The 210,284-nt window shown below is 40.3% G+C and overlaps 3 protein-coding genes and 1 long non-coding RNA gene across 9 annotated transcripts in view; 2 read left to right on the forward strand and 2 right to left on the reverse strand.

Annotated features, from left to right (window-relative positions):
• Positions 1-23,896: 23,896 nt before the first annotated feature.
• arhgap32b (Rho GTPase activating protein 32b) lies at positions 23,897-192,232 on the forward strand. 6 transcript variants are annotated; one of them, XM_013134594.4, is made up of 27 exons: positions 23,897-24,361; positions 24,543-24,598; positions 41,591-41,640; positions 86,017-86,133; positions 108,138-108,246; positions 111,174-111,265; positions 112,053-112,137; positions 136,121-136,207; positions 140,901-141,038; positions 149,358-149,450; positions 149,640-149,762; positions 150,144-150,221; positions 152,620-152,701; positions 156,810-156,860; positions 157,406-157,480; positions 175,070-175,219; positions 181,221-181,323; positions 182,095-182,239; positions 182,661-182,743; positions 183,201-183,308; positions 184,125-184,270; positions 184,942-185,143; positions 185,863-186,008; positions 186,345-186,419; positions 186,955-187,809; positions 188,237-188,895; positions 188,975-192,232. In XM_013134594.4, exons 4-27 carry the CDS (start codon positions 86,042-86,044, stop codon positions 191,090-191,092), a joined length of 5,895 nt encoding a protein of 1,964 aa, XP_012990048.2. In that variant the 5' UTR covers positions 23,897-24,361; positions 24,543-24,598; positions 41,591-41,640; positions 86,017-86,041; the 3' UTR covers positions 191,093-192,232. The 6 variants fall into 6 exon arrangements, with proteins under 6 accessions (XP_012990048.2, XP_019903941.2, XP_019903940.2 ...); XM_020048382.3 differs by lacking the exon at positions 156,810-156,860; XM_020048381.3 differs by lacking the exon at positions 24,543-24,598.
• On the reverse strand, positions 74,495-75,819 carry LOC109615971. Its single transcript, XR_002196986.2, has 2 exons — positions 75,597-75,819; positions 74,495-75,260 (listed from the first exon to the last, which is right to left on the reverse strand). It is a non-coding gene; the product is annotated as an uncharacterized LOC109615971 (long non-coding RNA).
• A 3,385-nt stretch (positions 192,233-195,617) lies between the features above and the next one.
• Positions 195,618-198,045, reverse strand: anapc13 (anaphase promoting complex subunit 13). The gene is made up of 2 exons (XM_010893985.3): positions 197,618-198,045; positions 195,618-195,979 (listed from the first exon to the last, which is right to left on the reverse strand). Exons 1-2 carry the CDS (start codon positions 197,714-197,716, stop codon positions 195,854-195,856), a joined length of 225 nt encoding a protein of 74 aa, XP_010892287.1. The 5' UTR covers positions 197,717-198,045; the 3' UTR covers positions 195,618-195,853.
• An 8,467-nt stretch (positions 198,046-206,512) lies between these two features.
• The window catches only part of sc5d (sterol-C5-desaturase), a 7,571-nt gene continuing 3,799 nt past the window's right edge, over positions 206,513-210,284 (forward strand). The window contains exons 1-4 of the mRNA XM_010893984.3: positions 206,513-206,626; positions 208,723-208,940; positions 209,166-209,298; positions 210,198-210,284. The exon at positions 210,198-210,284 is cut by the window's right edge and continues 14 nt beyond it. Of these exons, the coding sequence (XP_010892286.1) occupies positions 208,731-208,940; positions 209,166-209,298; positions 210,198-210,284 (430 nt within the window). The 5' untranslated portion in view covers positions 206,513-206,626; positions 208,723-208,730. The remainder of the gene's footprint in view (positions 206,627-208,722; positions 208,941-209,165; positions 209,299-210,197) is intronic.

Raw genomic sequence — 210,284 nt, forward strand, 5'->3', positions numbered from 1 at the left:
TCAATTTATTGCCATGTCAAAAAGTTGATAGGGATTTGTCTTGGTACAACTCTCAGACATAAAAACAAATACTTAAAAGACAAACATAATAAGTACAAATGGGACATTAGACCAAAACCCTGCAGACAGGGTCACACATTGTGCCATGGGAACACAGGAGTGATGGTTGCAGATAATGAGCCTCTGTACACCTATGTAGATATTCCTTTGGAAATCAGCCGTTTCCAGCAATAATAGACATTTGCAACATTAACAGTGGCTACACTGCATTTCTGATCAATTTAATGTTATTTTAACTGACAAAAATATTACTTTTCTTTCAAAAACAAGGACATTTCTATGTGACCCCAAACTTTTGAATCGGAGTGTATAAGATGCATACAACCAAAATCAAAGTAATTTTTATTGCAGTAATATTTAAATACATGTTATGGATTCTCTCCTTTTTGAAAAACCCTCCCTGCTAATAATTTAATCAATATGAAGATCCAAAATCAAGGAGCATAAAAATATATTTAAATAATGTGTACATACAATTACAGCATATATTGCACAACATATTATGTCAAATTAAAGATTTTAAATAAATTGGAAAGTATGCATGCAATACAGTATATGCAAATGGTTATATTCAGAATATGTACTTTTTCCACAAGGGTGACAACTTGCATAAAATCAGTTGGCAGTTGTTGGGGTAGGGAGTAGTTCTGCCTTACTGGATTTATATAAACTTTTTTCCTATTCTGGATGTTTTTTAAGGGAATTACCAATCTATTCTAAGTTCATTCTAAGATTTATTTGTTAATTATAAATAACGTCCAGCAGAAAACATTTGCTTCATCCCAAACCCTTACACAAAGTCAGGTCCTAAGTTATTTGCAACCTTGATAAAAATTAATAACAAATTAAAATATACTATAATTTATTGGGAGGTCTCAGATGGGGAAGTTGTCTGAAGCTCTGTACCACAGATTATGTTTATGAGCCTTGAGTGTTCCATGAGGTGATGCATATTGGCCAGCATCACCCAGGGTGGGGAGGATCCTGTCAGCCTGCAAGGAAGAGTTGGGTGCCTGTAAGCGAACAGGGGTTAAGTTGAGTGAGCATGACCTCACATGCATGACCTGGCTGCAGTAACTTTCTGGTTGATCAAGCAATGTGAAAAGAAGCAGAATGACTTAGTTGCTATATTCAACTCTCCAGAGCCCTTGGGAAGTTGTTGCCTTGAGATTTGGATTCTGCCAAAATCTGAAGAAAATTAGGAATTTAAACAGAGTACACAAAAAGGTAAAAATATCTGTTGTGTTACTTGAATAAGGCTAATTGGCTTATTCAAGTAACACAACAGATGTTTTTACCTTTTTGGCCTTATGATTTGTATTAGTAATACACAATATTGTAATAAAACAATTATATTATTTTATAGTGATACGAAATGATTGCCACCCCTAAAACGTAATACACTAAATCAAAGAAAATGTATTTTGCTCTACCATTCTTATGTTACTGCTTATCCAGAACAACGTACAGTGTATGCATACATTTTAATATAGCTAGGTTGGAAACCACACAGTTGTTTTAAAATGTTCATAAGAAGTATTGTTTATTCTTTGAATTGGTTTAAAAAAATAATGCAGTAAATAAACAATAAAATATTTTTATGTTAGCTCTTATTGAATTGGATTTTGAAAAGCATTTGTTAAAGCTAATTAGAAAATGATCAAGGGTGTGAATTTTTATTTTTTTATGTCTGAGAGATTTAAAATAATTACTTCTTGTCCTGTATTTGATAATTTTGTTATTTCATGCATAAACCTCTTTATTCAAAAACAATTGGACATGCCTACCTTCAAACAACTCCTCTGAAGGTTGTGTATGTCACAGAGGAACAATTATTTAATTATTAATTCATTAAAATTGCACACCGTTGGGATTTTAAAAACAATTTAGTTTAATTGTCGTACTAGAACCTATTACTTTGATAAACATTGTAATTTGCGGCATCCCTTCAATGCAATTTAATGTCTGCATATTTTTTGTAGTTTCTTTACAAAAAACTAGAAGATTCTAACGTCAACAAAATACAGTTAATGGACTCAAGACAATTTAAAATAATGCGTTTGTGGCTTTACAGTGCTTCCTGATTCACTATAGTATAAAAATGAGGGAGCATGTTTGTAGGATCCTTTGTCATCTATGACTGGGAAAAAGGAAAGACTGCACAAACAAGAAAAGTGTACAAAAATGCAAAATCACTAAGACATGTCAAACCTCTGTAACTGTGGTACAATTGCCTGGAAACTTGAGGGTCTCTAGTCTCTAAGCATTGGGGGCAAGGATTTTGGGGACAAAGAAATCTAAGTTGCTGAAATGTCACATTTTAGGTCATGAAAAATTTACTTATGATACATACCACATTTGAGAAAAACAATCTATAATATATTTCTCTGAGCAATTGTGGTATATAATAATGTATCAAGGGTGCCAGTAATTTTAGACCTGACTATGTTGAATTACAGTAGTGTTAATGATTTCAGGAAGGACACACTAATAATCTCCAATAATCAAAACATTTTTATATTGACTAAATATATCCAGATAAGCCAACTTTTAGTGTAATTTTTAACTAGCATTGGCCTTCCCAAGGCAGGACCAGAACCACTGGGGGTACAGTATCTGTGCCCCCCAGTTTGATTTCCCTTAAACACAGCAAATAGTATATGAATTAGATACAGTGGGGAGAACAAGTATTTAATACACTGCCAATTTTTCAGGTTTTCCTACTTACAAAGCATGTAGAGGTCTGTAATTTTTATCATAGGTACACTTCAACTGTGAGAGACGGAAAATCAGAAAATTACATTTTATGATTTTTTTATAATTAATTTGCATTTTATTGCATGACATAAGTATTTGATCACCTACCAACCAGTAAGAATTCCGGCTCTCAAAGACCTGTTAGTTTTTCTTTGAGAAGCCCTCCTGTTCTCCACTCATTACCTGTATTAACTGCACCTGTTTGAACTCGTTACCTGTATAAAAGACACCTGTCCACACACTCAATCAAACAGACTCCAACCTCTCCACAGTGGCCAAGACCAGAGAGCTGTGTAAGGACATCAGGGATGAAATTGTAGACATGCACAAGGCTGGGATGGGCTACCGGACAAAAGGCAAGCAGCTTGGTGAGAAGGCAACAACTGTTGGCGCAATTATTAGAAAATGGAAGAAGTTCAAGATGACGGTCAATCACCCTCGGTCTGGGGCTCCATGCAAGATCTCACCTCGTGGGGCATCAATGATCATGAAAAAGGTGAGGGATCAGCCCAGAACTACACAGCAGGACCTGAAGAGAGCTGGGATCACAGTCTCAAAGAAAACCATTAGTAACACACTACGCCGTCATAGATTAAAATCCTGCGGCACACGCAAGGTCCCCTGCTCAAGCCAGCACATTTCCAGGCCCGTCTGAAGTTTTCCAATGACCATCTGGATGATCCAGAGGAGGAATGGGAGAAGGTCATGTGGTCTGATGAGACACAAATTGAGCTTTTTGGTCTAAACTCCACTCGCCGTGTTTGGAGGAAGAAGAAGGATGAGTACAACCCCAAGAACACCATCCCAACCCTGAAGCATGGAGGTGGAAACGTCATTCTTTGGGGATGCTTTTCTGCAAAGGGGACAGGACGACTGCACCGTAATGAGGGGAGGATGGATGGGGCCATGTATCGCGAGATCTTGGCCAACAACCTCCTTCCCTCAGTAAGAGCATTGAAGATGGGTCGTGGCTGGGTCTTCCAGCATGACAATGACCCGAAACACACAGCCAGGGCAACTAAGGAGTGACTCCGTAAGAAGCATCTCAAGGTCCTGGAGTGGCATAGTCAGTCTCCTGAACTGAACCCAATAGAAAATCTTTGGAGGGAGCTGAAAGTCCATATTGCCCAGCGACAGCCCCGAAACCTGAAGGATCTGAAGAAGGTCTGTATGGAGGAGTGGGCCAAAATCCCTGCTGCAGTGTGTGCAAACCTGGTCAAGAACTACAGGAAACGTATGATATCTGTAATTGCAAACAAAGGTTTCTGTACCAAATATTAAGTTCTGCTTTTCTGATGTATCAAATACTTATATCATGCAATAAAATGCAAATAAATTACTTAAAAATCATACAATGTGATTTTCTTGATTTTTGTTTTAGATTCCGTCTCTCACAGTTGAAGAGTACCTAGGATAAAAATTATAGAATTCTACCTGCTTTGTAAGTGGGAAAACCTGCAAAATCGGCAGTGTATCAAATACTTGTTCTCCCCACTGTATGCATTTCATCCTGGAGCCTGTCCTGTCCCAAGGTATATCAGTGATAAAATTTAATAGAAACTTTTGAGATGTTTTGAACATGAAAGCAATGTTGTAAAACATGAGTGAAGGGACCAGTCCCTGCTAAAAGCATATATACATTTATGTATGTATATACTAATAAGAATAAACATGTACATACAATAGGGTGTAGCTGAGAGATCATTGTATGGTTAAAGTGTTTGTTGCTATGAAAAGGGAGGGCATGAATATACAAGTCTTAGTAAGGGAAAGAGAGGATGTGGGGAAATCTACAGTCTAGAGGTAATTAAAATCATAATTTTGGTGAATATTACTCATGTACTGCCACTATAATGAATAAGTGATATAAGATCATTTTTGATATTGAATATAAAGAGAAGTCACATTACCGCTATCTAGAGCACAAAATCACATACCTAAACTAAAAGAATACCATTTTCCCAGCAGTAAGATGATATCAACACAGATTGATCCACCTCTTCAACAGTTGGTCTTTAAATCATACTGTATTTCAACGGGCAATTTTTGATATTTCAATGACATCGCTTTGGTTGTTCCCATTCAAAGGACTATTAACCAATGGTTGATCATAGGTGATGATTTGATGCAAATATTTTTGCTGTAATTATAAGTTCAGCTAATAAGACAAAATTAGGTGCTGCCTAATCAGCAGTCCAATTTAAAATGTTATAGGCTGTAATGCATTCTTTAAATCCAAGTGAAGTGGTTTAATGGTAATACATGTGTATTTTTTCTGTGATGACTGATGAAACTCAGTCATGATTGGACTTTATCATAATAATAAGAAGAAGAAGAAGATACTATATGCCATTTAGCAGATGCTTTAATTAGGTGTATATTATTTTTGTATATGTATATATATATATATATATATATATATATGGCTGATCAGGAAATTGATCTCACTATCCTAGGATTTCAAGCTCCAATACTCCAAGATTTCCTAACTGAGCCAGAGGACCCCAAACTAAATATGAATTGTATTATTTAATCTACACAATCACATTTGATTGGGATTGCCCTTTAAGTTCATACAGATATTTAATGGCATTTGCATAAACTATTTTAACTCCACAGGATAAATATATTTGCAGTTATATTGATATAGTTGCACACATCCAAACATTACAGATGTACATTTAATTGTTAGCAATGACATGGTGTTTTTCAAGCGTAACAATAGCTTTTTATTGTGGTGTATCTGGATCGTTTTCAAAGGTCATCTGATATTGGTAATATTGTTTGCAACCGAGGGGTTGCTAAAGTAACTCCTTTAGAAAGGTACCATCATTATAGTGGTTTGCTCTATGGAAAACAAGATATTTTGTCCTTATGTTTAACATTATTGAACTGATTCGTTTTAACTTAAATATAAGCACATTTGTGGTTTGCTGTCCCCAAGAACAGAAGCAGAGAGCATTAGAGACTGTTGTAAAGCTACTTCTTTTAGTTTTGGATACGTGTTGACTAATCATTGAATTACTCTGAAGAGTAAGAACTTCTGGTGCTAAAAAACACATTTTTAAGAATGTTTTGAGTCATTCTTTTCATAATTTTAATTCCTTTAGTACAGCACACGTTGTATTTTTTTTCTCATAAAACCCAAAAACTCTCTGTGTTTCATAACATTTGATCAAAATACCAAACCTTTATGCCATCACAAAACAATAATAATATGAGGAATTTGAAAACACGGTACAGAACTCTACAGTCAAGTGGAGGCATGGCCAGATGTACGATACATTATCAACCTAGTGGGTCACGACAAAACCAAAATTTGCTAAGACTACAGCAGACACAAATCAAAGGATACACGTTTGTCGCAGTGTAAATAATGTATAAAAACATACCACGTCATATACAGTATATTTTTTGTATATGAGAATATGATACAGAGTATATTGCTGAGTGAGTGGGATCTTAGTAGTGTGCTGTCTGTTTCAGTGGTACATTGTAACATGTAGCAGACCACTACATCTCTTTGTGAGTGACTGAAATCTTCAAATTCTACAAATTCATATTATAAATCTAACATATATAAAATTTAATTTTTAAACCAAAGTGGATGGTTGTATCTACATTATGGGATTAATTGTTTTCATATAGTATCATTTTATTGTTATAAAATGTTATCTTATTTTTATATTAACCATATATTTTCAAAGAATGGTTGCAAAACACAATCATACCAAGTAGAGAACATCAATATTCCACTGCTCCATTAAATGACCATTGCCATTCTGTACAAAACAAAATAAATAAAGAATGGTGCAAGCGTCATTGGTTTATTACAGAATAAGACAAAGATACATGGGTTTACAACTTGAGAAAGTGATGCTCCAGAGCTTTTGTAGAATTTCAGCAAGCTGAATTGGGTCATCCATTTCTTATGATATGTTGTCTGAAATTGTTAATAAGTTATGAATTAAATTCAAACAATTGTTAAAAATGTTTGTCCTCAAAATAAACCACTGTATCTTTAAGTTAAAAATAAATGTTTAAACATGTTTTATTCAGTTAACTTTACCTGTAATTAATCAACCCTTACATGATGATCTTAACATATGTTAACATTGCTAACTTGGCCAATGGGAATCATGTACCACTATATTTTACTCTGTAATGTAACATCTCTATCACTGTGCAAGTCAGTTCCCATCATGGCTCCAAACGTTGCTTCTGGCCCACTCAAGAACCCTGTATCTTGTCTTAGAGTCAATAACAGCACAAGATATGTGTAATCTATATTCCTTTAGTCAACAGACTATGCCAGTACAAATATTTTATAATGTACAGTACCAGTCCAAAGTTTGGACACACTTTTGACAGGTACTGTATATGTATGTAACAAATATTATGCTGCTTTGAAAGCTATTTTAGGGGTTCTGAACATTTTTATGACAGCAAGAAAGTGTTTCCATTTTCGTAACACTGCGTATGTTTACATGCACACTAGTAGTTCTATATCCATCTGATTATGACAGTAGACTGATTATGCATTATTCATGTAAACACATATACATCAATTTAAACACATTTTCAAGTGTTATGTATTATTATTTACCTGTAAAATTGGCATTATAGCAGTGTATTTGTTGTAATGCTAACCATTGAATTATAGCAGTGTATTTGCTATAATGCCAACCCAAGCAAGACTCCCTTTTTAGCAACAGTGAAGTGAGTCAAAAACAACTATTTCGAAATCTCAACTGGTACAGTAAATTGCCTGATTTCAGATGTGTCCGTTTATACAGGATTATTAGGAAAAAATGTGTTCTTGCAAAGCATGTCAATTTTGTATTCATTTATTAATTTCATTCTAACACAATAATCACAATTTTTTTGTGCATGTAACCATATTCATTGTTTATGGTATGATGCCTCTAGCTCACAGTTGTTGCAACAATTTGATTATTGAAGTACATGACAGTAACATTTTATATAGGTCTATAAATAGAACATATTGACTTTATAATTCCATTGCAACACATTCACATCTGACAATAACTGGTGCTATTATCTTTTCTTATTCTTTTTGTGGTGCTTTAGGTGGTGAATTAATTCTTTGCTTCACACACATTGTGAGCACCTCGCAATGTTGTAGTCTACTTTAGGATCGTCCTGAAATGCTACATTGTGTTTAGACTATTGGGCAAGAATGAAACCCCTTGTGTTGTTGCACTTTGGAGATATTTTTCATATAGTATTTGACAAACAAAGATTAAATAATTTGAAAGTTTATTACAAAATCAAATTAGGTAATATTTTAGACTTAGGACAGGTTTACCTGTCGTGCAGATGTACACCTTGGTCAAAAGAAACATAAATATTTTGGCAAAGATTCATTGTTTTTGTGTGCACGTGTACTGTATGTAATGGATATTGGTGTCTTAGAGGAATTTGTGTTGGTGCTTCAGGGAATATTTAGATGAGATAAACGTACATCCTCTGTGTTTTTATTTTATGAGAAGATAAATAATTGGAAAAACATATTGTACAAAGTACAAAAAAAAACATTGATCTTCTATGTAAGCGTTTTGGAGGTCATGAAATATTTCACTTGGTTTTGTTTGTACAACACTACTTCACAATTCAGTTCACAAATACTCAAACTGCAATACTGTTAACCCTGTTGGCATAGCCTCTGTTAATGATTTAATTCCATGCCATCCATCCCTCTTTTTAGCAACATTTTGCCTCACTTAATAGGCTCAACTGAGCACTGTATGCTCAATACAAGCATACAAAGAACTGGTCAGATGTACTAAATAATATTTTATTGTCATTTGGTGTTCCCTATAGCTCTTGATTTTTGGGTAATGATCAACTCCATTTACAACACAGTAGGGGTTGTTTTATGGAAACTACCAACAAGTTGGAAACAACTTAGTACCTCAGAATGCCTCATTGTGGATTTTTACACATAAAGATGTTACTATAAAATGTCTACCTTGTTCTGGCCATTTGAAAGCAATCACAATCAACCCTCACAATCATCATGATGTACACCTTTAACGTCAGCCAGCAAAGACACATGAACTAGAATGTATTGCCATCTATGTTGATCTCACTTCTGGTCATCTAAGACATTGTAAAGCTTTTCATGAACTGAAAGAAATGTCTGATTTGCAATGTACTAGTACGTTTTGTGTGGCAGTAGGTTTACTGATGTATATTACATCACTTTATTTAATGTTTGCATTTGTGTTTTGTAAAAATATTTCTGAGTGAATTCCAAGCATATTCATTAATGTAATTTATGCACCTGTCTATCAAAAATGTATATACAATTTTGTTTACTTTCAAAGTGACTTTGAAATCAACCCATTTCAATTACATTTATTTTCCTTTTTCTATTTAAAACCTTTCAAGATAAATAATTCAGAAATTACAAGAGGCAACCAGAGGGTTCATTGTTTACCATTTCCTGGTACTACATTTATATGAATTTCCATAATACATCGTATTTTTCTGTGAATAAGAAAACCATGTCTAGAGATGTACCAAAGCCTTATGTCTCATACTGTTTTCTAGTTTTACCACATTTTCACGTGTGCCCTCTGGGCAGACTCCTGACTCCCCTATGCAGGAATGTATAGGAAGCGTCAGAATGGGTACACAACTAACACATGTTGTCACAAACCAATACTTGTCATTCTACTTCACTGAATTGATATATTAATAGTGGTGCCTCAATCAGATGGTTGAATTGCTGTTAATTCTGAGTGAAAGAAGTCATACTTAGATGCTCCGGAAATGTTGTTAGGGCTTTGCTGTGAAAATCTAGTTTAGTCACAAAGGAAAGAAAACATAAAAATGAACAATTTGTGAAAGCTCATATTATAGCATTACAGGTTGCTTGTTATGTGTTGTAAAAGGAATGTAACCATGTCTGACAACAGAGCAAAATGGGAAGGAGCCCCTTACCCCCACCAGGCACTTGTATAGATATCAAACGAGTGGATAGGTGTAAGCAAAGCAGACGCAAAGCTTGGGTTTCGCAATGGGGGTACAAAAAACATTGCAAGGGCCCGTCACTTAAATATTTTTAGAATTAATACATAATCTATCGAGGTGTGTGTGTGTGTATGTATATATATACACACACAGTATATATATATTTTTGTAAATATGTGACTATATCTTTTCATGTGACAACACTGAAGAAATGACACTTTGCTACAATGTAAAGTACTGAGTGTACAGCTTGTATAACAGTGTAAAGTGTCATGTGACTCGTTTGTGTTACAGGGTCTCAGGTGTGAATGGAGAGCGGGTGTGTTAAATTTGGTGTCATCGCACTCACACTCCCTTGTACTGGTCACTGGAAGTTCAACATGGCACCTCATGGCAAAGAACTCTCTGAGGATCTGAAAAAAAGAATTGTTGCTCTACATAAAGATGGCATAGGCTATAAGAAGATTGCCAAGACCCTAAAACTGAGCTGCAGCATGGTGGCCAAGACCATACAGCGATTTACCAGGACAGTTTCCACTCAGAACATGCCTTGCCATAGTCGACCAAAGAATTTGAGTGCACATGCTCAGCGTCATATCCAGTTGTCTTTGGGAAATATATGTATGAGTGCTGCTAGCATTGAAGGGGTGGGGGGTCAGCCTGTGATTGCTTAGACCATATGCCGCACACTACATCAAATTGGTCTGCATGGCTGTCGTCCCAGAAGGAAGCCTCTTCTAAAGATGATGCACAAGAAAGCCCACAAACAGTTTGCTGAAAACAAGCAGACTAAGGACATGGATTACTGGAACCATGTCCTGTTGTCTGATTAGACCAAGATAAACTTATTTGGTTCAGATGGTGTCAAGTGTGGGTGGCAGCAACCAGGAGAGGAGTACAAAGATAAGTGTGTCTTGCCTACAGTCAAGCATGGTAGTGGGAGTGTCATGGTCTGGGGCTGCATGAGTGCTGCCGGCACTGGGGATCTACAGTTCATTGAGGGAACCATGAATGCCAACATGTACTGTGACCTACTGAAGCAGAGATTTGGCCGCAGGGCAGTATTTCAACATGATAACGACCCCAAACACAACTCCAAGACAACCACTGCCTTGCTAAAGAAGCTGAGGGTAAAGGTGATGGACTGGCCAAGCATGTATCCAGACCTAAACCCTATTGAGCATCTGTGGGACATCCTCAAACGGAAGGTGGAGGAACGCAAGGTCTCTAACATCCGCCAGCTCCATGATGTTGTAATGGAGGAGTGGAAGAGGACTGCAGTGGCAACCTGGGAAGCTCTGGTGAACTCCATGCCCAAGAGGGTTAAGGCAGTGCTGGCAAATAATGGTGGCCACACAAAATATTGACATTTTGGGCCCAATTTGGACATTTTCACTTAAGGGTGTTCTCACTTTTGTTTCCAGCGGTTTAGACATTAATGGCTGTTTGTTGTGTTATTTTGAGGGGACAGCAAATGTACACTGTTATACAAGCTGTACACTCACTTCTTTACATTGAAGCAAAGTGTCATTTCTACAGTGTTGTAGAAAAGATATATTCAAGTATTTACAAAAATGTGAGGGGTGTACTCACTTTTGTGAGATACTGTGTGTGTGTGTGTGTGTGTGTGTGTGTGTGTGTGTGTGTGTGTGTGTGTGTGTGTGTGTGTGTGTATATATATATAAACGTTACCATTGAAAAGAGTGGGATCACTTATTCTCAAAAAGAAAAGCATCTTGTTATATCAAATTGTTCAGACTAATAACCACTTCAGAGAAGATGTGGTGTATTTCTGATCAATTTGATGTTATTTTAATGTCCATGTTTTCTAAATGACCCCAAACTTTTGAATGGTAGTGTGTGTGTATATACAGTGGGGAGAACAAGTATTTGATATACTGCAGATTTTTAAGGTTTTCCTACTTACAAAGCATGTAGAGGTCTGTAATTTTTATCATAGGTACACTTCAACTGTGAAAGACAGATCTAAAACAAAAATCCAGAAAATCACATTGTATGATTTTTTTATATTAATTTGCATTTTATTGCATGACATAAGTATTTGATCATCTACCAACCAGTAAGAATTCCGGCTCTCACAGACCTCTTAGTTTTTCTTTAAGAAGCCCTCCTGTTCTCCACTCACCACAGTCTCAAAGAAAACCATTAGTAACACACTACACTACGCCATGGATTAAAATCCTGCAGTGCACACAAGGTCCCCCTGCTCAAGCCAGCACATGTCCAGGCCCATCTGAAATTTGCCAATGACCATGGGAGAAGGTCATGAGATCTGATGAGACAAAAATAGAGCTTTTTGGTCTAAACTCCACTCGCCGTGTTTGGAGGAAGAAGAAGGATGAGTACAACCCCAAGAACACCATCCCAACCATGAAGCATGGAGGTGGAAACATCATTCTTTGGGGATGCAAAAGGGACAGGACGACTGCACCGTATTGAGGGGAGGATGGATGGGCCCATGTATCGCGAGATCTTGGCCAACAACCTCCTTCCCTCAGTAAGAGCATTGAAGATGGGTCGTGGCTGGGTCTTCCAGCATGACAATGACCCGAAACACACAGCCAGGTCAACTAAGGAGTGGCTCCGTAAGAAGCATCTCAAGGTCCTGGAGTGGCCTAGCCAGTCTCCAGACCTGAACCCAATAGAAAATCTTTGGAGGGAGCTGAAAGTCCATACTGCCCAGCGACAGCCCAGAAACCTGAAGGATCTGGAGGTCTGTATGGAGGAGTGGGCCGAAATCCCTGCTGCAGTGTGTGCAAACCTGGTCAAGAACTACAGGAAACATATGATCTCTGTAATTGCAAACAAAGGTTTCTGTACCAAATTTTAAGTTCTGCTTTTCTGATATGTCAAATACTTATGTCATGCAATAAAATGCTAATGAATTACTTAAAAATCATGCAATGTGATGTTCTGGATTTTTGTTTTAGATTCCGTCACTCACAGTAGAAGAGTACTTATGATAAAAATTACAGACTTCTACATGCTTTGTAAGTGGGCTAAATCGGCAGTGTATCAAATACTTGTTCTCCTCACTGTATATACTGTATTTGTATAGTAATACAATGAATTACTTCCAAAGTGGTATCGTAAATGCATTAACGCTTAAACGGTCATTAATCATAATTAAGTAAGCTATATTAAGTAGCCGATAAAATCAGAACCCTGAAGATATAATTTTGCCTAGGCGGCAACTTGTTCAGAATATTCACAGTAACAAAATCACATTTAGAAGTTTCCAAATATTAGACACAACTTAACCCCAAAGTTTATTAATCAAAAAGTACAGTTTCGATTTGGAGTAGAATTTGGACAAATAACAGTTAGCCTAGTGCCTATCATATGAAGGTCGCTGGTTCAGATCCCCAGTCCAACAACGTGAAAATCTGATGCAGTGCCCTGAGGCAAGCTGCTTAACACTAATTGTCCAGTTAACTTACTTTGGGTAGGGGCATTAGCTAAAATAAAAAAATCACTGTACAATATATACAATTATAAATATTATTTTTTTGTCATTTTTAAGGAATTGTTTGGTCTGTCAAAAAGTGAAACAAATATGATCACGATAGCTTGTCTTTTGTTAATCACTGTACATTTTTGATTCAGATTTTTTTTGGGGGGGGGGTTAAATATGCATCCTTGGATTTTTGGATTTGTAAAAATGACATTTTGTTAAAATCAGCACAAAATACTGTCTTCATCAAATAGTTGGATATTAGTCCTCCTAATTTTTGAAGCTGGCTAATTTTCAGTATCAGTATCCCTGATTGTGATGACACTTGTGCACACACATACCCATACACCACTCTTGTGTGTGCAGTCCATCTCATCTCTTTGAGTAGCATATTTATTTTGAGTTCTTTCTAAACTATTCAAATTCATTGACATATTGTGTTGATTTTTTTAAATGGGAATTAATCTGCTACAGAAAGAAAAAACATCCCTCATGAAAAAATATTACTCATCAGTACTACACATGCTGAACACACAACTTACTCGTCTTACTTGTTCTGATGTGGGTAGGAAACCAGTATGTAGTAATTTACTATAAGTTGTAAGAACTGATAAATTGGGTTGTCTCACTACTTGTGAACACTATATACTCCCTAATAATGTAATTATTGAGCTGTAAGCAATCTACTACTTAAAACCTAAACATACCTATTGAATTACTATTGCCATTTGTGTACAGTAGTACACAAGTAGTGATTTATGTAATAGTTTAAGTAGAAATAAGAGAAAGTGGATCCTTTCACTACTTATAAACGCAAATTCTGAATCAATCTAAATAGGATTAAGACTGACATATGGGTATGTATTTTTGTCTACTGATCACTGCTGAATAGTTTTTAATGTTCTTACTGAAAACTATAAAAATATGTATTTTCCCCTTTGAGGACTGTCTCAATTCAGCTTTGACAGACCAATTTTCAGATCCTCCTTTTTGTTTAAACCACAATTTACACACCAGTTAAAAGACTAGCACAAAGTAAAACAATCAAGTAGGATATTCTAAATATCAGATAATGACTTTTTGTATGATGTTGCCTGGAGGCACAGTTTTATTCAAGTTCTGTGTTGTGTTCAACCTTGAAAAGGTCATTGCAGAAAAGGGTGCACTTAATAGATTTCCAGTGAAGAACTAAAATGTAAGGCATTCAAAATGTAATGTACATTTATCCGTGTGTTAATTTTGACAGCCCATGTTACTGTATTTTACAAAAATCTACATTTCTCTCTTTAGTCACCCTCTTCTGAACCCTTACCAATATGATCTGGCCTGTCACTGCCTCATATTTCTGAACAGCTGAAATAAATACCATGCAGAGACATAAACACATTTTTGAAAATATTTATTGTTAAAGCTACTATCTTCTTTGTTAGAACAGATATTGGCGTAGTACAAGCAAGACACAGTCTACACAAAAATAATCTGCATTTTGTGTAATGATGTCATTTTTATAGTTATGATGCCATATAGCAATTGTTGCTGAAAAACAAACACTACCACTTTGACTGCCTGTTTGCCTCCTGTTTAGCCAATGTTTGCAATTATGATTAAAAAACATTAAATAGCTCTTGACTGCCTGTCTGTGTCTTGCTTGTTTGATATGCTGCATAGCCTACATATACAATATATTTTCTAAATAGCAAAATTGCCCTCCTAAAAATAGACCATGACATTGCTAGACTGCTGGTTTGCATTGTGCTTATTCTTGCAGTTACACTTACTATAACTTAGAACTACATTTTTTTGAATATTTTGTCTTGTGTAGTTTGCAAGCAGCAGCACAAAATCAGAGAGAGGTTGTAGCGGAAATTAGCAGAAATATCTTTAGTTATGGCAAATCCCTTTTGAGCAAAGCTGAAACAATAGCCATTTCTCATTTCCTTTGTTTCTTAAAAGTCAACTTAATCCAAATCAAAACCTACATTTGTCAAAAAATTGATTCCAGAGTAAAACATTTTTTGAAAGTATGGTAGGATAATTTTGGTCACAACTGACTATATTTTAAAACCTTTTTTGGGTTAGATTTGAAACTGAGGTAATCATGACTTTCATAAGAGTTGTCTTTGGATTACAATCATGCTTATTTTCCCACTAATCAGATAGTAAAGAATGTTTACTGCTTTCTATTCAATCATTGCAGAAAACCTCTAGACAGTGAGAGGTGCCATACCTTAATGCAAGTGGCTTTGGCCATTTGTATTCCTGTTCATATGGGACAAGTGGCCAATATCATGTTGAAAGAAAATTTAGGATAAACCTTTTAATGGGAGAGGCCACTGGTTGATGTGTTTAATAATAATTTAGTCTGCCACTCCTTTGAATGAAATGAGAAGTGAGACAATACACACTTGCATCTCAACTGCCACTTGTCAATATATTAACCACTGCTGGAGAGACAGACACTGACAAAGCGGAATTAAGTAACTTGGCCTGCCAGTTATTACCAGCTACTACCAGGTAGAAATGACCAGCTAGCTTTATTGACAAACAAAAAAGATAAAACTTAACTAGCCAGCAAATAATTTGCAGCACAAATAACCACGTGCCAGCTTTTGCTTCATTGACCACGAAATTTCGGTCGACCACGTAATTTCGGTCACACCTTATTATCATCAATTTCTAACAGTCAAAATAGAAATTCATTGTAAAACAAGTTTGTTTTTCTATAAAATACACCCACTTAAAGGATTATTAGGAACACCATACTAATACTGTGTTTGACCCTCTTTCACCTTCAGAACTGCCTTAATTCTATGTGGCATTGATTCAACAAGGTGCTGAAAGCATTCTTTAGAAGTGTTGGCCCATATTGATAGGATAGCATCTTGCAGTTGATGGAGATTTGTGGGATGCACATCCAGGGCACGAAGCTCCCATTCCACCACATCCCAAAGATGCTCTATTGGGTTGAGATCTGGTGACTGTGGGGGCCATTTCAGTACAGTGAACTCATTGGCATGTTCAAGAAACCAATTTGAAATGATTCAAGCTTTGTGACATGGTGCATTATCCTGCTGGAAGTAGCCATCAGAGGATGGGTACATGGTGGTCATAAAGGGATGGACATGGTCAGAAACAATGCTCAGGTAAGCCGTGGCATTTAAACAATGCCCAATTGGCACTAAGGGGCCTAAAGTGTGCCAAGAAAACATCCCCCACACCATTACACCACCACCACCAGCCTGCACAGTGGTAACAAGGCATGATGGATCCATGTTCGCATTCTGTTTACACCAAATTCTGACTCTACCGTCTGAATGTCTCAACAGATATCGAGACTCATCAGACCAGGCAACATTCTTCCAGTCTTCAACTGTCCAATTTTGGTGAGCTCGTGCAAATTGTAGCCTCTTTTTCCTATTTGTAGTGGAGATGAGTGGTACCCATTGGGGTCTTCTGCTGTTGTAGCCCATCCGCCTCAAGGTTGTGCGTGTTGTGGCTTCACAAATGCTTTGCTGCATACCTCGGTTGTAACAAGTGGTTATTTCAGTCAAAGTTGCTCTTCTATCAGCTTGAATCAGTGGGCCCATTCTCCTCTGACCTCTAGCATCAACAAGGCATTTTCGCCCACAGATCTGCCACATACTGGATGTTTTTCCCTTTTCACACCATTCTTTGTAAATCCTAGAAATGGTTGTGCGTGAAAATCCCAGTGACTGAGCAGATTGTGAAATACTCAGACCGGCCCGTCTGGCACCAACAACCATGCCACACTCAAAATTGCTTAAATCACCTTTCTTTCCCATTCTGACATTCAGTTTGGAGTACAGGAGATTGTCTTGACCAGGACCACACCCCTAAATGCATTGAAGCAACTGCCATGTGATTGGTTGATTAGTTACTTGCATTCATGAGAAATTGAACAGGTGTTCTTAATAAACCTTTAGGTGAGTGTATACCTGTTAAGCTAGCCCACCAGTGTTTATAGAAATGTATGCATTAAAAATGTATGCAGTTATTTTTTATTTAAAACAAATAATGTATTGAAATTGTGAATTAAATTGTGAAAAATTCAAACTAGTAACCACTTCAGAGAAGATGTGGTGTCATTATTAACAAAAATAAGAAAATGTAACTTATCAATATAGTAATGCATTCAATTACTGGGAAGGTTGACCGATAATAGCCGGACAATAAGGTCAGTAACATGAAATGTTATTCGATAACATGCTAGCTAATATTTTTATGTCACCAATAATCACAAAACTTTGATGAAGTGATCAAATGACTACAGTGTAAAAAAAGATATATTTTAAAACTGCCTCTGATAATAGGGAGTTCTACGATATGCTAGTTAGACAGCTTTCTGTGGATAATGTTCGACACTGAGTGCAACCAGCAGCTGCTGACTCTCCTGTCTTTACACCTACTAGCTTTCTCCCATTACCATATTTAATCATGTACATACATGATGAAGCAATACACACCATCAAGACTAAAATCTTGTTTGTCTTGATAACTTGAAGAAAAACACATGCATTGTCTGACTTGTTATATATTGATTTATTAGACTGTTTAAAATGAATTCCTGGCAGTGAGTGAATAAAAAGCAAACTATTAAACTTAACTTACTAAATACATAGCAACCAGCAGCCATAACCACAGTAGTTACGGGTGCTGGGGACACTGAAGGGATTGTGAAAGTCACATTTAGAAGCACTGCATCTCCCCCTGTGGTAGCCTCATCACCCCCATCCACCAGAACAGATGAATGTATTGCGGGTTGCCACAACCGATGGGCACACATTGTCCATCCATCCACCAGTGAGACACGACGCGACTGTCTGTCATGTGTGGATTACTGTGGCTTATGGGTATGTGTTATCAAAAGATCTTCCCAATGCTATGCCAGCAGCGCGGCCGCCTGACCTTGGCCATAGTGATTGTCACACCTGTACATAGCTTTTAAAATAAGCAATTGCAAATGCTGGCATAGCCCCCCCTTACAGACAAGTCAATGTGACCCCCCTGGAAAAGAGTGAAAATCCTGAGATCCATTCACCCAGTCCCCCCAAAAAATAATACAAACATACTCCATTGCCCAAATGTAATTCAGTCATTTTAAATATCCTCAATCCATGTTTTATAGTGTTTAATAATTTATTTTCTTCAGAGAAAATAATGTTTAAATCAAAACTCAGCTTCCCTGTGCTAGCTATAATATGGTAAAATGTCTAGTGCATCAGAGGACAAGGTAAAGCTCTTACTATAATCCTCTGTCCGATCTAAACAGGTGCCCAGTAGGTACGGTTAAGGGCTCGATTTGGGATTGGCATTGGTTGCCAGTTTTTTGAGTGACCAAGAGAAGCTAAAAGGAAGTATCAATGCATGTAATATTGAGATGTCTGCCCTTCTGCCCAAGGTTGTGTTAAATTAGGTGAAAGTAACAACTAAGCCTTTTACATTCACATACCAATCCTGTCTCTGCGGAACTTATTGACTTTTCTGATGCTGAATTCTCATGTAATCTTAACTCTGCTTAAGATATTTTTTGTATTTTGATACAATAAAAAGTAACCAAAAATGGCATTTTGTTTCTTGTCATGTCTACGCTGTAAATCATGCACCAAAAGGTATTCCCACTTCTGGTACCAACCTTTCGAGAAGAAATTTGGAGTATAGTTTTATGCCTGACTACGATCCCTGCCATTCTGGACTTCCATCACAATTTGGCCCATGACTAAGTTGCTCAGATCCTTATGCTTATGCCATTTTTCCTGCTTCTAACACATCAACTTTGAGGACAGAATGTTCACTTGCTGCTTAATACAGTGGATATAAAAAGTCTACACACCCCTGTTATTCTTGTGATATAAAAAGAATGAGACAAAGATAAATCATGCCAGAACTTTTTCCACTTTTAATGTGACCTATAACGTGAACAATTTAATTGAAAAACAAACTGAAAACTTTGAGGGGGTAAAAAAACTCAATAACCTGGTTGCATAAATGTGCACACCCTTAAACTAATACTTTGTTGAAGCACCTTTTGATTTTATTACAGCACTCAGTCTTTTTGAATAGGAGTCTATTAGCATGGCACATCTTGACGTGGCAATATTTGCCCACTCTTCTTTTGCTCCAAATCTGTCAGATTGCAAGGACATCTCCTGTGCACAGCCTTTTCAGATCACTCCACAGATGTTCAATTGGATTCAGGTCTGGGCTCTGGCTGGGCCATTCCAAAATGTTAATCTTCTTGGATTTGTATGTGTGCTTTGTGTCATTGTCGTGCTGAAAGGGGAACTTCCTCTTCATCTTCAGCTTTCTAACGAAAGCCTGAAGGTTTTTGTGCCAAAATTGCCTGGTATTTGGAAATGTTCATAATTCCCTCCACCCTGACTAAGGCCCCGGTTCCAGCTGATGAAAAACAGCCCCAAAGCATGATGCTGCCACCATGCTTCACTGTGGGTATGGTGTTCTTTGGATGATGTGCAGTGTTGTTTTTGCACCAAACATACCTTTTGGAATTATGCCCAAAAAGTTCAACCATGGTTTCATTAGACCATGCTTTTGGGGGATGAGATGTTTGTTTTTGCAAACTTGTTTTTATTTGTGTGAAAAGGATTCCGTCTTGCCACCCTACCCCATAGCCCATTCATATGAAGAATATGGGAGATTGTTGTCACATGTAGCACACAGCCAGTACTTGCCAGAAATTCCAGCAGTTCCTTTCATGTTGCTGTAGGCCTCATGGAAGCCTTCCTGACCAGTTTTCTTCTTGTCTTTTCATAAAATTTGGAGGGACATCCAGCTCTTGGTAATGTCTCTGTTGTGCCATATTTTCTCCACTTGATGATGACTGTCTTCACTGTGTTCCATAGAACAGCTGAACTTTATTTGTGATTAATCAGAGTCACTTTAAATGATGGCAGGTGTGTAATGACTTCTATTTAACTTGAGTTTGAATGTGATTGGTTAATTCTGAACACAGCCACATCTCCAGTTATAAGAGAGTGTGCACACTTATGCAACCAGGTTATTGTAAGGTTTTTATTTTTCATTTTTCCCCTTTGAAGATTTCAGTTTGTTTTTTAATTGAATTGTTCACATCATAGGTCACATTAAGAGTGGAAAAGTTCTGACATGATTTATCTTTGTCTCATTCTTTTACATCGCAAAAACCTGGCATTTTAATAGGGGTGTGTAGAATTTTTATATCCACTGTATATCTTACCCACTGACAGGCACCTTGATGACGAGACTACCAGTGTCATTCACTTCACCTGTCAGTGGTCATAATGTTATGGCTGATCGGTGTACTTCATACTGTTACACAGAGTAGGCTACCGCTAACAAATTGTTATTTGATTATGTATAAAGGCCTAACTGTGATGTGTCAGAAATAAAATGATGATCTGCATGTCCTTGTAGAATTAAGTAATTGCAAAATAACACAAAAAACATCCTTTAGTTTTGAGATTATTTCACCTATATTCTGTGTCTCACACAGCCAAATAACTTCCTCTGATGCACACATTTTCTGTCACACACATAATCTTTTTCCCACACATACAACAGTCTCTCCCTTTTTCTCTCACAAACACAAACACACTACCGTTCACATTTTGAGGTCCCTCAAAGAAATGTCTTTGTTTATGAAAAAAAGCAAATATTTTGTCCATTAAAATAACATGAAATTGATCAAAAATACAGTTTAGACTTTGTTGATGTTGTAAATGGCTATTGTAACTGGAAACAGCTGTTGTGTTGATTAAAGAGGCAATAAAACGGGCTTTCTTTAGCCTAATTAAGTATTTGGAGCATCAACGTTCGTGGATTTGATTAATATGCTAAAAATTGCCTGACACAAATAACTCAGGCTATTCTTGTTCTGAGAAATAAAGTCTATTCCATGTGAGAAATTGCTAACAAACTCAAGATCTCGCACAACGATGTGTACTACTCCCTTCACAGGACAGCGCTAACTGACTCTAACCAGTATAGAAAGAGGAGTGGGAGGCCCTGTTGCAAAACTGAGCAAGAGGACAAATACATTAGTGTCTAGTTTGAGAAACAGACCCATCACAGGTCCTCAACTGGAAGCTTCATTAAATAGTACCTGAAAAACACCAGTCTCAACATCAACAGTGAAGAGGTGACTCTGGAACGCTGGCCTTTTAGGCAGAGTCCTTCCTCTGTCCAGTGTCTGTTATTTTGCCTTTTTATTGGCCAGTCTGAGAAATAGCTTTTTCTTGGCAACTCTGCCTAGAAGGCCAGTATCCCAGGTGCCTCATTGACAAATGAAGTAGGCCTACTCCAAAAAATCCTTGATGGACACCAAGGAATAGTAAAATGACGTTAATGTGCTAGACAATCAGAGTGATGGCCCGGGCTAAGTATCCAGTAACAAGAGTATTGAACTGCAGGTCATATATCAGGAAAATATTTATTGCACAAGAGCAACTCATGCCAACAAACCTACCAGAAAGATCTTGGCAGAGACAAGGTGAAGAAAAATGTGTGTAGGGTAGCTCTACTTATTTGTTATTGCTGGACTATTTTCCAAGATACAGCTCTGGAAAAAATTTAGAGACCACTGCACATTTTTCTTTCCTTTCCAAAAAACTTAAAAGGAAGGTTTTGAATGAGGTTCAATTTGCCGTGGTCTCTTAATTTTAACCCTTCTGTTCCTCACTCAAAACCTTCGCTTTCAAAATTTTTGGAAAGGAAAGAAAAAGGTACAGTGGTCTCTTAATTTTTTCCAGAGCTGTATGTTAATGAAACTGATAACAACCTTCCTGTTGCAAACAGTTTAGCTCCTTCACTGACAGTTTGTCTTGGCTGGACGCTGAGCACAAACTTGCAGTCCTCTACCTTACAACACACGTGAGCGCCATCCTTGACAATGTTTCAATCCATTTCAGCTATACAAAAGGTACTATTGTGAAGCCCCATTGGTGACATTTTAAGCTAACTGTGGCGTGACCTTAGGGTACGTTCTTAACATTGTTTTATAGAGAACAGCTCAGCCTATCAAGGTCCATGTATGTCATTACACAGTTGCAAATCAGACACATTTGTCAAAATTCTTCAGTTTATTTTATCTACAATAAAAAAAGAAACACATGGTTTCATATGGCTTACTCTAATTGGGACAAAAGCCCACACACACTGATCCCTAATTCGCTCTTTCTAAGAGTGTATTAAAAATAATTAATAATAATGAAATATTTAAAATGTAAATCAAAATGTTTTGGTGGTTGCACCCTGACGTCTGACAGTCCTGAGTGATTACAGAAATATCTGGTTGTGTGTATTTGAATTATAAATCGACTTAACACATTAATGTTTCTAAGAAACTAGCTACCAGCTACTGTCTACATATATGACCAATGTAATGGCAGTATAACTACAGTGTTTGTGCATCACATAGACATTTCTGTATATACTGTACATTACAACGTGTGGTTCTAACTCACATGTGGTGGGGTGGTACTAGACATCCCCATATTAATGGTGTGGTTGGTAAGATGATTTCCACCTTTCAATGGAGTGAATAAAGTCTAATCGGGTGATAATAATGCTTGCTTTTCTTCTTACCAACCATTCCTACAAGTGACATCGGGTGAGGTAACTTTCTCAATCACTGATTCACAGGGCACAGTAACATCCTCCCATTACAATCCCTGTTCATACATGGTCAGCAGGCTAGAAGGCACACATGACAAAACCGTCATCATACTGTGAAGACACCCAACAGTTGTGACACCCAAAGGAGCTTCCCTCCTTCCCAGGCAAACTCAGGTGTCTACCTTTGTTGACTATCCGGTCACACCAACCGGTGTGAGAACAAGACAGAGAAGGTTTCAAACCATATAAATTTGATATTTGAGGGACTGTAAGCAATGTGTTCATCTTTAAAGGGCATAGGGCTGCATGTCAGTGAAACGTTCACTAAATGTTCATTTAATTTACTGAACTTTAGTGAAAAGCTAGAACATTTTTTGTTATACAAGGGTGGAATAATCACTCATGACATGTAGAGACAACGGTAGTATATCCGTTGTTCTCTGAAAATTGATATTTGGTATTAGCTATAGATTTAGCAAGACATAGGACATGATGACGTCATGAAGATCAGAGTTCAGAGCTAGGAAAGAACTAATAGGGAGTTGAGCGTTTGTTGTCAATAAGTACACCATCCAGATGTAGCTTGTCTTTAATAAAACAGATCACATGACAGTGCCCTATATATTTTGTTGTAGTTCAGTTCGGTTATTTCCCTTTTCTTCTGTTTACTCGATTGATTTGGTTTTGAAATGAAACAATTGCAATGAGACAAAATGCTTTGTGTCAGATGAAAAACAGATATTCCTATTTTCTGACATTAAAAACGATCATTTATGTAAACATGCTTTCTAAAATAGATGTTAGGAACCCGATACATAAAATATAGCTAAAAGGGTCAGAGGTACTAAAATAGTAAGCTACTAGTAGTAGAAAGACCGAAACCACCTTTATTAGTCAAAACCCCTAATTCCACGTGAGCGCGCGCACGGCCACGAACGAACGGCATGGTACGCTTCTTACGATTCGATCTGAATCTCTCATTCTCCTGAAAGTGGCTGTGCCAAAGGTTTAGCTCAAGTAGCTCACGATGAGCCTTCCGTTTGATAGCAAGTGTATCAAAAAAGCAGTCCGTTAACTGCCGGCAAAGGGAATAATTTCAGACAATGTTTTCGAATTGAACGGACTGTGATGTAGCCTACCATCACATTTAAGGAAGTTCAGATTTACTTGGAATGACGATAACAGCTGGTTGGACAGTACACTCAAGACCCTGCCGGGCTTGTTTGAACACGGACAGCGAGGTTGATTTTATTTTTTAATGGGAAGTGACAGTGAAGTTGGACATATCTATAAAAAAAAATATCCAGCGTATTTTTGTTTTATAATGCAGTGTATTTTTCCTCTGAGGAATCAGGCTGTGTTTCGGCAGCTCGCGTGGATAATACCTAGGGAAGAGCAACAGTGAAAACGCGAAAAAATCTCGAGGCACCAGGCACACCGGTAAAAAAAAGAAATCTCTCTTAACATAATCGGTCTATGGTTCGTAATCTGATTGGTATATGTGTACATTCAAATACAAAAAAACTAGCTGACAACATATACATGCACGTTCCAAGACCTTTGGGAAACGTCGCTGGACTAGCCTATAGCTAACCGTCATTATTGTTACAATCATGTCCAGGTTTCTAGAGGTCTATAACACTTAGAAGTACAACGCTGGACGTCACTTACACAGTAGTAAGTATACTTAATTAAATAACGTTGGATCTTAATTAATGTATTCTGTAGGATATGCATGCGATTGCTATGTTGGACATGCTGTCATAATTGGTAGACGGTTCGGGTGGAAAGGTGTTCTTTAGTGGCCAAGCAGTTTCCAGGCACAATTGCAGTTAGGCAGCATGCGGCTGCAGACTGGAAGTAGAGCGGAATGTGTACGCGCAAATATTGACGTCCATGTTTGGTGTTGGTATCAAACAATTGGATTTCAAGAGATTATTTCACTTTTTTAACTGAGTCATACGTGGTTCCTGACTGTCAAAAGTCCATAAACCAAAAGCAATAAGGCATGAGAGGTGTGGTATATGGTCATTCTAAGAGCTGGTTTTAGGCACGGCGGAGTGCCTGGATGAATTAGTTGTTGTTTATTGGCTGAAACACCAACTCCCAGATGCCTTTTCTTTTATGAACATGTTATCAATTCAATTAGAACGTTAAAACGTTATGTGGCATCACTTATGTTGGAAGGAATACTGTAATTACGTGCAAGTAACATATTCCTCCAATTAATATAGTTATTTTATGATTTATTGTAATCTTTACAAACAAAATATTTACCTATTTTACCCTGAGGATTCTCCCTTTTCCTAATTTCCTGAGTTCCTGTTGCTGACGGAGGCTTTGTCATCACAAATCCAAAATAGGTGCAGGATGGTTAAAGATGGAGGTGTTTCCAAGGACATCTAGCAAGCAATGCTGATACTTATCTCTCAGGAAATGAGTGAAGTCATAGCCAAAAACTATGCTTGAACTTGCAGTTGCCTGACTTTCTACAAGGAGTCGCTTCAGTGTTAGAGCTATCTGCAGGGTTTGCACAGTTCCAGCATTGTTAGAAATGGCTTTTGCCAGATGTAATATTTTAATAGCTGCTGCAAGTATTGATGAGAAGGTCATTTCAGGACGATATCAAAACATACATCGTTTTATTTGTCCAATATAATTATAAATCGCAATCAGATTGCTCTCTACAATATTATGAAGCTTAATTTTTTTAAAATATTTTTTGCTCCACCCTGTATGCAGAGGTGGCCAAGAAGAGCGAATGTGTCTTACTGACTGAGTGCCTGGCTGACTGACTGACTACCCATTGTTAAATAGCGTAGTAGTTAGAGATGCGGCCTGTCATGTAGTCCACTTGGGTTCAATACTCACCACAGTCAAAACAAATTAGCCATTGGGATTTGTAGCTTCAGTAGCTACATTATAGAAAGTCTAAATTTCAACGGTTTATGCTTATATTTTGATGGACGAACTGCACCAACAGCAAACATAGTGCTTTTGATTTACATATCGTTGTTCACATACCGTAGTTGCATTTGAAAACTATACAGAGTTTTGAACATTTTGACCCGGTTCAATTCCCCTCTCTGACGTTCCAGTTTTTGTCTCTCAGAAATATGAATCCACTTGGTAGGCCTACTTTTCAGCCGTCGTACAACAGTATCCACTTTGCAATACCATGAATCTCATGTATTTAAAAGAATAACTATTTTATACTGTTATTGTTTTCTAAAGAAATTAACCAGCCATGGAGTGATTGGAGTCATTGTTTTCATTATAGGTACCGTATAGCTACTGGCTAGCCATCTACAGTAATCTTTGTATAAGAGTACACTTTAGTTCAGTTAATAAAATGTCTCTTGTCCATGTTATTTCAGCAAAAATTTAATGGCTGAGGTAAAAGTTGCTTTTGGAGACTATCCAGGTTGATCTCAGGATCGTTCCCAACATTGTTGCATATTAATGTTTTGACCCCAGTTCAATTCCCCTCTCAGACTTTCCAAATTTTGTCACTCTGTTCATTTACAGCTGTTGCACAATATGCTTAGTAAAAAGAAAATGTAGTTGATTGCCTATCTACAGTTCTGGAAAAAATGAAGAGACCACTGCAACTTTTTCTTTCTTTTCCAAAAAAGTTGAAAAGGAAAGTTTTGAGTGAGGAACAGAAGTGTTCAATTTGCAGTGGTCTCTTCATTTTAACCCTTCTGTTCCTAACTCAAAACCTTCCTTTTTGACTTTTTTGGAAAGGAAAAGGTGCAGTGGTCTCTTCATTTTTTCCAGAGCTGTATGTTGTAGCCTAATTTTCCCTCGAGAACCATGGCCCATTCTTAAAAGCTAGATGTAACATTTGTAAAAATCACCACTGCAACATTTGCTTTACACTTTATTCAAACTACTGTGTGTGTCAGAAATGCTTCAATGACAATTATTGATGCATAAGTCTAGGCCTAACATCGTAACTCCAGTGTGGTAAAAGGTAGCTTCACTTTGATGTGCAGCAATTCTAGTGTTCCGGAGGGCAGCGAATCAAAAACAAAGAACCATAACTGATGTTAAGGGATTCTCTCGGGCTTTTGAAAGTTACTTTAAAAGAACACAAAACAACAAAGAGAAAATGGACTCAAGATATTTCTCCGCACGATAAAGCAGATCTTTCATGTTCCAAAAATGACAAACAAATGTTTGCCTTTGCCCGGCCGTATACACTTCCAACACTACCTGTTGTTTAAATAGCGTAATGGTTAAAGACACAGTCATCCCTTCTAATCGTGGTTCAACCACATGTTTTTACAGGTTTTTAGAGTCAAATCTTTGTGAGACTCCTTCGGCTGTAGCGTTCAATTGAATTGCTGGCAGCAGATTTTTAGAGCATGGTCACTGGTAGGATTCATACACCATCTGAGATCTCTGTAAATTGGAAAGAATGTGCATGGTCTAGGAGGTGAGCAAGATCCCATAGGCCACTTTGTAAAAGCTTCATTATTATGGAGTTTTGTATGTAGATTTATGGTAAAAAATAAATGCAATCAATTCAAAATCAACTGCAGTGTGAAGAGGCAGCTTGTCACAGTTTTCTGGCTGGTCTCCTTGTAGCCAGAGTGTCTTGTTAGTATCATTGTGGTCCTCTGCACAACCATGTGTTGCCTTGATTCTTGCAGAATTCCAAGGAACATTCTAATCAGCATTGCCAGTACATGTTCCATAGAGAAAACAACATTGGATCTGAAGTTAGCTAGCTTGTAAGCTAATTTATTGGGAAAGGTAAGGCACATACCTGCCGTTTACTCTTGCAGTCTAAAAGGCTTATTCTCAGAAAACAGCCATTTAATGTACTGAAAGCCATTTGTAATGATTTAGAATCAATTTAGCTGAACTTCTCTATCCTCATAGAGAAATAATTTGGAAATCTATTTGTAGTAGTCATTTATTTGGGCTGCTTCTCACACCTTGAATTCATAATACATTTTAATGGTCACAAAAAAAAAAAATCTGCCTATCCCAATAATACTCTGGTATTACCCAGGTAATACCCCTGATTAATCCAGTAAGAAATAAAATACAGACATGGCCAAATACACACCTTTCTTAAATGGTAGGTGTTTGTTTTTTATCTACCTTTCACAGCGGGTGTTGAATAAAAAAAGTTAGAGACCATGCGTTATGCCCCTGACATGAAATAGATTCTCTAAATAAAATATCATTTTCTGACAGACTTGTATACAATGTTATGAAAGTAAAAATAAATATAGGAACATTCACAACTTACCAGTCCTAGACTGAAGATATTGGAATTTACCACTATTAACTGTTTTTGTTAAGTCATTGACCTGCTGAAAAAGTGGACCTCAATCTACACTCATGTCTTCCCATAAGGGAACCTCCCATAAGGGAACTCCTGTTGCATTATGTCTGCAGGGTGGCTGGCAGAGCTCACTATGGTGGATATAAAAGGCTTTGAATCTATCTGCATCTGCTCTTCATTTATTTATAAGTTTGCTGAAATGGCAGGTTATTTCAAAGGTTGTTGCTGGGTTATGTAGTTTCCCCCCACCTACCAGCCACTTTTCTGAGACCTAAGGATTCTGTGCATACTATATGATATTTAATGCATTTACATTTGCTTGGTGTGATCATGTAGCCCAGTTCATGTAACCTAGTTTGCTAAAAATGAAATTGCATATGGGGGAAAATATTTGTGCCAATTTAGAGTTGGTTGGAAGTGGCCAGATTTCATGATTCCCATTAATAAAGAATAGCTTATTTAGCCAAGTGAGTTATTCTTGTGTTTTCTCTTCAAGATACATTTTCCTATTGAGAAACATTACATTTCTCCTCTGAATGCAGATGTCATATTTTGCAATCTCTAAATGAATGTGGTCTCTGATGAAAGATGGTCTCTCATCCTATGCCCTACAGACCGTGCACTTGTCTAGCCTGTAAGCGAAATGAGATGTTGTAGTGTGAACAAGGCTTAAAAGGGACATAAAAATAAATTGGTACCAGTGTGTCTGACATCGAGGATGAAGGAAGCACTAATTAACCAGAGTGTAAAGGTCACAGTGATGAGCATTAAAGGGGGCACAGGTTGCAAAGCGGTTTCCAGAGTGATCAATGACATCTAATTTAAGGAAGTGGTTTTATCTGCAAGGGTGTTTGCAGGATGGTAATTTTTACAGGTGTATACTAGGCAGCTTCATAAAGGATGCCTTATTGCAGAATAAGAAAACAATATGTACAGTTAAACCCAAAAAAGTGTTCCAAAAGGTTTCTTCTAGCTGGAAATGACAAGTAACAAAACACAGTAAGACATTGTGCTGGCGATAAAAATGAATAACGTAACTATTTCTGTTTTTAGCCATGACTTGCAGTTGACTAGAAACTGACTAGAGAACTACTGCTGTTCAGCTGTTCTCAATTTATAGGTGATTAGAATGCTCTCTCATGGTGGAAATTACAAGACCATTTTAAATGGTATAAGAACTTAAATTTTCTCAAAAATGTGCAAACATTTCAGAGTAATGTTGGACATGGCATTTTTTGTAAAGAAATTGAAATGTGTTGGGACACATTTCTCCCGTAACTATCCTTAATATTTTCTGTGACGTGTGCCATGGTAGACCTGTCGGTTTGGTCCAGACAGGATAGCACTCATGCATCAATGAGCCTTGGGCCCCATTACCCTGACAGCGGTTTGTGGTTTGTCCCTCCTCAGAGCACTTGGCAGGTACTCACCACTGCTGACCGGGAGCACCCCACAAGCCTTTCCGTTTCAGAGATGCTCAGACCCTGGCGTCTGGCCATAACAATTTGGACCTTGTTAAAGTCACTCAGGTCTTTACTCCTGCCCATTTCACCTGCATCAAACACTGACTACGAGAACTGAGTTCACTTACCATCTAATCTACCCAGACCTTGACATGTGCCCTTGTTAGGAGATGATCAATGTTATTCACTTCGCCTGTGAGTGGTCGTAATGTTTTGGTTCATGAGTGTGTACTGTATATACACATGCATACAATCATGCTATATGTACCGCTGCCGTATGTACTTGCAGTATGTACTAAAATTATGAAACTGAAACTGGGCCTTAACTGTGTTTATGGTATATTTGAAAATTGGTATGAACATGGTATTAGTAAACCATAAGGCACAAGGGGGTGTGGTATATGGCCAGTACACCATGGTTAAGAGCTATTGAACTCAGGAACAACTCTTTGAGGACACAAACTGGAAAGACGGGGGCGAATTGAACCACGGTAAAAATGTTAAGTTTGCGTGTCAATTTCGGGAGTGTTACCACTAGACCACAGATCTTTTGGAGTTAGTGCACATTTCGTAAAAACCTTGAAATGCAACTTTTACATTTGGCATTACATTTTTGCCACTATACAGCGTGGACTACTGTACTTGTAATTACTTTGATTAATATTACTAAAGCATATTCCTGTGAATCCCTAACAAGTCTCTCAGCCCTGTTGGAGTATGCTCTATAGTCATCTGTTGTTAACAAAGCTCTAAAGGGGACAGCTACAGTATGTGTTGATTTGGGATGGAGCATTCATTTGGATATGGTGGAGGGTGATTGGGATTCACAATACAGAACACATTCCAGCATGATACCGACAGAAACCCTGGTGACTGGTGATCGCCGGGTGTTCACAATTGGTGATTTGCATAATCATGATGTTTTTTAAACAAGAAACCAGGCAAGCTAAGTTCAGCCAGCCCGCAAAAAATGTGTTAGTCGTGGATGCCCTCTCGAGAATTGAACCCAGGTTGCCCACATGGAAGGCATTGTCATTAATCACTACACCATCGAACTGCTCACATGCGTCATCAACATCACACCAACTTTGAATATTTTGTTAAACACCATTAACTAGCGTTAAACTGAGTAACTTTTCTTATTAAGTTTACCTCAACCACAAATAGTATCTATGAACTGTGTGACTTTTGCCACTGGTCGTTTTAAATGCTTATTAGCAAGTAATATGTCGCTAGACACTATTATATTGTATTGAACTGAGTAACGTTTCTTATTAAGTTTACCTCCACCACAAATAGCATCTATGAACTTTATGGCTTTTGCCACTGGCTGTTTTAACAGCTTATTAGCCATTAGTGAATGACATTGATACAATAACTACTGTATCAATATAGGTGACTTTTTCGTCAAGTGAAAAGATGAGAGAATCGTGTAGCCAGCGAAGTGTTTGTCTATCCTGAACAAATCCTGAGGAATAATTTGAAAATCCACCAGAAATAGTCGCAATATAGTAAACAGTTTCATTTTAGGCTTCCCATAATGTATCTACTCAAGGTTGTAGCCAGCGAGGTTTTTGTCTATCCTGAACAAATCCTCTTTTGCGACTGGCCTTTTTAACAGCTAATTAGCAATTTATGAATGGATAGATACAGTATCTATCCATATAGGTGACGATAACTAGTGATGGGCATTCAAGGCTTCATTAGCGTTATTTTAGCAGCAGAATATTATGCTGGCAGCATTCAGATTTTCTTTATCACAATAAAAGACAATTGAAATGTATAAGGCAATATACACTCACCTAAAGGATTATTAGGAACACCATACTAATACTGTGTTTGACCCCCTTTCGCCTTCAGAACTGCCTTAATTCTACGTGGCATTGATTCAACAAGGTGCTGAAAGCATTCTTTAGAAATGTTGGCCCATATTGATAGGATAGCATCTTGCAGTTGATTGAGATTTGTGGGATGCACATCCAGGGCATGAAGCTCCCGTTCCACCACATCCCAAAGATGCTCTATTGGGTTGAGATCTGGTGACTGTGGGGGCCATTTCAGTACAGTGAACTCATTGGCATGTTCAAGAAACCAATTTGAAATGATTCAAGCTTTGCGACATGGTACATTATCCTGCTGGAAGTAGCCATCAGAGGATGGGTACATGGTGGTCATAAAGGGATGGACATGGTCAGAAATAATGCTCAGGTAAGCCGTGGCATTTAAACGATGCCCAATTGGCACTAAGGGGCCTAAAGTGTGCCAAGATAACATCCCCCACACCATTACACCACCACCACCAGCCTGCACAGTGGTAATTCTGACTCTACCATCTGAATGTCTCAACAGAAATTGAGACTCCTCAGACCAGGCAACATTCTTCCAGTCTTCAACTGTCCAATTTTGGTGAGCTCGTGTAAATTGTAGCCTCTTTTTGCCTATTTGTTGTGGAGATGAGTGGTACCCGGTGGGATCTTCTGCTGTTGTAGCCCACCCGCCTCAAGGTTGTGCGTGTTGTGGCTTCACAAATGCTTTGCTGCATACCTCGGTTGTAGCGAGTGGTTATTTCAGTCAAAGTTGCTCTTCTATCAGCTTGAATCAGTGGGCCCATTCTCCTCTGACCCCTAGCATCAACAAGGCATTTTCGCCCACAGGACTGCCGCATACTGGATGTTTTTCCCTTTTCACACCATTCTTTGTAAACCCTGGAAATGGTTGTGCGTGAAAATCCCAGTGACTGAGCAGATTGTGAAATACTCAGACCGGCCCGTCTGGCACCAACAACCATGCCACACTCAAAATTGCTTAAATCACCTTTCTTTCCCATTCTGACATTCAGTTTGGAGTTCAGGAAATTGTCTTGACCAGGACCACACCCCTAAATGCATTGAAGCAACTGCCATGTGATTGGTTGATTAGATAATTGCATTAATGAGAAATTGAACAGGTGTTCCTAATAATCCTTTAGGTGAGTGTATATCACAGTTGTAGTCAAGCTGTTAACCTGTCAAGGTAGCTTGGCACCTGCCAAGGAAAATGAAGAAATAACCATGTGAAACAATCTCCAAATATCAAAGGGAACAACTAATGTTCTTTGCTACTGGCCTAAACTGAATTTCTTCTGCCCTGGGCAATATCATTTATATTGATGACCCCGATGTATTGGTCATATATAGGATGTTATGCTATTGTATATGCATTTTTATAGGGTACATTTGTTATTATGTTTATTTATAAGCTGAGTAATATTATTTAGCGATGTAGGTAATTTGTCTCCAAACATTTGAGTCTAGACCACTTTCTGGGTTAAAATGCAGGCATATATCTTAGGGTTGAATTGTATATTTTTTTCCCTGTTTCCAAAAAAGTTGGAATGCTGCATAAAATGCAAATAAAAACAGAATGCGATGTGTAAATCTTTTATCCCTACATTTAATTGAAAATTGTACAAAGGTAGCAGGTGTTGGAACTGAGAAATTATATAGTTTTTGGAATAATACACCATTTTTAATTTAATGCCAGCAACATGTTTAAAAAAAGTATGAACATGGGCATATTTACCACTGTGTTGCATTACCTCTTTTAACAATAAGTGTTGGAGAATTGAAGAGACCAATTGCTCTAGTTTTGAATGTGAAATGCATCCCATTCTTGCTTGATATAGAATTTCAGCTTCTCAAAATTTCAGGGTCTCCTGAATTTCCTGTTTCACAATGTGCCAAATGTTTTCAATGGGTGACTGGTGTGGACTGCAGACCGGCCAGTTTAGCACCCGGACTGTTATTACAGAGCCATGCTGTTGTAATACATGCAGAATGCGGTTTGGCATTGTCTTGCTGAAATAAAGCAGCATTTGTATGGTGGCATTTGTTGCTCCAAAACCTGTATATATTGTTCAGCATTAATGGTGCCTTCACAGATGTGCAAGTCACCCACGGTATGTGCACTAATGCACCCCTGTACCATCATGGATGTGGCATTTGAACTGTGCGCTGATAAGAAACCGGATGGTCCCTCTCCTCTTTAGCCTGGAGGACACAGAGTCCATGATTCCCAAATATAGTTTCAAATTTAGATTTGTCAGACCAAAGGACAGTTTTCCACTGCCTCAGTCCATCTTAAATGAGCTTGGGCCTAGAGAATGCGGTGGTGTTTCTGGATCTTGTTTATTTATGGTTTCTTCTTTGCATGGTAAAGTTTTTACTTGCATTTGTGGATGCAGCGATGTCCTGTGTTCACAGACAATGGTTTTTGGAAATGTTCCTATGCCCATGCAGTGATTTCCACTGCAGAATTGTCTGTTTTTAGTGCAGTGCCACCTGAGGGCTCAAATATCATGGCCATGTAATATTGGTTTTCGGGAGGATATGTTTGATATTCCACTTCCATGGCATTGTGTGTGTGTGTGACAACATTTGTTTGTCATTACAGTCTTTTCAGTATATGCTGTTGTTTAGATTTCTGGCAACAAAGATGATGCTCAGCATTTGGGGGATGAGCAATCTGCAGTGTGTAGACTCGGGAGGAAAGCGAAACAGTGGATCATCTCTTTTGGTGCTGTGCAGTAGCCGTTAACTTCTGGAACCAAGTTTACGAGTAGCTGATGGGTCATGGTATCAACTTAAACCTATACTTTCTGTATATTAATGTCTCTTTTATTTATTTATTTCAGTGTTTTGTAATATTTGTCTATGAGGCCCTGAATTCTTAAATGGTAAAGTTGCCCATTCATCTTGCAAAATGCCAAGTCTTTGGTCGTCTTAAATGAACCGCACATTTGAGATCTCCCCAGAGTGACTCAATGATATGAAGGGCAGGAGACTGTAATGGCCACTCCAGAACCTTCACCTTTTTCTGCTGTAACCACTGGAGGGTCAACTTGGCCTTGTGCTTAGGGTCATTGTTGTGCTGGAAAGTCCAAGATCTTCTCATGCGCCAAACATATTGGCTCCACAATGCTTCCACAAAGCATATCATTCCCTCTTCATTATGTTTGAGCCACCCAAAAACATTTTGCCATTGAGCATCAGAACTGTTTATTAGAAAATCTAGGAATCGTACAAAAAATATGAAATCAGTCATCAAGCTTTATAATTAATCACATTCACCATAATTGTTGTCTATTTTCGTTGTTATATTATTATCTTGTTAATTAGATTTGGGTTAAAAACGCATCAGAGCTGTAGGCCTATATATTACAGCCATGTTGCCTTGTTTTTTCTCCATCCTTACCACATAATTTATCCCCCACTCTCAACTTCCTTTAGCTGTAGGCTACTTGGCAATGCTGCTTGCGCTCATTCAGCATCTTCACATTCATATATTTATATTGTTAGTGACATTAATGTAAATTGTATATTTTCACACTGTATATTGCATATAAAAAACATTTGGGCACAGCAGCCTACATGCCCTAATCCAGTTGTTACTCACTATTTTTTGTAGGTTAGCCATTTTGGGTTGAGACAATCATTTAGAGGGCTGCACGGATCTTTAATTTGTTGTTTAATGTTTCTTCTAATATTATCAATTATCAGCTTAGAGCAAATTCAGCGCAATAGAGCACATGCAGTTTGATGTACAACGCATCACAAATATATACATACACACATCAAATAGGCTTCATCACATGTATAAGACCCATATTAACATTTACAATAGTAGTTGGATGTGTGAAAATGTCCCTTCTGCTCCTTGCCTGAAATCTTTCTAAATGTATAGTCTGTTGTTGCTATCCTTGTGAGGCATGTGTGTTGGTGTGCATTGGTCAGTCTGTTTCTCTGCTTTTGTTTCACCTATGTTCATTGTTGGAACTGTTGCTTCACATAAGTGCTGACAAAAAAAAATATTTTGCATGCACTGCTTCAGAAGTGGATACTGTATCTGACACAAGGCTCCAAACATGGGTTACAGCTGATCTCAGTTCACCTTGCAATGTTTAATTTGCCTGCAGCTCTGCTATCTCACTCTTTATTCCAGTGTGGTCAGGACTGAGACCTCTGATGACTGGGGTTAGAGACGACACTGGCACATGAGAGGGGTTCTCAGTGAAGTTGAAAAACTCCATGATATCCTTGAATCTTGATTCAAACGCCATCCTCAACTCTTCCAAAACATACATATACACACACACACACACACACACACACACACACACACATGCATCATAGCTAAAATGTTGCAGTATGTCTGGGTTGGATGTGGTGACTGCTCTTGAGTTTTGAGAAATGAACGGTCTGTCAGGTATGAACAGTGTGGTGATTTTATTTTGAAATGCTGCGACCACACAAAGCATTTTGCCTGGAATTTGGAGCTGGAGATTCAGCTTGTTCAGGTGGCAGGTGACGTCAGTTCAAAAAGCCAGCTGTAATATCCACTGTGGATCATCCAGCTCCGGCTCCTCTCTCCCCTTGTTTGCAGCTCTGCCACGAGACAGCCATCTCACCTCATTGTGAAATATCAAGTTGCTGTATTTCTCCAGCAGCTTGCAGAACTGATGGTGATTCAGTGCCCTCACAATAATAATGTTCACCACATGCATGACTTGCTGCATCACCTTCTGTAAGTAACAGTCTTTGAGTTTAGCCACAAGTGCTTCCTGATGAATGATAAGAGTAAACGTAACATATTCGGGAAGATCCTCTCTCTTTCTCATCAGGCCTATGAGTCCCTTCTCCTTCCCATGTTTGGACTGCTGTCAGTGCACCCAGGTGCCAGATTTGACCAGTCAATATTATTATCAGCAAAAAATGTAACCAGGGCTTTTACAATATCCTCTCCTCGTGTTTGTCCCTGAAGAGGCAGTAAACATAAGCTCCTCTCTGAATGACTCTTTTAGATTTGGGAAGTGGACCCAAACATATTTGGGCAGTGTCATTTCCATCTGTGCTTTACTAAAACACAGCGCCACAGATAAGTCTGGAATCGGTGGCTTGTCGATGTCTTCTATGCGTCTTGTTATGGCCGAGTCTGAGAGTTGCAATCCCTTAATTTGCGTTAAAATAGCCTCCTTGTTTGTGAAATTGGCATATAATATTCCCGCTGAGGCCAATAAATACTGTTTGACAATTTCTGCTTTTGTTTCTCGCGAGTATCCAAGCAATATCATATGTTGCTTCTGTCATTTTCTCTGCAACTGTGCTAGATCTAGCCATCATATGTTGTTGTCCTTTGAGCTGTGCTTTGAGTTGCGCTATTTAGTTTTTTCTGAGGTTGCTTAGTGGCGGATATGTGGGCAGCATGGTGTGACTGGAAATTGCGCTCTAATTTTCTTGTTTAAAACAACTGATTGCCTTCTGGCAAATTAGACAAGCATCTACCTGCTTTTCCGACGTAACTCAACTCTGCGACATCAAGATTGGCAAGGTCCTGTATGCAAGGTTGCCAGATCATTGACAGTAAACCATGAAATCCGTACAAACGCTCTTTTATACAACCCTATCTGTAAATCAACCCGCCCAAGCCCATTAAAAATCTGGCAACACTGCCAATATGAAAAATGTCTCCTCCTACAGTCACATTTGCTAGAGTATATCGTTGGTAGGCTATTTAGCTTACGAGCGCAAAATTATGTTTCACCACGCCGACACAGGCGGTGTGAGATTTTGGGAAGGGGGCCACCTTTCAGTTTTATATGCAGGAAGATCCCTGGTTTATATGCGTTTATACCGTGTTTATATATGTCTCAGTGTGGGTGTGTGTGTATGTCATGGTGGCAGAGGGTGGTTGTGCGGGTATGGAGGACCATATGAGTGTGTGGTAATATAACATTCTGATTGTCACTAGCCATGACACTGTTGTCCAGTTGTTGCTAGGTCCCACACTCTGGGGGATGTCTGGGCATGGCAGTGTGGTGAGCCAACTGACTCAAGTGACCTGAGTGACACAATCACTTTAAAAATGGCTCATCCTCCCACCCTTCCCATTATGAGTCCTGAAGTGTGGCCAGTGAAGAGGGCTGGTTAGCCAAAGACCAGTAAGTGTGATGCCGCGACAACCCAAGACAGGCGCAATCACGCATCTGGCCACATCCTACATGCTTGACGGACATACTGGCCCACTTACTGACAGTGTTCTGTACCAGCAGAGCATTAAGACAACCTATGCTCGCCAGGCCTGGGAAGAGAAGTTGGAGATGAGAGCCAGAGCAAGGGAAACCGAGGTCCAATTGTGGGCCTTGTCATGGTTCTCTCTAGAGGCCGGTTGCCATCTACTCTCAACCTGTCTGGCCTTCTATAGATGTGGGCTCTGGCAGCATGTGCCAAATTGTTTTGTCAGCATAGTCTAGTGTACACTGCTCAATGAACTTAAGGGAACACTTCAATCGCACATCGGGTCTCGATGAACAAAATATATTAAAGATCCAAATCTAAAGATCCGCACTGAAAATCTAAATAAAACATTGAAATCACAGGTTGTTTCAACTGATAATGTGTCTCAGTAGTGTGTATGACCCCCGTGTGCCTGTATACACTCCCGACAACATTTGGGCATGCTCCTGATGTGATGGCGGATGGGATCCGGGGGATCTCCTGCCAGAGCTGGATCAGGGCATCTACTTGGTGGCGTCGGATGCACCGATACATAACATCCCAGAGCTTCTCAATTGGATTCAGGTCTGGGGAACGTGAGAGAGCAATTGTCTGTGGCCACCAACTGCAAAACCATTTCCTTATTTAGCGGTTGTCTTGCTGTGGCCTCTCCAGTCCACCTGTTGTCACTTTCATTTGCACCAAAACAGGTGACATTGATTCACAATCGCTTATGCTTCCTAATTGGACAGATTGATATTCCTGATGTTTAATCGATTTGGTGTTATACTGTAATGTTTGTGTTCCCTTAATTCTTTTGAGCAGTGTATTATGCCAATTTGCACATTTCTAGGAGTTGTTTGTTGAGTGTCTGTATACTTGTGCAGGCATTTAAAAAAAATAAGGGGGGGGGCTTGTGGGAATGATAATATTGCGCTATGATTTTTCAGATTTTTCAAATATTCAATATGTAGAGTATCTAAACAGCCCTGCAGTCATATTATGCAATTGACCATAGTCCTTTGTATTATTGTTATGCACATGAGTGCTCAAACTCTCAAAGGGCTCCTTGTTTGTTTTCGTCCTCTGATGCTGTGCATAAAGACAGACGTGACCTCTGACCTTGGCCCTGGATGCTGGAGGAGCATTGTGTGGGGCGCAGGGCTCATTGTGGCTCCCCCTCGGCATGGTTATTAATTACACAACAGGCATAGCTCAGTGTCCCAGGCCTGACCCCACATTAACAGACCCGCTCACTAAAGCATGAAAACCCTCTCCCCGGCTGCACATACACCGGCTTCTATGGATGCCATGGAATTCAGTACTGGGATTCCATTCCCCCGTTAACAATTTCTGCATTGAGATACAAAGCTGGAAAGCTGCCAGGGTGAAGGATGGGGGGGGTAATGCTGTAGCCTCCCCATGCCATTTGTACCAAAGAGAACAGGCCAGTCAACCAGCAGGAGAAGCCATGGTGGTGGCAAAACATTCAATGACTTCAAACCTTAGTTTTCCTAAACTATTGCAAAGTTTAACTCCTGCAGCTTTGACATGCTAGCTGACTTTTCTGGCCAAAACACTGGGTGAATCCTTTGCCAAAAGATAACAGCTGTGTGGTCACAACCTGTGGTTTAACAGCATTTGCCTGTACCTGGATCACGAGACCACCTTCTCCTACTGTGTTGTTGGGGAAAAAATTAATTTATATCTGCTGCGCTTGAAACCTACACTCTGCCTTCCTGTGTTGTATTCATTACAGCACCTGCACATTCAAGGGTATTTCTTTAGTTTTACTTTTTTCCACATTGTACAAAAATAGTGGAATCATATAGCAACCAAAAAAGTGTTCAATTGATCATTCATATTGTAGATTGTAGAAGTTGCACCGTTTGCCTTTGATGACAGCTTTCCACACTCATTGCATTCTCTCAACCAGCTTTATGAGGTAAACACCTGCAGTGTATTTGAATTAATAGGTGTGCCTTTGTGAAAGTTAATTTAGTAGAATGTTTTTCCTTATTAATGCATTAAGGTGGGTATACAGAGGATGACTAGGTAGGGCAGGTGAACAGAAGATCATCATCATGTCTAATGTAGTCCATATAACGGCAAGAATAGCTCAGATAAGCAATGAGAAATCACTGTCCATCAATATTTTAAGACAAAGGTCAGTCAAGTTCGGAACATTTCAAGAACTTCGAAAGTTTCTTTAACTGCAGTTGCAAAAACCATCAAGCGTTATGATTAAATTGACTCTCATGAGGAACGCCACAGGAAAGGAAGACCCAGAGTTTCCTCTGCTGCAGAGGATAACCTCATTAGTATTACCAACCTCAGAAATCGGCAATTAACTGCACCTCAGATTGAAGTTAAAATAAATGCTTACACAGATTAAATCAACTATTCAGAGGAGACTGCGTGAATCAGCCCTTCAAGGTTGAATTGTTGCAAAGTAAACACTACTAACAGGTTCCAATAAAAGACTTGATTGGGCTGAGAAACATGGGAAATGGACATTACACTGGCGTAAATCTGTCCTTTGGTCTGATAAGTCCAAATTTGATAGGTTTGGGTTCTACCACCGTGTCTTTGTGAGCTGCAGAGTGGTTGAACAGATGACCTCCGAATGTGTGGTTCCCACCGTGAAGCATGGAGGAGGAGTTGGAATGGTGTGGGGATGCTTTGCTGGTGATACTGTCTGACTTATTTAGAATTCAAAACAATCTCAACCAGCATGGCTACCAAACAGTATTCTGCAGTGATACGCCATCCCTTCTGGTTTGTGCTTAGTGGGACTTTTTATTATTGTTTCAACAAGACAATGACCCAAAGCACCTCTAGGCTGTGTATGGGCTATTTGACCAAGAAGGACAGTGATGTTGCATGAAATGACCTGAATCACCTGATCTCGACTCAATTGACATGGTTTGTGATGAATTGGACCATGGATTGAAGGCAAAGCAATCAACAGGTGCTCAACATACAGTGGGTATAAACAGTCACCACCCCCAATCAAAATGTTCAACTTTTGTTGCCTTACACCCTAAAATGAAAACACACACAATCTGACTGTAAATTCATTTCAAGCTGTAAGTTGACAAAAGGTAAACATTTTGATAGGGGGTGGTGACTTTCTGTTTCCACAGTATATGGGAAGTCCTTCAGTTGGAAAAGTATAGAGCTGATTGTGAGAATAGCAAGACTGTGCAAAGCTGTCATCAACACAAAAGGGGCTACTTTGAAATAAAAGATCTAATATCTAAATGTATCACTCATGATTCCATGTGAGTTATTTCATAGTTGTTATATCTTATCAAGATCATATCATTGCCTCTGTTGGGGATATACAAAACCAATTTGTGCATTTTAACGCTTGAGGATGCACGTGTGCGGCCTGTTTAATCATGGTGCTCTGATTATCCCCTTCATAACCATGGTGGAAGAAATGCTTTTTAGGAATTTGAAAAAGTCTATAGAAACATGATTTTGCTCATTCCTTGTTCATACACATTTTCGTTGGGCTTTCAGCTCTCCTCAAAGTCTTCAGAACTCTTGATGTTGATTCCCTGCTCCAATTCTGAAGCATTCCTTCATTGCATGTTCAACTGCCCTCTCCGGGGATCAGGTGTTTTACTGTATATCCAGCATTCTCCTGGACTTGTTCTACGTTGCTGGTTGCTTTTCTCAGGCATTCAACCTGTCTGCTACATATTCACAGATGTTTTCCATTATCCCAGCCTTTTCCTTACTGTTCTCCTAAGCCTTTCCAGAGCACTGCTTATGTCTGCGTTGGTGGACTTCCACTTATTGTAATCTGAAGCTCTAGGCCATTTCACCAGAGGGTTGCACATACTGATCTTCTTCTCTCTTGCAGGTTGCCTTTGCTGGATGGGCTCAATATATTTTCAACATAAAGAGGCTCAGGTAAATAAATGATACAAAAATATCTATCTTCCATGAAATAAGCCCACCCAGTGATTATTATTGTATTACAAATACAGTGAACATTTTATTACAAAGGCTGTGTGGTATAAAACTGTTGGAGACAGATGTGCAATAGTACATTCAAATGTATCCATTTATCAGTTTGAATTCCTTGCTCAAGGGCACAACAACATACTTTTGTTTACCTTGTTGTCTCTTGCATTAGAACCAGGGATGTTTTATTTACTGTGTAGTAGGGTTGTAACGGCACACATAAGTCACAGTTTGGTACATAGACTGTATATGTAATGGACGACGCCCTTTCGCTCTTTTCCATTGGTGAAAAATGAAGCCACCAGTGTCCTGATACGGCGCGGACATCTTGGACTTGCGTCTGCGCAGATAACGATCTTGGGACCAGTTCTGCGCAGTAGTTATGCGCAGTAGCGAGAAGGAAGTAAAGCCGTAAAGCCGCGAAATCAACGGCGCCACCCCTGTGCCCCGCCCTCACTCTCCCTCGCAGAATGCGCATACCGTAATCAATCGCAAGTCCAAGTACAGTACAACCTTTGCTTGTTAAACCTAGACGATATGTTATAGCCTAACTTACATCATGTTTAACCTTAATTTAGAATAGGCCTAATACAAAAATAATTGGTAACTTCTAGCTAACGATCACCTGCTAGCTATTAACATGGCTGTTAACGAGGCTTGTTGTCTTTTAGCTAACGTTAGCTAGCCCATTACATTTATTTACTAATTAAATAGCTTATAAATGTAACTTACCGAAAAAAATTCAAAGATCGATTGGAAATGCCAGATCGGTTAGCACAATGTACTGCAGAACAACCCATTATGTCCGTGTGAAATTATATCAATTATAGAAATTTAGAGATTAAATGTAAAGTTCCAATCTCCTCAGTCCTCCGAAGATTCAGTGGCTCCTCGGCTCAGATAGCTGTCAATCACAGCTGTGAATCACGACGTCACATCACCGTTTTTAGAGCATTAAATAACTAACTAAAAACAAACTTATTTTAAAAACAAACTCTTGAATTTACATTAGCGTGATACAAACTACAGTAAATGACAGAAACCAGCTTCGGAAAAAATATATTTGAAGGGTAATTTAATTGTTTAGTTGATCTCGCGTCCCATTGAATAACATGGGGAGGGCGGGGTTTATGACCTATACTGGGACCACTCACCAGGGGGCGATCGAGACGTTTTGGCTTCACTTTTCAGGGCTTGTGCGGCACGCTTGGTTTGGTATGTACCGAACATTTAAAGTCACGGTTCGGTACAGTTTCGGTGCAGCGGAAAAAGACATGCAAAACGTAACATTTCTTTTAATTTATGAAGTTAGAAACTTAGCCCCTTGCCACTGTAGTCAAAGCTGCACTAGGTACGATTTCTTCAGTAAAAAACAATTACTGTACAGCATTTTGCAATTTCTCTACGGGCAGAAAATGGTTCCGCACCAATGCCCGATCGTGAATGATGTTCTGAATAATAATATGAAAAATAGAATGACGTTCCAAAAAAAACACTAACACTGAGTTAAAATGTTATTGATAGCCTTGATAACATAAGCTTAGGGTTCCTGGCTGCTAGCTATTGAGAGCTAGTATAAGTCTTGTTTAGCTTCTTTGCAGTTTTTTTTCTGTGTGCTGTAGAAGACATGGAATGAATTGGCAGTTTGTCATCCTGGTCTCTAGCTGCCATTATTGTTTATTACAGTAAGCAAACTTCGCTCCCTATGGCGTACCTATATAAGCCTATACACTTATGTATTATATATATCATCCAGGTAAAAGGCACATTCACAAAATAAGCCAAGGAGGAAAGCCAGCCTCACAGAAGGTGATTCTTAATTGCCACTGAACTGTCTGTGTTTCTAAACAACTCTTAGGGCCTCATTAGCTAACACAACATGTTTATAGGGGACAAAACATGATTTTTTTTTTTACTGAACAAATCCTACCTGGTGCAGCTTTAACTGGAAAGCCTTCATTTTCCCAAATGGGAGACCTGAAGGATGCAGGGGTCCTCAAGCTCCGGTTTGTTGTTTGTGTTCGCCATATTTATTTATGAGGCTGTATTACATGTGCTAGGCTACTTCAGTTGCAAAGTTATGGCTGCAAGATCGGTCTCCATGGGAGAAACTCTGAGTTTAGTGCCGCACATGAAAGTAACATGTGTAGTAGGGATGTGCATAGGACCATATTTTACTATCCGAATAGTATGCGCTGTTATTCGAATAGTATTTAGTTAACCGAAATACATGTTTTTAAAAGCTACCGATACCACATGAGCGCTACTACATAACACACGAAGGACAGGGTGTTGTTCTCATATAACATCGACTCAATGACGTTCTTGTGACAAAAAAGCTAAATCGTGTATGGAGGAAACTGTGTGGTTGACACGCAAAACTACAGTACTAGAAGACAATATTAATCAACAAACAACATTGAGATTATCAGATGGAAGAGTCTAGAGAAGCTAGTTAGCTAAGCTAGCCAGCTATATGCTATTTGCTTATCTCACTGTTTTCTGCACTCTCAACCGCCTTTCGATTCCACAGCTGAACTTTATGTAGCGTTTTGTGGCCCATTATTTTTTTCGGAGGTAACATTAATTCAGTAAATATATTCCATCTTCCTTTGAATTAGTTGACTTTCATCCGCTTGCTAACAGATGGCTAAGAAGTATATATTGCGTCATTCTGACTGACTGGGCCCGACCACACTACTAGCAAACACGTGTGAAAGAGCGCATGTTATAAAATTGCCTTAAAACGTTATACTTTTTTTTAAATGTCATTGTTTATCGTCAGATGTAAAATATTTAGATTGGAATTTAAAAAGTATTTAGAAAAATAATATTCAAGTCTATTTATTTCAACCAAATGAATACATATATGTAAAAAAACGGGGGGTTAATTGAATACACACAAGTATTCAAATAGTAGATGCATTGCGGGCATTCAAATATTCGACTATCCGTGCCCATCCCTAGTGTACAGTAAAAACTATATTAATTCGGATCACAACGCATACCGAACCGATCGTCCCTGACCAAAAGGTACAGGGTGGATACGTGTATCGTTACACAGCTACTGTGTCGTGGTTACACTATATGAATATCTAGAATACAGATAAAATAGACAATCTTAGTTTAAATGAATACACTTAATAGCCCATTGATGAGTTTTGATTAGTCAACAAATTAAGACAATATTTCTTATTAAAATACCATGACAGATTTGAGTGGAGTAGCACATTAGGACATTTAACTGTGTTTTCCCATTACAGCCATGCTGTTATGTAATTTAGTTAGAGCAATCTAACCTTATTTAATGATACAGTCCATGATTTTTGATCCATGGTTGTAAAAGTGGCACTGTCAAGCCAAAAGAGGTGTGTGTCATCTGCTTATTTGTGCCATCAAAAACCCTTTGTTTCAAACTTCGAATTTCATGGCAAACTGAGGTATGATAGTGATTCTGTTAATAGATTATGAACATATAAAACATATTATACTGTAGTGCATACACAACCCCAACTGCTGTATCAGCGTTGCATAAACACCACCAAAGCCAGGAAAGTTCCGAAAAATTCCAGGGGCAGACAGCAGGGCCAACTCCATTGCACCGCTGTTCTATACCATCAGGACATTATCTGCGAAGGCATAAAGTGGTCCATTCCTTGTGTTCTCCCTCGTTAAAATACCTCCAGCCCAATATGGGAGTTTTTCTTATGTTCTTAATCACAGAAGTCCCAGACTGCATCTTTAAAGGGATATTTCGTCCCAGATTCATATTAGGATAAAAGTCCACTTACCTGAAGGCACATATTTCATTTTTTCAAAACAATACATTTTTCAGCTCTGTCCCAGTCTTTAATTAGCATTATTAGCATCGTCCAAATTCATAAATGGAAACGGTTCGTTCTGCTTTACAAAAGCAGCATTGCAAGTGGAAAACTGCTTCAAAACACTCCTAACTAAGACACATGGTGTTGTTTACCTCACAGAACCTGACAGTGTTGTATTCCTCAAAGTAAAATGTTAATTTTGGCAAAATACAACACATTTTCAAATCAACTGGTATGTCCTGTGTTTACCGGTCAGTTTTGATTGGTGGTGTAGTTGTGTATTGTGCAATCTAATGTCAAATGAAACGGAATGCTTTTGATGCAACAAGGAATTAATGAATTATTAACTCCTGGGTTGCTACAGACTTTTACATTTAAAAAATGAACAGGAAAAGACGTTCTAGGCCTGAGGTATCCAATGGCCAATTCTCAAATGAGTAAGCTACCTAACATTAGCAGACAAGTGTGTAAGGAAAGGCATGTTTCATACACAGGGGCAATTCAAAGTACTTTATATTACACTGCTCTAAAAAATTAAGGGAACACTTAAATCACACATCAGGACTCGGTGAACAAAATATATTACAGATGAAAATCTTTACTATACATTGTGGAATTTGTTGAGAACAAAATTATGTAACAGTGGTCAATGGAAACCAAAATCACCAACCGATTCAGAGCTGGATTCAAACTCACACCGAAAATCTAAGTAAACAATAGAAATCACAGGCTGTTCCAACTTGCATGAATTTCATCATGGCAACTCATAATGTGACTCAGTACTGTGTATGGCCCCCACATGCCTGTATGCAGTCCCCACAATGTCTGGGCATGCTCCTGATGAGACGGCAAATGGTGTCCTGGGAGATCTCCTCCCAGACCTGGATCAGGCATCAGTGAGCTCCTGGACTGTCTGTGGCTTTGGATGCACTGATACATAACATCTCAGAGGTTCTCATTTGGATTCAGGTCTGAGGATCGTGAGGGCCTGTCATTATCCAGGAACTGCCTACACCAGGGCTGCCCAAACCTGTTCCTGTAGATCTGCTGTCCGGTAGGTTTTCTCCCCAACTCTAATTTAGCACACCTGATTCTAATAAGTAGCTGGATATAAAACTTAATCAGGTTAGTCACAAATGGGGTTGAAGAGAAAACATACAGGACAGTTGATATCTAGGAACAGGGTTGAGCAGCCCTTGCCTACCTACTCTGGCCACATGAGGCCTGGCAATGTCCTGCACCAGGAGGAACCCAGGGCCAACTGCACCAGTGTGTGGTCATCCTGGTACCTAACAGCAGTCAAGTTACCATTGGCTAGCACGTGGATATCTTTGCGACCCTCCAAGGATACGTCTCCGCAGACCCTCACTGACCCACCGCCAAACCACTCATGCTGGATGATGTTGGTGCAGCATAACGTTGACCACGACGTCTCCCAACTCTCTCACGTCTGTCCAATGTGCTCAGTGTGAACCTGCTCTCATCTGTGAAGACAACAGGGCGCCAATGGTGGACCTGCCAATTCTGGTGTTCTCTGGTGAATGCCAGTTGAGCTACAAACTGCAGGGCTGTGAGCACAGGTCCCACTAGAGAACGTCGGGCCCACAAGCCACCCGCATGGTGTCTGTTTCTAACAGTTTTGTCTGAAACATGCACACCAGTAGCCCGCTGGAGGGCTCTGGCAGTGCTCCTCCTGTTCCTCCTCGCACAAAGGAGCGGATACTGGTCCTGCTGCTGGGTTGATGCCCTCATCATGTAGCGGCCCGTCTCCTGGTATCTCCTGCATGCTCTTGAGACTGTACTCTGAGATACACCAAACGTTCTTGAGACGGCACGTATGGATGTGCCATTCTGGAGGAGTTGGACTGCCTGTGCAACCTGAATGCACTTCAGGTACTGCCTCATGTCAGGAAAGATAAGGATAGAGCAATTATCTGTGGCCACCACCTGCAAAACCACACTTTTTTTTCTCCAGTGCACCTGTTGTCACTTTCATTTGCACCAAAACAGCTGACACTGATTCACAATCACTTATGCTTCTTAACTAGACAGATTGATATCCCTGAAGTGTAATTGACTTGGTGTTATACTGTAATGATTACATGTTTTGAGCAGTGTAGTATGCCAAAAGTCTAGTGTTTCAAGTGGATTTTCGAAGAATTCATCCGTGCAAAATAATTCATTTTTGCGGTAAGATTGACCACAAACCCTTGCACAGTAAATGAGGAGGGGTTTCCACAATTCTCTAGAAAAAGTATTTTATTAAAGTAGTTATTGCATCAATTTAATTCACATTTCAAAGAAAAACATTGTCATAAAATTAAATAGCTTTGGGAGTGTAAAGTTCTTCAGCATTCTTGCTAGCAATTGCTCAATTCTTATGACAAAAAAAGCCATATAGTTTATATATGCGATTTGTGGTGGAATTAAACTTCATAAGAAACGTTAGGTAGTTTAACACAACGCTTAATGGTGTCTAGCTAAATGTTCAAACATAGCGTGATGTTAATGTGTGACAAAATGTTCTAATGTTGTATGTTCCATTCGGTCTCAATACTGGCATACTAGCTTACTAAACAATAAACAATACTTTTAGTATGTAGTATGCGATTTGAGATTCAGCCTGTGTGTATTGGCTATAGGAAATCGTTTGCTTGTGCCCGTTTGAAGTCACCAAATTCCACTGTCTTTTTCGTCAGTTTACAGTTAAAAACAAATTGATGCTGCCGCGACAGATGCCGCGTTCCATTTACTTAAGAAGTCGGAACTGGGAATTACGTCACACCCGAGTTAACCCAAATTGATCGCATTTCAGTGTCCAAAGTCGGAAAAAAAGATGGATACCCCCATTAAAGCCTTTGTTGTGCATGCCCTTTCGGAATTTATACAATATTATTTATCGTATTTCGTAATTTAGAAAAAGAAAATTGACCACTTTTTAATTGGCCATTCCGTAACCTGTAACCTAACCTGTAACCTGGACAGGCGAGTGCTCTTCAGAATATTGAAATGTAGCTATAGACGTAATTTTCCTATATAATTTATAACACTTGTCTGCTAAATGGTGCTCCCATCTTGGATTACGAACTAGGGGCTAGCGGGGTTTTTCTGACTTTTCGAGTTGGAATTCCGACTTGAGGGGGTCTTCCAATTGAAACTTCTGACTTGGAACTCGGAAAATCCGACCTTCGAGTACAAATGGAACATCGCAAGATTACCGAATGTGTTTTGGACTAGTTTTCAGCTTGCAATGCAGCTTTTGTAAAGCGGGAAGCACCGTTTCCATTCATGAATTATGCTAATCATGCTTATTACAGACTGGGACAGAGCTGAATAATGGATTATATTTGAAAAAATTACTCTGTGGCCAAGTGGATTTTTACCCAAATATGAATCTGGGCCGAACTATCCCTTTAAGAGAAAGCTAAAAATGTACTTGGTATAGGTAGTCTATGACTATATACAGTGCCCTCATCTAACACACAAGGTACATATCTAAAACATGCTTGCCATTAGGTCTGTTGCTGGCTAAAATGTTTTTTAGTGGACTGGGAGGGCTTGTCTCAGTACTTGTCAACTAGTCAAAAGTACTTTAGGCCACTGTTTGATTAAATAATAACAATACCCTTCTTATTTATTTGTTTAATTATTTGAACAATACCCTTCTTATTTACTACTTATTTGTTTTTGATATTTTCATTTGGGTATTTGTTTTTATGCTATTGTATTTTTATATTTTTTCTATTTCTTTGTAAAGCACATTGAATTTCTTCTATGTATGAATTGTGCTATTTAAAAAAATTTGCTTGCTTGCTCTAACAAGACAACCGTCTTTTTCTCTTACCTTACACTCACATTCCCAGATTCAGCTGCTGTAACATCATTTACAGTTTTTTTTACTGATGTTGCAAACAGTCAAACCAAAAAGACCCAAACGTAACAATAGCAAATTTAAATGCAATTGTAATGTGTTCATACAAAACCATTGCCTATACAGACCTGACTGAAAATTTTTCAATATTTTATAAATGCTCAAGCAGCTGTTGAAAATCTGTATTACACAAAGTTTAGGATATTCAGTCTTCCACAAGACAGGACAAAATGCAATAGCATCAAAACCGCAACAAAGAGATAAAGCACCTTTCCTAAAGGCTTTAGAATACGTAAGAACTAAAACAATCATAACCTATTACATTCCTATTTGTATTGTCAATTGGCATTCAGATATGGTCCTGACAGTGCACTCAAATGCTTGGCAATAATGACAGGTGCGCTGTGCTCACAATACAAGCGTGGTGTGCTTTTGTGAAGTCTGCCTCGAGGACCTTCAAAGATCAGGATGTCCTTCCAAAATGTCTGACAGGGAAAGGAGTAGGCTCATCAGGGAGGCTACTAAGAGGCCAAACACAACTTTAAAAGTAGCTGCAAGACTTTCTGGCAGCAACTGGGTGTTCCTTCAATATAGTGCCATGTATTTTTGCCCCCTGCTTGAGGTTTTGCATTTTGCATATTTTTGGAAGTAACTGTCATCAGATCTTCAACAAAACCTAAGATCCCAAGGTCTTATGCTGCTATACTATTGTGCTGGGGGATTGGGTCAGTTGTCCTTCCCCACTAAGTTCTCCTTCTCCACTATAAATTGTTGTTGATATGAGAAATGCGTTTTCTGAATTTTCCCAGTCTCCTCCCGTTTTAAACTTTAGGAGGACATGAGGTCCTGGTCGAAACTTGGAGTACCTGGTTTAGGGGGCCCGTTGCTGTCCCTGTCCTTTTCCATCTGGTCATATTTCTGACCTAGTCTAAATTTAAATAGACTCTGGATTTAGCCCACATGCATTTATAAATTATTCCAATTGGACTCTTAATATCTCACCTGGCACAGCCAGAAGAGGACTGGTCACCCCTCTGAGCCTGGGTCCTCTCTAGGTTTCTTCCTAAATTTCGGCCTTCTTAGTGAGTTTTTCCTAGCCACTGAAATTCAACACTACTGTTGTTTGCTCCTTGGGGTTTAAGGCTGGGTGTTTCTGTAAAAGCACTTTGTGACAACTGCTGTTGTAAAAAGGGCTTTATAAATACATTTGATTGATAGTATTTGGATTTTATATTATCTTTATTTCCATTTCCAGCAAGCAACAACAGTTTTGAAACACTGTGGCTTGGAAAAAAACCCTAAGAGGGGCCGAAAATTTTTAAGAAACCTAGAGAGGAACCAGGCTGGGTGACCAGTCCTGTTCTATAGTACACCATGACTGAAAATGCAAAGGCATGGCATGTAAAGGGTGAATTCAAGAAAAATCATATAATACCTTTTTCCACCTTTAATAACATGTAACCAACAATATTTATGTGTGGCAGGATGGTTGAGGGTGTGTTTAGGAACTTGGAAGTCTTATTGTTGCTGCCGATTTTCAAATTTTACCTGCATGACGCTAATTCATTGTAGCTATCGAGTTGTGACAGTTAATTAGCTAGCTTCTTACCTTGGGTTGTCACTCAGATGATGGCTACCTTCTTTATGTCAATGTCACAGCCACTTACTGACAGTTCAACACAAACGTGCGCATGCAGAGACACAGCCAGTTACTTTTCTCTGGCCTCACCTTCTAGCTTGATACTGAGCTAAGCTTGGTAAAACATGGTAAAACATTTTTTTTTGTCACTCTCTGTTTTTCTGTTGCTATGCATGAAAACTTATCAGCGCCACTCTCCGCTGCTATGATTAAATAAAAGGGAAATGTTGGGTACAGACATTTACCCGCCAGTGTGATGGATAGCCTTCTGAGATATGTTTGGTTTATGCTTCTGCGGGTCTGCGTTCTTAATGTTATGTAGGGTAGCATGGGGCATCCCCCCGGTTAGTTGCCCCTGGGGACTTCTTATACCAATAGAAGATGATGCCTAAGGGTTTTTAAGAATGGCCCTGTTTTTTTACACCACTTACATTTTCCTTATATGCCATTTCATACAGTTACACTAAACGTATTATCATTTAAATAAGGCAACGTTTAAAAATCTCAGCAGTCCTTAAAATTAGATACTGAAGAAAACATTTGTAATAGTTGGCTGAGGAGGTGTGATGATAGAGAAAATTTGTAGTTGATTAAGACTAGTGGCAGCCAGAGGATGTGTTAAAAAAAGGTGACATTTTGTGTGTTTTGTTAGAGTTATATTGGGGGGGTTTGTTACCCCAGGGGATGTCTTGCCCCTTGTTACCCTACAAGCCAAACATAAAATCTACAGGTATTTGGTACTTGGTGGGTGTTAATTTCTGATCCTGCTTATATGAAGAAGCTTATATAAACCAGCTTGGCCCAGTTTGCTTACCCACTCTAATATAATGGACAGTAAAGTATATTTTAAACCAGCTTGGCCTAGTGTGCTTACCCACTCAAATATAATAGACAGTAAAGTATACTTTAAACCAGCTTGGCCCAGTGTGCTTTCCTACTCAAATATAATGGACAGTAAAGTATACTTTAAACCAGCTTGGCCCAGTGCCTACCCACTCAAATATAATAGACAGTAAAGTATACTTTAAACAACCTATAATGGGAATTTCTATGTAGTTGATTGATTAATGTGTTAAAAATGCATACACTGATAAATTGTAGGTGTATTCTCAGTCTCACTGGAGGGTTACCTTGTTCTCTTGAGTGACAGGGCCATTATCTGGTTTATCTGGTGCCATTATGAAGCTTTTATGATGAGAGTGAAACTGCCTGCAGTAGTAAAGAAATCATTGTTTCCATATGGTAGCACAGGTAGAAGTATGGTTCTCACAAAACCTCTGGAACTGTCTGAACGACTTTTCTCAGCTCTGTCCACACAGGAAATGCTTCTCAGATATAGGAGTAATTGAAGGGTGAATCAGCTCCTTTTCTGACTCCTCTACCAGTTCCTTCACTTAAACAGAAGGTCTTATGTGAGTGGATATTCTTTGTCGTAGTTTCCAGAGTGGGTTTTTAACAGCCGCGGTATGCAAAGCAAGCTCCTCCATGCCTGATCCTTCAACTGTGGGTTGAACAGGCAATTGCAGCAATGAGTCATCAGGGGAGACACGTCAACAGCCAGGGCTTATTATTCTTCTTGTTGCTAATTTGACAGAAATGCAAATGGTGCTGAGTCTGAGTGCATTTTTATATTGCTCCTAAGGTTATTATAGTCAACTAAAGCTAAAATTAAATTAATATATAATATACTGCTAAAAAAATAAATGGAAGATGTAATCATCACAGTATAACACCAAGTCAATTAAACTTCAGGTATATCAATCTGTCCAGTTTGGAAGCATAAGCGATTGTGAATCAATGTCACCTGTTTTGGTGCAAATGAAAGTGACAACATGTGCACTGGAGAGGCCACAGCAAGACAACCCCCAAAAAGGGAATGGTTTTGCAGATGGTGGTTACATACAATTATTCTCTCCTTATACTTCCTGACTGATTCTTCTCTAGTTTTGCATTTTGCTAGTGTCCTTGTCACTACTGGTAGCATGAGGGAGTACCTGCAGCCCATTCAGGTTCCACAGTTAGCTCAGCTCCTCCAGGATGGCACATCCATATGTCCACATCCATTGCTGTGTCTCCCAGTACAATCTCAAGAGCATGGAGGAGATACCGGGAGACGGGCCGTTACACAAGGAGAGCTGGACAGGGCCGTAAAGGGCATAAACCCAACAGCAGGACCAGTATCTGCTCCTTTGTGCAAGGAGGAACAGGAGGAGCACTGCCAGAGCCCTACAAAATGACCTCCAGCAGTCTACTGGTGTGCATATTTCTGATCAAACTGTCAGAAACAGACTCCATGAGTGTAGCATGAGGGCCGATGTCCTCTATTGGGATCTGTGCTCACGGCCCAGCACAGTGTGGCTCGATTGGCATTTGCCAGAGAACACCGGAATTGGCAGGTCCGCCACTGGCGCCGCGTTCTCTTCACAGATGAGAGCAGGTTCACACGGAGCATGTGACAGACGTGAAAGAGTCAGGAGAAGCTGTGGTAAACGTTATGCTGCCTGCAACATCATCCAGCACGGCAGTTGCGCAGACCTCCAGGTAGCCTCACTGCTGTTAGGTACCGGGATGAAATCCTCAGACCCATCAACAGACTGCAACACTGGTGCAGGAAAATCCCTGACCTCATGTGGCCAGAGTGTGTAGGCAGTTCCTGCATGACAAAAGCATTGATGCCATTGACTGGCCCTCATGTTCCCCAGACCTGAATGCAACTGAGAACCTCTGGGACGATATGTATCGGTGCATCCAAAGCCACAGACAGTCAGGGAGCTCACTGACATCCTGACCCAGGTCTGGGAGGAGATCTCCCAGGACACCATCTGCTGTCTCATCAGGAGCATGCCCAGACATTGTGGGGACTGCATACAGGCATGTGGGGGCCATACACAGTACTGAGTCACATTATCAGTTGCCGTGATGAAATTCAAGCAAGTTGGAACAGTCTGTGATTTCAGTTGTTTACTTTGATTTTCAGTGTGTATCCAACCTTCAATCAGTTGGTTATTTTGTTTCCATTGATTGTTTTTACATCATTTTGTTCTCAATGAATTACACACTATGCAGTAAAGATTTTGAGCTTTAATATATTTTTTTCATTGAGACCTAATGTGTGATTGAGGTATTTTCAAAAAACATTTTGCAGTATATTTAGTGAACTGACATCACATTGAATTACTAAGTCACACTAACTTCAGACGGGCCTGGACATGCGCTGGCTTGAACAGGGGGACCTTGCGTGCGCTGCAGGATTTTAATCCATGACGGTGTTATGGATTAGTGCGTTACTAATGGTTTTCTTTGAGACCAGCTCTCTTCAGGTCATTGACCAGGTCCTGCTGTGTAGTTCTGGGCTGATCCCTCACCTTCCTCATGATCATTGATGCCCCATGAGGTGAGATTTTGCATGGAGCCCCAGACCGAGGGAGATTGACCGTCATCTTCTTCCATTTTATAATAATTGCGCCAACAGTTGTTGCCTTCTCAACCAAGCTGCTTGCCTATTGTTCTGTAGCCCATCCCAGCCTTGTGCAAGTCTACAATTTTATCCCTGATGTCCTTACACAGCTCTCTGGTCTTGGCCATTGGGGAGAGGTTGGAGTCTGTTTGATTGAGTGTGTAGACAGGTGTCTTTTATACAGGTAACAAGTTCAAACAGGTGCAGTTAATACAAGTAATGAGTGGAGAACAGGAGGGCTTCTTAAAGAAAAACTAAGAGGTCTGTGAGAGCCGGAATTCTTACCGGTTGGTTGCTGATTAAATACTTACGTCATGCAATAAAATGCAAATTAATTACTTAAAAATCATACAATGTGATTTTCTGGATTTTTGTTTTAGATTCTGTCTCTCAAAGTTGAACAGTACCTATGATAAAAATTACAGACCTCTACATGCTTTGTAAGTAGGAAAACCTGAAAAATCGGCAGTGTATCAAATACTTGTTCTCCCCACTGTATGTACCACTGTGGGTGCTGTTTTTATTAGGTAGATATCTGCATGTAGCTGGATAAGAGTGAGCACGCTAATCCCCACCCTGTAATTGGATATGAATCTGCTGACCAGTGCAGTCCAAGTTAGGTGACTGCAGTAATGGATTTGTAACTGTCCTCTCTTTAGCAAGTTATTGTTTACCTTTTTTTTTACGTGGCATATTCTTGTACATTGGTAGCCTAGATGCTTCTGTACACATCTGAATTCATTCTGCTCCTGAATGATATTGGTTATATCATCAGAGGCCCATGAATGCCCGTGCCATGACTCAACCTACACAATGCTTTGCAGATGAGGTGGGATGCTTTGGATCATCTGCAGTTGTTTTTTTCTCTCCACATTTTAGCCTTCCCATCACTTTGATAAGACCAAGGTTATGATTTATCTGTCAATATTTTTTTCAAAAAATGTCCTGGCTCATCTGTGTAGGTTTTAAACAAATTCAAATCGTAATTATTTTTTCCCGGTTGTAATCACGTTGGTATCTTGCAACAGTACATTCTGATAGTTTCACCCCAGCATTCTTTAGGTTTTTGGTTAATCAGCGACACGTATTTTAGGGATGTTTTTCACAGCTGTGTCATTTTTCTGTCATTAAGTGCTATTGTTTTCCTTGGCTGACCTGGACAATGCCGATTGTTGAAGAAACCAGTGGTTTCTTTCTTTTTTTAGGACCAAACTGTTGACTTTATGATAAGGTTCCAGTTAAGTTAATCTCTAATTTTGCATCTAAATCTCCTGCTTTTCTTTCATAGACAGCTTTCTTAATTTTGGATTATGCCTTCTAACACCAGAGACTTCAAAAGCAAATGGAACTGAGACTACACATTCACAGCTCTTATGTGTGAACAATCAATTAATCCGAAACACCCGATCAATTAGAAACACCTGTGTTCCAGTACTGACATAAAATGAGTGGGCAGTGTTGTAATACATAGTTTATCAACTATGTATTACAACAACATACCTGACAACATAATCGAGCGGGAGGGACACACTGTCAGATCAGACCAAATAGCGGTGGATTCCGGTAAGACCAGAGGAGGTGGCCTGTGCATTTATATAAACAATGCATTATGTACAGACTAACGTAACCCGGAGTCACTCCTCAATCGATCTGAAGTACCTGATGATTTTACTTGCCTCAGGAGTTTACATCTATTGTTGTTATTGCAACCCACATACCACCGGATGCTAATGCTAAACTAGAGCTGCATGCTGCTATTTGCAACAGCAAACTACCCAGCTGGATGGTGCCTTTATTGTACCAGGTGATTTTAATCACTCAAATTTGAAAGCAGTTTTTCCCAAATTCCATCAAAATGCCTTCTGCCCCACCTAAAGAGACAATACACTGGGCCAGGTGTACACAAAAATTCCAGGGGCATAAAAAGCCATTCCCCTCCCCCACATGGGTAAGTCTGACCAACTCTCATTGTTCCTACACCAAATATTTACCCCTCATTAAACTGGTGAAACCATCAGTGAGGTCAGTCGAAGTGTGGCCAGAGGGAGCAGACTACTTCTACTACTACAACACCAGTTTCAACAAACAGACTGGAGATTGTTTGCCACTCAAGCCACCCTTTACTCCCATTCGTACATTGAAACATGTGCTTCCTCCATTCAGGATGACATCAACACCTGCACCAATGACATCACCACCCAAAACCATTAAAGACTTTCCCCGACCAGAAGCCTTAGATGAACAGCAAGGTCCGACAACTGCTAAAAGCATGTGACGTTGCATTCAGATCCGGCGACACTTTTCTTCAAGCAGTGGTACAGGAAGAAGTCCTCAGCATTCAAGAAGGCCATGATCTTTATGCAGGACAATGCTCCATCACATGCATCCAATTACTCCACTGTTAGCTAGCAAGCAAGGGCCTCAAAGACTCTGGAATAATGACCTGGACCCCTTCCTCACCTGACTTAAATCCTATTGAGAATTTGTGGGCCCTTCTCAAACGTGGGATTTACAGTCAGGGAAGACGATACACTTCTTTGAACAGCATTTGGGAGACTGTGGTTGCTGCTTCAGTGAAAGTTGATCATGAACAGATCAAGAAACTGACAGACTCCATGGATAGAAGGCTCATGGCAGTTATTGAATAGAAGGGTTACTATATTGGTCACTGAATATTTTTGAAATTACACATTGTAATTATCAATCATTTTGTGTTACTTATTTAGAAAAGTGAGTTGAGAGAAATTATTTTTGTAATTTAGTTGCCTCTTAATTCTGCACACGAATTGTTGCCTAATAATTGTGCACACATAACCCCCTGGGGTTAGGTTCCACCTCCATGCTTTGAGGGTGGAACTTAAGGTTCCAAGGTTTGAGGTTCAATAATATTTTGGCCTGACATAAAGCATTGGGATTGTTCAACAATAAAATAATTATTGAGAAATACAATGTGCCTAATAATTGTGCACGCGATTGTAAATCGCACATTTCTCAAGGTTATATTCAACAACTTGAAAATGTTCCCACACAGTGGATCTTAGTATTGTTTTTGTGCTCCCTCATTTTCTCCAAATCAACTGAACCATTCTGATAAGAATCTCTCTTAAAGTTGTGCTCATAAGTCTTCATACCCTGGCAGAAATTGTGAAATATTGGCATTTATTTGAAAATATGACTGATCATGCAAAAAAAACATGTTTTATTTAAGGATAGTGATCATATGAAGCCATTGATTATCACATAGTTATTTGGCTCATTTTTAAATCATAAGGATAACAGAAATCACCCAAATGGTCCTGATCAAAAGTTTACTTGAATGTTTGGTGACACACACAGGTGAAAATGGCAATTATGTATAAATTATGTAATTATATATAAATAGTAAATTAATTTGTTAGCTCTCACATGGATGCACTGAGCATGCTAGATACTGAGCCATGGGGAGCAGAAAATAACTGTTAAAAGACCTGCGTAACAGGGTGATGGAACTTTATTAAGATGGAAAAGGATATAAAAAGATATTCAAAGCCTTGCAAATGCCAGTCAGTGCTGTTCAATAATTTATTAAGAAGTGGAAAATCTGTGAATCTCTTGATACCAGGCCAAGGTCAGGTAGACCAAGAAAGAGTTCAGCCAAAAATGCCAGAAGAATTGTTTGGGATATAAAGAAAAAACCACAGGTAACCTCATACAGGGTGCTCTGAAAAAAGATGTCATATTGTTTGAAACAACCACACCGGTTGTTTCAAGGAGCACAATACGACGATACAAAAATTAGCTGCATGGACGAGTTGCCAGAAAGAAGCCTTTAGTGTGCCAATGCCACAGAAAAGCCTGGTATCAATATGCCCAACAACACCTTGACACGCCTCACAGCTTCTGGCACACTAAAACACCAAAATAGAGCTTTATGGTCACAACCATAAGTGGTATGTTTGGAGAGGGGTCAACAAGGCCTATAGTGAACAGAACACCATCCCCACTGTGAAGCGTGGTGGTGGCTCACTCATGTTTTGGATTCTTTGCATTCTTCTGCATGAAAGCTGCATATGGGACACTCTTGGACTTTCCATCATGACAATGACCCTAAGCCCAAGGCCAAGTTGACCCTCCAATGGTTACAGCAGAAAAAGGTGAAGGTTCTGGAGTGGCCATCACAGTCTCCTGACTTTAATATCATTGAGCCATGCTAGGGAGATCTCAAACGTGTGGTACATGCAAGACGACAAACGGGCAGCCACTTGCAAGAATTCGGAGCCTCATAGACAGCTATTACAAAAGACTGCACGCTGTCATTGATGCTAAAGGGGGCAATTCACAATATTAAGAACTAAGGGTATGCAGACTTTTGAACAGGGGTCAGTTTTTTTCTTTGTTGCCATGTTTAGTTTTATGATTGTGCCATTCTGTTCTGACCTACAGTTGAATGTGAATTCCCCAAGAAATAAAAGAAATGTGTTTTGCCTGCTCACTCATGTTTTAATTACAAATGGTTGGTCATATATTACCAATTCTCCAAGGGTATGCAAACTTTTCAGCACAACTGTACATCAAACAATTCTCGAAATCTGGCCATTTCATAGGCTTTTATTTCAGGGACTGGCATAGGTGATTGAAACAGTATGACGTAACTAACACTTAGTTTGCTTAGATCACATGACTTGGCCTCTTTGAAACAAGCTTCGACACTGTTTCGGCACCACAGTTTCGCAAAGGTTTCAGAGTGTTTTGATACCTGTTTTGACACCACCCAACACTGGTGTTTGTCCACTGAATCTATAATTTAGGCATGTTTGACTTTTAATTACTTTTCCTTGACTAGCATTAATGTTGAGCCTTTGTGCAGGGAGAATTTCAAAGGACGTACTAAATTCTGGGAGAAATTACGTTTGACAGAATCGGGCCATCCCTAGCAGAGATCGGAAAGGGCAGCAGATATGGATAGCAAGGCAGTGAAATCTCACAAACCTTGCCAGCGTGGACATCAAATTTTTTGAGTCATCTGTAATATTTTTAACATTAAATTCAATGTTTTTTTTCCCAATGATGCTGAAGGGCCTTGCTAACCTTTTGAGGGAGATTAATCTCTGTGTTTTCCAGACAGTGCCCCAAAATGTTAATCTTTTGCTGGAGCAAACTAATAGGCCAAGTCCAGATAGGAATCATAATACGTCAGAAGGAAGTGAAAAATGAATAATGTAAACACAGCTACAAACTATGCAGGAACTATTTAGGGAAGAAGCAGTCAGCTGGTGTTCTGTCTATAATGGAGTGTCAGCACAGTCACAGGATCACAACCCTACTGAGCTGTTGTGGTAGCAGCTTGACTGTCTGGTATATCAGAAATGCCCATCAAGCCAATCCAACTTGTGGGAGGTGCTTCAGCACGCATGGAGTGAAATCTCTTCAGATTACCTCAACAAATTAACAACTAGAATGCCAAAGGTCTGCAAGGCTGTAAATGCTGCAGATTCTTTGATGAAAGCAAAGTTTGAAGAACACTAATATTTAAATTAAAAAGAATTATGTGAGCCTTGCCAATGACTATATTTCCTATTCATTTTGCTATATTTCCTATTCAAACTAATTTCATGTATGTTTTCATGGAAAACAAGGACATTTCTAAGTGACCCCAAACTGTTGAACAGTAGTGTAAATGTACAATCTTGCTAAATGTAATTACAGATTTGAACAACAGCCTTGCGACCAGTCCTGAACTTATGACCACGGAATTCTAGAGTGCACAGAAGAGTGACGTATTTAATATTCCATAGGCACTGATAAAACAATTACAGTGGTAGGGTGATGTTATTTTTACCCCTGTAATTGTCCTTTATTGGTGGTATTTTTGTATTTTGTCACAGCCTATGCTGTGGCAGAATTCAAGCCTAAGTGGCTAGGTTTACAAGTGTACTTGTCTTTTGCTTTGAAATTAATCCAGTGTACTCACTTTATAGCACCTGATCAGTTTTGAAGTGGTTTTGATATGGCTGTTGTTCACTCTGGTTTAAGTGCAACTGTTTGATGATCATCTAAACTGATTGGAATCCAGGAGCAAGTGTCAGTTATACGCCTACAATGCTCTCCTCAATGATAGAGACCAGTGCTAATGTGAATTTGTGGCTAATAAATTATTCAATATGATAGAGTTGTTTAATTATTCATCATAGACTGAGCCAGGGAAACAGATCAGAACATTGGTTTACTCAGTCAATGTGTGCTGGTCTGGCAGAAAATCGTTTTTGGTGTTAATTTGTCCAATTCCACCATTTTGAAATAACTCCTGTCTGGGTTCCCATTCTGTTTGTCAAGATATTATATAAAGAACCAACATTTTCAACAAATTTAATAGGCTATCTTAATCTCAAAGACATTAACCAAGTTCGGTGGCTTAGTAAATTTACACACTACTGCAAGTCGCTTAATTTAATAGGTAATATAATAAATTAAATTTAAGGGGCTTCTCAGTGCTTGAAAGCCATTTACAGAAAAACTTTACTCCAGGTCTCATACCTAGAAACAGCGAGCCCTGATATTGAGTGTGCCACCTTCTTCTCTCCTTTTGTTTGTAAATGTTAGGCTCCCTGCATTTATAAAAAAAAATCAGAAGCTGTACCAGATTACACTGGCACGCTGTGCCTTAGCCTATGCCAACCGCCTGCCTAGGGCGGATGAGAACCATCTGAGTGCTCCTTATGCCCTCTGGTAAAATGCACAGCTCTATGTATTCGCTTTACCAAAGCCCATTGATGTGCTGCCCGGCTCAGTGCTGCTGTGCACTTCCAACACCATCTCGCTCTGATTCTGGCTCTTGGTCTCTTGCACTTTCTATCCCTCTTGCACTTTTCATCTTTATTTCTTTGCTTTTTGTATTTATCTCTTGCTTGCTTCTGTCTCCCCCTCCCCATTGCAATTCCTTCATACCTTGAATTCATATACAGGCAAGATGATGGAACATTTTGTTAATTGAACTGTATTACAACTAACATGTATAGAAGAATACTTGAATAAATACATGTATGTATTACTGACCGAGGGTTGCTCTTTCTGTTAACCTGTTGCGTAGGCCCAGTGATCTATGACTGCCTTAAGTGCACATGTACTGCTGCAGCATGGGTCTGAATTTGGCCATGTGCTCTCTAAGCAAAAGCTCTCTCTCGCTTTCCCTGCTTTAGTGGGTGGCTCAAGAGTGACATTTTCACTAGTTTTTACTACCAAATAGCAGTTAGCTAAAGCATTGGTTAAATTCAAGTAAATAATGCCCTGGTAATTACTTGACAAGTTGAATCAGCTGTGCTTGGTTGGGGCTAAAATAAAAGTGTGTAATGTTGAGGGTACTCAAGGATTTGGGAACCCCTGAGCTATCTGGGGTGCAGTACTCTTCAATACTGTCCTGGGAATATATCACAGCCCCTTAGTCACTCAATGCTAGTGTCTTGCTCTGTAATGGTGGTAACAAAATTGTCCAAAGGAATAAACAAATCAGTTCATTTGTTTTACCATTTTCTTCTCACGGATGTCGAAATATTCAAATTGTGGCTAATGGACCAAAAATTTTGTGAGGCTGTGTTCAGGATGCTCCAGATAAAAATAAATAAATAAACGATATAAAACCACATGCTAATCTAATTGTTGTAACTGGATTATTGTCCTTGCTTAAGTCAAAGTGAGAAAGGAGGTATGTGTCTAGTGTTGTGATTTTGCAGAGAACACTGGAAGCAGGAGCAAGCAGTTTCTGTTATATTTTGCAAATAAGTTCCTGCACCTTATTTTCCAACCTGCTAGGTGATAATCTAGCCATGTAGCAGACACATCCATGTCAGCCAGGAACACGGCCCAAGGCATTTGAATTACACAGACTACATTGCTCCCCCCACAACAGAACAAACTGTCCAAGGGCACATTGTTCACGAAAACCAAGTTTCTACCAAGTTGATAGTTGTAACCCTTACAATGCAGTGTACTGTTAGGCCTAGCTCTCAGTCTGACTGGAGACCTGCAGGTTGTGTATCCTGCTGACTTCACATCATGATAGGATGGCTTATGGGAGACACGTCAAGGCCAATGGTGTCAGCTCATTTTACTTTTCATACTTGACACAGCGAGATGTTTACAAAAGGTCTGCGTCACCCATGGCTTACCCGCGCCTGCTTGTCGAGCGCACTCTCTGTGTGGCTAATGAAGGTCAATTGAGTTAGCATGTGCTGCGTTCTGACACCCATTCACTGGGGGCCAGGGACTAGAGAAGAGTGACTGGGGAGAATGAAGATCAGATGACTGGGTGGAGATGGAGGGAGTGCGGTTGAATAAGAGATGTCTTATATACTGCTTTGTGTGTATTGATTTAGTCTTAAATGTCATGACAGCTGGTTGCAGATTCCCCACTCAGCATAGGTGGTTGTGGTGGGTCTGCAGTCTGTGCGCCTTCCATTGCTGGCCTCCTGCACCCAAGGCCCTTGAGGTTTTCATGCCTGCCAGGAAGCTTTGGCCTGCTGTCTAAGGGAAAAGGGTCAAACTCAGGTGACCGCAAGAATGCAATGCACTGCAGGCCATTTCATGCCAATCTCATGTACACCATTACAAAAGAGTTAATTATAGCATCCCATGTGTATTCATTCTTGATGGTATGTTCATATCCTGTAGTGAGTTTATTGCATAGGCTGGCTACTTACATTTGCATACATACAGTACCTGTCAAAAGCATTCCAGATGACTACTGTACCTCAATAAGCTGGTTGAGATAATGCAAAGTGTGTGCAATGCGGCCATCCTTGCAAATGGTGGCTACTTTGCAGAATCTTAAATATGAAATGTAATTTGATTTGTTCAACATTTTTGGTTACTTCCTGATTCCATGTGTTATTTCATAGTTTTGATGTCTTCACTATTATTCCACAAAGTAAAATAGTAAAAATAGAAATGCCCTTGAATGAGTGTGTCCAAAATGTTGACTGGTACTGTATGTTTATAGGATGATAAATGACTGCAATAATAATGGTGGATCAGAATAATTATGTCTGGTAATACTGCAAGTCCTGAGTGAGCATCAGCTGCATTTACCTGGTCTAAGCCATAGGAATTAATTATGTTGTGGGTGGGATCCATGCTCAGGTCTAGGCCTTTGAAACAAGTAAATAACTCTTAATAGCTTCTCTGCCAATCTTCCTTGGTCTCTTTACTTTAACCCTTTAAACCCTTCCAGCTACATCTGCCTCTTTCCTCTACAGTTCGACCCACATTGTCAGCGGTCTTCTCTGCTTCCACCACTATCCTATCCTCTCCCAGACAGTCCTTGGGGTGGTGGCCTATTTCACAGTTTTCCCCAAACTACCTCATGAATATGCGCTATCTATTGAATGAAGGTTAATTTATACGGTATCTGTCAAAGTTGGAAGAGTTACGTACTATCGCTTATACGTGAATTACATTTTGGAGCATGTTTGGACCCTGTTGAGGTGTTGGAGGCCATTGGTTGAAATTGTCTTGAGGAATCTGATTGCTTGCAGTGCAGAATTAAATTAAAATGGAAGCTATATCATAATTTTATTTATGGAGTCTAAGATTATGGAACACCAGGGGTGTACCATACAGGCCAGTGTTATGCAGGGTTTTCAAATATAAATATAAAATATCAAACAGAATTTGATTTCAATGTACCAATTGTAATTCAGGAAAATTGTTCAGGAGTATTGTTCAAAGGGCTGAATACTTTTTCATGACAGTGTATATCATATTATCAAGTACTGTATGTGGTTATGCAGGCAGAGAAACAGAGAGAGTAGCAGAATACTGTCCCAACATATTTTAGAGTGAGTTCAGCCTCTGCCCCCCTTTTTTGCAGACCACCATTCATCTGGAGAAAATTCCTAGTTTGTCCATGGGCTTTTTAAGTTGGTTTTTCAGGGTTTTGGACCAGAATCTGATGGGTTGGCTGTATATAATTTGACCTTTATGGTCAGTGTTTTTAAGTCTTGGGGAAATCCAACAGGTTTGGTTATGGACAGAGCAAGGAGGTAGAAAATCCCTGCATTATAAGGAGGAAAAGACAATCTTTTTTGATTTCCTCTCTATAAATGCACAAATATCCAGCCTATGCTGTTGACTTTCTCTCCCACGCTGCTTAAAATCCAGGCTCATAAGCCTCTCTGGGATTGATTTAGCCTACCTTTGGGCACTTTTTTTATTTCAGGCTTGCTTGTTTTTGCTTTGAATCGACTAAGCTGTCATGTTTTAATCTGTGAGATATCACTCTTTTGAGATAGAGGAAATTCAATTGAGCAGAGTGGTTGTTCCCTTGTCTGTCTCCTGTTTTTGTCTGACATCTCTAACTGATTGTCATTATAGATATGTTGGAATTAAGGATGTGAACGGGAGATCCCTATTGTTAAGACAAATCCAAAAACAGAATAAACATTTCATTTTTAAAATCATAGCACAGTTTTATTTTTTTTAATAAAAAGACCACAAAGGAGTCCCAAACATTATGAAAAAATAACAAATCCCTAATGCAACAATGCTGTAACGTTAGTAGGACTAAATAATAACAATGTTTTGGCAACTGTATTGACACTGCAATGCAGGAGAAGCAATGCAACAGTAGGGAGAGGGGTGCGTATGTTACATTGTGATTTAGAAGAGGAAAGAGACAGCTAGTCTGCTGGCCTGGTAAATTAACATATTGCTTGTTATTCATCATCTCTTTTGTTTGAAAGTAGCTGTCTTGACTCCAACTGAGAAAAAAAATACGATTGCAAGCTAATGCTCTAACATGATGATGTTGTCATTGGACCAGAACAACAAGCTAAATGCCAAATGCAATTGCATGAGTATTATCCTATTGTTTCAACAAAAAACGAGAAGAAACTAGCTTTTTATAGATTAAGGAAAGTTAACATCCAGAGTATGCATAATTTAACATAAAGCAGGTGAGCTCAAACTTTTAGGACTTTAGGATTGGAACACAACTCGGGTTAAAACCCAATATATTTAAATTGAATTGGTGTAGTTTTGTGGATACTATTATCCGTGTGAGGCTCATAGGCCAATGTTCAAAGGAAATGTTTGTAAAACCAATATGTATGCAACTATATTATTAATTATTGCCTACTTGCTGTGTCAACAATATATCTGTATCCCAAAAATAGGCTAATTGATTAATAAGTTTACATTATACAGTATTACACCGTCTATTTTGATTACACAGGTTCCTTGCCCAATATTAATCAGGTCAATCTGTTATTGCTGTGGTTGGTAATAAAATAATAAAGATTGGATATTTCAACCAAATGTTGTGGTGGTTTGTTATTCATAAGTATCTGGTTGGAGAAGGCTGAGTCAAGTAGAGCCCAAACAAAATAAACATTTATAGTAAATAATAAAGCTTTGTTACCAATTTTACCTTTTTAAAAAAAGGTAAAGCTTTTCTCACTGTTCCAAACGATGCAGTTGAAAATAACACTAGGAAACTGGAAAACTAAACGGCACAGCAGTTTTTCCTGGCATCCATTTAGTTTTTCTCATCAAACCAACAATAATACATGTTCTCCATTCTTCTGGTCTGAACCACCTCCTGTGGGCGTAGACTATTTGAGAAACCCTGGTTTATAAGTTTTTTTTTTATTGAAAAAGGGGCTTAGGTGGTGGGCTTGGTTATGGGTGTGTCAGGAGGCATGCCCAGGGAAGTAGTCATAGGCAACATTTGCTGGTCACCCTACAGAATCTACAACTTTTAGGGTCCCCACCCTATTTTAGAGATATATATATATATATATATATATATATATACACACAAATACACACACATATACACACACATATACACACACATACAGTGGGGAGAACAAGAATTTGATACACTGCCGATTTTGCAGGTTTTCCTACTTACAAAGCATGTAGAAGTCTGTAATTTTTATCATAGGTACTCTTCAACTGTGAGGGACGGAAATCTAAAACAAAAATCCAGAAAATCACATTGTATGGTTTTTAAGTAATTAATTAGCATTTCATTGGATGACATAAGTATTTGATAAATCAGGAAAGCAGAACTTAATATTTGGTACAGAGCCTTTGTTTGCAATTACAGAGATCATATGTTTCCTGTAGTTCTTGACCAGGTTTGCACACACTGCAGCAGGAGCCACTCCTTAGTTGCCCTGGCTGTGTGTTTTGGGTCATTGTCATGCTGGAAGACCCAGCCACGACCCATTTTCAATGCTCTTACTGAGGGAAGGAGGTTGTTGGCCAAGATTTCGCGATACATGGCCCCATCCATCCACCCCTCAATACGATGCAGTCGTCCTCTCCCCTTTACAGAAAAGCATCCCCAAAGAATGATGTTTCCACCTCCATGCTTCACGGTTGGGATGGTGTTCTTGGGGTTGTACTCATTCTTCCTCACGGCGAGTGGAGTTTAGACCAAAAAGCTCTATTTTTGTCTCATCAGACCACATGACCTTCTCCCATTCCTCCTCTGGATCATCCAGATGGTCATTGGCAAACTTCTGACGGGCCTGGACATGCGCTGGCTTGAGCAGGGGGAAGTTGCGTGCGCTGCAGGATTTTAATCCATGACGGCGTAGTGTGTTACTAATGGTTTTCTTTGAGACTGTGGTTCCAGCTCTCTTCAGGTCATTGACCAGGTCCTGCCGTGTAGTTCTGTGCTGAGCCCTCACCTTCCTCACGATCATTGATGCCCCATGAGGTGAGATCTTGCATGGAGCCCCAGACCGAGGGAGATTGACCGTCATCCTCTTCCATTTTATAATAATTGCGCCAACAGTTGTTGCCTTCTCAACCAAGCTGCTTGCCTATTGTTCTGTAGCCCATCCCAGCCTTGTGCAAGTCTACAATTTTATCCCTGATGTCCTTACACAGCTCTCTGGTCATGGCCATTGGGGAGAGGTTGGAGTCTGTTTGATTGAGTGTGTAGACAGGTGTCTTTTATACAGGTAACACGTTCAAACAGGTGCAGTTAATACAGGTAATGAGCGGAGAACAGGAGGGCTTCTTAAAGAAAAATTAACATGCCTGTGAGAGCCAGAATTCTTACTGGTTGGTAGATGATTAAATACTGATGTCATGCAATAAAATGCAAATTATTTAAAAATCATACAATGTGATTTTCTGGATTTTTGTTTTAGATTCTGTCTCTCATAGTTGAAGTGTACCTAAATTACAGACATCTACATGCTTTGTAAGTAGATAAACCTGCAAAATCGGCAGTGTATCAAATACTTGTTCTCCCCACTGTAGGCCAATTGATCATTAAGATATGCTAATCAAAATTCACTTTAATTTCAAGTCATTTAAAGTGTAAAATATGAAAATATTGAATAGATTAATTAGGTTATCATTAAAAAACATGCTTAGCTCAATGCCTATCCAGAGTAGTCTACCCATACAGTCAGTCCAAAATGTTACTCATTGAGATAAAATCTAGCCAGGCATGTCTAGCAAACTGACTATTATTCAAGCCATTACAGAGAGTTAAATTAGCAGCACCAGAGGTGATCATTTAGCACCTGATTTATTTGTAGTCATTTAAACAAGAAAAATAGACTTATGAAATTAACAAAGCAATTATTCGCTACCTGCCATCACGTCTAATCTTAAAAAAAAAACATGCTATGATGTTTGCCTAGAAAGCTAATTATTCAAGCCATTATTGAAAGAACAGAACAAAAACAAGGCTGAGAGTGAGTTAAAGAGAGGCGTTGACAGACCAAGGAACCATTGAGCAACGCTTATTAGGCAAGGGCGTAGGAGTGACTGATATGGGGGGGGACATTTAACTAAAGTGTGAATGTTAATGTACTCAATGTACCAAAATGTCCATTTAATTTGTCGTTTTTGTTATGAATGCCTCTCTCCTGCTTGAAGTAAACATATACCATACACTCCTAAATTCAAATGCTGTTCTTTTATCAGAGATCCTACTCAATGACTCTGATATACATGATGACGATCAACAGTCTTCTTGCTTTTACACTTATTAGTGTTTTACCTGTTGGTTTGTGGCCCCTTCTTACAATACTGAACACACTTTTAGGACCCATAGTTATATCTTGATGATTCAAAACATCTAAACTGAAGAAAGAAATTAATTTGACAGCTGTTGTCTGGAGGTCGTTACCAAGAACCTTACTTACTTACATTCTTTTGCACTTCTGTGATGTCCTGACATGACTGGTGGTGGCTCCTCCATTAGCTGGCTACTTGCAGACCCTATGGTAAAGACTATGACGGGGGGATTGTCCTCTGTTTAAATTTCCTTGCAACTGGAGGTAATTGCAACTGTGGTGATTTTCTTAAATTCCATTCATTCGTTGTCAGTAATGGATAAAAACAGTTTAGGAAAATAATTGTAAACATTTATGGAACGGATAAAACAAATTGAGGGAACAGATTAGGCAGAATATTTTTCTGTGCCATATTTTATCATGTCAGTATTGAGGGGGACAATTTAACCCGTTTCTAATATTGAGGGGAACATGTCACCCTGGCTCCTAATGTTAGGTGCACGCATTTTCCACCTCGTAGGCATTTTCACAACGTAGACTACTGCATATCAAAGCAGTAGTCTGTAATGCAAGATTGCTACTGATTCATATGAAGTTATGCTGGTATGCATGTAAATCATATGCCAGACCAATTCCCCTGATCGATGAGTTCTCATCTACTCATATCATCTATGTGATGTCATAGCTATAAATTTTACTTTCAGCTAGATAGGTGTAGCCTGTAGCTATAATGCACTAGGCAACTGGTTGCATTATTTACAACAAAAATGCTAAGTCCATTTCAATGCTCTCTTTGTAATCTTTACTACCACTTGCCACTTACTAGCGATTGATCGTTTGGAATGATACGGCTATTTAAGGCACATAGTAGTCACAAGGGATGGTCTAACGTAAATATACAGTATGCCCATCACCACTAGCTAGTACCATTAGATCATTCTGCTTACGCTCCAGGGGCCAGTTGTTCAAAAGTAATCTGAGTAATCGGATTGGATCTTACCATGAAAGTGGGTTGTTCAAAAGAAAAAAGGATTCTGAAATCAGATTAGACCACGTAATCCAGTCTTTGTTTTATCTGGATCCAAATTTCAGTATGTGTTCTTCAAAACCTTTTAGCAGGATTGGGATACCTTTGATCCAAAAAAACTGGATTATCCTGATCCTTAGTCAAATAATACTACATTTGTTTTATGTTATATATTTACATTCATTAATATTTGACACTCAATTTGTTTAACCATTACAGTGGTAAAAAAAAATGTGTCCCCATAAAATAATACCCCAAACAGCTGTCAATATCACATTTTCTTTTAATTTAACGATAATTTATTACTGTATATTAATTACTTTAAGTCACTTCTTAAACAAGATACCAAAAAAGCAGAAGTACGGATTCGTCTGGCAGAGGAACATGTCACTCTCACCCAACTACAGTAAACAAAAGCCAGACTTTATATCCACCTCCTAAAAGCAGGGCTTCAAAAAGATGAATGAAGAACTCTGAATGTCCCTTATTTTTGTTAGCCATTGGACATTTAGCCTTTTTATTATTTAAAACGTATGTTCAAAATGTCCACAATATCAGTATTTTATATACAGAAAATATATTTGTTTTATTTACTTGTTATAGGTCAGATGAGGGATCAGAATTTTTTTTTAAATAGAAGGGGGCGTTTGGATTGTATAATTGTGGTGTTTTCTGTCTCTTCAAATTAAAACACTTAAAGTGACCCCTATGCTAGAAAAAAAATCCTGATTTGAGAACTCTTATGCCTAGATTTCACCGGGCACTTCTGCGGCGCGCTCCAGCTCCGACGCGGCTGCCGGAGCTGATCTCAGCCACTCTAGTCAATGATTGTGATTCCACAAGACGAGCCGTGGCATGTTTCAAAAGCGTCTCTCCACTCCGTTTGCTAAAGATAGGCATCTTGTCTATTTCTGATGGATGCCACATCCAGGCTGCAGTTCAAATACAAAAAGCCAGTACCATAACCTAATTATCTTCCTTATAATAGGCCTACATGATTTTGAAAAGCAGCTTACTTATATAGACCCATTCAGTATTTATCTTGAAAACCCATTAGAATATTAAGGAACCTTGCATTACTGAAATATTATTTGCTATATCAAGAAATAATTGGAGGACGGAACCAAACCTCATCGGAGCCGGAACGTGCCACAGAAGCGCCCGGTGTAAATCCGATGTTTCTATTTTTCTATTTGGGTGTGAAGGGTTAATAGCTGAAATATTTAAAATTGTGTACCTAAATTCTTTTTTGCAAGGAATGCAAACATGTTATTTTTGTTCAACAGAAACACAGTGTAGGTAGAGCACGGGTTTTACATGTTTGCGTTGAAACAGCTTTCTGATTAGATTTACTGATCCATTAAGGGGAAAAGAAATATACAGTGCTGGCCTTATCAATAAACTAGAACAGCATTGCCTTTCTCAGATCTTCTGGTACAGGAACACATTTTGCATCCTCTCTGTGTGCCAGTCTGTTTCATATGGGCCTCTCTATTTTTACAAGGCCCTAATTAAGGAGCTGTTCAAGTAGAATGGAGAATCACAACTCCTGCAGTCTAACCCCAAGCCTCTGTGGGTTTTTCTTTTGAATTAAATCTAAAATAGGAGGGTGGCAAAAGTGCACAATTCCCTCTTTTTCTTCTTTAACACATCTCTAGCCTGCCTTGCTTATCCATGTTGGGAGGCTGTCTTCAGATGTTTTTATATCTGCTTTTATTTGGGGAGAAATTATGTTCTGGTATGCCATGCTTTATGGTGTAGCAGTTTGCGTAGCAAAACTATAATGTATAATATACATTCATCTACAGTTAATTTACAATTGAATTCTGGTGGTATTCATGGTTATGTTGTACCTAAACGTTCGAGCATGGGATATCTCCTATAATATCTCTATTTAATAGAGATGCAACGGTACACCTAACTCATAATGGGTAAGGATTGTGGCTGTCTTATGTTGATTTTGCAAAAGATGCAACACTAATCCAGGAAGAACATATCATGCCGGATGAGGAGAGTGCAGTCTAAAATAAAAAAGACTGCTTATCCTAAGGTCTGCTTGACAAGGCGAGGTTGTGTTTTTTTTTGCATTTCCGTGTTTTTCTGCATTTAGCCATTTTCAGCTTTTCCGTAGTTGTCACAAGTTGTCAATACAAATAAGTATATAACAAGTTAGATTCGATTATTTTTTTGGATGACTAGTGAACTACTATTGTTTTCTTGAATTTGCTACAATATCTGTACTTTATTGGTAACAACCTAAACATTTTTAAAATTCTGTTAGATTAAGTGCAATAACCTTAATATTAATACATAGCAAATTAGCAGTTCATTATGTTCCCCCAATTAAACCATTCTTGACCTGCCTACTTCCACTGACCAGCATGGTATTCTTGGAAAGGAAGATTTTATGTAGGAGGTGATCCTGTCACTTTGTTCTTCTGTAGTTTAAAGTATGTTAAATGTTCACTCTAAACAAGGGATCCGACTGATGTGATGGCTCCTGAGCCTTTATTCCATATGCTACTCTCCTGAATACAGTGAGGTATGGTAAGTTAAAACGACCAGGGTGCCAAGTTGCTTCAATCCTGTCTTACATACCCAATTACTCTTCATAAACAATGTAATTTGAATAAGTATTACAGAAACATTATTTTTGACGTTGTTTGCAGTTTAGCATCAAATTTAAACCGTCATGCTCTTTTGCCTTGCTAGCTACAGCCTGTATCAACAGAAGACAAGGAGGCTGACTGTGTCTTTCTTATATTAGGGTTGTGAGGATGCAAGCTCCTAGTACATTTGAACAGCACTGGATGCACTGGAGGATTTGTGTTTGTCCGTGTGGGAGCAGAACAGCAGATCCCTGGTGAACCATACAGTCCCTGTCAATCTCTTTCATCCTCCATTTCTTTTCCCTTTCTTTCAGAAACCACTGAGAAAATGAGAATGTTTGGAGCCGCAGCTCAAACTTGTTACGCCACGGACACAAATCCCCACTGGCATATCCCCTGGTTCCCAAATTCAAATTGTTCCTATACCAGATTGATGGAGTGTCATTGTAGTGTTTACAATAAATGAACCATGATGAGTTGCTTCGTTCGCTGGACATAAATTACACAACATTTAAAATGTGTAACATGTTAAAAGTATTTAGGTGACCTAGTGATTCAGTTTAGAAGTGCTGGAGCATATGGGTGAATTAAATGGTGTAGTGGTTTGCCTGTCTGAATGTAGCCCTAGTGATTCAGCTCCATGGCGCTCCTTTAGATAGCATGGGGGCGATGGAATGCTGTTCTGTTCCAGCTGTTGGCTCTGCAGTAGACTGGTGCCCGACATTTACCCCATGACTCTTGTTTTGAATGAATCACATCTTGACTGTGAGCTTGCTCAGTAGTCATTGATTTTTAGCTTGCCTCAAAACTTGGTTCACATTGTATAAACCAGGCATTTTTTGAATTAAAAGGCACCCTTTTCAAGTACATGGCTTTTTCTTCCCTAATGAATATGGATCCCTTTTCTTTACATGCACTTTGACTGTGGCTGTCCTACTTTCTCCCTTCCCTGTCGTTTGCAGTGTGCCGTGATTCATTAAAAAAAATAGCTGCATCATAGAGGAGGCGTGCCTACCTACGTCTCAGAGCCATCTCTGCCTGTAGATAGGAAGGCATGTCTGCAAACGGCTTGTTGAGCTAGTTTACCATTAATGCAAAGCAGACAGAAGCAGTATCAGTGAGCTATTTCGGCCTCATTGATCCAAGCAAGAAGCAAGGCAATGAGTACAAGACATTCAGTGCAGGATCCAATCAGTGGTATAAGGGTGGGTGGTGGCCTTTTTCAGAATTGGTTAGTGGTGCAGGATGTCACTGTGATAGGTAAGGATCAGAATGTAGCTTATATGGCAAACATCGTTGACAATGCTCAAAGTTAAGAACTCATATTTATGAAATGAATTTCTTTGACAGGAGCGACCTGACTAAAATCTTCTCACTTCTCAGTGGCAACAGGCCTCTGTACAACATTCCTTGAGGCAATCAGTTATCCTAGGCCAAGTTGCTGAGCCATTGCACAGAAACATTGAAGCCATAATGAAGAAAATGCACCTGCTGGCCAAAACTGAAAGAAATTATAAACGCTTTATTTTATGTTGTTTTTTCTGACCTCTGAGTGATTGTACAGTGGCTGCCATATGGAGATTGTAATTACAATAATAATTCCCAAATTATTCAATGAGGATTATTAATTCTGTTTAATTACAAACTGCTGAGTTATTTCTGTTTCCACTTGATGGGCTTTGTCAACACAATCACATTCTAATATTCTATTAATGTTCTGATGAAGGTCATTCGACCAAAAGCTTAACAATGAAATACATTTGCATTTGACTGGAAGTGTGCAGAACCTTTTTACTATATTTCCAGTATTCTATTATCTAAATAATTGTTTGCTAATGTATACCATTCATACTGGGCACAGAAAAGCCTGTTAAAAATGTAAACATTGTTAAAAATAAATACATTTTGTAATCCTTTTTTTGTTTAGTCATCATCACCTAACTCCCTTAAGTGTATCTGATTTGTGACACTGTTCGATCCCAAAGAAATGTTCTGGAGAAAATGGAAATGTGTGGACCAGTGTCTCCGATAACTGGTAGTTATTAATAATAATCTTTCATACAAGTGATAAATAACATTGTAGATGGCCAAAGTCATGCTTATCTGTCTTTCTCCCTTAGTTTTACTCATCATCACTTGTCGTCCCCCTTACCCGACTTACATGCATTTGCATTCTGTTGAGGAGTGTGACAGGTACTGTTGATTTTGAACATGCATATGGCCAAATTCTGATATGATGATTAACAACTTTATAAGTCCACGGGGCTAGTGAGAGAATAGTGTTATGACACTTTGGTGTCAGGAGTCTGCAATTTGCACACCACAAGGCCTTGTGAGTTGTGATGTTGGTATCAATCAGCATTTTAAGCAAGCATCAAGTCTGAGAGAATCAATGCATGAGAAGAACAATACTGCCCACAAGGGAAACACATGCCTGCTGCCATAAAGAAAAAAATTGTTAAGAATTGTTTGAACTGCAATGTTTTGAGTGTGCAAGCCTTTTTGTTAATCAACTTAACAGGCTTTGGTCCATTTCTGGAAGGAATGTCTGTCCCCTTCTTTCCCCTGTCATCTATTCATTCATGTATTATTTAAGTTATTTCTGAGGCAGCACGTTTCACATTTCAGCAATACCAGCAGCATCATCTATTCATCAGTGTAGGTTCTTCACTCTCCACATGAGTGTCCATAAAGACAATTGATAACCAATGTTTTAGTGCTCTAGTGACTGCAGCAATACATATCTAGGCTTATCAGAACATGTCTTGAGAGCTCAAAATGTATCAACAGAGTAGACAGATAATCAAGGTTATCAGTCATTGCAGACAGATTTGTTTTCTCAGTGATATAAAAATTAAAAAACAAGCTAATATGAACAGATTCCTAAGGCGTTATGTCATTAGCCTGCCCCAGAATAAACACAGAACCAGTCAGTGTCCAATGAGCAGCATTATGGAGCATCTCTGTGGTTTAGCTGGCTAATTAGCCATAATCAGCATTTTAATGTCAGTGCTTGTGGTAGGCTGAGTTTTTTTTCTTCTTCACTGCAGTCCTGTAGAAAATATGGGGTTTTCCAGCTCCATCAATCAACTCCCATATCCCAAAGTTATTGGTTGGACACCTTGGAACAGCAGTTTGAAATGTAATCAAAGTTAGGCTAAATGACACAACTATGACCTGCAAACGACCCGCCCTGCCCTAGATGGCCGCTTATGGGCGTATCCGCTATAGGTGTTTGTTTTTCGGTTGGGGAGGGCAGTGTTGACATCCCTTCGTGAACTTAATTTAACATGAAACCAACCAAAATTAGTTCTCACTCACGGGCGAAATAACACACGTTATAATGAGCAGTATGCTAGCAGGCAACATATTTCTGTGGTGCTGCCGCATAAAACAATCAGCTGGATGCTAAATAAACACAGCACATTTTACAACACAGCTAACTTATAATACTGACCAGAGTCACCAACAATTCCACCATCCTCCAATCCTTATTGTGTTTGTCCTCCGCTATAATTAGCTTTTCCTCCAGTTGGTAGCAGAACGTTTCACATGTGCGGTTGCAGTACAACGAAGGACCAAGAAGACATTCTCTTGTTTATGGAAGACTCTACTTCCATGGGATAAATGCCTCGCGTTAGCCGGACACATTTGCATAATATTGACCATGGACCAACTTCTTGACGCGCCGGAGCAGCTCAAACGGCCGAGATGCTTTGGGCAACCGTCAACAACACCTTGACGCAATTCATAGAAAATCAATTGTATCCGTCCGCGGACCAGTGGACATGCACCGTGCGTGACTGACTGACTGACTGACTACCCCTTGTTAAATATCGTAGTGGTTAGAGACGCGGCCTTCCATGCATGCGACCAGTGTTTTGAGCATCCCTGCAGACATAAATTACATTTAGGATTTCTTCATCATAGACAAAAACATCGCTGGCTACAACCTTCAGTAGCTACGTTATAGTAAGCCTGAAATAAAACTGTTTAAGGTCCTTGTGCAGTATAAGAGGAGAAGTTTCCACTATTCTCTCTTTTCACCTGACAAAATAGTCAGTTATATTCACCTATAATGATAGTTATATTATCAATGTCATTCACGAATGAAAGAAAAACGAACGTTGTGCCATAAAATGAAGTAGCTTTGGCAGTGTAAAGTTCGTCTTCTGTCTCACTAGCAATTGCTCAATTCCTATGACTATTCCAAGTATTAAGTAGATATAGTACTGGCTAATAAAAGCCATAATGTTCATAGATGCTATTTGTGGTGGAAGTAAATGTAATATGAAATGTTAGTCAGTTTAATACAATGATTAATGATATAGCTAAATATTCAAACATGTCGTGATGTTAATGTGTGACAAAATGATCTAATATCAAGACACAATTTTCTGACGAGGTAGTATGTCCCAATCAGCTCCAATATTGGCATACAAACATACAAACCTGATTCCAAAAAAGTTGGTACACTGTACAATTGTGAATAAAAACAGAATGCAATGATGTGGAAGTTTCACATTTCAACATTTTATTCAGAATACAACATAAATGACATATCAAATGTTTAAACTGAGAAAATGTATCACTTTAAGGGAAAAATAAGTTGATTTTAAATTTCATGGCATCAACTAAAAAAAGTTGGGACAAGGCCATGTTTACCACTGTGTGGCATCCCCTCTTCTTTTTATAACAGACTGCAAATGTCTGGGGACTGAGGAGACAAGTTACTCAAGTTTATGAATAGGAATGTTGTCCCATTCTTGTCTAATACAGGCTTCTAGTTGCTCAACTGTCTTAGGTCTTCTTTGTCGCACATTCCTCTTTATGATGCGCCAAATGTTTTCTATGGGTGGAAGATCTGGACTGCAGGCTGGCCATTTCAGTACCTGGATCCTTCTTCTATGCAGCCATGACATTGTAATTGATGCAGTATGTGGTCTGGCATTGTCATGTTGGAAAATGCAAGGTTTTCCCTGAAAGAGACGACGTCTGGATGGGAGCATACGTTGTTCTAGAACTTGGATATAACTGTCAGCATTGATGGTGCCTTTCCAGATGTGTAGGCTGCCCATGCCACACACACTCATGCAACCCCATACCATCAGAGATGCAGGCTTCTGAACTGAGCGCTGATAACAACTTGGGTTGTCCTTGTCCTCTTTAGTCCGGATGACATGGCGTCCCAGTTTTCCAAAATGAACTTCAAATTTTGATTTGTCTGACCACAGAACACTTTTCCACTTTGCCACAGTCCATTTTAAATGATCCTTGGCCCAGAGAAAACGCCTGCGCTTCTGGATCCTGTTTAGATACAGCTTCTTTTTTGACCTATAGATTTTTAGCCGGCAACGGCGAATGGCATGGTGGATTGTGTTCACCGACAATGTTTTCTGGAAGTATTCCTGAGCCCATGTTGTGATTTCCATTACAGTATCATTCCTGTATGTGTTGCAGTGCCGTCTGAAGGGCCGAAGATCACGGGCATCCAGTATGGTTTTCCGGCCTTGACCCTTACGCACAGAGATTGTTCCAGAATCTTTGGATGATATTATGCACTGTAGATGATGATAACTTCAAACCCCCAGCAATTTTTCTCTGAGAAACTCCTTTCTGATATTGCTCCACTATTTTTCACCGCAGCATTGGGGGAATTGGTGATCCTCTGCCCATCTTGACTTCTGAGAGACACTGCCACTCTGAGAGGCTCTTTTTATACCCAATCATGTTGCCAATTGACATAATAAGTTGCAAATTGGTCCTCCAGCTGTTCTTTATCTGTACATTTAACTTTTCCGGCCTCTTATTGCTACCTGTCCCAACTTTTTTGGAATGTGTAGCTCTCATGAAATCCAAAATGAGCCAATATTTGGCATGGCATTACAAAATGTCTCACTTTCAACATTCGATATGTTATCTATATTCTATTGTGAATTAAATATAAGTTCATGAGATTTGTAAATTATTCCATTACTCACAATTTGTACAGGCAAATATGTTGCAACTTTTCCGTTGAGTAATAACCTTGAAAGGGGATAATACAAAAAACATTGTTCAAGTAAATTAAGTTAGATTATGAAAATGGTGTTGCATAAATATGCATACATATAATATGCAAGTTTACAAAGTTAGCTATGCTGTGTGTCTTTAAAGCATGTAAGTTAAAAAAAGTTATCTGGCACGCGGTGCTCTTTGGCATTTTCAATGTGGCCCCCAGTGAAAAATATTGCCCCTTCCGATCTACAGTAATATTTGTACAAACGTACACTTATTTCCATTAATAAACGTTCTGTTTCCCACGTTATTTCAGCAAAAATGTAATGGCTGGGATAAAAGTGGCATTTGGAGACTATATGGAGGTGGAATGACTACCAGCAAGTCCTGTGCTCTTGTGGGATTATCCCCGACCTTCAATGTTTTGACCCCAGTTCGATTTTCCTGTCAGACGTTACAATTTCTGTGTCTCAGAAATATTAATCCACTCTGTAATACCAAGAATCTCATATATTTAAGAGAATAATTGTTACGAGACCCTGTTATACTGTTATTGTTTTCTAAAGAAACGAACCAGCCATGGAGTGATTGGAGTCATTGTTTTCATTATAGGAAAGCTCTATAGCTATTAGCTTGCCATCTACAGAAATCTTTGTACAAGAGTACACTTTAGTTCTGTTAATAAACATTCTGTTGCCCACGTTATTTAAGCAAATAATGTAATGTAATGGTTAAAGACACAGTCTGCCACATATACCGCAGATCAAAACCAGCCAGGCACAACAACATTCATCCTTTCTAATCACGCGCCGTCTGAACTAGGCTTGCTTGTTTCCTTTCTGGTTCTCATCAGTCCACAACAGTCCAGCCTCTAGTTTGTCCTGGAGTTGTAGTGCTGACAACTTCCACACCTACATCTTAGTGTTCCTGATCTATACACATTTCTTTTGGTGTTTTTTCTTCATTATGGTTATGATTCTTTGGTAATCCACTGTAGCCTTACTTGATCTAACGGGTCATTCACCATTGCTGAGCTTACCAGTCCTTGCTTTCTTCTTATTAATGCACAAAACAGATTTTGCATGCCTAATATTTGGCTATATCTCTCATTGATTCATTCTGAATAATTAGCATCATGATAGCCATCTTGACTTGCATTGACACTTGTCCTTGGTCCTTGTCACCAGCCGAATCCAAATGCCAGCTACTGACTCCAAATGCAACTGCATAGTTAAATCTAACGGTTCCCTGTGTATTCCTGCAACATCATTGGTTTCATATGCGGTCCTCCAGCTCAGTGCTGCTGTTTGTTTTGCGTTCCCCCCAGAAATAGATCATGCCAGCAACATTATAAAGATGTTTATAACTGATAATTGGATGCAGGGTACAATACATAAGGTGGTTAATCTTATATTGATTGCTATTGATACACATTTATATAAACATTCATTGAGGTTTTATTAAAACCTTGTGACCAACTGAATCAATTTAATTTTAGGGTTTATTTGAACAACTGTTTTGCTCATTTGAGTGGCTGGCAGCAGGGTTCTACAGTACAATATCACTGACTGTGTTCATACACAATAGGAATATAGAGAGGTACATATAGAGAGTTTTTGAGATATATAATGGCATACTGGGTTTGGCCTACAATCCCCTGGTACTTGATAGAGATTATGTTGCCATGTATCCAACAAGGTTCTTATATATGTATATATGAGAGATATACAGGAAGAGGGAGTTACACAAAAAGAAAGATGGAGAGATAGATATATAGAGAAATATTGAAAGACATAGAGAGATAGTGAGGGAAAGAGATAGGGATCATTTTCATGAAATATATATTCTGAACTTGATCACATTTGTTCTGTTTAATGAAGACACTTGTTCCAATATGTCCTGACAATACCTCAGTTGATGTCATTCTCTGTAGGGACTGGTCTGAGCCCTTATCTGATCTTATGTAGGCCACGCCCCAGCTTGTTCATATTTGTGGGGTTAGACACGTTTGGAAACATAGTCTACTTTATTGGCAGTTAGATCAGATTAGGACACTATCATCCCAAATGGTGCCTCTGTAATGGTGCAATACTGTGAAGCAAATCATTTCCAGATTTTCTAGTTTGTCATAGCTCAGAATGATTGGCCTAGATCTTGATGACCACACATACTCATTCAAGTCGAATCAAAGGCATGCTTTTCATATGCCTCAAATACATCACTATACACTCAAAAAGAACAAACAATGATGACAGATGTTAAAGGCAATTCAGTTTGGCCATTCAGTTAAAAAATGTTGTTGGATACACCTAGCTAATCCATATCACCACTATGTGGCGTCCTAAAAAGCGACCCTGTGCTTGTGTGTTGTACAGCCTTTTTAACGAAAGAGGACACAAGGAGACATTCATTTGACTCATCATGAAGACTCCTGATACAGTGAAATATCTGATTACATCTTGTCTTTGCAATGCCTAAAAAACATCCTGATACTGTACCTGTTTTTCTGTATTTTGTCTCTCCTTGTGTTAAAATATTTAAATGTTTGATTAGCACATTTCTTTCTTACTATATTACTAAGGATGTCAAGTTTAGTGGTGGTTGGTTCTCCAGGCCATGGTTATCATGTCAGAAAGCAGAAGTTTCTCTTTCTAAAACAAAATCACTGCCTTCTCAACCCAGATGGAGACAGTATTGCTTTCTTTCAACCGAACAGATCATCCATGTGAACTTAATCTCTTTTGAGTATTGATTTTCCTATAGAGTAACCTGTGCAAAGTTTCATGGCTTGCCTGGCCTCTGCATATTTAATGGACATTCATCTGTACCAGTGTGTTAATCCAGAGTGTACTGTGTGTCTGGCGTAGAATGGTCTGATGTTGGAGGAGATCCGCTGTCCTCCGGCAAGGTCAGACACTGTATAGGCATTCTGCTGCATCAGGTATTCATCTGAAGCCTGGTTCGCTTGGCCCCTCGCTTGCCTGCCTGCTTCACTGGCTCACAGACATGTACAAACATACACACCCACACACATTCTTTCTCTTACACACATCATCTGTTCGTTATACACACACAGACATACTTTGCATTGACTCATAGATATACATAAAGGTCCAGAAATATTTGGGCACTGATTTTTCATTATTTTGGCTCTGTGAACCAAAACAATGGATTTGAAATGAAAAAACCGAGATGCAATTGAAGTGTCGAATAAGCGGGGGTAAACATTTTTTAAAACCTATAGCGGCTGTCCATGGCCTTCCTTTAGAATGCTGTAGCATCTGCGGGTGGCTGTGCTTCTTTAACAATAATATTTGTTTAAATATCACAAATTCGACCTGATAAAAATGTGTTATTTGGTCATTAATAAGAAACCAGAAAAATGGTATGCTGTCATTTGACTTTTAGTTTTTATAATATCTTTATTCAATATGCTAACGACCTTTTACGTTATACGAGGCTGTTTTTGTGTTGTTTGGTGATAGGTAGATGGAAACGTATTTGATGTTTGAAAGCGACAGTGATGTCGTGGTGAGTAACAAATACACTGCGGATATATGTTTGCTATATTTGATGCTGTGAAATGTTCATGATGTCTTTTAGATGTCAATAGCAACCCTGACGTAATAACTTGATAGATGAGAGCAAGCCATCTGGGTACTTTGCCTTCACGTCATGCTTCCACCCCTTTTTTGGGGGAAACATACTATTTAATTTTCCTGGCGGCGAATACAAAATCTGAAGTCTTTGCCACTAAATCTTACCAAATAAAAAAATTATACTGCTTTTTAGCAATTAGGAGCACAAACAGTAGCATGGCCAGTCAGGCAAATTAGTAGCATGGCCAGTCAAGCAAACAATTATTTCATGTCACGTTATATAGAGAAAACACAAAAAATAGGGGTTGAGTGTCCATTCAGTGGTGGAACGACTCAACCCAGTGGCCGGAGCTGTCATATCCCGATATATAGAACTACCTTATTGAATCTCCAGGTAATGTATTTGACATCTGTCATTTTATTTTGCTGTTTTGGTAATTTGTCCGACGTGACGTTACTGTAAACTAATGAAATCGCTAACATGCTAGCTTGCACCCTGCTATTATAAAGTAGGCTACAACGTGAAGTTTACAATAATAATTCCATCCTCATCCCTGTCACATACAGTTCACATACACATGCATGAATTTACTAATTATCGATGCATTATCGATGCATCTCACCAAATAACTATACAATTAATCATATCTCAAAAATGTATGATGTGTATTGCTGTTTGCAATGAACGATTCCTCTGTTGCTTAATCACATTTTTTAAGATGAAATTCCCTATAATTTTCTGATCATGGCATTAATGCAGCATTTTGACACACTTTGAATTGGGATTATTATTACTATAATCATGACATAAAATCACTTCAGGTAAGTGAATATTCAGAATGTTCTATGTACTGCCTTTTCAATGCAGCATCAACATTCACTCCTTTGACTTTTAATATTATAATTGTTGTGTTTGCCTCAGGCATAAACGTGTTGATTGGACGGTTAACATAGTTGACCATTTTCACCCTCTCTGCGGATGGCCTGAAGCCACAGATCTCTTCTTTTGCTGTCCGTTGCTTTTTTGGGAAATAAATAAAAGTGTAAACTAGGTTTACCCCCTCTTATTCGACCCTGCAGCTTTTAGGCATGGTACTAGTAATAATATAATTTTGGGCCGTTGTCTTCTATACTTTTACAGCGCTAGCGGTCCCACAAAGGGGGCGTGGTCGTTCGGACGAGAGGAAAGTGACGTGTAGCTGCTCTCATCTATAGGCGAACGCTACAGCTGTGGAGCTCGAAAGGTTGCTTGCTCAGTCTTTAAACGTAGTATTTAGCTGTGTAGTCTGCTAACTAGTTGAATGTTTTATTGTGTTTAATTCAATTTCATTTATAGATGCAAACTGCAATAGCTAAATAGACAACTAATTGTTTAGTTCAGTTCGTATGTCAGACTATAGAAAAGTTGTTCTTGCCGCTCATGTGTTTCGCCTGTGAGGCGACGTGCTGTCACTTTCACTAGCTAGCCAAGATTGGAGCCAGTAATGTTGTGCTTTGCTGAAGACATCGTCACTTGATGTCCTGCATCTACCGTACCGATAACGTTAGTTGTGCCTACCTCAGAGGCGTTGCTAGGATAGCCCTGCTCTTCAGCTGCACTTCTTATATTGCTCTTAGAATAATTATTAATTTTTTTAATCGTATCTCCATAGCCGCCAGAATCAGAAGCCAAAAATGACAAGCCCAGTAAACGGTGCACTCTCGGCGGGCTCACACGAAATGTGCACCATCCCAAATAGTGCGAAGTTGATCTGCTGCTTGAATGACGTTTTTTTTTTTATCTACTATATATTTTTTGAGGGCTTTAATGCGTAATCTGAATTACAGATGATTTGATCAGGGGCATAAACATTTTTTTTACACAAATAATAATTATAAAAATTTGAGACCCGGGGCTATAGACCAAAAAGTGTCGGAGGGTTTCGTTATGCAAACTTTTTTGTTTTTGTTTCTACCTTCATCACTCATATAGAAACAACCACAACTGCTTGCTGAAGTTAGTTTTCTATCTGGTTAGTCTACCAGGCTATTTGAGAGATTGTGTACTGGCAAATGTCTGATGCGCTTGCCGAGGGAGAGGAGAAGGAAGAGTGAGGTGGATTTTTCAGTGTCTACAAAATGGGAGAAAACTAATTCTATATTTTCGAAGTTGCATGGATGTGGTTTCATATTAAAGATGTGCTTTTTAATACAAAGTTAACTTTCGTTCTTAGATTTTGTGCTATATCTGTTTGTTTGAAATGTGTGAAAAAATATTATTTATTTAGAGAATTCTCAGTAATTTACAGCAGCATTCTAGAATTCTATTGAGGTCTAAAGGGTTAAAATCAGCCCTAGCCTTAACAGCCAGTACTGGAGGCTAGTACTGGAGTTATGTGTCCAAGTTTTTTAGTTCTATTTAGGATTCTAGAAGAGAAGAAGCATTGCAGTAACCTAATCTAGAAGGAACAAAAGCATGGATTTGTTTTTCTGCATCAGTTTTTGGTAAATTTTTTTAGATTTTTGCAATGTTCCGAAGATGGAAAAAAGGCGAGGTCAGGGTCGAGGGTAATGCTGAGGTTTCTCACAGTTTTTTGGGATAAAACCATACAACTGTCGAGGTTCACTTAAGAGATCTGCCAACAAAACTCTTTGTATCTTGGGTCCTAAAACAAGCATTTCTGTTAAGTTTAAGCAGTTTTAAAGCCAGTTCTCCGTCATTCACTTCCTATTATCTGAATCACATGCTTCCAAAATAGTTAATTTTGGGGCTTCTCCATGTTTCATCAAAATATACAACTGTGTCATTAGCATAACAGTGAAAATTGTCATTGTGATTCCGGATGACATCACGCAGAGACAGAATATATAGTGAAAGCAATAATGGGCCCAATACCGAGCCTTGAGGTACACCAAAAACATTCTTGTGATTTGTCAGAGGACATGTCATCCACACATATGAACTGATATCTTTCAGATGAATAAGATTTAAACCAGGCTAGAACGTGTCCGTGTAGCCCAACAAGGGTTTCCAGTCTCTCTAAGAGACGGACGTGACCAATAGTGTCAAAGGCAGGTGTGAGTGAAATCAGAGATATCCCGTTCTCTACATTAGGGTCATTGTACTACACAAGGGTTGTTTGTAGACATTCTCTTTCCTTTCTTTTTTTCCCTCCTTACCATTTTTTTCTTGATGTTTTTCTGCAGCCACATCCCCAGATATACTACATGCCCAATGTCATCCCCATCTTATTTTGTTCCTCACCTGCCCTTGTCTCTCTGTACTTTAATACTTTCCACTACAACACATTGACAGAACATTAGTTCAATTAAATTTTCTGTGTTTTTATTATTTAGCAGACTTCTCCCATACATAGAGCCACATTGAGCCAACAGGGCCTGCATGTACGCGCCCACCCATACAAACACACACACACACACACACACTGTTCCAGTCCAAAGTTTCGACACAATAAGTGTGCCTAAACTTTTGACTGGTACCGTATATGCGCACACAAACATACTGAAAATTATTTTGTGAGTATTTACATGGATATATACTCACAAAGTATCATAAAAAAATTTCTGATCATAACATTTGATTATTATTGCTGATAATGTGTTATGTAGGGATATGATGTAAAGTTTGAGTTTAGCCTGAAGGTAGACAGGGGCTGTTCCACTTCCTCCTATAGAGGCAATCACTGGGGTCTTCTAGTGGATGAATTTCCAAGGTTATGATGGCAGAATTGGGGAGTCCAGCCAACAGCATACTGCAAAACAAATACTATCAGGATTTCTTATTTTGATGTAATTTAAACATAAAATGGACCGTGTGAAGAGGTTTTCAATTGTTAATGGAGTTTTGTAGATCAAATTGGGGCTTTCTTGGGCATTGTGGAGATGTTGCATTGGGCATGGCCAAAGGCTTGTTGCCAGCCTAAGATTTTCAAAGCCCTCCCCTCCTTTGTCCGTCCCTAAGCCAAAACAGTTTTTATATTATATTTAAATATAATACAGTTGTCATGGGAATGTCCTGCAATTCTAAACTTTTTGTGTGTTTGTTAAATGCATTTGAACTGCAGCTCAATGAAGGTGGTCCCCAGTTTACAAACACACAAATAACTCTCCTCTCCTTGGTCCTCCTCCTCACCTTCCTCTCCACACCATTTCTCTCTTATTCATGGTCATGCCCTCTGTCTTTCTCTCTCTCGCCCTTCTCTCTCTCTTCACCTACCTCTCCGTATCCTCCCTCCCTCCTCACCTACCTCTCATCGTTCTCCCTCCCTCCCTCTCTGGCAGGCTACTCCCGCAGTGACTCAGTATCATGGAGGCAGGTAGTGGGGCTGCTGCAGTAGTGGGGAGTGCAGCTTTAGGACTGCTGGGAGCCGCAGCAACCAGCCATGACATCTCTGACAGGTAAGACCCAGCAGAACATCACACATTCACTCACCTCCGCTACACTCTGGCCCACAGCTGCCCTGGCTGGAAGGAGCTTCTCTAAACCACACCCTGGTTTGAAAGCAGGTGGAGCTGTGTCTGTGTGTACAGTAGAAGTAACCGCCTGCCGAGCGTGTGTGTGTGTGTGTGTTTGTGTGTGTACATTTACGGAGTTACAGCGTGCGAAGCTGTGCAATCTGTTCATTAGCTGCTATGAGGTGTGGTTGGTGTGTGCATGTATTACAATGCTGGACACACGTCTAGGACTGTATGTATGCCATGATTTGTGAGCAGGTGTTCCTAAGCATTTGTGTGTGTGCCTGTGTGTGTATACGAGTGTTTTACTATACATGTGGGGACATAAATCACTGCACGTGATAAAACAAAGGACATTTAACATTATGACGACATCGCATCACAGTCCATTTAAATGACTATTTTTGGCTTGCTTGTAAACTAGACTGGACATGTCGCTTCCTCAAGTGACTCTAAATTAATTCTCACATACAGTTGATCAATCACGTTATTTCAACTGCTTGGGCGTGTCAACAAGGTGCTTTGCCAGGTGCGAAGTAGAACTTGGGTTTTCACAGGTATGTTAACCCATGAGGGTCAGTGAAATATGAACAAGGAGGGTTATTCAAAGATATTAACAAAGTAAATGTAAATATTCGTTCCCCTTTTATGTGTGGATTAATTGTTGGAGTGAACAAAGGTGGTATCCTTTATGAGTCAACCATTAACAAAGATCCAGTACAAAGAAAGACTATGCTTTTCATGTAAAAAAGCACCAACCCATTATTTATCTCCAGGTAAAATTTGCCTCAATGTCTGTATATTTAATGTCTCTTTCACCCTGACCCTAATTGAATATAGTTGGTTCACATTTGAATTTGGTATTATAATCGTCTGTCATGGTAGCATTTGGTGGGGAAAGCCCAACATTTGCACCTAAATGGCCAGTTTAGTTACAGGGTTATATTTGGTGTTGAGGTTATGAGCTGGGGTTGGAGAAATTATAGTAAAATGTGTGTGTATTTCTTTGTGTAGTTGGGCCTAACAGAAATGGCCCCAGTGAATTCATAATCATTAAATGTCTTATGCTGCCATCAGACTGATTGGCGTAACAGAGCTGTATGCGGTGCAGCCTTATCCAGGCCATATCTTCTGGAAACTATATTCCCTTAATGACAGAGCTGGCTGGCTGCAGCAGCTTTCTACTGGCTATATCAGCTTTCTGTTACGCCCATCGATCAGCTTCAGCTGGATCAACACACTTACGACTATTAGATAGCTTATGCTAGGCTACAAGACACAAACCCCTACACACACAAACTCATTAATTTCTCTTAAAAAAAGAAGCTTTTTTTCACCATCTGAGGAGAGCCATGCTGCTAGCTGGAGAAGAGAAGAGAAGCACCATTGAAATGAGTGTGTCTTTCCCACCACCCACTCCTCTGGCTGCCTTTGATAGAGACACACGTGATGCACAAAGTTCTCCCCCTGCCTGGCTGTACGGTTTAAAGAGGAACACTCCTCCTCTCTCTCCTCTTAGAGAATAGATAGTCAGTTGGCTCCCTCCCTCATGTTCAGACCTCCTTCCCCTCTTGATCTCTAAATGTGTGTAAATGTGTTTTTCTGCGTGCAGTTGTGTGCGCCTGGCTGTGTGTGAATCTGTGTTCATTATGGTAACATGGCTCTGTTTATTTGATAGAGTCCAGCAGCCCAACTTCACTTCACTCTCTCCCTCTCCCTGGGTGAGCGGAGTCTCTCCCTGGATGGATTGCGTCTCTCCCTGGGTTGAACAGAGTCTCTCCCTGGGTTGAACTGAGTCTCTCCCCGGGTTGAACCAAGTCATGGATGCCTGCTCTGGTGTTGCCATGGCAGCAGCAACTTAGCATACATTAGATATTAGCCTAACATTACAACAGAGGGGATGAGGCAAGTGGAGAGTTATGCTGAGCAGTTTTGTGTTACAACAATATGTTCCCTCTTTAGGATGGGTCTGCTAGAACATTGATGTTCTTCTTTAGGGAACAGTAAGGTTTTATGGCCCTCCCATGCTCTTCAATAAACTTTTGTCTACACTTCACCTTACCCTAACACCTAACATGTAACTTAACCCGTAATACCTAACCTTAACCGATAATGCCTAAAGTAAACCTGTAATCCTTAACCCTAACCTCAATTTGAATTGCCCTAAACCTAACCCTGAAGTAAAAAAATACCAGTTTTCAAAGTGAGGACCATACATTTTTTCCTATTAGTCACCCTACTCTGATTTATTCACAGCTAGGGCATGTTTTTGTTCCTGTTTTTGTATAGAAAAGCCTGAAACACACACATTATATCCTGCTTAGGACTTGCTCTTCTGCTTTCAGTGTTTGTCCAAACCAGATATGGTCCTCTGTATCCTAATTACACGGTATCTTTCATTAAAGGCCTGGTTTCTTATGCTGTCTTTATATATTGGTTTCTCCTATTGTTTTTCCCTGTCTCTATCTCTCCCTTCACTCTCTCTTTCCCCTTTGTGACTCTTCTACTCTAGAGTATGGCACTTTTTTGTGACTTGCATTACCCCTTCCCCTACTCTCTATCATTTTGCCATGTGCTGTGCTAACTGATAATGCTCTTTTCTTTCTGTTTCTTTTTTTTTCTTTTCTTTTCATCATGGTTCCTCCATCCCCCTTAAGGGCATTGAAATAAATTGAGTGCAGGAGAGGAATCCTGAATACGTATTGCTAGAATTGTTGCTTGCCTACTACATCTCAATCTCACTATATGGGCTAATGGCTACACATTTGCTAACTTTTTCCTAAGTGTTTTCCTTTTAAGAGTTTTGGGTGTTTTTCATTCTCAAGAGCATAGGGGTAGAAGAATATTGTGTAAAGCTTGACTCTGTTGTGGAAGCTCTACCCTAGTGCTTTTCTCTGAGTTTGTTTTGATATGGTTCTGTAGTTGGGTCATTGAAACAGTAATGGGGTTCTGGATTAGTTTAGTTTGTCATAACAGTCTTATGTGCAATCTTCCTATCCTAATAGTCCTGGACAGACTTGCGTCTGTATAGAAAGTCAAGGGTGAAAGGCAATAAAGTTTTCTTGTGACCATGACCTGTTCTGCACACATTCAGCACTCCTTCATTCTAGACTATATGCTGCAATCCATTTCAGATTAATGTTACTTCTGTGAAAGTAAATTTGACTCGACCTCTGTGATATTGATTCACATTCTGATTGCCATAAACTGACATAACAATGACAGATAATAAGCAAAATAATGTTTGCATCTCCAGTCTTTGTCATCACACTAGTTTGTTATTTTGCTATGCCTGCATCCTAATTGTGGTCTTAAGGGATGCATATGTAGCTCTACTTTGCCTTTGGTGAATAACTAGCCTGGGTTGTGATAAGGTCCACAGATTATTTATGGAATTGCCATGGAAACAGTGTAGAAAGGTTGATTATTTCTAGGTTTGCCAGCACAAGGTAACTGGGGAGAACGCAAACTACTGCCAGTTACAGCCTTGGTTTTAGGTCATTTGGTTCACTTGAGTTCATTTAATAGATGCATTTAATCATTAAACTTTCAGTGTTGCAACATTTTGACTCATTGTAATTACATTTCTTGGAGATTATAATCATCTGAGACCGAGACTCAACTTGTGTTTAGGATGGGCATATGTGCAGGTTTGTGCACATGCCTCTGTTCTCAGAAAGTCACTGGATGTTTCTCTCTCTCTCAGTGGCCCAACTCAGTCCCAAAGATTAGCATGATTTTAAGCATTGTCTAACCCCTTTCATTGGCCCATCTGATTAAACAATGTCTTTGGGGAGAGAAAGTAGTGTGCAAGTGTGTCATAAGACAATAGTGGCTGTAAAAAGATTAATAAAAAATGTAATTCAGGTAAGATTCAGAATCTCCTCCTTAGGCTGTCCTCTTTCAAAATTGGTCTACATCTAGGATTGATGGTTAGGGTTCCCAATGCCCATCACCCCCCAAATTTCCTACTCATTTTTTCATTAGATAGTGGAGCCCAAGTTTGACAGATTTTCCTACCAGACCTTTCTGCAGAAGTGTCTGGGAAAGAGATTAGCTGTCAACTTATATTAACAGGAGTTAGCATTTATCAAACCTTTCCTTAAAGGCCTAGCCAATAGTATGGTGCAAAATGTTTTTCTTTTGGTGTGCTACTGATGGTGTCCATGTTTTTATTCCAGCAGTCTGTATTCTATTGATCTCTGTACTGTATGTATAGAGACTTTGCTACTATTCCAGGCTTGCTCACCGTACCAGAATAAATAATTCTGCAAACAATCTAATCGAGGATTAGATTAGAGAACACTGCACAATACCTTAGATATGGTTGCACCTCTGAAAACAAAAGAAATACACAACAAGAAACTTGTTCCCTGATACACAGAGTGCACAAGCAAGCCTCCTGAAAGTTGGAGTGAAAGTGGTGCTCCACCAAGTTGTAAGTATTTTGACTAGCCTGGAAAGTTAGTATAGTGCAAAACTGAATAGCACACACATCTGCTCGATTAGCCCATTTCTCCAACATGATTGAGGTGGCAAAGTGGTCTCAGGGGAGGAGCCAGACTAAGAATGGTTCAAAACAACCCTATGTATATCTGAGGAAGAGGAGGAGTTACCCTTCCCCGGAGGAAGCTCAGGGCCCCCGTCTGGAGCCAGGCCCAGAGGGAGGGCTTGCCGGCGAGCGCCTGGTGGCCGTGTTTGCCACGGAGCCTGGTCGGGGTATAGCCCGAAAAAGCAACGTGGCACCCCCCTCTCCATCCTATGGGCCCACCACTCATGGGAGGAACCGCTGGGGTCGGGTGCGCTGCCATATGGGTGGCAGTGAAGGCCAGGGGCCTCGACGGACCAGACCCGGGCGGCAGGGGCTGGCTCTGGGGACGTGGAACGTCACCTCTCTGTGGGGGAAGGAGCCAGAACTTGTGAGGGAGGTGGAGCGCTATCAGTTAGATCTGGTGGGGCTTACATCCACTCACAGTCTCGGTTCTGGAACCGTACTCCTGGATAGGGGATGGACTTTATTCTTCTCTGGAGTTGCCCAGGGTGTGAGGCGCAGGACAGGGGTTGGGATACTCACAAGCCCCCAGCTGAGTGCCGCTATGTTGGAGTTTACCCCAGTGGATGAGAGGGTCGCCTCCCTACGCCTACGGGTTGTGGGGGGGGGGGGGATCTCTTGACTGTTGTTTGTGCATATGCCCCGAACAGCAGTTCGGAGTTTTTGGCCTTCTTGGAGACCCTGAATGGAGTCCTGTATGGGGCTCTAGTAGGGGACTCCATAATTCTGCTGGGGGACTTCAACGCACACGTGGGCAATGATGGAGACACCTGGAGAGGCGTGATAGGGAGGAACGACCTCCCTGATCTGAACTCGAGTGGTCGTTTGTTGTTATAGTTCTGTGCTAGTCATGGATTATCTATAACGAACACCATGTTCGAACATAATGATGCTCATAAGTGTACATGGTACAAGAGCACCCTAGGCCGAAGGTCGATGATTGATTTTGTGATCGTGTCATCAGATCTGAGACTGCATCTTTTGGACACTCGGGTAAGGATAGGGGCGGAGCTGTCAACCGATCACCATCTGGTGGTGAGTTGGGTCAGGGGGAGGGGGAAGACTCTGGACAGACCGGGAAAACCCAAACGGGTAGTGTGGGTGAACTGGGAACGTCTGGAGGAGGCCCCTGTCCAAAAGATCTTCAACTCACACCTCCAGCGGAGCTTTTCTGGCATCCCTGTGGAGGTTGGGGGCATTGAACCTTAGTGGTCGATGTTCAAAGCCAAGGGGCGGTAACCCTCGAACACCCTGGTGGACACCGGTGGTCAGGGAAGCCGTCCAACTGAAGAAAGTGGCAAAACAGCAGGTGTGGGCGGATTTTGGGGAAGCCATGGAGAAGGCTCTTTACTCTTGCAAGGATCCTGGAGGGGGCCTGGGAATATGCCCATCTTGTCTACATGTGTTTTGTGGATCTGGAGAAGGTGTATGACCGGGTCCCCCGGGAGATACTGTCGGAGGTGCTGCGGGAGTATGGGGTGAGGAGGTCCCTTCTGAGGGCTATCCAATCCCTGTACGTCCAAAGTGAGAGCTGTGTTCGGGTTCTCGGTAGTATGTCGGACTCGTTCCAGGTGGGAGTTGGCCTCCGCCAGGGCTGCGCTTTGTCACCAATCCTGTTTGTAACTTTTATGGACAGGATATCGAGGCGTAGTCGGGGTGGGGAGAGGTTGCAGTTCAGTGGGCTGGGGATCTCATTACTGCTTTTTGCGGATGATGTGGTCCTGATGGCATCAACGGTCTGTGATCTTCAGCACTCACTGGACTGGTGCGCACCCGAGTGCGAAGCGGTTAGGATGAGGATTAGCACCTCTAAATCTGAGGCCATGGTTCTCAGCAGGAAACCGATGGAGTGCCTCCTCCGGGTAGGGAATGAGGCGTTACCCCAAGGTAAGGAGTTCAAGAATCTCTGGGTCTTGTTCGCAAGTGAGGGGACAATGGAGCGGGAGATTGGCTGGAGAATCGGAGCAGCGGGGGCAGTATTGCATTCGCTTTACCGCACCGTTGTGAGGAAAAGAGAGCTGAGCCGGAAGGCAAAGCTCTCGATATACCGGTAAATTTTCCTTCCTACCCTCACCTATGGTCATGAAGGCTGGGTCATGACCGAAAGAACAAGATCGCGAGTACAAGTGGCTGAAATGGGTTTTCTCAGAAGGGTGGCTGGCTTCTCCCTTAGGGATAGGGTGAGAAGCTCAACCATCCGTGAGGAACTCGGAGTAGAGCCGCTGCTCCTTTGCGTCGAAAGGAGCCAGTTGAGGTGGTTCGGGCATCTGGTTAGGATGCCCCCAGGACGTCTCCCAAGGGAGGTGTTCCAGGCTAGTCCAGCTGGGAGGAGACCTCGGGGTAGGCCCAGGACTAGGTGGAGAGATTATATTTCGACACAGGCCTGGGAACGCCTCGGGATCCCCCAATCAGAGCTGGCAAATGTGGCTCGGGAAAGGGAAGTTTGGGGTCCCCTGCTGGAGCTGCTGCCCCCGCGACCCGATACTGGATAAGCAGATGAAGATGAGATGAGATGATTGTGGTGTACAAAAACAATGCAAATTTCTCTTTTATATAGTTGCAAAGTTGTTTTTATGCAGTAATGAATACATGAACATCTTTGACGAAGAGATCACCTCCATTAGATAACAAACAACTGACTCCTCCTTAAATAGGTATAGTCCTCAAAAACTCAGTTGTCCTGAGAATGCACAGAACTTCCCTGACTAGGTATCAATGGGGACACGTTTTGATACTGTATTGCTCGACACATTCAGTAAATTAGTAATGAGTTCTAAAGTCACCAATTGTCAACTACTGTAGATGTGATTACAACAAAACTACTTAAGGAGCTACTTCCTGTGCTTGATCAGTCAATGTTGAACATAACTAATTGCTCCCTATCCTCCACATGCATACCAAACTCATTAAAAATAGCAGAAATAATACCTCTGAAAATATTCTAGTCTGGATTTAATGGCTTCAGACAAAGGTTCAGCATCCGTCCTGTTACCTCTTGATCTTAGTGCTGCCTTTGACACCATTGATCACTCCCTTCTCTTGGACACGTTCTAGCCTGGTGTAAATCCTTTTTTATCTGAAAGATATCAGTTATGTTTGTGTGGATGGCATGTCCTCTGACAAATCAAAGGTATGTTTCTTCCTTTGATTAACATATAAAATAGACACTGCTCAAAAAACTTAAGGGAACACTTAAATCACACATTGGGTCTCAGTGAACAAAATATATTAGAATATTTAAATCTTTACTCAACATTGGAATTCGTTGAGAACAAAATGATGTAACAACTGTCAATGGAAACCAAAATCACCAACCGATTGAGGGCTGGATTCAAACTAACACAGAAAATCAAAGTAAGCAATTGAAATCACAAACTGTTCCAACTTGTCTGAATTTCATCACGACAACTCATGATATGACTCAGTAGTGTGTATGGCCCCCACATGCCTATATGCACTCCCGACAACGTCTGGGCACTCCTGGGGTCCGCCATCTCATCTGATTATAGACGTCGGTTGGTGTCCTGGGGGAACTCCTCCCAGACCTAGATCAGAGCATCAGTCAGCTCTTGGACTGTCTGTCGCACGAAGGAACAGATAGCAGTCCTGCTGCTGGGTTGCCAGTCCAGCTCTCCTTGTGTAACGAACCGTCTCCTGGAATCTCCTCCATACTCTTGGGAATGTATTGGGAGACACAGCAAACCTTTTTGCAATGGCACATATGGATGTGCCTTCCTGGAGGAGCTGGACTCCCTGTGCAACTTGAATGGGCCGCAGGTACCACCTCATACCACCAGTAGTGACAAGAACGCTAGCAAAACACAAAACTAGAGAAGAATCAGTCAGGAAGTATAAGGAGAGAGCAATTGTCTGTGGCCACCACCTGCTAAACCATTCCCTTTTTGGGGGTTGTACTGATGTTGCCTCTCCAGTGCACCTGTTGTCACACTCATTTGATCTGTAACATGTGACATTGATTCACAATCGCTTTGCTTCCTAACTGGTCAGATTGATATCCCTGAAGTTTAATTGACTTGGTGTTATAGTGTGACGATTACGTGTCCCCTTAATTGTTTTTGAGCAGTGTATTAAAGAGCTGCTTTTTTCCATCTTTGGAACATTCAGAACTTTTTATCAAAAACGTATGCAGAAAAACGAATCCATGCTTTTGTTACTTCAAGATTCGATTGCTGGAATGCGCTTCTCTACAGTTACCCTGATGAATCAATAAATAATCTTCAATTTGTGCTGAACACGGCTAGAAACATAACTAGACTGAAAATATTTGGACACATTACTCCAGTATTACCCTCTCTACACTGGCTGCTTTTTAAGGCTGGGCTGATTTTTAGGATTTTATTGTTGTGACGGTTCTCCGTTCAGGACCATGGTGGCAATCAGCTCCGATGGTTGCAGCCACTCCAACCCCCTCCAGGAACCATCGTTCGACATCCCCGGAATATTAGGCACACAAACCCAACGCAGCCTTCACTTATGTCTTGTTATCCCTCACACCTTTCACTAATTGGGGTTTAATCACGGGTGTATATAGGGCTTCCTTTTCTGTTTGCCTCTTGTTGATTGTACAACATGCTACCGTTTGAGTGTGTGAGTGTTACATGTATTGGTTGCCTCATTGAATTATGCCTGCAATACCCTGTTTACTTTATTTCGTTTGAGTTCCTTCCTCAACATTCTTTATTAATACCCTATTGCTCTGTTTCCATCTGTTTGTTTTTACATGTGCCAAGATTGCAACCCTTTGTTTTCTAGTCCGGGTTTTTCCCGTGTACCTAAATTCCCTTTTCTATGTCTGAATAAATTCATTTGATTTCAACTTGTGCGACTGGTTCCGTGCCCATGTCTTGTCACAAGGAGTGTTCCCGCAACCATTACAATTGGTAACCTATTAAGCAATATAGGCTCCTACTTACCTTGCTGAAATGATCCAGCCACACATACCTACACGTAACCTAAGATCGCAAAAATCCGGCCTTCTAAATGTACCTAGAATTTCTAAACTAACAGTTGGAGGCAGGACTTTCTTCCATAAAGGTCCAGTACTGTGGAATGATCTGGCGATTAAAGTTAGAGATGCAGAATCAGTGCATGGCATCCACTGGACACAGCCCACATGCATTTATTAACTACTACAATTTCTACTCTTAAAATGTTCACCCGGCACAGCTAGAAGAGGACTGGCCACCCCTCAGAGCCTGGTTCCTCTCTATGTTTCTACCTAAGTTTTGCCCCCTTTTAGGGAGCTTTTCCTAGCCACTGTGCATCAACATCGTAGTTGCTTGCTACTTGAGGTTTCTGGCTGAGTGTTTTGTTAAAGCACTTTGTGACAATAGCTGATGTAAAAAGTGCTTTATAAATACATTTGATTAATTCATTGATTGATATTATACTAAACTTATTCTATAAATGATGATCTTCTTGGTGTTTATTTACCTCATTTGCTATCCATTGTTGGAGATCAGCCTAAGTAATTTTTTTGTTCCATCCCAGCACCAAAACCTGATTCAACCAATCAAATCAAAATCAATGGACATTAAAAATACAGTCATGTGAACAAGAAACCAGGCAAGCCTAGTTCAGCCGGCCCGCAATAAAAATTGATGATCATTATTTCACTCCCTAGACTTAAACCCGGGTCTTCCACATAAGAGGCTGTGTCTTTAACAAGTACGCCACAGAGCTATTTATCTCCTGTATTAACATTATGCTGAGTTTGAATATGTCACTAGATACCATGAAGCATTATGTTAAACTGACTAATGTTTCTTATTAAGTTTACCTCCACCACAAATAGCATCTATGGACTGTATGGCTTTTGCCGCTGGTTGTTTTAACAGCTAATTAGCTATTTGTGAATGACATTGATATAGTATCTATCAATGTAGGTGGCGATAACTGACTTTTTCGTCAGGTGAAGAGACGACAGAATTGTGTAGCCAGAGAAGTGTTTGTCTATCCTGAAGAAATCCTAACATCCACCAAAAATGTTTTATTTTGGGCTTCCTGTAACGTAGCTACTGAAGCTGACAGCCATCGAAGTCTTTGTCCGTCCTGAACAAATCCTAGGCATAATGTGTTTTAACTGTTACGGGAGTCGTACACGGGACCTGTTGTTCCGTAGTCTGTGTCTCTAACCACTATGCTATTTAACAAGAGTTGCTATTTAATGCAATTTAACAAGAGTCAGTCAGTGTGACATTTGCTCTTCTAGGCCGGCTCCGCTTACGCGGCCCGGAAAAAAGTAACTTCTCCCCTGGAACGTTGTCTTCATCAAATCACAGAAATTAAAGTTTAAAACCATTTATTAAATTAAAATACATAGAATTACAATTTCCTTATACAGAAAAAGATAGTAGAGTCCTACCCTTGTCATGACATGAAATAGCAAAAATGTTAGGTTACAGGTGGAAATAATTAAAAAATCATTAGAGTACCTTGGGAGGGTCCAGCATTCCATAAAGATTACAAACTTGGTCTGGTTTGGTCTTACCCATATGGGTGTGTGGTAATACATCTTGCCAATATCAAAATAGCTATCCTATGCTGTCAGAATATTTTTTTTTGGTGCCTTTAGGCCTGGGAGGCCCAAAAAAAGAATATCAAGACATGACTGATTGTCCAACAACCCAAGACCAAAATTACTGGAACAATGTGGTCTGGACAGATTAACATAGGTGTAGTTGTTTGACAAATGTTAGAGAATGCAAAACATTGCCTTTGAAGAACCTCATGCCAACCGTAAAGCATGTTGGTGTTGGCGTTAAGGCTTGGGGGTGCTTTGTTATGTCAGGGTCTGGCCAAGTAGCCATCAATGAGTCAACCATGAAATAAATCCATATTGTTCCTTAAAATTCTTGGGGGGAATGTGAGGCCATCTGTCAAAATGCTGAAGCTGAACCAAGCAAGGAAGACACCCCTCAAGATGACACAGATGAAGCAGTACTATAAAGAAATACTTACATTGACTCAGATGCAAAAACTCTCCCCAGTCACTGTGACAGTTACAAGAAATGGCTACATTAAATTATTTCAGCCAAAGGAGGAAAAACACCATTGAAGCTAGAGGTGTACATACTTTTTTCTGTTTTCCAGGTGGTGTACTTGCTTTTTGAAATGACTGTATACTGTAGGTTGGGGTAAGGTAACTAGGCAACAGGATGGATTAAAACAGTAGCAGGTTTTGTGATGTGTGTGTGTGTGTGTGTGGGGGGGGGGGGTGGTGTATGCCTACTTATATGTGTGTATAGGTATGCATGTTATTTGTGAATGAGCGTGTGTGTATGTCTATAGCCAGTACTAAAGTGTTATTGCAAAAAGATGGCCATGTCAATAGTCCGGGTAGCCATTGAGTGATCGATTAGCAGTCATGTTTAACAGTCTTATAACTTGGGGGTAGAAGCTTACAGATTCCTATTGTTGGTAGACCTGATGCACTGGTATTGCTTGTCATGCCTGCCATGTAGTAGTACAAAGATGAACAGGCTTACTTTGTTGACAGGGGGTCTTTCACTACTGTTAGAGTCTTCCTCTGCACACCACCTGATATAAATGTCCTGGATTGCAGGAGGCTCTACCCGAATCAAAGGAATAGTGATTATAAAGTCTCTATCCATCTATATCCTACATCCATTAACTAGTGTTTTGCCCACCATGTTTTGGATTTAGTCTCATCTGTTTAGCAATTTACAGCTCAATAAAATGTACTGCTCGTATGTACAAAATCCTATAACACCGGGGTCAGCACCATCCTCTGATTTCAGATCTGTTTGGTTAGTACAAGTTCCAGTGAGGGATTTTTGGAGGTGTTGTGGTATCTGCGTCAGGGTCAGTGGTTTAGGGAGCTGGCTAAGTCAGTGTCATAATGCAGCAAGCTGCTGGCAGCTCCCAGGGCTTCTCTTACTCTAAAGATAAAGCAAACATTAGTTTGCCTAAACAATCAAGCATTCATGCTAATTTTACGCATAACGCATTTCGAAGCAATAACATCATTAAAAATAGTTTTGCCTAATGTTATGTTCTACATAGTTGCAATTTTGTGATAATGTGCAAATAGTAGAATGTCGAGGGGGGAGACATTCTCTCTACCCCTCTCTCTCTTTTCTTCCTCCCTCACTTACTCTCTACCGTCTCTCTGCTTTTCCACTCTCTGCCTGTTGATAAGAGATGCAAGCAACCCTAGCTCAAGACCTGCATTGAAGATGACAGTTTGAGGTCAACCCCTCGTATAGATACACCCGTGAGGTGGGTGGTTTGGTCTCTGTGAGTGTATGAGAAACATGCCTGGTGTGTGTGTGTGTGTATGTGTATGAGTACTTGTATGTTTGTAGTTAGAGGTGGGCAGTGTAACTGCAGTATGTTGCAGTTACTGCATCCATAGCATCCACTTTTACTGTAGTTTCAAAACTGCAATATGTTGGGATGTCATGGTATATGTGTGTGAGGTCAAGCAGGGTGTTTGATGTGGTGGACTTTAGCTTGTGTTTCTCTTTTCTAGAAGTATGACTGCCTTCAGTTTAAAGGAACAGGATCAGACATTTTTTGTTGGAGGAAGATCGACAGTATCGTGTTTTTTGCACTTGTTGTCAAGACAATGTGCTACAATGTTGGTTCTGGCCGACAATGTTGATCTGCTTTTTTACTACTTAACATTGTTTAAAAGAGAGCTAGAACTACTGAAAGTACCCCAGGTTGTGGGACGCATTTGTGAAATTGAATTAGTTCAAGGGGTAGGTAACACAGTAATTAGGCCAGGTTATTTGTTTTTGTATTAGGTGAGTAGAATATTTTGGGAACCACCTGTAAAGCACTATTGTCAAAGTCATTAAGCAGACCCAATGAGCAGAGCAACACTAGCTAGCTTGAGCTGGCTAATGTTAGGTATTAGCCATAAACTGCTGCTGTGTTTGCCTCATTCTGTGCCCAGAAAGCATTAGGATTAGTGGAATTTCTCTGTATAATATCATTGGACTTGACTTCTTTGGAGAAGCTTGCAACAGCCCGACTAGACTCAGGGAAGAGACGAGCAAGGAACTGTTCTCACAGAATGATGAAAGTAATTAGCAATTGTCCCGTCATTTCATCTGAATGTATGCTATTGCATGTATATGGGTATAATAGTGAGGGTTTATTCCAACATAGATCAACATGGTTTGCAGAACTGGGGAATTCCAATCTCATTATTTATCCTGTTCTACAGATTTAAAACTGTTAAACAAGTCCCAAAACCGGGACCTTTAACACCACTGTCAGCCAGGTTGTGTACGGCTGCTTTTTTGCAGCAGAGAATGGATTCCGTAACTAAAAGCATCGCCACATGAGAACCCACACAATGTTGTTTAGCCTGTGGTATAATCTTACTACCGGTACAACTATACTTTCTGGCTCAAAGTGAACAGTTGCTGGAACACCACAACGAATGGGTTCAAATGCATATGCCATGGGATTAATGGATAATTGTGCTGTGTTGGTCTCCTTCCTTTTTTAAATGTACCGCTGTTGATGTGCAGGGTTTCCTAGTATTTTTAGGATTTCACTCTCAAAATGTTTTATTACAATTAAGTACAAAGTCCATAACAATGCTTAAACCACTTCAGGAGACCACTTCTGAGGTCTAAAAAGAATAGTAAATAATAATATTTTGTTGTACGGAAGTAGTTACCCTTTTATGAAAGTGCGTACCTATCTGTGTTGTTTAGAAGTGATCTTGGAGCTCATGTTAACATTTTTGTGAAATAGTTAAGCATACAGTGCATCTGTGCTGTCTCGATACTGAACTGACTCATAACAAGCCAGATACAGCTTTATTAAAACATATTCATTGTGATAAAACTGCATTGATGTTAACTAAATGCTTCATGGGCACTTACGCTGAGATGGATGCTTGACTTGCATCAAGTTATCAGTGTTATTATAAAACCGCTATGTACTCTTAAAGGCGCACCCTGCAGAAGCCTACCTCTAAAAAAATAACACAACTTGTCTCCTCCTCGTCCTTCCTTACTGAACCAGACCGCTGAAGTACTAGCCAGTCAAGAGTGATTTAGGTTGGGAAGGATAGTACTACGAGCGTCTAAAATTAGTTTAATTAGATCAATGCAAACTGATGGACAGAATGGTGATGCTGGACTTATCAAGTCACATGCAAGGTTCAATTATGTTATTTGCTTAGTCTGGTTTGCCTACAGATGACTACTAGCATCACCACTGGCAACAGTGCACCCTGTTAATATCATCACTAGAGATTCCTACACTGCAAAAAGAATACTGTAAAAATACAGTAAAAAGTCTGACAGCAAGGTTTCCAGACTAGATATTTTGCAGGACAAAGGTAAAATAAAGGTTCTATATCAAATTTAAAACAAAAATTTACTGTCATTCTGAAATTCAGAAAACTACATTTTAAGTAAATTACCATTAAATAATATACATTTTTTACACTGTATCACCAAAAGTGCTCTTTCATGTTATATTGAGTGTTATGTGATTTTTGTTTTAGATTCCTTCTCTCACAGTTGAAGTGTACCTATGATAAAAATTACAGACCTCTAAATTCTTTGTAAGTAGGAAAACCTGCAAAATCGGCAGTGTATCAAATACTTGTCCTCCCCACTATATATCCCCTGGTCAAACATTTTTTACAATGTGGAATGATGAGACGAGCTGTATAGGCTGATATAAAATCACGATCTGTAAACATCGGTTTATAGTAGGCTAAATACAACATATACCACAGTTATGGGCTGTTAGGCGCTCATCAAAGTATAGGCGTACAAAGGTATATGGTCTGATAAACCACAGCTGTCATTTTTTCATACCAAATTTTGATAGCCTACTATGATACGTTTGCATATTGTGAATTGGGATTGCGGATGTTTACAGATCGTAAAGTATTTTTTTGTGATTTTTTTACGTGTTTGTTTGAAGATTCTGAAATTCATTAGGGGACCACGTTTCCTATTTACAGATCATGTATTTGTTTGTAGAATTTATGCAATTGTAGATTTTTAGTATTATATAACATCGCAAAACTTGAGTCAAAATGTTACAAACAAATATGAACCACTCCACAAATATGTGATCTTCAAACATTGAATTTACTCTTTAAAGGTGTGGTGGGTAATTGTAAATAATTTTTCATATATTCAAATCCTTGCTTTGAGGTACAAGCAGAAAGGAATTTTTATGGGTAGTGAAATATATTTGTGGATCATGTTTTGTATTTGCAGATCATGAGACATTAGTTTGTGGATGTTACAGTCATTTGTACATTTTATTTTCTGTTTACACATTGTAATATACAGTTGTAAATTGTGGTCTACACATTTGCAATAATTTAGAAGCAATTCTATCTCCATACTCATTTAGTATTCAGGTGTATTAAAACATGTCAAGTGCAATGCATTGGTTGTATGCTGGCTGTGTGTTTGTGTTTGTATGTGTGTGTGCACTTTTAACTATCTGCTGTCACCTAGTTACACTGCTGTCATGGTAACGTTGAGGCGCAAGAGAAATTTGATAGTTAAGGCCAGGGAATCATCGAAGGCAAATTTGGTAAATATGCATTTTTTTGTGTACGTATTTACTTATTGTACGTAATTACAGTGAGCGGTAATGGATAGTTATCTTGCAGGCTCGACAGCAGTTCATTCATTCAAACACTTAAAAGCCATTGCTTGCAGCGCTAACTGCAATGCTTAAGTTGCTCTGTAGTGTTGCCTATGAATTCAGGTCTATCAACTCCCGAGATTACGCTGACACATTTGGTGGTGTAAATATCATGATGGAATATACAAGCAGTTTACATAGATGCAAGGCATCTAAGTGAAATTGTTATTGGCATGGAGTCTACAGGCTAATGCAACCTTTTACTACAGGCTGCGTGCGTGCCAGTGTAAAAAGCACACCCCCAAGTGCTCTTTTAATCGTGTTGTTGGCCTATCCACTTTCCTTAAGAGTCTAAAGACAAACAGACAGGCAAACAACAAATTACCGTTAAACATATTATAATGCTGACCAAATAGTAAAACTAGATTAAATTAATGAGATGACATCCACACGCCTACATGTGCATTATATTTTTTTATTTGAACGTCATTGATAAACAATTACATTGAAAAAGTGCAACAGTTACCTTACATTGTCACAAACGCAGTTGTAAGTTAATTTAGTATCTGTCATTAATGATAACAGGAAGAGTGTCCTGTAGTATTAGTTCACTTTACACTTTGTTTAGCATATTAAACTAAATGTTGACCTATATTGACTCAAATTTTATAACGCAAACCAAATATTTCGGCAATTTGTCTCTTGTTTACTCTACGTTGAAATATATATATGCGGAGGGTGACACGTAAAGCCAAAATCACACGAAGGACTAACATCAACGGCGTCATTACTTCACGCGTAATTTTGATCTGGTCAATTCACATTAGACGCGCCACTACTGCAAACATAGTCTGAATCTCAAATTGCATACTAGTGTGCCACATTAGCGAGAAGATTAGCATGTCTCAAACCATATTACGCTGAAAATAGAATGCCAAAAGTTCCCGGATGTGCTACTATTTCTGGTGGATTTTCGAAGTATGCATGCATCCGTGCACCTGCGTGAAGTTGCCCCCCCCCCCAACGCAAAACGTCGTCAAACTATGCTCAATCGTTTGTGATCCGTTTGTGCTGTAAAAAGTTTCGTTTGTGCTTTCTCGGTTTTTTAGATATTAACAATTTTTTTAGGTCAATCTGAGGTCACTAAGCCCCCCCACATGCTCCAAATTCACCCAAAATAGTCTCGTTCGTTTGTGCTTCGTTTGTGCTGGTTTGTGCCGGTAAAAGTTTCGTTTGTGCTGCGTTGGGTTTTAAAATATTAGACATTGAATTATAGACGATGACGTCACTAGCCCCCCACATGCTCCAAATTCACCCAAAATAGTCTCGTTCGTTTGTGCTCCGTTTGTGAACAACTAACTGAATGGGAAAGACACTGAATGAGAGAGAATTAAAGACGGTGCACCAGCCCACTTTTTTTTAACAGTAGGCTAGTTGAAGTAACAATTAAGGTAAGACCTAAAGAATCGGCAAACCAAATCACAATATTCACTTATAGGTTACTGTTATCCTGTGCGTTTTCAACTTTTAACGAACTGATGCGGATCACAGGATGTGTGGATGCAACATGAACTTCAAGGTAAGTGTTTTTACTTACTGTATGCTGTGTTTTGTTAATAATATAAAAATGGTCACAAATACACGCACCATAATCGGTTTGCTGTGTTTATACACGTGTGTATTGTAAAGGCTATAGGCCTATATGTCTCTTAAGCTCACTATGGCTTTTTATTTTTTATTGAACATACTGATATTGTGAAATATTATTACAAGATATTTGCTATTTTGTAGCTATTTTCGGTTATATATTATATTATATGTATAATTACAATGTCATTTATTCCAGTGATGTAAAAGCAGAATTTTCTGTATCATTAGACCTACTCCAGTTTTCAATTTCACATGATTCATTAGAAATCATAGTAAAATGTTGATTGTATGCTCAATTATTATTGGTGCTCATTTAAGAAAGGTTCTTAATTTTGATCAATGTTGATTAATGTTGACCTGTTATTAATTTATTACGTCCTTGCTAAATAAAAGTTTATTTTTATTTTTTATATAGGCTACATTACTTAACCACCATCTTTGAATTGTTGTATATATTGGTTTTCAGAAGAAGAAAAGAACAACTCTTTTCAAAATTGATAATGTTTCTTGAGCATCAAATTGGTAAGATCAGTAGGCTAGCTATTGTTTTCTGAAGGATCATGTGACACTGAACTAATGATGTTAAAAATCAGTTTTGATTACAGGAATAACACTTTACTATATATTCACATATAAAACTGCAGTATTATTGGAATAATATTTCACAATATTACTGTATTTTTAATAAAATAAATATAGCCTTAGTGAGCATAAGAGAACAATAAACTTTGAGAAACATTTTTTTAAACTTTTCACTGGTAGGCTACTGTGTGTGTATTTATTTTTCTGTGTGTATATATAATTTAATTACTACTACTACTATTATTATTTATGTATGTGGAAACTCATGACTCAATTAAGTCAAAATGATTTATCTTTTCAAATGTAATTATGTACTATCGAACATACCATTAACCACAAAATAAATACCTATAAAAACTTAATACTGACAAGTTACAATCTGTCTTCAAAAGATACCACACAAAATAATAGACTTGAGTGCAAACTCCCATAAAATAGCACACTACTTCTCCTAACAGGAGTAGGAAAACAAGAGTGTATGACATACAAAATGTTCAACAAAAATAATTTTAAAAATAAAATACAATCAGGAGACACTGAAGTGAAGATCATTTTTTAGTCAACAAATTATGTGATGACAGAACGTCTTCGTCAATTCTACTTTGAAAGTGTACTCACCTCGAGGATAGTTTAGCTGTTTTCTTGCCCAAAATGCTGAAGTTACATTTAAACTACAAATTGATGGCATACGCGCAAATCAATTTTGCTCAAAGAGAGAGAGTGGGAGAACAAAAAAAGAGTGACATAGGCCTAATATCCGAACAACATGACATTATTAAACACTACAGGACTACAAAAAACACTGATAAGAAGTTGCATGATGTACTATTAAATCATCTTTATTAGCATCTAACATTTTAGCTCATAGGCTATAGGCTACTGACTAACTTCACACAAAAATACAGAGCTGTCTATAACTATTTTTGATCTTGTGACCATTGATTTATCTATTTTATTCAGTCAGCCTTATTTGTAGCCTATAGGTCTAATAAATATTAACATTGATTTGATTTAATTTCTGATATTTTAAAACCCAACACAGCACAAACGAAAATGTTTATGGCACAAACCAGCACAAACGAATGATACTATTTTGGGTGAATTTGGAGCATGTGGGGGGGCTGGTGACGTCATCGTCTATAATTCAATGTCTAATATTTTAAAACCCAACGCAGCACAAACAAAACTTTTACCGGCACAAACCAGCACAAACAAAGCACAAACGGGGGGTGGGGGCAACTTCAGGCAGGTCATCCGTGCTTGCTTTTTTGGGTAATACAGACTACAACCCTTAGCACAGTAAAAGAGGAGGGCTTTCTGCGATTCTGTCATCTTTTCACTTGACGAAACAGGCAGTTATCATCACCTATATGGATAGTTATTGCATCAATGTAATTTCCGTATGAATGAAAAACAAACGTTGTTGTGCCATGAAATCAAATAGCTTTGGCAGTGTAAAGTTCATTTTCAGTGTCCTAGAAATTGCTATTCCAAGTAGTATACTATTCCAAGTAGTATACTAGTAATTACTGGCTTTAAAGCTATTAAAACGGCCAGTTGCAAAAGCCATGCAGTCCATGGTATGTGTGTCGGAAGTAAACTTTTATACAATGCTTGTGTCTAGCTAAATAAACAAACTTGGCGTGATGTTAAAGAGCGACAAAATCTGATGTTGAGATGCAATTTAATGACGAGATAGTATGTCCCAAAAGGTCCCAATACTGGCACACTTGCTTATAACAGTAGTGTGGTATGCCACCATTCATTAGCTTATTGTACTCATATGTATCTATAATTTTCAATAACTCTACCAATTGCTGCTTGTTCAAACTGTTACAGTATGTACATTACTGCCATACTTGCCATATCTAAATGTTTAATAATACTATCCAGATTGCTGCTAGTTTACCATACTTAAAAAAACAAATGCAGCTAGTGTACATTGTTATGTATATTGTGGCTTTATTTTATTATTATTCTCTGTCTAGCTATATTTTTGCTTATATAATCTTCTTTTTAACTCTCACTACGTAGTTGGTGCCCTGTCACAAGAATTTCATTGTGCAGGATGACGCTGTGTTTTTTGGTGTATTTGACAAATAAACCTTGAAACTTGAGACTGGCCATTATACAAGGAGAGCTGGACAGGGTCGTAGAAGGGCATCAACCCAGCAATAGGACCGGTATCTGCTATTTTGTGCGAGGAGAAACAGGAGGAGCACTGCCAGAGCCCACACAAAATGACCTCCAGCAGGCTGATGGGGTGCATGTTTCTGATCAAAGTGTCAGAAACAGACTGAAATGAGAGTGGCAAGAGGGCCCAACGTCCTCTAGTGGGACCTGTGCTAACAGCCCAGCACCGTGCAGCCCGTTTGGCATTTGCCAGAGGCAGGTCCGCCATTGGCACCCTGTTCTCTTCACAGATGAGAGCAGGTTACCCTGAGCACATGTGAAAGAGTCTGGAGACAATGTGGTGAAAGTTGTCCTGCTTGCATCATCCAGCATGACTGGTTTGGCGGTGGGTCAGTGATGGTCCGGGGAGGCATATCCTTGGAGGGTCGCACAGACCTCCATGTGCTAGCCAACGGTACCCTGACTGCTGTTAGGTACCGGGATGAAATCCTCCGACCCATCGTCAGACCTTGCGCTTTTGCTGTGGGCCCTGGGTTCCTCCTGGTGCAGGACAATGCCCGGCCTCATGTGAGCAGAGCGGGTAATCAGCAGTCTGAATATTTTTGCAATGCATGCTGGTTCCAAACTCCTTCCATGTCACAATGATGGAGCCCGCTGTGCATCTGGGAATGTTCAATGCTTTAGCACTTTTTTGATAACCTTCTCCTGAACTATGCCTTGACTCAGTTCTGTCTTAAAGGTCTACAGAGAGTTCCTTGGACTTCATGACTTGTTTTTTGCTCTGGAATGCACTGTGAAATCTTAGTGATTCCAACTCAGGTCATATGATTTGCTTATTATTGCCTTTAATGTGACTTCAGTTAGAAGAAATTGCTAGTTTCAGCCATACAACTCTTAAGATAGTATATAGAATGCTCACTTAAAATAAAAGAATGCTAGGAATGTGGGGCATTGAACAGTCTGGACTGTGTAGTCTCTGTCACCAAGAAATATAATAATTGGATTACCTCTTCTGGTACTGTGCATCAGTGGCACATTTTTGGAGTTAATGGCTGTAAAATCATACTATCAGGGTATGATTGGACCTGCAGGCTGTGCTGTTAGGGTCCACAGTCAGTCAATAGGAAACAAAATAGAGGGAAAATATTTCATTTTTGTGTCAGTAGCAGCCGATATGATACAGATAGGAGTGCTCATAATGAAGGACATTCGGGTGAGAAAAGGAGAGTGGGAATGGAGGGAATTTTGATTTGGGTGCTGGGTTTTCATGAGGATTTAAGGGTAGTGAATGGATTAAAGGGGGGATGTGGTTATGCATGACATTTGATATCGCTATCACTCTGTGTACTTGTCTTCACTCTTTTTATGTTTTCATATTGCTGTCGTGCCTCACTACATTCCTTAGGGGCCTGAGACCAGGGCGTCACCCAGAGGAGGACGACATAGTACCTGAGCTGGCCCGTCTGGTCTACCCCCGAGAGAGACCCGACTGGGAGGAGACCATCAGTGCCATGGTGAGGTGGAGACCACTTGCAGAGACCTGTACATACACAAAGTCACATGTATGCTTATGGACATGTTAACACACACTGCTATTACTGTAAAATCAGTCAAGCCAATGATTCTTAACATTTGTTTCTTCGTTTGTTGTCCCTGTTAATTTATCAAGTCCTCCAAAGCAAGTTCAACAGATGTTTCCAGGTCAATAATTTGTTGGCCCTACAGTTAAAATGTAATTGCAGTCAGTTACTGTTACTGTTTCGCCAATCTTTCCAGTCTATCAACTGTAGTCATTCCAAGATTCCATTCTGCACACAACGGTAGTACTCTGTTGTTATTTGCCTGTTTGTGGCTCACCTTTTTCCCAGCATAATTTTTGTTTTGACTCCTCATCAATTGCTGTCGTTTAGCAGCCTGCTACTGACTGGATGTGTTTAGTTAGTTTCACCATTCTCGGTAGGCACAGTTGTGTGCCAAAGATGGCAGACTATTCTTAGATATTGGAACCAGCGTGCCTGGCCCCTACAATCATACCACTCTCAAAGTTGCTTAGGTCACTAGTTTTCTGCCCATTCTACTGTTCAATCAAACAGTAGCTGAATGCCTCAGTTTCTGTCTGGCTGTTTTATATAGCAAGCCACTGCCACAGGTCTCACTGCGTATGTATGAGCAATCCAATTTCATGTGTGGTGTACCTGATTAACTGGCCACTGAGTATATAACTGGGCTAAACAGTCGCTAACTAGTGAATTATATGAACAAACGTGTTGAGTGTGAAGGTCTGTGCTCAGGTCTGAAGAAAGGACCATATTGATTTGGTTGTTGATTAAATGTGCTCCGAGAAGATATACAGCTCTGGAAGAAATGTAGAGACCACTGCAACTTTTTCTTTCCTCTCCAAAAAAGTTAAAAGGAAAGTTTTGTGTGAGGAACAGAAGCATTCAATTTTCAGTGGTCTCTTTTTTGGAAAGGAAATAAAAAGGTGCAGTGGTCTCTTTTTTCTGGAGCTGTATATTTTTAGCTCAACAAGGGCTATGAACCAAAATCTAAAAGCAGGTGAATGCCTTTTCACCCTTCACATATAGGTGGAGCTACAGTACATAAGGAGACAGGGCTTTGCTGAAATGACACCAGCTGGTTATGTTCAGTGAAATAAATGTGTATACCAAATCAAAATACAAATACATTTCTTAATGTACTACTGACATTTACTGTACTGCCATATACAGTGGATATAAAGTCTACACACCCCTGTTAAAGTGCCAGGTTTTTGTGATGTAAAAGAATGAGACAAAGAGATCATGTCAGAACTTTTTTCACTTTTAATGTGACCTATAATGTGAATTTAATCAGAATTAACCAATCACATTTAAACTAATGTTAAATAGAAGTAATTACACACCTGCCATCATTTAAAGTGACTCTGAATAATCACAAATAAAGTTAAGCTGATAAGCAATTTTTCTTAGTCACATCTCAGAGCAAAATCCATGGTCCTCAGAGAGCTTCCAAAGCATCTGAGGGATCTCATTGTTGAAAGATATCAGTCAGGAGAAGTTTACAAAATAATTTCCAAAGCATTAGATATACCATGGAACACAGTGAAGACATTAATCATCTAGTGGAGAAAATATGGCACAGCAGAGACATTACCAAGAAATGGACGTCCCTCCAAAATTGATGAAAAGACGAGAAGAAAACTGGTCAGGGAGGCTTCCAAGAGGCCTACAGCAACATTAAAGGAACTGCAGGAATTTCTGGCAAGTACTGGTTGTATTCTTCTTATTAATGGGCTATGGGGTAGGGTGGCAAGACGGAAGCCTTTTCTTACAAAGAAAAAATTCCAAGCCTTTCTGAAGTTTGCAAAAACAAACATCAAGTCCCCAAAAAGCACATGGGAAAATGTGTTATGGTCTGATGAAACCAAGGTTGAACTTTTTGGCCATAATTCCAAAAGGTATATTTGGCGCAAAAACAACACTGCACATCACCCAAAGAACACCATACCCACAGTGAAGCATGGTGGTGGCAGCATCATGCTTTGGGGCTGTTTTTCTTCAGCTGGAACCGGGGCCTTAGTCAGGGTGGAGGGAATTATGAACAGTTCCAAATACCAGGCAATTTTGGCACAAAATCTTAATGTGTCCGTTAGAAAGCTGAAGATGAAGAGGAAGTTCACCTTTCAGCATGACAATGACCAAAAGCACACTTCCAAATCCACAAAAGCATGGCTTCACCAGAAGAAGATTAATGTTTTGGAATGGCCCAGCCAGAGCCCAGACCTGAATCCAATTGAACACCTGTGGGGTGATCTGAAGAGGGCTGTGCACAGGAAATGTCCTCGCAATCTGACAGATTTTGAGCGCTTTTGCAAAGAAGAGTGGGCAAATATTGCCACGTCAAGATGTGCCATGGTAATAGACTCGTACCCAAAAAGACTGAGTGCTGCAGTAAAATCAAAAGGTGTTTAAACAAAGTATTAATTTAAGGGTGTGCACACTTATGCAACCAGGTTATTGTGAGTTTTAAATTTAAAATGTTTCCCCCTCAAAGATTTCAGTTTGTTTTTCAATTGAATTGTTCACGCTATAGGTCACATTAAAGGTGGAAAAAGTTCCGACATGATTTATCTCCGTCACCCTAACATTGTTGGTTCCAACAAAGCTAGAAGATGTTTGGGGTGGGTAGCTGGTGGATTTTAATTTGTCCGACTGCCTTTCTAACTCTCTCCAACTAACCTTCCTTCCACTTTGTCCAATAAAATATAAATATAAAAAGAAGTTACTTTGACAAGTCACAAAATCCTGGATTTGTTTCTTTAAACATTTTTCTTTTGCCCTCCCAAGGTTTCTTTTTCATGCTTGAACTCAGGAGTGTGTCCGAGGTTATTTCCCAAGTCTTGCGTTGTTGACAAGCACGTGTTTCCCTTTGCGACATGCAGGCGCGGAGTGCTGAGGTCCCCGAGCTAAATGCCGAGCCCCTATTGCGCTCCTGCAGTAGCACGGCCAGCATGAAGGTCAAGAACATCAAGAAGTGAGTGAGCCGACAGCCTTACTGCCTGAACTCCTCACATCAGATGCACGTTTCTCTCTGGTTTCACCCCTCCCCCATTTCTCTCTGTCCTTTCACCCACCCATCTCTCTCGGACGTTGGCCCTGTTCCTGTCTACCCTGATCCCACTCTCTCCATTGCTTTCTCTTGTATCCATGAGCTGTTACTCAGTAAAAGTATTGAAATAGTTGCATTTATATTTTTGTTCTGTGTGTGTTATTTCCATGATTCTGTTTCACCGGTTATCTTGACCTAGATTGTTTTCCCAGATCATACAGCCCTACTTGGCTGAGTGTGGAAATGAAAAGTGGAAGACATTCATTCAAATTTCTATTCTTTGGATTGATCAGGATTAAACATATTCATGAGAAAATTCCCATATAAATATTTTCTAATGTATGTGTCGCCTTCCTAAGGCAGTGATATAAAACGCACACAGAGTTAGTATTGTATGGGAAAATAAAATATTTTTGGCCATCTATCTTGTTCTGTCTTTTACTTCCCATCTTCAGTTATCACTGTACAGTACATTTCTCCACTTCTGTAGCTACATCTCACGCTTGTTATGGTTCTTGCACCTGTCCCTTTCTGTCTGTCTTTTCCAACACTCCTTCACTTCTTCCATTTCTAGTGATTTGATGTAATTTTCCACCCTTTACATCCATCTCTCCTTTCTTGTACCATCTCATTTCTTGTCCACCCCCTAATTTGCTACATCAGCCTCTTAGGCTTAACAGTTTTTCCTAACCACAGTCTCTCTGTTTTTCAGACTGTCCTTCACCAAAGGCCACTTCCCCAAGCTGGCAGAGTGCGCCCACTTCCACTATGAGAATGTGGACTTTGGGACCATCCAGGTAAACAAGAAAATAACAGGGCACTATGACTGCAATGTTTTCCAGCTGTGATCTCTCTTGTGTGCTGTGGTGGTTAAGGTACCTACCTTGGTTGTGATATAGGATATTGATTTAGCATTAACCTCCTAATACCTGAGCTTTGATGATGTATGCATTTCTCTTAGTATGTGGGATTAGCAGGACCTGATAAGTATTATTTCTAAGTATTGTCTTTGAACAGGAAGTACTTACCCTAGCATGATGAAAGTGGGTTTATTTTACTGAAACATGATGTCCTCATATGCGGACACAGGGTCTCAGGAGGTTAAAATACTGTGGTTGTAGCCTAATCCAAGTCTTCCCTGATGATTTCTGCCTAGACGATGAAGATTGTCATTTGACACAATTTCTTTGTGAGTGTGGTGTTTGTTTGGTGAAGTAGGCTATATTTTCTGAAGATGCTGGTGATTGTAGGCTAATCATGTTTGGAACTCCTTTTTGAGAATTCCTCATTTTAGATTTTGCCAGTGGGAGATCACGGTTGTCGATGTGACTGTTAGACTGGTAGAACCTCTGCTGTGTGGTACTGAGTGTGTGTGAATGTGTTTGCAAACTCCTGCTTGCCACTGTGACAGAAGAGGCCACTTCCTCGCTAAGTCTTAGTGTAGTTAATATACTTCACCAACAAATAGCTCAAACTGAACTCACTGGAGCTCCAACTGTTTTTACCCTCCCCCTCCTAGCATGACATCACCAGGGAGTCCTGCTTGCCATGACTCCTACACTGGCTTCCGCTTTCCTCCCTGGTGTTCTCTTTCCTTGGCTCTTCTTCTACTAGTGTTTTCTGGGAGTTTTTATTTTCTTCCAATGCCTACTGGAGATATTATTTTTGTGCTGAAGATGATACAGTATTTGTAGCAGACCCTGGTGTGAAAGAACTGGACAGGTCGAAGCAAATTCCCTCAGTGCAGTTGAAAGAGATCTCCTAGTGGCTTGTTTCCTCTTTTGCAACACATTGAAGCCAGATCCAATGTTTATAGCTGCCAATTTGGAGCTGAAAATGTGCTTTTTGGTTTCTGTTTCCATTTCAAAATATCCAGAATGAATTCAAACTTATTATTAAGGTCTATGTTGCAATATAAACACCAATCTCAAAGGTTATATGAACACAACTTTGTGTTAGTATAACCGTTCATTTTTTTGTAAATTATTTAAATTTTAGTGATTTAGCAGCCACTTTTCTGGAACGACTTACAGTTTGTGATTTAGCATAATCTTAAAATATCTAGGTGGGAGTGGGACAACCACATGACCCAGTAGTAGTCATTGCTAGAACTTAGACAAAAACAAAACATTCATAGAATGCTACAGCTGTAGCGTAATTACTCTTTAAAAGCAGAAGGATTCATGTATTTACTGTTACCCAGTGGACATTCCATAATACATCTGTTGTACATAATGTTTAATTCCCACCTCTCCTACCTCTATGGCTCTGAATCCAGAGGAGTCCATAGCCGAGGATCTCCTTCTGATGGAAAGAGAGGTGTTTTCTGAGCTCGGCTCAATGGCTCCCTCCCTGTGCAGGCTGAGGTGGCACACACAGACAGTGTCACAATGCCAGAGCTCCACTGATGTCGTGCTCCAGAGGATTAGGGCTGTTGGATAATGGTACACACATACACACACCACAATAAAACCACACACAGGGATCACGTTGTCCGCGAACATAAACATGCCCACCCAATAGATCTACAAACACGCGAAGAAGACCTGACCAGTTTTAATGATTCTGATCTATATTGGCTTGTAATAAATGTTGGTGTAGAGTGGATAGTGGATGACCAGTTTTAATGATTATGATCTATATTGGCTTGTAATAAATGTTGATGTAGGGTGGATAGTGGATGAGCAGTCTTAAATATTCTGATCTATATTGGCTTGTAATAAATGCTGATGTTGAGTGGATAGTGGATACCTTATACAGTCTTTGTGTTTTGCGTCCTTTAAATAAATATGGACAGTATGGACAATATGGACAGAAATCACTTCAGCCAAATTGCCTGAATAGTTCAGATTGCTAGACGAACGGAATTAATAGTTTATAACTTAAATGTTCACCACAGTTTTTTTGTTGCTACTACTTGCAGTTTGATTGTTGTAGCCATTAATTGTCCCATTTACAATGACCAATATTATCTTTTATTTCAAACTTTCCATTTATCTAGTAAACCCTACTTATCATGATGAACAATATCTGCAAAATGCCTTCAGTAAATGGTTGGTCTGCATCATCATAATTTTCAGTTGATCACCCAGGCTCTAGCTCTTCTTTACGCTGGCTCTGTTCTGTTGTGGCTGTTTGCTGTGTTTCAGACTGCCATGTGGTGGTTTAAGATGCTTAGCAATTACTGTTCCTAGTATTACTTCCCAGGCTTGCATATTTTCTCAACTGATTTCTTCAGTCTTAGTTGGTGTGCACTGTTTAGTGCAATGGTCCCCCTCGCTGTAGACAGGCCCACTGTGGTGTGTATATGTGGCCTTCTGACATCTTTAATCTGAAGACTTTGGGGAAAGGCCTCTTTGCTTCCTTCGTATTTTCCTCATATAGCCTTAGGTGTTTTTAATGAAAAGGATTCCTTCTGAGAAATAGGGTGCATTTAATTCATATTCGGTTTTCACATGCAGCTGACACCAGCTTACTATTTTCTGTGAGGGGACAGCAAACTGTTGTTTTGAGGAGGATGAATAGAGAAGATAAGCATATTGATTGTAAACTCACATGTTTCTACAGTATAGAATTCTGGATCTGTAATTTGTTAATGTCTCTGACAAAGCTAGTATTCTCATCCAATTTCATCTAACAAAGATAGTGATTCAGCCATAGAATTTTTGGACCTTGTCATTGTCTGTCAAATTATTCTATGAAGTGTATGGACGTGTTTGCCCCCCATGTGATTAGCTGAATTTGATACACTGCTCTCTTCAAATTTGTCTTAAATCTAAATTTGAAGCTCTAAATGTAGGTTTAAGCTAAGCAATAAATATATATTATAACTTAAGAATGAGGCTTCATAAAAAGCCAGCCATTTCAATCTCTGTCAATTGATCGTAAGAAGGTTGCTATTGATTCTTTCCTGCCACAGATAGAGATGTCAGTCTGTCTCTGATATTAGGCTGCTTAAGGTGGTCTGTGTTTATTTACTGTGGGTTTCTTAGGTTTTATCTGTCAGTCTAACTTGGTTCCAGATTGTTTTGGTCTCAGCTTAAAGCTTAAAGCAGCTTAAATACATAAAATTATGCTTGATTACAGACCTTTGGTTAGTTGGTTGGCAACAGGCCTTCCTTGTTATTTTTACATTTACATTTGATTAATTTGTCAGACGCACTGGATAAGATTAGGAAAGCTATGGACCTACAGTTTGGAAAGTTATGTAGGATGACAACCCTCCAGTAGTGTTTGATGCCAGCCTCCACACCAGAGTAGAGGTATAACTACTGCTGTTCTACAGGATGTATTGTGTTATACACCACCATTCAAAAGTTTGAGGTCACTTAGAAATTTTCTTATTTTCGAAAGAAAAGCAAATTTTTTTCTCTATTAAAATAACATCAAATTGATCAGAAAAACAGTGTAGACATTGTTAATGTTGTAAATGACTATTGTAGCTGCTGGAAATGACCGATTTTTTTAAATGGAATATTTACAGTACATAGGCATACAGAGGCCCATTATCAGCAACCGTCAGTCCTGTGTTTCAATGGAATGTTGTGTTTGCTAATCCATGTTTCTCATTTTAAAAGGCTATTTGATCATTAGAAAATCCTTTTGCAATTGTTAGCACAGCTGAAAACATTTGTGCTGATTTTAGAAGCAATAAAACTGGCCTTCTTTAGACTTCTTTTGGGCGTCAGCAATTGTGGTTTTGTTTACAAGCTCAAAATGGACAGAAACAAAGAAATGAAAGGCTATTCTGAGAAATGAAGGCTATCCCATATGAGAAATTGCCAAGAAACTGCAGATTTTGTACAACGCTGTGTACTACTCGCTTCACAGAACAGGGCAAACTGATTGTAACCAGAATTGACAGAGGCCCTGGTGCACAACTGAGCAAGAGGACAAATACTTGTGGGAGGTGCTTCAGGAAGAATGGGGTGAAATCTCTTCAAATTACCTCAACAAATTGATAACTTGAATGCCAAAGGTCTGAAAGGCTGTTATTGCTGCAACTAGCGGATTATTTGAACAAAATTTGAAAGTCACAATTATTATTTCAATTACAAATCATTATTTACCTTGTTAATGACATTTTTCATATTCAGACTCATTTAATGTGTTTTCATGGAAATAAATCTTCTACGTGACCCCAAACTTTTGAACAGTAGTGTATTCTCACTCAAATTACAAAAGTTTGCTTTCCTACTCATTTTAAAGACAAATAAAAATGCAACATAAACCTGGCTCATGTTTTCATGGCCGCGGTCAGTAAAATAATATGCCATCTTATTTTCTAGGACTGTGAGGCCGTGTTCTAACCAGTTGATAGGCAGAACTCAGTGTTGTGGTATCTTACCCTGTATGTGTTTGTGTGGCTGGCTGTGTGTGTGGCTGGCTGTGTGTGTGGCTGGCTGTGTGTGTGGCTGGCTGCGTCTGTGGCTGTTGCAGCTGCATACAAAGGAGGAATTGTTGAGCTGGTGATCACTCGGTATGGAGTCTTACCGTTCAGCAGAGGGCCAGCGTTGTACCTGGCAATGGGCTGGGAAACCCCGATATACACACACACACACTCTCTGTTTCTCTTTCACAAACACTCACTCTCATACTCAAGAAGGACAGTGCTGCAGAGTTGGCATAATGTGGGTGCATGTCTGTGTCTATCTACACTGTCTAATTCACCATTCAAACCCCCGAAACAGTCACAAAAGGATTTTCTCTTATCTCCTAAAATTATGGAGAAATTATGGAGAGTATGCAGATACCTTATACCTTATTCTACTATTGGCTAGTTCCAGCCGTCCCTCCTCCCTCTCCGGCCCCACTTTTAGCCCACCATGTCAGTGGACACATGTTAGCTGAGCTCACAGCCTCCTCTGGCTGTCAGCCAAATGCCAAGGAAAACAATGTCCTTTACTGTGACAGCCACACTTCTCCGCCACCCTCCCTGTTAATCTCCATCTCCTTCTCTCAGCTCGTACTCCAGCTGGGGCAGAGCTGCTGGATCCCCAGCTCTGGACTCATTCATAGACAACACATTGAATGAATGCCACGGGAGTGTCACTGGGAGACTGAGTCTAGCATGAAAGGCCTGTGAATACTTTCTGTCAGAGCTGGGCACTAAAACGAGATATTGTTTTAATTCCAGTATTCATTTACGGATTTAAAGGATTTCTACTTTCTATAACTGTATTTTAATATTTGATTTGGTAAATTCAATAACTGATTAAAAATATTTTCAGCCATATTATATCTGTTGGAAGTTTTGTTGGACAGTACAAATCAGATTTAATGGAGATAGTTGATTTAATGTCATTTCTATTCTGAAACGTAAAATAAAGTCACATTGTCACAAATGAGAAACTGTTACATGATATGTTGGGCCTATCCCCCAGCCCTGCCTTCTATTGATTTGACATGGATTCAGACCTTCTTTACCCTACAACCTATACTATGTTTATATATGGATAATGAATGGATGTGCAAGGAATGGACAACCTGCAAAATCGGCAGTGTATCAAATACTTGTTTTCCCCACTGTAGCTACAGAGCAGACAACATGCCCCATGTATATAAACGTTAAATGAAAGATCTAGTCCACGTTGAAGTTCTAGAAAGATCAGCCAAAACTTCAAGAGAAGCCTGCTTTAGCAATGGCAAGGGACTCAGACTCCACTTGGACTTAGAACTGGATTCGTGCTCAAGATTTAGTGACTCAGACTCCACTTGGACTTAGAACTGGAATCGTGCTCAAGATTTGGTGACTCGACTACATCTCTGACATCAGCTAGCGATACTGTATGTAAAACATGGTACCAAATACTCCACACTTACCCCTGCATTGTATTCCTTGACAGGGACCCATAGAGCTCAGGTCAAAAGTGATGCACGACATAGAAACACAATGTGTGACTTATTGGTCCTTTACTTGCACATCCATTCATTATCCATATATAAACATAGTATAGGTTGTAGGGTAAAGAAGGTCTGAATCCATGTCAAATCAATAGAAGGCAGGGCTCCCCACTGTATAACAAACAGCCAGAGTCTTGTCTCATACACAAGGAAACATTCTGGTCCTTAATCTCTTTCTAACTTTCCTCTTTCTGCACATGACACTGGCAGTGTTACTGTTCAATACTGAAACCATCTCTTTTTCCTACACTTTATCTCACTTGCTCTCTTTCTCTCTCCCACTTCCTCTCTCTGTCCTACAACCTCTCCACCCACTTACTGAGGTGATGAGAAAATGACAGCATTCCCCAGAATTGTAGCTGTTGTAGCATGGGTGGCTCCATAGTCGCAGACCATACTGTGGGAAATATCTCCCTTGGTGACAGACAGTGACAGAGAGACAGGCCCAAAGAACAGGCCTTCTGTCACTAGCCTGACTCCTACAAGGATCTGTCTGGCACACAGAACAAATAGGCACATATACGGAGACCTGTGGTTCTGGATGAAGACTGTAGTGATATTAATATAACTCCCAAAAGTTTTTATGTATTCATAAAAACTGAGTTCAGTGAGTTAATAGGCCTAAATTAATACTCTTAAATAGGCATAAATAAATACTGTAGGTGTTTTTTTAAGAAGATTGTAATCTGACTTCATTAATTACTCAGCTGGAATTGACACACATTGAGGCGTATTCTACTAATCCTGTGTCAAATATGTAATCCTCCAACCTGGCACAGTAATCTGAAATGCAATATTTTCCTTGTTAATAGATTACTCAACTCTGATCAACAAGCTGCATGTATTTCTTTCTATTTGAATAGTTGTAAATTCCATCTTCATTGTCTTTCCCTTCATACTTTCCGTGTCAAGTCATAATATTACAATGGAGCCTATTCCTTTTGAAGTATAGGCCTTTCAGTAAAACATTTTTTATAGGCCTTTCAGTTTAAAAAATATTTATTTTAAGAAATGAATAAATATTTGCAACTTCTCTGTGATTAGCTAATTGCTGTTTTAAGGGCTGTGTGCATGTGGATATGCCTTTTCAGGAAGTTTCCTACAGAAGCCTGCATGTCCGAACTCAGGTTGTTTGGTCATATTGTGAAAATGTATACTCAGTTGTTTGGCCTACATAATCTTTAAGAATGTAATTGCCAATGCCATAGCTTACTTTTTAAGCAAGAATTACTTCAATAGTGATAGTCTTTTGTGAAATAACACAATCTTTTAGAATGGCTTTTTTTTAAATTTTTGGAACCAAATTGCATCCATGAAAGACAACATACCATACCTCCTGAGCTTCCTACTTTGTATATGTGCAATAGTTGCTTGTTCAACAGGTTTAAATACATTTTGACCAGCGCTGGTTTGTGACATACCTGGCTATTTCATTGAAAGCTGAAACACATCTGGCTGTGTGTGTTGATTTATATTGCAAATATATTTATATATAATTTGTCCTTTGTGTCAATGTCACGATACAGTGAGGATCAGCGCCACCGTGCTGTGCACCCCCAGTTCCCATCATCCTCGAACACATCCCGGACTCATTCCTTGTCTTGTCTTTCATCATTATGCACACCAGGTCCCAATTATCCCATCAATATGTGTTTGAATGTGTCTCCTCTGCTTCCCTTACTTGTCAATTGTTGTTGCTTGTATGTGGCACATACGGGTGTGTGTTTTCGTTCTCGCTGCTGAGGTCAGCGTTTTACTTTCTTTCAGTGTGTTTTGTGTTCGGTATTTGCTTTCATTAAAAGTCAACATCCGAATGCAATCAGCCTGCGCCTGGTTCCTCTCCACCACCACCGTTACAGTCAAGTAGATGGGCTGATAAGGACTGTGTAATGGCACGTTCCACATGTTGTATTAGAAACTGCAGCATATATTATAGGTGAGTTAAAATGTGTTATTTTATGAGGCTTAGTGAAAAACGTATTGGGGTTCTTGTTATGTTTTGGCATAATGGATGTTTAGAGTTTGGTGTTCGGGCTAGGTTATATTCAGGCTTAACGTTGAAGTTAAGGTTAAGATTAGGGCTAGGGAACATGGATTTCTGGTTTTCTGGGTAGAAAAACAAATGAGGGTGTGTTGTCTATTTTTCTGTAGTCTACCTCTCAGCCATTAATCAAGTTAAGTCAATTTATGGTGGTAAATGAACATGCTGTAACACTGTGTGTGAAGTGTGGTACCTCAGCTGGTTTTGCCGTCTTCTCATGAGAAGGAAATGATCTGTGAAATGAAGGGGGGAAGGGCCACCACTTACTGCGCACCTCTCTTTGTCCTCATCCCACCCAGAAAGAATACACCCACGACACAATATGCTCACTTCACCCCCCCCCCCCCACTCAGACAAAGCAAAATACCATTCCTGTATAACCACACAATGCCCAGAAAAGATATCTCCAATTAGATTTTCAGCCCCTTATATGTTAGAGATCTAGCCCCTGTATGTCCCTTTAAGAAAGGGTGAGGTCCCTGATGATTGTGTAAGCCTTGAATATGAGATGATGTTACTGCCACCAGTAAATCCCCTAACATATTGTCATCCGATGGGTCTCATGTTGTCAGTGTATTGGTTTGCTTTTCCGCAGGAGATAAAGGGTTTAACAACAATGCTGTCCAATACCAAACAGCACTCTGGTGTTGTTGTGTGACAAATGGGACACAGTGTGTGAAGTGTTCCTATATTCAGTTATAAGATGAACGTGGACTTCTGCATAATCCCTTTCCCTTTGGGATTCACAGTATGAGCCTCTGTTTCAATAGAAGTGATTCCTCACAAAACCCAGGCAAAAAAGACCACACTTTTCACAGAATGTAATCCAAGGAATGGTTGTTTGGAGGAAGGATTGTTGATGCATCTGGCATTTATGTCAGTTACTTTGTCACCATTGGTAATCATGAATCTGATAGGGTGGCTATGATATGCGGAGTTCCACAGGGATCAGTTCTCGGACCGCTTCTGTTCAATCTCTATATGATACCTCTGGGCCAAATTCTACAAAACAACAACATTAACTACCACAGCTATGCCGATGATACTCAAATGTATATGGCTCTCGAACCATATGACAACAGATCAATAGACTCTCTCTGTTACTGTATAGAGCACATAAATACCTGAATGAACCAAAATTGAGATGATTGTGTTTGGCAACAAAAATAAAAGAACAGGTATTAGTAAAGAGCTGGATACTTGGGCCCTTAAAGCCAGGGAACAAGTGCGTAATCTTGGTCTTTTGATAGACTTAGATATCACATTTAACAGTCATATCAAAGCGGTCACCAAAACAGCATTCTTTCATCAAAACAATATAGCCAGAATCAAAGGTTTGGTGTCCCAAAAAGACCAAGAGAAGCTCATCCATGCTTTTATCTCTAGTAGGGTTGACTACTGAAAAAGACTGTAAAACAACTGCAGCTCATTCAGAATGCAGCTGGTAGAATGTTAACCAGGACCAAGAGAACAGAGCACATCGCTCCAGTTCTTAAATCTTTGCATTGGCTTCCAGTCAGTTACAGAATAGATTTCAATGTGGTGCTTTTAGTTTATAAATCTCTGAATGGTTTAGGACCCAAATACATTTCAGATATGTTTGCAGAATATAAACTGAGCAGGGCTCTTAGATCCATGAACACAAGTCAGCTAGTAGAGCCCAGAGTCCAAACTAATCATGGAGAAGCTGTGTTTAGCACTTATGCTGTACAAAACTGGAATAAACTTCCAGAAGATCTTAGACGTGCCCCAAACGTGTCCATTTTTAAATCCAGGTTAAAAACACTTGTCTTCTCACGTGCCTATGACTGAGCACTTAAACTTAACCACACTGTTTAGCATTATAGCTTCCTATGTTGTTATCCCATTTTTAATCTTTATATGTTTTCTTATTGTATGTTATATTATTATGATGTATTCAATTATTTTGAAGTTTTCATTTGAGTATTTGTTTTTGTTATTGTACTTTCATATATTTTCTTTGTAAAGCACATTGAATTGCTTCGATGTATGAATTGTGCTATATAAATAAACTTGCTTGCTTGCTTAAAGCATAATTGAGCAGAACATCCAGGATTGGGTGGTTCATAAACAAATGGGCTTGCCTCATTGCTCTCTAGCTAAACCTTGAGGCATCTTGTGAACCTGTGAGCTCATTCAAGATAGAAATCCAGAGAGTGCATTTCTTCTGGCACGTAAGCATCCGGTCTAGTCTACCTAGTTGAGCAAGCAAAATGGCATTGGATATGCTTCAGAAAAGACTTGTCAACATGAACTGAGTCCGCTGGGAGTATGAATTCGATCTCACCAAAATGGAGATTGAAATGTGGTAATATATTTATATTTATGATGAGTTTTTGCCTTAGAAGGTTTTTGAGAGTCCATGATGTCAGATTTTTAGGTGCTGAAAATGAATAAACACTGATCAGCCAAAATATTATGATGGCCTGCCTAATATGCTATTGGTCTTCCGCATGCTGCCAAAACCGGACCATCCCTCGAGGTATGGACTCTACAAGACCCCTGAAGGTGTCCTGTGGTATCTGGCACCAAGACATTAGCAACAGATCCTTCAAGTCCTGTAAGTTGAGAGGTGGAGCCACTGTGGATCAGATTTGTTGGTCCAGCACATAGACACAGATGCTCAATCCGATTGATATCTGGGGAATTTGGAGGCCAGGGCAACGCCTTGAACTTTTTATCATGTTCCTCAAACCATTCCCGCACAATCTGTGCAGTTGTGTCAGGGTGCATTAACCTGCTGAAAGAGGCCAGTGCCATCAGGGAATACAATTGCCATGAAGGGGAGTACCTGGTCTGCAACAATGTTTAGGTAGGTGGCATGTCCACATGAATGCCCAGACCCAAGGTTTCCCAGAAGAATATTGCCCAGAGCATTACACTCCCTCAACCGGGTTGTCGTCTGGAAGTGATGACACCATCACTTTGTCCACGTGATGTAAAAGAAAACGGGACTCATCTGACCTTCTTCCACTGCTCCAAGGTCCAGTTTTGATGCTTGCTTGTCCGTTGTAGGTACTTTCGATGGTGGACAAGGGTCAACATAGGCCCTCTAACCGGTCTGCAGCTACACAGCCTGTGTGCGGTGACAAATTCCTCCCGTCATTCATTAACATTTTCAGTGATTTGTGCCACTGTAGACCTTTGTCGGTTCGGACTAGATGGGATAACCTTCGTTGCCCTCGCACACCTATAAGCTTTGGGCCCCCAACACCCTGTCCCTGGTTTGGGGTTTGTCCCTCCTTAGACCACTGTCAGTAGGTACTCACCACTGCTGACCAGGAGCACCCCACAATTATTGTTGTTTCAGATATGCCCATTTCTCCTGCATCCAACACGTTGACTACGAGAGCTGATTGTTCGCTTACCATTTACCCAGAACTTGATGTGCCTTTGTTAGGAGATGATCAATGTTATTCACTTCACCTGTGAGTGGGCATAATGTTTTGGCTCATCAGTGTATAGTGTTATATCATGCTTTCCCATATAGGTATAATAAGAAATAACTCAAAGGGTGCTGATTAGTACTCTAGGATTATCTACTGGTTCTTATAAATATGAAGTAATTAGTTGGAATGTGGGTTAGTTATGTGAAAATACTTTTCAACTAGCTACCGTAGATGTTGTTTTATTTTTAATGAACTTACATTGAAGTTAATTTTGAGGGTTTTAACAGAAACATTTTGTCAAATAATTGTTTGTGTATGCCTGAAACCTTCTGTGAGTAGCAACACATGTATGAGTGCATCTGTATTGAGATAGATGGGTGCAATAGTATACTGGTAATATTGGCTACAGAATTATAGCCTATTGGCGTTGTTGAGGGCAGTGTGGTGTTTTCCAGAGTGAAGCGTAATAGAGTTTGACTTGTGATGCAGTTGTTTAAGCAATGAATTAAGCATGGCCAAATGCTTCAATTAAAAAGGACTGGGTATATTAATCCCTTAATAGATTCTGGCCAACATAATTTAAGATTAATCTAAGCTTTGGGGCAATCATTGTTGCTGTAGTGGTTATGTAGTGTAACACTTTTTGGCCATGCGCATACATTACAGTTCAACGTTAGCAAAAAACATCTGTGGAAATAGTCAAGATAGTTACAGAACTATAAAATTTTCTATAATTTAGTGGGAGAGCAAAATCCTCTTGTCCAGCACAAAACGGCATCCATGTGTTTTGAGGGAAATATGAGTTTGGCAGGTGCTACTCACAGGTTGAGTGTGAAAGGAATAATGACAAATTTATTTTCTTCCAATTAGTATAACATCAGCCAATTTGCTCCATTGAAAATCCCACATTTATTTTAAATACAATGGCCCTGCAAAAAAATGTCAACTGGGGTTTATGGTGTATCAACCTTATATATGCTATTGTGCATATATAGCGCATAGAATCAGACCGAGTTTTATTGTCAAGTAAATTTCACAACAAACTAGGAATTTGTTCTGGTCTGTTGGTGCAGCAATTTTGTACAAAATAAATCAAATAAGAATAGTGAACTGAGCATAAAAACTGTAGACTGAGCATTAATAAATTACTAGGAAATATACAAAAAAATATGTAAGGTGCAAGATTTCTCCAGTTGAGGGTTATGTGCATATGAGTGTGCATAGCGCATATGAGCCTGGTAACACCTTCTATTCAATGTAACTTTTTGTCATTTAATTTAGCAAATAACCATACTGTGTGGTGGGGCTCCAAGGAGTCCTGCAGGAACTGGTGGTTTTCTTTCCTAGTGATATATGACCAAGAAAGAATGGGCTGCATATACCAGAATGACAGCACCACAAAAGCCACACTATATATGAAGCCAAAAGTTTAGCACTTTGGGTTGTCACACTACTAATGATGCTGAAATAGCATTGCAGTGTGTGACTACCAGAACTCTAGAAATAGAGCTATGCAGTAGAGTCAGCATAGCAGAGTTCCCTGCATTACAGGGCAGTGGCACCATATTGACAAGCTGCTCAGAGCTGTGGTGCAAATCCATTTTTATCCCAAGTGAGTGCTTGCCTGTGTGACCTAAATCAACATTCTCGCCTTTCATTATCCAACACATTTTTTTCCTGCTAGCACTGACTCGGCTAATACAGTAGCTACTTCTCCTTTGACTGAGAAATGTGGTGGTCTCAGCAAGCTAGTATCTTGAAATTGACACTTGAATGTTTATTATCTCATATTATCTCATATGCATTTTAAACTGCTCTAGCGCAACAGTGTGGATATGCAATACATGATAAAAAGCATTTTTGCTGGACTGCATAAACTGAGCATGCCAAGAAGAGCGAATGTCTCTTACTGAGTAAGTGACTGACCTCTTGTTAAAAAGCGTAGTGGTTAGATTCGCGGACTGCCATGCTGGGGACCGTTGTTCGAGCCGCGCCACCGTCAAAACAAATCATGCATTATGAGTCAATGTCTTTCACAAATGAAAGAAAAACGAATGTTGTTGTTCCGTGAAATAAAATAGCTTTGCAGTGTAAAATTCATCTTCAGTCTCGCTACCAATTGCTGAATTCTTATGACTATTCCAAGTATTAAGTCAGTAGATACTAGTAAGCCTATTACTGGCTAATAAGCTGTTAAAACGGCTAGTTGCAAAAGCCAAACAGTTAAAAGATATTATTTGTGGTGGAAGTAAACTTGATAAGAAATGTTAGTCAGTTTAACACAATGCTTAATGCTGTCTAGCTAAATATTCAAACTTGGCGTGACATTAATGCGTGACAAAATGATCTAATGTTGAGATGCTATATGACACTTGACACACGTATAGCTTAAAGACACAGCCCTTCACATAGGAGACCCAAGGTCCAATCCAGCGAGGGCAACAACCTTCATCCCTTCTAATCCCGGACTGGCGGAACCAGGCTTACCTGGCTCCTTTCCTTGATATTAAATGTACCTGTTAAGGTTTGAAAGTAGAAGTGTTTGAATAAAATTTTTGAATTAGACAAAAATATATAGGCCTTCATTATCAGCAGAATAAAAGTGCACTTCTAAAGCACTAACCTTTCTGCCATCTACAGTACCTTAGCTATCTGGGCTATAGTTAGGAAAATCTCTAGTTGCCTGTATGTATTTTTTTCAGATTATATATTAGCTCGCCATTTTACTAGTTATGAAGTTACTATTGCCTATGTTTAACAAAGTATCTAGCTTCTTATCCAGAGCTATTGCACTGAGCTAATTAGCTAACTTCCCAGCCATCCACCTGACTGGAATATCAGCAACTATTTAATTTACCCTTTGGCCACTCATTTTCCAAAAAGTCAGTCTTATTTTTGTTTTGCCTGTATCTCGTCTTTTTTTGCAACAGACATAAGAGTTAATGGACGTTTGTATTTTTTTATCTATTTTTTTATTTCTGGCATCTATCTGCTGCGTCTTGAATTAGTTACCGGAGCAGGACAGGGCTACAGAGTTTTATTAACCACTGTCTGGGCTGAGGTAGTTTGATTAACGTCAGTCTGGGGCGTACACACAGGTGGGTGGAGTATGATGTTGAATAGAGTGAGCTGCCTACAAGGCAACACCAGCGTGCACAGGCAAAAATGACGAGCACCCTTGACTCGTTCCAAGTCTTTGTAAAGATGCTGGCGTGATTATAATTGAAATATTAACATTCTTAACGTCTTACTGTATTGTCACTCAATAACGGCTGTATTGTCATTCTCACAGATGCACACCGTATGGTCCCTCCCCCATTCCTTGTTTGTCTGACTGGAGCTGCTGCCTGCTCTGTTTCTCATGTGCTACATCTCTGCTAGTCATAAAAAAGGAGACATTTTCTTTTTTTTGTATAGCATTGCATTACATATTTTTAAGAAAAATGAGTAACATTCCTTTAAGATGAAGATGGGCACATGTTAGTGATTCTTCACACCTCAGTATTGTGTATAGTAAGTCAGTAGGTCTTTTTTCATAAACCATAAAAATAGATACTACAGAGACTACACTGGGGCTTTAAGGGAAACACTCAGATGTTATGCAAGCAGCCCCAGTCCCTTACCATCGACAATACTCTACAGTATTACACAACTTCCAATTGGTAATATTGAATGTTTCTTTTAATGTTTCTGTCTGTTCTGAATCACTGCAGTGTAGCCCCACAGGCAGCAGCAGTAAACCCCTTCTACTCTGCAGCCTGACAAAAATACCAGCATGTGAAGTATGAAGTGTCTTTGTCAGAGGGCCACGCCAAATACATCGTTTAGCTCTACAGTTCCCCGCTTCACTTAGGGAAAAAAAAAAATCAAGGAAAGATTTTACTATTGAAAATGCTGTGTCTATTCTTAAAGTGTGCTTTGGAGAAAAACAAATATCCCAATTTCCATGACCTAGGTCTAGGCTTCCTATTAAATGTACATTATTATAATTTTTTATTGGTTTCCGTCACATAACGAATGTTGCGGGTGTAGCAAAATACTTGTGTATCAGCTCCAAACCAATGCCCCTGTTTAAATAAAGTAACCAATAATAGAGAACAAAAAAGAGAGAGCCCACTCAAATGCACTAGGTGTGTCCTTTCTCACTATCATGGGGCATAGGTTTCTAATGCATTGGGTGGAGGCCTGTTGCTGCTTTGTGCTTGTACATTGTATTTTAATTACATTACCTGGCACTGTGTTGTTTTGTATTACGACACGTATTCCTGGAAAATTATTTGCATTTGTTTATAATATATAGGTGAATATCTTTCACAATTACAGATCTGGCTATGGACCCAAATTTGTCTATATAATGGAGCACATTACAGTAATGTCAAGAAGAGTAGCATAAAGGTCAGCACCATGTAGTTTTACTTTACCGTACAGTAGAGGTCAGTGCAATATAGTTTTACTAAACTGTATCATAGAGGTCAGAGCAACATAGTACATTACTATACAGTACAGTAGAGGTCAGTTCAATATAGTACATTACTATACAGTACAGTAGAGGTCAGTTCAATATAGTACATTACAGTACAGTAGAGGTCAGTTCAATATAGTACATTACTATACAGTACAGTAGAGGTCAGTTCAATATAGTACATTACAGTACAGTAGAGGTCAGTTCAATATAGTACATTACAGTACAGTAGAGGTCAGTTCAATATAGTACATTACTATACAGTACAGTAGAGGTCAGTTCAGTATAGTACATTACTATACAGTACAGTAGAGATCAGTTCAGTATAGTACATTACTGTACAGTACAGTAGTGGTCAGAGCAATATAGTACATTTCTGTACAGTACAGTAGTGGTCAGTTCAATATAGTACATTACTGTGTAGTCCAGTCCTAGGGATCACAAAGTATCTCACAATTTGGTTGAACTAGCTCATTAGAATCAAATAGTCAAAGGCTTGATGATTAGTTGACAAGTTGATTCAGGTGGGCTAGCTATGGAACACATGTAAATCCATTGAACAGCTGTAGTTCCCCTGGAGAGGTTAGACAACCACTGGCCTAAAATGAACACACAAATACACACGTGTGCAGTTACTTTCCCAGTCTGGTCTCCATGTGTTTTTGCAGTAAAGCAGACACCAGAAGCATAGCTTTTTGGGGCAGGTCCTTGAGGCCGGTGCACTTGGCTCCTTCTGACGTTCCAACCGTGTGGCTGTCTGCTCCCCTCCACCTCCCCTCCACCTCCCCCTTCTCTCCTGCATTCCAAATGGCACTCTGTTCCCGGCATACTGCACTACTTTTGCTTTGCAGTTTTACAGGCTCTGGTGACATTTGGGACATATCTGTTGACTGTCCTCCAGGAAAACATTACTAATGGCCCTCAGATGGGATGGCACACAATATCACCCCAATTGCTGCTGCAACGCTAGAGATCCTTTCTTTTATCTTTATGCGTGTCTGTGTCTGCAACCCTAGAAATAGAATTTATTGAATGAACATATGTCCTCGGAGCATGCCATTAATGGCTGGTCTATCCGTGCTTGGAATTATTCTAGCTCTATAGTTTGTGCCCCTGGTAACAAATGGGACAAGGAGTAAAATAAGCCACCATAAATGGTTGTTTTACATGAATACAAGACAGTCCTCAGCAGGGGTCAGTGGCATTGTATTTACTCTCCCCTGATGTACCGTAATTTATTTGGTACATCAATTTATTTGAAAATGTTTGCAAAGTCTCCTTTTTGTCAGATGTACATGAATATATTTTTACATTTATTTAGTTATATTGCAGATCCTCTCATCAATCAATCTTGCAAACATATTCTATAAAGCCCTTTTCACATCAGCAGTTGCCACAAAGTGCTTTTACAGATACCCAGCCTGAAACCCCAAAGAAGCAAGCAGCAAGAGCTAATGTAGATCTGCTTCCAGTTAGTGTATTGATCTTACGATAGCCAGGTGGGACAACCACACAAACCATTTACTGTAAGAACACTTTCAAAGCAGAAGGGAAAGCATTAGTGAAGTGTAGCCTAGATATCATAATAGTAGCTGTTGGTATGTCTGTCCTCTAATCAGTATTTGGCTTATTCTATGGGATACAACGATTCTCAATGTCCAGCCAAGAGGTATCTGTAGAATAACTTATAATGTCCCAATATGAGTCTTTTTCTTCATTATCTCCCTCTGCAGTGTCCCTCCACAGGGCAGAGGAGAAAAAGGGCACATGCTGAAGAAAATAATTGCTCTCCTGCAAGGGCATCCCCCTCCTCTACACACCCCTCCCCTCTGTTTCTTTTGGCTCTCCCCAGCACTCTCGCTTTGTCCTGCGGACTATACCAATCAGAGAGGAGGGGGAGGGGCGAGAGAGGGAAAGAGAAAATAGGAGAAAGCATGTGGTTGGGAGACGGACAGAGTGTCTGAATGCAAGAAAAAGAAAGGAAATATAATAGCTTTTTCATCAGCTGCTGCTACTTCTGCTGGAAAAATTCAGTGTAAAATATTTCCTGTTGAACAAGTGCTAGCCTAGAAATGGAGCTGGATGAATAGAGGGGACAGTGGAAGAGGAAAGAATCTAGAGAGCATCACAGGGATGGGAGATGGAGACAGAGAACAAAACAGAAGGCATAAAAACCACACGGTTCCTGCGTGGAATCTTCTAAACCCAACAAACCACTGGTGCTAGTGCCACCACTGCCTCCCTCGCTCTGCCAGGGAGGGGTTACACTCCACACACACAAACACAAGGGACAGACAGAGAGGAAGAGAGCGTGCAAGGAGACAGGGCTGACATCTGTATGCTGCAGGGTAGATCCGTATTGGACGCAAGGGGAACAGAAGCAGGCGGGACGGGGGAGCCTGACACTTTACACTCACATAAACACAGACTGTGAAAGATGGATGCTACAGGCTAACGGTGGGAGGACGGCCTCACTGTGTGTTCAGCAAGGGGGGAAAGTCTGCGTTCAGCTGCCGGCAGGCAGCGTGAGGGTAAACCAAACAAAAGGCTGGACGGCCAAAACAGTGGAAACGGGACACTGCTGCTGTGAGTACTGACTGGAAACATCTCTCCACCTTCCTCTTTCTCTTCCATGACCCCTTGAGTTTGTCATTACGTGTCAGTTTAAGCTTTTAAGGCTAAAATAGAGCAGGTGTATTAGCATTAAGTGTACTCTTCATTGACTAAAGGGCTAGAAGCTGCTAGCTGCTTACTCACGTGATTCTCTCTATGGAACAAGGCCACCGCAAATGGAATCTTCTGACACTTTGGTGGATGAATGCGTCTTTATGGGCAAGGCAGTATTTCACTGCCAGACAGTGGAACAGCAGAGGCACATGTACCGGCTGGGAGTTGGAATCCGTAACTTTTGTAACAGGGTGGCACAAATGTGTGTTGCGTGTGACTCAACAGCAGGGATCCCAGCTGAACAATAGGCTGGTGGCTCGGTCGCTCGCGGTTCACTGAGCTGTTATTGAGCGCCACCGGCACTAAGTTTATTGTGTGCGTGTGTGAGCCTTTCCATTTGTCTGTGTGACATTGCTGTTGTTGTGTGTGTACCTTGTGCATCAGAGCTGGGGTTTGTACTAGCGCCCAATACTTTTTTTCTCAACTCAAATGTCAGCCTTTTCTGAATTGTATTCAGGGTTTGTCTTCGTTGCACCTGTACTGTGCTGAGAGAAGCCCTGCTGTAGGTATATGGGACAAGCTGTTTGCTGAGCCCAGCCATGCTCTCTAGGTAGTTGTACAGTGAGCGACAGAATTATTGAACCCTGCTTGCAGAGAACTAGGTCATTTGCTTTTTGTATTAGCCTGCGTTGTTTGGAAGAGTCCACAGAAACGGGACAGTGATCGGTTAGCTCTGTTTCCCTGCAGCTCTGTCAAATGAAGTCAACTTTATAAGGACCCAAAAACACTTCCATGTGTGTCTCGCTCCCTCATCCCCAGACTGGGTTTGTTCAGCACACGTTCTAAGCTCTTGAAGAATAAACTCCTTTCTCCTCTGTAGCTCTTTGTTGGGCTTGGAGCTTATTCAAAGTTCTGTCTGTAGAACAGTGTGAGCAAACATAGCTGCTTTAGTTTGGATATTTCAGAGCCCGGGGTTGAGAAGAGTTGCAGCAGTGACTAACAAACATATTATAAGTGAAAACACAGAACACTGAAGAAGAGAGGGAGGTAACGAAAGTGAGGAGTCTCTGCAGCCAGCAGTGCCAAGCCATCTAGAGTTACAGTGGCGCTTAAAACCAAGCTATTCTGCATCCCACACGTAGCCTTGCCTATTTTTTGTAAAGACAGTAAACCTGCTGGCTCCAAAATTAGAGATTGTATGTTTAAATAGTAGGCGAGAAGGCCTTCATGTCCGCTGACAGATATAACTGACAGGAGGCTACTTCTCTAGTTTTCCAATTCCAAACACTCCACCGAGACTATGCCAAGGACACCAATAAACCTCTCCAAAATGTTGGCCCTAGATGTGTGGTGAAGTTGTTTTCTAGCATTTTTCAAGGACGATTCTCTATCCACACAATAGTCAATTTTACGGTCAAATACAGAGTTTTGACAGAGCCATGTCGTTTTTCTGAGTTGCTTGTCAGAAAGCTGGGTCACATTTTGTTAGGCATATTTTCTATATTTTGCAGAAAATAGGTTTGACTTCAGAGGTGCATTTTGAACCTGGCTTTGTTTTTTTCTATTTTGTGACGTTATTCAGATGTGTTTGTCAAGTTCACTCTGTCCTGATTATGAGCGATACCATTTAAGTGTCTTGACCTGGGGGCTATTGGCTGTAAATAATCTTTACCATCACAGTTGAGAAACTCCACAGCCTTCCCAACACTATTCAAAATGGCCTTATTGGAATTGTCACATACACACATGTTTTTTTCAGTTGGGTTGTTGCTGTTTAATGTTGGGTGTGGTCTTGCACCAGTTCCACCTCAATCTGTGTGTTACTGTAACAACGTTTTTGCAAACTTGGTTTGGGCTGAGCCGGCTATTGTTTTCAGTGTGACTGCAGAGGGTCTACCACTCCATAACAATGGGGGAATCTCACGGGCTTGTTGTGATCATTACTACACAAAGACCCCATCAAACCCTGTGTGTGTGTGTACACATATGCATTTGTTGTCTGTGTATGGGCATGTGTTCTTGTTTTCTGCTGAGGTCAGTACTTGGATGCGTCTCCCTGGTAAGCACCCCAGCTCACTTCCTAATGACATGTCAGTCTCATGGATGGGGGAATGAGGTGCGTGTGTGTTTGTGGTTAGTCATGTGTGCCTGTTAGTCTGAGATAGGAAACTGGTCAAAAATAGTAAAACAAGTGTGTGCGAATGGGGTTTAACAGTCAGGGGCCTGGCAGATATGGAGTAGATTTTATTCTGGAACAATGGACAGCGGGGGCCATTCAGTCTGAGTGTCTGTGTCTGTGTGTACCCATGATGTGTGGGTGAACACATGGACTGTTGTCCTTGTGTGTCTGCGGTCTGTGCATGAAGTGACCAAACAAACCATATCATTCCCTACAGTCTTGCAATCAATGGGGTTTTGTGAAACATGCTCTCTGCAATAAGAGTGTTGTGTTATGGTGAACCCCCTTTGTGTGCCACGTTTCTATACAGTTGCTTGTTCCCCCTAGAGCAGGGACAGTCAAGTCGGACCCTCCAAAGTCATAAACCTGCTGTTTGTTTTTCTTCCCCCACCTTGGTTTGCACATCTAAACCAGTTCTGACCTAAAGCAGTGGAACTGGCTTTTGTGTTTACTGTAATCCAACGTGACAATAGTGTGCATAAACTTTCTTTTTGTGAATCTTACCCACGACACTAAGTGAACTACTCAAGATGTCAAAGAACACAGGAGTTCACTGTTGGAGTTGACAAGGAACGGATTGGAAGAGAATAGGCTAGATAAAAGTTATGTACAAATATCACATTATACAACACTTTGGTTGTTCTCAATATTGTTTGTTTTCTAATTTTCATTCATTCTCATTTGCAATTGAATTAAAAGCCACGTTGCCCTGCACTGAAAATGACAGTAGGCCTTAGCATTAAACTGTTATCAGAAACCTGACTGTACATTTGGCCTGTGTCTTTGTCAGGTCCAGAGCTCACAGCCTGTATACATCTGGAGATTATTCACTAGGAACTAAACAGAAGCAAACTGACTGGAATAAGAAAGGAGTTTCTGAACTTGTATACAGTGTATAGTTTGGCATTGATTTTGAAAATATGACTTATCAATAAAACGGTCTTTTATTTAAGGATAATGATCATATGAAGCCGTATATTATCACATAGTTGTTTGGCTCCTTTTTAAATCACGACGATAACAGAAATCACCCAAATTCCCCTGATCAGAAGTTGACATGCTTGAATGTTTGGCCTTGTTACAGACATAGAAGGTGACACACACAGGTTAAAATGGCAATTAAAAGGGATTTTTCCAGACCTGTGGATTTTTAAATTGCGATTAGTGTCTGTGTATCAATAGTCAGTGAGTTTGTTAGCTCTCACGTGGATGCACTGAGCAGGTTAGATACTGAGCCATGGGGAGCAGAAAATAACTATCGAAAGGCCTGCATAACAAGGTAATGGAACTCTATAAAGATGGATATAAAAAGATATCCAAAGCCTTGCAAATGCTATTCAGTACTGTTCAATCAATTATTAAGAAGTGGCATATTTGGGGATCTCTTGATACCAGGCCAAGGTCAGGTAGACCAAGAACATTTCATTTGTTTGGGATACAAATAAAAATTCACAGGTAACCTCAGGAGAAATACAGGCTGTTCTGGAAAAAGATGGTGTGGTCGTTTCAAGGAGCACAACAAGACGATACTTGGAAAAATAATGAGCTGCATGGTCAAGTTGCCAGAAAGAAGCCTTTACTGCGGCAATGCAACAAAAAAAGCTTGGTTACAATATGCCCAACAACACCTTGACATGCCTCATAGCTTCTGGCACACTGTCATTTGGAGTGACAAGACCAAAACAGAGCTTTATGGTCACAACCATAAGCGCTATGTTTGGAGAGGTTTCAACAAGGCCTATAGTGAACAGAATACCATCCCCACTGTGAAGCAAGGTGTTGACTCACTGATGTTTTGGGTGTGTGTGAGTTCTAAAGGCACGGGGTATCTTGTGAAAATTAAAGGCACGATGAATGCAGCATGTTATCAGAAAATACTGGCAGACAATTTGCATTCTTCTGTACGAAAGCTGCGCATGGGACACTCTTGGACTTTCCAGAACGACAATGACCCTAAGCACAAGGCCAAGTTGACCCTCCAGTGGTTACAGCAGATAAAGGTGAAGGTTCTGGAGTGGCCATCACATTCTCCTGACCTTAATGTCATCGAGCTACTCTGGGGAGATCTCAAACATGCGGTTCATGCAAGACGACCCAAGACTTTGCAGGACCTGGAGGCATTTTGCCAAGATTAATGGACAGCTATATCACCTACAAGAATTGATGCCAAAGGGGGAAATACACTGTATTAAGAACTAAGGGTATGCAGACTTTGGGACAGGGGTCAGTTAATTTTTTCTCCATTGTCATGTTTTGTTTTATGATTGTGCCATTCTGTTATAACCTACAGTTGAATGTGAATCCCATAAGAAATGAAAGACGTGTTTTGCCTGCTCACATGTTTTCTTTACAAATGGTACACATATTACCAGTTCTCCAAGGGCATGCATACCTTTGAGCATAACTGTAGATATTCCTATCTAAAATGTTTTGTTGTGGTCTACCGTATTGAATGTAAGCCAGATATCAGTTTCTCTGTGGCCTGATGAGATATATGTAGACACGCTCACCTGCTTTGTGGGATGCTCCGGGCCTTACGGTTCTCATTTAGATTTCATGGAGACAGGGACAGGCAGGCAGTGAGGCTCAGCTGGGAACCCACCAGTCTCCTTAGACCCCTTATGAATATCCCTGCTTTCTTTTTGCTTTGTTCTACCTTTTCCTCTGTCGGCGGTGTCTCTCTGTGTTCTAGTTCTTTTTATGGGTTTCTGTTGTCCTCCATCAGTGATGAGCCTGGTATATTCTATGATTGAGGGATTTGTTGAGTGTGTGTGTGGGGGGTTTCCTCATAGCCCCTATTCACAAAGCATAGCTGAGTAGGGGTGCTGGTCTCCCACCTCAAATATATGAATTATGATTCATTAGACTGATCCGGGATCATCACTCCTCTGAGATGCTTTGTAAATAGGGGCCCTGGGCCAGGATTTAATTGTCAATGCTTTCTTTTGTTTTGATTTCAATTAAAGACAGAGACTCTCTCTTCTCTCGTTTGAAGCAAGTTAAAGGTCTTTTTAAACTGAACACATCCACACCTGTGTGCCAAACCCCAAACCGGGAGCGCTGTATGCATCTTATACCTTCTCTTCTCCGTATCTGCCTCTTCTTTTCTGTATTCTAGCTGGCCCTCGCAGATGAACAGAGTGAAGTGACAAGGAATGGCTTTGAGTCCAAGGAGCTGGTGTACTTGGTCCAGATTTACTGCCAGGTATGATACACACACACTTACACGCACACCCACACACACAAATATATTCTTTTTTTCTCACATCAAATTAATATCCATCACTACATACACTGACCTAAAGGATTATTAGGAACACCTGTTCAATTTCTCACTAATGCAATTATCTAATCAACCAATCACATGGCAGTTGCTTCAATGCATTTAGGAGTGTGGTCCTGGTCAAGTCAATCTCCTGAACTCCAAACTGAATGTCAGAATGGGAAAGAAAGGTGATTTAAGCAATTTTGAGCATGGCATGGTTGTTGGTGCCAGACGGGCCGGTCTGAGTATTTCACAATCTGCTCAGTTACTGGGATTTTCACGCACAACCATTTCTAGGGTTTACAAAGAATGGTGTGAAAAGGGAAAAACATCCAGTATGCGGCAGTCCTGTGGGCGAAAATGCCTTGTTGATGCTAGAGGTCAGAGGAGAATGGGCCGACTGATTCAAGCTGATAGAAGAGCAACTTTGACTGAAATAACCACTCGTTACAACCGAGGTATGCAGCAAAGCATTTGTGAAGCCACAACACGCACAACCTTGAGGCGGATGGGCTACAACAGCAGAAGACCCCACCGGGTACCACTCATCTCCACTACAAGTCGGAAAAAGAGGCTACAATTTGCACGAGCTCACCAAAATTGGACAGTTGAAGACTGGAAGAATGTTGCCTGGTCTGATGAGTCTCGATTTCTGTTGAGACATTTAGATGGTAGAGTCAGAATTTGGCGTAAACAGAATGCGAACATGGATCCATCAAGCCCTTTTACCACTGTGCAGGCTGGTGGTGGTGGTGTAATGGTGTGGGGGATGTTTTCTTGGTACACTTTAGTACACCTTAGTGCCAATTGGGCATCGTTTAAATGCCACGGCCTACCTGAGCATTGTTTCTGACCATGTCCATCCCTTTATGACCACCATGTACCCATCCTCTGATTGCTACTTCCAGCAGGAGAATGCACCATGTCGCAAAGCTCGAATCATTTCAAATTGGTTTCTTGAACATGACAATGAGTTCACTGTACTGAAATGGCCCCCACAGTCCCCAGATCTCAACTCAATAGAGCATCTTTGGGATGTGGTGGAACATGAGCTTCGTGACCTGGATGTGTATCCCACAAATCTCCATCAACTGCAAGATGCTATCCTATAAATATGGGCCAACATTTCTAAAGAATGCTTTCAGCACCTTGTTGAATCAATGCCACGTAGAATTAAGGCAGTTCTGAAGGTGAAAGACGGTCAAACACAGTATTAGTATGGTGTTCCTAATAATCCTTTAGGTGAGTGTAGTACATTATGTTAGCTAGTAGGGTATTTTCACTTCCTTCATCCATCCATGAAAATCTTTAGGGTTATGATTCTTTGTTGTTGTGGAAACAGTAACTGCAAAAAAAAAAAACAACAGAATGAGTGGTGAGGGTTTTCAGGGGAAATGATAGGAAAGCAACACTAACACCATAAGGTGTTCAGTAACAACAAAACACTCTGGCATAATACCATCATAGACCCCAGATCTTCCACTAAACTTGGCAGTTACATTTCTCTCTCATCAGAGACCTAGAGAGTCAAGTCAATAAAACCCATGTCCAAATAGTAAAATGTTAATCGAAATAGTTTTTGTCTAATAATTTGCTCTGGAGTTTCCCCAAAATTAGATTTTCATCTCTTGTGACTTTTGAGAAAGGTTCACTAAGGTCGTGCCTCTCTTTCATTCACGTGATGTACTTTCCCATAGCCACAGTGGGCCACAGGTCCCACGCAGCACGCAGACTGGTTCAACCCCTTCCACTGACTCACTTCATTCAGTTTTCTCACATTTTTTTCTCCACATCGTATTCTATTTGCAAGGCCTTGGCAATGCTGTGGAAAATGTGTGGCTTTGTCCTTGGAAATTTCATCTCTCCCTGGCTTGGCGCTGGAAAGGAACTGAAGCACTGTTGTACTGCTCCAGTAACGTAAAGCTTAAAAGTTAGTGAAGCAGGGTAAAAGTTAGTAGCTCTTAGTACAGAGGGTGTGGGAGAGAAGAAGAGAGAACCCTGCACAAAAGAAATATTAATCTTGTTCCACCAAAGAGTTAACAGTCAAAGTTCCTGGACGTCCCAGAAAGTGAGCACAGCAGATATTATATGGAGCCCCACAGACATATCCATATGTCTTCCCTCCATATGGTTCCTTTCTGGTTAGTCCACTTTGGCTGGGCGACTCGTCCCAGTCAGTCCAGAGCCAGTCAGTCCAGAGCCAGTCCAGCCCTGGCCCCAGTTCAGAGGGATCTTTCTAGGCCAAATCAAAGCAACCAAGGTTTCCCCCCACTTTGCTCCGATTCTGGAGGTTTTAGGTTTGGAATCGCTCTCACGAATCTTAAGAGAAACATTTCCATGGAGAAAAGGTCTGCAGCAGCTTTGAATCGGGTGGCAAGGTGAGGGCAAAGTTTACTCAGTTTGTCCTTGTACCACAGGGTTTTACCATCAGCATACGACTTGTGAAGCATATTCCACCATTTAATTTCTTTGATATACAGGTAGATCATGGTGAGGAAAATGAACAATTCCTTATTGGGAGCACATACCTTTCATCTTTCGTCGGAACAACAGAAGAGGGGATAAAAGGAGAAAGAAACGTAAAATGTTATAACCCAACTAGGGCCTTTATTGCAAAAATAGATGTGACTAAAACAAAAGTGAAAGTATGTTATGTTTGTGTCTTAGGTGGATGGTAAATGGGTTTATGGATATGTATGTCAGTTCTTAAAGGGTGACTGTTTGAAGCAGGGCTCCAGAGGAACCACCCCCAATACATCCTTGAACTTTTGTCTTTTCCCACAGTTCCTTCTCCCCTACTACTCTTTTCCTATTCCACATCTGAATGATGTCCGTTTTAATGCCCCCTGCTACATTAGTCCTTGAGCCCATTTTAAATGTTTCCTATTCCCAGTAAATTGCACGTTGTTGACCTTGCCCCATAGGATGAAAAATAGTGCCCTATGTATGGAATTGGTTGCCATTGTCGACGCAACCTAAGGCTCACATCCGTTGTAGTTGCCTGCCATCAGATTAATACAAAAAAAGACCCGGGCTGCTTAAGTACTTTGCCACAAAGGCTGAATGTCAGTTTAGAGTCAGTGGATAGATCTGCATGAGCTATCGAGTTCTGTACTACCAAATAGCCTCATTGATCACTTTGTCAATGGATCCCAATATTGGCTATTCAGGCCGTCACAGTTAAAGCCAGCTTCAGTGTGGGAAGATTTAGCTGCTCCATTCTGTGTGGGATGATGCCTGTCACAATACAAAATAAAACATCAATATGATTACGCTACTGCACCTGTTTTTGATTTGATTAAAAGCAGTACATCCAATCTGAAATGCAAAAGTAAATCTGTTTTATCCACTGGATGGTCTGAACTGGATTGAGGGTACGCTGTCCGTAGAGGAGGAGATATTGAAATCAGGCAGTCTCCCAGGTTGCTCACTGATTTAACAGCTAAACTAAACCACAGTTAGCACTTAAGTCTTGACATTTCCAAAACTTGAGCCACAGTCTAACACCTCGTTGATCAATTTAAAATGCAACAACGCAAACAAAAGTGTAACGTTTGCAAAGTCTTACACTTCCATTCCTTGTCTGTGAGAGTGATGTCGAGATGAAGAATTTGCACCAAATTAAGTGCACAAATATACATTCACAATCTCAATATTCCTAAAACTGTTGAAATTATTTTGTATTCACTCTGTACACATTGAAAGTTTCATTAACATATTTTCAGCTTCTAATAATACATGAACAAAGTTGACGCCCTTGGTAAAACCAGGCTTGGCCATGTACTTTTTGACTCTTAGAATAATCCCTTACTAATGACTGCACAGGCAGTGGAAGACCAGAATCATGTCTGAAATGATTAGAATGAATGCTTTTAGATGACATTGGCAAGGTTTTCTGTTTCAAGTTTGCTTCTTGTGAGGCAAATCCATTTAGGTACCAGAGAGACACTCCAATAACAATTCAGGCTCGGAGGGATTTTTACTGTGATTTTCAGCTTTTAGGATGCAGTGAAATATACCACCTTCACCATCTTAACATACTCAAGGAAAGATTAAAATAACATCTGTCTGTTTTACAAATGTTTCATTTGGTGTAGCCTATGTTGCATACCTTTACTGGATGTAATGGTTCATTTTGCTGTTGCATATAAGACGGATTCAATAGACCCATCTGAACCCAGATCACACTTAGATCTTGGTGGTGGGCGGAGAACAGGGGTAACCCTATCTTCTGCTGGTTTACTCGTATTTCTAGCCATTCAACTATTCATACTTCCAATGCATTACCCAAAAATCTAGGTTGAAAAGGCTTTCGTGATCTTTAACTCTCCAGAATCTTTTGTGAGAAATCTTTTGTGAGGACAAATTCTCTTTATTCCAGCCATTTGGATTCATTTACTTCTCTAATCCCTTCCTTACTTATCCTTGCATCAGTTTTTTGGCCCTCTCTCACCTGGCAGACTTAAGCTGTGCTTGGGACACCACAACAGCTGGTCCCTGTGAAGTACAATTGGGGTTTATTTACATTACGGTACATTTTCAGAGTCACCGAAGAAGCCTCGAGCCGCTAGATTATTTTGTTCTGTAAACTTGCAGATATCAATAGCTTGACTCATGTGTTTTTGCTCTACAGGGCCGAAGTTGGATTGTGAAGCGCAGCTATGAGGATTTCCGTGTCCTCGACAAGCACCTGCACCTTTGCATCTACGACCGTCGCTTTTCTCAGCTGCCAGAGCTGCCCCGGGTCAGCAGTCTAAAGGATCGTGCTGAGGTAAGATACCTGGTACCTACAAAATATACAGTACAGGCCAAAAGTTTGGACACACTTTCTCATTCAATGCCTTTCCTTTATTTTCATGACTATTTACATTGTAGATTCTCACTGAAGGCATCAAAACTAAGAATGAACACATGTGGAATTATGTACTTAACAAACACTTAACTTTGTGTGGCATTCAGCTGGTCTCTAATCCTAGCTGCTGTCAACCTGCGATTTCTGAGGCTGGTGACTCGGATGAACTTATCCTCAGCCGCAGAGGTGACTCTTGGTCTTCCTTTCCTGGGGTGGTCCTCATGTGAGCCAGTTTCGTTGTAGCCCTTGATGGTATTTGCGACTGCACTTGGGGACACATTCAAAGTATTCGCAATTTTTCGGACTGACTGACCTTCATTTGTTAAAGTAATGATGGCCACTCGTTTCTCTTTACTTAGCAGATTGGTTCTTGCCATAATATCATTCTAACAGTTGTCCAATAGGGCTGTCGGCTGTGTATCAACCTGACTTCTGCACAACACATCTGATGGTCCCAACCCCATTAATAAGGGAATAAATCAATTAACCCTGACAAGGCACACCTGTGAAGTGAAAACCATTTCAGGTGACTACATCATGAAGCTCATTGAGAGAACACCAAGGGTTTGCAGTGCTATCTAAAAAGCAAAGGGTGGCTACTTTGAGGAATCTAAAATATAAGACAGGTTTTCAGTTATTTCACACTTTTTTGTTAAGTACGTAATTCCATATGTGTTCATTCATAGTTTTGATGCCTTCAGTGAGAATCTACAATGTAAATAGTCATGAAAATAAAGAAAACGCATTGAATGAGAAGGTGTGTCCAAACTTTTGGCCTGTACTGTACATGTGACAGTTTTCACTGATTTCAAAAAAATTAACATGAAATGAAAATTGTCCCACATCCTTCCAAAGGTTAAGATCAATGTACTACATATACTACATATAGTACCATATACTGCACTCCTGATTAAATTGAATCAATTCATTAGCAAGCCTGTGATATTAAATAGATTTAGTGGACGTTAAGCCCAAAAGAAAAATGAGGACCCCTGTGGATTCCCAGGACCAGGATTCAATAACTTTATAACGTTATATCAAGCACCACATTTCTAGTGGTTAAAGTAATGCATTGCAAGCTGGCAGGTGAGTCTTTCCATGAATATGATTCAACTGTAGCCTGTGACCTGAGCTGAACCACCTATCATGCCCCTGAACTAGCTTGCAACAAATTAGGACATGTCTACCATTTGTCCAAAAGTGTATTAATAAGTTAGAAAGACCCTACACTTGCATCAGTGTATTGAGGGAGTAGGTCTGTTTAATGATGGAGCAATCCACTTGTGGAATCGCCAGCACCTTTTATTTTCTTGAAAGCTTTGTCACACAGAAGTCTTTTTTGGAATTCTTAAAATCAACTAAGATCTGCCAATACTTCAAAAGTTGGAAGCAGTTTGTTTTACTGTTTTAACTGCATTTCAAGGCTGTGTGTATAGTTCAAGTATAAACAAAGGGTGTGCTTTGAATTAGTTTCAACAATGTGTATGGAAATATGGTCTTCGACCACGTACACCCAACCTATATATTCAAGAATGATTATCCAGATAACGGAATGAAGAAGGCAAAAGGGAAGACAACATTTGAAATGACATGTATTTAACAGTTCTGCGTCATGTCAGGCTATTCATATAAACAGTTAATTATAGCTTCCTGGTTTCTTGTAGTTTAACATTCTGGTAAATAACAATGAATTTTAAGGGGGAAATGCCAGTAAATCGCTGTATCCCAGTTCTTGCTGTTTAACCGTACCGTGGACAGGGAGTAACAATAGCTCCAGCGTGGAAGACTTGACAATGTCCACACCATCGTTTCTAAATCCACTTGTTTTACAAACTCCTGCCTAGGTCTTTGTTGCAGGATGATTCACAGGGTACATTTTAGAAAATATTCAGTTGTGATATTTGATATGGCGTCTAACGGCCTGACTTAGAGGGAGGTAGCTTTACTGTGTATGTGTTTATGTATAAAGAAAGCCTCCTTTCCCAGCTGACCTGTAACACGGAAAGGAGCAAAGTAGCATCGCTTTCTGTCTGAAATATGGCATATTGTTATAGCTATGAAAATGTGCTTTAAAGCTGAAGTGTTACTGGAAACGTCAGAATGGAAACTTGCTCTATCTGCCTCTTATAAAAAGACAGAAGGAGGTAGGCTGACAAGGCTCCACTTTTTGTCGGTTTTCAAAATGGCATCCTATTCCCTTCATAGGGCACTTATTTTGAACAGCTGTTGGGGCCTTGGGAAATGTAGTCCACAACATATTTGTAGGGCATAGGGTGCCTCTCTAGCTGTCCCCAGAGTAATAGGAAACACTGGGCGGCCCGGGTGGCTAATCCCTGTAGGTCATATTACACCCAGTCTCACAGTAGTGGGATGATAGGCATCAGAAAGGACTGGTAAAACAGGTTGTTAGGTTTTTAACCAAACCAGGCTAAGGAAGGAGGGCTGTAAATTGTTGTACAATTGAGTTACCATGTCACTAACGGGAGAGTCAAGAGGCGCTTTGCAGCCCCCTTTTATTGCTTGCTCATTCAAGCTCAAGGATTTCTTGTTCAGAATTAGTTTACGCTAACTTATATAAAGTCTTCCATAGCTTGTTAAGGCCTCTATGTGGTGCTTGGCTATACGCTTATGTTACCTTATGTTCTCTAGTCTTTGTCTTCCTGGGGAGTCTTTCCCTCTCCTGCTCCGTGTTTGCTTGACCATGCTGATTGTCGAGGAAGGAGGTTTGAAATGCCTGGGAGGGACGCTGCGGTGTTCCAAATGGTTCCCTGCTCCCTACATAGGTTACCTACCCTGTCAGGCAAACCGTGGGGAAGGCTCGCTCTTGGATTAGTGCGCTGAATAGGACAGGTCTTGTGGGAAGCCAGGGTATTCATCACCAACAGTTACCAACAACTAGATCACAACAAGAAAAGCATCCATGTCATCAAGGAAAAGCCATCCTTTCCTTACCCTCCCTGGCTTATTATAGCCTTTAATCTCAGACCAGACTGTGCCCCCATTCTCTGCTGCTTTGCACAGCAAGCCCTCAATGCAGATATTTACTTAGCCTCCATGTCAAGTGCTTAGCATTGTGGCAGTGTTGCTACAGTAAGGGCATTATTTTCTTGTTTTTTTACCACCCTGTATTTTTTTATGCAGTCAGGGGCATGCTTTGTCATTGAAGCAAAACACTTTGTCAGCTTCAATGCACTCCACTCTCTCTTCCTGCTAAATCTGACAGATGAGGGTTTAGTTGGAACTAATTTGATTTAACCAAAGATCCTTGTAATTTAAAAGGCAAGTATAGACAGAAAATGCCACGTATTAGTTGAACCATTTATTGGAAACATGCACATCAGTAATTGTTTATAAATCATGGTGTTAGGTTCTGTTCCTCTGGGTGCCTACACATTATCATGTATACGATACTACTAATATCAGTAAGACCGTAATATCATTAATAGCAGTCCCTATAGGCAATGAGCAAGGTACGCAGTACTGATTCCCCCCAAGAAACGGTAACACAGAACCAAACAGGTGGAGGCAGGGGTGGTGAAAGGAAACACAGAACCAAACAGGTGGAGGCAGGGGTGGTGAAAGGAAACACAGAACCAAACAGGTGGAGGCAGGGGTGGTGAAAGGAAACACAGAAGCAAACAGGTGGAGGCAGGGGTGGTGAAAGGAAACACAGAACCAAACAGGTGGAGGCAGGGGTGGTGAAAGGAAACACAGAAGCAAACAGGTGGAGGCAGGGGTGGTGAAAGGAAACACAGAAGCAAACAGGTGGAGGCAGGGGTGGTGAAAGGAAACAGAACCAAACAGGTGGAGGCAGGGGTGGTGAAAGGAAACGGAAGCAAACAGGTGGAGGCAGGGGTGGTGAAAGGACACACAGAACCAAACAGGTGGAGGCAGGGGTGGTGAAAGGAAACACAGAACCAAACAGGTGGAGGCAGGGGTGGTGAAAGGAAACGGAAGCAAACAGGTGGAAGCAGGGGTGGTGAAAGGAAACACAGAAGCAAACAGGTGGAGGCGGGAGTGGTGAAAGGAAACACAGAAGCAAACAGGTGGAGGCAGGGGTGGTGAAAGGAAACACAGAACCAAACAGGTGGAGGCAGGGGTGGTGAAAGGAAACACAGAAGCAAACAGGTGGAGGCAGGGGTGGTGAAAGGAAACACAGAACCAAACAGGTGGAGGCAGGGGTGGTGAAAGGAAACACAGAAGCAAACAGGTGGAGGCAGGGGTGGTGAAAGGAAACAGAACCAAACAGGTGGAGGCAGGGGTGGTGAAAGGAAACGGAAGCAAACAGGTGGAGGCAGGGGTGGTGAAAGGAAACAGAACCGAACAAGTGGAGGCAGGGGTGGTGAAAGGAAACAGAACCAAACAGGTGGAGGCAGGGGTGGTGGGTTTGTTCACAAATGCATGCTAGTAAGACCGGGGCGCATCAGACTGAATTAGTCGGTATACCAGACATAGCATGATAATTTGGTCAATTGCTTAAATATTTAAAGTAATAATAAAATAATAATTACATAATTAATAAAATATATTAAAATACTTAGTTTCCCAAACTCAACAAAAAAGCATTCATAAACCTGTGGATGTCTTGTTACATTACAAAGATTAGTGTCTCTTCATTGAATTGCCGAATGTTTTTTAAAAGGAAAACACCTAAGCCACTTCATGCTAGAATGACTTGCCTCAATCATAAACACTCCAGAGTCTTTTGGGAGTTCTTGCAATGAGACATGTGTATAAAGCAACACTAGGGAAGGGAGGAACACAGGCTTACAGAAAAGAGAGCGACAGCGAGCTGTAGTCTGGCAAAATGTGTGGCCCCGTACCATCCACCTCAGGGGTCTCGTCCAGGCTCTGCCCTGCACTCATCTGCCTTCTCTAACCTTGGACTCCTTAACTGGGGTCACGGTTATTGACGATGAGGTTGGAGTTTTAGGCCACATGACCACAATGATTAAAACTATTGATCTGGGCACTAAGTGTTTATTTGCTCATAAAAAATTACATTAGAATGAGTACAAATGAACATCAATGCAATATAAAGTAAAATGAAGTGTGGCCTTGTTAGTTTGAGTGGTCTGGCCACACGCATGTGCACTGCAGCCCGAGTCCTTTATCTGGACTATATGATCTGTATCAGGACCTTCCACTTCTCTGACTTCTTCTCCCTAACCTTTCCTATGTTCTTCTCTCATTTCCATCTCCTTTCTCAACTCCTTTGTCCTTACTCATTTTTCCTTATGTCCTTTTACCCCGCATCTTCTCTCATTCTCATCTCTTTTTTCCTCATCATTTTTTTTTCCTTACCTAATCTCTTCTTTTCCGTTACCTCTCTTCTCATGTTATCAGTTCTCCTCATCTCAAATTTTTCTCGTCTCTTATATCTCCTCTCCTTTTCTCATCTCCTCTCTTTCTCCACTCATCTCTTCTTTCTACCCTGATCACATCTGGTTTCTTCCATTCTCTAACTTGTCTTTCTACTCCTCTTGTTGGGATACACCTCTGTCTCTGATCATCTCCTTCCCTCTATCCATTATCTTCTCCCCTTCTCCCACCTCCCTCGTATTCTCCCACCTCCCTCGTATTCTCCCACCTCCCTCGTATTTTCCCACCTCCCTCGTATTCTCCCACCTCCCTCGTATTCTCCCACCTCCCTCGTATTCTCCCACCTCCCTCGTATTCTCCCACCTCCCTCGTATTCTCCCACCTCCCTCGTATTCTCCCACCTCCCTCCCATTCTCCAACATCCCTCCCATTCTCCAACATCCCTCCCATTCTCCAACATCCCTCATATTCTCCTACCTCCCTCCCATTCTCCCTCCTCCCTCTTTTTCTCCAACGTCCCTCCCATTCTCCCACGTCCCTCCCATTCTCCCACGTCCCTCCCATTCTCAACCTCCCTCCCATTCTCCCTCCCATTCTCCCACCTCCCTCCCATTCTCCCACCTCCCTCCCATTCTCAACCTCCCTCCTATTCTGCTCTCATCTCTAATTGGCCTCCAGTAGAGGGTTTGATTCCCGCTAGACACTTACGACTCACTATTTCCTTTTAACCTTTCTTGTTGTCTTTTTTCTTCTCTCTCTTTGGCTCTCCCTCAATTCAAGTGGTCTCACAGTTTTGCCATCAGAGACCATCGTTCTTCGAAGGGATACTGTAACTTTATCTAATGATAGCTGTAGGTCATGACACACAAACACACACACAAGCAGTCAGACATTTAAGATCAATGTGAAATACTGACTTGAAGCAGTATTACTCCATTCTTTTGTACATTTTACAGCAGTCTCAATAAACCAGTGGCGTCATTGGTTGAACTTTCCAGGCACTAAATTTGTAAAATACTACTGTGGTGCATATATACATGAAGGGAAATCCACGTCTATGTTGGATGTTTTTCAGTCTCCCAACATAATTATTAGGGATGAGTGGAGGTGTTTCACAGACTGAAAAACACCCAATACAGCTGTGGATATTCCCTTTAACCTAAAGATGTTTTTCATGACTGACATTGTAAAGGTCATGCATTTTAGTTTTGCCTAACACCTTCATGAGCACAACCTATATACAGTATTTTTATTTGCATTGTATATATTACATGGATTTAACTTAAGAGATGCTTTCTAAATCAGACTGGCTAATAGACCCTATTTTCGGCAGTGGTTTTGGTTTTCGGTTTCATGGAAGTATTGGGTATTGTTATACTAAACTTGGTATTGCTTTCCAAGTCAAAATGATTGTACAACATAATGTTTTGGATCTGTTGTAGATGTGAACATACTGAGTAGTTTCTTTGAGTTGGATTGATACTGGATACTCCCCTGGTGGTAGGCAGAGACATCACTTAAGTAGATTTCTCTTGTTAATGGCCTCTTGATTGGATAGATCCTCTTGAAAAGCCTGATGATACTTCCGCTTAAAGTCTCTGGTACTTTGTGTTATACACTGAGTGTAGGTTATATCAAATTAGGATACTACAATATCGGGTTTAGGATAAGCCCTAATTAGCACTTAAAGCTGTTTCATGTTTGTCCATTGTTCATGTACTTTTACCACATCCTTTAATTTGTAATTATAATAACCCATCTAGGATCACAGATTAATCCTAGTCCAGGACAAAAAAATCAAGCTCATTGTAGATCTAAACCTAGTGTTTATAAATTTACTGGTGAACTGAACAACAACAGAGTTAGCAAAACGCATTTTGTCCTGACATAACATAGGACATTATAGCACTTACTACTTTCTTTCAATGTCTAAAAATGTGTTTTCGTTGATGTTGCATTTTATGCTAGGCATTGCAGATTCCCCACAGACTTTAAATGGATTATTTTGACCATATGTGATTAATTAGGGCCGTTTTGAAATGTAAATAACCACGTTCTTGCACTAGCAGTTAGGCTAAGAGTGATTTCCTGTTGTACATTTGCTGTCGTACAATTGCTTGATAAATTGAACTTTTTCTGTGCGTATTGTTATAATGTAATATATATTGGATATTTTCTAGGCAATATTTATAAAATAAGGCCACAATTTATTTGTCTACAATGCTCTCTCTCATCTTCATCCGCTTATCCGGTATCGGGTCGCGGGGGCAGCAGCTCCAGCAGGGGACCCCAAACTTCCCTTTCCCGTGCCACATTTGCCAGCTCTGACTGGGGGATCCCGAGGCGTTCCCAGGCCAGTGTCGAAATATAATCTCTCCACCTAGTCCTGGGCCTACCCCGAGGTCTCGTCCCAGCTAGACGTGCCTGGAACACCTCCCTAGGGAGACGTGCTGGGGGCATCCTTACCAGATGCCTGAACCACCTCAACTGGCTCCTTTCGACGCAAAGGAGCAGCGGCTCTACTCCGAGTTCCTCACGGATGGCTGAGCTTCTCACCCTATCCCTAAGGGAGAAGCCAGCCACCCTTCTGAGAAAACCCATTTTAGCCGCTCGTAATCGCGATCTTGGCTTGTCCAATCTGACTGTAATTTGTGTTAACTTTGGAACAATGTTTTTATATATATATAAAATTAACCTTAGTCTACAATTATAATATATGAAAACCTTGCCAGAAACTGCTTTCACAAGTGCAAATGTGTCATTTAGTTATTTGGTTGATTTATTCCTTTAGGCCAGGCAAATTGTCATATAGGTGATTGCCATATTGTCATATAGGTGATGTGAAACGTCACTGAAAAAAGTGTTTTTTGTGGTTTTATTGGTTTTTGACCTTGTGTTCCTGGTTCTCTCTCACAGGCAGTTTCCCAGATGCTGATGGCTTACCTCTCCCGCTTCTCAGCGATCGCTGACAACAAGATCAACTGTGGACCCGCCCTGACGTGGATGGAGGTTTGCGTTTGTCTGGGTTCATGTCTGTGTGTGTCCTTCTGTCTGCCTGTCTATTCATCTCCCAGATGTTCTTCTGTTTCCATGTTCACTGACAGTTGATTTGAGAGAAACTCACTAACCCAGTGGACTCTGTCTGCAGCAATAGACAGTGAATATGACACTGACATGACTGCGTGTATGTAATTCCAGGTTGATAACAAGGGGAACCACTTACTGGTCCACGAGGAGTCCTCCATCAATGTACCTGCCATCGCTGCTGCCCATGTCATCAAGCGTTACACAGCCCAAGCTGCTGATGAGCTCTCCTTTGAGGTGACGGCCAAGAATAGGGAGAACTGAAATACATTTTTACACACATGTTCAAGACACGAGTAATGGCTGTGCTTCCATGCGATGAAAATAATCAATGCTTTTTATCAGCATGTTGCTGTATTGATGGATGCCATAGCATGTTTTCTGAATAAACAATATGCAGAGAACATGTTGGAGTTGTTTTTCTCAGAAACGTTTCTTAGCAATTCTAGTAGTTTCCGCATCTCTGAGGACTGTATAAACAGGAGTTCCCTCTCAAATAGACTTGCAGCATGACGCTCACTCGCATCTTTTGCAGTATGCTTGATCCAGCACTCTCTTATCTGTCTGTCCCTTCTTTCTGTTCCTTCCTCTGTCCTGTTCCTTTCTGTCCCCTATCAGGTTGGGGACATTGTGTCGGTGATTGACATGCCCCCGAAGGAGGACACGACATGGTGGAGGGGCAAGCACGGCTTTCAGGTTGGGGTCCCAGAACAACACAAACATATATACTTTGTCTCAGTGTAGGACCTGGGGCCAATAGTTTTGGCTGGAGACTTCACCAGGCCAGGTCTTCTGTTATGCTTCAGTGTCTGTCTTTTTCATGTTTGGTTTGTCGGTTTACAAGTGACTCACCAAACCAGCTCATCCTGTTCATTTGGATATTTTTTTTAACAAGTTAAAGATACATATCTATTGTGTCATGTCTGTTGATCCAGTCCAGCTGAACTTCCTGTGCCCTTTGGACTGACCCTAAGCAGTCTTTGGTCATAGCTAAAACACAGCATTTCCTCCCACACAATTGGCTCTCTAGTCACTGAAAAGACTGATTCAGGCCAGCTGGGAAGACAGCAGTTTTGGACAGGGCTTGACAACATGTTGTTATTCAAAACAAGGATGATCAGGAAGTTCAACTCAAGACCCTCGGAGGCTAGTAAGCGGCTGGTTTGTTGTACTGTAGATGCAGCCCTGATTCAGGACATCCTGGCCACCAAAAGTAGACCTAAAACGTAGCTTTCTCCTCCTGTCCCTACTTAAATACTTCAGTGTCTGTATTCAAAGCAGTGTTTGAATGCCTATCCAAGTGTAAGGTGTTGTATTGCAGGAATTGTTTTAGCCAGTTTAGCTCATGAAACGCTGTCCACATTCTGCCACTGTACTGGGCCCTCAGTAAGTGTGTATATAATTGTAAAAAGCGGACAGTAATTTGTGTGGTTTTGGCTCAAAATAATAATCTGTCTGTTTTTTCATGACTGTAAGTCTTGGTGCTAATCTCGTAATAGACAATGTTGGTCCTTAAAAATATCTGCTAGCACAAAGCAGACATCCATGCCCTCCCTCCTCTTTCCCCTGGAGGGCAGTGAGACAGTCCTACTCAGTCTGTGGCTTGAGTTCAGATAGGAGGCTGACATCTGACTGTATGACAACACACCAGCCTGCCTTCAGAGACTAAAGGAGAGAGCAAGAAAGGGGGAGCGAAATATGAGGGAAGGAGAGAGAAAGCTGGCGGAGCCTAAAGGAAAAATCTAGAGAGAAAATCCGACCATGGAAAGGGTGAGCTTCTGAAGTTGAATGCTCGGCGCGCGTCGTAACTTTCTATAGAGCTGCACTGTAAGTCCCCAGACAGCTGGACTTTGGATCGTTATGGCAGTCACGTTTAACCGTCAGCCTTTCTTATCAGTCATATTTAGTACAACATGGAGACGGTTAGTTTCGTAAAGCGTGATGGTTATAAATTCCTGAGCAAAAAGAGGCGCTACTTCCACAGTGTCTGTCAGTGTAGTCTGGGTGTTTGATGTGTTCGGCATCAGACACATTAAGTTGTACTCCTCGCCGGTAGGACTAGATTCGGTGGAAGGCTTTGGACTTCTTTGCAGCCATCCTTATTAAAACACTTCTATCAAATATGTTTATAATAAAATATGTATAAAATGTCTTCCTTCTATCTCCATGAGTGAATCCTTTTTCTTTTATACAACCAATGCGATTTCTTAATACTTACAAAGAGGAAGACAGTTTGGCCAATAGAGACATGCTTTCGCGAATGTATGCACATTTTAGATCCACGATGAGTAATTTCCCCGTTTTTCTTATTATTATTCAGTTGTTTTACTTAGGTTTTGAAGCGGCGCACACTGGGAGACAAAGGACAGCTCTGCTGTTGCACCCTAGGCGATGCACAGGTGGATTTAGATGGGAACTGAGCGGACGGGAGAGAGAGGGAGGCATAGTTGCTCTTTAAAGAATAGCCAGTCCATCTTATCTGTAGCAATTACACTGTAAAGTATCCCACTTGACTGCCTGTCTGGACTGCAGCAAATAGGAAAAGACTAGAAAAGGTAGCTTGCTAGCAAGGTTAATTTAGAGTACCTTTGCTGTGCTTTTTCCTCAGTTTCATTGCAATTAAACTTCAGTTTACCTGTTTGTTGCCTGTTGTAGCCTTTTCCTAATTCGAATAACCAAATTGTTTAACTTCTGTCCACTTGCTTCATAAATGAGATTACTTTTAATGTCTGTGTTCGATAATCAGACATAACTGCTACTGTGCATGCCATAAGTTGACAAGCTGTTAAGGCACACGATTTTGATTGAACACTGCAACAATCACATCAGTGCCAAGTGGCATCCCCTGGTCAAAGTAAAAATACACCCTTTGCTGGCTGTGGGACAGATTTTTTTGATGTGTAAATCAACTTTAGAAATACTCCCATATTCTGTTAATCATTTAATGATACTACACTATTACTTTCTCTTTTGTTTCCTCTAACTATTTTTTACACATGTACACACACCCAACTCCTTTGCCTCCCTCAAACACACTCATGTGGATGCTTATCCTCTCTGCTATCTCTCTCTGTTATGTGTCCTCTCTACCCAGGTTGGCTTCTTTCCCAGTGAGTGTGTGGAGCTGATAAACGACAAGGTGCCACAGTCCGTCACCAACTCAGTGCCAAAACCAGGTACTGTACTTCGTCTTAAGCAGTGAGGCATTCGTGAATCACCTAGCGATCGCTCCCATAGTGTGTGGTTGGTTTTGATGGTTTAACGATTAAGTGTCAATTACGCCTCATTAAAAATGGAAACAATTGCTATTATGGCTTTGACATTGTTAACTAGATATTTCCTATGTCTTGCTAGTTATGTCTGACTGCTGGAATCAATTGGCTATGTAAAGTTTATTAAGTACACTATCCTGTTCAAATGTGCTAACATTGCTAACCTAATAGTCCTGCCATTTGACCATCTTCCAAACTGTATGCTGGACAACTTGTTGCCATGTGTTGGATATTTTTCAACAATTCTGCTATTGTATGGCAGAACGGGGGGTGAGGTGATGAGGCTAATGTCCCATAAATCCCGATTTTCGATGTGTAGCAATATATAACACTGTCTTTAAGCTAGAAACAACCTGTAAACAGCACAAAAAAGTAAATGTTCTATGAAAATCTTTGTTCTCTTGCTTTGTCTGAGATATAAGATCTTCAAAAGTAAATAACAACATTTTTATTTGACTGGTGAACAGCTAGCAGACCAGGTTAAAAAACAGCTACCCTTGTAGTTAACGCACACATCCTGTACCATTAAGGCCCAGAGCATTTTTCAGAATGCTTACAATAGTTCACTCAATGGCAAAAACACATGGGAATTATAAACATATTTTATAAAAATATATTTTAAGTGAAGTAAGTATTGGACTGAAGTGAAATCCACCCATGCTTATCTAAGATTTGGACTGAAGCCTGATCCACCCATGCTCATCTAAAGGATTTTTAGCACACATCTTTAATAGCTTTCTCTGTTGGTCTGTTATACTTGAAACTACAGTACATGTAGGCAGATTGTTTAGGATTCAGACTTTCTCAAACAGAAATGGGTAAAATGGGTTCTACGTTAATCTGATTGGTTGAAGCCTTTGTCAATTCCTGTATTATCCGTACTGTCAGAAGTATGCTAGTAACTCACTGTATTTGACGTCAATGCGCCAAATCTTAACAGCCTGACCAGAAAGAAACATGGCAGACTATTTCACTCGCCTCAAATCAGTTCTCTTCAGATACCCAGCATTTCATCTGAAGGCGCAGAGCCTTACGTGTCACAATACAGTGTGTATGATCCATTCATGTTCTTGGCAGCAGCACTGAGGTAGTTGATGACTCCAACAGGCAAATAGCACTTTTGGACCAACATTTTATTAATTAAATTTAAAAAAAAGAGATACTAATGGAAATAAATTTTAATTCAATGAAGTGACAGATTATGTACCTGGTTTTGACAAAAACATTGAGATGTGCTGGTTAGCCTAATGAGTCTTCTGTAGCTGAGTAACTTATTCTCACTTAAGCCAAAGGCAAATTTATTTCTATAGCACATTTCATATACAGTGATTACGCAAGTGCTTTATATGTTGAAAAGAGGAAGAAGGTGCCCTTAACATTGAAAGCACAACACAAGTGTAATTATGCAATTCGGATAATTTCATTACAATTTCCTATCTATGAATACTTTGCACCAAACCTGGAGAATGTCAACAATGTCATCAATTTAATGGATTAAGAATACATGTTTAAATGATGGGCACACAATAGATTTTCATAAAAGTAAATATTTTCAACTTCAACTGAACTGTGGGAGAGAGAATGGTGGGAATGGAAAGAATGTATTAATTATTGGCGTATATCTGGATTAAATACAATATTGCACTGTTCTCGGTGTAGAGATAACTATGGTAGGTTATCTGCAGTATGCAAACTAACTGTGCTGCGATCCCTTGCCTCTGTGTTTTTGTGTATTTCTTTGAAAACACAGCTGTGGGTTGCCATGGAATTACCTCACATCACAGTAATTCCCTGACAACACTCTGTCTGTCTGTTGTGTGTAAAAGCTTCCTTAATCATACTCTGGATATTAGTATACTGCTATATATATTGATTTTTAAGAATAATAATAGCATTGTTCAGCCTGAAGCAACAGCAGTGCAATTGTTCAATTCTAAGTAGAATAGTCCAGATAAAAATTGTTGAGTGAGTTATTTTTGTCATTCATCCTTTTTCCATCCTTCTGTGGTAAAGGACTGCTTGTCCATTCTATGGTTGTAATTCATTTTGCAATGATAATGAAAAAAATCCATAATACCGTAGGTATATCTTCAGAAATAGAGGAATAATGGTGTTTGACAGTATTATTTACCCATAGGTTTTGTCATTGGCTGTGCTGTTTATCTATTCATTTATCCCCCCGTCCGGATTTGTTGTTGAAATTGGAACACCGTTTAGATTTTGTGGCTAGGGAATGCAGTTTATTTTTCTAGTTTCCTGCCTGCTAAAACTCTTCACAATTTGCTGTTGTTATTCATGTATGTCCCACAACCAGAACAAATGCAGTGTGTATCACTTTTAAAATATTTGTTTGTGTTTGTAGTAGACTTAGGGATTAAATGAAAAATGACAAGTATGGCGGTATACCAAACAATTCAGATTTGTCAATACAACTGGGCAAGGTGTGCTTGCCGCCACCTTGCCCAGCCTCTAAACAGGGCAAATCTTCAGCCCAAAGGACAGACCAAGCCCTGCCAGACACCTTGGCAGCATAGAAGCAATTGCACCAACTATCAGCAGGATCTCTACATATTTGCCAGAAGAAATAAACTGAAATAATGAATTTATTTTGAAACAGTACTGTTGACACTTTATACCAATTACATTACAACATAAGACAAAAAATGACTATATCGCTCTTGAATCACGCCTTAACTTTTGCATATCTGCATAATGTCAATGCTACCAAACAATTTAGCTTGCACGCTCTCACAGTTTCTATAAAGTGGAGCCATTGAAAACATATTAAAAGGCTTCCATAGAGCCCTGTCACAAACACAAAGTACAGCCACAACATTCCGATAGGCATAATAAACTTTATACTGCTTAAACTTTGATCCTCACCTGGGGATGTTGAAAGTGTTCCATAAATATCTATTTATCAGTCTCGCTAACAATTGCTCAGTTCTTATGACTATTCTAATTAGTCATAAGTTAGTAGATAGTAGTAAGCCTATTACTGGCTAATATGCTGTTAAAACGGCCAGTGGCAAAAGCCATACATAGATGCTATTTGTGGTGGGGGTAAACCTAATAAGAAACATGAGTCAGTTTAATACAATGCTTAATGGTGTGTAGCAAAATACTCAAACTTAATGTGCAAAAAGTCTTGTTCATCCAAATAGACCAATTATAGTGTCAAAAATTATAATGCTAAGTCCTTTCCATGGCATGGTAATCATACTTCTATCCTGTATCCTGAATTGGGATTTTATTCACTATATAATGTACTAATTTGGCCAGAGTGACTTAAATATTTCCCATGCCATTTTGTATTTTCCTATAAGCGTTGACTTTGCTGATAATACTTGAAGACAAAATGTGCTTGCTACAATTGGGATATGTTGCTGTGATTTGATTTGCCTGATAATGTTCCCCATCAGAAATCATATTTCTAAACATCAGAAATAAAGCAGAAGATATAAAACAGAGGCTATTTGCTGTTTGACTGAACATTCCAAGATTTAACATAAAGCACCGTTAGCTGCAATGACTGCAAACAAATGCTTGCTTTAGTTGTTGGGATAGGCAGCCTGTAGGAACGGAAACAAGCTAGGATCGCAGGGAACACCCCTCAGTATTCGTAATAGAGAATAAAGTTACATCACCAGAATAACTAGGTTGTCTCAGAGGTTGTTACTGATTTGGGACCAAGGTTTTTGGTCCACAGAAGTTAAGCCAATTTTCCAAGCACACTGTATTATAAGCTTTGTTTTTAATATGGAAATCATTCATCATGCCGTGTACATCATCTTATGTGGCCAGCACTAAATTCACACATGGCACACTGTGGAAATGACTCCTGTTTGCTTGCCCATCCTGTTTGCTTTTGGGTGATCTCCTTTCTGTGAGTTGCCATTTTAGTCAGAAACCTGCATTTGTCTCGTTTATTGCATGACTTCACTCTGCCCCATGCATGTTTAATCTTGTTGTTTATTTCACTGTCATACCCTCTGCTCCAACCCATCTACAGCATCCCCCTGCTCTGGTCTGCCTCCTGCCTCCTGGAATCTATTCCCCCCCTGTGCGTGCTGGTATACGTTCTCCCGCCATTGCCCTCTCACACCTACAGGCTCTGTTCACATCCATACTTTGCAGTGATTGATTAGAAGTGACTGGGCTGATGAAATACATGATAAATGTCCTTAATTTAATTGTCTGATTTGACATAAATGGAAGGGACAAAAGAAGGATGCTCTGTTATGTCATTTTGGGCCACACACTTTTTTAGAAACTACGTTGTTTCCTCATTTCACATCTGGTTGTTGAATTCAGTATGGGCTTTAAAACAGTTATGTTACTTCATACGTTTGGTAGTTTTTGTTTTTTATGTCCCAATTTTTATTAATTTCCTTTGATTTAATGTAATTTTAAGCAATATCTAAACAATGCAGGCAAATCCGTATTATCTGTTTGTGCCTCCTCCATAAAGTGTCCAATTCAAAGCTGTCTTGAAGCCAACAGAAGCTGTTGTTCCTGCCATATTCCTCCTCTAACGGAACCATTCTCTCCTTCTCCATTCACCTGGCCCTACTCTGTCCATCCATCCGCTTGTGCGCCTGCATGCAGATTTGGAGATGGAGAATGTAAAGCAGGACAGTGCATGGATGGCCGATCCATTAAACCACTACAGGCTGAGCTCAGGTAGACCCGTGTGTCCATCTCTGTGTGCCATAACCACCCCTAAGCGTAACCCCTACTAACGCACCGTCCGTTCACTTCACTTTATATAATACCAATACAGTAATGTGCTAATGGCCCAGAGTCTTTGTTTAATTCATTGTTCTTAGTTGTTAGTGTACTCTATGATAGCATGTGTTTTAGGCCAGGGGTTCCCAACTTCAGACACATTCTCATCCACATCAGTGACCTAGGAGCCATTAGGGTTTTCTGCCTTGCTCATGGATTGAACTATAGATTTTGTTTTTCAGTTTATGGGCTCAGGGATTAAATCTAGCAACCATACCGGTCAGATGTTCTAACCAGTAGGATACCTACTTTCCTGTTCTGGGGACCACTAAATCACTGAAAAAAACTATTGACAATTACCGTCCGCATACCGGCTAATTTTCTTAACTTAATTGTCTGTTCCAAAAACAATGATAGTGGGAAGTAGTAATGATATTAATATTATAAGAAATATTTCTTTTGTAAAATACCTTTTTCTTTCACTAATCACATTTAGATAAATTGTTGAGAAATAACAATCTTATATATTGAACACTGTGTTTCCCTGTGATCAGTGGACCTCTAGAGCTTTTGACTGATTTGTTGGTCCCCAAAATGGATGAAGTTTATTTCTGTAACAAACTCACTTGCACTGGATTTGAATAATGGATCACTAGACGTTTACAGTGAATGTTTTGCTGTGTTATTTACAGTTCATATTTCAGGTTTCTCTGGATTCTTTTGAAGAGTGAGCTTTGAACTATTCTCTGTATAGGCAAATCATTGGACAAACGATTATCATGCTGCTCTTTTCATTAGACCTTTTGTCCCTATCTGTTCCTTATGGAACGCTAAAGGGGTCAGAATCCATGTGTTCAGAACGCGATTGTTTAGCGCTGTTAAGCAAACGCCCGTGCCTGTTAAATAAGCGTGTCCGCCTGTTAGCAATGCCTGCTAGATAAACGCTTACAGGTGTTAGATAAATGTTTGTCTGATTTAATATGCAAAATGTACAACCGTAGCATGCTCCACCTTTTATTATGTAAATATAGTACTTACTCTTTACTATTCATGACTAGCTAAGTTGCTAGTCTTCCTCTGAGAAAAAAACTACACAATTTAAAATTGTATTGCCTAACACACTGTGTGGACTCTGAAAGAAAGGTTTTCACCCCAAAGCAGTCAACATTTCTCAACTTGTTTCGTGTCTTTTAAATAAAAATGTTAACGCTAAGGTAAGAAAAAAAGTATACAGTAAATGTCAAATGTCATTTGAAAAAAAACAATGAGGGTGTCTGCCGTACATGCCTTGCTGGGCATCACTTGACAAGATACCCAGTGTCAAGGGAATTTAACTGTGTGACTATATTTTGGGGACTTATTTCATGCAAAGGATAAGAAACCAAATACGAAATATACCTAAGATGACAGCAGTCCAAATATCAAAAGTAGAATTTATTGAATATTACAAGGAATTTGAGGCACCACAGTTCTCTTCCGCTGCGGATCTCCTGAAACCAAATTAGTTCAAAGTTCTAGGTTAACCCATAGGCAAGATTAAGAAATTCTGAAACAACGTGCTTATTATTTTGGTCATTTTATTTTTATTGATGCAAATGTCGGATTTTATTGTTTTATGTCTTTAGCTGTACTTGACTTTTATTTATGTAAAACACTTTGAGCTGCATTCCCTGTATGATAGTTGCTATATAGAAAAAGGTTATTATCATTATTAATGTATATGATTTCATACCAATACACTTGGTGTCCAGATATTATATATAAAAAAGCACAATCTATAAATTAACTTTATAGACACCATTTTCTTTTATCACAGCTTTTGAAACATAAAGCCAAAATTAAAACATTACTGTTTCAATAATTACAGGGGGGACAGGGTAGACCAAAAGCTGGTAAGATGGATCAAGTTTGATCTTCATTACTTTAAGTGTATTGAAAACAAATGTTTGTTAAAAAAAATACATACACTTTAAATATTATATTGCAATGTTCAAACCCTACATCCCTACACATGCTCTTTGTTCGGCCTTGTTTGGGCTCCTGGCCGTCCCACATCTTTGGGAAGCCACCTCCTGATCCACGCAGTCAAGACTCTTTTCTGTCCTGGTTCCTCAATGGTGGAACGAGCTTCCACTGGAGGCTAAAATGGCAGAGTCCCTACCCATTTTCAGGAAACATCTGAAAACCTTCCTCTTCAATTAGTACTTATATTAGACGACATCCACCATCTCTGTTGTGTTAAAAAGCTTTGTTATGCCGATTTGTATGATCTTTATTCCAGCACAACTTTTGCCCATTCCCTGTCCAAATATTGAATGCTCTTACTACTGATTTGTCATTGTTTCACCTAGGTTCTCTTAAATCTATGCACCTATTGTAAGTCGCTCTGGATAGGAGCATCTGCTAAATGACCAAAATGTAATGCAAAATGTTAACGTACATTGTGGTATGCATCTGCTTCTAAGAAAGGTCCCCTCGCAGATCAATGAAGTTCTATTCTATTCTAAATGTGACCATTAAAACTCATAACATCAAACACCCACCCCAACTAACACCCCCAAGTTATGGGATGTAAAGTGAAAGATAAAACATACTTTAAGGTCTTGTTCAACTTGTGGGCATTCTAACATTGCTGACATGATAGCTTTTACTGTCTGGAAAGGTGTTATAACAATGTAACATTTGATATCTGGTGGCATGACAAACCTGGTTGATGCATGCAGCATCTATGCAGAGGACCAAGTGGTGTAGGCATTGCCAGTGAATGAGTGACAGCTGTCTGAAGACACATCTAATTCTGTCACTTCTATCATGTTTTTGGGACTGTGATAATTGTAGTCAATGGGGCTAGTATGAGGGGGCTTTTAGTTCTAGATCCCCTATCTTTTGCAGAAATAACATTAAATCAAAAAATCTGTATAATAGGTCTTTAACCGTTTAAACAGTATTTAAGGTAAGGTTTATTATATTTTATTGATCACATTTCCATTCAGTGTATTTAATTTATTATGTATTAATCAAAATAACCTAATAAGGTAGGCTACCTGATAAACGTTATGCTGTTATCTTTACTTTTCAGTCATGAATAGTAAAGAGTGACTATATTTACATAATAAAAGGTGGAGCATATTAAATCAGACAAACGTTTATCTAGCACCTGTAAGCGTTTATCAAGCAGGCGTTGGTAACAGGTGTAGGCGTTAGAATAACAGGCGCAAATGTACGCGTTAAACCTGATTAAAGGCTGATTTATGCTTCAATGTCAAACGCGTCTGCGTAGGATCTGCGGACAGCACAGAGAACCGCACAGCCTGGCGCACCAGCTCAAAAATGTAAAAGTGCGTAGCTACGTGTACATGAAACGCAGAGCCGCACAAACGATGATTGGTTGGATGGCGGAGGGAGGGTTTTACAGAGAGTATGGAATTCCGACCAAATTTGAATTCCTGTATCAACAAAGACGAAACAACAATGGAGTCTGGAGGCATGGCTCAAATCGATTAACTTTTGATAGTATAGGAGAAATTCTGTGCGAAGAGCCAGCAACTTGCCAGAAAAGGTGGAAGCTGATGAGGGACAAATCTGTAAGAATAAAGAAGTATTTGAAGAGTTAATGTGGAGATGCAGGAGGGAAAAAAGCACATCCGTTTTATATAATACTTTCTTAAAGCACAGTGAAACCTACTCCAATTTTGTCGAGGACACAAGGTAAGTTCAGTTTATTAATTGGCAAATTCATTGTTGATTAGTTCTACAACAAAGTTGGCTAATTGGCCAGTACAGATTAAAGATTCGTATTAGCAATACAGGAAACAAAAACGAAATTTAGTTGACGTTTTTCTCAGTACAACTGAGTTATCCCTATGGACCTGGAGTAAACGTTTGTTTTAGTTTAACAAGCGTGGCTAACAGGCGTATGCGCTCATTTAACAGGCACAGGCGTTTGCTTAGCCACAAGGCGCTAGACAATTCGCGTTCTGAACGAATGAATTCTGATCCCTTTGGCGTTCCATAGTTCCTAGCCAGCTGTAGCTATCTATTGTGTTTGGTTTCACTTGAAAGACTTTCAGCTGTGGCAAGGGTCTAGACTGGCTTGATTTATTCAAGACCTGCTTTAAAGTAAGGGCTATAAAATGATCCTTTGGTTCATTAGGCTTTGTCCTGCAGCAGTTAGAACCCCAGTCTTCTCCATGGTGACTGAAATGGCTACATTCCTAACAGGGGAACCCTGACTTGTTTAAATACACACACTTTTCCTGCTGCATGGAGATGGCTTTTGTCCTTTTAGATGGAAACTTGGTTGATATGATCTCAGAGTGAACAGAATGACAGAAATGATTTGCACCTGGCTGCATCTCTATATTTAGACACCTTTGAGTGACTGTGGGTTTTCATTTTTCAGAAATTTGTCTTACAATGTAACTAGACCTAGAGCCTTTTGTGTCACTTTCTCAAAGTCTGAGAGACACTCACATCATCCAAACACACTACAGTCCCAGCAACAGTGTGGTCAGCTTTGTCCAGATGTTCTGACCCCACTACTCTTTCCATCCCTACTTCCTTCCCCGATTGGAGCTGACTTCCTGTCTGGGGACCAATATTGTGAGTTTGGCAGCTGCTAGGAGTGCAAACGAGCCAAGACAGCTGATGTGTCTGTGAGAGAAAATGAGAGATGGAAAGGAGAGGGTGTGTGAAGACTGAGTAAGATTGCGCCTGCTTTTCCTCATGGGGATTTGGTTGATTTGCTGACACACATGCCTCAGGCTGTGAAACTATGTGAGGCACAGAGACCTTGTGTAGTTTGGGCTTGAGGGATGACGGCAACAGAGTCTCTTTATCGCCGGACAAGGGTGTTCAGGCACCTACAATAACCCGTGGGTCCTGTTTTTGGCCTACCCACAACTTGTGCGTAGTCGCCTAAGAGAATACAATGGGAATGGTTTGTTTCGTTTAGGCTACTGAATATATTATAGACAAATACAGCGTGGACTGTTTGATTATTTCACAACGCAAATTGCTTGACAGATTTTGTTTGACAGATTTCTTTGGTGCAGGGGATACGAATCTGTGAGTACGAATTTGAGCTTTTCAGGATCTGCAACTTGATAGTAAATAGGGGATGTCCATTTTGGCCTCGACAACTCCATCTGTTCTAAATGAGATGGGTGTGTTCTGGAATGTGTATGCCAGGTAGAGAGAAAATAGACTATAACTATATTATTTTCAGATTTTTTTAATTTAGAGAATCAATGTGGATTACATCCTTTTGATTAGACACAGTGGTCTGGTGGTGTGCAGAGAAGTGGGTATTATTCCACAACATTACTCCATGATTAAGGCTTCTGGTATTAAGTATGTGTTGTTCACATTAGTCAAACTTGTTGACCTGGAAATAGCAACAAAAAAATCATCCTTTAATTCAAATGTGCAGATATCTATCAGTGCTGTTAGGGTTAGTATTGTTTCTGTAGCATAGGCTGTGTTGAGAATCATACCAATAAGGAAAGGTGATAGTTTGAATCCCTGAGCTGACAAAACATTTTTCTGTCCTTGCAGGGCGGTTTTACCTAAATTCTCCCAATGGCTATAGGGTCTAGACAAATCCTGGTTGGACCTTGCTAACTGACTAGGGTCCCATTTCTGTTCCCGTTCGCATTAAATGGAGTAGGTAAAACAAACGGCCACTGGATTGTTGAAAATAATTGATACAGCATGATACAGCCCCTATCAACCAGAAGTGTTACTTTGTTTCAAAGTAGCCCAGACATATCTGAGCATAGAAGTTATCGGCACTTCCTTATATCCGCTCTCCCGTTCTATTGGTTTTTAAAATAACTTTGATTGTATAGCGACCAGGGCATTATCGTAATGAGGGTTTTGCGTCTTCAGTTCTCTCTTTCTAACAGATATTTCCGTATATGTCCATGAAACCGCTCCATGCTGTGCACATTACCAGTTAATTGTATTTCGGAAAGTCCGCGCATATCCCTGTCTCAGTGCGACCAGCTGCGCATTAATGTGAATCGTTTATCCTAATTGTTTAGTAAACATTCTGATATGAAGCTTATTAATTCATACGGTGTACAGCTCCACTGAACTATTTCGATACCTGTCAGTGGTGATTAAAAAGCGAGTATATGTGCACTGCCTCCTGGAAACAAGAAGCCTATTCGCAATGTCTAATGAAAAGTAGGTATACGGCGTGTACCCCACACGACTCCACTAATTGAATAAAATGCACATTTGATTCACTTGTCGGAGTGGGGTTTTTGTGGGTTTCTGTTCAATTTCGATTTTGTTAAACTCTAGTAGTTACGGTCATCGAAGCTGAGAGACAGGTACACAGTGAATGGCAATTTATATCATTTTTATATTCCGTAGGCTATATAAATGTTTCAGATGATTGACATAGTACTCTCTTTTACAGCGTCATATATGCCACGATGGCGATTGACATATTTATATAGCTGTTTTTTTTCCATCTCGAAAAGAACGGATTTACCCGATTTGAAACGGAGTATCAGTATGCTACATCGATTTGTATAGCGTTTCCATGCGAGACGTTGTGACAGACTGTGACTGGTGGATTGTAAACTGACACGGGAAGGGGCTGGCCATTAACTGAAAGGGGGGAAAGGAAAGAATGTTGTGAAGAAAGTTTGTTTGCGGGTGGACTGAACACGCTAGACTCGTTGAGTGAGAAGAAATATTAGAAATCTTTCTGAAAAGGCTCTTCACTTTCCGGGGAAGCATATGCTTTGTTAGTTACATTTTGGTTGTCCTTTGGTCATATTAAACACAGTATGAGGATTTGCTGTTAACGGACGAGCGTCTGTATGAAAATGCCTACACTTTACCTTGGATTCTTTATTTAAAGTCGCTTCATAAAGACAGAATCTCACCGATACGCAGGTAAGAATAGTCCAATATTAGGTTATGGGATGTAAGGTATTCAATGTACCTTTATATCTTTGATTTGAGGACATTTCCAAAAAAATCAGTTAATTTGGCATTAATCAAAGGTTTCTTATATTGATTCAGAATTATTTTTTTTCAACCAATGAAAGCTTGAGTTATGGGTCACATTCTTGGAATTTGACCGTTTTTCCCCTATCATCTAAGCTGGATTCATAAGACGTTATTGTTTTATAATGTAACAGTCATGGCGCACTGGTTCTACAGTCTGGGAGAAAAACCGGGTGGTTAGGTCTTGTTTGTTTTACGCTACTTTTTCCGAGACGTATCGAATAACCAACTCCGTAATGTGTTGTAATAGAGGAATTGGTTGTAAATGTATATGGTAAATATATAACCATTAAGGGCTGTATCCAGGGATTCTGCGTTGTGTCGTGCCTAAGAACAGCACTTAGCAGTGGTGTATAAGACATATACCACACCTCTCTTGCCTTATTGCTTAGGTTGAAGAAATTCTAATGAATCCCAACATTCCTAGCAGTAAAATTATGATATACTTCTAAATGACTTTGGTGGGGTACCAGCCTCTGCTTAACATTTTCACAGGTTATACATATTGCCCGACAAGGCTTTAGTTTCCTTGCCTAAGTAGCGTACATTGTGAGGGCCTGTAAATATTCAACAGTAGGCAGACAGACTCCATCAGAATTTCCTTATGCTCACAAAAACAGTTTAATTATGTTTACCCTTTTTTTATCGCATTAGAGTTGTGGCAGTCATTCTATAACAACGTTTTACATTGATTCATAGCTTGTCACGTTGATCCTTTAGAGTTCCATTGGGCTTTTTAATTTGAATGTCTTCAACTTCTTGGTTTAGGTTTAGGCAAATGTCTTCAATGTGGACTAGCTGAAAACGAGGTGTCAGAGACCGATCCACCAAGTCAAATATTGTTAAATTTATTCATTTTTGCCAGATTGCTTAAGCTGAGCCGGCCAAGAAGAGCAAATGTTTGACTGACTGACTGACTACCCATTGTTAAATTGCTTTTGAGATGCGTTCTTCCACCCACTAGACCGGGTATCCGATCTGGCCAGGGACAAGAAAGATTAGCTGAGGATAAGCTGGCTATAAGCATCGGTTGCTAGTGCTACAAACAGTAAACCAAGCAAACAAGCCAAAAGGAAAATAGAGCCTCATTGGCTGAAGTTTAACTGTCCGCTGAGGCAGGAAATTCACCACAAATGCTGTCCTGTATACAAGTATTTGTAAGGCAGAGTTTAAGTCTGCTAGTATGGAATGGAGTTGGGGTTTTTGCATCTCAAAATGAACGTGTTAAATTAGACTATTTGAATGAGTCTATTGACCAATCGGGACTTGAATATGAACTGTCTTGAATACATTCTTTACCTGTACATTCTATTTTACTCACAGGGACAACACTAATATTCATATAGCTTATGTCACAGTCACTAGTGGCTGGGAAAACCCTGCAGCCACCACAAGGTGGGTGGGCCTCTACACCCCAAAAAAAAAAAAACATTGAATAACTCTGCTTTTTCAGATTCCTTGTGTTTTGACCGCCAGGTAAAGGAAGCCCAAAGATTCCATCCTTAGACAAGCTAGAGATGTCCACAGACGAAACACTGCCGCCGCCAGTAGCTAGCAGCAACACATCTTCACCAGCAAACAGCCTTCCCAACACGACATCAGTGTTAATTTTGTCAACAAAATTAGTGGCGAAAATAATCATTTCATAAATACCTATTTTTCAGTGGCATTTGACGAAACGATTACTGACTAAATAGAAACAGGAAAATGAAACAAAAAAATATTGATATTTTTCATTGGCCTTATTTAATATGGTGATATGTTTAGGATACTGAAGGTTAATGAGGCAACTGATTGGTCTAAAATGTGACAAAACATAAGGGCATTTTGTTGACTATAATGGCTCACTGCTTTTGTCATTTTCACAATAACTTGACACAAATCATTACTCAAATGATATAGGTGTGACTAACTGAAATATCTTTTTGTCAAAATGACTAAAACTAGACTAAATAAAACAACACTGCCTTTCTTCTATGGTGATTATGGATATAAAACGATGTATCCCCAACATCAATATAAAAAATCACTTCACTAATGCAAAAGCTATTGATGTTCGCTTGTTAGCATTGGGACAACAGGGTTAGCAGGCTAGCTTGTTTGTTAAACAATGTTATTGAAGCGATCTTTTGATATACTATGCTGCTATTAAATGAAGTTCTGCTTTATCATGGTGTTGTAGGACGAAGTGCATTCGTATATTGAGTGCACTGTCCATGTTGTAGGTCACCAATACTTTTTGTTCTATTATGCGTACTTGGCAAGTGGGATTCAGGGCACTGCCAACGTCACCGCCTTGGTAAAATTGCACTCACAGCCAAGGCTCCATTGAAAAAGAATGAGCCGCCCTTGTCCACCACTTGCTTTCTGAAACCACCTGTAGCAGTAAAACAAGCCTGAAGTAATATTGCCTGTAAATACAATTTAAGTAAATGAATAGCTGCTCTTCAACCCCATCCCTGGCTAACCACATTCACTTCTCCCCACAGCCAGGCTGAACGAGGCTTGCCTAGTGTTTCTTTTTTGTTGTAAGACTATTTGCATAGTTGTTCTGTGACACCACACACTTGTGGTTGACGTCATCCCTCTTTACTTAGCCAGAATACTTACACCAATGGGTTATTCAGTTTGGAACAATCAGCCTTTCTGGCCCATACTGCAGCTCTCTCATACAAACAGAGGTCAGTGTCTCTCAGGACCACATTTAATGGGCAGATGCATATCTGCTGTTTGCAGTGGACACAAAATGGCTCCCACAAACAAAACTCTTTTTGGGTCTGCTCTTGCATCTAATTGGGTAGGGCCCAAAAGTATGTGGACACCCGTACTAATTATTGAGTTTAGGTGTTTCAGCCACACCCATTGCTCATGGGTGCATAAAATCCAGCACATAGCCATGAAATCTAAAATCCAGCACAGTCATTGGATGCCACCTTTGCCACAAGTCAGTTTATGAAATTTATGTTTGGTCAAGTTTGGTGGAGGAGGGATAATGGTCTGGGACTGTTTCAGGCTTTGGGCTTATTTCCAGTGGAAGGTAATCTTAATGCTACAGTATACAAAGATGTTGTAGACAGTTGGGTTCTCATTGTTTCCTCTACTTTTCTTTCCAGCAGTGAGATGTATTTTCTTTACTTTATTTGACAATACTTTCTTAATGACATTCCCTAATAATAATGTCCTCCCCCTCAAATAACCACTATCAAAAACTGTTGATGAATTGTCTCCCAGACTCCTAATGAAAGCACTAGCTACTAGCAAATAAGGCAATATGAATTCCTTATACAGTATTACTGTGTGTTTTATTGGGGGTTAAAGTGGGGGTAAAAACATAGTTACAGTGTGGGAAAAAATTATTTGATCCCCTGCTGATTTTGTACGTTTGCCCACTGACAAAGAAATGATCAGTCTATATTTCTAATGGTAGGTTTATTTAAACAGTCAGAGACAGAATAAAAAAAAAAATGAGTGAAATAAGTATTTTAACCCTCTGCAAAACATGACTTAGTACTTGGTGGCAAAACCCTTGTTGGCAATCACAGAGGTCAGATGTTTCTTGTATTTGGCCACCAGGTTTGCACATATCCCAGTAGGGATTTTTTCCCCATTCTTCTTTGCAGATTTTCTCCAAGTCATTAAGGTTTCGAAGCTGACGTTTGGCAACTCGAACCTTCAGCTCCCTCCGCATATTTTCTGTGGGATTAAGGTCTAGAGACTGGCTAGGCCACTCCAGAACCTTAATGGGCTTCTTCTTGAGCCACTCCTTTGTTACTTTGGCTGGAATACCCATCTATGACCCATTTTCAATGGTCTCATCTGACCACAACTCTTGGCAAAGTTCATTGGCAAATTTCAGACAGGCCTGTACATGTGCTTCTTCAGCAGGGGGACCTTGCGAGCACTGCAGGATTTCAGTCCTTCACGGCGTAGTATGTTACCAATTGTTCCCTTGGGGACTATGGTCCCAGCTGCCTTGAGATCATTGACAAGATCCTCTCGCAGTTCTGGGCTGATTCTTCACCGTTCTCATGATCATTGCAACTCCACGAGGTGAGATCTTGCATGGAGCCCCAGAGCGAGGGAGATTAACAGTTATTTTGTGTTTCTTCCATTTGCGAAATAGAGCACCAAATGTTGTCACCTTCTCACCAAGCTGCTTGGCGATGGTCCTGTAGCGCATTCCAGCCTTGTGTAGGTCTACAATCTGGTCCCTGACATCCTTGGACAGCTCTTTGGTCTTGGCCATGGTGAAGATTTTGGAATCTGATTGATTGCTTCTGTGGACAGGTGTTTTTTATACAGGTAACAAACTGCGATTAGGAGCACTCCCTTTAAGAGTGTGCTCCTAATCTCTGCTCGTTACCTGTATAAAAGACACCTGGGAGCCAGAAATCTTTCTGATTGAGAGGGAATCGAGTACCTAAATAAAATGTAAATCAATGTATAACATTTGTGACATGCGTTTTTCTAGATTTTGTTGTTGTTATTCTGTGACTGAATTTGATAGATTTATAACACAATTCCTGTCCAAAGCTTATGAGCACTAGCAAATTAACAACAATATCGTCAAAATATGCTTTTTGTAGTATTTGATATGTTCTCTACATTTATTTACTTAAGCCCTGACCATTTCTCAATGTGCTCCACCTTGTAATATTCTTCAACTTTTTGTAATTTTGTTTTGTTTATAGTTTTCCCATTTTGTTTCATATATATTATTCCTCTGATCGAGTTGTGACAGTGAGCTGGCTAACGATGGCTACCTGCCTTATATCAATGTGACAGCCACTTACCGACAGTTCCACACAGACATGCGTATGCAGAGACACAGCCAGTTATGTTTCTCTGACCTTGCTTGCTTGATACTCCGAAAGTTTTGTGCAGGATGTCGTTGTTCTGCTCTGATACTCTTGTGAAATTATAATGTGCGCAATGGTAAACAGTGCTCAGCTTGGTAAAATTGTATTTCATAATACATTTCTGTAGTGGCACATTACAATTTAGCAGTGGGGTTGCGTGGCTCTGTTTACAATAAGAGGGAAACACTGGGTGGTCCAACTTTGTGGCAACATTGTGGGAAAGGCTCTTTCCTGTTCCAGCATGACTGCCTGCGTGCACAAAGTGGGGTCCATAAAGACATGGTTTGATGAGGTTGGTGTGGAGGGCCCTGACCTCATCCCCACTGAACACCTTTGGGATGAATTGGAATGTCGATTGTGAAACAGGGCTTCTCGTCCAAAATCTGTGCCTGACCTCACAAATGCTCTTTTAGCTTAATTGGCAAATATTCCCATAGAGACACTCCAAAACCCTGTGGGAAGCCTTCCCAGAAGAGTGGCAGCTGTTATAGCTGCAAAGGGGGGGCCAATGCCATATTAATGCCAATGGTTTTGGAATGGATTGTCAAACCAAATATCAGTCACAAATTGCCATTCATTTTGCGATGACCGTAAAAAAAAAATTGATTGGAAGTTGGTCTAGCCTGCAACCTTAATCTTAATAGTAATTACAGTGGCTCTCAAATGTATTGGACTTTTCCACATTTTATCCTTTTACAACATGAAATCAAAATTTATTTAATCAAGGATTTGGCACTGATCCACACAAAAAGGTAAATAATGTCAAAGTGAAGAATAAAATCTAATTGTTCTACATGAATTACAAATACAAACATAAAATTATTCATTGCATCAATACCTTTGCATTCACCCCCTTTTAATTGCAACAAAAGCTTATTTGGTTAAGTCTCTACCAGCTTTGCGTATCTAGACACAGCAATTTTTCCTGTTATTTTGCAAAATTGCTCAAGGTCCATCATATTGGAATTTGAGCAGTCCACATATTCTCAATTGGATTGACGTTTGGCAACTCGAACCTTCAGCTCCCTCCGCATATTTTCTATGGGATTATAGTCGAGGCTTTGACTGTACCACTCCAGAATATTGTTGTTTTTGTTTTTAATCCACTCTTGTGTGGCTTTAGCTGTATGTTTGGGGTCATTTTCCTACTGGAAGATTAATATTTTCCCATATCCCATTTATCCTGCAGATGTTCTTCCAGGATATCTTTGTACTTTGCTGCATCCATTTTTCCCCCTATTTTTACAAGCTTTCCAGGTCCTGATGCAGTGAAGCATCCCCATAGCATAAAGCTGCCACCACCATGCTTCACAGTAAGGATTTGAGGTTTTCTCAGGATGATGTGTGGTGTTAGGCTTGTGCCAAACATAGCATAGATGTGAAAAGCGCTTTTTTGGTCTCATCAACAATAGTCTTCATCCACTTGGTCTCAGAGAATCACATACCTTCAAACTTTATTTTTTATTTTTTACAATGGCTTTATTTTTTGCCACTCTCCTATGAAGGTCACTTGTGAAGCCCCCGGGTTATTGTTGCAGTATGCAGACTGTCTACCAGCTCAGTCATGAGAGACTGTAACTTCTTTTGAGTTGCCATAGCCCTCTTGCTAGTCTCCCTGATTACTGCTCCTCTCACCTGGATAATCTGTTTTTGTCTGTTTTAGACAGATTCACACTTGTTCCATATTATTTCCAGATCTTAATGATGGACTTTACTGTACTCCATGGGATATTCAATATTTTGGAATGTTTAATGTCCTACTATTGGTGCTTTTGAAGAACCATATTCTGGATCTGCTACGAATGTTCCTTCATCTTCATGATGTAGGTTTTGTTAGGAACTGTACTAACCCATTGTGGGTGTATTTACCATGAAATCATGTGAAACACCTTAATTGCTCACAGGTGGACTCTATTGAACTAACAACATGATTAGACAAGACAATTGGTTGCACCATAGCTCATTCAGATGTCATTGCAAACATGTATTACTTTTTTTATATTAATATAAAGTTTAATTTCATGTCGTAACACAATAAAATGGGAAATATTTCAAGGGTGGTGAATACTTCTAAGAGCCACTGTATATCTGAATGTCCAGGCAACAATACCTAATTAGTAAATTAAGGGGTAGATGCAAAACTCACCACAAATCATGTATTTCTAGTGAGGTTTCAACTAATGCCACTCACAACTACCAACTCTGACCTTGTTTGCATCTGCGGTCAGCCTGCAGGCATCCTTTGAAATAACCTGGCCTAATTGAATGGAATGTGGTGGTTGATGCGGGGCCAACAGCCAAGAGGCAGCGTGATGTTTGCTATTATGTTGGTAACTGTTGATTGACCACATATCCAGTCCCAGAGTGCAATGTTACATGTTCCAGCAATCACAACACTTTTGATAACGTACCATCTTGGCCCTCTGACCAAGTTTTGGCCTCCTTCGTCTCTTTCACGAACACCCTCTCTCTTGAAAAAAAGGGTGAAAACAAGCAAATTATTGCAATTTCCCACTAATATTCTGACCCAAGCAATTCCCTGGATAATTTTGTGAATGGACTGATTTGGAGAAACATCAGTGTTTGTGTGGGCATCCCTGCTTAGACTGCTGCCCCCGCGACCCGGCCCCGGATAAGCGGGAGAAGATGGATGGATCAGTGTTTGAAGAAATGCTGGTTTATTATGAATAGCTTTATTGAGTGATTTTATGCTATGCAAAAGTGTAATGTGGGATTTGATTTAAACTGCCGTCTACAGTGACACGTAGATGCTAAAGTTGTAAAAATAAGAATGGACAGTAGCTGCTTTGTGTTGAAACTGACAGAAGTAGTATTGCCTTCCTTTTTCATTTTGGTATTATTTCATACCGCTTCAGCATCTTAAAGACTTGCAGTCATTGATTTTTTATCACTGGATTTAAAAATGAAGCTGTCGAACCAAAAAGGATACAAAAAATTGTGCAATCTGTCATGTATGTGTTGATTAGGTCTCTCATCATAACCACTTTCTGTCAAACTTGGAATTGTATTGCTTACTGAGGTATGATAGTGACTATGCTTATAGATGATGCATATACAGTGGGGAGAACAAGTATTTGATACACTGCCGATTTAGCAGGTTTTCCCACTTACAAAGCATGTAGAGGTCTGTAATTTTTATCATAGGTACACTTCAACTGTGAGAGACGGAATCTAAAACAAAAATCCAGAAAATTTGATGGCAGCAACATGTTTAAAAAGAGTTGGGACGGGGGCATGTTTACCACTGTGTTGCAGCACCTCTTCTTTTTACAACACTAAGTGTTTTGGAACTGAGGAAACCAATTGCTGTAGTTTTGAAAGTATGATTTTTTCCCCCATTCTTGCTTTCAGCTGCTCAATAGATTGGTGTCTCCTTTGTAAATTTTTTCGTTTTCAATGGGTGACAGGTCTGGACTGCAGGCAGGCAACCAGCCTTCTGCAGATGTGCAAGTCACCCCTGGCATGTGCACGAATGAACCCCCATACCATCACAGATGATTACTCTCCTCTTTAGCCCGGAAGACGCAGCGTCCATGATTCCCAAATATAATTAACAATTTTGATTTGTCAGACCAAAGGACAGTTTTCCACTTTGCCTCAGTCCATCTTAAATGAGCTCAGGCCCACAGGAGGCGACAGTGTTTCTGGATGTTGTTTATGGTTTCTTCTTTGCATGGCAGCATTTTACCTTGCATTTGCGGATGCAGCAACAAACTGGGAATGTATGCAGATTTTGTGTAGCACACAGTTCCCAGTCTCTGTATCACACAGTTCCAAACTCTTCAGCCAGGTGTGGTACAGCGCATTTTCAATCATGCAATCATGTCTACAGTTCATACATATAGGTTACTGTCTTACATTCATCAGTTAATGTAGGGTTTGCTGGTCATACAGAGTGTCTTATTTATGGTGAAACAAAAGAGACTATAACTAGTCGATTAGTCCAAAGATCATTTCTCAGTCGAAAAAAATAAATTTTAGTCTGGGTCAATCCTGTTGAAAATCATGTATTTTGTTCAATTGTGAAACAGCTCTCCGCCCTATACATGCATCATGGTAGCCATCCTGCCACCCAAGGAGCAGCTCTCTGCCTTGTTAACGCATCATGGTAGCCATCCTGCCACCCATCCTGCCACCCAAGGAGCAGCTCTCTGCCCTGTTAACGCATCATGGTAGCCATCCTGCCACCCAAGGAGCAGCTCTCTGCCCTGTTAACGCATCATGGTAGCCGTCGTGCCACCCAAGGAGCTGCTCTCTGTCCTTTCCACGCATCATGGTAGCCATATTGCCACCCAAGGAGCAGCTCTCTGCCCTGTCCATGCATCATGGTAGCCATCCTGCCACCCAAGGAGCAGCTCTCTGCCCTGTTAACGCATCATGGTAACCATCCTGCCACCCAAGGAGCATCTCTGCCCTGCTGACTCTGACTCAGACATTTTATACATTTCCAGAGGCATAGAATGTTATAAGCCGCTTTCTGGGGGAACATTTCCCTGATCGACTAACCCGGCCGTTAGTCTTCTGCTCATTTGCTTTAAATCTGAGCGTTAATGTTACAAAGAACAGTGTAGTGCTTTACCCAAATGTGACTTTTTGTTCACAGGTGAGCTCTTCATTTTCCTTTAGTCAGTTTGATTTTCCAAAGAGCATTTTTGGAATTGCCCCTACGCTGTTAGTGGAGTTGACATTGAGCTAAGCAATCTTCATACAGCTCTTGAAAGTCTTGCTTGCCTTGCAGGGTTGCTTTCCCATCGGCTTCTGTTGATGCGGGTTCCTAAATAACAGTGACAGTCAGTGTAAGCCGATACAATTGCTCTGTCAGCCCCCACATGATATGCAAAGCCCTTTTGATGCCTCAACGTTTGGTAAACAAAGCTGTCTCAGCAGTTTGTGGTGGGTTACAGCACCAATTTATTTATCTTTCTCACAGGGGAAATTCTAGGTCTCATTGGCTCCAAATGCAGCAATGTAGAAGTTATTGTTCATGATTAAATCCAATAGTATTTGGATACTACATTGATGAGAGTAGAGTAACTCAGAAAAGGTTTTTTATTGGAATATGGTAGCCTGTTTTGTTTGTTGCAACGTGTCAGCCAATACAGCAGGCAAATCTCTCTCCCATGGGAAAAGTGTGTTTTTTTTAGGGAGACATTGGCTCTGTGATCTACAATTTGCAGTGAAGGATTTGCATTGAAGGACATGCCTGAAAACTTTTGCCAACTCCATTGTTCTCTCCAAAAGCTGAGGTTTTTCACTTGGTATGTTTTCCCCATTGTTCCAAATGGAGAAAACAACTAGGCCAATACTGTAGCAAAGCTCACCCATTGTCTTCAATAAAGGGTTTTATTTCGTTTTGATTTTGAGGTGGCGGGTGATTCTGGATATGGACATTTAGGAGTGACACTGAAGTCACGCCATCTCAAGAAATCTTCCCAAGATGTCACAAAGTTAGGTTCTTTGTCGGGACTGGCTCATTCAGGCTTTTATCCACTTCTGGTGTGTTAAATGTTTCCACTGAACCGTGGCACAGCTCCCATGTGTTATTTCACAATGCATGGGTGGTCAACACCAGCTGAATACCTGCGAGTGTGAAACTATGCAATACATGTATTTAGTATGTATGTCTATTTCTTGTCAGTGTCTAAGAAGCACGGGAAGCTGATCACGTTCCTGCGTACCTTCATGAAGTCCCGGCCTACCAAGCAGAAGCTGAAGCAACGGGGCATCCTCAGGGAGAGGGTGTTTGGCTGTGACCTTGGAGAGCACCTTCTCAACTCGGGCCACGATGGTGAGACTTGCTCTTACTCACACCTCCTTTGTCATTGTCATAACATCTTTGTTACGCAATCAGCACCACATGCAAAAGCACTATGTATGAAAAGGAAACCTCCTTTTGGCCTCTACACCATCCTAACGCCATACATCATCCTAAGAACATGTCCCTACTGTGAAGCATTGTGGTGGTCAGAATCATGTATAGGGATGCTTCTCTGCATCAGGGCCCGGAAAGCTTGTAAAGTTATAGGGCAAAATGGATGCAGGAGAGTACAAAGAAGTCCTGGAAGAAACCTGCTGATGTCTGCATGAGACCTGGGAGAAAATTCATCGTCCAGCATGAACATGGCCCCAAACATACAGCCAAGTCACAAAATGGTCAATGTCCGGTAGTGAGCACAGATCACAATCTAATTGAGAATATGTGGAAAGGGTTGAACGTGATGGAGCTTGAGCAATTTTGCAAAGTATAATGGCCAAAGAATGCTGTGTCAAGATGTGCAAAGCTGGTAGAAACTGCCTAAGGTGCGTCCCACAAATATTGACTAAAGGGGTGAATACTTATGCAATCAGTTATTTTCTGTTATGTATTTGTAAAATACTTTTGTGTTGATCAGTGGCAAAACCTTGAATGCATTTAGAGTTCTTGTCGTAACACAAAATGTGCCCCTCTGTCTTTGAATGAATAATATCGTGTACAGTATTATTTCCCTGTTGGAAGGCTGTCTTCAAATCACATCTCTTAGGCTGTGTTTGTGTGCAAATATCTGTCATGTGAAAAGGGAACTGACAGACTGTGTCAGAGATGGTAACAGAGTTCTTTTATGCCATACAGATGGCCAATCAGCCATCTGATCTAAGTTTCAAACAACATGACTATATGTCACGGTTCAAACTGGAGCAATGCAGCAGTCCCAAACTGTAACGTGATAAAGGATGACACAGTACACAGATTCTTCTTTACTTTTTAGATACATTAACATGAAAAGTGGTTTGGTCAATTGGTGCCTTCTGTTCTTCAATCAAATGTGTCACACATTTTGAAATCAACTAATTGTATTAAACATCATTTATTTACTCAAGGACTTTAAGAGAATTACATCAGTGTGCATTCAGTCATCTAAAAAATGGTTGGCACCCTTGGTAAAGATGACCATAAGTTCTGTACAAATAATACAATGCAGGTGCTCGTGAAACTAAAAATTATTAACAACCAATCCATTATGTTTAAGGCGTACTGCATTTTATTGTAAGGTAACGATTTTAATTTTTTTTAAGCATTTATTTGGAACAAAAGGTAACTGTAATTTCAAGCTTTTCACGCTAACAGTTGTTAAATTGGCCTACTGCCTCGAAGCAATGTTCTTTGAATTTGAACACACATGCTTGCTCTCTCTTTCTCACATAGACACAAAACAGTTTGTATTTAGTGTTCCACTGCTTCGCTACAACCACTCCACTTTCTTAAGGCCGCTCGTTTTTGTTTTTTTGTTTCGTTTTTTACAGCTTATGTATCCTCATAACAATTGTAGCTCTCAATGAAAACTCATGTTGAGTCGTACAATGCAATCGTAGTTCTCTCCCTCAGGCTGTCATCTTCTACAACGTTAATTGGCCAGCAAGTTATATCGATCCACATTGCTGTTGTTCCTTCGCCTGCTGCCCTGCTGCTGTACTGCACTGCTAGCCCTTCCACTGTGGCATGTGTCAGCTGTGGGTTCACAAACAAGCGTGGATTTATATTTACAACCATACAGAATCGTTCACACCCTTTTATGCCTTAGTCCCACCCATCTCTCCACATGAGGCCATGTTCTTTATAGAGGATGTATGTTAGTCCAGCACTAAACCAAAGATGTCCAAGTTGATTCAGAAAGACAAATTCCAGACTATATAAACCTAATCCAGACAAATCTGGCTGAGTTGACTGTACAGGTTACAAGGTGGGCTATGACTCCCTACGACAACATCTAGATTTTTGGTTGGATCCATAGTATAAAAATGTGCACAACACAATAGATGGCCGAAATCATACACAGACACACGGGTCAGAATGTAACAAATATAAAATGTAGTAATTTGTTTACACATATAATGTTACTAGCTACTTAAACAAGGAACCACCGTCCTAAACCATTTAATTACGTGTAACTGTACAGTAACAAAACAACAGTACAACTTGCAACAGTACAACTATGCTAGCTTACTATGCAAACCAACTAATGTTAAGATTAATGTGCTAACATTAGGCTATAGGTAACACATCAAAAAAGCTTTCCTGAGACTTGAATTTTACCCAGATAAATCAGTTAGCTGGCTATCCAGGCAACTAATGTTAACATTGCAATGTTAAAACTACTTCATGACTAATTATAATAAATAATAAAAATGTATAATAAATGTAGCTAACATTGGCAAGATACACAGATCATACACATACCTAGCGAGGAAGCTAACATTAGTATTGCAAATGTATTTTCGAAAACATTAAAGGCTGTTTTCATGGACGCATTAAGCCTACTGTAGGATGAAAAAAATCAAGTCATTGGAGAACGCACATTCCCCAGTGTACATGCATTTGAATTTGCAAACGCCCAACCTAACACAAGAATTCGCAAGAGCAGAACCTGACTTGGCAGCTCTGTGCAACATCCACCCGTCCACCACATTTTGGTTGACCATAATGTGCTATCCTGCGTTTGACCCCCACTGTCTCGGCCTAATAAAACACAGAATGCCTGAACTTACAGTGCAGTCCATTAGTATTTTGACAGCAACACAAGTTTTGTTGGCTTGGCTCTCTACTCCAGCACGCTGAATTGGAAATAAAATAATTGCTAGGATAAAGTGCAGAAAAATAAACTATCCATTGGTTGTAAATGCAGGCCTACACTAATGTTGTTCCATGGTTTTGTTATAGTGCTTAAATACAGTGGGGAGAACAAGTATTTGATACACTGCCAATTTTGTAGGTTTTCCTACTTACAAAGCATGTAGAGGTCTGTAATTTTTTATCATAGGTACACTTAAACTGTAAGAGATGGAATCTAAAACAAAAATCCAGAAAATCTAATTTCTTTATAATTAATTTGCATTTAATTGCATTACATAAGTATTTGATCACCTTCCAACCAGTAAGAATTCCGGCTCTCACAGACCTGTTAGTTTTTCTTTGAGAAGCCCTCCTGTTCTCCACTCATTACCTGTATTAACTGCACCTGTTTGAACTCGTTACCTGTATAAAAGACACCTTTCCACACACTCAATCAAACAGACTCCAACCTCTCCACAATGGCCAAGACCAGTGAGCTCTGTAAGGACATCAGGGATAAAATTGTAGACCTGCACAAAGCTGGGATGGGCTACAGCACAATAGGCAAGCAGCTTGGTGAGAAGGCAACAACTGTTGGCGCAATTATTAGAAAATGGAAGAAGTTCAAGACGATGGTCAATCTCTCTCGGTCTGGGGCTCCATGCAAGATCTCACCTCGTGGGGCATCAATGATCATGAGGAAGGTGAGGGATCAGCCCAGAGCTACACGGCAGAACCTGGTCAATGACCTGAAGAGAGCTGGGACCACAGTCTCAAAGAAAACCATTAGTAACACACTACGCCGTTGCCATCACAGCCGTCATGGATTAAAATCCTGCAGCGCACGCAAGGTCCCCCTGCTCAAGCCAGTGCATGTCCAGGGCCCTCTGAAGTTTGCCAATGACCATCTGGATGATTCAGAAGAGGAATGGGAGAAGGTCATGTGGTCTGATGAGACAAAAATTTAGCTTTTTGGTCTAAACTCCACTCACCGTGTTTGGAGGAAGAAGAAAGATGAGTACAACCCCAAGAACACCATCCCAGCCGTGAAGCATGGAGGTGGAAACATCATTCTTTGGGGATGCTTTTCTGCAAAGGGGACAGGACGACTGCACCGTATTGAGGGGAGGATGGATGGGGCCATGTATCGCGAGGTCTTGGCCAACAACCTCCTTCCCTCAGTAAGAGCATTGAAGATGGGTCATGGCTGGGTCTTTCAGCATGACAACGACCCGAATCACACAGCCAGGGCAACTAAGGGGGGTCTCTGTAAGAAGCATCTCAAGGTCCTGGAGTGGCCTAGCCAGTCTCCAGACGTGAACCCAATAGAAAATCTTTGGAGGGAGCTGGAAGTCAGTACTGCCCAGCGACAGCCCTGAAACCTGAAGGATCTGGAGAAGGTCTGTATGGAGGAGTGGGCCAAAATCCCTTTTGCTGTGTGTGCAAACCTGGTCAAGAACTACAGGAAACGTATGAACTCTGTAACTGCAAACAAAGGTTTCTGTACCAAATAATAAGTTCTGCTTTTCTGATGTATCAAATACCTATGTCATGCAATAAAATGCAAATGAATTACTTAAAAACCATACAATGTGATTTTCTGGATTTTTGTTTTAGATTCCGTCAGTCACAATTGAAGTGTACCTATGATAAAAATTACAGACCTCTACATTCTTTGTAAGTGGGAAAACCTGCAAAATCGGCAGTGTATGAAATACTTGTTCTCCCCACTGTATCATATGCTAGCTTTGTCGTTGTGTAGATCTGAAGTACTTTATACCCCCTCTACATGACAATAGAGAAGCCAGGGACTGCCACCCCCCCCCCCACACACACACACCCCCTCCCTCCCTCTTCGCTCAATCTGTCTCTCTCTGCTCATGCAGCAGGCCATGACGTGTAATCTGATTGTCTGTCTAGATAGCCACTGGTGTCTACAGCTCTCTCTACTTGTCTCTGACCACTTGCCAAAATAAGTAGCAGTCAAATGGCTGATGTTGGTTGGGTATTGATTTGCGATGCGGCAGAGATTGGGAAAGGAAATAAGGGCCCTTTTTAAATAAGGGTCAATCGCAGATCTTCACCAACTACACAATTTGATAACTGTGGTTCATAAAAGAAACAGGGACCTGTTTTGGCTTGTGAGCACCACTTGTACATATTCTTGCTAAAATTACACAAGTTCTCCTTAGTGAATGTTTAAGGAATGCCTTTGATCCGATTTCCTCAACTCATCATGAGCTGCTTCACGAGACATTGCTTTTGATCAGTAGAATTTAGAGTTTCTTTTTCTCTAGATTCTGAATTACCAGTGTTCCTTTGAGGAATAACATATACATGTTTTTGCCGGACCGCATAAGCGGAGCCGGCCTAGAAGTGCGAATGTCTCTTACTGACTGAGTGAATGAATGCCTGACTGGTTATTGTAAGGTTTTTCATTTTTCCCCCTCAAAGATTTCAGTTTATTTTTCAATTGAATTGTTCACATTATAGGTCACATTAAAAGTGGAAAAGGTTCTGACATGATTTATCTTTGTCTCATTCTTTTACATCACAAACGTGGCATTTTCACAGGGGTGTGTAGACTTTTTATATCCACTGTTTATTGATAGTTATTGTATCAATGTTATTCACAAATAGTTAATAAGCTGTAAAAACAGCCAGTGGCAAAAGCCATACAGTTCATAGATGCTATTTGTGGAAGTAAACTTCATAAGAAACGTTAGTCAGTTTAATACAATGCTTAATGGTGTCTAGCGACATTTTACTGGCTAATAAGCTTTTAAAACGGCCATTGGCAAAAGTCATACATTTCATGTATGCAATTTGTGGTGGTGGTAAACTAAACAAGAAATGTTAGTCAGTTTAACACAATGCTTAATGGTGTCTAGCTAAATATTCACTAAATATTTATTGCTCCATGGCGTAGTGGTTAAAGACAACCTCACGTGGGAGATCCGGGTTTGCGTCCAGGGATGGCAACAGCGATCGTCTGTCTGTGTTGCGGGCCGGCTGACCTAAGCTTGCCTGGTTTCCTGTTTAGATAGAAGGTAGACAGTCCCTATTTGACCCTGGAGTATCCCGGTGCACCTCTGTTGTTTGAAGTAGAGCTGCCCCTTAAGTGCTGTGTGTGCTGTGTGTGCTGTGTGTGCTGTGTGTGCTGTGTGTGCCTTGTGTTCTCCGACATTGTTTCTTGCTTCAGTTCCCCAGGTACTCAAAAGCTGCACAGACTTCATCGAGAAGCATGGTGTGGTGGACGGCATGTACCGACTCTCTGGAATCGCCTCCAACATCCAGAAACTACGGTAAGGCACATGTACACAGTGTCTCACACACTTACACATTTGGCTGTGCTGTCTTGTAGATATGGGTTTGCCTCATGCAGTGTTTACTGAAGTGATCTCCATTGTATTTCAGCCACCAGCATCTGAGAATTTGTTCTGTTTGGCACAAACAATGTGTATGTGTCTGGGCATTCCCTTCAACCTGTTGACTGGCTGCGAGCTGTAGCAAAGTTACTGTTCTCCCAACCCAACAAATAACTCCCAGTTTCTTACCCTGTAATTAACATCTTGGACTGTAAAGAGCATTGAATGTTTGGTATTTCGAAGCCAAGTGTGAAATAGTCTTATTTTTCTGCTGCAGTCTTACATTTTTCCCCTGTGCAATTATTATTTACATGACTTAACTCTGGAATTTAGATTTAGGATCCAATTCGATTGGTTGAATCCACTGTTGAATATACATGTCACTTTCCATCTCAGTTATCTACATTGAATATATAATTTTGTTTTAATGAAGTATTATTCCATTTATGACCACAACCATTATTTCAGAATATCATGATTTATTATGTGAAATTTACGACTTAATAGCAACTGTCTGGAAGGTGCCATCAACAAATGATTAAAGGGACGGTCCTCTCCAGAACTCTGTTTATTGACATAGTTGTTGAGAATCCATGGATTTTTAGGTGGATTTTTCAGTCACACAACTGCAATCGGAGAAATTATTGTATTATTCTCTCTCGATTTGTCTGTGCTTTTTGCGTATCCTCTTCTCTCTTTCTTTCCCAGGCATGAGTTTGACTCAGAGCAGATCCCCGACCTGACCAAAGATGTGTACATCCAGGACATCCACTGTGTGGGCTCCCTGTGCAAGCTGTACTTCCGCGAGCTGCCCAACCCCCTGCTAACCTACCAACTCTATGAGAAATTCTCTGTAAGGACCTTCTATTGGCACAGTGACAACACAGCACCCTTCCTGAGTGCCATTCTCCTACAACATACTTACTTTCACAAACATGTCGCTCACTGGTATTGATTATGTTACTTTCGCCAAACGTTCACCAAACTCAAACAGCACTTTTTGAGGATTTATTAAAACCTAAGCACATTGGACCCTCTTTAAATGACTGGTAAACAACAAAAAATGTGAATCTGGGCTGTAAGGGTGGATGTTTTCCAGTTGCTGTGGAAGAAAGGGGAAAGATGGAGGACGAGTGCAGGCTCAGCCCGGCGCTGTGCAAGGGCCTCTGCACCAGCCCTGGCCGGCTGACTGTGTGGAAGTGTCAGACAGTAAGCACGTCTGAACACCGAGGCACTGATCTGTATCCTCCCTCCCTTTGTCCTCTGCTTCACAGGAGGCCGTGTCAGCAGCCACAGACGAGGAGCGGCTCATCAAAATACATGATGTCATCCAGCAGCTGCCTCCGCCGCATTACAGGTTAGAGCAGACCCACACTGCCCCCTAAAGGAACTGTCAGGATACAGCACCATACGGTCTCCATAACAACATGTCAATACACAGCATGTCAGTAGAAAGGTTTTGCATCAGGAAGGTTGTCATTTAACAATGACGTGGACATATCACATTGATGTTATTTCATTACACCAATAAAGGAATGTTGTCATAAACATGAACAGTGACATTAACATATTGATAGACATACTTATATTTTAACAAACTTCTTATATTATTTTTGGTTATTGTATTACACTCACTCATAGTTTTTGATTACGTAATAAAAACATCTAGTCTGGTGTAGTTGTCAAACACGCCACCTGGTTCAGATGTGAACTTCCTGCATTTATAACACTACCATAATATACTAAAGCTAATTAGTCTCAAAGTAGAACTGGTGTTAATTAGCTGTGCGTTTTGTTATCCATCTTGTTCCCAGGACTCTGGAGTTCCTCATGAGGCACCTTTCCCATCTAGCCACCTTCAGCTACGTTACCAACATGCACAGCAAGAACTTGGCCATTGTCTGGGCCCCTAACCTTCTGAGGTTAGTAAATTGTGTTATTTTCTTCCTAAATGTCTTGTTAATGATCACATCTCACCAGTGTTATCAGTAGGTACAGTGCAGTGAAAAGTATTTGGCACCTGTCAGATTGCTTGAAATTGATCAGGTTGATAACACCGTAATATATAGGGAGTCTGAGAAAAAGAATTAGGTTCAAAAGTGGGGTTTTCATGCATAAAGTGTGACAGCAGCTTTAATGGTTCACATGTAGATGCTAATAAGGTAACTGTAATGGTTTGCAAGTAGAGACTAATGATAAGGTAACTGTAACGGTTCACATGTAGAGGCTAATGATCAGGTAACTGTAACGGTTCACATGTAGAGGCTAATGATAAGGTAACTGTAACGGTTCACATGTAGAGGCTAATGATGAGGTAACTGTATCTTTTTTTTTTTATATCTATGTAAACTGGGAGCTTCTGTAGCATATGAGTTGAATACTTATTCAAGCTAAATATTTCTAAGTATTTCTTAACACAAACCCAGTGTCACCTTACAATAATTGATTTTGAGTGTCATCGTATCAAAATAAAATATCCAAAAGAATGACATTTCAGTGTAGCATTTGTAATTCAGTAATTAAGAGAGAATTGGTCAGGGGTTTGAATAATTTTGCAAGGCACTGTGCACAATGTAGCTCCGAGTAACTTTAGTGAACTCTTTACTACAAATGGAAATGCCTGTATTTATTAGTATGACTAAATATAAATCAAAACCTGCAGCGTTTTTGTTGACACATGTTGTTGTTGAAAATAAATATTAGAATTCCTTATTTTGTCTCAATACCCACCTGTCAAGGTCTAAGCAGATCGAGTCAGCCTGCTTCAGCGGCACAGCAGCCTTCATGGAGGTCCGCATCCAGTCAGTGGTGGTGGAGTTCATACTGAATCACGTAGACGTCCTCTTCAGCCCCAAGCTCAGCTCACTCATACGGGAGGGAGCAGGTATGTATGCAAACCCATTGGGAAATGATCTATGTTCTCAGTGCCATGGTGCTAACCAGATCTGGAGGAGTCTTCTAACATTGCAGGATTTGTCATGGCACAGGCTAAGTGGTCATATAGGACTTGCAGTATGTTTCCTCTAAAATGATTTAGAAACATTTATATAGTTCCTTTTAGGCTTTATATAGCCATTGCTGTAGACAGTCATTCTGGGTGGTTGGTAGTATTTACCAGGGCCTATAAGATAAGGTGACAAGCCAGCTTGACCACAGTGCACATTCATGCATGTATTATTAATAAGCAGTGTGGCCATTTCCAAAATAAGTTTTGACTGATCATCATGCTGTAATGGGAACACACTGTCATAGCACCATCAATATGGGTATTTGGGTACCATGTTAACGATGCTTTGACGGTAAATTGAGGGCATTCGTGTAGTCCTAGAATAAGCCAGTAGGTTGGTTCGATAAGAAATGTATCAGCTCTTTAGAGCTGACATGCCTTTCGAATATATTTCAAATGAAATGATCAGTTAATACATCACAGCATCATCAAATCTGCAGGTTTTAGGCTTCGTTAGAAAGGGGTATTACGTAGAACAATCACATTATGTAAGTCATTTGTCTCTTCCACAACATAATGTAAATGATGTTCACTCATCTCTCCCCTAGGACACAACTCATTATCGCGGCCTAAGTCCCTGCTGGTGTCTTCTCCCTCCACCAAGTTGCTGACGCTGGAGGAGGCCCAGGCACGGACACAGGCCCAGATCAACTCCCCAGTCACGGCGGACAGCAAGTACATTGAGGTGGGAGAGGGCCCGGCAGCCCTGCAGGGCAAATTCCACACCGTCATCCAGTTCCCTACTGAAAGGTACAAACAACCTAATTCCACACCGTCATCCAGTTCCCTACTGAAAGGTATATAAACAACCTAATTCCAGACCATCATCCAGTTCCCTATTGAAAGGTGTATAAAACAACCTAATTCCACACCGTCATCCAGTTCCCTACTGAAAAGTATAAACAACCTAATTCCACACAGTCATCCAGTTCCCTACTGAAAGGTACAAACAACCTAATTCCACACAGTCATCCAGTTCCCTACTGAAAGGTATATAAACAACCTAATTCCACACCGTCATCCAGTTCCCTACTGAAAGGTACAAACAACCTAATTCCACACAGTCATCCAGTTCCCTACTGAAAGGTGTATAAACAACCTAATTCCACACAGTCATCCAGTTCCCTACTGAAAGGTGTATAAACAATCTAATTCGACACAGTCATCCAGTTCCCTACTGAAAGGTATAAACAACCTAATTCCACACAGTCATCCAGTTCCCTACTGAAAGGTATAAACAACCTAATTCCACAGTCATCCAGTTCCCTACTGAAAGGTATAAACAACCTAATTCCCTGGTGTCTTTCTAACCATCCATGTTTGCCCACGAGGTGTGAAGTCTGGAAATGGAAGCCTAAAGTACTTCAGTGACACAAAGTCTGTTGTACCTTCAATTCAAACCATTATACTTGAATACATTTATATTGCAACAGAGTATTTTTTTTTTCTTCATCCATTGTTCCCTACAGAAAAAGGCCGCCTGTAAAATCCAAGAAGTCTCCGGTGGGAAGCTGGCGCTCGTTCTTCAACCTGGGCAAATCCTCATCTATGTCCAAGCGCAAGCTGCAGCGTAACCCCAGTGAACCCAGTGAACTGAAGACCATGGCCCTGGCAGGTGAAATACCCTCCTCCCTACCAAACAACCTTCCCTCTGAACCTTCTCACAAATAGACTAATAGAATATACAGTGGGGAGAACAAGTATTTGATACACTGCCGATTTTGCAGGTTTTCCTACTTACAAAGCATGTAGAAGTCTGTAATTTTTAGTGGTCTCTTAATTTTTTCCGGAGCTGTATATAAATACATTAATATAAAATGTGTGTGTATGTATATATGTATACAAATAAACACTCACAATCCAAATAAATAACCAGTTTGACTGTCAGGTGCCTAAGACCTTTGCACAGTACTGTACATTTGGAAGGTAACTCCCATCTGTCCCGTTCCAGGAGGCAGGGGGGACACAGCAACGCTCAGATCGGCCAAAAGTGAGGAGTCGCTTACCTCGCTACACAACGTTGAAGGTAAGGTCTCACAGGACTTTGACTGAGTGAGCCCATTCTTCAGCTTCTGCCTGTGTAGACTCTTGGATCAGCTAACTAGATTTTTGTTCTAGTATTATTCACACCAGTTTTAGAGGATATAACAGGACCTGTACTGCTGGCTGCTGAATCCTCAATGCTTGGGGGTTTGTGGCGTACAGTATTTGTGATGCGTCGTGCCTCCGAACAGCTCTTAGCTGTGGTGTATTGTACCACCATATACCACCACCCTCATGTCTTTTTGCTATAAATATCGTGTTACTTTTTACCAGAAATGCATTAAACATTTCACAGCATACGCATTTATTATTTATGTTTATGGTGTAATTGGTCGGGAAAATATTTTGGCAGTTAACAACTCTGACCGGCTGGTTGATGGCCTAACAGTTCTCAAATGTGAAAAGGGGTCACCCTAGGGAAAGGATTGTGAAAACCAAGTAGTCCATTTTTCCCCCTCTCAATTAAATATGTGTGACTTGTTTTTAAATTCATGGTGATTTGTCCCTGCTCCCTCTAGGAGAGTCAAAGGTGTACCGTCCGCGGCGACCCCGCTCCAGCAGCGATGCCCTCTCGGCCTCCTTCAATGGAGACCTGCTGGACAGCCACACCCGGCAACATTGTAACGCCTTCGAAAAGCTGGCCCAAGGCAATAGCGTGGGCTCTACCCGCGACAGGGCGGGCAGCGACGAGGACGAAGGGCCCATCTGTGTGCCAGCCCTCATTTCACCCCCGCGTTCGTCTGGCGAGGATGTGGACCTTAGCCCACCTGACATCGGCATGGCCTCGTTGGACTTTGACCCCATGTCATTCCAGTGCAGCCTACCCGACGGCTCCTTCTCCTTCCCCATGGGGCTGAGTGATGCAGCCACAGGCGTGGCCGGCCAAGGCAGTGCTGAAAACAACTCGGCTCCTGTCTCACCCTCATTCCTGGGAAAGTTCACCAGCCCATTCCTGTCGCCTGACCTCAGCCCTGCCATGGGAAAGAAAGCTGAGAGCAAGAAAATGACCTGCTCTGTGTCTTTCCCAGACAAAACCTTACAGGCTGTGTCCCCTATAAAGTCCAAGTCTGCTATTTTGGCTCCACTGACAATTTCGGAGCCGTTCGCAGTAGAGTTTCCTGCGAAGCCAACAGAAAGCCATTGTGTTCCGCAGCCATCCTCCCCTCCCACGGGACTGCTCAGGGACTCGCCTCCGTTGATGGGCTCAGTGCTGCTGAGGACGGGGGAGCCATCGCTGAGTGAGGCCTTCCAGATGGAGATGCACTGTAAACTCTCCGACTTAGACACTGACATCAACACTGAGAGCCAGGACGCCACAGGAGAAGAAAACCCTGCCCAGCAACCTTCACCCACAAGTGGCCGAGAACAACCAGGTCAGTGGTAGACAGACGCTACCGGGAGTTGTTTACGCTTAACCCAAAGGTTATATTTGTTTCCTTGCCATCTTAGTTGTCTGTGGTTGTGTAAAGACTGCTTACAGGGTTAGGAAACAAATGTAATGATCTAATTTAAGTGTATATTTCATTTTAGAGCATAAGACCTTTAATTATGCTTTGATTGACGATGCCTGTTTCATTTCTAGGTTTAAGTTTCCCCGCCTCATGCCTTTATCTCCTTGCATGGATTTCAGCTCAAAGAAATCTGTCCTCATGATGGACCACCATGCTTAACTCTTCCCTCTCTCTCCTACTGCTGAAGACCAAGCCTGCCTTTTTCCCCTGCTTTTTTCTTGCCCTCAAGCACCCTTTCTTTTCTCTGTCCTCACACTGCAGTGCCCTTCTGTTTTTGTCCCCCTCCCAGGAGCCGTAGCTAGTCTGGACTCTCCAAAGGCCTCCCCCTCCGTGTCCCTACTCCACCCCCCGCCCCCTCCGAAGAATGCTGCACGTATGCTGGCCCTGGCCCTGGCCGAGTCTGCCCAACAGGCATCCATCCTGACCCAGAGGAGGCCCTCCAAGTCCCAGCCACCCACACCACTGTCCCCTGTCAGGCCCATGGAGCCCTCACATTCTCTGGACTGGCCCCCTCCCCCACCCATGCATCCCCACACGTCCCTTGAGGAAGGACTCCAAACAGGAGCAGCCCAAACCCCAAACCAAACCCCCACTACCATCACCCCAAACCTCACCCCTTCCTCTTCTCCACCTCCCACCATCACTACTGACAAACAGCCCAGCCAGTCAGCCAGCCGTCAGTCCATCAGTTCAGGCCCGGGTGCTAAGTCCTCCCCCACTCTTCCCGGAGCCAGGCAGGAGCCTTCATCTGCATCTCCCCTTCATCAGTGTGCCACCATTCCCTCCAGCCCCTCTGCCCATGTGTCCCCCACTCAGAGGAGTCCAGAGGGGCGTCAGCCGGCCGTGGGCCAGGTAGCAGTCGGCAGCACTGAATCCTCCACCGCCCCGGCCACCACCACCAGGAGCAGCAGGGAGCCGGTTGTCCTGCCACAGCCTACTCCTGAAGAGGTGAACTGGACAAAATGTGACGTGTGCAGCATGTCTTTCATATGTTACCTACATATCTAAAACATTTACATGTTTTCAGGTCCCTGTTGATGAGAACGTCTGGTCGTCGACCCTTCCAAAGTCCTCTGAGCAGCCTCAACCAGCGCCTCATCCTCAGTCTAAACCTCAGCTCCAGCCTCATCCCAAGCCCCAGTCCCATCCCCAGCCAAATGCCAGACTGGCCCCCGCTCCAGCTGAGTCAGTGGAGAGACCGTGGGAGGCCATAAAGCCAGTACAGCCCCCAACAGAGCCTGTGCCCCACAACAATGCCCATGGGCCGCCAACGCCACCCGTCCGCTCCATCGAGAGCAAACTGGCAACCGCTGCCCTGAGCCACACCGAGGCCGCCAACCCTGGCATCTTCCACAATATCCTGGCAGAGGCTTCCATGCCTGAAGAGGCCCTCGCCCATCCGCCCCCTCCCCTGCGGAAGACTTCCAACCACCAGTCAGCCTACCTGTACCACACAAAGGGAGATGCCGCCTCGCTGGAGCCTATGGGTGAAGACTACTACCACCAGCGGGCCATTCCCACAGGGCAGCCTTCGTACCACTACCGGCCGGACAGTGTTCCCCCACACCACTCCTACGTGTCCAAGTCAGAGCCCCAGATACCTTACAGTGCCCGCACGGACCAGCGCTACAACACCCTGGCTCACCCCAGGTCCTACCACCAGACCATGAAGCACCGCGGGCCCCCCAGGGCTGGTGAGTACATCAGCCCCAGCCTGGGACACCGCGGCCAGGCCTACGGGCCAATGGAGGGAGGCCCGGTCTACCCCACCATTCGCAGGGTCCACTCGCTCCACGTGCCCTCGAACGTCCGTTCCGTGCCCTTCCAGAGGGCAGAGGTGCCGCCGGACAACGAGCTCTTCTACTACCAGCGGCCCGTCTACCAGTGCAAGGCCTACCAGCCGCCTCAGCAGTCCCCGCAGGCCGACTACCATGTCACCCAGCTCCAGCCTTACTTTGAGAACGGCCGCGTGCAGTACCGCTACAGCCCGTATTCGCCTAGCACCAACCCACTGGACAGCCCTTACTATGACGTTGACCCCTACGGGACCGTCCGGCTGCGGCACTTCCACTCGTTCGGCAGCAGGGACCTGGGGCCAGCCCTCGGCCGGTCGGGGGGCAAGGCAGGAAGCTACCATTACCTGTCCCGCCATGTCTTCCCACCGGGGAAGGAGCACAGCTTCGTTAGCAGAGACATGCCCCCAGTCCACGGCTCCAAGGGAGCCGCTGTCTACATCGCTTGGGACCCCGATGAGTCGGAAAGGCTTCGGATGCACTCCATCCGCAGAGAGAGTCGCGCCAGGCAGAAGGTCAAGGGTCCCGTCATGTCTCAGTACGACAACGTGGGAATGTTCGTGCCTGGAGACCTGGGAAGGTACGAAACCCTACACCTGCGCAGTAAGTCGGACCCTGGCAAAGCCATGCTGATGTCTGCTGAGGGTAAAGATGGGCACTATGGCGTACACCCAGGCTCCCAGCATGCACCCCGACACCTGGTGTCAGACCTCGACCTCCTCATGTACATGGAGCCGGAAAAGCACTGTCAGGGGAACGGCACAGGGGACCAACAGATCAGCTCCAGGAACTGCCCTGCCTCCCACTTGCACCAAGCCCAACACCTGCCGCGCAAACAACCCCATCAGCAGGACCCTAGCCAGCACGACCCCGGCGACAGCGCTCGGGGCTTCCAACCGAGCTACGAACGACTCGATCCAGACCGCCATCTGAACCGGGCAAAAACCCCTGGTGGTCACCAGAAGCACGACGACCAGCAACAGCCGACCCCAGTCAAGCCTGAGCGGTTGCACAGCGTCCGAGAGCGACCGCAGCAGCACTACAGCCAAACGCCCATGCCTGAACCGGACAGAGACTACTCATATCAGCTCCATGGTCGGCAGCAGAGACACAGTACCGTGACGGTGCAGTCCCACTATGACAATCTGGATGACTACCACCCAGCAGCAGTACCTCAGCCACAGGCCCCCATGCCAAATTCTCACGGGGGCTCCTCTGGCTCTTTCCCTACCAACCCTGGCTTCACAGGAAGCCACAGCAACAGAGCATACTCGACTGCCTTGGGCCAGGGCGCCTTCATTCCAGCTGAACTGGCCTTGCAGAGGCCTGAGACAGAAATACATGCTGAATGAGGAAGAGACTTTTGAAAAGAAATGTAAAACTTTTGCGCTGGTTTTAGGAAGCAAATAAGTGACTCAACTCTAGATTGAAATGTTCCGCAGCCTCTGCAGGACAGTGGACTGTCATCTGACCGTTTCACATTATTTTTCTCTGTATTTTCTAAGAATTGTAAAGAAAATAATAAGATACTTTTTACAGAATGTACTAAATTTGCTTTAATTTCCTTCATTGTTTTAAGTCAAACAGTTTAATGAAATGGTGGCTAAATGTTTATGATATTATAAATAAAAGGTATGTGAAACTGGAACCACAAATATTTTAAATGTGTACAAAAATGAACTACTGGTTTTAGCCGGTGCTAAGGAAGTAGAGCGTAACAGGATGAAGATTTGCATTTTAGAAATGCATGTACAGTAAATCTCTTAAAGAACTGTTCTGTGTACCTCTGATATCCATTGTGTAATTTCTGGTTGTTATAGTAAAAATTGTCATAGGAGGAAATCATTGAGCCCTCCTTTATGTGTACACAAGGCAGTGCAGTATGTTCAATTAAGAGTATCAAGTGAGTTCTAGGCCTTCCGTATTGGAGGAACGTTTACCTGGTACCGTAGGGGTATGTTCATATTTTATTTGCTCTGTGACTGTGCCATGCTTAGATTTTATGTATTTTTGCTATGAAACAGAGTGAAGTTAATTATAATGTAATGTTAGAGGTTTGCTCTTCATTGTAAGGGGGACCAAACGTTTTGGCTGAGTCTTTTTGACTGTGAAAGCATTCCTGCACATGCTTCATGATTGGGTTTGAGAATGACAGTGTTACCTTGTAAGACATTTTCAGTGCAAGTAGCTAATGAAATTGGCAGATGATTAAGATTTATCTAATTTCATTTCAGATTAAGGTAATTCAAATATTTAAACTTTGACCTTATTTCAGTCGTAACCCCCATTGGCTTGTGAAGGTACTATTCTCTTTTGCCTTATGATTACCTATTCAAATGAATACTAAACTAAATACTCCCATATGTCCCTCCTTTGCTGTGGGGCACAGTGGCTAAAGAAACACATAGTTGTGTGAATGTGAAAACATCTATCTCAGTAACTGGAGGGTATTGTAATGTTAAATAGTAACAACAATAAAATTGTTCAGGAAATAACTCTTGTCTAATTTACTAATTTAAATTACCTATTTTACAAAAATGCTGTGTAGAATGTTCATTCTACTTTTACTCTCAAAATCAAAAATGTCCCTTTCTACACAGTATAATAGTTCATATTCACAGGTTATCTTGCGTGATCTAAATTTTTCATTGTTGTTTTTATGACTTATCTAATGTTATCTCTTTACGATGTACCTTTCAATTCAGGGGTATAACTAACAAATGTAGGTAAAACAAGTGGTCAGAGAAGAAACATGCTTAGAGCTTAACTCATTTCTTCAACACAGACCTGAGAAGTGCATATCACTATAAGATGCTGTCACAAAGACGTGTATCAAAGCTAACAGGTAGGTTTCTTCTGGTCGGACCATTGTTTACAATCTATTCCAGAGTACTGTCTGCCTGTGCAGTGGTGCTGTCTAGCTAAAAGGTAACACTTACCATTTGTGTCTATAAATGTAATTACACTATTAATGGTAATTTAAGCATTTGTGAATGCCTCTTAAGCTTATAACACATTGATCAAAATACTGTGATAGCTGTTTAGTGCTTTGCAAATAGGGTGCTAATCCTAAGCTCTACTTGATAACCATTTATTAGTGCCTCATAATAATGTGACCTTTGAGAATATACAAATGTTCATAAAATATTTAAATGAATGAGAATGCCCTCATCACAGTAATTCCAAGTGTTGCTGACTTTTTAGTCAGCCCCACAATTGGCCACAATGGAAATGACTAAATATGAAATGCATACTGCCTAACAAGGTAAAAACAATTATATATGCTGCAGTGAATGGATTGTAAAAATTACTCTGTATAGTCAAAATATGCTGGAAAGTCATGGGGCACTATGTGACTGAAAATGTTGCTTGCTTTTTACTTTGTTTTATTCCATTGGTCACAATGCAAATCAGTGTACACTGCTCAAAAACATTAAGGGAACACAATCATTACAGTACATAACCAAGTCAAACTTCAGGCATTTCAATCTGTCCAGTTAGGAAGCATAAGCGATTGTAAATCAATGTCACCTGTTTTGGTGCAAAAGAAAGAGGCAACAGCAAGACAACCCCCAAAAAGGGAATGGATTTGCAGGTGGTGGCCACAGACATTTGCTCTCTCATTCACCTTCCTGACTGATTCTTCTCTAGTTTTGCATTTTGCCAGTAACCTTGTCACTACTGGTAGCATGAGGCAGTACCTGTAGCACATTCAGCTGGCACAGGGAGTCCATCTCCTCCAGGACGGCACATACATATGTGCCATCAAATGAAAGTTTGCTGTGTCTCCCAGTACAGTCTCATGAGCATGGAGGAGATAGCAGGAGATGGGCCATTACACAAGGACAGCTGGAGAAGGGCATCAACCCAGCAGCAGCACCGGTATCAGCTCCTTTGTGCAAGGAGAAACAGGGCACTTCCAGAGCCCTACAAAACGACCTCCAGCGGGCCACTGGTGTGCATGTTTCTGACCAAACTGCCAGAAACAGGTTCCATGTTTTTGACCATGAAACCGACTCCATGAGGGTGGCATGAGGGCCCAATGTCCTCTAGTGGGACCTTTGCTCACAGCCCAGTAACATGCAGATCGATTGGCATTCACCAGAGAACACCAGAATTGGTAGGTCCACCATTGGAGCCCTGTTCTCATCACAGATGAGAGCAGGTTTACACTGAGCATGTGACAGACGTGAAAGAGTCTGGAGACGCTGTGGTGAACATTATGCTGCCTGCAATATCATCCAGCATGACTGGTTTGGCGGTAAGTCAGTGATGGTCTGGGGAGGCATATCCTTGGAGGGTCGCACAGACCTCCAGGTGCTAGCAACGGTACCGTGACTGCTGTTAGTTACCGGGATGAAATCCTCAGACCCATCGTCAGACCTTACGCTGGGGCAGTGGGCCCTGGGTTCCTCCTGGTGCAGGACAATGCCTGGCGGGCACACTGGGATTCTCTCTCCAAAACAGAATAAAAACAGCCTCCAGATCGTGTCTTCAGGAGGAAACCGTAACCAGGCAGTACATGTAATTACCTTTTTTATAAATGTAGGCAGGTACGTTGAAAGATTTGACACAAAATGGGACAGGAAGTTGGCAAAGAGGGTATTACCAACATTTGGGATGTCCAACAGAGTCATCCCAAATGTAGTATCTCCACTGATAGGCTATATCTATTTATTGATTAACTCTTCAATATTCATCTTGGGGGCTTTTTTGTATTAATTCAAGTTATAAATTCAACATGAATGGGGTGTGCTGCAACTCATGACCTCAGTACTTCTGCAGTGCTAGATATGGCCTTGTAACCAGGTTATGCGCTTCGCAAGCTGCTCAATGGAGTTGGGCAGTTTACATTTTCCAACAGCAGTACCTCACTTTGAGCAGGCAAAGATCTGCCACAAACGCTGACAAACTCCACTGATATGCCAATTAACCCTGTGCAACTGAAACAGTGTGTGCTATGAAAACAAAGCACTCGTCTCGTTGCGCAAGCAAACTTGAGCTAGAGTGTATTCCGCTGCCTCCAGTGCACATACCTGAATGTTGGTTTGGATCCAATCACAGCATATTACTGAATGGCCGCCAAATCATGTTCAAATGTTCAAAATATAATTCACTGACAAAGAAACTGATAATGAAAAACTTTTTTCCAGATTTGGCAGGTTTATTTTTTACTGGCTAGGTTAGTCAAATATAACACACAAACACCTTTTCCAGAGAAGACAAATTTCAGTTAATAGCATGAAGTGTCTAGGCTAGTCACCTATAATATTGGCAAACTTTCAATAATTGGCAATATGTTCGGCTGATTTACTTTTGATATGATCAAGTCAATTGGCACCATAACAAGCTGCATAACAAGTGCAGTCAAATGTTTATCTCATTTCATTCTTTGGAAGTAAATAATAGTTGCTATTTAGGGGCAGAGCTTATCCTTGACAGACAGTACTCCTCCTAAACCTGTACTTGCAAACTGCCCAAGCAAGTAACATTGAAATGCTGATGCCAAATGTAAGCCCTGTTGCTCAAACGTAATATACGCCTCTACATAATTATAAGACTTTACTCAACTGTTATTTGTAACTGGACACAGCGCAGTAATACACCAAGTGTGTATTATACAACGTGATCAATATCTAGTTTGAAAACAACAAAAAGATTTGTTTCAATTCCATATCACTATTAGGTTTTGACTACAGTCAATAACAAACAGTTAAGTACTTACTCAGAACTGTGAGGTTGGCATACAGATTTCAGTGAACTTAATAAAGAGAATTACATTTTCCATGTTTGAAAAAAAACAGTTATAAAGTTATACTATATTTGTTAATCTTATAACAAACTGAATTTGAATTTCTTTTTAAAAATAAACAAAACTCTTAGTAAATTTATTTTTATTTTGCTTCATTGCAAGACATTCTATCTGGCCAATAGACATGTTAACACTTCTCCAGGGATGCCCTTCAGTTTTTGAGTATTAAATTATAACATATATTGCAGGTATGAAGAGAAAATTCCTCTTTCGGCCATCGAGCTTAGGCTAGAGGAAACAACAAATAACTGCTTGACTACAGATATATTGGATTAGGTACATCATCAAATTCACAGAGTTACTAAGTCCCAGTATTAGGTGTATTTTCATGTAGACTCTGTAGAGCTAAATCTGACCACTTCATTTCTTGTTCTTTCACCGACTCCGTTGATCCTCCATTATCTTGCTCAGCTTCAGGCAGTTCACTCTGTTGAAGGAATGGAAAAAAGTAATAAAAATCAACTGAGAGCAAACTAGGAAAACGATCCAGGCTTTTACATCGGTATCAAACATGATATCGAACATTATCTAGCTTACCTAACTAGGTCAGCCACTGGTCATCTGAAACAACAGGGAATAGGGATGCTGCTAACCAGTTGAGCATACACAAAATTTTAAATTTACATTTTACACATCTTATTGACAGCTTCTTAAAGTTAGTGATTTCATTCATAATATAGGTAGGTGGGACAGCCACTCAAACCAGTAATAGTTGTTGTAAACATTACTCAATTTAGCAACTATCAGCAAAGTTAGTGCTTGAGCAAAGTTAGTGCTTCATTGTGCATATCAAACCAAAAACCAAGCCACAAAGTCTTTAGACATCCAAGATAGAATTGTGTAAGACATAGATCTGGGGTAAGTTATACAAAAGTTGCTATAGCATCAAATGTCCCCAAAGCAAAGTGGGCTCCATCTACGTGAAATTAGGAAGTTTGGACTCTTTCAACAGCCACCAAGACTCTTTTCTATTAATTTTGTAACCAGGCAAGACAGACCATGGTCAGTGTGGTGACCAAGAACCCAATGGCCACCCTAACAGAGCTTCAGAGTTTCAAAATGACCAGGCAAATAACACTGAGTTTATACTGTATACCTTCCAGGACAGGTGTGAACACGTATGTATGGCTTATGGGGAAGCAATAGTTTCTCAATGCTAGTGTAAATAAAAAAGTTTATTTAAATATTATGTTAATATTATTTACATGAATTTGTGTTCACAAAAATCAATGTAGTCAAATTACAGTGGATGTTTCAATCGGCAACAACATTGCAGACTCATTTTCTCTAGCTCTACCTACTTTTTTGTCAAATTGTTCCTACTGTCAAAACTCAACTTTCCAAATTGCAGGATGGAGGCGGCACTCGTTTTTACAGATTCTAAGTAGCTTGATAGCTTGCTAGTCTTTTTGATATTGTGAAAAAATTGCTGCTTTTGATTATGGGAAGTTGCTATGAAATAGCAGTGTATTCTGGACATTGGCGTTTGCTTACAACCTGGAAATGTAGATTGTCCATTCCTACCAGTGAAATGCTGAAATGCTCAAACGTCCATTGTGTGAGGAAATTCACATATGTTAACACAACATAATGAATATAGGCAAGTAGAGGAGCAGTGAAGTACATCAACAACATTTACTGTCCACCCTGTTATGTTGCAGTACTACCCTTAAAATAAAACTTTAAATAACTACAATAATTTTTTTTTTTTTTAATAATATAATTATGTTAAGCCTAGTATCTCTATATTGTCTATTAATCTTCATCTTCTGATATTAGTCTTACGGGTTCAAGCATAACATGTAAACCCTGTTGGGTTAAAATAGTGATCAATGAGAACCAATTTCAGAATTTCATAATAACTATGTTAAAGATTATTTAATTCTCATACGAGTTTTTGGGGGAGTTCTTTGTCCAAGTAAACGAAAAGCAGGAATGACTGTCCACAATGAAGTATGCATTTAAAAATCCTTCTATTTTTATCAGTCTAATCAAACTTTAACCTGGTCGGTACTATAGCTAGCTACAGTATACCATAACGTCAGTTTTGAAAGGGTTTCCTTACCAATGGGATAGTGACATCTTCATAAGGCAGACGGTCTTCCCTCCATGCATCATCTGTTAGGTCAAGAACCCTTCCATCTCTTTGAACTTCACTATCCATTTCAGGTTTCTGTCGCCACCTACTTAACTGTAAAAGAATTACGTTCGTTAGGTAGCGAGCTGCAAAGACAGCCCACTCGGTATCGTAATTATTCTGTGTTGTTGTGTTTTACTCGAGCGGTCAATAACCAGCCGCGTGGTGTTGGTTTGGTATTCCAAAGTCTTGATGAAGGCTTATAGAACGGGGGACATTTCTTTGCAACAACGAATTATGTAAGCAGCTACAGAAACCTAAATACAGTTAATCGATAGGAAACACAAACAACGGTGCAAGCGAATCTCAAACTTCCTTCTTCTTCTTCTTCTACTTCTTCTTCTACTTCTTCTTCTTCTTCTACTTCTTCTTCTTCTTGTAATTTGTGGATCGCAACCATACGAAAGGTCCATATACTGCCACCTACTGTACCGGAGTGTGAGGCCAGCTTCTGCTCAGCCCCATTTCCCCTGAGAAACTGAGTCACAGCCCTAGCCACCACCCCACCCTTCCCCTAACCTATTCATACAACCTTTCCCTCTCAACATCATACTGCTGACAATACAACAACAATGTTCAACTGTTTCTTGAACTACACATCCATCACACAGTCCTGTCTCATGCTTACCTATCACCTTCAATGAGGAGTTCAGCCCTCTATGCCCTACCCTTAGATGACCCCACATTACCTCTTCCCTCCTACACCCCATATTCCTTAACTCTACCCTCACTGAACGCTGTATCCCATAATGCCCTCTGGCCTTCCCGCTGCCATCTCACTTCCTCTGCTAACATTCATAACCCACCCCTTTTACCTATGATTTAATTTCACCTCTCCCTAACGGCACCTCTCCTTCCTACACGCACTCCTAGCCAGCCTATCAGCCACTTTGTTACAATCCACACCAACATGAGCCGGTACCCAGCAGAACCAAACCACCACACCCATCCTCTCCAATCCCAACAACAACACCATCATCTCCACCAACAACTCACCTCTATCTGAACTACCGGTCTGTAAGCTGTTTAACACTGCCGCTGAGTCATCACACACCACCACTCTCAACGGTCTCACCTCCTTCACCCACCTCCACCCACCTCCACCCACCTCAACCCAAGAATCATTGCCACCATCTCCGCTGTATTCACCGACACCTGGTCTGTTAACCTCTGGACCACCTGCACATTGAATTCAGGCACATACACCCCTGCACCAACCCTCCTACTATCCAGATCCATTGACCCATCTGCATACATCTGGACAAATGTGTAATACCCCTTACCATCATACCTTTCCACACGTCGACTCGCACTTGAATCAACTGTCTACTTCGTACCTCCATTTACATAGCCTAGTCAAATTCTTCCCCAAAATTAAGAGATAATAATATGCTTTTTAAATTTTTTCCTGGAAATTTGTTCGTGTCATAATTGAACCTCCTCTGTCTCTTATGTTAATAGTTAAAAACATTATGCATTCAATGCGAGTCAATGTCTGTAAGGACTTACCGCAACTTTTGAAGGACATGAGATCACTGATAACAGACTATCGAATGAAAACATCCGCAGCTGTTTTTCTAATGACTTGTATCCTTTGCATTCCAACCCAAATGTGATTTCACTAGAGACATTGTGAAGAAGTTGTGGCTCAAATATAAATATATTTAGAGAGCTTTTAGAGAAAGTAGATTTACTTTAGAACAAAATGTTGGTGAGTCTGAAACAACTGATCATTTGTTTTTTATGTATTCATATTACAACCTTTTACATCGGTTCTAAAATCTTTTTCTTTTAATGTTTGTTGTTGTAATGCAGGGCACCTGTAAATAAGACCTCTGTCTCAGATGATTATCCCTATATAAATAAAATAAAAAATAAAATATGTATTATTTCCCAACACTGAAACATACGAAAAAGAAAAATGCATGAGAACTTTTGGACTTCATTTTAACACTTAAACTCTGAAAATCCAGCATTGTGATACACAACCTGTTTCTCTTTAGGTCGAACTACACAGTAGTGATGTTTTTCTTTTTGATTGACTAATATTACTTACTCAAGCGTAACACGTATTTTTTGTAGTGAGTTGCTCAAAGGAAGTGTTCATTCGAATGGCTTGCAGTGGATCTGTACGTGATCATATGTGACCTTATAGCTGCAGGAAGATCAGGGGGGGCTGGAGTGGTGTGTGTGTGTGAGATACAGATATTGAACGGAGAGACAAAGTGTACATACGCATTGTAGCAACGTTAGTCAAACAAATTAATAAAATTACTCAAAAGGTTTGTTCCTTCTACTGAAGGACTCGAAAAGATCAGAGCCCATGAGGAGTTGAACTTCCTATCTCTACTGTGCATTCAAAATAAAAATACAATTGTTTTAATATGAAAACATGCTAGACTGACATGCATATTATTATTATTATTAAGCTCAATTTAAAATAATCCATCCAAACATCATGAGCAACCAGTCTAGCTCATTTCAATTGCTTTTGTTTAACTACAGAATTGAATGTGTACTGTAGGAGCTATTTTGGCTTCTGTAAGTGTGATTTATCTGTTATGTACACCATAACATCATGACTACTGACAGGTGAAGTGAATAACACTGATAATCTATATAAATATATACACCGATCAGCCATAACATTATGACTACTGACAGGTGAAGTGAATAACACTGATAATCTTGTCATCATAGCACCTGTTAGTGGGTGGAATCTATTAGGCAGCCCATTTTCAGAGGTCCATGCCTTGATGGGTAAGGGTTGTTTTTGCATCAAAAGGGGGACCTACACAATATTAGGCAGGAGTTCATAATGTTATGGCTGATTGGTGTATATGTTGTCTGTCTAGAAATATTTGAACTTGCTTGTACACTACAGGGCATGATATTGGTCACTGGTCACTTTAGATAGCACATGTGAACAGAAAAGGTTAGCACAGATGAAGGCAGCAAACAGTTCTTTCGTTTTAATGTTTAACATAATCTTTTTACTTTTTGTAAGAAATGTACTTATGTACTTATGTAATTATACTTTTGTATTGTAAAAAATGGGATGTTTGTCCAGATGGAATCTTGTCCAAAAGACGTCATGAATGGCTCTGGTTGTTTCATAGAGAATTCAAAAAGGGAAAGAAAAAATGGAAATCATATCTAGGTGAAGTAAGAAAGAGAGCAACTCTTCTGAAAATACAGTGTAATTTACAGTAAAATTGGAATGAAAAGGGCAGCTTATCCCAGGGGAGGGGGAATCTTACCCTGCTAGATGAGCAAAATGCCACTTTCCAAAAAAACACATTATTTTCCACATTTTTTCTCTCTTCTATCTTGGGGGGTAATCTTCCCCCATGTTACTCTAATGTTTCAACAAGTTTTCAAGCAAATCATTGTGTTATTTTCTTCTTCCTTTGACTTGTACTGTTCAATTTAACAGCAAAGATCAAGAAAATGATTAAATGTTTTATTGTCTAACTGGCAAATCATTTAACTGTGTATTTCATTAAGGTTATGCCATTAACTTTTCGATTTTGGGCTACATAAACGGACTGTCAGTAATGTCTGTTGTGCTATTTTGGACCTGTTCTACTAGTAATTTATGCTATTGAATCAACTTTTAGGATAAGGGTTTAATGTAATTTATGCTATTGAATCAACTTTAAGGATAAGGGTTTAATTAGACCTAAGATAAACAATCCCAAGACACGTAACTTGTATTAAGTCCATTACCACATTATTACTCTAGAATTATAAAATGTCCTTGTTCCAGGCACCCTTGGATAAATTAATATTTCTGTAAAAAAAGATGTTGACCTGACCTCTACATGGTGCAAAGAAAAACTTGCCACCTTTCTGCAACAGGCTATAGAAAATTCAACACTTCCAGTTACCAATTTCAACTTTCTAGAACATTGCTTTTAAATTAAAACAGCTCAAACGAAGAAGAAAAATCACAATGATTTGCATGAAAACTGGACAGATTTACACAGCAGAATGCACAGGTCTCTGCAAAGGACCATCAGTACAGTTTAGCTGACACTGAATTAGTTTTTCACAGGTCCACCAAACAGCATGTTCACATTTGTGTAATATGTTGATTCTATGGAAAATGCTTAAATGGTAATCCTGCATAAACATGTGCAAAGGGGTGTCCTGTTTCACTTTGTACCATGCACAGATCAACTATTTTCTAACTGCACTAAGCAGCATTCTCAACCATCAACCTCCTAATGATGGCCATTTACCACATACATGTGGTAAATTTCAACATGTAGTCGAAGCAAATACACGTTTGTTTTCTATATTTATGCTTGAACCGCTTAAACCTAGTGTTATATCTTGACAAGAGATATTGAATGCAATCGTACGGACTCTGAGATCAAGTTTGAACGTTAGTTTACTCTTCTTTCTCCATTAAAACACTCAACGTAATGGCGTCATACCCACACATGACACCTTGAACTGTGCATCAAACCAGGATTTTTCCAAACTGACCCATGGTGAACATCAATGGGTGTAACATAATATTCAGGAACCCCCATTTTAACTGACCAATGGCGAACATTAGTGGGCGTAACTTAATCTTCAGTGGGTGTAACTTAATATTCAGGAACCCCCATAAACAAGTAACGCCCCTGACTTGAGCTCTGCAATTATACCTTATTGTTGCTGTTTCTTCTTCTTCTTCTGTGGGGTTTTTAGGCTGTTAGCATCCAGTGATATTTGATGCATTACAGCCACCTACTGTTGGAGTGTGAGACAGATTTTCACCGGGCCGCGTAAGCGGAGCTGGCCAAGAAAAGTGAATGTCTCTTACTGAGTGAATGAGTGACTACCCCTTGTTCAATAGGGTACTGGTTAGACACACGGACCTTCAACCAATAGGTTGTCCGTGTTCGAGTCTCGTCACAGTCAAAGCAAATTATGCATTAGGCTTTGTTCCGGACAAACAAAAACATTGTTGGCTACAACCTTCAGTAGCTGTGTTATGAAAAGCCTAAAATAAAAACTGTTTATACAGTTGTGCTCAAAAGTTTGCATACCCTTGGAGAATTGGTAATATATGTCCCATTTGTAAAGAAAACATGAGTGAGCAGGCAAAACACATGTCTTTTATTTCTATTTCATAGTCAACTAGATTGGCGCAATCATAAAACAAAACACGGCAACAAAGAAAAAAATGAACTGACCCCAGTTCAAAAGTCTGCATGCCCTTATTTCTTAATACTGTGTATTGCCACCTTTAGCATCAATGACAGCATGCAGTCTTTTGTAATAGTTGTCTATAAGGCCCCAAATTCTTGCAAGTGGTTTACAGTGAGGGAAAAAAGTATTTGATCCTCTGCTGATTTTGTACGTTTGCCCACTGACAAAGAAATGATCAGTCTATAATTTTAATGGTATGTTTATCTGAACAGTGAGAGACAGAATAACAACAAAGAAAATCCAGAAAAATGCATGTAAAAAATGTTATAAATTGGTTACACACATCTCAGGGGGAATTTTGTCCCACTCCTCTTTGCAGATCTTCTCCAAGTCATTAAGGTTTCGAGGCTGATGTTTGGCAACTCAAACCTTCAGCTCCCTCCCAAGATTTTCTATGGGATTAAGGTCTGGAGACTGGCTAGGCCACTTGAGGACCTTAATGCGCTTCTTCTTGAGCCACTCCTTTGTTGCCTTGGCTGTGTGTTTTGGGTAATTCTCATGCTGGAGTACCCATCCACAATCCATTTTCAATACCCTGGCTTAGGGAAAGAGGTTCTCACCCAGGATTTGACGGTACATGGCCCTGTCCATCATCCCTGTGATGCAGTGAAGTTGTCCTGTCCCCTTAGCAGGAAAACACCCCCAAAGCATAATGTTTCCACCTCCATGTTTGACGGTGGGGATGGTGTTCTTGGGGTCATAGGCAGCATTCCTCCTCCTCCAAACACGGCGAGTTGAGTTGATGCCAAAGAGCTATATTTTGTCCCATCTGACCACAACACTTACAGCCAGTTCTCCTCTAAATCATTCAGATGTTCATTGGCAAACTTCAGACAGACCTGTACAGGTGCTTCTTGAGCAGAGGGATCTTGTGGGCGCTGCAGGATTACAGTCCTTCATGGCGTAGTGTGTTACCAATTGTTTTCTAGGTGACTATGGTCCCAGCTGCCTTGTGTTCATTGACAAGATCCTCCCGTGTAGTTCTGAGCTGATTCCTCACGTTCTGAAAATCATTGCAACTCCACGAGGTGAGATCTTGCATGGAGCCCCAGACCGAGGGAGACTGACAGTTCTTTTGTGTTTCTTCCATTTGCGAATTATTGCACCATCTGCTGTCACCTTCTCACCAAGCTGCTTGGCAATGGTCTTGTAGCCCATTCCAGCCTTGTGTAGGTATACAGTCTTGTCCCTGACATCCTTGGACAGCTCTTTGGTCTTGGCCATGGTGCTGAGTTTGGAATCTGATCGACTGATTGCTTCTGTGGACAGGTGTCTTTTATACAGGTAACAAGCTGCAATTAGGAGCACTCCCTTTAAGAGTGTGTTCCTAATCTCAGCTTGTTACCTGTATAAAAGACACCTGGGAGCAAGAAATCTTTCGGATTGAGTGAGAATCAAATACTTATTACTTAAAAAAATGCAAATCAATTTATAACGTTTTTGACATGGGTTTTTCTGGATTTTTTTTTGTCATTAGTGAGCCACCACCATGCTTCACAGTGGGGATGGTATTCTGTTCACTATAGGCCTTGTTGACCACTCTACAAACATAGCGCTTATGGTTGTGACCATAAAGCTCTATGTTGGTCTTGTCACTCAAAATTACAGTGTGCCAGAAGCTGTGAGGTGTTGTCGGGCATATTGAAACCATGCTTTTTGTTGCATTGGCGCAGTAAAAGCTTCTTTCTGGCAACTCTACCATGCAGCTCATTTTTTTTCAGGTATCATTACATTGTGCTCCTTGAAACAACCACATCGTCTTTTTCCAGAACAGCATGTATTTCTCCTGAGGTTACCTGTGGGGTTTTCTTTGTATCCCGAACAATTCTTCTGGCAGTTTTCGCTGAAATCTTTCTTGGTCTACCTGACCTTGGCTTGGTATCAAGAGATCCTAGAATTTTCCATTTCTTAATAAGTGATTGAACAGTACTGACTAGTATTTGCAAGGCTTTGGATAGCTTTTTATATCCTTTTCCATCTTTATAGAGTTCCATTACCTTGTTACGCAGGTGTTTTGACAGTTCTTTTCTGCTCCCCATGGCTCAGTATCTAGCCTGCTCAGTGCATCCATTTGAGAGCTAACAAACTCATTCACTAATTATACACAGACACTCATTGTAATTTAAAAAGCTATAGGTGTGGGAAATAAACTTTTAATTGCAATTTTTACCTGTGTGTGTAACCCTGTGTGTCTGTAACAAGGCCAAACATTCAAGGGTATGTAAACTTTTGCTCAGGGCCATTTAGTTCTGTTATCATTCTGATTTAAAAAGGTGTCAAACAACTATGTAATAATAAATGGATTCATATGGTCACTATCCTTAAATAAAATACTTTTTTGCATGATCAGTCATATTTTCAAAATCAATGCCATAATTTCTCAATTCCTGCCAGAGTATGCAAGCTTATGAGCACAACTGTATTGACTATTTCTGGTGGATTTTTGAAGTATGCATCCGTGCATGGTTTTTGGGGTCAAATATGCTAGAAAACCCCATTGGGCAGTAAAAGAGTATGGGTTTCCACGATTCTCTCGTCTTTGTCACCTATATTAATAGGTATTATATCAGTGTCATTCACGAATGAAATAAAAACGAAAGTTTTTGCGCCATGAAATAGCTTTGGCTGTGTTAAGTAGTTAGATACTAGTAAGCATATTACTGGCTAATACGCTGTTAAAGCGGCCTGTGGCAAAATCCATACATTTCATAGATGGTATTTGTGGTGGAGGTAAACTTAATAAGAAACGTTAGTCAGTTTAACACAATGATTAATGGTGTCTAGCGAAATATTCAAAATGATCTAATGTCGAGACGCAAAGGCAGTAAGTCCCAGTCGATCCCTATTGTAAGCTCTTTCTAATTTAAGGCATTGAATGTAGCCTATAAACCCTGTTATACATGTTGTTGATTTGGATGTTAGCTAATTTATGGTGTTAGGTACAGTATATTACTACTTGGAATAGTGACTATTTGCGCAATTGCTAGTGAAACTTAAGATGAACTTTACATTACCAAAGCTATTCAATTTCATGGCACCACATTTGTTTTCCTTTCATTCGTGAATGACAGTGCTACAATAACAATAAATACAGGTAAGGATAACTGACTTTTTCGTCAAGGGAAAAGACGAGAGAAACGTGGAAACCCCTTCTCTTTTACTGCCCAAAAAACATGCACGGATGCATCTCAGTCCAGCTCCACCAGACATAGTAGACCATCCGGGAACTTATGGCCTACTATTTTCAGCGTATTATGCTTTGAGATATACTAATCTTCTAGCATACTAATATGGCATACAATATAGTATGCAAGTATGCGATTTGAGATTCAGACATAGATTGGATGAACATATGCAGCAATTATCCATGTAATTTCCGAGGCTTTCTTTATACCACGATGCTACGTTTAAGACTTCACGAAATGCTGTCTCCTGATATGCTACAGCAACTTCACCAGGCTAAAATGTTGGTAAAGCCTGACGTTCACGCGATGTATGTGTCTTTAAGAGACAACTTGACAAATTCGTAGCACCATGATCAGATCAGGCAGTTGTCCAATCAAATGCAAGAAGCAGCCCTTTCATGACCGAGGAAGTATCTTTCCATTGGACATGCTTGTCATGACGTAGTTTTCTTCAAACATGGAGTTTTTGATTACTTAACATTGCAGTTTTTATAGTTAAGAGTTGACGCCTTTTCAAGTCACTTGGGAACCTGGTTACCTGCGTCAGGTATGTAAATCTACAAAATTATTAGATAATTTAACAGAAATATTTATGGTGATGTATCATTAAAGTATGCACGTTGTAGGAGATAACAGCGGGATATCGGTGCATGATGTAAAATGCGAATTGATGTCAGCCTGGAATTATTTTGTTCAGGAAGATACTGTTCCACTATATGCATGTATGTATATTACAGAAATAGCACTTATCTGAAACGTGTTCCCTTATATTTAAGCGAGGCGCGAGGGTGTGTGGTATATTGCCAATACACTACTCAATGGTTTGTTTTTAACCCTGACCCTAACATTACAAATCAGTGGCTTATCAACAGATTGTTGAACATGTTCTTAGTATTAGAACATCTACATCTAACTGGAAATTGAGACTCTAAAAATACAATTGTAACCTAACTTTATTTTACTAGATTTTGCTATTCCTCAAATCATCGTGAAATCCAATTGGCAATAAGGGCCTTGTCTTTTTGCTACTACTCTACTGCAGGTGTGGGAGAGCTGAAGATTGAGGCATAACCTCTGATGCATCTCGCACATCCGTTCTGTTTCTTGTAAGATTTTTTTGTCAACCAAGAAATCTTTTGCATTCCCTGGACAACTAGAATTCGCTTTGAGTGACCTTCTTGACATGTATAGGCACAACATCTAATCCTAGATAAATGAATTTTCTTAAAACACTGGATACAGTGCATTGCTCACTTTGAAATAGGTTCTATAGGGTGAGGGTGTTCTGTTTTGTATTTAACATCCTATATTAAGCTACTCTTTCGTAAATTAGTTAACTTTCAAGAAAGTCATTACATTAATGTGTGATCAGTGGTGTTCAATAACAAGTTTTGTTTAATAAGATGTATTTTTTAACTGTGTTATAAAATGCGATATCCCGTTGATACACTCCATATTTTAACTAAACTTGGTACAAGGCTTGCGTTGATTCTCCATGGACTCTATTTAGTGCCTGGGGGGTGGAATCTGTCACTCAAACCCGTTAAAAGATTAATATCCCCAGATAGTGCCACTCCAATAACACCTTTTTATAGAAAGGGCTGAGTGCTGCCACCATGGTCGGGAGAGACATTTTATTATTTGAACTTATTTGAGATGCACTACCTGGGGAAAAAACGGATTCTTAACAAATTTTGTTGATATCATGGGACACATTAAAATCCCTGCATGTTAGAGTCCATAGAGATTAGAGGGCTGTCAAAAAACACTGTTTTATCATCCTGACCAAACCAGGGTTTTCCCCCTACCACCTTAAGCAGTTTTAAGGGCAGAGTCTGCCAGGCAACAATCTTCTTCAGGCCAGTTTAGAATGAATTATAAGATTCATTACATTGCAATTATCAAGACTAAAAATGAATCCATTGCTTACTTTTCTACACTTGAAATCATAAGCCTGTCTGCTGGTTACAAGACATGATTGTTTCTCTGTGTTAGTTGCCAAATGAGTGGCCAAAGTTTCAAGCTTGCTGTAACTTTGTCCTAAGGAAAGGCCTGATATAAATGTCCTTTTCTTAGGGCATGTTGATTCTGAACAGATTTTTGTGGAGCAATGTCTACATAAGGGTGGGATTTTCCCCAATTATCACAAAAGCTTTGATGAAAGCCATTTGGCCAATATGTACATTTTATAAACAAAGCTAGCAAGAGCCGTATGCAGGTTTCTCTTCTCTATGTTACTGCTACATTACCAAACACATGCAACAAGTAAGTTCAGATGTGCGGGTGCTTTTTCAATTATAACATAGGGAAGTGTAATATATTCTGTAAAGCTTGTTTTCATATATCTTAGTTCTACATGCTGTTGTACTTTATCTGTAAGATACAAATTAATTTAGAGGTCTTACATTTTCAGTAAGAAATATACAGTTTACATGTGATGTGCAAACTCTTCATTTCTAAAAACCTGAGCTTTCACTCATACATGAGTGCCTTCAATCCTTCAGTCTGACTCATTTGTTTGGCTGTGAGATATTTGCAAATGTAGCATAACTGTTTAACATTCGTGAGGAGGGTGGGCTGCTTTGAGGATTCTTCTAGGACTGTGAAACTCCTGCTCTAAGACACTACTAATGAACTTAACAGACTCAGACATGGATCTCGTCCTGAATGTTGCCGACCAGTATGTCCTCACTCCCTATGTGTACCCATCATCATGGCCTGAGGAGGGGGCCCTGCGCCAGATAATTACCCTGTTGGTAGTCACCAACCTGGGGGCTGCAGTCCTCTATCTTGGCCTTGGGTGGCTGAGCTACCAGTTCATCTTTGACCACAACCTCATGAAACATCCACAGTTTCTGAAGGTAGGCCTAAGTCCTTCTTTATTATTCACAATACTTGTAGCCTTCTTTCAGATACAAGACTATTTTTGCAACAGTCTATCTATAACTGCCCAGAATGTTTTATTGATGCAGTGTGCAAGTTCACATCCTTAGAGTTAGCATTTGCTTTTTGCAATTCTTAGTCCCAAATGGTTTCTATAAAAATTGAAGAATGAAAATTGATCTTAGATTGTTTTGGGTCCTCAGAACCAAGTTCGGCGGGAGATCAAATATGCCATGACATCGTTACCAATAATCAGTATCCCCACTGTGGCATTGTTTTTCTTTGAGGTCAGAGGGTACAGCAAACTCTATGACAACGTAGAAGAATCTACCATGGGTAAGACCATGCTGTGTTCACCAATACTCAGAGGTCATAAAAAGTCTACATACCCCTGTTAAAATGCCAGTTACTTGTGACGTAAAAGAATGAAACTAAGTCAGATAAATCATGTCAGAACCTTTTCCACTTTTAATGTGACCTATAACATGAACTATTCAATTGAAAAAACAACTGAAAACTTTGAGGGGGAAAAATAAAAAACTTGGTTGCATAAGTGTGCACACCCTTAAACTAATACTTTGTTGAAGCACATTTTGATTTTACTGCTGCACTCAGTCTTTTTGGGTAGGAGTCTATTAGCATGGAACATCTTGACGTGGCAATATTTGCTCCAAATCTGTCAGATTGCGAGGACATCTCCTGTGCACAGCCCTCTTCAGATCACCCCACAGATAGCATTTGCTCTGAGATACAACTAAGAAAATGTCAGGAAAATCCTACTTGAATAGCTGAACTTCTATTTAACATGAGTTTGAATGTGATTGGTTAATTCTGAACACAGCCACATCCCCAGTTATAAGAGGGTGTCGTACTTATACAACCAGGTTATTGTAAGGTTTTCATTTTTCCCCCTCGAAGATTTCAGTTTGTTTTTCATTTGAATTGTTCACATTATAGGTCACATTAAAAGTGGAAAAAGTTCTGACATGATTTATCTTTGTCTCATTCTTTTATTTCACAAATACCTGCCATTTTAACAGGGGTGTGTAGACGTTTTATATCCATTGTACTATAGACCATTGGTAGATGTTTTACAGACTAAGTAAGCACCATTTCAATCTGCTAACCCTGACCAAAATTGTCATATTATTAACTGTTTAAAAATTGTTTTGTTTTTTGCTAGTCACTTGTTCCATGGGATTTCAAATATGATACTAAAGATATTTGTTTTTTAGGCTGGCCCTTTCTGCTTTTTAGCATGATTTCCTTCCTGTTATTCACTGATGGGTGCATATATTGGATTCATCGGTTTCTTCACCACA

The sequence above is a fragment of the Esox lucius genome, chromosome 7 (assembly GCF_011004845.1).
Source record: "Esox lucius isolate fEsoLuc1 chromosome 7, fEsoLuc1.pri, whole genome shotgun sequence".
NCBI lineage: Eukaryota > Metazoa > Chordata > Actinopteri > Esociformes > Esocidae > Esox > Esox lucius.

Bases quoted from the DNA above. Each gene is read 5' to 3' on its own strand.
- anapc13 (XM_010893985.3), bottom strand. From the start codon at position 197,716: ATGGATAGTGAAGTTCAAAGAGATGGAAGGGTTCTTGACCTAACAGAT. The intron at 195,980-197,617 runs GTAAGGAAACCC...TTCCTTCAACAG, and splicing joins AAGATGTCACTATCCCATTG to AGTGAACTGCCTGAAGCTGA.
- arhgap32b (XM_013134594.4), top strand. From the start codon at position 86,042: ATGGAGGCAGGTAGTGGGGCTGCTGCAGTAGTGGGGAGTGCAGCTTTA. The intron at 86,134-108,137 runs GTAAGACCCAGC...TACATTCCTTAG, and splicing joins AGCCATGACATCTCTGACAG to GGGCCTGAGACCAGGGCGTC. The intron at 156,861-157,405 runs GTGCGTGCTGGT...GCCTGCATGCAG, and splicing joins CTGGAATCTATTCCCCCCCT to ATTTGGAGATGGAGAATGTA.